This window comes from Perissodus microlepis, chromosome 16, assembly GCF_051167445.1.
Source record: "Perissodus microlepis isolate ML-2025 ecotype Zambia chromosome 16, ASM5116744v1, whole genome shotgun sequence".
In the NCBI taxonomy this organism is placed as follows: domain Eukaryota; kingdom Metazoa; phylum Chordata; class Actinopteri; order Cichliformes; family Cichlidae; genus Perissodus; species Perissodus microlepis.
The window spans coordinates 5,383,190-5,671,547 of record NC_140476.1 but is presented as its reverse complement, the minus strand read 5'-3'; the positions used below and the strand labels follow the sequence as shown (position 1 = coordinate 5,671,547).

The 288,358-nt window shown below is 39.4% G+C and overlaps 3 protein-coding genes across 10 annotated transcripts in view; 1 reads left to right on the top strand and 2 right to left on the bottom strand.

Moving 5' to 3' along the window:
* slc4a3 (solute carrier family 4 member 3) overlaps nucleotides 1-32,008 on the bottom strand; it is a 66,524-nt gene extending 34,516 nt beyond the window's left edge. Inside the window, exons 1-6 of one of the 6 annotated variants that reach the window (XM_084954535.1) lie at nucleotides 31,586-32,008; nucleotides 18,793-19,197; nucleotides 9,608-9,782; nucleotides 6,269-6,519; nucleotides 5,894-6,084; nucleotides 2,617-2,843 (exon numbers count right to left, since the gene is read on the bottom strand). In XM_084954535.1, the coding sequence (XP_084810661.1) occupies nucleotides 2,617-2,843; nucleotides 5,894-6,084; nucleotides 6,269-6,519; nucleotides 9,608-9,782; nucleotides 18,793-18,846 (898 nt within the window). In that variant the 5' untranslated portion in view covers nucleotides 18,847-19,197; nucleotides 31,586-32,008. Of the gene's footprint in view, nucleotides 1-2,616; nucleotides 2,844-5,893; nucleotides 6,085-6,268; nucleotides 6,520-9,607; nucleotides 9,783-18,792; nucleotides 19,198-30,978; nucleotides 31,548-31,585 lie in introns of those variants that run through there. The other 5 variants (XM_084954537.1, XM_084954536.1, XM_084954538.1 and 2 more) reach the window with 5 other exon arrangements.
* Nucleotides 32,009-61,556: 29,548 nt separating this feature from the next.
* Nucleotides 61,557-103,244, top strand: col5a2a (collagen, type V, alpha 2a). Its single transcript, XM_084907908.1, has 54 exons — nucleotides 61,557-61,812; nucleotides 81,983-82,204; nucleotides 82,700-82,719; nucleotides 82,820-82,852; nucleotides 82,949-82,981; nucleotides 83,251-83,304; nucleotides 84,190-84,282; nucleotides 84,375-84,446; nucleotides 87,216-87,260; nucleotides 87,351-87,404; nucleotides 87,560-87,613; nucleotides 88,093-88,146; nucleotides 88,236-88,289; nucleotides 88,487-88,540; nucleotides 88,634-88,678; nucleotides 88,969-89,022; nucleotides 89,152-89,196; nucleotides 89,531-89,584; nucleotides 89,688-89,786; nucleotides 89,879-89,923; nucleotides 90,009-90,107; nucleotides 90,229-90,282; nucleotides 90,381-90,488; nucleotides 90,694-90,747; nucleotides 90,883-90,981; nucleotides 91,087-91,140; nucleotides 91,244-91,342; nucleotides 91,439-91,492; nucleotides 91,837-91,890; nucleotides 91,997-92,050; nucleotides 92,169-92,222; nucleotides 92,359-92,403; nucleotides 92,485-92,583; nucleotides 92,673-92,780; nucleotides 92,909-92,962; nucleotides 93,195-93,248; nucleotides 93,400-93,453; nucleotides 93,563-93,616; nucleotides 93,721-93,828; nucleotides 94,054-94,107; nucleotides 94,204-94,257; nucleotides 96,999-97,160; nucleotides 97,333-97,440; nucleotides 97,560-97,667; nucleotides 97,764-97,817; nucleotides 98,530-98,637; nucleotides 98,853-98,906; nucleotides 99,080-99,187; nucleotides 99,685-99,738; nucleotides 99,847-99,954; nucleotides 100,149-100,455; nucleotides 101,626-101,807; nucleotides 101,904-102,146; nucleotides 102,491-103,244. The coding sequence occupies exons 1-54, from the start codon at nucleotides 61,728-61,730 to the stop codon at nucleotides 102,635-102,637; spliced, it is 4,479 nt and encodes a 1,492-aa protein (XP_084764034.1). The 5' UTR covers nucleotides 61,557-61,727; the 3' UTR covers nucleotides 102,638-103,244.
* A 3,232-nt stretch (nucleotides 103,245-106,476) lies between these two features.
* On the bottom strand, nucleotides 106,477-192,829 carry gulp1a (GULP PTB domain containing engulfment adaptor 1a). Of its 3 annotated transcripts, XM_084907920.1 has the most exons (14): nucleotides 192,636-192,829; nucleotides 156,895-156,980; nucleotides 136,168-136,248; nucleotides 122,769-122,830; nucleotides 118,475-118,546; nucleotides 112,969-113,067; nucleotides 112,712-112,849; nucleotides 112,402-112,518; nucleotides 110,557-110,643; nucleotides 109,587-109,817; nucleotides 109,227-109,365; nucleotides 109,033-109,127; nucleotides 107,677-107,687; nucleotides 106,477-107,247 (listed from the first exon to the last, which is right to left on the bottom strand). In XM_084907920.1, the coding sequence occupies exons 3-14, from the start codon at nucleotides 136,193-136,195 to the stop codon at nucleotides 107,226-107,228; spliced, it is 1,101 nt and encodes a 366-aa protein (XP_084764046.1). In that variant the 5' UTR covers nucleotides 136,196-136,248; nucleotides 156,895-156,980; nucleotides 192,636-192,829; the 3' UTR covers nucleotides 106,477-107,225. The 3 variants fall into 3 exon arrangements, with proteins under 3 accessions (XP_084764046.1, XP_084764045.1, XP_084764047.1); XM_084907919.1 differs by lacking the exon at nucleotides 107,677-107,687 and having other exon boundaries at nucleotides 192,636-192,828; XM_084907921.1 differs by lacking the exons at nucleotides 107,677-107,687; nucleotides 109,587-109,817 and having other exon boundaries at nucleotides 192,636-192,825.
* Nucleotides 192,830-288,358: the final 95,529 nt, after the last annotated feature.

The following is a 288,358-nucleotide window of genomic DNA, read 5'->3' as shown; positions in this document are numbered from 1 at the left end:
ACTTGAAGGGCAAATTACCAAAGTGTAACAGGGGAGCAGACACTAATGATATACATGGCCATTTCATGTTCTAAGCATCACTCCCTACAAATCCAATGCCCTGTTTTTCTGTTTCTAGAGGGGCCCTAAACAGTCAATGATTGCTCTGCTCTGGGAAAGCAGGAAAAGCCAGGGGCAGGGTCGGCGTTGAAGGGGAATCGACCACAGGCTTCTGTTAATTAAAGCCCCCTGATGCTCGGAGAGAGAGTATTTCTGTGGCCATACAAGCTTTTGCTTCCAAAAAAAAATCCTCTTTTAGCATTTATTTTTTTATTATCACTTACAATTTCTTTCTGTTAATTCTGAGCATTTACGCATGGACCTTCACTTCCTAAAGTGATGCTTTGTGCAACATGTGGTAAAAAAAAAAAAGTCTCCCACAATTAAGACTAATCGTAACAAAATGAAGTATGAGTGCAAAAATAAGTGTAGCTCATGTCTGCTTCCATAACTGTGCTACAAATTACAATATGAAGCCAACTGCTGTTAAGGATACAATATATGTAAAGCATGGTGACATATAACTGAATACATACAAAGACTTTATTACAAGAACAGCCTACATTTGCAAAAATTATGAGTCAATAATGTAATTCCTCCTTCCTCCATCCTTTGTTTTGGAAGGCTTATTTTTAACAGTGCATACGTGGGGCTGTGTGGGCTGGTTTCATGAGACAGGATGTGTGGGATGTTCATGATGGAGCCAAAACAGCAAAACCTGTCAATGTTGGGCCTCAGTGAAGAAATGGAGTCAATAAATGTTGCAGGCTCTCTAGGTTAAAAGAAGCACTGCTGAAACAAAATACAGTTTGTAGTAGACTTTTTCCTTTTTTTTTTTTTTGCATCAAAAGCATTAGTTAGGTCCAATTATACTACAAATCTGGGACTAAAGTATTTTAAATCTGTGCAATGCTGTGCTTTTAAATGTAAGAATTTGAAATTTAAAGATATTTAAATAAAAGGAACTGTTGAATCTGATTTTAATACATTAATATTCTTGTTATTTCAACCAATATTCAAATATTCAAAAATCAATTATTTAAAAAATTATATATATATATATATATATATATATATATATATATATATATAAAGATAAAAACGTGAATGTTTCAATTGTGTAAGCATAGTGGAAGTACTTTTCAGAGCCAGCAGAGGGCAGCAAACCTACAACACACATTATTATTATGTCATCAAAAATGTCCTGTTATTTCTGGATATAATTAGTCACTTAATGAGAGGGAAACAGGGTTCTGTTTAATCATTTAATCTGTAGTCAAAGCAGCAGGCTTTATTATGTCTTCAACAGCACTCAAGATAACATCAAGGGAAACATATCCAGCTCTCTGTTAGGAATAATACATACTGACATTGACTTTCCTTTATTGCGAGGTGCACACAGCCAAGAATCTGAAGTCACTTCCACGTACGATCAGATCAGAGCACTGATGTGAGTCAAGGTCTTAATTTTTAACTCACTGCATTTACTTGGCATTTACATCAATAATACACTAACACACATAGTCCCTGGCTGATATATAACAATACAGGCAGCTCACAAAGACTCCCCTCCCTCCTCCACCACCACACACATCACTGTTGTGGCGTGGGTGATAAGAAAAAATGAGTCATCTCAGAAGGTGCTTTCAGAGATGGAGACAACCATCTACCGTTGTCCTGCTCCAAAGCTTTTCGTCAACACCAGTGGGGAATTTAAAAGGCTATTTTTTTGTATTGTCCCCAATAATCACATAAAAACCCCTATTTGACTTGCATTTAATAATAAAAACAATACCATAGCTACCTGCAAACAGACAGTTATTCTAGCATTTCAAACACACACAGGTTTCAACAGGTCTTTGCATCAATTTGCTCTAAATCTCCTCTTACCTCCTCATTCGTTTTCTCATTGTTATGGCCATTGCCAACCCCGCCCTCCTGCTCCTGCTCCAGCAGCCTGCAGGCTGACTTACCTCAGCCAGCAACACTCTTCCCTTACCCCTCTACGCTGTTACCAATTTCCTCTCCACCGGGTTTTATCTTCCTGCCCTAAGCCTCCCTCCAGTCCTTCTCTCTATTACTGCATTGTATGTCTCCACTCTATTAAAAGGAGTTTCTACACCTTCATCAACATGATGTGGGAGAAATGGGAATAAAATAGAGTGACACAGAGCCTCGCCGTTTGTGGCGCTGTCCAGTGAAAAGTACTAAACACACCAATCGATTTATTCACAGCATTATTAGATGAAGCTGAATTCTATATTTTTTTCTAAATATGTACATGTAAATGTGTGAGTAATGGCTGTTTAAATGCTTCCGCGCGGTTATAAATCAAGTGCATTGAGGCAACTGTTTGGCTCTATAATTGAACTGAATTATAATCATGTTGCTCTCAATAAAATATCTCCCTCTGCTGTTATTGCATCTCACTGCAACTTCTGCATTCATGTGCTTTTCACACTTTTGAGAGGCAAAGCGTGAAATGGACACAGTGGAACACGTGTCTGTTACATGTTTTTCTGTGATACTGGGTTGAACATAAACTGCCCTAAAAATACAGAGTAGTATTTTTCTTACTTTTCATGTCATCCAGATCAGCGCTGACCAACATTTGGGCTTCAGCCTCATCAGTGGGCACCTGCTGATAGACGGCAGTCTCCAGGGCAGTCATGCTGCCGATGCAGATCCGCTCCCGCAGGTCGTAGTTGCTTCGCTGGGTGCCCGGCAGACGGTGGTGGACAGGCTTCTTGCGGAACCAGCCATGAGGTGTGATTGAACTTGAGGGATCTGATCCTGAGGGAACACTGACAAAGAGCAAGTTAAGTTAATTTTATTTTAATAATTAAATAATTAATTCTTTGACATTATGAAAGAACTTTATTTTATTGTTTTCAAAACCAAAAAATGAACCACAATGTAGTCCACAAATCAACCATAAAGCATCATATTATAAAGTATTAATATATTTTATGTTAAAATCGTTTTTGATAAATACTCTCTTGGCTCATGCACTGCGGTTACTTTACCAACAGAGGGCTTCACAACACAACAACAGGCCTCTGAGTCATCCTCAGCTGAGCTCACTCAAACACAGCAATGAAACGTTGCATGACTCAGGCATGATGCTTGTTTCTGTGCTTTTATCCAACGAGCCATTAGCAGAGACAAGGACTTGAATTGCCATGGCGCCCCTGACCTCCCAACAGCAAACTCCATGCATAATTCAAAGCATCACCAAATAATTCATATTCTGATGGTTATATTGTATGTGTTAGCAAGCCAGATATGAATGATTCATCTGGAACCATTAATGGATCATAACTGCCCTAAGAACTGCACGTATGGGTTATAAATGTTATTGGCTTCCAATGACAAGTATCACATATCTAAAAATACAGCTCACTTAGCCTATGCTCTCGTATGCACGAGCCTGTTTTATATGTTTTGCTGCACGAAAACGTATTCACACAGTTAAAGGTTTCAAATTCAGAAAACAACAGAAAGCACTGAATATAAACCAAAATGTATTTAATAAATTTGAACCTGATAAAATGCTAAATTATGACTGTTGTTAGGAAAATGTAACCAGCAACATGCTCCTGTGATAGGCTTTATCACTGCCAAATTCTGCCTTGTGAAACAGACAGCAGTCAGGGATAAACTGATAACAAAAGGCTGTTAAAGCTGCATAATTAAGTGGATGAAAGTGAAATGGCTGAAAGAAAGTGAAAGAATTTGCTCACAATGATCATCCTACAGCTAATCTCATCCCTGTATTTCCCCACAGTGTTTTAGCATCTTTTAGCAATGTATTTCAGTTTTATGGCCCACAGCTTTAATAGCCTCCCACTGCTTTAATCAGCTGTGTTTTCAGCTTCAGTGGGCAGCTGTTTCCAGCAATATAATCTTTAATGAACACACTGTTACCTGTCCAACATATCAGCCACACACAGACAACTTTAGCAGCTAGCTTAACTTTAGCAGCTAGCTGCTAATGGTCAGATACCTGAAAAACGACACATTCATGGATTGGTGGAGATCAAAATAGAGATGCACAGCTAAAGGTAGAGCAGTTTATGAGGTGATTGTAACTGTTTGTGTATGAAAGTATGCGTGTCCTCCATACTCTCCCGCACTCGTTATATTATCCATTTTTGATCTGCACACAGCTGTTGCCACGAACGTCGCACTCGCTTACGTCATTGTCATGAGACACTCTCGCAAAAAAAAAAATCACAGTTTTAGTAACGCAGTAACGCAGCGTGCTTACGGGAAAGTAACAGTAATCTAATTACCTTTTTTTGCAATAGTAATCCCTTACTTTACTCGTTACTCACTTTACTTACTTGTAAGTCGTTACTGGCCATCTCTGCCCACGGCCACCTTGAACCCATCTGTCCCTCCAACTGAACACCTCTCCACTGTTCTCATACATCTTCTGCATTAGCCTCACATACTTCTCACTACTCCTGACTTCCTCACGTAGTAACAAAGATCCTCTCTTTGTACAATGATATGCATTACAACCAATTTAGTGTCAAGCAGGGCTAATGTGGGGAACATAATTATTAGCTTTGATCCTATGCATGCCGGTCAGAGCTCATCGCGGTGAGGGACAACACGAACAGTGAAAACTTTAAGGGCTGATTGAAAAATCAATAGTACTGGGTGTGTGTTACTCCATATTTGTTCTTTTGCACAATTAACCTCAGTTAGCATTCTGCTAGCAGTTTACCTATGCTGCATTTCTGATACAGCTAAATTCTCAGTAAATCTGTTGTCAAGTAATATTGTTCTGTTCCTGCTGTGAGACAATAGAACACCCATGAAACACTTATATATGTGCACTGTATTAACCACAGCGGAGCTTAATTAAGCTGTTCTGCACCTCTAAAATCCAGATTTTTGTAATTGTGATGCTTTCGGACAAACTCTGCATTCACAAATCACAAATGTTAAAAACAACAGCTGTGCCAAGAACTCGGCTATATTTACTGGGGCGATTGTGGCTCAAGAGTTGGCAGTTCGTCTTGTAATTGGAAGGTTGCCGGTTCAAGCCCCGGCTCTGACAGTCTCGGTCGTTGTTTCCTTGGGCAAGACACTTCACCCGTTGCCTACTGGTGGTGGTCAGAGGGCCCGATGGTGCCAGTGTCCGGCAGCCTCCCCTCTGTCAGTGCGCCCCAGGGCAGCTGTGGCTACAATGTAGCTTGCCATCACCAGTGTGTGAATGGGTGGATGACTGAATGTAGTGTAAATCGCTTTGGGGTCCATAGGGACTAAGTAAAGCGCTATACAAATACAGGCCATTTACCATTTACAAGCCAAACTATCATTCGGAGAGAAAGTCAGAAGCCACTGAGTGACTTATTCAGGTCTGCACTGCACAGTATACTGAAACACATGTGCTGCTCTTATTGGCTGCTTCTCTCTATCACTCATAGACGTCTTCCTCAAAGGGGCAGGTGCAGCAGCCATACTAGTTACCAACGACTGGAATTTAAAATATACATTCTGGATGTAATATGAATACACATATTACTATTACGTCTACGACTTTAAGACGTAATATTAATATGTGTATTAAAGTGGTAGAATATGGGACCTAGAAAAGGTTTCAATTTGAGCTAATTTAGCTAAAAGACTGACAAGAGGTCAGTACTGGCCAGTGAGTAGGCTGTAGCATATCGGCTTTTTTCACAATGTCCTGTAGCAACAGACACGCTAATTATGCGAAACATATGAAACAAATTATATGAATATTTGCCATCTTTGTGTTGGACAGTGTCGCAGATTTTTTGCATTTTACAAAAGTTTACTAGGACATTGGAGAGGACTCAGATGTCAGAAGTCACACCTGTTGCATGCTGCTTCTCCTCCATCCATGTCATCGTTCTGTCCAGTAACAGTTATTCCCCCATTATGAGCCGCCCCCTTTGTCAGAGTCAGCGCGGTTGTTTTCCTCGACAAAGGTTGTTCTTCGTTTTCCGTGTGGACGATAGTGTGGTGAAGGGGTTCCCCCAAGTCCTCTTGGCTCCCCAAACTAAACTGAGAGAAAGAGGAGGATCAGTGAGGGGGAGGCATATATAAATCTGGCTATACGTAGTAAAACCATAATCAAAACCACAGATAATTCTCTTTTGTTTAAGTATTAATGCCACAATCATCTTATCAGCAGCTCAGGTACATGAGTGGATTTTGCAAAAGTTACACTGTATAAGTCACATTTTACCTGTGGCTGGACCTCAGGGAGCTCTGTGTGAGTGGCAGCCACCCCTTGCCCTTCGGTCTCCGACTCTGCCTCTTCCTCATCTACCTCGTGTATGGTAGGCGTAACGTCAGAAGGCGGCAGCGACGTCTTTTTTTTCCTACGCTTCTTTTTGCGCCTCTTCTCCATGCTGTGTACCCTCTTCCGTAAACGCTGGGGCACGGGCAGGTGAGTGGACAAGGGGTGGTGCATATGGTGAAATGTGTGTCTGTGATCTGTGTCAAAGAGAGGCCATGATATCAGATGGTTTATTCACATCAGCTGGCTGAGCAGCTCATTCCATATCACGTGAAATGCTTTTTCTTTGGTGATGTATAAAGACTTCCCAGCTGCACATCCATGACATCAATCGCTCACTCCAACAGCTCAAAGGGGGTTTATTGGATTGCAATCCGATGAATGTGGAGGCCATTTGAGTACAGCGTCATGATCAAGAAACCAGACAGAAATAATCTGAGCTTTGTGATACATTATTCTTCACAAAGCAGCCATCAGAAGATGGGTACACTGTGGTCATAACTGGATGGGAATAATCAACAACAATAGTCTGGAAGGTTGTGGTGTTCAAACAATTGCCCCCACAGCATTACACCACCACAAGCAGCCTGAACTTCTAGGATGGATCCATGATCAAATTCACTCACACTACAATCCAAGTGTTGTAGCAGAAATCAAGATTCATCAGGCAACATTTTTCCAGTCATCTGTTGCCCAATTTTAGCAAACCAATGTGAATCGTAGCCTCAGTTTCCTTTTCTTGGCCAACAGGAGCAGCACCCAGTGCGGCCTTCTGCTGCTTTAGCCCATCTTCTTCAAGGTGCAATATGTTGTGCATTTACAGATGATATTCTGCATACTGTGGTTATCTGAGTTAATTTTGCCTTCCTATAAGCAGCAGTCTGACCATTCTCCCCTGACACTTTCCAGTGTAAATTAATTCTGCACATGTTAAAGTCATGGGTCCTCCACAGAATGACAGCGGTACCATGAGGGGATGTTTTTATTCTTAGCTACCTCACACATTTCAGCCTGTCTGAAAAACTCCTATACTTATTATCGACTTCTCCCCAAACAATTTCTAACTGGGATTCAGCTCAGCAGAATGCAGAACAGTTTGAAGAATATTGGGATGAGACTTCTTATAGTTTGTATTTGGCTAAAAGGGTATATACATTATATGAATATTTTTTACCTTTTCTAGCCATTTGCAGTGATAGATATCACAGAAAGTCATAAAAATAAAATGCAGACGTTATTCTTTTTCTGAAAAACTATCGTCGCCAAACGTGTTGAAAAACTTTCACTAAAATCACTAATTAGCATTATATTTGCATTTTTCCTCGTTCCAGGATGTGTGAGCCCTTTATATTCTTTGTTTCTCTCCTACTCTCTGTGCCCACACAGGCTGCAGCCTATATTGTCATACCACCAACAGACATATTGTTCTGTTTCTTTTCAGGCAATGAACAGTTGCCGACTGAAACAGCACTTTTAATCAACAATTGCTTCCAAGTAATTTCCAAGCGGCAGCAGTGTGCTAATGTGAGCTGTGAGCTTCTGTTGTTAAAGAAGTTGGAAACTTTGAGGAGAACCTCAGAACGAGCTGAGTACTTAAAAAAGCTGATATACCAGCCAGCCTTAGGACTACTTATTGTTTGCTTGGGCCAAGACTTTGAATTCCTTTGACTATCAAACATGCAGTGTAAAAAAAGTGTAACTTTCAGTTGAAAGACTCTTCCTTTAATTCCTAAGAAACTAGAAAGACATAACTAAAACACTCTTTAACAAACACCAAAGGAAAGCAGCTCCATCTTTACCAATATTATCTCCTGTCAGGTGGTAGCCGTCAGCTAATCTCTTGAAAGCTAATCCAGCCTTTTACTCAACATACCCAATATATGGCGCCCTGCTTTGATCTAATCTCTTACCACAACGGACAGGGTCAGGATCAGCTGGGATACATGTGTATTTACAGTACAGGATATTTCAGCACTGATGATTGTTATGATGCCAATGCTGCCCAGATAGCAACAGTAAAATATTTTTTTAAAGCTGTAGAAAAATCGATACACATAATGTGGCATTGTCTTATTTCTTGCATAGGTGTATATATGTATATTTTTTCATTTTTATTTCTATTGTTTGCACCTTTGATCCAGGAGGATGATATTTCGTCCCACTGTATACTTGAGTGCATATTGTTGGGTTGACAATAAAAGGTGACTTGACTTGACATTGTTTCATGTCAGTGTATCTTAAATTGTAGTCTTCAGTGTACTGAGTGTATAGGTACCAGCAGCAATGGCTGCAGTGACTCCAGCCATGCTCTCAAAAGTATAGGACAAATGTGTCTATCATATAGACACATGCTGTACGTCCAGAGGGGGACACATTAAATAGGCACTTTTAAATTTTGTTTGTAAAATTTCATATTCAGTCATGTATTTTAAGATTTACAATAAGCTTCTATGTCCATTACTTAAAAAATACCGCCTTTTGAAATTCTTACGGATACATCCTGTAATTTGTTTGGACAGAGTTGCAACTTTTCCTCTGTAAAACATTTTGTGATTGTTTCCTTGTCTTGAAAAGCTCTATATAAATACATTTTACTTGCTTGCTTACTTTGTTCACAAAATCTAGTAAATAGTTCAAATAAGTGTGCAGTGCTCAATTCTAAGATGCGTGGTAGAAATTCATACACAGTGTACAGAGTGCACTGCAGATAAAGCTGATGGATACCACATGACAGGAGTACTGTCATGGCTGCTGGTGCCAGACGGTCTAGTCTCAGTATTTCAGTAACTGCTGATCTGCTGGGATTTTCCCACACAACCATCTCTGGGGTTTACAGCATCAGCTCTCTGGGTGAAAGGGCCTTGTTGATTCTTGCTGATAGAAAGACAACAGTAACTCAACAAAAACCACTTGTCATAACCAAAGGATGCAGAAGAGCATCTCTGAATGAAAAACACATTGCAGATGGGCTACAGCAGCAGAAGACAACACCAGGTGTCAGTCCTGTGAGCTGAGAACAGCGAACTGAAGCTACAATTTGCAAAGGTCACTGAAAATGAACAACAGAAGATTTGAAAAATGTTGCCTGATCTGATGAGTAGCCCTAAACCAAAATAAAATAAATATAGAAATGCTAATGAAAATGAGTTTTGGCCAGTAATATAAAAACAAATCCAAAATATCAAATTCAACCCTTCACTGCATTCTTGTCCCAGTGGCTTCTTTTGTTTGTGCAAGTGAAGCTATACTGTCATGTGTACACGTGTGCACGGCAGCTTTGCTTACACTCAAAGTCTTTCTCAGTGTAGTGTCGCCCCATCCTGTCTCCACTGGTAGAAGCAGAGTCACTGATGATGTCTGCAAAGCGCTCCACGGACAGAGCTTTCTCCCAGTTCTCTTCCTCCTCTTCTTCCTCCTGGTCCTCCACGCATCCATCCTCATCTTCCTCTTCTACCCTTACCTGGACGACAGTACAAATACTTTTAGTAAAGACAAAAAAGGATGATTAACTGCATGGCAATAACCGTAACTCATATATCCAAAGGCCACTCTTGCCCCCTGAAATTGAACCTCGGCTTTAACAATAAGTTTTTCCAGTTTGCTATAAAATCTATAGGTGATACATGAAATGTGTTACCCTGATTACTATATTGTATATGCTAGCAAAGTGGGAAATCTAACCGGACAGTTCTTTAGCACGACACACCTTGACTCATCAGAAACAGCAGCCACATGAGGGGAACATTCATGCTAAATGAAAGTGTAATGCTAATCTGGGATGAATGCAAAACAAATAATTATTTTTGCTACTATTTTATATGGAAAGTAGGTCTGCTGTTTCTATTTCCAGACATGATTTGCACTCAAGCCAAAGATTTCTTTTTGCTGTTAAAAAACAAAACAAAACATGTGATTGTATTTTAAAATAATTCTGCATCATCAGAATAGGAACACAGCGACTGTATATTCTCTGTTACATGCACAGAGGACATCAAATCAATACAACAAAGTGCTAAGCAGCAAAGAACTAATGCACTAGAGAGCCCCTGGAGACAGTGAAGACTGATGGGAGTGTCCTGCCTCAGCTATTTGGTGCTTGTGATAGGTCAGAATCACTGGCACATGCTGCTTCCTCTGCCTCAGATTGGTGCTGGCACAGTGCGTACTTTGGCTACCGTTCATTGGTCTCAGATTGCTGTGTGCCAGGGCTCCATTACTTCCTAATTACCAGCAGGATGAAGGGACATGATGCATTTAATGATCCAAGCTACCTATCTACACAAGGCTGAGGCAGATGTAGCTAGGCAGAATAAAAGAAAAATTTTTTTAAAGTGAGTGAGCAGTGAACGCCTTGTTTTTACTGCATGTCCAGCTCAATTTTGTTCATGGTTTAATGTGCTCTGTGTTCCAATGAGTCAATTTCCCCATTCACTTACTCATTTCCTTCACCTGCTTTGCTGAGGGCTATTCGTCAGAGTAAGACCCTGAATTTAATAGTCCCGACATATTGCAACAGGGAACAATATTCTGGGGAGAGTTTACTACAGACAAGAGGCCTAACTCTTTCATGTTAGCTTTGAAGTCAGATGAGGTGGAAGGACACAGGAGGTGGGCCACCCCAGCCCAGGTGGTGGCGGCGTGATACGTACAGGAATAGAATCACACACAATGGCTTACAGTGATTTGAAATATTGTATGCTTTAAGTACTGTATGCCCAAATCAGATCTATTACACAAAAAAAACGAAAAAATCAGGAATGTATATTTGCCCTGTTTGCTACGAGTGCCATCACTGTGGGTTACAATCTACTGTCTGTAGATGTAATATTTCATGAAAATTCAAAATCTCTGTGGCTGGTTTGGCCACTTTGAACCAATTAAAATGTAAAGAAGCTTAAATTAAAAAAGTCCAATCAACACAGCTGAGATCCTCTCTAACCTTTACTCTAACCGCCCGACATCTACTACAATATTAATTTTTCATAATTTGTGGTATGGTGAGCCAGAGATGCATTTAAATATTTATCAGCGGCTGACTACTGTTCAGGAGGGCGCATGTGGGGCTGTGTTTGCTTTGTGTGAGAGGATTAAGTGTACTCGTGTTAGTGATCAGGAAACACTAAGTGAAAGCCATCGGGGTTCTGTACGCGCATTTCAGTTAAGAAGTTACAAGGTGAATCAGGATTACTGTGAGGTCAGTTATAAATGATAAGCTACTGTAAAGCAATTTGGATTATGTTACATGTGTCTGTGAAGGTTCTCAGTCATCCAGGTCATCGTAGTCTAAGGAGCTTCGAAAGAAAAGCGTCTGGACTTCTTTAAGTTGCTTGAAGACGTTTCACCTCTCATCTTCACTTCTAAGAGCAATTAGTGGAGAGTCCCAGATTTTAAGCCCTATGGGAGTGTCCCCAAGAGGGTCGTGGACCCCCTATTGATCCTCTGCCTAATCACACGAGCCAAGGTGTGAAAACAGGTGTGGGCCACAATCAGCCAAGGTTTTGGGTGAACCCATTATGAAGCCTAGATCCACTGAGGTCATATGGCCCAGGATGTGAGTGGGCATTAAGGTGTCTGCGAAGGGATCTCAAAACTGAATTATAGATGGCACACAGTTGGTGTCGTAAGCCACCGCTTCTGTTCAAAGATGGTCGCTCACAGTAGACATAGAAGCTTCTTTCACTCCTCCAAAGGACAAAGGTCAGAACTATCTTAACTGTCCCCTTTTAACAGGTGTACCCTTGTTGAATGACCAAACTCTTCACCCAAAGTACACAAGTACTTCTATCTTTGAGGTAATATACTGCAATAGTTCATTCAAGTAAATTATTTAAGTTTTTAAATGCAAACAGAGATCGCAGCATGCACTGTTTGACTGTCACAACTATACAAGGAGAAACAGCATGCATGATGGGAACTTTCTGTGTCTTTAATGCACGTTAAATTAGATCTTCCTTGTTTCTTCTCACAGTAATGAAAACTAAGTTAACCATGATGAAGCTTCATATTAAATTAGCGTCCTACCATTGTACATGTATTATCTAATGAAGTCATAGAGAGAAGCAGGTTCACAGGTTGTATTTGTAAAAATTTTTTAAAATAAAATAAAAAAGGACGTCACATTAGTTGTATCAAAATATGTGTTTACGTGAAAGAAAATAAAGCTGAGTTGAATAAATTAGCAAACGTGAGACGAATGAGTACACATCAGCTACCGAAGCAACCATCAAAGAAACAAAGACTTTGAATAAACTTTGGTTTTGGCTTATAAAAGCTGTAGCCAGGTCTTGCTTATACAACATTTAGGATACTGGAAAACACCATTGGACACTAAATTTAAAATATAAAATGAACCTTTTACTAATTAAAACACAGACGGATAAAAATATTTAGCTCTTTAAAATTCTTCTCTTTGTGTTTCCTCGCAGAGTGCTCCTCTTTCTGTTGCTTCCTCCTCCTTTTATTTGGCGTGCCGTGTTTAAAGCGGTTTCCCTCTCGCTTAAAGCCGGGCCTCTTTGATTTAAGGAGCTGGTACGCTTCCCAGAAAAACAAATCACAACTAACATACATATCAGCATCAGTGTTTTGCTTTTCTTCTCACTGCACAGCTGATGTTTATGAGCAATTATTTCAAACTGAACAGTTTGCATAAATATGATGTTTTGAAATAAAATGAGGGATGGTGAGCTCTCCTCAAATATGGTTCAATTATTGCATGCACCCATAAGCCTTATGAGCCTAACTACTTCTGTTAACTTCTATAGAGTCCCTGTAGAAAACAGCAGCCTTTGTCTTCAGTAAATTAGCCCATTTATAACTGCAACGTGCTATCAAATAGAAATATTCAACATATGTTGCGTTATCTTATACATATGCCCGCGCTGCAGTATAGAATTGAACTTTTTGAACAATACGATGCCACACAGTATCAGTTTTAGGTTGAAGGTGTACTTGGAACCCTTTTGGTGAAACCTTCAATTAAAGTTTACTACAGAGGGGACAAACTGACAGCACTGCAACCAAGCCTGTGATCCTTTTACGTAGTAAGCACTTAAAATAAGAACTTCAAATAACTGAAGACCAAGCAAATAAAGAGATACCACTGATTTGTCAATTTAACATATAAATGCAATGCAACTGTATACCAAAGCTGGATACTTGTTTTCCTGGGGCTGTCAAAGAGTACAATGTAAATCTAAGGACAAAAAGAAAATGTCTGCAACAAGTCATCATGGTTTGGTTTTTTATGTAGAAGTTTCAAAAATATGGCAAATTAAAATGATAGAATTTAACCAGGTTTTTCCATGCTGCACCACATATGAAACATCACTGTTAGCGTTGAGAAAAAACACTTAGATACATAAGCAAAAGGTGCAATGCAAATATAAGAAATACAATAAATTACAGGAGTGCAGCATCCCACATTACCACCATATGATGATCAGTGCTGTTAGCAGCAATGTGCATTGCCCCTTCAACATGCAGTCCAGAGGTGATCGGGTCTTTGCAACCGTAGCACCAAGACTCTGGAATAACCTCCCTGCTCATATTCATTGGCTATTATCTGGCTTGTTGTGTTGTCACCTTTCTTGTTTCTTGCCCTGTTCCTTCTTAACCGTTTTGTTCTCATTGTCTCATGCTCTGTCTGACTGTGAAGCACTTTGGTCAACTCAGTTGTTATTAATATGTGCAATAGAAATACATTTTGATTGATTTGATTGATGTGCCTTAAATAGCAAGAAACAAAAATGCGTGACTACTAGTAGTTGTGGTCCACTGACAACCACTTCCAGGACCTATGCTGTGTTGTTTCAGCCAGTTCACACCTCCAGTGAACATGTCAAAGTGTCCCCCAGTAACCCTAAACCACACCTGCCTCCATTAGAGAGTGAGTGTGTATGTGGTGGTTAGAAGTGTTTAAAGGTATAGAATAAAATACTGTATAAATGTATGTGTGAATGGGTGAATGTGGCTTACAGTAAAAAGCGCCTTGAGTGCTCACTAAGCGTAGAAAAGCTTGGTATAAATAACAGTCCATTTACCATTCACGTTAGAGAGCAACACCAGTGGTCTCTGTGGCAACGGGGACCATTGGGCTTTGCTTTAATATGATTCATACACACATGCCCTCACACTAAACCACAAAACAAAGTCTCGACTAGCAGAATCAATCAGACTATAGGAGACTAAAACCTGTGCAGAGAAGCCGCTCCGTCTCACTGCAGAGGCTCCGTCTGTGTATTTGAACACAGAGCTGACAAGTGATTGAAGGTAGAAAAGAGTCTATTCTTTGCAGCCAATCGTTTAGCCTGTTATTTCCATCAAACTACAATATGTTACATGCACTTTAGAGGACACAGTTCCCGCTGTGCATAATGACACATCACCTACTTAGATGATAGAACTGTTTTTCCCTGAGATCACCGGCTATTCTGTTTCGCTTGAAGCAAAGCTACAAAGCATTGTGCAAAGCAGGACATGGAGCATTTTCCACAGACCCGAGGGTGACTCATCACTGCATGGAGAAATTGGAAGTAACAATTTAGTCTTCAAGACATTTCAGTGCTCTTTTCACTCAAGATAATCATCTTGCTATTGTGTAAGGAAATGCTATCGCTCAAAATATGAGCAAGGATGTACACCGAGCCACACCAGAGTCTAAACAGCAGGATTTTATGACAAAAGTCAACTCATTAATTGAATCTCTGCAATTTGCTCAACTTCAATGAACTCTGATATGCAAATATGGTCTGCTCATTATCCATTTATGACCTTGGATTGAACAGTTTTAAGAATTTAAACAGAAGGCAACTGAGCTTATTATCAGTTTTGCACCATCCACCTAATTTCCTCTGCCAAACTATAAACTGCTCCACCAAAAGTAATTGTAGACCACTATAAGAGCAGATGGTGCAAATATGTCTCCTGAGTACAATGGGTCTTGTGCTGGCATGTTTCTGGCTGGCTAGTACGAACAATAGCAGTTAGTTTATCAATGGACTGTCAGCTAGTCCTGTAACATTGGTGCATGCGGCCAAGCTTATGTTAATTTAAAATGTTATTGCTTGCTGCCATATGGCGAAAATATAAACAATGCCTTTGGAAATATTGGAAACAAGCCCTTTGTTTTCGGTACACATGGTGCATCAAAGGGCAGCGTTAGCCTGAGGATGACAGAACAGTAATGTCCAAATGCTTCCGACTGAATTAACAGATCCAAGTAGAAAATATTCAAAACAACAACAAATATTATGTTTTATTGCCTACTGTACACCATTATGGATATGGAAATATCTGCAGGCATTGCTCTCTGGTCGAAACAAGTGTACTGGCAGCTAACTGGTGTGAAAGTGTGAACTGAGTGCTGGAGATGTTGCAGCTAAGAACTGACTTAACACCAGCTCAAACAAATCATTTCATGGCTATCTGTCAAACAATCATGTGAAGGCTTGTGTTCTCACTTAGCTTTCTGATCTCAAGCCGCACTCGCTAACAGCACTGAAGTTTCTGGAGACCTCCTCCTGTAGCTTTAAAGGAACACAACTCTATTGTACAAGCTGCTATAATAACATCTGCTACACAACACTTTTCTTATTCAGATTACTTACTCTATTACTTATCCAGAGTAATAGAGTAAGTAGCTGGTTAGACACCATGTTTCTTTAAGGACTGACCTCAATTCTATCTGAATTTAGAAGCAGGCCTTTATGTATTTAAGACATTCATGTGGATAGATGAAGCTGGTTATCAGATGCATTGCAATGAAAATGTACAATATGTCTCGTAATTAGAGCAGGGCGATATGACCAAAAATATTTAACACGATATACATTTGAAAATTTGCGATAACGATATAACTGACGATATAATTGACACTAGACAAAATGCTTTACAACTCCACAACGTTATTAGTGCAAAAAACCCCATCAATGTATTTTCACTTAAACAAGCAGCTGTTTTTTATGTGCATTAAAGTTATACAAAAAATTAATAGTGCAAATGCAAATTCCTTGCTGACAGTTTAACCAAAAGGCATTTGCAGTGGGAACTGCCCGACATATCCTCAGCATAACCATGTATAATATCCACAAAACTTAAAAAGAGGTTATACACACACAATACGGTAATATTATGTTGAACCACAGTATGTATCACTCCGCGAGGCTCCTGACTACGATAGCCGTAATGCTCCGACAATCCATCAAGCAGTGCAGGTTCATAGCTTAGCAAAGTCGTACTAAAACATTTGACAGATTTTCGAGCGCCGTGTACCACAGAAAATCGTTTCGAGGTCAGTAAACACAACCAGAATTCATACATAAGGCACACGGGATTATAAGGGGTACTGTCGATTTTCAGAAAAATCAAAGGATTGATTTTAAGTGTGCCGTATTTTCCAAAAAACACGGTAAAAACGACGGCCCGCTAGCATGCTCTACCAAAAATAGTGCTTTGTTGTGTATCTGACGGACGAAGGTTAAACCAGTTCCACACTAATGAAGTTGCAGCATTTTTACAGACCAATTCTGGTTCATCCGTTTCATTCAACGATCCGCTTTTGCCCTTCTCATTCTCCGTCGCCGCCATGCGTATGATAATAAAGGCACTGTGCATGCTCCATATTCTATCGCGATATTTCATTTTCTTATCGTTGCCCAACATTATACTGGTATTACCGTGAACGGTATGATATGGCCCAGCCCTACTTGTAATAATACTGCCTAAGTATAAGGACAAAAGAAGAGTATTTGTAACCTTCATTTTCTGTATTGTAATGAATTCTGTATCCTGACTAAAACTCTTCAATTAAGCCGTTCCTCTGGAGATGCTCAGTTAGCGGTTTTACAACTACTCTTTCAATAATGTTTAAAATAAAAGTTGGAGATTGATCTACAAATAGCTAAGACAGCTGAGTCAAGGTATGTCTTTTTTTGAGTAATGGTTTCATTACCATCATTTTAAACCGATTCTACTAAACCACTAATAAATGGTAGGACTTCTTTGAGCAATATTGTAGGAAAGGGGTCTAATAGGTGACTGTAGTTCAGGAGGTGGAGCAGGTCATCTACTAAACAGAAGGTTGTGGTTGGATCCTGGGCAGTTCCAGTCTCCATTTGGCAAGATATTAACCCCAAGTTGCTCTCCAATGCATGCGTCAGAATAGGGCTGGGCCATATCATGCCTTTCACGGTAATACAGGTACAATGTTTGGCAACGATAAGAAAATGAAATATCGCGATAGAATATGGGTAAAACGTGCATGCGCAGTGCCTTTGTTTTCATACGCACATGGCGGAAAAAGCATGGTGGCGACGCAGAATGAGAAGGGTGAAAGCGGATCGTTGAATGAAACGGATGGTTTTTTGGAAAAAAAGGGAGACTTAAAATCAATCCTTTGATTTTTCTGAAAATCGACAGTACCCCTTATAATCCCGTGTGCCTTATGTTTGAATTCTGGTTGTGTTTACTGACCTCGAAACGATTTTCTGTGGTACACGGCGCTCGAAAATCTGTCAAATGTTTTAGTACGACTTTGCTAAGCTACGAAGCCGCTCCGCTTGATGGATTGTCGGAGCATTACGGCTATCGTAGTCAGGAGCCTTGCGGAGTGATACGTACTGTGGTTCAACATAATATTACCGTATTGTGTGTGTATAACCTCTTTTTAAGTTTTGTGGATATTATACATGGTTATGCTGAGGATATGTCTGCCAATTTCCACTGGAAATGCCTTTTGGTTAAACTGTCAGCAAGGAATTTGCATTTGCACTATTAAATTTTTATATAACTTTAATGGAGATAAAAAACAGCTGCTTGTTTAAGTGAAAATACATTGATGATTTGTTTGTTTTTTTGCACTAATAAAGTTGTGGAGTTGTAAAGTATTTTGTCTAGTGTTAATTATATCGTCAGTTATATCATTATCGCAAATTTTTAAATGTATATCGTGATAAATATTTCTGGTCATATCGCCCTGCTCTGCGTCAGAATATGAATGTTAGATAGAAAGCACTAAAGCGTATGAATGGGTTAATGCGGTTGTATAAAGTGCTTCGGAGCTCCAGGACAATAGAAAAGTGCTATATAGAAATCAGTCCGTTTAATAGACACGTTGATGGTTTGTAGAACGTATGTATTGAAGTTAATACCAAAACTCAAGCACTTCTGATTTAAGGCTTTCTTTTTCAGAGCCAAAGTATCCAAGGTCATACGCAGTGAGGATGTAAGACTGTTAACAAGATAACCGACCTCTGTGGGAGTAGAGTTCAGGTAGCTGCTCTGCACTGTGTTGGCACATGGCATTGAAAAAGACGAAAGAAAATGAACTGCATCCTTGAAGTTTCAGATAGACATCTACTGTAATGACATTCATTAACCCCTCCTGTGCAATCCATTATTATATTATTATGCTAACTATAGTTATGTTTATTTTTATAAGAACAGGTTCAGTTTAAGAAAACAATAATTCTTACCTGCTGTAGGTTTATTAACACATCTATGTCAGGGGCATGACCTCCTGTAGCCATGGGGCCCGGCAAGCAGCCAGAGGGTAGAGCAGACCTCTAAAATGTGCAGGGTCCCGCAGGGAAGTGGACTAGTGTGGCTGGAATGAGGGGAGACTGCCTATGGAATTGCTGTGAGGAAGATGATGCGGTGGACGTGACTGGATTAACAAGGGTGGTCCAAGAAGTGGGTGACAAAGGTCAAAGTGTTTAGGTGTTGGGGTCAGGTAGGGTTTGTATCTTTGGGAGAGGGGAATAAGCAGGAGAGAGAAAGAGGGAAAGAAGGGCTGCACGGCAGGAACCTGGAGGAGGACGGGATCAGCCCTTCTCTTTCACTGCTGGGGATCCAGGAAGCCTTTGGGGTGGCATAACCTGCTGGAGAATGAACAGGGTAGGAGGTTAGCAGTCAGATATGATGGATAGTTTCTCCAGTGACCAAGCACATGTAAGGTTATGCAAATATAGTACATAATCACCATATGCTGATGGATACACACCCAAAGAAACACAGTCATATATAACCACAAATTACACACAGTAAATTAAAAGTCCACAGACAAATCTGAAAACAAAATGTGAATCAGAGAATCTAATTTTAATTTTTTTCCTTTTTAAAAAATGTTGAGGTTTTTTTCAGCTAGGTAGCTTAGCATAATTACAGGAAGTGGTCCAAATTAAACGATGTTCTGTAAAAACATAACAAAATCCACCTATAAGCAAGTCTAAAGTTTGCTATTACTGATTATAAAGCGCTTTGAGTGCTCAGAGTAGAAAAGCTTTATATAAGAATGAGTACCACAAAAAGATGTTGGAGGTGTTTGCTTACAGATTGTACTGCCTTGTACAAAGGCAGGGTAGCTGCTTTGACCTTTTGCAGCTATGAGCTGGTTAGCTTGTACATTATTATTTATGTAAAAGTATATTCAGGTGGTAGTAATGTAATTGACATTATAAAACATGGACATAGCTTTTGCTCTGGAAAAATGAAGCTACATGAATTTTACTTGAATGTCACTAGATGGCGATAGCTGTGGTTAGAAAAAAATACTTAAGCCTACGCTGTTCTGGTGAGTTTATGAGCTCACTAAATTATTTTGGATCGTATTTAATAACAAAAACTTTTTTTGTAAATCATGATCACTAGCCAATGAGCCACTAGCAAGCGGTTATGCTGCCTATGAGACAAAAATTGTTAAACTGAAAAAAGTCTGAAGGTTTGGTCACTGACTGCTTGGCTTTTTATGTCATAATTGAAAATGTGGCCAATAAAAGTATATATCTGAGTGACGGTAATAACATTTAATACGTAAAATGGCATTACGGTAGAATTATTTGTCTTTGGTGTAGTGTGACCTAGATAAGTTAGTTAAGCTATTTATTACAGTAAGTCAGGTAAAGTAATTATATATTTGAAACAGCTATTTCCCCGCTTCTCACCTAGCTGACATTGGCAGGGAAACAGGGAAATCTAGAGCTCTGTACCAGAAAATACCAGACTGATGCAAAAACCAGCTCAGTGGGACTGTTACCATTATGTTAAAATTAAATTTCCAGATAGAAATTAGCATCTTACCAGCTAAGTGACTGTTAAGATATCTTCACAGATCATTACTGCTGGTGCTCCATGAATTAAACGATTACAAGTCTTTAGATCAGTTTCATAATTTGAAAACCCCAGTAGCACACATACACAAAGAGCAGACAGCTGAATCATCCTGAAAATGTCAAAAATAAATGCTAGTGATTGGACTGGTCTCAACATGATGGAAAACAGGTGCTTCTCTTCCATGTAAACATGCCAGTTGTTGGTCTGTAATTATATTATTCTGGTCAGTGCGGGAGGGGACGGGGCAGGGGAATGAGCTGCCATTTAAAATCCACTAACTCCTCCAAAGACTGAGTCTGTGCTGTCTATAATTTTGGTGTGCCTACATTGCTTTGCCAGACCAGAGAGAGAAGGAAATACCAGAATACGCTAATCCGAAAATCCTTCTGTCATGCGCAGGCTTTACTTTGATTAACTCATATTTTTGATTTATTGAGCTAATAATATCCCTTTGTTTTTATAAGGCTTCGCTGCAGTATAAACAAGAAGGACGCAAAACAGAAAACAGACTAAATTAAGCAAATAATAAGTAAGAATGTACTGCCAACATAAAATAGTCATGGGAATTAATGAAACCCAGTTAAATCAACCCTGAGTGACCAGTTGTGTTTGGTGTTGCCGTTTTCCCACAGTCACAATATGAGGCTTCACATCTGTCTCCGTTTTATTCAGCTGACTCACTTGCTCCCTTTGAGACGTTTACATTTGGCTCACAGCTCACATTATACACAAGGCACTGCACAAATAGAAGTACTGTAGGCTGCTGAGATCTAGAGCAGTTTGAGGTTATGTCTTTAACAGCGAGGTACTATGCACATGCACTCCATAGTACTGCATTAACAGTTCAGTACACAGCAGATGCATACACCTCCCCTGCATAACCACAGACTAATCCATTGTGAGTAACTCTCAGTGTTTTAAAGCACAGCTTTATGGATATGCAATGAAAATATAAATCAAGCAACGTGAATATGGAGTGGTAACGGGGTGAACATGGAGTAGGTAGTCACACCACAAAGCTGACCCATATCTTGCCCTGCCTACCACCACCCAGAGATATCAAATGTCTCACCCCCTTGACACAGCCATGTAATCAGAGAGCTCTGAATGGTTCTGCCTTTGAATGTGTGAAAGGATTGATACATTAGTGATTGTGTTACAGACACTGGTGGCGGAAACAGCTGAGGAACGCCAACATTAAAAAAAAGGAAAACAAAAGGCCTGGTAAACATCCAGTCTGCAATACAAAGAATCAGGGTGACTGGTCAGGGTGTGATCCTACAGAGTAGTAAAGATGAGATGATGGTAAAATATACCGATGGATTTCTGTTAAACATCAGCAACTGAGCAAGAAAGAAAAAACATATTTATATGACGATGCAATGATTGCATAACGAATGTGAGAAAGAAATCCTTGTCATATCACAAGTACATGGCAGGTTGGTAGATATGCCAAAAAATGTGTTTACAGACAGGCATTTCATTTGCTCAGATTACTATGTAAAGTGGATGCTTAACCTTGCAATTGACTTTATAAATACCGTCATTCTGGGCTCCCTCTGCTTGACAGCCACCTTGTTTAAACTGTTACATGTTTCAAGAGATCAGCATAAAATATCAACTGCCAAAAGTAATTCGATCACAAGGTCTAGAAGTTAGAAACAAGCTATAAAAAAGTACCAGAAGAATTCTCTAGACTAGGAGTTTTAAGGACTAGTCACAGAGTTAATGGAATTGAATAACCATACCAATTCTGAATGTACACTAATACTGATGTCAATAGTTGGGCCTATTGGTGGTTAACCCTTTAAGACCTACCATAGAAACAAGTCCGCCAGAGTTATCTTTATATTTTTACATGCTGTAGTGCAGCGGTCCCCAACCCCCGGGCCTCAGACCGGTACCGGTCCGTGAGTCGTTTGGTACCGGGCCGCGAGAGTTGAGGCTCAGGTGTGAAATGTATGGTTTTCAGGGTTTCTATCGGTTTTCAGCGTTATTTTGTTATCGTTTTGATCGCTAACTCGGTTTTCCTGGGTCTTTTCACGTGTGTTATGAATAAATCTTCTTTTTTTCGGTACCGGTACTAGTTTTATTTTGTTGTATTTATCCGCGACACCTTAAAGGCCGGTCCATGAAAATATTGTCGGGCATAAACCGGTCCGTGGCGCAAAAAAGGTTGGGGACCGCTGCTGTAGTGCCATTTTTGGGAGCATTTCAAGTTGCTAACATCAATACAACCGTTATAGCCCAAATTTTAATAATATGTATGCATTAATCTATAATAACTACATAAATAAAAAGTGCAAAAAAGTGCAATAAACTACAAAAGATGTAAAATCGTATTTGGGTTGTTTTTTTTTTTGTTTTTTTTACATATATTTCCAGTTAGAGAAATTTAAGAGGTTTGTTCCTCAAAACTGTAAATACAAAAGAGTTGCACAAAGTAGTTTCTAACAACAGGAAATTTATTTTGAGTGTCTTCGTAGTTTTATTTTTGAAATACACCAAATTTTATATAGTGCTGGAAAAACAAAAATAAATATTATAATGCAAATTTGCAAAAAAACAGCATGTGCATCAAAATAAACTATTTACAGCAGTGCATTTTGAGTTCCAAGCATCCCAGAAACTATTCAAAAAAGCATGAAGTCAGACATGACTTTTAAAATCACCAGTACAGGCTTATAAGGCCCCTAAGGTAAAAAACTACATTTTCCGCGAAAAAGACGTCACTTCCGGTTTCAGCCAGGTAATGGTGGACACGCTATAGTTCGCGCTTACGTCTATTCCAACAAAGGAAGTGTTATGAACAGCTGATCAGATCGGCAAAGCATGTTTCTGGAATATTATATTTTTGTTGCTGCAAGCGCTTTTTATGCTGTTTTTGCAAAGCCATATGTGGAACTTAGTGACTTAGGACAAGATGATGACATAAGATGTAAGTACAACTCCTCCGGTTTCATGTGCAGAAAAAATTATTGTGCTAGAATCAGAATCAGATCAGAAACTTTATTGTCATTGTCACGAGAACAACGAAATTAAGAATGGTCCCCGATCATTGCATCATCCCTAGCAATATCAAAATATAAATAAAACAATGAAATTCAATAAATAAAATAGATAGAATACTTAAAATACTAATAAGATGTAACAGTAAAACATTCACATACATTCCCACACACATGCTTCAGACCGTGCATAGATTAACACAAGAGTGGCGTGATGGACATTTTTTTTGTAGTATTCAGATGTGTTATTGCAGTTGGATAACAACTGTGTTTGAGTCTATTAGTCCTTGCTCTGATTGCTCTGTACCGTCTGCCTGAGGGCAACAGTTCGAACAGGGAGTGGCCAGGATGTGAGGTGTCTTTTATGATGTTTTGGGCCTTTTTAAAACAGTGGGCGTTGTGTAGAACTTCCAGTGTGGGGAGAGGGCAGCCAGTGATCTTTTGGGCGGTGTTAATGATCCCTTGGAGTGCTTTCCTCTGAGCCCCTGTGCAGCTAGTGTACCAAATACATATGCAGTAAGTTAGAACACTCGCAGTAGCTTGCATGGTTCTGGTTCTACAGGGATTTAAAAATAGTTACGCAAAACGGAGCGTGCCCGCTCCGACCGGTTTTAAAGGGTTAATACTATACATTGTAATACATATACTATTGTAGATTTACAAGACATCTGATGATGTTATCAGAAGTTCTGAGTAAACATGGTATTTACTAACATTTGATAGACCAATTAATACATGACTCATTAATAAAGAAATGTAATAACATATTAAATAATAAAGCTAATAACTGCAACCCCACTCAATTTAAATTTGCCTATGTGTTTTTTTATTACCTGTATATAGCAGAAAGTCAAGCCCAGCCCTACTCTCATTTGATGCATAGTATTTAAGCTGTTTTCCAATTTACAGTCCCTGCACCTGTGCAAGCTGCTTTGCAACCCAGCTCCATTACATCTCCTTCTGCCCATGCTGTTTCTGTTTGTCTTTTTTAATTGATGCCTGCTCTGTACTGAATGTGGAATCTCACCACTTCTCTCCCCACCTTCAGCTTTCCGTACATCCACCAAAGTGCTGGGATGTCCCCAAAAACAACAAAATTAATGCTCTGATTTATTTCCTTTTAGGTTGTGAGTTTGACATTAGTATTTCTTTAAGTAAAAATAAATGAATTAAATTAAATAAGTAATAAACATGTAAAACTTTTTTTTATAAAGAGAAAGCTTAAAATATAGTCCAAAAATAAAAGTTGTGAGTAGCCAAAATGAGTTTGGCTTTTTAAATGAGTTTAAAAGGCCAAACTCACTCATATTTTAGCCTTCGATATATGAGTGAGGAGCATGGATATCTGAAAGCATCTTGGTTTAGAACTGCTGCTCGACCATGTTGAAAGAAGCCAGCTGAGGTAGTTCTGGCATCTGGTCACGATACCTCCTGAGCACCCCCCTTTGGAGGGTTTCCCGGCACGCTCAACAGGAGGAGATCCCAGGTTATTCACAGAACCCACTAGAGAGAATGTTTATTTCTTCTGGCCTGAAAATGCCCCATGATCCCCCAGGAGGAACTGGATGTATCGCCCTGCCCAGGACATCTGGGACACTTTACTTAGCCTGCTGCCACTGTGACCTAGCTTGTGATATAATGGTTGGATGTCAGAAACTTAAGTTCCCCCCCAGCTCTATGTAGTTGTTGAATGTTATCTGATCATACTTGTTTTGGAAAACCTTTGTGTTCAAAAACTGGTTTCAATCATTTTTTTCCCTATTAGAACAAAAGGACATTTTAAAAAAACTTATGCCGACACAGAAATAGCACAAAAGTGATGTTTGTAATTTAAAAGAAAAATCACAGGCTCCAGGAGTACTAGCCTATGTGCAAGAAGTGGCTGTTACGCAGCCATCTGTTCATAACCATTTCATAAACACATTAGTTGTTGTATTAAACGGCAAATACAAATATTTAATTTATTGACTACATTAATGTGATTAATAATTCTTGCCTTGTGAGCATCTGCAGTGCACTTTTGACCAAGGAGGGTTAGGGTCACTCTTTCTACCATGTTTACTGGGTATAACCGCATTTTGAGAATTTAAAGTAATATACCACTAGTTCCAAACTTTGCAAAGAAAAACCACCATATATGTCTCAGTTAACCCAAGTGATAGAGTATTTTCAGGGGAATTCAGTTTGATTTATATAAGAAGAAGAAGCTAATTTGTTTTTGTGTCTGACTGCAAACTTTTTGTTTATCATCCATAAATTAGCAGAGTGTAATGTGCACAGAGGCAGAAAGCCACAGATGCTTGTAGAGTTACTGTTCAACAGCTTGGTGTTTGTGACACATCATTTAATCAAGGTAATCGCAGCGGATCAATACATCTAATGGAGCTATCTTTTGGTGCAGCCATTTGCAAATTAGGTGTTGTAGCCCCCAGATTGCTGCAGGGACTCAACTAACAGCACTTTAAAAAGACTTTTAATCTAATGTGGCATAACAGCACCACATGGCACATATTCAAGTTAAATAACGTTGAACAAAAATAGAAGTATTTAGTATTTTAAAGACTCTTAAAACCGATACTGATATATCAGATTTAAAAAATCTGATATTCCAGTATATCGGACAATATTTTTTTTTGTTTCCGAGACATATAGCATCAACAGATTTTCTTAATATTTTTTAAGCTATTTATTTACTCGTTTACACTTTGCCCGACTCATCTTGGATCAGCCTGTTGTTGTATTTCTGTGTTGCCAACAGGGAAGTTGAAAAATGCCCTCTGGTGGCCAAACTATGTAACACCAACACTCACAACATGGCCTTGGGTGTTTCTGCTGTGTCCTCTTTACTTTTTCAAATGTTCATTTATCAAACATTATAAGTGCCGATATTTGTAGATCCGCAAATAGCTAATATAGGCTTTATTGTATTACTTGCTTTTGCCTTGTAGCCTTTTATGTAATATGGGATGTTAGACAGTATATTTTAGAGCCTTAACCACAGAGAAAAACACAACAATTTCAGAAGTATTAATTTAGTCAGTTAATTGTGGTGTGACATTGTTAAACTGGTAAGCATCGCCCACGTTAGTGTTCTGTACTGGCAGCTACTGCGGCTCTTTATAGGATGTCAAGAAACTGTCATTAAAAATTGAATTTTTCTATGTAAGAGACAAGATTCAAGACTTGTTAGAAGCTTGTATAACTAAATTGTAGATGAAGTCGTTTTATCCTACTCAGAAAAGATGCTAATGGCATAAGTAAAAAAGGGTGAAATAAATAAGAACCTGTGGCTGGGATGTGGCATCTTATTAACTTTAATTTTTGACTGATAAAAAAAATGTTAATGCAAACTGCTTCCCTTCAGGTAACAGAAAAGTCCATTTAGTTTCTAAATCAAGTTTAGTAAGCATGAAGCCCATGACTGTATGCAGGACAGATTCACCCAAAAGGTGCCATGGGAAAATTTAAATTTAAGGTAAACCTCAAAATGTTTACCTGGTGTCCCTGAGATTTTGCTGCTTCATCATACTAAGCAATTGTAATGAAAACAAAGAAACCAAAGAAAGAGAGTGGTCGAGTTTGACAAAGAATTAGTCTTGGCATCAGTGTAGAGACATCTTGCAGACTTTCACAGTGCACACTGACAAACATGGACAGGACCTCACATACACACGGAGGGAGAGTGTAAGATCGTGACTTGCTGTTAACCACATTTAACCTGTTAAATCACATGTATCCACCTGAATACTGCTAAAAGCTTCATGTAAATATTATAATCCACTAATAATAATAATCTGTACAGACCACTGCTGCACACAAACTGATCTACTAGTCTCAAAGACTGCAGTAACAACCACTTCTCTAACTCCAGGCCAGATCGGGGCACTTCAGACACAGCAGTGAGCTATTTCTTCATGTATACATCTAAATTTAGAGATAAGTGGGCAGCAAACTCAGAGACATGATGGCTCATAATTCTACAAAGCCTCAAACTTGAACACAATGATGCTACAGACTTAGAGTGCAATATTTTAAGCTTGACGACCAAAAAGTATAAAGCTCTTTTCATAACTATAGTCATCAGTTTTGTGCATTCATATTGTGAGACTGGAACGACAATGATAAATTATTTATTCAATCTGATTTAATTCAGACACTGAATTTATCATTAATCCATTTCTAATTTCTATCTCAGACGTCATAAACAATTTATATCACAAAATCAATGTTGATAAAACCAAACGGAGAAAAGATTAATGTGTTTATGTAAAGCTCTTTTTTGAATTCAAACAACTGAGAATAAATTAAATTTCATTGGTGCTGTAAACAGCAGTTATACATAACATTTTAAATAATTCAACAACAGAAACTAGGTTTGATAAATCATTTTCATCTGAAGAAATTACCTGAAATCAGTTTGTGTACTAAAATGACTAAATACACAGAGAAAGTGTATTTAGTTTTATTCTTTGTCAGTACAATTGGACAACACAAATCTATTGAGATGTCTAAATTACTCAGAATAAGGGGTATTAAAAATATTTTGTCATTGTACTATAACAACGTTGTTGATTTTCCTAAAACTAGACTCTGACAAACACCATCCATATTATAGTCATTTTAAAAAATAAAACTACCACTGAGTTTTTTCAGGGGGAAAAACTAAAATAAAATAAAGTTTCAAAACAATATAAAAATGAAAGAGTAATTCGTAAATACAAAATTTGTCACGTCCGGTGTGGCAGACGTGTGGAGTTTGTAGAAAGGACCCAAAATGCGGCAGCTTTGGTGCAGGTGAGTATTTATTGAACAAAAGTAGATACAAACAGAAATGGCGAGGGTGAGCATGAACTAAGAAAACCTAAACTGGAAAAAACTAACAGAACTAACCAGAAACCAAAATGCAGGGAGGTACGAGGACATACACAGAGAGACGCAGTGAGACTGAGGGGAACAACACAGACGAACCAGCACTTAACAGAGGCAGACACGAGGTTTAAATACACAGAAGGATAACGAGGGAATGAGACACAAAAGGAGGGCACAGCTGGGAGTAATCTGACCTGACGAGACAGGGGAAAAGTAAACTGAACATACTGAGATCAGACACGGATCTTCAAAGTAAAACAGGAAACACATACACGTAATGACATAACCCACAACCTTAACACAGACTGGGGGACACAGAACATAGGAACATGAACCATGAAACAGAAGAGTACAAACACCCCAGGTAACCAAAACCAAAATTATAATATAATTAAAAATTATAATAACTGAAGCAGATTTCTGTCCCGTCTTCACCCTCACCCCCAACCAGTCACCAGATGGACACCTGAGCCTGGTTTTCCTGGAGGTTTCTTCCTGTTGAAAGAGAGTTTTTCCTTCTCACTGTCGCCAAACCACTTGGTCATAGGGGGTCATATGTTGGGGTTTCCTCTGTTTTCCTTGTATTATTCTTTTGTATACAAATAAAGCACTGTTGTTGTGATTTTGTGATACATAAATAAAACTGAATTGAATTGAAAAAGATTTGGCACAGTAATGGTGATCTTCTTTTCAAGAAGATAGACACCTACTGTTCAACTTTTAGCAATAATATAAGTATGATGGGCGAGTCAACCATTTTCAACCAGAGTGAAGTGTCTCAACAAACTACTCAAAGAATTTTTACAGTAAAGACGTCTGATTGTCACTACTGTGAATCTAAATATCCACCTGTTGCTACCATCAGATCAAAATGACTTTGGTTTACTACCAAGCTAGTTGCCTATTTGATGCTTGTTTCTACTTAGCTCTTGCTAAAATAACTTGTTTTGGCAGTGACACCTGGTAAGTTGTTCCAGTAATACAAGTACTTTTCGCAGTAATATATTATGTAAGGTATTATAAGTCAGATTTTCAGTTTTTCCAATTAAGTCCATAATATTTTTGCATGTTTTTCACTTAATTTTACTGACGTATCTGTTTTTCAATTACTAATCAAACTACACCAGCTTTAACCAAACCAAACCAACAAACTAGCTCATTAGTGCGAACAGTCTAATAAAATTACTTCCTCAACAAAACAGAAGAAAACACTTCTTGACAGGTCAGTTTCTGGACTGGTCAGTTTCAGTTTTCTCAAATATTTCTTTTTCAATCCTTAACATTAGCATTTTGGCTGCTACAACGTTTGGCTTTTAGCCCCAAAAGTGACCATACTGGGAAGAGAGGATAAGGATTAAGTTAACAGCTATGGCTACAAGCTGAAAGCGTCCACTGAATGAGTGCAAAACACAGATACATAAACCAGCTAATTAGTATAAAGTAACAGACTAATGAAATAGTCAGATGTGCTATACCACACAGCAGCCCATATTACATGTCAGATAATGTCATTAACTTCTCCAACAGCACAAACATAGTCAAGAGGTCCAATTCAGTGACTTGAATTAGTGAATGTGTAGCTTACCAGACACCAGCTAGCTACAGCTACTAATGCTGGCACACCTGCCAGTTAAAGCAGTCGTAACCTTAACTTAAAGCCTCGAACAAATCCAAACTGGTGCACTTTACTGTGCTGCTCATTTCAGCTGATCTGTCACAAGGGAACTGACCGACCTTTACATCAATTGTTCAAAAGACCAAATACGACAACTTCAAGTGGTCACTAGAGGAATTTTACTTTTTCAATGGCTTCACATTTCAGCCCTGGAGGTTGGAGCTTGGCCTTGCCATCAGCTGTTAACTGCCCCATACTGACCTCTGAAGTATTGTCACATCTGGTTCAAATGACAGAGGTGACCAAAACTATAGTCTGCAAACCAGTAGGTAAAGAAATGGTAGCTATGTTCGTTTTATATAAACTACCAGAGGTGTCAAACTCAATGTCACTACAGGCTACGCTGCCAATTTTTTCTGGCATATCAAAAATCAGGCATGCTTTTATAAATTCCAAATTTGTCTTTTCAATAATTTTTTCAATATTCAATATTTTTTTCACAAATTCCTTTCCAAGATTCCAATAAAACTGAAAAATAACACCAAAGTAACTGCAGTTTTCTGCATCTTAAAATGTTTGGCAAACAGGAATAAAAATTTGCAAAGTGCCTGATGTGGTCCACCAGCATATTAACAATACTAATACTATCAAAATCACTGCCTTGCACTTGGATGGAGGCAGGAATAAGAGCAAGATAACTTAAACACGAGGCAATTCTTCACTCTACTACAGGCAGAGAGGAAATGATTCTCACAGGGTAACCTGAGCCTCTACACATTATGGCAAATCGTTCATGCTTTATTATAAGATGTGAGTGTTTATGTAATGTAAACTGAATTATGCTGTCATAAAATGCAAACAGGGAGTGAGATGAAACCTCCGAAAGGCTCCTTGTTTATTTATGATAGCTGAGCAGCCCTTCTGGAGGACATATTGTCAGCTGAAATCCCACTCAGCTCCTTGCAGCTCAGACATAAGTGGCTCGATGATCAATACTCGCACTCAATTCTGAAATTCCTTATTTATAAAAACAGAGAAGCACAAAGGTGCCAGGTTACCTCCACTCCGCTGGTTTCCACGGGAACAAACAGGCAGCTTCTTTAAACCTTCAGTTGTTGGAAATCCTCCAAAAGCAGCCCGAGTTTACTCTCCTCAGCAGACGACGGTTGCTGAGTCATTACTATGTGACCTTACCGCCACCTCCAGCTACTGTTTGAACTTGAACGTCGGACTATTTCACACAATCCAGAGCCACCGATCTTCTGCGAGCGACAACTAGAGCTACTTTCTGCGATAAAACAACAATATCGACTACCAGCGTACTACAATGAGCACAACGCCACCGCCTCCGACTCGGAGGAACGCTGCTCCACCTGCACAATGAGTAATGAAGACGTATCTGCCTCTCCAGCAGCCCCTGCACCCACAGACAGCGCTGCACCTGCGAGGACTCACTCTGCAGCCTTCGTTTGCAAGCTGGCATGTCTCAGTTTGAGCGAAAGCATTAAATCCGCAGCATTAAGCAGCCATTTACTTTGCCAAAGCACATGCATGTCTTTGCTGCACGGCAAGTATCCACGCAGCATCACGCTGATGCCACGGTGCGTAGTTGCCCACTCAAAACTCAACGCTGTAACGCTTGCATGGATCATTTCGCGGACTTACCTGCGTTTTCACAGAGCAGTCTGCACAGAGGAGAAGGAACTAGAAGCGGGGAATGAGGCGACTATAGGACGCAGCAGCGGGGCTGGTTCACTCTGTAACCTTTACTGGAGACACGCGAGGCAGCCTGCTGGATCTGCCAAAGGATGCTCAGGCTGACCACGTGACTGGGGAGGACAACCAGTCTATCTCAAGTTACCGATGGACACAAAATTTAGAGCTTAATCTCAGAAGAGTCAGAGCAGCAGGCAAAAGCAACAAAAAAACACACAAAAAACCTCTTCAGTAAACAATTCCTACAAGACAGATGACCAGCTGTTTAAAAAAATATATAAGTGGAAGTATAACAATATGCCTCAACACATGTGGATTAATCATGCTGGCATAACTACACCAGGAATAGCATTATCAGAAAATCTGGAGGAGTAGTTCATAGTTTTACACTATGCCAAGTCACCCTCGAACCTTATGTGTGGCACCAGAACAGTTTGTGTTTTTCAGGTCTGTACTCATGAACTGCCGGTTTTGCATCATCATCATTATCATTATTATTATTATTATTATCATCATTATCATCATCATCATTATCATTATTGTTGTTGTTGTTGTTGTTGTTATTATTATTTCCAAAAATAAATTAAAATCAATACAGAAAAGAAGGAAAAAGGGCGAAAGAAACATAACTTATGAAACCAAACCATATCAAGAAAAATAAGGGGGATTTCAGATAGACTGGACACTATATGTATATTTATATATTATGTATAATTCAGTTTCTCTATGCATGTATAAACATAACACGTGTGTCATCCTTTTACGTTTATAAAACGAGAATTTTTTTAAGTGATTTTACTAATCTGTTTATAATTTCACGCACATCCTTCATCATCCTCATATCAGTTTTCTACAAATTGTACTTGTGGGTTTTTTCTAATTTTTTTTCTTTTTTTCTTTTCCACACTTTTGTTATTTTTCATTATGGTGTTATTAAAAAAAATCCTGATCTTGACTCTATGGTCTTAAGAATTCCAAAAAGTTGATTCTATTCATCTGGACGTAGTGTTTTCAGTTTATCGTTTCGTCACTCATCCAAGTGACTTCTTCAGTCTCAGCTGACTGCAGGTTTCCCCAACCTTATAAACAGTACATTTGCACAATAACTGAAACCAGCCCACCAAATGAACAATGGGCTGTAAGGTCAGTTCCTTGATCATTAACATACAAATTGTCAAGACCATTGATCAAAGGCCATGAGTACCATTCACAGAGTTTTGGGGAAAGGTTGTAATCACAGCATTGTGAGATGTGGTCTTAAGAACTTCTAGTCTTGATTGTGGACTCTGGATCTGCTAGCCCTAAACTAAAACCACCATTACTGCCTCTACAAGTATGGCATGGCCTACTTAATGAACATAAATTCTGTAGCTTTACATATAACCTTAGACATAAGAATAGCTAAGTACATACACACCTAACAGAAAAAGTCCCAGCCTTTTGATCTATGACAGATGATTTGTGTTAAATTATTAACAATGACTAATGTAGAATATGAAATATTAATAAAACAAAATAGAAATAGTAGAATAAAAGACCACAGTCAGATTAAGTGTCAAAGAGCACATCATCACTTCATCATTAACAAGATTACAGCTTTGTCGCTAAGTATTGAATTGACTGAAGTCCACTTACTGTAATAAGTGTTAGGACCCCCATAGGCCCCAAGAGTCTGTGCTACTTCCAATAAGCATTATTGTTGCTGCATACTGCCCTCTGGCTTGCTTAGGGACCCAGGTTTTTAAAGTCTGGTGCTGAGACTCGGCATATTGGTATGGTATGAGCTCTTTCTAATCTGCAATGGCTGGTAATACCCCACATTTATGTGCACGCCACAAACATAAACAAAACAAAATCCTAATGCTCAGTTTCTTCTAATTTTGGACAACTTGACAAAGAAGTAAATAATTAAAGGTTCTTTGGCTGCTTGGATTCCACCATTTAAGCCATTATCCAGGTCATTATTATAGCTCAGTATCTCTCTCTGTGCTGCTTGTGTTTCCAACGTGACCTCGTGTGGTTTGAGTTACATTTTGCTACTATTCAAGATAATGCTACTTTTTACAGGTTTATCAAGTCTTATTTAAGAACTGTTACTTGCCTGCCTTTTTTAAACATGAGGTATGGTTTGGTGCATGACTTTATTGAATATTTCTCTTATTTTAAATCATACCAATATATTTTAACAGCTATTTCTAGGTTTAAAAACTCTGAATCTATAGCAGAATATGTTCATTCCAAAGACCAAAACCTGTTCCTTAATCTGCCTCATACACTTGTTCAAAAGTCAGATTTTCTGCAAGCTATGCACCAAATGGGTTCTGTCCACACTGCCAATGCTCACAAGCTCTGAGCTCTGTCCAGTGTAGGATAAATCCAGTAATAAAAATATTTGCTATAGTGTGTGGTCTACATTAGAGTACTTTGAATTTTCTTCTTCACTGTGTTTCTAGTTTTATTTTTTCAATCCTTTCAGAGAAACACACATGCATGCTGTTTTATTAGAACCTTTATCTTCTTTCATATTTTCTTTCATCAAATATATTAACTGTCACAGTAATGGATGCTCATAACAACACAATTTCAAATAATGAGTGTATGCACAAGTAACCCCTGTGAACCAAAAGCTCAGGCTTCAGTGCTCGTAAAAAGAGAGCAGCTAAAACGATTTATTTTTATTACACCAAAGTTCAGTACAAGATTAAAAATAAAGATTATTTTGAACTGTGAGTCCAACGACAAAAAATGGATCTGGAAATTAGCTTAAAAAGCCCCTTTAAAAATATTTGCCATAAATTCTGTGAATATTAACAGCACATGTTTCCCTCTACTGGTCTACAGGGTGCATAGCACTTATGATGACCTGACCTAAAAAAAAAATGCCCAACCACACATTCAAAAATGTGAAATAAATAAATAGATAAATCAAAGAGTATCTAGAAGGACTTATAAGGCATAAAGGTATATTTTACTCCAGTCTAGAAATGAATAGCATCAAAAACTGACACAGAAACACAGCTAACATTACACCTGTAACATCACGTTTTAGAGTAATCAGTCTAAGATGGTATACTGTATATATTTTTGCATGCTTGTGTGATTTGTTAGATATGAAAAAATAGCAGCTGGCCAGAAAAGCTGTGTATAGTCAGTTGTCCACATGTCGAAATGCATGGATCAGCAGCTGGTATAAACACAGATGCAGTCTGACTGAAGGAGAGAGGAAGCAGTGTTTATAGCGCGGCCTCATCATCTCTAGATGGCATCCACTGCTTGTCAGTTGCAGTTATACAGTGAAGCAATAAAACAGCTGGACACTTAAATTCAACAGCACAGCTACATGAAAGCATTTATGTGTAATATGCAGTGGTGCAGTTCAGCATGAGGACACTGGAGTATCTCTAGTAGCAATCAAGATTTTCTCAGTTGCAGTAAAATAAAAGCTGAAGATGCTTTTTCAGCTTCTTGGGTGGAAGAGGAAAAGTAATGACACATTACAGTGACAACGAGTGTCATACAAAAATAATCACAACAGGTAAAATAAAAAATAAAAATAAAATGAACGAGTGAGCTTTGTGAGGCTGCTATATGGGATCAGTCCACTAGAGGGTGGCCTAACTTTAATTATACAAACAGTTGTGCTTGTGCATGATGTGCTTTAACCCCAATGCAGTTACTAAAAGTTGCTTAAAGCTTATGAGCAATAACAATAAAAATAAAGAAAGAAGGAAACAATTATTATTAACATGAATTTGTGGCAATTGGTTATCAAGGTACTGGTTACCCTGTCGAGATGGGAAGTTGGATTATATGAAAGGCTCTTTTATGAGTGGCAGGACACTCTGGTAATGTTTGAAGTTCAAAGATGTTTAAGTCTGTAAGACAGACGGTCATAGCTGCCGGCTCATCGAGTGGAACCGTTTCCATTGTTTGTTAAACGGAGAAGGAAAAAGAGGGAAAAAAGTGTCTTTTTCCATTGCAACATGGATGTGCCGGGCTTCCCGCTGTGAGTTCATTTAGTTTGATGAGGAAAATGATTTTACACATTAAGAAAAGAGAACATCTAAGAATTGTTAGATGTTATACATTAAAGCAGAGTTAAAAGTTCAGATTATCTCCTGCTTCTGGATCAGTAGAAACAGATCCTTCACGCAGCACATGTGGAGACCGTACAGGGGATGTAATCACTCGCTTTGAGGCCATTTTCCTAATGTTACCTCAAACTGACTTTCTCAGGCGCTCTTGAAGGATGTTTCATTGGCTCGTCACTACCCGAGGCTTGGATCTCTCGGCTGTTTGTCAAGTCATTACAAGACTTCCAAAGGGACATGAGACTTTAAGGCCACCAGTCATTTATCTGACTCTGTTCAAACACCGTCCTTTTTTTGACGCACAGTAACAGCTCGTGCTGTACCCCACCACTGCAAACCAAAGCCTGCTCTGCCTTATCCGTTTCCCCTCTATTTATTTAAAGCTACCTTCATTTCATTTAATGTTAACTGAGCATCAAATGTGTATGTTAATTCTAACTACCTCTATGGCAACAAACAACACCAATTCAACAACGAGCTGGTGTAACACAGTTGTTGCTACCCAGATATTTACCTCAGGGACTGGTGGAAGCCTTAACAGGGCTGAAATATGTTGGACACATTTGTCAAGTGGCCAGCAACATGACTCTAAATCAGGGGTGGGCGATTGAAGAGCTAGAAAGAGAGAGAATATTTCTCCAATATTGGCTTCTCTTCATTGGCTCCCTCTTAAATTCAGAATTGAATTCAAAATCCTGCTACTCACATACAAGGTCTTGAATAATCAGTGCCCATCTTATCTATAAGAAATATGTTTACATTTTGGTGTGAGTATGCTAACTGTTGGATAAAATTAAGCTAATGTTTTCTTGTGCATTCTTAAGCTTAAGTAACTAGTAACACTCTCTCTTCTAATGTAATGAAGCATGAATGTCCTCATGTGTGCTGAAGTGTCCATAATCTCTTAAAAAGACACTTTGTTACTGACTCTCATGCTTCCCTGCTTTATTTGGAGTTTAATGGAGGTTATTAATCCCATTTGCATACAGATTTCCTGCCTGATAACCAAGTCACAGCTCGCTTCTCTGCTTTTCTCAGAGCCAGCTGCCACATTGCATCTTTATACTCTACGCAGCTAATCTGTCAGAAAAGCCAAGGGCTGAACTGTTAGAGCTTTAGGGACGCCATGCTTCACTCTACCTTTGCTCCCTCGCTCTAGAGATTCAGGGTCGCCTCATGTAATTGTCCTGCATATGCATCAGATATTCATGAGACACACTGAATGTTCCCTTCAAGAGCAAAGCATTCTCCAATTTACATAAGCTGTAAATTATTGTTAGTGAAGTCAGGACATGCCTATGCTGTAAGTGACATCCAGGAAAGCCAAAGCAGACATTTTGAAAGGAAGCTGGCAGGACTGGAAGTACAAATATGATAAAAAGCATGGCCCTCGGGAGCCTGGTTGACCAGAGATGAACTTCTTAAAGGAACAGCCCAACATTACAGATGAATTGCGATATATGAGAGTCAAAATTATTATTTATATACCGTGGGTTATACAGTGATCTTAAGTTGGAAAAAAACATACCATTAAATCATACCAGCCCACTTGAAAAACTAATGTAAGCAAAGTGGAAACTCTGTAACACATCCCACAACAGACAGAGGACGATCCCCCTTGAGATTTAAGAGAATGCTGTGGTGATTCACACAGTGCAGGGAGTAGAACAGCAGAAGAGCTTTAATAGAACTTACCTCTAGGCAAACACCATCTGTGGTGTTTCTCTCCCACAAAGACACCAACACCAACAACAAAACAACTGACTGGTCTGTTAAATTATCTTCTTTCATTAGTGAAGCCAGTCTAAGGATTTATGTAACTCCCACATTTCCAAGAAACCACAAAACAATATCAAAATCAGATTTTACACTATATTAGAATTTATGAGTAACTTGAACTTGTCCAACAACCAGTGTAAGGTTTAAGCCACACATATATTATTAAAATAGCTCAGTATGTCTCTGTAATGGTTGACCAGTATGCACAATCTCTTTATTCAAAATATTTTTCATGCTGAAATATTGAAACACAGTCCCGATCAAAGGTTTAAGACCACTTGAAAAATGGCACAAAAAAAAAAAAAAAAAAAAAAATCATATTTTGCATGGTTGGATCTTAACAATGTTCCAAGTTGAGCTTCAACATGCAACAAGAAGTGAGAATGAAATTTAAAAAAAATTGAGCATTAAATTTATTGAAAACAACACTTAAACTGAAACAGGCTGTTTTACAGCTGAACAAAAGTTTAGGACCACACCTCCAAAAAAACCCCATAAACCTCCCCAAAACAGAAATCAAAGTTCCAAACATGAACTAAGTAATGAGTAGCTCCACTGTTATTGTTGATCACTTCAAAAATTCATTGTGGCATGCTTGATGCCAGCGTTTCCATGAGGTGAGTGGGAACATTTCTCCAAGTGGTGAAGATGGCCGCATGAAGGACATCTGGAACTATTCTTCATTTTTGTAAACTTCTCCTACCTTCCATCCCCAAAATATGATTTTTCGACATTTTTCAAGTGAACTTAAACTTTTCATTGGGACTGTATTGTTGTTGTCCATGATTTTTGTTTGTTTTTTTATTTATTTTATTTTATTTTATTTTTTACCAAAAAAAAAGCATTAAAAATGTAAAGCACATGATCATTTTTTGATTCTAACCAAAGCTAACATTCAACTGATCCCATTAGATCGGAGCTGCCTTTTCTTAGCTTCGGAGCTGTGACAAACTGGAATACACCCCAAATTTATCTTTTAAATTGCACATTGTATTGTTAAAATATCTAGTAAGGCCAGTTCAAGCTTAACATGTATCCTGTTTTGACCTCAGTGTATTTTATAAGTGAAGCAAAATTATATGGAGGGACTGATGTCAAATGCCGAACTTGAACTTTTTCCCTTTATGTGAGCCATACATCAGAAGTGTCAGCTGGATTTTTACAGGTTTTATTGGATTCTCAGCATAAAGGACCAGCTCCTGTACAAACACAAACTCACACGTCTATGTAGATGAAAGCACAGCCTGCTGTCTCAGAGGAACTGCACAAACATTGCCAAACTACTGCCATCCCCCCAAATAATGCTGAGCATAGTGTGGCACAGTCTTAACTTCTCAGGCTAAACAAGGTGTTGAATTTGTCTGTGAAGGTTCTCAGTCATCCAGGTCATTGTAGTCTAAGGAGCTTGGAAAGAAAAGCGTCTGGACTTCTTTAAATCGCTTGAAGACGTTTCACCTCTCATCCGAGAAGCTTCTTCAGTTCTAGGGTCAAAAGGTGGAGAGTCTGGGACTCTGTTGTTGAATTACTTTCTGACTGGCAGCTTCAAAACTATGGAAAGTGTAAAGTCTCAGAGGAATCATAAGAAAGTGCTAGTGGTGTCCTTAACACGTGCAGCACATGTTGTAGAAGTACCCAGGTTTTAAAATCACCTACGGAGGGCAATGTGACTCAGCAGTTCATCTCCGCTTTATGGGGGGGCAAAGTGATTCAGCCTTCACCAGATGGGGAAAGTTCCAGGAAACAAGGGCGATTGGCTGAGCCTTCCCAGTCTAATGTGGCAAACAGAGTTGAGTACTGAGGTTACTGTTCAGTGTTCTTCTTGAAATGATCACTTCCTTCAACTTCTTGCGGGGCGATCGTGGCTCAAGAGTTGGGCGTTCGCCTTGTAATCGGAAGGTTGCCGGTTCGAGCCCCGGCTTGGACAGTCTCGGTCATTGTGTCCTTGGGCAAGACACTTCACCCGTTGCCTACTGGTGGTGGTCAGAGGGCCCGGTGGCGCCTCACCTCTGTCAGTGCGCCCCAGGGCGGTTGTGGCTACAATGTAGCTTGCCATCACCAGTGTGTGGATGACTGGTTGTGTAAAGCGCTTTGGGGTCCTTAGGGACTAGTAAGGCGCTTTACAAATACAGGCCATTTACCATTTCTTGTGGTAAATGCACAAGAAATTGCAAAATTGACTGCTTCACTGCCTTTGAACTTAGAGACTATAAAGAACCCAGTTTGAACCAGGTGTACAGCCACTTGTAAGGTTAAAAGTGGACTCACTGAGTTACACTGTTTTACATATTTCCTTTTTTTCCAATCCTGCTCTGCTAAAAGTTGTTTAGAAAATGCAAAGTCACTTGAAAAGGTTACCAGAGACCAAAGTGGGACCCATATCAAGTGATTGTGCTGTGAGTATGCTCCCATTGGCTGCTCTGTGCTGTAACTCACAGAGCTTCTTGAATGGGCAGCACCAAAGGCACATAAATGATCTGTGTGGTCTCTTGAGGTGAAATTTAAAACACACAGCCTTACATAAATAATGTGGGACCTTTCAGTCTTATCTGCAGTCACACTTTGTAGGCACAACAACAGAAAGACTCCTGAGGGCATTTTAAACAGTAGCAGCACCATCATGTATACATGTTATATGCTAAAAGGCTTTCCGAGTACACAGATTAAACCGATATGGTGCCAAGTGTGGCGACTAACAAGTGCGTGAAAACACAAACAAAATAAAATGTACCGCACAGCTTAGGGTTAAATTTCTGTTTTTGCTGGCAGACTATGTGTAGACTGTACTGTAACACAGCCCAGCTCCTGTTTTGAAAGTAGAAACCACAGGAAAAACACATGTTTAGGTGTTTGAAGATGGAAGTCTTGTTCACTCTGACTCTGAAAGGACAAAATGAAACACGGAAATGGAACACATCACGGGAAAACAATCCCAGCATACCCAAAAAAGGCAGATGCTCTCATATTACTGTCTAATTGGATTAAGAGAGGAGTGGACACGTGAAAGGGAAGCTTTAAGATATGATGAAATGCTCATATTGAACTCTGAAGAGGCAAATAAAGATTTTTCCAGTGTGAGAGCCAGCAGTAAACCACTAACAATCTGTTAATTCCTGAGTTGTGATTTTAATATGTATGCTACATCATGTGAGCCACAGTGACCCAATCTCAGTATTTACTATTATATCAGCTACAAAACAGAGAGTATTTGACTTTCCTTTATTTATCCAGCTTATCCAAATTTGAAAGTTATAGACTGTCATTTTTTTATTTTGAGAGGTTTTGTGGGGAGTTTCTGTATAAATTGACTGTAAGGATCTCTGTGAATATATTTTCCACTATGTAAATATACTGGAAAACGACATACAGACTGTAAATCCAGTCCGCATGTCGCTTACACATATTTTCCCAAATTTCAGCTTGGAAACTTTGGGGAATGATAAAGTTCTGTGGGTCTGAACAATTGCTGGCTGCAATTGACTTGCTTGCTCCCAGCACAGTGTGAATTAAACAGGACGGGGCAAATTTAAATTTTTACATGTATTCTGAGTTTTAGTGAATAGCTTGTACCACATGTATGTGGTATAAATGTACATGTAAATCTGCAGATAGACTTGAGTGTGGACCTGAGGAGATACTGCAAGCTCTTTTATTTATTCTAAGTTATTTGATTATTATTATTATCAATATTTAATGGTTAACAGGACCTTTCAGAGTGATCATAGTGGGTAGATGAATGAGTGATTTATGGGGTTATATAGTGAGTTAATTAATAATAAATAATCATAATAAACTATATTTATGTAGCACCTTTAACCTCCTAAGATCCAAACTCTTCCATAGCATGCATTTTTAATTTCTCTTTGATATTTGAGCTGATTGGGTCCTGATGAATGTAAAAACAAAGAATTACCAGATTTTTTTTTTTACCTGATTTTTTTTCTAAGAAAAATGAGAGCCACATATGTGGATATTCATTTAAAATTTCGATAGAACAGTAGCAGTATAATGTCCTCGTAAGTGGATATCAGGCCCTTGTAGAGCAAAATTGAGTAATTTGGTCTAAATAACCCAAAATGTGATGTCCACATATGTGGACGCCAGGTCCTAGGAGGTTAAAACACATGTTACAAAGTACTCCCCAAGACAAGACGGGAAACAAACAGCAAAACATTTAAGAATAGACAAAAGTGAAACGACATTAAGTGTGGGAACACAGAAAACACAAAGAGATTAAAAATAATGGCTAAGGAAAATAAAAGATGGGAACAAGGTCATTTAAAAGCAAATGGAAAATAATTTAAAAAAAAAAAAGGATTATTAGTGAAAGATGATAAAACAAGACAACATAGAAGTCACATAAAAATAACTGTGGAGGCACAGAAAATTTCCACTTCCCACTTTTAGAGGGAATTAAATGATGATAGTCAATCTGATCTCCTCAGGGAGATCGTTCCAAGGAATCGGAGCCCTGACATAAAAGGCTCGATCACGCTTGGTTCTCGGCCAGCAAAGCCTTGGCTGAGGATCTTGAATTACGACCAGGCAATTACAGTGTCAGAAAATCTGAACTATATTTTGGTGTGATTTCAGAGTGGGCTTTAAAAGTCAACAATGAAATCATAAAGTCAATTATAAAGTTAATAGGTAACCAATGGGATGAAGCTAAAATAAGAGTGACATGTGCTCTATTTTGGACCAGCTGTAGCTTTTGCAACCTTTGTTGGTTGATCCAAGTGTTTAATGAGTTGAAATAATCTAACTTGGAGGAGATTAAAAAAAATCAGGACTATTTTTAGATTAACTTAGAAACACTGTAGAACAAGATTGGACAACTGGAGTCACATGCTCGTTCAGGTTAGATTGTCAAAAATGTTGCTGAGGTTTTTACAGCTCTGGCAAAACTTCACAAACACTGAGCTCAGGTGTGTTGTGTTACATGCATCAAGGCCATTCTATCTTATCCATATTTAGCTGCAGGAAGTTCTGTGCTAAATAGCAAAACAGTCATTGACTGCATTTAATTTAGAATTAGTGGTGTTGAAAGAGATGAATAAAGAAAACTGGGGAGGTCCAGGGACAGACCTTTGAGGTACCCCACAGTGACTTGCCAATGACAACACTGAAAAAGCTCCTATAAGTAAGAATAACACATCTTAAAACGTGAACCAGAGATGCCAAGCAAGTGTTGGAAACAGTTCAAGAAAATACAGTGATCCATGGTATCAAATGCAGCGCTCATGTCTAATAAAACTAAAACAGAGGATTTAGCACCAGAGGCTCATTCATCACTCTGAGGAGTGCTGTCTTTGTGCTATGATTTGCTCTAAGGCCCGGCTGGAATGTTTCAAAGAGTTCATTTCTGTTCAAGAAAGCAATCAATTGTTCAGTGATCTTTTCTAAAATCTTGGCGAGAAAGAGAAGTTTGGAAATATGTTTAAACGTATTCAGGAAATTAGGTTCCACAGGGAAAGAATCAGTGAAAAGTGAAGAATTAATTATAGATCAAATATGAAAGATTCTGAAACTTCCCTTAGGAATCTGACGGGCAGGATATCTGGGATGCATGACGACAGTTTAATTTTACTAATTATTTCAGTCTCTATAGAAAGGACTCAAAGTGAATAGAGGTTCTGAGAGATTCTATTGTAGCATGTGAAAAAAATGGATATTAGACTGTGTTAGTTTAGTGTGTTCATTTACTGGATATTTTGTTAATATTTTGTCTCTCTGACTTAAATGTCCAACATGTGCAACTTGTCTGCAATGCATCTCTTAGCAGTAGGGAACAACTGAACTGGTTGCCAACTGTTTGTATTCTGGTTAAAATCTCTATATTAAAGCAAGATTGTTAAATGAATTCCTGTATAGACGGCAACAGATTTTCAATTTTCACCTATTTGTCATGGTTATCTCTATATTGTCTCAAATAGACTGCATTTAATTGTCTGCTTGACCCCATTCAATCATAAACGGATAGACAGCTTTAACTCTGTTGCTGTTTTAGTTACTCGCAGTCAGTGGTCGCAGACCTGTTCTCCATCATTTTAAGGTGACGAGAACACAAGTTCATTGCACAGAGCTGCAAGAATTTTGATCATGCAACCAGTGTTTCCCTAGTATGATGTTGCATAACCAATCAACAGAGCAGAGCCATTTGGTAAATCAGTCAATTCTGGAAGCAGGAGGAAGACAAGCAAAAACATCTTTTCCATTGTGGCCAAGCGTGCATAGACTTAAGCCTGGCAAGATGGACTCTTCTATGATACGCATGTACCATGAGAATCCAGCTAGCTAACAAAGCAGATTACCACATACTGCACGATGTCTTACATTCAAGTTACTGTTACGCAACTATCTGTAAATCTATTCATGCAAAATTAAAAGGGGATTTGCAGGCATGGTGGCGAAATCTCAGCAATCAGAAGAACATGCTTCGCTTCAGTTCATTCAAGGAGAACTCAAATGCGATCATTCTTATGCTCAATACAAAATGACACTGAAAGTGTTTTTGGTAAAAAAAAAAAAAAAAAAAAAGCATTCAAACATTTCTCAGTAACGTAATATAAATACATTTAATCTTCTAAAGCTCACTAATCGGCATATGAAATAAAACAAACCAGGCTTCTCTCCCTCTCTTTAGACGTTTCACAAGTCAGTACAAGATGAGGAAGCTGTACTCCATGAATTATTGGCAAGAAAACTAACACATCACCAGTGCCTTGCAGTTAAAAAAGAAGAAAAGATGACAACAGACACACACACAGATGACTCCAGGCAGGGCTGAGCAGCACTGTGAAACAACCCTACGAACTGCAGTCCGACATGGCTGAATAAATAAGGTTTTTTGAAGAGCTGTCATTACTCACCTATCAGCTATTTGTAACATTACCTGCCTCAGGTAAGGTTTCCTTCACTTAGCTCTGCAGAGGAGGCAATTCATTCTGCTCTGAGGCTTCTGTATACATTATTGGGAGTCTGCACAGGCATGCAACAGGCGTGTTGCAAAGAATACTTGTAGGCAAACAGATACTGTTGTCGCTGGAGTCAAGGGAGGTTGAGGTGATAACCTCTGTGCTATCTTTTATAGCTATCTCTGTTTTTTGCATCCATGGTTTACTAGCAGAGCATACCTTGGAAGTAGGTTCAAGTCTCTGTTTTACTTGCTACTGTTCATAGCAAGTCACAGTGCTGTTTCTGTGCTGCTGGAAATTTCTGTTGCACAAAAGTAGTGTTGTAACTTCTCATTTCACATACACTTCCTAAAGCATGGGCTCCTTTTTTTCTGAGGGAATTATACACATCTTTTTCCTCTTGACTCGTGGATCTCAGAGTGATAAATTGCTCTGGTACATTCCAGTTTGGGCTGGAGGAGACCCCCACTCACCAGACACACAAGGGTGGTTTACCCATCTGTGGAAGCAACTGGAATATGAGGGCCATGATTTTTTTTCCCTCCCCCTCGGCTGTGGAAAGAAAAGGCTCACATCCTAATAAAAGTGTGACATCACCACAGTGCATTCATTTGCTTTATACCCAGTGATTATCTCTCTGGTGTGGACTGTGATTTTCATGTAAGAAAATAGATTGTTTGTTTCCTTTGACTGCAGCTTGGAATATCATCATCACATAGGTTAATAGACTGTATGTCAAAACCTAACAATACATTTTCAGAGAAACTCTCATATTCATATTCCCAGGGATTATGGAGTTCATTTGACCTCATCACTGGTGCATGGTAAGGGGAGATGGCTTTATTACTCAAGCTCCACGAGGCCTGGACATTTTCTGCCTCCGTATGCAGAATCATTCCCCAGCCTGTGGTCACATTGGTTTGGATGAATTCTACTTTTGCTATTATACCAAACACTCCTAATTGGCCCAGTGTTCTCTACATAGTATGGTTTAAAATAGAAGTCTCAGATTGAAGAACAAATGAAGATTCAGACAGCTAAGAGTAAATTAAACGTTTGATTATGTACATCCAATCCTCTTTGCCTAATGTCATAGTTTAATGACTTAAACTCAATGATCCTACAGTGAGCAGTGAACAGTGAACTGTAGGAGGCACATTTTTTTATAGCTTGCCTGCTAGAGCTTACAGTTATGCGTTACTAATTGTGTGGCCTCTTTGAGTGAAAGGTAGGTGCTGTTTAGTCCTGTTTAGCATTTGGTTGAACTAAAAGACATTCTAAGGATTTCCTTAGTAAATACATTTAGTGGTTAGCCAACATATACCTTGTAATATCATCTCATATATTACTATAATTTGAGATAGAGAGGCTGCACCTTTCCATCAAAACAGGCTAGATAGATTATCTGATCATTTCCCATCTCTAATTTTTCCATATATGTCCAATTTCAAAAATGCAAAAATGGCAAAAGCCAAAACACAAAACACGAAGCCTTAACAAATGATTTCATTTAATGGTCTACGTATTCTGAGTAATGATTTATGTGTGTTGAAGATGAAGATTTCTATCCATCCGTCCATCCATCCATTGATCTATCAGTATATCAGCACCTTTTTCCAGTTATTTCTGGGGATCCCGAGACATTTCTGTCCACATATCCACATTAATTATGTAGTCTGTCTGGTGAGCTCCGGATCTAACCAAGGTATTCTTTAGAGTTGGGCAAGCCAAGGAGGCATGCAAAGTAAAAAAACAAGTAAAATCCTATCTCAGATTGTTCTTCACCCCTTTTCTAAGGTTGAGACCAGCCAAGTTTTGGAGAAAATTCATGCATTAAGTTACTCATTGACGAGAGGTAATATGCTGCTATAACTTGTAAATATGAGTGCAACAAACCGACCAGATTTCTGACAAAACTTCCCCATTTTTAAGGTGCACAGACAAGAAAATAATGTCGGAAGACGTTAAAGTTTCAACATGTAAATTAATCAGAACGTTTTTTTGTATGTAATTTGTATAGTACTTTTTTCTCTCTTATTTTCTTTTCTAAATGTACTTGTATATTGTTCACACGTTGAAATAAATTACCAATCAATCAATCAATCAATCAATCAAAGTTTCAGCAACACCTAATTCCTTGACCGACGCATTTTGGCGCATGGGCTTCATCAGAGTCTCGGAAAAGTAACGGGGTTCTGCCACAGCTATGTAGAGATGAGGTAAGCAATGTAACCAGAGGTGAGCATAATACATCAATAGTCATGTAAGGCGTGTGTTGGAGTCACTCTGGATTTAAAAGGTGACCTACAACATACTGACGCGAGAACACATTAAAAACCTTGATGAGCAGATATCTGCCTTGTGTGATTCTACAAATGCCTCTTAAATTGAGAATGGGCATATGAAGGGTTCTTTGTTGCAAAGTGAAGTCACAGACTTTCCCTGATGGACTTGCATGTTCACATGTTGTTGTTCAAACTGGCTAATCCCCCCATGCCTCTGGGATATAATGTCGGAAAAAGTGTGAAATCAAGTATTTCTTCATCTTTTCAAGTCAAGTCTGGACCCCCATCTAACATCACAAGATTCAAACAGTCTGCCAGTTTCTAAATAGACTGACATCCATGCTGCAAATCCTGAGGCCATGCAAAGTGCTTCAAGCCTGCATAGCACTCCATAACACTCACAAACATACACGTCCAGTCCTGTTCCCCAAGAAAGACTTTTATTTAAGAAAAGCTAATGATTTTCTTCTGATTTAATATTCTTAGATGGATTTGAAATATTTAGAATGTGAATATGAGCATGATGTCATAAAACATAATAATTAACTCGGAATCACAATTGTCCATTTCAAATGTCATGAAAAACCGGACAGTATAACTTGTCATGGTAAGGAGGCTAAAGGTTCATTCAAAGCCATGAGCTTTGTTATGAATAACTAATGATGATCAAGTGGTTTATGCCCGGAGCAAGTGCTGGACCGGCTAATTAAAGGTTACGTGTCATCCATCACAGTGATGTGTGTTTGATTACTCTTAGCTAGTGTGCAACCTTATTATTGCACAGTCACATAGAGATCAGAGTCTTGCTAGAGGCTTTGTAGAGAACTGCTTTCAGCTAGATGTGGATATTAACAAGCTAAAATACTTAGAGTGACAATATTAATGCAGCTATCTAATAGCCTTATATTTTAAAATTTCACAGGTTAGTATGGTAGATTGGGAACATGTTCTATTTACCAGTAAATATAACATATAGCTAAGACTGATAGAAGTGGTATTAATTATAAAGGTATTTGGTGATAAACCAGAACATAACAAAATATTTTGCTCTGTTACGACTTCTGTCGTAATGTGTGTCCTATGCAAATCTAAGTGTGCAGGTGCCCTTCTGTCATTGGTGGATCCAGGGGATGGTTGATGGATGCGGATTGGCTAACAACCCGGAGACGATGTAAATGATGACACCGCCATGGACACCCAGGGGATTCATCCTTGGGTCGTCTCATCCAGCAGACTTCATGTTGCCTGCCCAGCGCTGTTTGCTTTACACAGGAGCATGTACTGGACTGCCTTTTTGTTCTCGTGTTTATGTTAGGGAGGCAAGTTGTTGTTATTTGGTTTAATTCTTTTCGTAGGCAAGTTTGGCACATCCTTGAGATAGGCTCCTTTTGTTTGTTGTTTTGGAGTTAGGTCCACCCACAGTTATAGTACTACTCCTTTCTTTTGTGTCAAATCACCATAGGAATCCACTCATTGTAAATAAATCACCTTAAAACTTGACTAGCTGTGTGATGTGCTGCTTGGGATCAGACGAGGATGGATCACCCTGATGATATCGTCTGGCTACCCCTAGACGGACCATAACAGTTCTAATTATAGCACCATATGTGAGTAATGTTATTAGAATATCTGAATCATCCAAAGTGTCAAGTGGCAGAGTAACTTAATTAGACGTTTAATGCAAACATTATAGATATACATAGAATTTAAAAGTCTTAAATACATCAAACATGGGTTAAATTTGTCATCGGGTGTACTTTTATGCAAACCAAAATTCTTCCTCAGCCCAGACTGTTAAGCAAACCTCATGTAAAAAAGAAATATAGAAAATGAAAACATACTAATTAAAGTACAAACACAATGCACCTCCTGTTAAAGAGGCTCTAGATTTACTTCACAACAATCCCAACACCCCTTCTTCTCATTTAATGTATCTCAGACAAAAAGGTTTAAACTGTAGTAGCAATATCACTGTGAAGGAGAACAGAACTGTTTAACCCTTTAAAGCCGGTCGGAGCAGCATGCTCTGTTTTGCTAACTATTTTTAAATCCCGGTAGCACTGCAACCACATAAGCTAGCGCAATAATTTTTTTTGCATATGAAACCGGAGGAGTTGTACTTACATCTTGTGCCATCAGCTTGTCCTAGGTCACAGTTTCCTTCCACATATACCTTTGCAAAAACTGCATAAAAAGCACTTGCAGCAACAAAAACATAATATTCCAGAAACAGCTTTGCCGATCCGATCAGCTGTTTGTAACACTTCCTACGTCCATCAGCATGAACTATCATGTCCTCCATGTCCTGCCCGAAACCGGAAGTGACGTCATTTTGCGGAAATGTAGTTTTTTACCATCAGGGCCTTATGAGCCTATACTTGTGTTTTTAAAAGTTATGTTTGAGTTTATGACTTTCTGTGTCGTTTCTGGGATGCTTAGGACTCATATTGCGCTGCTGGAAATAGTTTATTTTGATGCATATGCTGTTTTTTTTGCAAATTTGCATTATAATATTTATTTTCGTTTTTCCTGCGGTATATAAAAATTGGTGTATTTCAAAAATAAAACTATGAAGACTCTTAAAATAAATTTCCTGTGGTGGGAAACTATTTTGTGCAACTTTTTTGTATTTACAGTTTTGAGGGATAAGCCTCTTAAATTTCTCTAACTAGAAATATATGTTAAAAAAACAAAAACGATTTTAAATTTTTTTTGTAGTTTATTGCACTTTTTTGCAATGTATGTAATTACTATGCACTTAATGCAGACATATTATTAAAATTTGGGCTATAATGGTTGTATTGATGTATATCAACTTGAAATGCTCCCAAAAATGGCACTACAACATGTAAAAATATAATATAAGCTCTGGCGGACTTGGTTCTATGGTAGGTCTTAAAGGGTTAATCAAGTATCTACACCACAGTAACAGGACAGGAGCACAAAGTTAGTTTAATTATGTTGTCAGAGTCGGTGCAAAGAGGTTGAGGTGGATGCATGGGTAAACATAACATCACAGAAACATCTTTTTCATTTCTTATTTCAAACAAACATAAGGTCAAAGTCAAACAGCATACTGTTACCAGCAGACTGTACACAGTTACAAATTCTGTTGTTAAAAGGAAGTCATTCCTGGGCTCAGCCAAGATAGTGGCAACATGACATGATGTCTTTCCAACTCATTAAAATTAACACAAATATACAGGTGGAATAATTATTATGACTAAGGCCTCAGTCAAGCAGGTCTAGATACTGGTTGGTAAACACCCAGCAACCACAGGAAAACAGGATAACTGTGTAATCCCCAATTGGTTGATGAGTGGTTGCTGACAAGTGCTAGATGACATTTTTTGTAAAAAGAGTGCTGAGCTCCTTGTAATCAATTTGATTGCTATCAGATTGCCACAGTTGCCCATAGTTTGCAAACACTTGCTAACTAGATCCTGAGCGGTAGTGAAACTTGAAAAATTGTGACACAAACCATAAACTGAGAATGTTTGAAGTAAAATTTATGCCATACTATGGCAACCAACATATTTACTTCAAAGGCCAATGGTCTCTGTTTCATATTTTGCACTGTACTTTTCACAATTTTGCTGATACTTGGCAAGTAGCTGGTGGGCCTTAGCAGACAAGTCGGTGTCTTCTATGCAAACAACAGGTGACCGTGGCAATTGCAAGGTTTTTCAATGGAGCACCCCTTTTGCAACTAATTATACTTGGCAATTGCAGCAACTATTTGCCAATGGGCTAGGGAATACACATTTTTCTCTAGTGCCTGCCAGAATGTCCTAAACTGGTCTCTAGATCCATATGACTGAGATTTAATGACTGACAATGCACGTTCAGTATTTGGTCAGATGCTAGGTTATTGCAGAGTTCTCCAAGAGCTCTCAGGATGCTACATCACATCTCAGCTCAAAAGAGTATGACAAAAAAGGGAGAGAAGAAAGAGATAGTTAGCAAACCTGTCTTGACGAACGTTTTTTTTCACATATTAATGAAGTAATTCTGATTATGATCAGTGTCTTTTTAAGCATTTATTGAACTTCCTTAATTTTCCAATTTCTTCTGAGTCTCTGTAGAATTTTTGATGACTCAGGTTTGAATCACCTAGAGTTATTTTTGAAGCTTTGCCCCATGCAAACATGGATAACCTTTAGTCAATGTGACCAATTCAGTCAGTCAGCTTACAGCAGCCCTCAAAGTCCTCACTAAAGCAGTCATAATTTCCCAGTCTCTAGGAAGATCGCCTGACTAATCGTGATGTGTTTGTGTTTGGGCTGTGTTTTCTCATAAAGTCAATGAATAAGGCCTTTTGAGCTGTTCTAAATAATACTTTTGAGAAATAAATGTTAACTATGGCAGGTTTAGGTTATATTGTCCATCTAGAAAACTTGACTCAAGTGCAAAGCTGTTATAAGCCAAATAAAGCACATTTATGTTCGCTCATTTTCATGCATTGAACTTTTTGCTTCTATCTGTGTTTTAAGTTATGCTTCTTCCCACCATCTTCCCCTTCGTGTGCCTCTCAACTCCTCTGTCTGAAAAGTAAACAAAAGTCTGAGTCCGGCACTCAAAGGCAGGACTTCCATCCCCCTCAAAGATAGCTGGCCAATGACTCATGCTCAGTGGCCTCAGTCCTCCTCACATTTTCCACAAGGTGAAAATCATTTCTCCACAACCATGTAAAACAAATGTACATGTGGTCAGGCATTAGGCCACACTGAAAAGCTTCATACCATTTATTGATCTGGTTGTTCCAGTTCTCTGGAATAAGAGCTGAAGCTGCTAACCACTAGTGCAAACTTCCTTAACATTTGAAACTACAGCTTCAGTGAAAAAGAAAAGAAAGTATTTCAGCTCAATCACATACACAGAAAGGCAGTTTTACTTTTTATTTCTCACTGTAGCCTCATAAATATGTGGTAATATACAGCCAGATGCTGAAACACACTTGGGATTGGCATTTCTATTTACATAATGCTCTTCAATGAAGTAAATTTAGTTTTCTCTATAAATTAGATCTTCTGCTTATACTCTCCATTATAGTCCTCCCACATTACTGAGGAAATCCCTTCCCCAGATTGCCTGCCGTCTGCCAGGAGGAGCTCATCTCTGACAGATGACTCTTGTGTTATGGCTTTGTTTCATCATTTGTAACCTGACATTCCCATTGGTTGTTTCATTTGAGAGGTATGTTCAGACTTGTCCTGTTAGCTGTTCTGACATCTATCATCATTACTATCACTGCTATTGTCAGGAGAAATGAGAAAGAGGCAGTGAAAATGCTGATTAATTTAACAATTGGCTTATTTGATCACTAAGAAAGGGAGCAGTTGCCTAAAAATACATTTGTGACTTGTCTGTCAATTGAGAATGAGCTATTGTTTTGGCTTCTTTTAGTAGCTATAGAAAATAAATTGGGCTCCACTTAAGCTGAGTTGCACACGTTCCTGCATGCACATTGATCTCACAACCACAAATGCTTGACCTGAGAAAAAATACTGCAGAAACTTTGGGGGAAAAAGATTAAAAGTTGAGCTTGGATCTCTTTGACTAATGCAACATGAAAAGTACAGTTAGTTACAAAGAAACACCAATGAAAATCTTTTTGCACAGTATAAAACAATATTGTCTTTTGACTTTGGTTTTTAGTGTTGATTTTCTGGTCAATCTCCTACAGTCACCTGTATTCATGAACTCTGGCTAGTAAGTGGTGGAAATAAAGCTTAGAGCTTGGTTAGTTTTGAGGGACTCAGAGTAGAGATGTTATTCCTCCACATTAAAAAGAGACTGAAGTGATTCACACTTCAGGAGTGGGATGCCTCCTGGATGCCTTATAGATGAGGTGTTCAGGGAATGTCCTACCAGATGGAGGTCCCAGGAGAGACCCAGGACATGCTGGAGCGATTGCATCCTTCAGCTGGCTTGGGAATACCTTGTTGTTGATGTTTCCTTAAGTTACACTGTGAACTTCAGATAAGTGATGACTTTAACAATAATATGTAGAGCAATGACATAAACATAACATCTTTATAACTCTTTATGGAGCCTACATAAAAGTTAAGTAACTGCATCATAATAGTGCAGAGAAACTATGATGACTGTCACAAGAAGAGATATGCCGCTCAAGTAAAAAATACTGAACTAAAATCTTTGGAAGAATTATACAACAACAAAAAAATGCAAAAGTTGAACTTCCATCAGAAAAATTGCATACTGGGTAAACTTCTTGATCTCTTGGATTAACTGGTGATTCTATATGTGAAACTTTTAGCCTAATGAGCAGTGAAATTATAGTGAATTTAGACAATGCTTCAAATTACCTACCCACATAAGTCCCTGAGCCACAGTGAGATGGCCATTCAGTAATGAAACTTGCTTTGAGGAGTTTGTGATAATCACTCATTGCTAAGTACTAAAACACTCATTTGGCCCAGTTTTCTTCAGGATTGCATCAAGAGCTCAGCAAGAGGACTGAGGAAGACATTCACTTCAAGTTGACCCTGGTTTCACCGTAGCATATGGCTCTCATATGTGGGTACACAGGAGAAGCTTTGGTGTAGGTTTCTTGGGCTCAGTCTGGAAAGATTCATGCTATGAACAACAAACCCCTGCTGTCCAGATGAGTTTTGGCTTCCATAATAAAAGAGGCAAATTAGGTGAGAGGACAACTGAAAATGGATAATAAATGCCAGGAATAATTAATGGCAATAGTTTTAGCCTGATTTTGCTGCTCAGCATTACAAAAAAAATACCATTTTGCAGACAAACACATGGCTAAAATTCCACCAGGAAGGATTTAATGTTGTGAATGTTTTTGTAGATCATTTTGTACCTTGAGCATGTATTTCTTCTGTTAAGGAAATCAAATTTGCTTGTTTCAGGTTCTTGCTTGTTATTGTCTCTGTTTTACTGGCCTCCAATGTCTTCTCCATTTGGTAGGAGGACTTGAGATGAGATGACTTTAGCAGATGAGCCAAAACCATGAAAACTGCACGTTAGGAAATGGGGGAAATTCATCACAGCCTTGGCAGTCAGAGTGTGGAGGGAGGATTGCTGGGGAACAAGAAAGAGATAGCACAGGGGGAGATTTTTCCGCTGTAGGAAGTCAGCTCACAGCTTACATCGCCTGGGAGAATTCTGTCAAAACTTTCTGCCTGTAGGATCACTTTCATTTTCAGTACTACTTGTTTCAGATTTTGTGCAAAACTCGCACCAACTAGCTGAAATTTGACAATATAAAGTATATATATATGTATGTATGTATGTGTATATGGCCACAGTGAAATACAGCTTTCAAAAAGATAATTCATGCTTTTGTGTCATCCTCTCTAAACTACCCAAGCTTTGTTTACACTGGCATCAGATGCAAATCCCCCCTGTTTACAAATGGCCTCAAAAAACAGCATCTAGGCTCTTTTCCATTTACAACAGTTTCCATTTGAATTAAGAAGTGATTTCAAACGATTTAACTAATCACGTACAATATGTTGTTGGTATTGGCTCAGTTTCAAGTGTAACTTGAACTCCTTATCCTCATTCTCAGGAATGAACCCTTTGGTCTGCCAAAAATGTTCTCCTTGAACTTTCCAAATATTTAAAGACTAATTATGCATTTGTGGCCAGGCTACCAAACTTTTTTACAGTCTGCATGAACACTCAGTTTCTCCAGGGATGACATGGAACAGTTTCACAACTCGATGTAAGCTTGAGTCTGTCTGTAGGACTGTTGCTCAATAAAACCAGTGATTTAAAGTTTTGAGGACCTTTTCAACTATACATTCACAGTGGTGCCTTCAGTGATTCAAGTGAAAAGAGACATGTAAAGAACAGGAAAAATGCTGATGATTCAGTATCTTGCAGAATTACCTTAATCAATAACTGGAAATAATTGTAACTGTATAATTTTATCACCATCTCACATCATTGTGGAGGAACTTGGGCCCAGTTTTCTTTACAACATAGCTTCTCTTCACCATAACATTCATTTATTCACCACTCTCTTAAGATCTCACCAGTGTTTTAATCAGGTTGAGGTCTGGACTTTGACTGGTCCATTGTTTGGTTCATTTGCTCTTCTGTTTTGGATCATTGTCCTGTTGTATTATCTGATTGGACAGAGGGCCCCACATTTGACTCTAGAATACTTTGGTAAATGGAAGAGTTCATGGTCAAGTTGGTGTCTTCAAGGTGCCCAGGTCCATGGCCACAAAACAAGCCCAAATCACCATGTCTCCACCACTTAACAGTTGGTATGAGGTGTTTGTGCTGATATGCTGTGTTTGGTTTTCACTACACATGGTGCTGTGCATTACTGTCAAACATCTCCACTCTGGTCTTGTCTGTCTAAAGAGCATTGTTCCAGAAAAAGTTCAGATGAAGTTTGATTCTGCAAACCTAAGCAATGCTGCCATGATCTCTTTAGGGAGAAACGAATTTCGATGTTTACCCTGTTTTTCTAATAGTACTGTTATGAATTTAAAAACGTAGCATGCTACCTGAGGCCTATAGAACATGACATGTAGCTTTTAGTTTGTTTGGGGTTTTTTGGTTTCTCTGATCATTACACAGTCTTACCTTGAGATGAATTTACTTGGATGTCCACATCTGGGCATGTTGTGGTACTGTGGCCATATAAGAACAGAGGTGTAACGTTTTTTTTTTATTTAAAAAAAAATGGAATGCAACTCCAGCACATTAAATACATAGCAGAGTTAAGCTGTCTAAAACTTGCCCGTTCTGGAAGCTGCATTTCCACCACAGGACCTCTCTCCATAGTCCAGGACTATGGGGACGAGGCCTGCAATAAATTAATCTGTTGATTGGAGCCACTGAAAAACTTTTCAGCTGTCGGGTCTAATACTGTATTTATTGATTCTTGTCAATGTACACAGAATAAATGCTTTCTTCTTCTTTGGTTCAGTTTTTTTCAAGATTGACAAGTATTACATAAGTGTGGGTCACCTGGAGGTTTCTTTTTATCTCAGTGAGCTCCTTTGACAACATCATATACATCATTGAGGTCTGCATCTTACAGTGGGCTCCATGTGCTTTCCATATGCTCCAAAATGCTTCCTGTTCTCCAAAAAATGAGTTGACATCAGAACTAAATCTTTTTATTTCTGATGTCTGAGGACAGAATTCTTATTCTGTGCTGTGGTTTAAAATGTAATGTTTGCAATGCAGGGCAGAAACAATTCTAGTTCATGGTTATGGATGGCTGCTTCTCCTGAGGAATGGTGAGCTTGCTGATGGTGTGTGAGCTCTGGCTGCACAGTCTGTTTATTGCAATATTTTGGCAGTCGTAGCCTTGGAGACTTAGACACTGCTAATTATTTCCATTCTCCGGTTCAGTCCAGAGCTAAGCTATCAAAGAAGCCCCCCTACCACAAAGTCTGTCAGTGCCATCAGATGTCTTAAAAAGGAGCACAGAATGTACAGATGTTTTATAGTTTGTCTTCCTTCAGAAAAAAAATAAAAGTTAAAAAATAGCTTTTTGCTTAAAGGCTCAAAACGAACATTTCAAACACACCTTCAGAAGTGCGAGGCATGCTGTTTCAGAGCCAGGCCTCATTCTGCTTCAACTTTTAAACGTGTTTTTAGGTAATGCAAGTGGCAAAGTGCCTATATTCCAAATCACTGTAGCAGGCACTTTGAGTAACTGCTGCAGTCATCAACTTTAGCCAGAGACACTGAAACATCATAGAGGATGAGAATGTGTGAACTGCTGTGACGATGTGTGAACTGTGTTTAGACAAAGTTATAGGAGAAAAATTTTGGGTTTGGCAGTCATCTGATACCATTTCACTCTGGACACAGGCTTCATTGCTTTAAAAAGAAGCCAAAAAGGAGGAGTTTAGTATTGTGGGTGGAGATGGAGGAGTAGATAGATGGATGATGCCAGATGTGTCAGATCAGAGATTTTCATAACTACTTCCCTATACAGCAGACTTGCAAATGTGAAGTCAGTGATCTATATATAATTTTTTTCCTGGGCCATTAAACAAATAGCAGAGTTGAGCTGTCTAAAACTTGCCCATTCTGCAAGCTGCATTTCCACCACAGGACCTCTATCCATAGTCCAGGAACCTTTAGAAGAACTCCAGGGACCGGGCCTGCAAGAAATTAAGAGCAGTGCAATGCAGTGCAGTCTCACAGCAGTTTGTGAAATAGTCATAAAAGCAATCTAGTTTTCTTCTTAAGTATTTGAGTTTGTGTGCATGCATACAGATTAGAATATATGGAAGTGGGAAGATGAAATATTTGGTTTAGGAACACAATATGCAGGGAATCTCATGTTGAGGAATAAATAGAAGTTCATGTCCAGCAACATTAATAGATTAAAGACTGTGAGTATTTCAAAAAAATGCTGTGAGACCGGGTTTACCAGAGATATCATTTTATTTCAAGTCAAACAGAATTTTCAGAAAAGTCTGAAAATTCAGGAACTTTGGGGATGAGGCTTGCAGTACAGAATTTTTTTTTCAGAGGTCAAGAACTCTGTTTTTATTTGCGCTTTGCCACCAACCCGAGCTTGAATCATGCACCAGTAGCATGCTTGAATATCTTCCAAGCTTGGGCTCCAGTCATAAGGGCCTTAGAGACTGGTCAGATACCAACTGGCAACCACCATCGTGAGACTGAAAAGTGTGATGCAATTGGAAAACGAAGACCATTCACCTTCTTTAAAATCAATACGTGTTTATTAAGAAAAAATACAAGCAAAAAGCTGTACGCATGGACTATCCCACTTTATTGTTTTCAGTTGACTAAATGAGCAAAGGCTAAGAAATAAAGCCATTGATCGTTTGTGAGTAAATTGTGAGTCTTTCAGTGTATGATGATGATGATGTAAATACATTATGAACATTTGTTTTGGTAAAATAAGTATTGTAGTTTTGCTTAATTCATTAATAACAGAGTAAGTGCAGCCACAGTCTAATGTGTTCACTTCCCTTGAGTTTGGACAAAGTCCAGAGTTTTCAGTTACAGTGCAGTGAAGACAGGTCACATATATTTATGATTTTTTTTTTTTTTTAGACAGGAAGCGGAGTTGGATAATCATCTTTCAAACCCCTGAAATTTGAAAATATAATCCCTTCCCCCTTTAATGTATGCTTAGTGATGACAGCGTAATTTTAGCAAATTATATTTGTTCATGACTCTGTGCCTTTTATGTAAAAAGAAACCAAGAGCTGCAGATTGATCTGCTGACTGCAAAATAGATTAGGAAATCACCCAAGATGCAGCAGACATTGTGCATGCAAAACCTATGCTGCTTTCCCCTGTTTTCTGTCTTATATATAATTGGTGGCTATTCAGTTTAAACATGGGTAAAATTTTAGATAATGAGGATGAGGTCAGCAAACGTACAAAAGGCCATGGTTAAAACTGATTTAGGGGCTAGATTCTCACACTTTCATTGTACTTTTGGCTTTTAATAAAAGCACATATCCCTGTCTTAATGAGGGGCGGGCAATCAGAACAGTTAGCTTCAATGGAGTGGGAGGAATGTTACAACAGCTTGTTTCAGATGCTGGTTGAACTGAAGGGCTGCACCAAAGCCTGTAAAATCGAAAAATATAAATAAATAAAAAATAAATAAATAAATAAATATTATTTTGAACAAGCTTCTCTTGCGGAGTCCAAGAATAAAGGAATGGGTTGAAAATTAGCTTAATTGTCCCCCCTTTATCATCTTTTTTCCATAAAAATATTAAGACTGAAGCAGGATTTATTACTTAAGATCACTTTTACCCTATGCTATTTGTAGCTATAGATGTACATTATTGAGTTTTAAAGACATTTTTTGTTGTTGGTGTGGTGTGGCTGAATGTTTGTTGTATTATAAAACGTGAAATCTTCCTGGAAGCAACTTTGCAATCAAATAATTAGATTACTTCATGTTAATACATGAAGAAAACCTTGCCATTAAGTTGTCTAGTTTCAGATTGTTTCACAGATTATCCAGCGATTGTTGATTTTAGCTCTTTTTAAAATCTCATTTACATTTTTATGGTTAATATGATGCTTTAAATTTCCTTATTGGAATCCACTGCATTTAATATTTACATTGCAATAGTCTTGATTGCCACTTGGGGTTGGCTAGCTAGCTAGCTTTATTCATAAATGGCCTGTCTTACAGCACATAAACACGAGTCTGTTACCAAAAAAAATATACATCTTTTCTCTCTAGCTAATTTCCCCCATTTAAACAGATGAGGAGTCAATTTTATTGCTCAAACATTCCAATTGTTTTGAAGCTTATAGTTTTCTTACAAGGGACGTGACTGCTTTGTTGGACAGGTAGGTGTCGGTACACGTGTCTGAAGCAGGCGGCTCAGCTTGCTGAGATCCCTGAGGTAGACATCTTCACCTTTTTTGTGGTTTTTGTGCCCTTTGGGGCATTTTAATTAAATATCTAACACCTAATAAAGCCTGCTGTGCAATTATTTGTACTTGCAGGCTGCTAGCTGGTTAACTAATAACCACTAACACGCCACCAACTTTTCTGTTCCCAAAAAATCATCCCACAAGATAGTGATGGCTAAAATGCCAAACCTGAGGCTTTAACCCATGATTAATCCAGAAACAAATGGGGGACAGTAACTTTAGCTTCATATATTGTCCTACAACTAATGATTTAGTCTCTTTAAAAACAAACAAACAAACAAACAAACAAACAAACACCCCCACATGAACCTTGTTCATTTACTAATTATAACAACAGCAAATCATTTAATTTAAATAAATGTGAAGCTTGCCTTAGATAAAGGCAGTCCAATCAGCACATGCAAGCAGGGAGGCAGTTCCTCTGCATGCAGATTAATACTGTTTACTTTCTAACCAGTCAGTTGCCAAGCTAGCCTGTATACAAACCAGCAGGGGACAAACCAGGATTCACACTAATTGATTCCCAGATCACTTGCTCTCCCTTTGGCAACATTCTTTGCGATGACAAAGTCTTTGGAAACAGGCAGCAACTTGCAGTGTTTGCAGTGAGTGTTCTAGTGTTTCCTTTATCCTTCAGTTTACAGAGAAAATATGGCTGATGCTTCTTGTGAGACTTGTTGCTCTGTGGGACTCTGGGGAAATTGGCAGACATGGTTTCTGGGCAGGGCCAACAAGAAAACAGCTGTCTTTCTCATTACCTCTACTCCAGTGTCACGAACCCCCCCGGTCTCTCTATATATACACACACATGGAATAACCTGGCACTTCTAGCACCTGGTGAACATGGCACACAGCTGTTTCCTGCCACATTGTTGAGGTTTAGATGTCTGTGTGTCAAAACTGGGCTTAGAAAACGATCTGAGATACTGTAGGTTTACATTCAGTCATGTATGAGTTAATCTACAATTAAGAGCAAGAAAAATAAAGGTAATAATCACATTAGCTTTTCTGTTGCTATTTAGTGTTGTCATTCATGATGTTATTCATTACACTGATATACAAATCATATTAGAAAGTGAAAATCATTCTCTTGGAAACGCTCTGTTATTCCTTTGTCTCTCTTCCATGTGGATGAATTATAGGCTCATTTAAAGCCTATTTCACTGATTTATGGCAAATGTGAGCAAATATCAACTCCCAGGGCTGTAAAGTGAAGCCAGTAACAAATGCCAAAAACTGCATTTCCTCCAATGGCCACTTGGGGCTGTCTCAGAAGTCGAATCAATCCTCAGACTCTCATTAAAATTCCAAAGTTTTACAGCACGAATAAACAGGTTTAAGACTGGAAAAAAGGCCATAACTAGCATAAGTAACTGTAAAACTATTCTAAAATCAGCATCCAATTACAGCCACATCTTGCTAATCAAGCTAGATAACCAGAGTTAGCATTAGCTAGTAACAGCCCTAATCGAGCTTTTTGTTTGACTATGGTCCCATGTGGTTTAAAAATTAAAATGACAAAAAACAAGATGGTGACAGTTAAAATCTCAGAGCTGAAGCTCATAAATGCTACGAGGATATAATTGTGGCTATGTCATCTTTCTAACACAGTCTCTGAAATAGATTAGTAGATTATTAGAAGCATACTGATGTTGTTTTTGTGGCAAGAAAATTATTAGATTGTATTAAAATTTGGAACTTTGCTAAGGTGCTACAAGATAGAGTGAAAAAATAAGCCATTTAAAAAAATGTTGCTTTTTTTTTAGTTTAAAATATTGCTCTCTAATCAGATGTAAAGTTGTTGTTTGCATAGGCGATTTCCAAGTTCCCATCGTAAGTCAAGAGGTGTCGACTCCAGATTTCTCTCTAAAATTACACTCCAGATTCCCAGCGATGACCACCTACAGTCATGACCACCCATGGCAGCTCTTTCTCTTTGGTTTTTATCTCTCTTTGTGTGCTTGTTGCTCAGTATAATTAAAGATGTCAGTAATTGCCTAAGAAATCATCTAATGTAGTCTTCAAATAAAGTTTCTTGACTTCAGTTTCCCTTTTGAAAAACAATTGTAATAAACTCTATTCTTACTTTTAATTGCCCAATAAAAACTGTCCTGTTTGGTGCCCCAGAGACAGCAATAAAAAGGCGCTTTTATGGTCTTTCTTAGTGACCAGTTCTGAAGAAAAGTAGGAGAGAAAAGAAACAAAAAAATCACCTTCAAACAAGCAAAGTCATTTTTCTTATCTCCTCCTTGACATCTTTTTCTATGCGTCAGAGTAAAGACGGCTCATTTTTTAAGATAGATAGAAAGAAACACTGGAAACTATGAGAGCTTGTGAACATGGGTGTAGTTCTCTCACAGCCACAAAGCCTGTGAGAGGATGGTTATGGGAGAGGGCTGACAAAAGGGGGAGGAAAATTAGGCTCGCCAGCATTCTTCTCATTTAAAGCTGTAACTACACAAAAAAAAAAAAGCACTCTCGCAGTCAGGGTTGGGTCTGCTGCTTACAAGGAGAGGCACTCTTGTATTCATGGTGGTGCAGTGATAACCTGAACATTTTTTTTCTTCTTCTCATCCCTTTTCCCCTCGCTTTGCACACAAGGACAGCTCATGTCTTTCTTATAGACATGGAGAGCTTTGTGCATTTAAGGACTTTCCTTTTTCTGTTGGTCTCCATTGCTCAGGTTTTGATTGTTTCATCTCAGACCAGCGGTAAGTGAACCCCATCAGCTGCTTGTGTTAACACCTATTGTTGTTGGTGATAATGTGTGAAGGTGGCTAACCTTCAGATACTGGCTTGGACTTTTTGTGCAGGCATGAGAAAACTTTGAAGTACAAATTAGACTTGGTTGTATAGACTTATGTTGATTATTAATATTGCAGAAATGTAATTAAGTGCCATTTTGATTTAGGAGAAGCTATTTTAGATAGACGGGGTTTTTGCTGGTTTGTTGACTTCTCCTTGCACATGACAACTTAATTTGCCCCAGTGACTTATTCTGGTGTGGATGAGAAATCTTTCCAGCCCACTGAAGAGTCTGTTTCAGGCTTAAAGATGATTAATACGAAAAGAGAATCTTGTGGATTATTTGCTAAAGGCAGAAAAAGAAGCTCTGCATGTCAGAAAACAGTCCAGTGGAAATCTGTCAGTGATTGCGAGTGATGTCACCCTGAGGCAGTGAAAATGTGCAGAGCAGGGAAACGAGGACCTTTGTGGTATTACATTACTCCTGCACGACTCTACCACTTTGGAAGATTCATTAAGTGTCACCACAACCCCCACCCCTGCCCCCCACCCCCTTACATTGTACATCTGTGAAAAGAATTTCAGCTCGCGCCTTTGAGGGAACACATGCTACATGTTAATTCAGGGCAGATGTGAGGAGCAGAGATGCTGCTGGAGTCACTGAGACTGTGGGGCTGCTGATGTCTCCAGCTGGCAAAGCTGCGACCTGGAACACCTGAGAGTTCTTGTTTTACTTGAACCACGCTTCCAGCTTTTTTTTTTTTTCCCTCACCGGAGTGTTTGATGTCTTGTGTCGTCACAGGGAGTGACTTGTTCTCCTCATGATGTCATGGGGCACACTGAGCACTGGACTGCTGTTAGAGAGTGTAATTAAAAAGAAAAGCTATTTTTCCTTTATATAATTAACCAAAATGAGGAGTTTTTTCTCTTTTGGGTTCAGTTTCATGTAAAGCTGTGGTGTGATAGTTGGACACTGGATAGAGTGCCACCCTGTGGTGAAAGCAGCATGTGTACACTTCATCTGCACCAAAGAAATTTAACACAAAATGTAATGCTGACATTTGATGATCAGTGCATTTAACCTGAATTAAATATACAAAGAGATCCAGCTGTGCACATCTGCACGTTTCTGCCGTTTGTTCTCTATAGCTCCTAGAAGCTATGTTTTAAGCATCTCACTACTCTAGCTGGTTAAATCTCACTTTCCATATTTGTTCATATTCAGCAGTACTCGATCTTGCATGCTTTTTTTTTTTCCATGGAACATAGGTGGGGGGAGATGGTTGCATTTCAACCAAATAAAAACTTTGGAAAGTCCGTGGTTTTTGTTGACTAAGGGAAAATGTGGTTCAAGGCCCTGTGGAACAATATACTTGTGTCTTAATGAGGGGGGCTTTAAAGAGACAGTGACCAACTCTGCTTGTATGGGTTTTGCTTGAGAGTCATTGCATTTCATGTTTTTAACAACTGTCTGCAGCAAGACCAAAAACTATTTCAGTTTTCCTCTACTGTCTGGAATGACTCATGTCAGAACTCCTGAAGCACACTTAGTGTTGCAGTGATATCACTCATTGGGCTAAAATATATCCTTGTGCCAGATTAAATGCATGATTAAAAGGTCAGTCTTTAATTAGGTGTTTTTTCCCACCAGGTGACTGTATATACAATTTTAATGTAGCCACTGTGAAACAATTGGTTCTTGTCTTGAAGTGTTGAGCTGAGCAATTTGGCCATCGCCATCTTGGGGTTTTGAAACCGGAAGTAGCAAATGAGCATTGGGAACTAAGAAACACTTATACAGTAGCAGCTTGGAAAACAAATGGTAAGCCCTAAAGCATTTGCTAAAGCATTAGCTTTATTGTCATTTTGAGCCCAAATAAGAAAGCAATTTAGTAAATAAACAGCATGTTGTATTTAAAGAAACTTGGAACTAACAACATTAGGAAAGTGGTTACTGAGGTCATAAATCGGTAATTTGCCTGTAGATTTCTTCATAATCTGACATTTTGCAATCAGAGGAGCCCCCCATTAGAAAGAATTCTAAAGAATCTTCAAAAAGCAAATCATCCAATCCAAATGTTTACAAAGTCAAATTAGAATATTTCCATATTCCATTTAGTTACAGGGAACTACTTTTATAGGGAAACTGCAACTTAAAAAAAAAATAGCTTGGCAGATGGTCGATGAAACTGTTGTCATACTCTCAGAAACCTTTTGTTAGCCAACATTTTGCTTTTTTTGAGAATAAAAAAAAGATAGGACACTGAGGTTACTGAAAATCAAACACAATGCTTTGAAGACAAAAAAAACATGTTCAAAACAAATGTTGAACGTTTTAGTTGATACAGCTCTAGATTAGAGACATGTGCCTGCACATGTGTGGAAAGTTTTCTGCATCAGAACATGGTTTGGAAAATGAGATCAAGGAGCAGACTTTTAGCTCACACTTGGAAATGGTGACGCCAGCACAGAACACCAGGATAAAAGAAAATATATAGTGCAGGCCTCAAAGAAAAACTACAACCTGTGCTGGAAGAAGCAGATTTTTTCAGTAATATTTGGAGGAAAGTTTAAGGATGTGAACATGGAAAAAAAAATAGCAATAAAATACTGATTCCAATAACAAGAAACAGCAGTCTGTGCCCAGAGTTTTAGCCAAGGACAGAAATCATGCATTTTCTGTGTGTGTCTGTGTTCATGTGTGTGTGAGACCACTCCTTCCAGACACTGACAGAGCCGTAAAACGTCTTCAAAGATGGCACTTTGCACCTTACATCAAAGAAACTCAACACCCAGTCCTCATGGCTTACCTTGAGTGTATTCGCAGTTACATTTGTCTCATCATCACCAGCTTTTTCATTTCCATCACAGCCAAAATCTTAAAGCGTCTCCAAGCATATTTTTTCCTCTGTTTGAGAGAAACCATTAGCACAAAGCAAAAATCTGGTACTCCAGATCAGCAGACCAGCATGAGGTCACCCTGCCTCCTAAATTGGTTCCAGTTGTTGTTGCCACATCAGTGACATCGCAACAAATGGGCTGTTTTCTACTAAACTGAAACGTCCAAACATGTGAATTCAACCAGGTCCACAGACGGCTTTGATTAGAAACACATGCTGCATTTTTGAGCTATGACTTGATTACACGCCTTCTTCTACCAGAGTTAAAGGCAAGGCAAGGCAAGACAAGGGAAGGGGGAAGGGGGGGGTCAGCCTTACCAGGTTGTACATCGTCTTATATTGTTTCAGTTACACGTTTGAGGAGGTGTTATGTCGACTGATGTGAAATTTCAGACTGTAAACCCGGGATGTGTTGGTGGTAGAGACAGTGGAGCTGATTAGGAGTTTTCATGCAGGGATGCACCATGGGAGCTACTTATAAACCAGAGCATTGCAGTCAGAAAATGGAGGATTGGGGGAAAGGATGACTTCCAGATGTTAAAAAAGTCTCTTTGGCACTACTTGGAATATATAAAAAAGTCTTATTTGGAAGGGGAGGAAGTTAAACGGCCAATATAAAACAGTGTGTCAGTGTGACTTTAGGTAAACTGTGAGCCAGTAAGTTTTACATCTGTCAACGTTAAAGACACCCTAAACAGTCTGAGGGGGACAGCCCATCTCCCCTGTCTTTACAGGTTCAAGTTAAAGTAGCTATTTGTTCCAAGGTCGTGCAATTATGGCTCCTCCTAACAGGTTTCCTGCCGCTTGATTGTCACTTGCTCGCCCATCTGTCCTGTGATCCTCTCAGTTTGTCTATGTAGGAGGAGGATGAGAGGACAGACGGTAAACACAGAACAGGCTCATTTCCCCAAATGCTACAATTGTCCTAATTTAATTATAATTGACACTGAGCCCTACGGTAGTCAGTGGAAGAGCTTGGCCACTAATTCACAAGTTCTGTGTCACAGTTGAATAAATAAAGCTAATTTTAATTCATGTTTATACTGTGTTAAATATAGTTGCAAAGCACTACAATGTGTAAAGCTTTAAAATTAAAGGTGCACTGTGACTATATCAGCGTTACTGAATGTTGTCATATATAGTCCTGTTTGACCATTCTGACTGGAAGGGTCAGCTAGTCAGAAGAGCTGGGTCATTGAGAGGGTGACCTTATAGAGACAGGAGTTTAAATGGCTGCTTTCATGAGGTGGCTGAACTGAGTTGGTTCCAAATGATTTAGCTGAGTGTTATTTTAAACTATGAATCAAGTTATTTTTGTGAAGTCAAAGAATAAAAATATGGAGCTGGAAGTATAATAAGTTCACCTTTTTCATTATAATTCTTTTATTTGTTAGGTGGCACACAAAGAGGTTAGATTTATAGTGTGAACATAGTATGTGATCATTTATAATACACATAAAATGCTAAACAATTTTCATTCAACTGGTCTACTTATCCTGAGTAATGTTTGTTTGTGGTAAACATGAACCATCCATCCAATTTCTTGCTGCTTATCTGGGTTTGAGGGCAGCAGTCTATGCAGAGAGGCCTACACCTCTCTCTTCCCAGGCACTGATGTGTTCCCAAGCCAGCCAAGAGATGTGATCTCTCCAGCATGTATTGGGTCTGCCCCAGGGCCTCCTCTTGGTAGGACATACTAGAAATACCTGTCCTAGGAGTCATTTGAGAGACATCCTAGTCCAGGGGTGTCCAACTCCAGGCCTCAAGGGCCAGTGTCCTGCAGGTTTTTGACACACCTGAATCAAATGATTAGTTCATTACCAGGCCTCTGGAGAACTTCAAGACATGTTGAGGAGGTAATTTAGCCATTTAAATCAGCTGTATTGGATTAAGGACACATCTAAAACCTGCAGGACACCGGTCCTTGAGGCCTGGAGTTGGACACCCCTGTCCTAATCAGACACCCAAGCCACCTCGCTTGGCTCCTTTTGATCTGAAAGAGAGCAGCTCTTTCTTGCTGCTTGTACCTGTGATCTCATTCTTCCACTACCCAAATCTCATAACTACAGGTGAGGTTAAGAGATTAACCGGTAAATGCAGAGCTTTGGTTCCACACTCAGCTCTCTCTTCACCGCAGCAGATTGGTGCAGCATCATAAGGAAACGGAAACTTTTCAATTTTAGATTTCTATTTTAACAATTTAAAAAAAAAAAAAAAAAAAAAAACAAGAAGTTTCTTTTACAAATCTGGAGATGTGAAGTTTGTAAGAAGACATGATAATAGTAGTCTAAAGATTGATTTTCATTTTGGAAAATCGAGGCTCCATCCTTTCAGTATGTGTCAAAAAATGTTTCATGTTCTGTCCAATCATTCTCAGTCTCTCTGTCTCGTCAGCTCCCCAGCTCCACGTCACTTCAGTACTAAACTGCAGGAGCAGGCCTTTAATTGGTCATGAAAGTAAAGATTATAAGCTTTCAGGCAAACATTATCTTTCTCCACAATTAAAAAGTAATATAGTCCATCACAAAATGCCAGGAAAACAAACATGGCCTTCATGATAATGCTTTTGAGCAGTCAGGCATTGTTGGTGCGTAGCCTGTTCAGCTAGTGTTGATACAGCTGGTTGTAGTTTTTCCTGCAGATCAGGGGGACTTTTACCCTCTGGAGCTTATCCTCTGCAGGTTGGCAGGGCTCAGTGTAATGTAGCACTCCCTCTGTACATGTTCTCTGTCTCTCCTCTGGTGACTGTTTAAAAGCTGCTGTAGTAGCTTTCAGGAGATGTTACAGCCCATCTGGAAACCTTTCTTTGTCTGTGGTGAAGTGCTTCGGTCCAGGTAATGATTCTGTAAAATCACACCACAGTTGCCGTGGAGGGAATCAGTTGATTGTCATAACGGGAAATGCAAAAAGATCTTAACACATGCAATTTCAACTTCTCCTACAGTTTTAAATGAAACATTTTAAAGTCAAAATTACCTCAAGTCTTCAAAAATGTGATTTTAAGGCTGACGGAAAGCTTTTAGAACTAAAGAAGCTGTTTGGATGAGAGCTGAAGTGACTTCAAGGACTTACAAAAGACATCTGGTTGCAGTAAACTCAACCACTTAAGTCTACCATGACCTGGATGACTATGAACTTACAGAAACAAATTCTAAAGTCCTACCATGACTTGTTTGAATGCCACAAAATGGTGACAGTCGGCCATAATTGCAGGTTGCGGCCCGACCCAAATTCTAAGCTGAGGCCTGACTGTGTATATATTACGACTGAAGAGGGTGACTGAATGGTGCTACATGGGTTACAGGGGTTAGCAGTGTGGCCTAAGACATGCTGTTAACAACTCGTTGGACAGCTGACTTCACAGTGAAATGCCTCATATATGAGCAGTGCTTTGAGGTACTTTTCTGTCCAGGTGGTCATAAAACTGCAGCAGCTGCAAATACTGCAGATTACTGCGTTTCACTGAAAACAATCATATTAAATTGTACGTTACACAAATAATTAAAAAAAATTGTTATGGAAGCTTTTTTTCTGAATGCCTTGATTCAGTTTGATCACATAATTTGGAGTTAATTTAATTTATTTGCCATAAAACTACAAATTCAGAACTGATTTCAGCAGTTGCAGTAGAGAATGAAGCCAGAAAAGGTACCAAGGTCATTAGGATCATTTTTTCATTGGCAGCTAATCTCACTTCAGGAGTTGACCTCCTGTTGGCCATTAGAATGCAGGCATTTCCACACTGGTTTCACTTTTTCAGATCTGGCAGTCATGTGACACAAAAAGCTTTCACACGTTGCACTGGCCCAGTGAAATTCTGATACACAGCAAACAATTTCTTCAAATTACTGCTGCTCATGGTGGTCCTACAAGCTGCCGAATCATTGGGTACACTTAGTTTTCCACAGGATTGCAGGGACTCCTGTGGAAAACTTCTTTTTCACATATGTTTGTACAGAACATTTGTACTTAAGTTAGTTTCAAAGACAAAAGTACTGCTATAAGAACTCGTCAGCAGTATCATATTATTAAGTTTTCTTGGTGTTGACCAGCAAGAGTGCTAATAAGCATGTAAGGATTTCAGAATTAGACTGTTAGCAGCTGGAAAATGTCCACCATCTCAGACTTTTGTGAATCGATTACAATCTTTCTGGTGTTTTGTCAGGCCGAGTGGATTTTAGCACTTTAATGTGAGGGCCAAACTGAGCTCCTCTTCTATTGGATTTTGATTTGAATGTTAAGCGTTCCAGCACACACAGGGTTTGTATTTTCTAATCATCCCATCCAGATCCCATCAGAGGGTATGGTTTTTATTGAAGTGTCGTCTATGATTAAAGTCATAGTTTGCTCAGCAGATACATGGATTATCTGGGAGCAGCAATAGAAACCAAGAAGACTTGCTAAGTGTTGGCTGCAGAAAAAAGTAAGACTGATTGGACTAATAAAATTCTGCCTATTTAAGACTTTCTTTGTTTCGCGACATTTCTTCTTTAGGCTATTATGTGAAGAGCTCACAGCAGGTCCAGTGGGGTAGTGAGTTTTTTGGTTAAAAAAAAAGAAGGGAGCATTCTGTTAACACAATGTGAAGTCTGTGCCGGCCACTGGCCATAATGTCCAGCCAGTGTTCCCAAACAGACGCGTCTCACATCGAGCCAGACCAGTGAGATGTGGAAATGTCTGCTTGTTGTCGGTGACTCATCGCCACCATTTAACCTCGATGGTTTTAGCAAATGGGTGAAATGCTTTTGCAGAGAAGTTGCCAAAAGAGACAAAGTTAATGAGAATGAATTAAAGTGGTGAAGCCAATGTTAAATATTGGGGAAAAAAAATCTTTGCTGTATTCTTAGTGTCAGCCAGGAGCCTTTACGCATCAACCGTCTTTACTGCTTCACCATTCAGCTGTTTACAGCACATTGAGGAAAGTTAGTATATTTCACCCAGAAGAACAACAAACTCACATGCTGGCGTGGTAATTTACTCTGTGCTAGCTTTGAAATTATGTCCATATGAATAACATTAAAACTGCCATTTTGCATTTTTGTAACGCTTCAAATTAAAAAGAAAAGCAACGCAAACACAAAGGCTGGTGTGGGATAACCGGGTAATTCACGTGTTAGATATTTTCCGCTCAGGTTTCACTTGATCAGCCGTATGAGATTCAAACAAACAAAGGTTTACACAGCTTGAAGTCTGCTCTGCATCATGCCACTCTCTATTTACTTTGGCTACATAAGAGCACTAAGTGGAGGCTTTGAGCCTTTTTTTGAGTTTTATTCAGTTGCATGCTCTTTCTTGTTTCTAAGCTTTTTTCCTGGTGTGGCACAGTGTTTAAAGAGAAGGGAGGGGTAAGCTTTAAATACAGAATCTTTTCATCGTAATTTTATATCTGCAGTATTAGGAGAGGGGCATTGAGGGGGGAAGAAAAGTCCTGGCACAGCTGCGGATCAGAGAGGAAGGAACAGAGAGTAGAGGAGGAGGAGGAGGCAGGGACAGGGGATAAGAAAGGGAGTCTGAAAAGAGAGCGAGAGAAAAGAAAGAGGTGAGAATGTGAAAGGCAGAAGAAGTGAGAATGAGGGGAACCCCGGAGGATTGTTTGGGACATGTGATCAACAGCAGATACCTCCATGTGTATGTCGCAACAGACTCCAGTTTAACAGTTAGGATAAAGGAATTTCCTCTAGAAAAGTGGTTGTTGTTGTTAATTGTGATTAACGATCTGAAGACAAGACAGATTGAGACAGATGAGATTACTGCAAATATGTTCTTTTTCATAACGGAACTGAAAAATTGGTCAGCTGGTGATTTGTTCAGCATCTGTAAAGAAAAACACTTCATTGTAATTTTATCTGGAGGGAGACCGCCTTCGAGATTTCTGCGACTCACAGCTGTCTATGACATATTGGATAAAGTATGCATCTGTTACTGATAGAAGGGAGGGCTTTAAGCAAACAAACTGCAGCAGAACTGCCAAGAAGTGATTCGCTGCTAGTGAAAAACGTTTTTCATTGGTTGATGCGGTTTTTGGTGTTTTGCCATAATGTCACAAGGACCTGGGTGGGAATATTCCCTTCATACTTCTGTCATTAGAGAAAATGGGTCACTGTGAAGTGTATCTCAGAGCATTTGCTTCCGAGTAGATTGAACAATAATCTTTTTGTCAGTCAAGATCTTCAAAAACAGGAGAACATTATTTCATGCGCTTCGCCCTTTAAAATTAGTAGAGTAATGCTGCTCATATACAGTTTTTCTTATCTAAGACTCTTTTGGCAAGACACGTGTATGCCAGAACTGAACCCAAGGCCGTTTTAGCAAGTATTAGAGGTTCTGATTGGTTGAGAGGTTTGGATTCATTCTCAGTAACTGCACAGTTTAATATAGTTTAATCAAACATGTTTTAAATGTATGTAAAATCAGCTTTAGCTTGGGTTACTTGTTTAACCTTCAACTACAAAACTATACCCTCTTCATTGAGCAGATTTGATAATGCAAATTATGCATTGTGCAACTATGCACATTTAATTCAATCAAAAAGCAAATAATAAAAATCGGCCTTGAATGAGACTTTAACATTAGCCACAGTTAAACTGGTGTTTTGTACCCATGGGATGGCCGCTGGGCAAAAGGAGCCAGCACCACAATGTGACCAAAACATCACAGAAAATGAACAGATGTGGCAAAATCACAAGTAAAAGTGAAGGAGTACAAAGAAGGAGCATGTGCATATTACAGGAATATATATCTGCAACAGAGACACTTTCAGGGATGCCACAAGGGTCAAGCTCAGCCACAGTCCTGCCTCTTTAGCTGATCTCAGTGATAGCTGATGGATAAACAGATTTACGGACATTCAACACGTTAAAAATATGAAAGAAAACCAAAATGTGTTTTCCAGACCAGTATTAAAATAATAAGTAGAATAAAACCGAATAACACTTAATAATAACTTAAAAATCATATAGTAACAAAAACACATACATGAACTGATAAAGTGCAGATGAAAACTCATGGCACTGAGTCCACTCAGCCTTGTTGTACGGGCGTCGAGGCTACGCAGGTTCATGGTCTGAGTGGGAGGGGCCTCTCATGATGTCCAGTAGCCTGATTATGTATCTGTCAATATAAATGCCCTCTGAAGATTTTCACCACTCTTTACAGCACCTTCTTGTCAGCTTCAGAGACAACCCATGTTGTCAAGAAGCTCTGCAGATTTTCATGCTGTGTTTGTCTTAGTATCATCTGTTGTCACAGATTTCTGCTCAGATCTGTCTATAGTTTCTCTTTTCCAAAACTGAAAGTTGCCAGGGCTGTGAAAGCGTCAATGCCTTGCACACCAATTGCTGTCTAGCTAGAAGGTTCACATGAATGGAGAAGACAGAACTTCGGAGATTCAAAAACATATTTTAAGATGTTTAAAGGGAAAAAACAAGATCACAGTCAATATACAGAAATGAATGGCTCAATTTATAAGGGAGCTTCTGCCATCAAAGTGTATAAAAGGCTTCATAGAAACTCAGTGCGGATTTCAGTTATCCTTCTAAGAATGCTTTGATTTACCTGTTGTTGAATAATTACAGTCATTCATTTATTTGCATAACCAAACCCAGACAGTCTGGCTCCAGCAATTTCATAGATACAACCTTCTGGAGACAGAACCATGTGGCCAGTCCTGCCTTGACCTTATCACCCCTTTTTGTCTGTGCCTCCAAAAATGCAAACTGCAGTAACTTCAAGGGCTTCATTTGGCAATAAAGAGAAAGTGATAAATTCTGTGTGTCACCCCTGGGCTTTCAACCTGAGTGATGTCACAACAGGAAGGGGGCCTTGTGTTGACCCCCGTCTCCCTGTGCTTGCTTATCTGTCCGATCGTAACAGCGGTCCAGAAAATTACCGTTTAAATCTCCAGCAGGGATATGGTTTGTACCTGCAAGGAGCCGATCACTGGAAACAAACTCTGTGATTTCAATAACAGATGACTCGAGGAAGTACTTGGAGTACAGCTGAAATAGTTCACATGAATGAAGTCATGGTTTCCATTTCGGAGATAATGCTGAAATAATGTTGGATCAATTTTATCTCAAAATGTTTTGGGGAGGTTTTTGGCCTAAATGTGGGCTCAGACAGTGTTTTCCTTACAGATGCAGATACAGATCTCTGCTTCCAAAACCCCCCACAAAAACATCTTCCATAACAATGACTGTTTGTCTGAGTCTTAGGGCTGGAAACCATTAGTAAAAGTGCATTTCTGTTAATACAATAACGTCACATTACTTTAAAACAAGGTTCCTCCAGCAATGTTTTGAATAGATGATGACTGCACTGAAAGCCTTTAAAAAATGCTGCGGCTTTTAAATTTGCTAACATAATCGCTTCCGTGTATTTATCTAAAAGTCCTCAAACTTTCATTTTAAAGTAAAAAGGGATTGTCAGGAAAGTCACTAAATGGCCTGGAATTTGTGTTGAAAATAAAACTAAGCAGGACAAAAAAACAGGAGCGTGGCAGAAAGTTCATAAAGATACTGTGTCCTTTGATAGGGATAAGGGTAAAGAAAGGGAGATTGGAGAGCTTGAGGGGGGATATGAGAAAACACAGGCTAATGCGAAGGGAAAAGTGGGATTTAAAATGGAGCCTCCGGCAGCTGCGGGGTTTGAGGAGAGGATGCAGCGTCCTTAAACTGCTGTAGCGCAGAGGTCAAACAAAATGTGGACGCAATAAATCTCTCTTGCCTTCGGGCTTGCTGCTTCTCACAAATGCAGAATCCCTTGTAAAAAGAGAGAGGGAAAAAAGAAAAGCCTCAAAGCTCTTCCCCACCTGAAGAATGATAGTGGCTGGACATGTGCCTTCCATCTTTTAGCATTTACAAGTCAACATGTGAATTATTAGAAGTGTTTCAAGATGAGATGCCCTTGAAATGTTGCACATATACCAGCAGCTTTGTGTACACTAGATGCAACTTTGTGCAAAACACTGTTGCTGTTTTCTGACTTTTATGCTTGTGACCAGCTTAACTATGTGCTGCCCACATTTATCCGTGTTCTTGCATTTTGAAAACGATGCAAAGACGAGGGAGAGAGAGGAGACAGGCGTGTTATGTGAGCAGCGCAGTCTGCACATGAAAATGCAAACAGATGGGTGAAAATGATGTGAGCTGAGGACAGCGTATTTAAAATTTCACAGCGCGGATTTAAAAATTGAACTGTTGTTTAACAGTGGTGTCTAACCATGCAGATCATTCTAGATGAAGTTTTTTATTGGTATCATCTTAATAACAGAGAAATAAACATCAAGAAATCTATAAAAAAGTCAACAGCATCATGTTTTTCTCTGGACTTCTTACCTCTATAATAGACTGTAAGTAAAAGATGGTGACATCAGACCAGGTCACATGGTTTGTGGCCTACTGCTTTAAAGCCGTTTTGGTTGTGGTTGTTTTTTGTGTTGTTGTTGTTGTTTTTTCTCGGGGGTTAGAGGTGTCAGCTAATTTTACTTAATTTACTTAGCAAGGTGCATCGGCAGACTGGGTAGGTGTATAAACACAGACGTCCTAATTAGTGCTAACAAATAATTAAAAAACAAAAACATTCAGACAGACTTCTCGGATGCTCATATTATCCATAGTATTTATGGCTAATATGACAGCATAAACATGAATGAGAAGCTTGAACAAGCTAAGTTGATGCAGGTAAGACAGTGACCGACCACCTGTGTCTGCATACACCTCTCAATCAAAGCAGCCACACATTTTATCATGCAAATTTTTAAGCCTTAATATGATTTACATGAGGTTATTAAAGTTAATTTCTTCTTTAAAGTTGTACATTTAAAGAAGAGAGTCTGGATATCAACTCATTTTTGGACGCAGCCTGGAGTGGTCATTTTGGGAACAGCAGCAGAGGTTGCCATTTGGAGTCACTCTAGATGTCTGAAGTTCAAGTTGTTGACACTAGCCCATTTCAAATGCAGCAGTAGTTGAATATTTGACCATGAAAACCGATCTTGACAGTGTGTCATGCGAGAAAAGATAGTTTACTCTTTGCCCTACACAGACCTGCTGGTTTCATCTGGCAGTACTTTTGGTCTATTTAGTTGATGACAATATCACAAAACCAAAACCTCAGTAATTCTCACAGATAACAAATGGCTAAGTGACTCTACCAGACATCAGACCGTAATGGTTAAACAGTCCAGTCATTTGCTTTTCAGTTAAATGTATATAGAAAGAAAAGTGCCTCTATTACAGTCATAATATAATCCACATTGAAAGAGCGCTGGGGTATGCTATCAATTTATCAGTGTTGGCAAGTACAGCATTCATCCATCAAGGAGGAGGACGAGGCTAAATCATCCAGAAAAAGGCTCACCCAGCACTCTCTGCTTCATTAAATCCTTTTAATCAGAGGTTAATTAGACAAGTTGCTTGTAAATAAATTGCTCTGGCAGCTGAACCAAACCTTGTAGTGGAACTAAAGAATGGAAGAAGAGCATTAAGAAAACAAGCCAGATACAAATGCTGCACCGTTTCATTTGAGTTACAGCTACAGTATCTTGTAGTTGTCCAAATTCCAGAGTGCACTTTGCTAGCATTTGGTTTGCACAAACACAAAGGCCTCAAACACTAGCTTTCTTTGTATTCATGTGTTTTAATCAGGCATCGTGAACAAACTCTGCTGGAAAGAAATTTCCTCTCAGTCCTTTTGAGTATACAATCCACATCTGGCTGTATGTTCAGTTGATGTAAAACACCAGGGTGCTCTGACCCCTTGTATAAGTTAACTGCCTGCTCTGGTAAACTGGAATGTTTGGCATCATCCTTTTTCTTTTGCAGCATACCTGCTCTTATGAGGACAAACCCCAACTATTTATTTATATTAACACATTTGAAAAATCTGGTGAAAAAAACAACTGTGTTTGTGGCAGTCCGGTAATAGTTCCATATACCCTTGATTGTAATTTCGGTGAGGACCACTTTAGTCAAAAGTCGATTCTTATTCCATATGACAATGTGTGCCTTGGGCTTCTGCGTATGCTGGAATCCTAAGGCATACATTCCTGACTTCCATGTACAAACATGAAGCAACAGTAAGACTCGCCACGATAGAAAAGGAAAAAAAAAAACTATCACTGACAAAGAAAAGGGTTACCATGCAGACCTGTGAAGTATTTGCACTTAAATGATCGTGATCAGCAACGATGTGTGTGAGCACCTCTGTAAAAGCAGAAGTTTTGGCATTTTGCTGATCTGGAGGATTAGCGCGTGTGTTAATATAATTCCACAATCTGTCCAAGGATGAAAAGGAGTAGCTGGGTTAGTGGTGGGTTGCAAAATGGCTTGCAGAGGCAACTACAACAGAGGGCAGACTAAAGCAACTTAAATGCTGGGTCCTATGTGAAATTTGAGAAGTGAGTTTTATCATCTAAGACATCAGTTCATGTGGGCTGGCAGTGTGATCAGCTTTTAACAGCTAATGTACCATGGCCGACCTAAACTAACATTAGGTACAGTTCGTTTTTATGCAGTGTATTATAATTAGCATCAAGAATAAATGCCTCAATGTTTTATATATTTGATCATAAGTCCATTATTGTCCATAATAACTATTCTGTAATATTTTAAGTACATCCGCAGGTGTTTGTGTATTTTCTTTAGCTTGATCAGTGTGCAGCTGGAAGCCACACGTTTGACAGGGTGCAAGGATTAAGTGGAAGATTTTATTTAAATCAAACAGCTACAGCTGGCAAGGTCAAGAGTCACTTCAAGACTTTGTTGTGCATGTTCACATCCTAATAGCAAGAACGGCCTGTCGGAATGCATCCAGTAAATCTGTCCCCATTCTTATTTTTTGCTTTATCTTTAAATTATATAGTCGGTATTTCACAGCAGAAGTCAATGCAGGCAGTTTCAGAGTCATCAGTCAGTGAGATTTAAGACTTGGAACATTAAGAATGATCACACGGTTTGATGGATTAAACATTGATGCTTGTAGTCCCGAGTGTGTTGGAATAAATTTGTCTAAATGATAGGTTACGTACTGCACAATGTTGCCATGTGCAATCAGACATCTGCAACATATTTTGATGCAGAAAAGCAAAATTAACAAAAGAACCTATGTGGTCACAGAGTAAACTGAACATAATCATACTTAGAGCCACAGTATAAAACAAAGACAGACCAGAACACTAATGCTCATTAAGAAATGCAATCTGTTTGGAGTCAGTGTGAGGACACTGCATTGCACTGTTTTTCAAAAGAAGTTAAGAATTCTTCTGATACTGAGCCAGAAAAAGATTGCCCTTCAATTGACCTTTGACACTGACCTCAGCAAGAGCCTCAGACTGTGCTTCTGAATCCAAGTCTAAAAAGCTCACTGATGTTTAGCAACTTTCATTTTATCATTCTCAACAGCTTGAAGTCCTGTAATTATAAAGAATTCTCACTCTTGAGCACGATTTCTGTTGTACAGCATAATTATCTCATTATGATAATGTGCCACAAAGACACATGACCAGTTTGATAGAAGCGACCCCTGCAGCAAGCTTAATTAAACTGAGAAAATGCCACAATGTAAACTCAGTAAATTACAGATTCAAATTTCCAGCTCTGCCATGGATATGTAACAAAAGATGGAGATGAATCCAGTCCAAGGCAACAGAAGCACAAGACATAAAGACAAGGAGGGGGTGATGTGTACTTCAGCAGGACCACAATCGTTCACTGACTGAACACAGGAAGGGAACAGCTCATAGCTGCGGTTGCCTCTTTAAAAGGAAGAGCCAGTGGAGACGGGGGCCTGTTGATGGAAAAGCCTAGACATGCAATCATTTTAACTTTCCTGGCCCGCGCCTCATACCCCTCCCTCGAGATTCAGAGCTTTGTTTGTGAAAGCCGAGGTGAAGAGCATGTTCAAACTAGAGTGTTTCTTCAGCTTTCAAGCCCTGTCAGCATCATACGGTAAATCGTGCACACTGCTGAATATTAAGCAGACAGGATGCCTTTTTCTGATGTGTTAAAATGCTAGAGGAAATAAAAGGAGGTATCACGTTGCAGCAAAGCACTGTTGACACGAGAGCCAAAACATTGGGTGTCCTTTTTTTCTTTTTTTTACCTATTATGACTCCAGCTCTGGGCTGGGATGGCAAATACCTCAGTCAGTGTTTGTGGAACAGCAACTTTAATGGACAACTTTATCAGTGGACAAGTCGCAGGTTGAGCTAAAGGCCATATACAGCGGGAAGATTTATGTTTGGCCTCGACACTCTGGGTTTTTAGAGCAAGAAAGCACAGCTGCAGCAGAGCCACCCCTCAGCAGCTGTAACTCATCTGCATCTGGATGAGAAATCATAGTTACAGTCCTCATGGTATAAACCATTTCAGCTACAGCAAGTTACTCTGACTGAAAAGAAGGGCTTGTTCAGAACAAAATGTATGATTTTATAAACGTAACATCAACTGGAAACTATCTTTTAGAAATTAGATGATGCTGTGACTGTCAGTTTAGGCCCTGTACTCATCTTTGTTTTTCTAAAAGAGATCAAGGATCCACTTTTAAATGACTCATCATTTCCATAAGTTCATTTTCTAACCCCTCCATTTCTGGCTGCTATAGCTTCTCCCCAAACGCAGTGTGTTATGAGTGCTTCCATATTAGCCAAGGAAAATCCATAAACTATCCCCCTTTTTTTTGTTCCTCACATCTGCCAAGTACATCACAAAGTAGCTTTCCCAGGTTTTCTCCTGGTGGTTGGTGCGCGTCATGACTTATGAGAAAGGATGTCGGGTTATCTGGCCGATGTCTGGTGAATGATACTAAATGATAGCAGCAGTAGACACGTGAGTCATGTTGAAAAGATCCAGACTCCATGTTTTAAACCAGGAGAGGAAACCGTCTGCCCTGTTAGCTGACTAGTGGAAAGTACAGATCTAGAAGTAGAAAGGGAGCATGCCTTTTCACCGATGTCACAGTCAAACCGTGGCGTCTGTGGAAAAGTGCAGAACCTGCAACGAATTAGCTGAAAGGAGGGGAAAAAGTGACCCCCCCCCCCTCCCCCCAACTTCCCCCCTCTTCCTCGGGGCTTGCGGTGGGGTAGTAAAGACCACTCTAAAAACCACACTTCTCTTCCAGTAAATTTCAAATTCTCCCAACACGCAGTGTTTGAAAACTCTCAAACCTCCGCAGGAAAAATTGCTCCCCAGCTCTGTGGCCAACAGCTCTGCCAGACATCCCTGGTTTTATGTCTCTGTATTGAAATGCATTGACGGTACACACAAATTACCTCCAATACCTTTGAGATAACATTTACCTGAATGGAAATTCAACAGAAGCTTGTTTGAGACTTCAAGTCAAACTGAGTCAGTTAGAAAGAGTTTCTAGTTTGATCTTGTGAAACTGAATACAAGAATGTTTTATTTGAAAAACAAACATAAAGTTTTAATTCCAGATATTGAGATCCATTGTTCAAATAATTCCAAGCAGATGAAGAAAAATGTTCCATGTGAAGTATTGCTTCTCATTTTGGAAGACCACCACAGTGTGGGATATAACTGGCTGTTGAGAGGCAGGAAATTTCATTTCATGCACTATGTGTGTTGTTAGTGTCGTCAAATACTTTGTGGTCGATTGAACAGCGACATCTGAGAAAACATACCTTCAGGATGTGTTTGCTAGTTGGAGTGTTGATCCCCTGTGTGCACAGTTGGTTAGGAGAAACAATCTATGGGTGATGGCTGTTGTACCTCGAGGTCATTTGTACTAGCCTATCATGTCTGGCTGAGTGTGCCTCTTTTTTAAATGTAACTGATGTAACTATGGAAAAAATACCAGATTAAGTTCAAAGTGCCCGAATTATGTTTTGGGAGGTTTTGCGATCTTTAAAGTGGGGCTTCAGAGCTTTCTTCCATTACTAAATCTGGGATTTAAATAATCCCGGGATAGTGAAACAATGAATGTGTAGATGCCATTTTTCTTTTGCTAATGCTTTAAAAATATCTCAGTCATCAGCAAAGCAAACCAACTGTTAGCACATTACTTGGCTAATGTTGCTAACATTACCATTAGATTTTATTGTGTGGCCACAGGTAGGGTTTTTTTTTTTTTTTTTTTAATAATCAGAATTGTGGAAAATTGAAGGCTGATTTGAAAACAAAGTAATTTAATAATTCTCTAAAGGATACAGATGAAAGTAGATTACAATGCTACTAATTTTAGAAACAGTAGCACCATTCACTGATTATATTGTACACTGTGTAATTTAATAATTTTTCAAGAAGTCTTTGATGCTAGTTGAAACATGCATGATTAAACTGCAGTTTTGTCATAGCCCTAACTATGCTCATAAACTCAAAGACTAGAGTTACGATACATAACCAATGTTGCCTTGACAGAGACAGGAGAGGATTACATTATACCAAAATACAGGATCAGTAAAGTAAAGTAAGGATGCTATTGCAAAAACCCTCTGAATTTTTTATATTTTTATTTTTAAAAATTCTGTTCTTTTGAACCACAAGAACACATAACATAGATCTGCACCTGCTTTCATATTGTATATATGTAGTTCCAGCAGTCATTTGTGATAAAATATATAACTAAAGTAATATCAGCTGGTAGGAAAGAAAACAGCAGCAGTAGTACAGTATAAAGGGGGTCATTCCACACCATTGTCTAAGATATTACCCAAATCACTGCTTCCTATCCTTGTGAGATTAGATGTAATGAGCTTAAGAGTGTCTGATTACACGGTGCATTTGTACAGAATCCAAGTCCAATTTCAAAGGTCCCAATGTTGATGGTGGATTGCTGAAGAATTAAGCAATACTCATATTCTCAAGCTATCATTAACTTGCGTTGATCTTGTAAGGAGAATCTCAACATATCTCACAGATATGTTGAGGGTCTCTTCATTTTGTCACAGAAGGTTAGGCTGCTGGACTGCACTGATAGCCATGACTGATCTATTATTAATGGAATTCCCGAAAATATGTTTTTGTTTTTAATTACTTGATTTGTCATTTTATTGAATTCTTTGACCATTTTTTATTAACCAAGTTGAAAATCTATAGTGATTTTTTACTGCCTTCAGATATTCATCTCTACATGACTTCTGAAAAATGTTACTTCACATAGAATCAAATGTTGGTATATATGGAACAATGTTTTTCTATTTGATCCTCAAATGTCATCATAGGTGTCAAATTTTCATACTGATCTGACTATAACAAATATAGAGATCATAAAAATGTTTCATGTCAATACCATGAGATGTTCATAAAGAGCATCTCAATGTGTACTTCACATAATAAGCCAAGTTTTACTTTAGTTTATTGGCATATTTAAGTTTTCCTGTACATCTGTCCTGACAAATACATGTGTGCAAAGTATATTGAGAACTACAGAAAAGCTGAAAGAATGCGTGAAGTGCAACTCTGATTTGCATTTGAGTCACCAATTTGCAACTTCCTGCATCCTGCAGCTGGGTAACCTGACTTACCTGCTGTCTAAAGCTCAGAGCTGCCACCTGCTGTTTATATCAGGAACAGGTAAAGGTTTCAGAGCGTCTGCAGACCTGAAAGACTTGGGCTCATGTTTACAGAACGTGCCAGATGTGTGTTGAAGCCAGACAAACCACTACATTTCTTTCTTTTTTCTGACCAGAACTCTTTTTTATATTATTTATTAATATTTGGGGGGATTTTTAAGAATAACAGTTGGTATTTAGCTGGCAGCATGCTTCATTGTTATTGAATAAACAGTTGTTTGTTAACTCATAAAGCAAACTCTGAACTAAATTGAATAATTGGCTTTATGGGAGAAACTCATAGGTGGCTGCAGGTTTTTCTCTTTTGAAAAAGAGTCAAATTTCTGAGACGCTGCTTCTGGAGGAAATGATCTCATGTCTAACTGTTGGAGACTTTACCCCGACAGCGAATCACGTTTTCCAGACCCTTTTTTCCCCTCTTACAGTGTGCGCAGAATATGGTGGAAACCTTGTTTGTACATTTAGAAGTACTTTGTGTACACATTGAGCCATCCTGACCTTATGAGCAATGAATATCAGGATACGGTTAGGTGTTTCAAAACCAAGATTTTTTTTTTCCCACTGCAATCTTCATTATTAAAATGCTTTGTTAAATAAAAAGATATCTTCAATTCAGGAATTTCTCTACAGCATCCTATTATAAAACAAGAGCTGTTCTTCAGTGGTTTTGTTTTGTATTCAACTGACACAAATTCCACCTTCCAGGAGATGACATGGACTGCACGGCAGACGGCCAGGTGTACACAAACAGGGACATCTGGAAGCCAGAGCCATGCCGGATCTGTGTTTGTGACAACGGGCAGGTCCTGTGCGATGAAATCCAGTGTGACGATCTGAGTAACTGTGAGAAGATGTACATCCCAGATGGCGAGTGCTGCCCCGTGTGTCAGACTGACTCATCAAGCAGCGGTGGGACGGGGAGTTTTGGTGAGCTTGAACCTTTTGTCTGCGTTTGTGGAATTGAAGAAGAATGTTTTTTATTTAATCTGGTTGGTAGAAGACACGGTGATTCAAAGAAAGGCTTTCTCAGGTCTTTATCACGCTTTAACACAAATTTAATCCCAAAGAGAGGGCAAGAAATTAAACAGCATCGATTAAATAAACCTTCCCTACCATGTAGTTCAAAGCTTTCAGAAATAAAAGCTATAGCAGCAGATTGTTTGGGTTTTTTAGTTTTGACAGGCTGCCAAATAATCTACTGAGATGATGTATGAATTACTGCTGCACATCAGTAGCCTCACACTAAGAATGACTGACAACCGATTAATTGTGCTACTCGACTATTTTGCTTTTGACTGACCTGCGTGTTTATCCCACAACGATTAATGAATTTCTTTGGAGCTGTTTCAGTATATGCTGCCTACTAAGTTGTTACATGTTACATGTTTCTTCCTTACAATTTTTCTATGCTTCCTCCTATAGATGGGGGTAGAATTTACAAGGTAGGCCAGTTTTGTGATCCTATACTTTATGTTCGCTCTGACTTCCACTATCATGTCGTGTGAGTCTGAAAGTTGTTGTCACTTCTTATTGTTTGCGCAGGGTCAGAAGGGAGAACCTGGAGATGTTCCAGTTGTGAGTGTTTCCTACATTTAAACCTGCTTAACTGACAATTTTAAGTCCAAAAAACGTAGCAGGATGAAACTGATGTGTTTGATGGTTTCCCTGCAGGTGACTGGTATCAGAGGCCGCCCTGGACCTATGGTGAGCATCTTTTTTCTTTCTTTACCGGCAGGATTTACCAAAAAGAACATTTCTAATGTTCATCCACCACAGTTGACACTAGATGGCATGAGAGGACAGCCGCATCCTGCATAACTTCACCTTAAAAGGTCTACACAGCAGGATAGGCCTCCAGTCAGCTGGGTCACGGTGGCATTTCAAGCCGTGCCAAGCGTGCTCGTTGTTTTGATGTTACTGCAGAAGTGTCAGGGTCAGATTTTTTTATTGATTCTTCTTGTCTATTCTGACAGGGACCTCCCGGCTCACCAGGAGAAAGAGGACCACACGGACCCAAAGGAAGGCCTGTAGGTCACATCAACAAGCATTCACAGACAACTTAAGAACAGAATATAAAAAGCATGAAGATAGAAAATCTGACCTTTTCCTGTTACCAGTCAGAGCATCACATCCTTCCTCTCGTTATTTTCTGGCAGGACCTTTAGAGAACACGTGGGTTTGTACAAAATAACAAACCACAGCAGTATTTATTACCTTAATCAAGACAATGCCATCACTTTATTGTGTCTTTCTCCATTAGACTACGGCAACACTAACAATATTTATCATCTTACATCATATGCAAGCTATAAATAAGGACGTCATGTCTGTATTATCAGTTTGAAACACCCCCTTCGCTATAATTCACATGACATTTGAGCTTTTTGATTACTGGGGTCATGAGAATGGATCCTCACTAACTCACTCAGCTTAAAGCCCATTTGGTTCAAGGACAAGTGACTAACGGTCAAAAAGTGATGTAATGTGGAAATTTGAGCTATGATGTGCTTAGCAAGCAAAGACGTGGCAGCATGATGAATGAATGTGCTCTGCTTGGTGGAGTTTCAGCAGAGTTGAGGGCAGCATTTTGCTGGTGATTTATTAATACATAACCAATGGTTTTTCTGTTGCACACGCTTTACAGCTCGCAGTTCATAAACAAATGAAAATTAAGTTTAGGTACATCTGTTTTATTATTTTCTTATTGAAGTCAGTGACATGTTCTAGAACACCTTCTGGCTTTACTGACTAATTGATTGGTCTTCATTTCCATCTTTACAATTAAATCCAAATAAGAGTTGAAACCCACTGCTGAAAGGAATAAATCAATGTCAGAGTGTGAAAATCAGTGTGAGCAGTTTTAAAAATACTTTTTAAACAGTAAATTAAACTCTCTCTCGTTTACTCTCCAGGGAATACGGGGCCCTCAGGGCTTTGACGGAGAGCCTGGCATACCAGGTCAGCCTGGTGAACCAGGACCTCCAGGGCATCCATCACATCCAGGGGTGAGCCAATAAACAGAAACACTAGAGTTTAAACTGCAGGCATCCGTTTCAAGCCTTACATGGTAAGCTAACCTGCAGTGTTTTACCTGCAGGGCCTGGGAGCCCAGATGGCTGGAGTGACTGACTCAAAAACAGGACCCATGGCCATGTTGAGTGGCTCCAGGGTAAGAGCATGACAGCACTAATATGAACCGACCTTAACTGGATGTTTAATTAAATCCTTCAGCTGAAAAGCACCAAACTGACGCACCTATTTATCTCAAAAAATTAGCTTTGTTCCTGAGTACATAACTTTTTTTCCCCACTTGAAGCTTTGGCAGAAAACTTTGGCACCAGTCTAGAACAGGTGTTCTCATTTCTTGTAGTTTCCCTAATACGTCTAGTACTTAATTAAATAAAGCTCCAAGCTCCAATAAAGCTCCTATGTTTTGCTAATTATGGATAAAATATAATTAAATAATGGTGTTATATTTTCATTAACTCTATTACTTTGCAGTTCCACATCTTCTGTGAGTGCCTTCGTCTTTTCTGTCTCACTCTGTATCTCCCTCTTGTCCAGTCTTTGGCAGTTTCTAAAAGAAAAATGAAAAGAGCCACTTTTGAAATTTCTTTTCACTTTGGGTTTGCAGCCTGTCCAAACAATGTGACCTGCAGGAATTAAGATATGAAAAGATGTGGTTAAAATGCATGTGTGTGCAGTAAACTTTGTCATTGAATTATGAAATAGTGCCTCTTCAAAGTCATAAAAAGGTTTAAATAAATAAACCTTCTTATGGCAAAAATTTTATCATTAGTCACTTTATTCAGCATTTCCAGACATGCATATGGTGCATATTTTATTAAGCACTTTGACTGTTCACTGTTGCATTTACGCTAATACTGAAAGGTCAGAGTTCACATATCGTCTTTGTATCATTTAAAGTTCGTCCCATGTCAGTTTGTCGTTTTGCTGTAATGTTCCACTTTGATCCCAATAATAGGAGAAGACAACAAGCTAATGCTACTGTTACTTACTTGTGCATTTGGGCTAATTTATGGTGATGCATTGGGGTCAGTTTCCTTCTGCAGCAACGACATCAAGAGAAGCAATAGGGATGCCATTCACTTCCATAACATCCACTATGGATTCTGTCTTATTTGCAGAAAGAATAAAGTCATGAGAACAACCATAACAGCAAGATACTGAACCCCAAGTTGCTCTGCGTTTGTTGCAGTATGTGTGTGAATGTCAGATAGTAAGCACATCGAAAAGAAGCGCTTGTATCAATGCCTGAATGAGGCATGTTGTATAAAGTGCTTTGAGTGCTAGAGTGGAGTAGAAAAACATTCCATAAGAAGCAATCCATTTATTAACAGCTCAAACACAAACAGAAGTGCACTTTGATCTTCACATACGCTTACCTCCAGACAGGCTTCAACAAATACAACACTAAGTAGACCTGTCTGCAAAACTTTGCACTGCACCAGTGCAATGCGATGGTGGAGCTTTGATTTACTTCACATTTCGGGTGCAGTTGACTAGTCAGCAGCTGATTAAACATGTTAAACGTTGATGATGATGAAACACGGTGAGCACAGAACTGGAGCTGGTCCTCTCTGAGTCTTCATGTCAGCAGCATGTTCTCTCTTCCTCACCAGCAGCACCTCCTGTTTCCTCCTCCTCTGCAGGCGCCTCCGCTGCTTCTGTGTCTCCTGATCCTGAATGTTTAAAATCCGTAATGCATCCTGCCTCGGGTTGTTTCCAGTACTCTCTCGCCCCACTCTCTGCAGGTGTTCACCACCCCCTCCCAGGAGCAGCCCACGAGCTTTGCCGTCTTAGAAACACTCATGCCAATTTGTCTGGCCATAACAATCTTGCCCTTATCAACCTCGCTCACGCGAGTCCGCTTTTCCCCTGCTCTGCTTACTAACCCCACACCTCCAGGTCTGTTGTTCGCTTCCTCAGTGAAGGGCTCAGGGAAGAAATCCCAGCCTCCTGGAACATCCCATGCCTGCGTGTGAGCAAACAGGAAGTCGGTTGGCGGGAATCTCATTTGAGCATGCTCTCTGTGGACTGTCTGCACCTTCACTCTGTGAAAAAGATTTTTTAAAAAAAGTCCAAATATGTGGAGCAAATTGAACTGGGCATTCTTCTAAATATTGTTCTTAGCTAAGCTTTTTAATAACTGCAGATATTTTTAGAAAAAGTATGAATCGATGGCCGTAGGAGTAAAACCTCCTGACTAGAAAACCTCCCAGTAATTTCAAATGGTTTTGAGGTGAGCCCCTGTACTTTTTTGTGATACAAGTTATAATTTATTATCTAATTATAATATTTTATCTAATTTTATTACCTAATTCATATGTAAGTTAATAAATAAAGTAAATTAAGTACTACTTCCCAAAACATTATGCTAATTAAACATAAAGATTACAACTTTATGAGGTTTCACACATTTTAGTGTTTCCTGAACAGTTAATGAAACAAATCTATTTCATTATTTTATATCTTTGTTATTTTTTATTGTATTTCTTAACACTTAATATGTCTGTTAGATATTTGTCTTGTTTAACTTTCATTTTCTTAAGTGTTGCAAATACCTAAATAAATAATGACAATAAAAATGAGTGTGTGCTTGTGTTTCCTAATTTGCATTTGGTCATTTAGATGATTTAGCAGGATATATATCTAAAAGATATTTAGATCTGCAGTAAGTAAATTATATAGAAGACTTTACAGCAGCATGATCTCGCTATAGAAACAGCTACTGTTTCTGTGCACACCCACAGAGTGTCTACTATCACATAGGTGTCATAAGTATCTCTGTGAATGGAAGTAATTAACTTGATTTTTAACTGCTGCAAAAAAAAAAAGACGAACATAAATAGATATATTAACTTAATAGTTTTTGAATAAAACACATTTAACTGATCTGACGTCGTCTTTGTTTCAGGGAGAGAACGGAGCAAGAGGACCTCCTGGGCCGAATGGATCACCTGTACGTTTGCAACATTTTTATTAATACTGGAGTGGCATTTTATTATTTAGTTGTTCTTCCTGTTTTGAATGTTTTATCCTTCATTTTAAGGGTCAAGCTGGACCACAAGGATCTCCTGGAGATGTTGGTGATCCTGGACATATGGTACTCTAACTTCAAGCATGCATTTTCTCTGTTCCTATATTTTCATTTACTTAATGTTATTTGATTTTTTTGTTTTTGGTAAGCTGCTCATTAGAGAAAATTTTGCTGTCAGAATGATGGGCTGTCGCTGAGTGTTTGCAATCTGTGTTTGTCAGGGTTCACCGGGGCAGAGAGGACCTGAGGGCCCTCTGGGGAAGCCAGGCGAAGATGTAAGTTAGCTTTGAGATGTTTGTCTGCCTCGACTTGTGAAACTTTAGAGAATTAAAAAAAAAAAAAAAAAGACTATTGTACTTTATTACAGAAAATCCTAATTTTGATAATTTCAGTAGAAGGGGGCAAGGTGAGTGGCCGCCATTTATACAAAAGGTGGCTTAAAAGAAAGAGGAAAGGAAATAGAATGGCGATGACAGAGAATGAACTGAGAATCTGCAGGAAGACTGATAAGGATCATTTGGAATTAAATCATGCAAAGTGCACAAATTAAAATGTGGAGTTGGAAATGAATAATATGGTTCCCCTGTAAAGGTATACATGCTTTGATAAATTACAAAATAAAAAAATCTGTCACCTTAGATGTTTATAGGTCTTATACGGTACACCTCAAGCACGTTAGAAGCACCAACAGAAACACAGAACCCAACATAGAAAGACGTTTTACAGTCTGTGAAAATGTCATTTCCCCACACAGGGAGAATCAGGCAAAGCAGGAAATAGTGGAGAAGTTGGATTCCCTGGATCAGCAGTAAGCTTTAAATTAATAAAAATTAAATCCTGTGCTTTTTGAAATTATTATTATTAGAAAAAACTAACAATGTTCTACTGTGGTTTTAGGGGCCTAGAGGATTTCCTGGAACACCTGGGCCTCCAGGCCTGAAGGGTCACAGAGTGAGTAATCCTTGTTAGAAGCACTTTAAAACAAGTACCAGTGGTATGATAATGAAGTGAACTGACTTCACTTTGCTTTAAACTCTTCTGTCATTCACTTTCTCCACGTTTCCTTAAGAGTAAAGTCAGTGTGCTTAGCCCAGCTCTGCATACACAACATAAAACAGTATGTGAGTCTTTTTCTATCTTATTAACAGGGCCACAGTGGACCTCTTGGACCAAAAGGTGAAACTGGAGCTGTTGGATCCAAGGTATAACTGATGTCAAATCGACTGTCTGTCAGTTTGTGCCACTGGTGGATTACATGGTTCCCATTAAACACTTTGTTTTGTGTCTTTTTGCAGGGTGCCACAGGGCCCAGCGGTCCAATGGGAGCACCTGGACCTATGGTAAGCTATTCTTAAAGTTTCTGTTGCTTGTTTTTACAGTCTCCACAGAGCCAGTAAATGCTCAGAAACCAAGTGACAGTAACAAATTGCCTGGAGCAGCCCTGTGCAGATGATGCAGTTTATTATTCTTTTAAGCAGGCGTGGACTTCAGTGTTGGCTGCTTTTGGTGCTTCTGCTCTCATTTTGAATCAACTAAACATGTATTCACTTTCCTGTAACTAAAGCTTTTCACCTTAAACCTTTGCATGAATAAAAAGTAGGTGTAATTTATCACTCTCTGTGGATAACAGGGTCCTGCAGGGATGCCGGGCGAGAGAGGACGCCCTGGACCAGGTGGTATAGCGGTAAGGACGATGACACCATCTGTGTGTGTATATATATATATATATATATATATATATATATATATATGTGTATATACATAGACTGGCCTACTCTATGACTTTTGAACCAAACTGATGTTTACCTTGCAGGGTAAGCGTGGTCCTCCTGGTAATATCGGGAAATCTGGTCCGATGGTAAGTCGCAATATGCTGTGTTTTACTTTTGTGAGTTTACTGTGCACCAAAAAGACTATCATGACTTTTTGGAAATCCAAATTAGATGCTTAGGTTAAACTGAGGAAAATATATTTGGGTTGCAATCATCAGTCTTATTTTAAACATATGTTTATGTGTTACTCCAAATAAACATATGTGAACTAGCCACATGAGCAATAACGGACACACAGATAGAAAAGTAGTGATACTTGCATGGTTGCTGTGCCCTGTTGTATGTCAGCAACCATTATGTTTGCATATTTTTAGATGTGATGAAGTTACAGTAACATCCTACTGTCAATACTCTTAACAGGGCCCCTTGGGTCTCAGTGGATCACCTGGATATCCAGGGGCCCCAGGTATGAAGGTAAGTAACAAAGAACATAGCTATTTGCTCTTTTATGCTTTCAAAGCCAAACATATATCTTTTATTGTTTATATTAATTGTTCTTGGCTTTTGTTTTCCACAGGGACAGCCTGGCCCCACAGGTGTCCGAGGTCCAGAGGGGGCACAAGGACAGAGAGGAGAGACCGGTCATCAGGGGAGACCTGGCCCCATTGGCATCAGGGTTAATTTCTTACTTTGTCCATACTTACACGCCACACTTTCACTTTTGCGCATTGATTTAATTTTCTAATTAGAGAGTTTCTATGTTCACAGGGGCCCATGGGAACAGATGGAGGCCCAGGTTCCAAAGGACCAGTTGTAAGTTAACACTTATTTACTCCAGGCATGTTATTATTAATACTAAGTGAAGTCACAAAAAGAAACACGTTTTAATTTCTTACAGGGTAATGTTGGTCCGCAAGGTTCAGGTGGCCATCTTGGGCCCCGTGGCCCACCAGGACCTCAGGGAAGCACTGGTCAACCTGGGATCAAAGGACAACTGGTAAAAGGAGTTTGAACTGAATTCTTGCTTTTAACTGCCAGAGATTTTGTAAATGCTTAATGAACAGTAAACTATCGCTTTATGTGCAGGAGACTCACATTTTTGCATTTCTGTGTCAAAGGGAGATGTTGGTGTTGGGGGATTTAAAGGAGAAGCTGGACCTAAAGGGGAACCGGTAAGATTCAGATCAAATAGTCAAACTGATGCAGATTGCATTATAAATCCAGACTTGCCTCTTATTCAGTCTTCTTGTTCCATGTGTTGATTTTCTAGGGTCCGCCTGGTTCCCAGGGAGTGATCGGACCTCAAGGTGAGGAAGGAAAGCGAGGACTACGTGGAGATCCCGGCTCTGTTGGGCCTCCTGGTCCTGTCGGTGAAAGAGTAAGCCTGGATTCTGCTTCCTACTCTAACACTCACCTTTCACGTAGTTCCTCTTCCAGGGCAGGAGTCAGCTCAGTAATTTGTTCACACAACTTTGCAGTTCGGGAAGTCAGAATTAAAGGCACATTAAATTATAGTTTCTGGGATTCTTCACTTTACTGATGTGGTTTAATATGCACATATTAAATCATCACTTCTCTTTCAGGGATCTCCTGGAAACAGAGGATTCCCTGGTGCAGATGGGCTGCCGGGACCGAAGGTACAGTTCGTTACCATAAATCATGCTATATATACATAATGATTACATTTGTGCTCTGAACATTTTATTTACTGGTTAACCTTTTGTTTACCGCTTGTTTACTTGCTTTAATCAGCAATTTTGTTTTGTCAAAAGGGTGCTCAAGGAGATCGTGGAATATCAGGCCCACCAGGACCGAAAGGTTCTCTAGGAGACCTAGGGCGCACAGGAGAACCTGGTCTACCAGGTGCAAGGGTAACACAAGAACTTGGCATTTTCCCTTTTGAGCTACAGTATTTCCGAAAGTTTCTCTTTATTGCTCTAGCTTCCTATCCTTATGTTTTAAAACTTTTTCCACAGGGTCTTACTGGGACCCCCGGAGTTCAAGGTGCAGAGGGAAAACCAGGACCACTGGTAATTCTGAGTATTTGTATATTTTAATGTGTTTGAATTGCACATACTGGAGTTTTCTTTAAAATTATGATAAATAACCAGTGTTGGTTTGTGTCATTTCAAGGGTGCCCCAGGTGAAGATGGTCGCCCCGGTCCTACAGGGCCCATTGGAAACAGAGGGCCTGCAGGAACCATGGGAGTCCCAGGCCCCAAGGGCTTCAGTGTAAGGCTGCAGCGTCTCTGAAGCTGTGCCCTAATAGTCAAGTCAGTCTAGTAACGTCATGTTCTGTCTCTAATTCAATATATTTTACTCTTAAAGGGTGACCCAGGAAAGACGGGGGAACAGGGATCTGCAGGAGTGCCAGGTCAAAGAGTGAGTACTATTTTGAGTGCACAAGTGCTGAAGTAAAGTGCTCTATGATTAGTTTTAGACTTATGCACTTACCTTTTTGATTATATGGCAGAAAGGGAAGGACCCCCAAATAACTTTCAGTGAGTAGCAGGATGATATGTCAGCATTAATGATAAACAGTTAAAAAAAAATTTTCAGGAATTGATAAAAAATATAAATATTTGGATTTATTAGATCTTTCATGAGCACAGAAGTCATTATTAATGCAATCAACCTAAACTGAACGCAGGCTGCTAGGAGATGAAGGAGTGGATCCCCATCAGGTGTGTAATCGGCAGGATTTCTAAGTGTGACTTTGTCCACAGGGTCCTCCAGGAAAAGATGGAGAGGTTGGGCCTGCAGGACCCCCTGGTCCACCTGTAAGTGTCTGATTACTATTTTTTAAAAACTTTTTGCTAAGACCTTTTTTTTTTATTTTATTTTTTTATTGCTGTTGATTACATAGAAGTGTTTGTCCTCTAACAGGGTGTTGCAGGAGACAGAGGAGAGCAGGGACCTCCAGGTGAAAATGGCTTCCCGGTGTGTAATGTTTTTGAGGCACTGTAAAAGGACAGAAAGTTTTAAAACAGTTCATGGAGTTGGATTACTTCTGGTTCTAAATAATTTCTGAAACATATCTTTTTTTGTGTTTTCTTAGGGTTTGCCTGGAAATCAAGGGCCTCCTGGAGAGTCTGGGAAACCAGGTGACCAAGTGAGTCCAACAAAAACTATGAAAGTAGCCTTGAGTTATATCCAATACTAAATTATTATTGCAAAAGGTCTTGGATGAATTTAAATTTCATGTCTTTTTTGGACTGAGCATTAAAAATTTAGCTTTTTTCTTTCAGGGTATTCCTGGAGAACTTGGTCCTGTGGGTCAGATTGGACCGAGGGTAGGTGAACTGCATTGATTCCAATCAGTCCAAGCTGGAGTTTGACTATCTGAGACTCAACTGGTCATATTTGTTTTCTAGGGAGAGCGTGGAATTCCTGGGGAGAGAGGAGAACTGGGTCCAACAGGTCTGCAGGGTCCTAAAGGAATTCCTGGTGCACCTGGTCCAGATGGGCCAAAGGTATTGTTATACACCATAATCAATGTATAACTCACAAGTCTGGAGTAGTTTGGGCCAACTCGTATTAACCTTGATGCTTGTCACTGAAGGGTAGCCCTGGTCCCACCGGTGCTTTAGGTGACGTGGGTCCTCCAGGTCTTCAGGGAATGCCAGGAGAGAGGGGCATCTCTGGTCCTCCTGGTCCCAAAGGTGAAAGAGTAAGTATGTGATCATCTTTGCAAAAATTGTAGTAATCTTTTGCAGTGCTTTTAGCCTTCGTTTTTTTCACGACTACATTCCTCTTTAAAGTGATTGGAAAACTTTTTCATTTATTGTGTTTGTTCAGGGAGCAATTGGTGAGAAAGGATCTGAAGGTACAGCTGGGAATGATGGTGCAAGAGTAAGTGAAGCATCTTTGACTTGCTGCAAACACATTTAGTCTTAGCTCACCTGTGAACAAAGGAGTGTGACAGGAGCGTAAGCCAAAACTAATGCTGTATCCATACAAGCTTAAGACTTGTCAATACTTGTTGAAAGAAATCTGTTTGCTGACGTGACTGCACAAGTTTCTGTTAATGATGAGTGATGGTGATGAGCAAAGATCCCCAACCACATTTCTTTCCTGTCAACAGGGAGCACCAGGTCCCATTGGACCATCAGGACCTGCAGGACCCAGTGGTGAGAAGGTAGAGTCCTTATAAAACACACATAAAGCACAAAAGCAGTTTGACAGCAGTAGGCCCACTGTTCCTCATGCTGCTTTACACCAATAAAAATACTGGATTCTCAATAAATTGTTATCCAAATTATTGCAATAAACCCGTGGCTTCTTTACAGGGAGAACCTGGACCCAAAGGACCATCTGGACCACCAGGATCCAGGGGAACACCTGTGGGTACACCTCACCAGTGTTTGCATCTTACACATTAAGTATTGCTTTATTGTGCTGAAACAAGGCAGGTCATTAAAAAGTAATACAAACATTTATCTTGTGGTGCAGGGGTCGAGAGGTGACCCTGGTCCTATTGGTGCTGTTGGATTTTCTGGCCCCCCTGTAAGTACACTGAAACACTTTGCTAAATATATGTATGCCTTTGACAATGCCACAGGAGATAAAGGAGGAAAAGCATCTCTGCTAATATCATTTACACCTCACAGGGTCCTGATGGCCAACCTGGAGTAAAAGGAGAGCCTGGAGAGCAAGGCCAGAAAGGAGATGCAGGGTCTCCTGGGCCACAGGGCTTGGCTGGTGCCCATGGACCTCCTGTGAGTTGCAAAATAATGTAGTTTTTCTGACACATTTTTATTTCCAAAACAGCTTATTTATTGCTATATATTTAGTTAATCCAGTTTGGCTGCGAGTTCTAAATAAGTGAGCTTTCACTTCTTGCTTGCTCCTCATTAGAACAGAATCTCTCAGTTGCACACATTCCCTGCATGCATGCACTGAGAGATTATGTTCTAATTAAATGTTGATATAATTTTTTGTAGGGGCCAGTTGGTGTTGCTGGCCTGAAAGGAGGAAGAGGAACACAGGGAGCACCGGTAAGATCCATTGATCCTACAATTATACGTACATTTCAAAACACTATGTTATTTTCTGTTGCTGTTCAAACCACTTCTTTTTTCTTTTTTTTGCAGGGCCCCACTGGTTTCCCTGGATCTGCAGGAAGGGTTGGACCCCCTGGCCCACCTGTAAGTACTGCCCCAAGTTAGGGTTTGAATACAAGGTCATGAAAGAAAAAGAAAAATGTATGGGTTACAAATGTTAAACCACCAAAGATGATGCACAATCACCCATTTATGTAAATAAATTACTTTACTGAAATAGTTTGCAAATTAAAATAAATGCTGACACAATAAAAAAAAAAATCTAAAATTCTACCTTTGTACATTATACCCAAGTCAAGTTTCCAAAAAGGGAAAAACGGCTATCTGTCTCCTTCCCTGTCATTTCAAAAAGGACACCATCATTCCCTCATTAAGCATTCTTGTGTGTATAACAAGTTGAATTCATTTCAGTTTGATTTATATAATGCCAAATCTCAACAACAGTTACCTCAAGGCACTTTATATTAGAGATGGCACGATACCACTTTTTTATGTCCGATACCGATACCGATATCATAAATTTGGATATCTGCCGATACCGATATGAATCCGATATAGTGTATTTTTTAATCAATAAAACTTTTTTTAATATCTTGCTGCATTTTGTATAAGTTTACACTCAAGTTTAAATAAATAACAACACTAAAGCTATTCTGTTATACCTGTATGTAAAAAATACACTGCGCCCAAAATATTTCATAGTTCAGCAAAACCAATCAATCTAATAAACTTAAACCTACTCCATCCTCCCTATTCTGGTATTTTAAAGAGTACTTAGCAGAAATATTAAGCAACCTAACTAATAGGGTTGCAAACTCCCAGCAAAAAAAAAAATAGGGAACCACCCTCCACCTCATGATGCTTAATCGATGTAATCAAATTTAATTTGATGCAGGGGGAAAAATGCACAGAAATAAATCATTTTTCAAGAATAATTAAATAGATTCAACATCTTTCTTCAACAGAATTGCAGACTGCACAGATGGTATCTTCCCAAAGGAAAAAGTAGTATAGCTTACTAGGGTATATTAGACTTAACAGTTACTATATACAGTAATGGACTGACTACTATATATTTTACATCAGATTAAAACTTTGGGTGTAAGATTCAGATAATTATTTATTAAAAGCTAGACATTTTAAATGAGAATAAGAAAGAAAAGTATGTCTTTGTGCCACAGTTACCAGCTACGTAGAAAAAGATCCTGGTGTAGAAAGTAATATTAAATAAATTCTAACAACAGCTTATCAAGCTTAATAGTGCTGCTGTTGTTCAACCGCTGGTTTCCTCTTTCTGGTGAGAAGTGGGCCAAAAACTAAGAAGAGAGACGGACTCGCGACAGAAAAGCCGATCAGCTGATCATTAAGCAGTTTCACGATTGAAGTAGCAGCAGGAGAGAGAGAGAGAGAGGCAGTCGCTCCATATATCGGTTGTTAAGCTTAACGCTAAAATGCTTTACAAACATTCAGAGATGAACTTACACACTTGCTTTACTTCTCTCTGGGATAACTTCCTCGGAGATGAAATGCTGGTTTGGTAGCAAGCTACAAATATACACAGCCGCTCTATCACGTGATGCATACTGCTGCGAAGTGCTAGGTTATGAGCAGAGTTACGCCGTGTAGCAAGTTTTGTGAGGTGCTTTTTTGATATTTAATGGGTCGGATTACATTTTTTATTTCTCGCCGATATCCGATCCAGTAATTTGGGTCAGTATCGGACCGATACCGATACGTAATATCGGATCGGTCCATCTCTACTTTATATTGTAAGGTAAAGACCTTACAATAGATAATAGATAACTCCTTTATAGTCTCATATTAGTCATGCCTCTACTCTGTGTTGTATGTATTGTATTGACCCTCTGAAATTTGTACATTAAGGCATCATTATTCTTTTCTGTGATCAATTCTTTAATATTATTTGTATAGACAGGCCAGAAAAGATTACAAAACTGGTGGCAGGATATGATCCATACACACATTTCCATCCCCCTCTTGCCGTGTCCTTCATCTGTCAACCCACTTCCCCACCCCTCGCATTTCTTTTTTATCTGTACCAACATACAGAGCAACATTTGTTTTCCTCAGATGGCCCTGCTGACAAAGATGAAGTAAATGAAGGCATGGCACACAGAATGGCTAAATGCTGTGAATTTTGGTCACTATGACATAATGCTTTACAATAAGTCTGGATCCTTCAAAAGTCTCTTTAAACTATCGGCACCAATATGGTGACCCTGACAAAAAAAAAGTTTTATTTAAACGTGGTATCAACTTTTTACTTACTTCACTGAATACATAATGCAGCCTTTGTGCATGTTTAAAGGAGCTGGGGATGTCCAGCTTGAGATTGTCCCACTGGTTTCATCACCTGGGTCAAACGTGGGTCAAACAACAGAATCAGCTAAGGCTGTGTGAAATGATAGACAAATAACTTTACCAGCTTTGTTTTCCTACTGTCTAGGTATCACATCACCATTGTAGTTAAAACTGAAGAGCACTCAAATAACAGAGGAAAGAGTAAAATATTATAACTACTAATTTCTGTCATCATCTATGATAATTATAGAGATTACAAAAATGTACAAGATATGCACCTCTAGGATTTTGTTTTGTTTTCTAAAGAGAAAAAGTATTCATCTGAAATTTCTTTTCTATGTGTTGGAATTTTTTTTCCTTTCTAAGGTTTTCAGTGACCACTTGGATCAGGGATAAACTTTTTTTTTGCTTTTACGTATTGTAACACAACACGTCCCATGAAAAAGTGCATTTGATGCTTTCAACCACATGAAAATATTTGTGACTGTAACCGGTCTTATCAGGGTCCTTTAGGAGAAGCGGGACCCCTGGGACCTCCAGGAAAAGAGGGTCCTTCTGGACTTCGTGGAGATCATGGACCCCCTGGACGACAAGGAGAACGTGGACCTCCAGGATCACCAGGTAGCCCAGGAGACAAAGGGGACTCTGGAGAGGATGGCCCTACGGTAAAGTCAATTTTATTTTTATTTGTTTGTCACAATTTTAATAAAAAACTTGATTTATTTAATTGTTGTTTTTTTTTATCGTCCCAGCTCATACATTTTTTTTTAGAAATTCCTTGTTGCTTGTTGTTCTGTTTGCCTTTAAGAGTATTTAATTTAATGTTGTCTGCTTTAGGGTCCTAATGGTCCTCCAGGCCCAGCTGGAACTACAGGGCAGAGAGGCATTGCAGGTCTTCCTGGTCAGAGAGGAGAGCGTGGGCCACCAGGTCTCCCAGGACCAGCGGTTGGTATCAAATCCGATATCTGCTGTGTACCAGCTTTGTTATTTACTAGCTTAAAAGTCTAAACTTGACATTCGTGTTCTTTTTATTGTATTGTGACTTTTCTGTTTTCTTTTTTTAGGGTCCCCCAGGAAAGCAGGGCTCAACAGGAGCGCCTGGAGATAAAGGCCCTCCAGGTCCAGTTGGTGTTCCTGGTGCTAATGGACCTCGTGGTGATCCTGGTCCTGATGTAAGTGCATGTTTTAAAGTGTTTGTGGTTCCCAACTAATGCTAGCAAAGCTGTCTAAATGTTCTGTTTTTGTTTTTTTCTTTGTCTGGTCCTCAGGGTCCTGCAGGATCAGATGGCCCACCAGGAAAGGATGGTGTTATTGGACAAAGGGTAAGACGCAGAAAGGATCAAAATATTACATTGCAAAAAGTGCTCATCTTATATTAATCTAAGGTTGCTGGAGGGATATAACTCTTGTCTTAAAAGATCTTGTACCTTAGTATGGAATGCACAGGTATTCCAAACTATCCTCTCCAGCGTAGGCAAAGGTCTTGAAGGATCTGTGTGTTGTTTCCTGGAGACAAAGAACCTGAGGAGGTACCAGCAATCCAAAAATGGACTGTTGAAATGGCAAATATATTAGCATTTGAAAAGACTGATCTGAAGTTTGATACATTGGTCTAAACCTGATGTTACGAATAGAAAAAGATGTTATTTTAGGAAGGATTGAATAGAAAAACATTAGTTACAATATTAGTTTACCATTAGAAAATGAGGAAAATATTCTGACTTGGGCGACAAGATGCTTGATTCCTCTTTTCTGTTCGTTGGGAATGGACACAAAATTGTATTTTTTGTTCTTGGTTCCTCTTGACTTATTGCTTAATTTGGTGTTATTTATTGTGTCTGCAAATGAAGAAATGTATTTTTAACCAGGATTGTTTGTGAATGTTTTGATGATGACTGCTAAACTTTGGTAAGCAATGCCAAAATTAGATTTTTTTTTTCTAGATAAGAAATAAAAAAAAAATTGATTAGAAAAAAGGGAAAAAATAAAGATGTTGCAGGTAGCTAACACTTACTTAAATTTTTAAATTTCCAGGGAGACCGAGGAGATCCTGGTCCAGAAGGCTTGGTTGGTCCTCAGGGACTTCCTGGACCTCCCGGTCCTGTTGGTGCCCCAGGTGATGCTGGAAGGAGAGGAGAGCCTGTAAGTGGATTTTTTTGTGTGTTTTTTTTCTGTTCATGTGCAGGGTGTATTAACAGATGTACCGAGGGCACATGAGGACATTCTGGAGGCAGATTTAATTGAAACCCTTAATAGTAACTGAATAATGTGTTTCAGTACCAGAAGGCTGGATGGACTCAGTGTTTGCAGAGGTCTGTGTTCCCTGAGGGCTTTCTAATGATTTTGCTCGTTTTCAGGGCTCAAGAGGACCTCCTGGACCACCTGGCTCAGCTGGAAAGAGAGGATTAGTGGTGAGTCTTCAGCTTGTGGTTATGTGAAACGATCTGTTTTATGAAAGTAAATTACCTTTTCAGATAGCTTTCAATGAACATTCATTTGGATCTCAGTGCAGAACACCAGTAAAAGCAATCTTCATCATTTCATGACCGTAATTATGAAATGCCCTAAATCTTTTATAACTCAGGGACCCCAAGGGCCGAGAGGAGATAAGGGTGACCTGGGTGATCATGGAGAGAGAGGCCAGAAGGGACACAGAGGCTTCACTGGTTTGCAGGGTCTCCCCGGACCTCCAGTAAGTAAAAATGATAATGTTGACTCGGATGACTTCTGCTTCATCTCAGAGGCTTTCCGACCTACTGCATAGAGTACAGTGGAGTATTCTTCTGTTATTCCACCTTTGCCAACCGCGCTCTGAAATGCAAATCAGACAGTGATCAAAAGGATCTTTAATTTTTTATTTGAACATAATTCTCTTTCATTTTAATGCAGAGCTAGTAAATGAGTGCAGCTTCATTTCTGTTTTTTGCTAACAATGTTGTCTGTCATTATCCCATCAACCCACCCCTCATGACCCAGTTACTGACAGCTATAAGCTAAATTAGAAAATGTAGTGTATTTACTTTACTCTTGGCAGTGCCCTAAAGTGGACACTTTGTTTCACAAAAATTCAGCTGAACAAAACAAATGGTACCATTAGCTGAGTTTTCCCACTTGAGTATCATCAACAGATTGTGTTCATCGAGTTCAAGTGCATTAAACAGACTAATAAATTTGATTTACTGCTTTTAGGGCACAACTGGTGAGCAGGGAGCTCCAGGAATTGTTGGACCCAGTGGACCGAGGGTAATTGCCACCGATTCATTCGTGTTGAGGAAGAGAATAATCTTCATATCAGCTATAACTTTGGAATTAATTTCTCATATTTGAGGCTAACGGTTCCTTATGATTTAGGGACCTCCTGGACCTATCGGGCCTCCTGGAAAAGAAGGATACATAGGACTGCCTGGACCAATGGGACCTCCAGGAACTCGTGGGATCACAGGAGAAGTTGGACCAGAGGTATTGTCTCATTACGCAGCAAAAAGTGTGTGCAAAGCTCATAAAAAGGAGCCAGATGAGAATGTTTGTTAAAATGCAGAACATCTTTTCAACAGATGTTTGGTACATAGGGAACAGGGGATGGGCAAAATTTCAATGTGTAAATAAAAACCCCAAAGAGTACAGTCTTCACACTACTATTCCAAAACCCGCAGGGCCCTCCCGGAGAACCCGGACCCGCAGGTCCTCCAGGCCCTCCCGGACGTCCCATGGCAGCTGTGGATGACCTATTCGGCGGCCCCCAGGATTACGACTCTGGGCCACCTCCTCCTGAGTTCAGCGAGGATGAAGCTCTGCCCAACAGCAATGCCTCCACCATAGTGCCCGTCGACCCCGGTGTTCAAGCCACCCTGAAAGCCCTCAAGAGCCAGATCGACAACATGAAGAGCCCAGACGGCAGCAAGAAACATCCTGCCAGGACCTGCGACGACCTCAAGAGGTGCTACCCCATGAAGAAGAGCGGTGAGTGAGGGGAGACATTTAAACAGATTTGACTTTATTAGAATGTAGATGTTTTTCTATGGTGGCCTTGAGAGGTCAAATACACTGCAACTTAAGAAAACATCAGCAAATAGGAAAATGCTGCAAAAACACAACAGGAATTAAAAAACCTGCAAAATCTAAAAACAAGAAATTTTAAAAATCATGAAACAAAACGTTTTTCAGGAAATGATAACGTGATAGAGCAGAAGCGGAAATGACAAGCTAAAAATAAATGGCTAATAGCAAACATGTAGCCACAGCATTTTATGAATGGTGATTAAATCACGTTTTACCTCCACACTTTTTCCAGCTCACAACACTGATGAACCCTCCTCTTCGTTTATGTCTCAGTGTGAGCCTTCACATGTTTTGGTTTCCATCACGTTATTGTGTCCCCAGAAACACTTGTTTGCGCTTTGTAAGATTTTGTTTTTTTTCTCACTTTATAGTGTTTTGTGTGTATTTGCAGCGTTTTTCCATTTGCTGATGTAAATATTGACACACAAACTAAAGTTGCTTGCATGTAATGTCAAGGCTCCCGAGTATAGTTTTATACACATGCACCTAACAAGAGAAAGATCCACAGTTTGATCCCAGGAGGGGACAGAAATCCATCTGGGGGTGCATCAGGAAGGGTATTTGGTGTAAAATGTCTCCCAGATCAAACATGCTGTGATGACCCCTTGTGAATAAGGAAGCAGGACATCCTATGTGTGAATGTGATAACTCAAGAATAGGTGACTTAGGATTTTCAAATTGATACTGTAGTTGCATCTACTAAAACCTTGGACAGTTTGAATCTCCGTGACCGTTACTTCAAGTTTTCAGGCAATCTTGAGAACCCAATAACTCGGGAAGGAAGTCACCTAGAATTTATAGCACAGGTCTGTCTCCAAAGAGGCTAATTGCATACAGTCATCCTAAAAACTTGAGGAAATGGTATATACCTATGGTATATACCAAGCTGTAAATGGTATATACCATTTACAGCTTGGGAGCTTGTATGTACCTTTTAAGTGCTCAAGGAAACAGATACGTGCCTTTAATACCAATCGTTAGCCCTAGGGGTTCGTTCATGTAGACACTGACTTAGTATATCCCTACTTCTGGAAGTGCAATTTATTTGAATGCTTCCATTTTGTGATGTAGGTGAGTACTGGGTGGATCCAAACCAAGGCAGTGCAGAGGATGCCATTCAAGTGCACTGCAACATGGACACTGGAGAGACCTGCATCTCTGCCAACCCATCCAGCATACCTCGTAAAGTGTGGTGGACCTCCTCCAGGAACAAGCCTGTGTGGTTTGGAGCCGACATGAACAGCGGAACACATGTGAGCAGCTACACACTAGTTGTGTGTGTCTGTGTGGGTGAGAGCATTTTTAAATCAATCCAGAACTTAACATGTTGTACAAATTTGTGCTTCTAGTTTGCTTATGGCAACAAAGATCAGCCATCAAACACCGTCGCAGTGCAGATGACCTTCATCCGCCTGCTGTCCAAAGAGGTTTCCCAGACCATCACGTACCACTGCAAGAACTCTGTGGGCTACATGGATGACAAGACGGGCAACTTAAAGAAAGCCGTGATCCTCAAAGGCTCCAACGACCTAGAGCTCAAAGCAGAGGGAAACAACCGGTTCAGATACACAGTGGTGGAGGACTCCTGCACAGTAAGTCCAGTGTTTCAACTGTTGTAGTTCAACACATGCCTGACGATTAAGATTGAGTAGTAAGTTAATACTGGACAGGTCTTCATCAGTCAAATCATAATGATGCTTGGTGTCTGCTGGGTGTGAAAGTAGGCAGCGGTTTCTAACAGATTCTAACAGGGTTAATACAAATTGAGTTTTTCAGCTTAATTTATAGCAGGAGGTGAGTGTATGTGCATGAACACGAACACAAAATGAACATTGTGCTTAGGGAACAAACTGAGGAATTAGGTGTATTTCAGGATCTGAAAGCCTTTCTCTTCACAGAGTTCACTGACGAACCTGTGTTTTTATCTCTTTAACAGCAAGCAAATGGCAACTGGGGCAAGACCGTGTTTGAGTACAGGACACAGAAAACAGCAAGACTTCCCATTGTGGATATTGCCCCCGTGGACATTGGCGGCCGGGATCAAGAGTTCGGCGTCGACATCGGGCCCGTGTGCTTCTTGTAAAGGCGTCAGCAGGGAAGGGAAGTGTCGAGGAGAATCCTGAGACTGTTGAACTGACAGCTGATGCGATCAGCCACGTTGTACATACGAGTACCGAGGACTGTTGTGGCCCCGTGGCGAGATATTTATTGTGCCTTTCGACCCAGTTCAAGACGGAAAAGATTTGTTTTGGAATTTACATGAAAAATTGGTTAAAAAAAAAAAAAAATCAGAATCATTCCTCTGTCGTCTTGTGTATGTTTGACTTCAAGCTTTGTGCATTTTCGAGGTCCAAAGATCTTACCCTTTAATTTCGCCAAAGAACATAGAAGCTTTAAACTGTTATTATGACTGCTGTTCGTAAGCCCAGAACGTTTCCACTGAAACTACGACGTATGTCCCACCACTACTAATTGTTTTAGAGACTTCTCTGTTTTCTTTTTGTTTTTTTACTTCATTGTCTGAATATAAAACATCTTTGTGGTGCTATTGAGGAAACAAATACAGCCGCTTATGCGTTCGCTGGCGCAGGTATTTTCTCATGAGAGTTCTGATGAACCGATGTTTGTATCTAGTTACTCAAAACTCTGTACCAACCATGTAGAACATTAAAAACGCATGAAGACTGTCAGTCACTCAGTGTTAGCTACCTCGTCACCGGAACTGAGAACACCATGACACTACATGTAAATCTTTTGTTTCACACAGGTGCTGTTTTGTAAGTAGTGTGACCTTTGTGATCTTCTCCCAGCTGCGCGGTACAGGGCAGGGTTTGGGGATGCCAATAAAGATCTCTCTGTCAACAATGGGGAGATGAATGAGGTGTCATGTGAGTGATGTGTGGTGATTTGTAATTCTTTTTTTCCCCCTTCAATTATACAATTATGGTACAGTTAAAAGGTAGCACAGAATATTCAACTTTTATGCATGTCAGCTCCCCCTTTGCAGTATCCTGGACATATATGCTCTTGAAATCCTTTTTTTTAATACTCAGTTTTATAGAATAAGACGGCTGAGTGTGCCTGTTTGCTTTGTATTTTTAATTTTTATTTTTTGCTATGCAACAAATTAAACTAAATGCTTGTTAATCCCCCTAAGCTCTTGTCATATTGATTCAGGTATAGTTAGGCTCTTTGCGTTGGCCAGTTTTGCACCTAAATTCATATTTAGTTTAATTTACTTTTTACACAAAGTTTTCAATGTGAACAGTTTGTTTTACATTTTTCCTTTTTTTGACTGTGCTCTTAAGTAATTCTCTTGTGACCATTTGGTTCGAATTTGAGTATATTTATTATAGATTTGTTAGAATTATGCAAGGCATGGCTGCCTGCAAACACCCCCAAGGCAGAGAGGAGAAGGAGGAGGAAGAGGATGAAGAGGGGGGGGGGGGTTCCACACTGGAAGCAGATGCGTTTCTTCCTTTGAAAATAAATATTGAAAATACTTCTCTCTGCCTGTTCTTGTTTGAGTAGACTTCATTTTGGATCTTTATAAATTGTCTACGATAGCAGCCCCAAGAGACCTGAAACTTTGTTTTAAGAGAAAAGAAAAAGAGAAAATCAGATGTGATTTTTTTTTTTTTTACAGCACAACTGTAGCAACTGAAGAATTAGGACAACAACTGAGTGAATCACTCTCTCCCTGCCTGTGGTGATGTGCTTAAGCACCCCAGTGGTTAAGGTGAATCTTAAATATGAGGAAAATCTGTTTAGACACTGGACCTAATCTGAGCTATTGCACCTCATGTCATAGTTATATCTCATGGGGCATTCACAGAAGGTAGCAGTGATATGGCAGCTAAAGACTGAACACAAAAGGAGGCATTCCCAAGGTAGAGATATTACTAATGGGAGCAAAGGACTCCGATTAGTGGAACGTGACAGGTTGGCAAATAAAGTAAAAAGGTTACCTGGGCACAAATGGATAACTTTGTATACAGAAAGCTCGTCATGGTGAAAACATATGATGAACATAAAAGGTGTTTAGGGTGAAGTGTTAGAAAGTAACACAACACATTTATTGCTAAATTCAAGTGACTAAGTTTCTTTATTTTTGGTATATTTCTTTGGTTAAAACTCAGTCACACTAGAGTAAAGTAGGAGAGATACTGGGTTGTTCGGTGTTTGCATTGAGCGTTTTTGTATTTATGATGAATTTCAAATAGTTGGAGTGATCAGCTACTTGCCCAGAGGTTCATTCATTGTGCAATGTCAAGCTTTTGGGTGACCACTTGTGATTGCAAGGCGAATGCACAGGTGTCCTGGTGGGAGGCAACTATCGGCGTAACTTTGTGCTGAACATGGGGGGAGGGGATCTCTGTCCAAATAAATAAAATCATCTGGGTAATTCCCAGATGATTAGACATGCAACTATTTTGTTGGCAATAACTGAAATGAGTAAAGAAACTCAACAGCCTAATTATGCAAGATAATTCATAATTTTATTTGGGGGGGGGGGGGGGGGGGGGGGGGTATATTTGTTGGGTCTGATTATTGGGCAAAAGCAAGGTGATTAAAAGCAAGGTTGCCAAATGCCTCTGTCATTTTTGCAATTAACATGCTGTTCTGCAGCAACTACACCACTATTTGTGGAGGAACTTCTGTTTAAAATCTACCCATTCAGGTTTCTGGCTGGACTCTTAATAGAAGTAATTAATGTGAATCTCTGTGTATGCAGATGGCAATTTGCAGATTTCACAATTTATCATAATTAATTGCCGTACTATCCCAAGCAGATTGGATGAAATTGCCATATTCAATAGCAAATTGACAGCAGACAGAAGGCATCAGCAGTCTTATCTCTGACAACTAACTGCAGGTGGTCACAGACCTGACACCAGTCTTTGAAGCAACCATATCAAAGGCATTGAGAGTGTAAGTTCATTGCACACGGTCAAAATCATTTTTGTAATGCCACAGTCTGTGACCGCTGTGACTTCAGCAAGAGAAAAAAAGGGATCAAATCCTTGCTGTTAGTGTGCATTTGAACTTTAACTAGCAAAATGACACATTCTGTATTAGTGAGTGAAAAAGACGAGAACAACATGTAATCAATGTGATTAAGTTACATCAGCTTTTAAGACCTCTACTGCAAATGTGAAGAGACACCTGCAAGCTAAGCACAGTTCCACAACAACCCCCAACTTCTGCATCAGTTAAAGCTTTCACTGAGCAGCATTAATGAGCTTGGTTCTATGGAGGAGGAGATGCTATCAATATTAACTTACTATCCTGAGAAAACGTCAATATATTTAGTTGCATTAGTACAGCAGTATTACACACCCTGCAGAAAGCGAACCACGCTAACTGCAGCTACAATGTACAATACCATTGTTACATAGACCTAAATCTTAACTCTTAAAAGTTCATTATATGTACTTAAAAGTCACAAAGGCATATTGGCTAAAAGAGGCTTTGATATTGCAGAATAGAGAGCAGTGGCATGTAAACATATGGACTCTGTACTTCCTATTGCTAAGAGGACTTCCATTTTTTTTCATGTTTCCCTTTTGTAAGCTGATGGCAATCGCACACAAAATGTCGTGATGGCACTCGGAAAAATTCAAGGGCGTCATTGTGCTTTAGCCGAGCCTCTGTCAGTGCGCCCCAGGGCAGCTGTGGCTACAATGTAGCTTTCCATCACCAGTGTGTGAATGTGTGTGTGAATGGGTGAATGACTGAATGTAGTGTAAAGCGCTTTGGGGTCCTTAGGGACTGAGTAAAGCGCTATACAAATACAGGCCATTTACCATTTACAGCATTATAATCATTCTGCCACTTGAAGAAAATATTTCATAAACAAATGCCACATACAAATAAAGTCAGATATAAATTATATAACACAGAAGAATGAGTGAGGGGCAGTTTTCATAGTAGGATTTTCTTTAATATCTGTAACAGCAAAGTCAATTCAACCAAAAGTGAAATAACAGGAATAGAACTGGCTGGACAGAGATAAAAGAGCAGAAAATGAAAGGTAAACACCGAAATGGCAACTCAATCTGGTCAAAATCTGAACAGAACAAAGGACAAAGAGCGGAAAGGTCACAGAAGTAAAAAAACAAAAGAAAATATCAGGCTGGATTAATCGACTACATAACGTATGAATTAATGTGGAGTAAAATATGTGATGTTAAAAGCTCAAAGGTTTTGTCACAATATAGATTCCATTTATTTTTCTTGCCAGCTTGTGTTTGGCATACAAACAGGAATGTGTTGACAATACAGAATTCAAACGGTGCATACACACATATGAAAATTCTGCCACAGAGTGTACCATTGAACATATCGACTATTTACATCTGTCTCCTCCTGTGCAAGCAAAGGTACTCAAAACTAACACCTCCATACGCATTTTTTGTCTTTTTTTTATTACAAAAATAGCTCTTTACTATAATGGATCTGAGTTTACCTTGAAATATCGAAAACCAATCTAAATGCAAATGCATATAAACCTCAAGATGAAAACTGTGACATCTTGACTCAACCGTGGAGTGGATTTTGGCACTTCTTCTTCATACAAATGGGTTGAAAGTGCACCTCGAAGGGTTCATCTTCTCAGCATCAGCAGCGACTGTCTAGCGGGTCCAGAGAGAAGACGGTGCCCTCTAAGGTTAGTCCCATTTTGAACCCCTCCTGGAAGACATGAAGCCACACAGGGCTGCTTTTATAGACACTCAGGCCCGCTGGAAAAACCTCAGAGGCAAAGACGAGCTAAACGCCACTGACACCGCATCATGCTGGGTCATGCATTTTAGACAAGATCAGAAACGGCAAGGCATGAATCCTGATAGGAAAACTCAATTATAGCAGATCAAAGTAAGTCGAGCTTATTTTGCAAATGAGGCCGTCATGCACGCCCAACATTGTTTATGTGCAAAACAAATATTTTCAAGCTTAATCAAAAAGACACAAAGTAAGTCATGAAGAAAGCTGAGCTAATGAAGCTGCCACAGATGCACTGGCAGCGTCGGTGGAGTCTGCAAATGTGAGCGCGTGCAGCTGCATTCAGAGCGTGCAAGACGAAAACACAACAGCACAAGCAGAGGGCAAAGGACTACGAACCATCTCTGCCGCTACGAGTGAGAGAGGGAAAGAGATACGTTCAGCTGTTAGTCATTAAGAAGAGAAAGAACAGGGAGGAGAGAAACATCAGAGCAACGCTGCCTCCTACTGGCGACACGCTGCCAAAGCTCAACAGGTGTTTTCCAAACTGAACCTTGGATGTCGCAGTTTTGAAGTCACAACTTTTTAAAGCAAATGTTGTCATTTTCAGGCGGTTTTTACAGATTCATGTGAACATGGTGTAACTACACTGATAACTGTGTGACAGCACGAAAACAGAAGCTACAGCAGCTTTTCAAACCCTTTTTTTCCATGTCCTCCTATTGCAAACAGAAAAAAAGCACCGCTACAAATCCACTTAATTAATCTCATCTGTTAACAAGGCTGCGAGGTGCGTTTCTAATAATTACCAATTACAGGACAGGAAGCCCTGCGAATAAATACCACAGACTAAAGGAAACTATTTCAGGATCACTTTTGTAGTTTGTTAGGAAATGATGGATCCAATTAATTCCACTTCTGCACTCACTGACCTTTAAGAAGAACGTGCATTTGTCTGTTAACACAAATCAGTTACAGTGGGTGTAAGATAAATTTACACACTTAACAAAAAAAGTTGTTATCTTATACATGAGATCATATATTCAAATCCCGATTTATCGCTTTGGATTAAATGACTGAACACAAGCTCCTTTAGTTCTCTCAGTTTTTGGCAATCCGCACAAAGGTTTGAGACGCAGTCTGAAAGCAAAAGTTTATTTCTAATAAGCACCATTGTTTTTTTTTTATTACAGATCTGACTACAATATTAATTTATGGCTCCATCCCAACCACAACAACAATTGCTTGAACTCGCTCCGCTGTAATATCACGACATTTTCATGCAGGCAGGAAAACACATCAGAGTGATACACTAAACACTTTTAATTAACACACTCCTTTATGAACACATTAGTGTTTCTGTGTCTTCTGATTAAAATGAATAAAGGAGCTACTCTTACCCATCGATGAGTCATTACACCTTTCCTCATTAGACAATTCCACACAAATTGTTTCTATTGCTGTGCGACTGCATTTTTCTACTCAAACATTATTTATTTTAATAAAGTGTGTACTGTATGGTGGAACTGATGTGGAGGCAATTACAGCGGTGTGCACTGCTGTTAGACAACTGGAGTTTGTTACTAGGTTCAGCTGAGGCGTCGCTTGTGATGCGCAAAGCCTTTATTTACGAAGGCAAGGGGAAAATCTTTAATCTTCAAAGTAATGGTTGTGATAATAAAAAGAAGAAAACAGTTTCACAGTTTAAGCAGCCTGCCTGCAATTCTTCTGAAAGAGACACAGCGATGAGCTCACCTGCATCTCATCCAGCTTTGACTGGATGTCTGGAGGGAAGTCAGCTGCCCCGCAGGTGAACGGATCAAACGGCTCTGCACCAAACAAATCTTTACCTACATGCACAGAGCAGATCAACACTGTAATGATCAAGGAAGCACATCGAGGGGGGGGAGGGGTTAAAACAGCGAAATGTAAATAAGTTTTTCACTTACTTATATCTGGTGGCAATGTGGTGGGTGGAGGGGGTGGGCAGCCGTTGCTGGCTGGTGTGGGCACCAGTGGTGTCACAGGGGAGAAGGGAACCATGTCAAAAATGTCTGTCGACTGCGGCTTCATTGAGATACTCCCCGCCTGCATACAAAGTAATGGTTGAGCCACCGGCAGAGACCTGTAAGTTCACCCATGCACAAACTACACAGCTATTTTTCTCTTTCTTTTTTTTTTTTTTGCATCAAAGCAAGGGAAGAAGAAGAAGAAGACGAAGCACAAGCACCACACAGACAAAGGCAGGAGATAACAAGGCTCCAGGGACAGAGAGACAGCACAGAAAAAGAGAAGCGGAGGGTGTTTACGCGAGGCCGCGGGATGCTGCAGCCCTCGTTGGGTTTAGGAGGGAGGAGAGCGGGTTTGGCAGGCGGAGGAGTTAGTAGCCCGGTGGACAAGTTGGACTCCGGTGAGCTCATAGGAGTGAGAGTGACAGAGGAGATTTCCAGACAGGAGAGCGACTTGATGCTGTGGCACCAGAAGAGAGAGGACGGCCTCTGCAGCATGTACGCTTCATTAGCCGCGTTTATGTGCAGCGGCTGAGAAAAAGATCGCAGACAGGAAATGACCAGAAAGAGAGAGACAGAGACAATATTATTCAGTGTTGTAGAATAGGGGAGCTGTGGGTAATTGCATTCTCAGGAGGCTGTCACAAGTGCTGGCATTTGCCCCAATTAGATGCCGAATGTATCGCATTCCTCATCAGACCAATCAGGTGTGTAATTGCTTTGCTTCAGATACAGACCCCTGCTGCCTGCTTCCAGATAGGCCTGGTCATTCCAAACCGGAGTCGTGCATTTAATCGCACAAACACAATCAGCAAAGCCAGCTGTCCTTAAAAGTACTTTTAAAACTCAACAGTTTAAATTCAGGAATCTTTTAGAATTAAACGACGGTTTAGGTTGTGCACTTCTGGCTCATTCAGAATGCTTGAATCACAGATTATGTTATTAAAGAGTGCTATTATATTAGTCAGCTGTTTCATACATAATGAAAGTCTTTGAATTAAACATCTCAAAAGGAACAAAAGCAGTTTTGTACAACTCAACAATTCAGCTGATTCTAGCGGTGTTGCTTTGTCTGGTATAACAGACACTTCAGGTAGTTTTAGATGGATATTGCAGATATTGGATATTGTAATGCAGTCACTCTATTGTTCCCCATGGCTACAGTAACTGCTGTTGAAAAGGACAGAAATGAAAGTCTAAGGTCTCATTTTCTTCTGTAAAATCTACTTTTCTAAACTGAAGGTTGGCATGCTATGCAGTTTGTTCTTACTGGAGGTACGTGTGCTATCATCAGCTGTTCTTCAAGCTCTTGCAGTTGTTTCTTTAGCTCAGAGTTTTCCGTTTCCAGTTCTTGAATCTGCAAAAGATACAAACCGAATCAGGACACAGGGAAGCAGCAGAGTGCAGAAAAATATTTGATGTCATAGTGCAATTTGTGTAATTTGCTTATGATACAGAATAACGTTCGAACTGCTCACATGTCTTTTTTTTTTTTTTTAACAGAATTCGACACAAATGACAAAACACTGTACTTTAGCACACTGCTAAAAACTAACTATTATTAAGTAATTAAGCTGTCGCAGTCCTAAGACTTTGCTGAAACATTGAGATTATAATAATCAAAAAAAACCTATGACGCTGTGACACCTTAGCCTACTTAAGAAGATTTAATTCATATTACACCTGGAAGTTCGTTGGGTGTGAAGCTGCACAGCTCCTCGGAGTGCAGGCAGAGTGAACAGTCAGTAGTATTAAAAATATGCAGACTCTGTAGTCACACTTTTATGCAAACAGTGGGTTTGGGGAAGGTATAAACTGACTACACTGGATAATGACTGTCCATTGCTATGACGTCTGTGAACTCATCAGACAAGTTGATAAGTAACCAACTCCACACAGCTTTAAGCCACAACGGTATAGGATAGCAATGGCTAGTTAGCAAGCTAACTTCAGTGCATATCAAATCTGCCATGATGTCATAACTAAAATTATTGACAAAATATGCAAAAATGAAAGTTAATTTTAAACACCTTTAAAACAGCCAACAAAAAGACTAGTTTAGTTGTTTCCTGTAGGGTTACGTAGTGTTTAACAAATGTTACTGAAACGGGAGAAAATAGTACAACTATTGTTTAGTCATAGATTAGAACACACATGCTGCTTTGCTGAGTATTACCAGCAGGGGGCAGCAGAAGTGATTTTGGGATTAAATCAAAATAAACCGTAGATCGCTGCCAAGCTCTGCTCAATAGCTATTTCTGGACCTTTGCTTCTATCACAAGGTCTTTATCAGCACATGTTTATTCATGCTGAACAATTTGAACTCAATAATCACAAAACTTTTAACGTGGCTCTGTGTCTGCATGTCTGTGTACATGTTCATAAACTGCTAAGTTGGCCCCCTGAGCCAGGGTTGGGAAGCGCATCTGGTCGCCGGTTCGATCCCTGGGCTCTCTGTCCTGGTCGTTGAGTCCTTGGGCAAGACACTTTACCCTACCGCCTACTGGTGTTGGCCAGAGGGGCCGATGGCGCGATATGGCAGCCTCGCTTCTGTCAGTCTGCCCCAGGGCAGCTGTGGCTACAACTGTAGCTGCCTCCACCAGTGTGTGAATGTGAGAGTGAATGAATAGTGGCATTGTAAAGCGCTTTGGGTGCCTTGAAAAGCGCTATATAAATCCAATCCATTATTACTGTTTAACACACTTGAATACACGTCTGCTTAACCACCGTCCTCCAACTGAGGTTAAAGTACACGTGAGGCTGGTGTTTAGCTAAAACATCACGTCCCCAATTTGATCAAATTTATATGAATATCTGAACAAATCCAATTTTAAACACTTCCCATGGGACGGCTCCGTGTTTTCAGCTGGGCGTACAATAATTTGATTACAGGCTGGCTCTGTTACAACAGAAGTCTGCGTCATTAATATTCATTAACAGTTTTTTTCCTTTTATCAGCACAGCTTAATTGTCCACACTGGATGATTTAAGACAATCAATAGAAACAAGCTCCGCATTAATTAATAAAAACATCATTGCATCTGCACGGTGGTACACGCTGTCAGAGTGTGTGTGTGTGAGCGAACGAGCTCCGCGAGCTGGATGTGAGACGCACTCGTTTCTGCAGGGTTCCAATCTGTTTCCTGGTTTCCACGTCTTTGCCTCCAGACTCCAAGAACTTCTTGTAGGCCAAATCAAAGGCTTGGCCGATAGTTAAAGTTATCTCTTCTGCCTGAAGCACAAAGGAAACAAAGACTGGCTCAAACACTAAATAAATGTGAGTACAGCTGTAGTTTTCACTTGAGCTGATCGTGAAAGGTTAACTGTGAGATGTCAAAATACCTTATTTTTCAGCAATCTGACTCATGTATTTCACATTTGTATCCAAGGAAACAAGCAAGCTTGTTGAAGCGGCAGAGACTTACACATTTTTCACTGTCAAAGACGTAGCAGAGGTGTTTGTTGGACTCCGAGTCTTTGCAGATAAAAGTAAATATCCTTTTATCGGTTTTGTCATCTGCGCAGAAGGATATTCTGTGTAACTGACAGTTATGCTGCACATCCTGGGGGGAAAATAAAGCATTTATTATTTACTCTGCATATGAGAGATGACTTCACGGTGTTTATTTTCTGTATAATCACAGATGTCATATACAGTTGCCTATATCCTTTCTGGACTCACTTTTGTCTTGGGATCTAGTATCTTCACGCCATAAATGGAGATCTGAAGTTCCACTTTCGGGATCTTCTGTCCCTCCGACTTTTTGATGTGCCTCTGAAACTGCAAGAGGAAAAATTAGTATGATAAAAGTGCAATTAGCATATAAGAAAGTATGCCACATGACACACAAATACAGCTACAGTAAAAGCATGGTAAGACATTTTTACCATATCCTGGATTTCTGCATTTAAAGCTGCTAATTCATTAGCAACCAGCTCAAAAATTTAGATACGATGAATGTGTTGGCACTGTTTGTCATATTTCTGCTCAAAGTACAAACGTAAACACTTGTTCTGTTTTGTAGTCTAAGTATATCTGAGACCACATTTCACTTTAGCTGCTAAATATTAAAGCAAGAGCTATTGACATTAGCGAGGTGTCTTATGCTGGTGGCATGACAGATGCAGTTGTAAGGAAAGGACATGCCATGTTTGCTAAGAGTCTGAATCAAAGAGTAAAACCAAACCAAAGAGTTCAGAGATGTAACATTTAGTAGAGCTGAGATGATTATACTTTGAGTACAATTCCCTTTACAGTACATATTGTCATTTGAGGCACTGTTCATGTAAAGATTATGATTATTGCTGCTTTAAAAAGAAAAAAAAAAACAGCAGTAAAACTGAATGCTGTTCTCATCAGTGTAGACACAAACCTCTGCGCAGCATATTATCTTTAAATGCTAATTAGACTTGATCGAGGGAAATGCAATCATTAAAGTTTCCTGTTTTACAGAAGAAATTAAAAGTGTGAACCATGTAGTGGGTCCATCTTTGTTCTCTGCCAAAAAACTGTTTAAGTCTTTCTTCATTTTGTTGCCAAGTGTTATAAATACAAAGTGAACTTGGCAGCGAGTTGAGGCCAACAACCAATGAAATTAAACGGGAGTGTATGCTGTCAGTTGAGAAGACATGCAACGAAGCTGATAATATGACAACTCCTTTTTTTTATCTCAAGATAGAGTACAGAGCATAAGATTCTGACACTTGTTTGTCGGGAGAATCTGACCAATCCAAAATCTACAAACTGCAACAGCATTAAAACCATTGGCAGGTGAATGACACTGATGGCCTTGTTACAATGGCACCTGTCAAGGTGTGGGATATATTAGACAGAAAGTGAACTGTCATGTCTTGAAGCTGACATGTTGGACACAGAAAATGGCTGTAACAGAAACACAGCGACTCTACCAGAAGCCAGTTGTGAGGGCTATGTGTGGGTTATGGTGCCTTAGGCTCACTGATGCATGCGGAGAATAAAGGCTGACCCGTGTGGTCTAACATCAACTCCAAATTTCTAAAACCTTAATATGGATGTGATAGAGAGGCACTGAGGCACAATGTGCATCCCAGCTTACAGAGTACATCAACTGTATATAAAAGATGGATATTGACATCAGCTGCTGGTTAGTCCAAATGTGAAGCTATGAGCTGAATGGAAACATTGAAACCAGATGTGAGGAGGAAGGTGAGGATCTGACTAAGAAACAAGAAGACACAGCACGCTCAAGCTTTTCAATGATAACAAAGCAACAGCGTACTTTATCTCACTTCTTTGATTCTAATGGGGAACATATTTTATAAAATGAACAACACTCTGTAATTAGGACTTAAAGCCATCTTATCAGGAAGGTTTTTGCTGAGGTCACAGAAGCTGAAAGCTGGTTTCCCTTATGTGGACCTGTGAAAAACTAAATACAACCCCACGATTCAGTAGCTTACAGAACTACCTTTAGCAACAATAGCTTGACGTAATCATTCTCTGTATGCATTTATCAGTCTCTCAGATCATTGTGGAGGAATATTGGTCTACACTTCTGCCAAAACGCCTTGAATAGATGGTATTTGATTAGCATCACCTGGCTGCTACCTGTCCTCTGAATTCCTATGGAAGTAAAAATGTTGGAATGCTCAAAAGTGAACAAATAAGGCTTTTGTGTCTACTGCTTTCCAATCATCTTCTTGCCTGCCTTCTTTGAGCCTCCACTTTGGATGGTTTAAATCTGTCCTCTCTGTCATTCTTCCTTTCAGACTCCTTTGTGCATCCTACTTCCTCCCCATGTCCACCTCAGACACCTGAGCCAAAGCTCTATTCAAGCCAGCTATTCTAGACTCTGGTCTAGACTTTAGTCTAGACGCTGTCCTAAATCCTTTTACTGCTGGGATTCAGTCCTGCCACGATGGGTTATCGGAGACTAATCGCCAAATATATTAATTTCTCCATCTCAATAAATCATGTTCGATTTTTTCAAGTGATCTCTCTTCATTGAAATGCACAGTTGAGGCACTTCTGCATGACTTTCACTTTTTAGACCCAAAATTACACCCAACCTTTTTATACGGCTGCATATGAAGCTGTGCAGCTTCAGACCAGCTGAGTGTGTCAAAGCTGACTTCTGTGCAGCACTCAAAGAACATACATGAGCTTTAGAGTGAGAGCATGGACCAATGACATAATGAACTAGTCAGGGAAGGATGTTTCATCTTTTACATTTTGTGCATTTGTGATTTATTTACAAGAGGGAAAGAGGGCAACTTGGTGTAATGCTGAGAACTCTTGGGTCCAGGCATTCATATGCATGGTATTTTGCCATGTACCACCCACCTAAACACTAGTCACACTGATCCCTGATGGATGTGGTATTCCCTGACAGAAGTGGCCTCTTTTAGCAGAATAATGCACCTGCCACAGTGCTAAAACTTTTCAGGCATGGATTGAGGGAACTGAACAAAGAGTTCAAGGTGTTTACTTGGCCTCAATTCCCCAGATCTCTATCCAATTCAGCATCTGTCCTTCGCTGGGTCAGAGCTCTTTTGGGGGCACAAGGCAGACCTAAACAATCTCGGGCAGCCGGTTTAAGTGTTGGCATGGATCAGTTAGCAGACGAAATCATAAAGACAGGAGCTAAAAGAAGATGCGACCCCACAAATTGGATCACATCATCATCACAAAATCAGTCTGAGATTACACCAAGAGATGGAAGCAACTGAGACCTAAAGCACTTTAAAAAAAAAAGTCAGCATTCTTTTCAAAAGCATCCTCACTTTACTTTCACTGCCTTCAGCGGTTACACAGTCGTGAAATTAGAGATACATGTTCGCTAAGTATCTGCTCCTGCCATAAAAATGGATAAAAGAAAGTAATCAGAAGCTTTACCATTTGCCTTCATTAAGAGTTCTTTTATATAGCCTCTAACACTAAAGCAGTAAATTGATGTTTATATAATTTAATACATTTACATTTCAAAGCCTGCAGACACAAACATGACCAGACACGAAGAGAGTGAGAGGACAATAAATGTGTGTTTCATGGAGATGCTTCTTGCTTGAGCAAAACCACAAAGGTCATTTATATATACTAAGTGATAGAAGAGTACATTATTTGACCTAAACCATGGAGATGTGCCTTTGAGGCTGTCTCTGAAGTTGCAACATTTTTTTTTCTCTGCACATGATCTCAGGAAGCACAGCTAAAGTCGTCCCGACTGCCAGCGTATCTGGGAGCGTAACCATGGAGCCTTGGTCAAAAGCAGATCAAATGCAATGTAACAATAGAGGTACGGGTTTGGAAAAACAAGTCTCCCCCTGCGAGTGGCCTCAGAGATTCAGCTCTTGGCAGGAGAAGACGGGGGGAGGCCAGCATGCAGCGAGTGCAGCCGCATTACCAAGAAGCCGCGACAAATAGAGCTGTCCAGGTTTCAGGCTGTTCCCATGCTTAAAGGTTTGATTAGATGTCTGTAAGGTTGAGGAGTATGTGTCTGGAGAGTAACCCAGGTTAAGTGCAATTTAGTGGGCAGGTTTAATGAAACTGTGTACTAAACAAAGGAAGCCCTAAATTACAAATGAGGCTGTTTGTCAAAGTGACTCATCGAGCACTTTCTTAAACGGTTGTTTAGCAACTTATACTACCTCTACAACTTTGACCACTTCTACCTTAATTAAAGAAAACAAATATGGGCTGTGACATGGTCAAATATAATAGAGCTTAAAATTTTTACAAAAGTTAAACACTTCAGCTTAAAGTGAGTCCTCAATAAATAAGTTTGTTTTGTTTTCCAAAGCAAGGCTAATTTATGTGTCTTAGGAACAGATGTAACATGAATGCTTAATGAGAAAGCTCTTAAAAGAAAACCAACAAAAACGAATCTATTCCCTCAGTTCCTCCACGCTTCTCCATCTATTTTAGTGTCTTTCAGCTCATAGCACCAGTGCTAATAAGATATAGTGGTACCAGATCTTCAACTCGTTTAATTCGTTCCCCAATAAAGACATTTGTACCCCTAATGATGAGTTTTCACATGTCAGGATTTATCAGTAAAGATGTGGTTTGATGACCATTAGCACAGTTTCCGGTTTTTTCCAAGGGTACCTTCATCGACAGAGACCACCCTCACTAATTTCTGGTCCACACCCGATCGTTTTGTTTGATACGCCGGCCTAAAATATGACAGCATCTGCTCAGTTCAGAAAATATCTTCAGGGGTTACTCCTGGTAGGCTTTCAAGCAGTAGACAGTTAACACTGCACTTCTGACCACCTTACAAATTCATGTTAATTACTCTGTCTGGCCTCCAAAACTCCTGAGGGGAAAGTCTGCCTCTTAAAAGCTTCTCTGTGTTCAGAAGAATTCTAATGCCAGCCTCAGACTGCATGATCTGTTTCTCTGTGATGACAGTCACTCTGTCGGATTAGGTTTTCACACAGTCATGAAATCTTACTCTTTCTGACTAATACCTATGACATACTACAGGTTCCTTCCTCATCGGCCATGTAAGGAAAAAAAAAAAAAAGTAAATCGACGGTGACGACTGAAGTGGCGAGCATTGAACTGGCTTTCAGCCTTGCAAAGTACCGATATCATTCCTGTTACGCTTTGTCATGTTTACAGCTGCACACAGCTGGTTGAGCGTGCTGTGCTCATACTGGTCAACATCACAGACGTCACAAAACCATAATGCTTTCAGACCAAGTCCATTATGAAAAAACACCCAAGATAAAGCAATCAACTGCTGTCCATGATGGACATTTTCATTCCTAACGCCACGCCCTGCATTGTCTGTACTGGGCCGCTATTGGGCCAGTATCATACAGCCTGGATTTGGTATAATTGTGCATGCCTTGCCCTTTAATGCAGGGCAGGGAGTCCTTTACTATTACAGCTATGGTGATTTAATGATTTATTTCAGGCTAGAACCTGAAACAGCAGATTTTATTCCTGATGAGTATTTCCTGTAACTAAACTTTACATCTACGCTGAGAAAGGGGGGCTGAACAAACTAACGTGCTTATCCAGCAGTTCTACACAGCTTAGGAGCTGAAAAACTCCAAGGGCACCTTGGTGCTGGCAGATGAGGGAGGGGAGCTCTTGCCACTCACTCCCACCTCCCCTACTCTGAGCCCCTTGTCCAATCTGGTCACTTAAGAATGCTCTGCTGTCCTTTAGGCTACAGCTATCTGGAGACTAGCTTTACCTTGAGCTTTCTGACTGCATCCTTTACAACTTCTGTGCCTTTTGGAGCTTCAACCTCTGTGTTTCCAAGGAACTGAAAAGAGAAGAAAAAGATGCACACAGTAAAACAAAAGGTGTAAACAAGTATTTAATTACATAGCCCAATACAAAGAAGATGATGAAGAATACTTCTAAAATTCAAAAAGCAGGTGAGGTGTCAGTGTGTGTATTATTCAAATTTAATAATGTGTCAAATCAATTTATGACCTCTCTGATTTGCTTCATCCACTGTGCTCAATTCATCCTGTTATTTTCTTCTTCATGGTAGGTCTGTCACAGTGAGTCTGTGGTAGGTCAACGTAGTCAGGGTTTAAAGCACCGACATGTTTTAATAAAAATACCAATATCTGGCACCAGTGCATCATATTCTGTGCTCCTAAAGGAAATGCTACAGTGTACTTTGGTATTCTGGCCTACGGACATTGGCCAAAAACTAGGTAAACAAATGAATCCATAAAGGATTAGTTGGATCTTTTGTCAAACTCTAGGAAAGAGGCTTTCTCAGAGTTTAAAATCTGTGGAGCTTCACGTTTAAGTCACTGAAATCTCAAATTTGTCACTCTGACTTCAAATAAATGTAGATGATCTTTCACATCCCGAAGGCATTAGTATATATTCTTCTTCATCATCTTGCATTTCCTGTATTGCAAAAAGTTATAAAAGTGTCTTTTATACATGAGGATTGGATGAACACACACCAACACACACAGACGCACACGAGCAGCACTTCTGCTGTTCACCAACAGATGGAGCCGTTAACCTTTGAGCCTGAACATCGTGCGCCCCATCTGGCAGCAACAGTTGTAATTGTTGCAGTCACACAGGTTGCTTCGCTGCTTCCTGAGCTTAATGTGTGGAGCCTGTTCCAATATCAGACTTCAAAAACACTGGTGTCAGAGCCTTCAAAGCTGGCACAAACAAAATAACAATGTCTCCCATTGGAAGCTGAAAGCAGCTCCGGCAGTTTGACTGTCTCTGTGACACGTTAAAATCTTTGTGATGCAGACAATGACTTGGCTGTGCTAATACCCATAAAAATTTGGAGTGCGCACTGCCAGCTGCTGTGGCTGTAATAACAAGAGGTGAAATACAGAATTTATTTGTATTTTTTTAATCTTGCACATGTCTGACAGCGCTATAAAAGAACCTTTCTGTCAAAAATCGAATCAATTAATATAGCTTCTCCATCCAAAACGTGTCTGTGTAACTCTTTGGTGGCTGAGAGCCTCTGACGTCTTTCTAAATGCAGTAAGACAGGTGAACTAACACCAGACTGCAACTTATCAATAGAGCCAGAAGACAGATTGAGGCTTCAGAGCAAAGTGTCAGCATTCTGCATCGGTGTGACAAATGTACTCTCCACACTTACGCTCATCTCTGGGAGTGCTGCTGACAGATGCCCAGAATAGAGTGGAGTAACACTTGTTCCTGACCAGTGCATTCTGGGCTGCGACTGGGGAGGTCTCACAAGGCAAACAGAGCTCGGAGGCTCATCCATCAACTGGTGCACGCAGCTGAAAACGAACCGGCCCTACCTCTCGTTGCCCGCAGAAAGAATTCACATTTTCAACTGCAGGCACACACGTGTCAGCCTTGTGGCAGGTCTCAAATGTTCACTCAGATGACACAACATAGAGCTCAGTTCCAACTCACCATCCATCCGGTGTTCACTCCTCCCAGCTGAAAGTTCTCAGATTTTTTTTTTTTACACCTTCAGAAAGGGCAGGATCTGTGTTGTGCATAATTTAAGTGACTTGTGAATGTGACATGATTACTGATGAAAGACATGGCAAATCCAGCAGCTCACCTCTCAACATCCTCTTTCCTCTTTGAGCCCACAGGTCAATCACACTGAAGCTGCTCATAAAAAGCACCGTTAGAATTTGTATAACTGTCCGATCGGATCAAAGAACTGGCAGACCACCGAAACCACCGAAATCAAAGCTCACTTCAGTCTCAGCAGTTGTCACTGCGTAAGAAGTTAAAGGTAATACATTTTAAAAACAGTGGACTTAGTTCTTAACTGGGAAGTTGCTGCTGTGATTTGCTGATGACAGCATAACGATTTAGCATGAATATAAAACTGCAGATCTGTTGTGATTGGTGTGGATGTAAAGATACTGCTGCAAATATCAGTGAGGGAGACTTCCTGTGTTACCTGTTCTACAATTGTTCTTAAAATTGAACTCAAACACGATCAATTAAAGTAATTTGATATAGATATTTTATTCCTCTTAGGAATACGTTTAGTAAATTACAAAAGAAGAAAACTCATCAGCGACTATCCACTTTGATAATAAATGAATCATTTCAGTCATTTTTCTAGCGCAGATGGAAATAACTTTCAAATCTCTTTCCAGCTTCTTTTAATTTGCTTGTTTTTCTTTGCTTGTTTTAACAAAGGAACGATCACTTAATTGTGATTTCAGTGAACAAAAAACATGAAGTCCATCTTCTGTGTATTCCCAATTCAGTCTTTACCCGAAGGATCTTAAACCATAAAACAGATGAGCACGCTTGAATCAGCCATCAGTCACCAGTTTTAGTTCCAATTAGCTTAGTATCACCTGCACGCAATACTAAAGTTATTTTTCAGCCTACATTTACACCAGGGGCATCATGGTGGGTGATGTATCATTGCCAGAGATAAAGTTTAGGGGAGTGGCTACTTTGATTGGCAGGTGTTCTGAAAAGGAGCTGCAGTTTGTAGCTGTCTGCTAGGTCGCATTTAACAATATAAGATATTAGATCATGTTTGTGATGCCGCTAGGTTTCAAAACATTATTTATAGTTATTTTTGTCTACTGTGTGGTGTAGTTCCTCCAAGAAATTCAGATTTTATTGAGTCAAATTCTAGTATTTTCTTGTTATATCACAGTTAGGATTTGATCTCAGGTTCAGTTCATGAAAGTTTTGAAGTGCCGTCAAATCGAAATGATTGAAGTTATCAAAGATTTTACGTCTTTGTAAACGTTTGAAAATAAAGAAAAAGGGTTCATTTTCTTGAGGCTAAAAGAGAGCTCTCTCTCTCTCTCTCTCTCTCTCTGCTCTAACTATCTGGCACATTGAATCCCTGCTAACTGAGCTTATTTTTACAGTGCTGAGTACTTGAAACCTGGGAGATCATGCCAAGCACATTCTCAGCACTCCCCCAATTCCTTCACTGATGAGTCCTTTACTCAGATCTCAGCAAATTTAACCAGACGGGGATCTCATCACTCAAAGCAATACAGCGAGTATAGGAACTGACAATGTGCTTTGATTTTAGAGATGTGCCTTCTGCCGGCTTCCTTTGCTTCTTTGCTGCATGCAGGAAGGGAGCTTCAGCAGTTTGCAGGGATATTTTGGAGGCAGTCTTGGAGTTCCACCTCCGTTCCAGCATCGCATTTGTGAAGCACAAGAATGTAGGCTGACAGATTTTGTGCCTCATAGGAGGAAAACTCTGTCGAAATGAAGCAGAAAACCAGCTTGACAGGGGAGTCCTCCCCAAGGGACACAGTCCCTCCTTCCAGGGGTGTTTGCTGGATATTTGAAAAACACCTTTTTTTTCCGAGTATTTTATAACAGATCCTGATTCCAGGCAAGCCTGAGAGCCATTTCATTACAAGTTAGTCCTGCATCAGATCCAAAGTTCTTACCTATTTTGACATGTGCATGTGCCACTTTACTTAAATCCCCCTCTGTTCACACACTCATTGAAAATAAACAAATCAAGAAGGCTAAAAGACACAGTCTCCTTCAAATTAAACTTTGATGAGTAAGATTTCCTTCCCCGCATCACAGCACCAAGAGACAACAGCTGCTATGAGAGATGAATACAACGGTATCAATTTTTTGACAGTACTTGAGGTGTGTGGGCAGGGAATTAATTTAAACACCATTAAAAATCCAAATTATTGTTACATTGAGGAGAGGAGCTGAGGTTTATCAGCCGTCTCTGTCAGGAATTTTTATGCAGCCTCAACCTAAAACAATGCATCTATGGGCAGTGAAGCTCATTTGCTGGACAATACCAGAGAGTGCAATGAAAGGCCTGGTGTTTATCAGGGGAACTGCATTGTGGAACACACAGACAGAGAGGTTTAACAGGCATGACTGGAGGGAATAAACACAGACAAAGGTGGGAGCCACAAAAGAACAGACTTTTTTTTCAACTTGCAATAAAAGTGTCACAGTTCTTCGTTGTTTCATTATTTTGCAGTCGCCCTGCTCTGACAGAGCTCATTAAAATGTAGCAGGCAAAGAGAGATACCTACCTTGGCATTGTAGGCTATGTAATGCTTGGCCAAAGCTTCTGGGGTGTGCATCCATGATTTATCTGAAATGATACAGACAGCTGACTCAGTATGACAGACTTAATCACCCAAGTTAATACAGTACAGGTACAATTAGCCACATGCATTCAGTGGTTAAATCTGAGGCAGTGAGTAGAAGAAATTAGCTGAACCTTTTAAAGAGGAAAAATGGAGAAAATTGGCTCATTCTGCGAGACGCAGTTCTTCTTTCCCATATATTCACACCTGGAAGCTTCACATCACAAGTACAGTTCACCGCCACACATATGAGGGTCTAGCAGCATCACTGGAGCACCCTTTTAGGGGCATACCAATGAAAGCTAGGCAAGGGAAAATGCTGATTTTAATTTCACACCTCAAGATATCCAACATGAAAGGTAATTGGACCTGTGACTTACTGGTCTAAATCCCGCTTCTCAAACTGTGTGTGCTTTGACTGAATGCAGCAAATTTCAGAGGCCGTGCACTGTATTCAATAAAAATGCAAACGCATGGAAGGAAACAGAGCCTGATGTGCTCTAGGTGGAGCAAATTAGAGGGGAGATGCATCTTTGCAAGTGGACAATGTTTCCATATCACATAAGTATGCGTGCCCTGTTACTCCACTTCAAAATATCAAAAAACAAGATAGAGAAGGTAAGGAGTGGAGGACCTAACAGAGCAGGCACAGCGAGAGTGCATTTTACCAGTTAGCTACAGTTAACGTATCCAAGCAGACTATATAGAAAACCAGTCAGATTCTTTGTGTTGCTGTCACCTGAGTCGTCGCTAGGAAAAAGTATGTATTCCAAATGTGGACAGCCAGTAAGATGTTTTTGGAGGTTACGACTGAAGTGCAACGAAAACTAGAAATGAAGAACTTCAAAGTAAAAGCTGAAGTGTTGGTAAGGCAGAGCTTTTACTTTGAAGGCAAGCAGTGTCTGTTATACATTTATTTAAATACAGCTCAGAAGTCAAAATAGCAACAGTTTGCAGACAAGTCGGTGTCTTTCATACAAACAACAGGCGACCACAGAAATCTGCTTGTATCCACAGCGATCACAAGGAGGTTTTTGGTGCAGCACCTTCTTTGCAAACATTTTACTTACGCTACATGTCTGAGTTTACTTGCTACTCATGTTAAGCAAACTGAGCAAACTGAGCAGCTTGGCTGCCCTCTGTTCAAACATTTATTTGTGTTTTTAGTGTATTAAGTTTGGTGGTTTTCCCGAGTTTGGGTACATGTCAGAGTGTGGTAGTGGATTACATCTCTTGTCTCATCATTTGCGAATGTTGTTAGCTAGGTGAACTCGTAACTTGTGTGGTGTTTAGCCACATTAGTTACAATCAGTACAAGGGCGTCTCTCTTCAGTTGTAGGTGGTTACGTGTTTGTTTGATTGCTTCAATTCCTGATAGCTCATTTTGTACATCAGAGACCAAATTAGAGTTAGAAAGACAATAAAATTTGGTATAATTTGGGGTCCACATGCCACTGCGTGCAGTGTTTGATTTCTCAGTAAGATCCACTCTTCACTGTGATACCCAGTTTAAACACAGCAACCTGGTGACCGTCAAAATATTTAAGCTGAGGCCTGACAAGCTGTATGCGCTGGCTGATTGCATATTCTATCAAACATCTATGGGTTTACATAGCCTGGAAATAAACTGAAATTCACACAAAATAAATAAGCATTCCATACTTCTTAAAGCATCTAATTTAATAATCCTGCATTTACCATAACATGATTTTAACAGTTTTTTAGACATGTGGCAGCTTTTGAAACATCAGTAAATCCTTAAATAAATAATATTTGTTTACATAGAGCATGGAGTATTTTGTCTGTGGTGCTTTGATGAAAAGTGACCAATAGGGTGGTCTGCTAATTTGTTCAGTATTGTCTTCGTTCTCTATTTGCAGAGCTAATCAAATGTGAAACTACACACAAATGGAACCATTTATTTTCAAATGGGTCGATCAGATAAAGGATTGCATAAAGTAATATCTTTTGCTAGCATTGGTTAAACTAAATTAGAACCTTAAAACACCATCTCTCTCAGCGGAAACACTACTCCAATGCCACTGCCAATCAAAAGATAATCTGTGTTTAATCACTTGAGTTTTAGCACCGATGTATTTTTTTGTTGGGCAAATCATCCCACAGTGCCTATAGTTAGTGATTTACAATTTGCCCTGGAGACAGTCTTTGAAGATTTACACCAACACAAAGTGAGTGGTGGTTCAGAGATCATTACAGGTCACTGATGACACAATCCAAAGCGCCCATTATGCCATTTTCAGCATTTCTTAATCACCCACTGATTAAGGATTCTTTTAGCTTTTCATTTCCACATTCATAAACAGCTTATCGCCTCGTTAATGAATCTTGGGACAAAAGATGCATGACTGTGACCTTGGGGCCACTTGGCTCCTGTAGGTTGATTGCGTTAATCAAGACTTTGCAAGGTGCAAACGATGTGATGTCAACTTTACCGCGTCCTCTGCACAGGTACGCTAATTACTTTGTTTACATTCATGTGCTGGCTAAGTGGCTTGATGAATTTAAAGTCTGTTCTAATTAGTGTTAATGTGGTACACCACATTTGTTTAATTGTGACTGCTTAGGGTTGCTAACCTACAATATTATTCTCAAAGAAACTTTGGCAAAAGAGCATGTAATATGTAATGACGAAATGTTTTGGAAGATTTTTTGAGATTATACATTTTAATTATAATAATTTATTTAGCAATTGTTTAAATTCACAGATTTAATGTGATGCATATTTACCTGCCAAAAACAAATACAAACTATTGTGAATGCGTTATATTTGACTCGCATGCTGTTAAAACTCAAACTAAATGGATGCAATACATTTAAAATAATCTGGGTTAACACGACTGACTATTTTTACGGCTGTAAGGCAAACTGTGACTTGTTTGAGTAATTTTTGATGGGAAAATATGAATCACATTAAGTTTATTAAATTGTTTATTTTAAAGTAAGCGCCCATACTGTGTTTTCTATCCAAATGAATAGAAAGCACAGTACTGTGCAGAAGTCTTGAACTACACATCATTATCGGCGCCAAGGAGGATATCTTTTTGTAGGGTTTGCATGTCATTCAGTCATTCTGTCAGTAAACACGATAGTTCAAAAAGTTTTTAATAATTCTAAAATATCTGCTAGGATTTTAACATCCATTAAAATTAGGCTTCCATCCACTGAGTTCTTCAAGGTCACCTTAATGATATATTGGTCAAAAGTTGACAAAAAAACCTTAGCACTAGACCGTAACTATAAGTGTGGTGCTTATTGTCAACATATATAGAAAGTGTTGTATAAGGATTTATAATATCCCGTCATATCTGACCTCTGACCTCTCCTTCAATGGCAATAGACTCATCTACAGGTCAAAGTGATATTAATGCCATATAGCAGGATTTAAAACTGTTTCTTACTGCCAGTGCCTGTATTGAAATCACATCTGCATGTATTAAGTGACATATGGGGATTTGAAATACCACATTACCTTTGACCTCTTCATCAAGGTCAAATGAGGTCAAATTGTCATAAATGGCTTTTTTCTTCAAAACAGTGATTAAAATTCGTCTGTCTTTGTTTGTATTAAGGAAATGATACTGGTGTATGGGCATCCAAATATCATGTTACATTTGACCTCTGACCTCACTTTCACATTTCACATCTGCTTTTCTTTCAAGTTGACCCCAAAATGTTTTCTTTCTTCAGTTGTCAAGAGAAAGAGAATGAGCTTATTAGTTAGAAATATGCTATAGTATATTATTATATATCAAGCTCAAGTTATTAATGTCCTGGTATTTACAAAAAATAATTTTATAAAAAAAAAAATGAAAACAATTAAAAACAATGAATGCTACAAATGTAATATAATGCACATAAATAAAAAAAGAAATACTAAAATAATTTAAACTAATAGCTCCAGTTTACGCCAAATAAATTACTTTGGACAAGTAAGAAAAGGCTGCATTTTGCAGTTATTTTTGCTGCACTACTAGTATGTTTGAAAAAATACAATATACAGAAAAGAAGTAAACACTGGACAAAGAATAAGATTTGCACAATCTGACTGCTTCTTGTGTCCTCCTGTTTTGCGTCAGAGGAGCAAAACTTTCCTGTCAATTTTTTGGGGTTTCACACTTGCAAATTCTGTTCTTACCTTATATGGTGTACTGCCGCACATATATCCCATTTCCATGCAAAAGTTTAATAAGTGATGGGTGGCTTGAAACTTTTCACAGTCCTGTACATGTAACTGAAATACAGGATCTTAAGAATTTAGACTAAAAAATTTGAAAAAGTTGATTTTATGCCTCTGCAATTCATTTTGATGACAAACATGCCCACAGCCTTACAGCTAAACAACACTAACACATCAGTGTGGTGGTTTGTTTGCGGTCTCCGGCACTGCACTGTGAACTTTTCTCTACTTAAACTGTATTCCTTCCAGGTTTACTTAACAGCTGTGCAATGAGATTAAACCTGCTTACACCTTGCAATGGCCTCCTCTAAAGCACAATCAATTTCCTAGTGGGAAGCTTGAATGAAAACTGACATAGGAATGAGGCGCCTCCTCCCTACTTTTACAACAAACTCTAAATTCCAAGAAGGAGTCAAGAGAAAGGATGGAAGAGATGCTGTGCGGGCTGATACAGCCACATGGGGTAGGCTGGCATTATTTTAAGGTGTCAGCACACACTGCTCTGATGAAAGGAGTGGGGGGAGGGGGATGCTTTTTGTCTCTCTTTGCTGTTTAAAATGGCAGCTATGTGAGCATGACAAAAACTGGCCACAGTGACGTCTACAGTTGAAATAACTGTTGGGGCGTGAGGAACAGTCGGGAATCTGAAGGTCAACTTTGTGTGGATGAACTGTCAAGTGTTGGGTGGAGATGAGGGAAAATTTAAGGGCTGACAGCCGGAAAAGTGTCGCTGCTCCTCTGTCTCACAGTGTAATGTACTTTGGAGTGACAGGTTCTGTTGCATAAAGGTCACAAGTCCTTCATGCATGTTACACTGCAGCTCCAACCATTATTAACAAGAGTTGTCTTCACATATCTTTCGCATCATAGAATGATCTCCTTCAAAAACAATGCCTATTTTATACTTATTCCTGAGAATATGAGCCTGGGGATTTATTTTATAAATACATATGGACAGTTAGGGCCATGTCCGTAATAGGTCCTGGGGTGCTGTACACCACCCCAGTGGCTTTTACATGAAACTATTAAAATCTGAATGAAGTGCAGACCTTCAATTTTAATTCAACAGGTTTAATAAAAGGTACTGCATTAACTGCTTAGGGATAATAGACATTATTATACGTACTGTCCCATTTTCAGAGGCTCACAGTTAACTGGCCAATTGATTGCAAAGCAACTTTGTGGCCAGGTGATGCATGTTTCCTGGTTATTCCATGACAAGTTGAGGGGAAAAAAAAAGTCTAAAGTTGACTTCAAAATGTTGAAATTGGTGGCCGTTGATTGGAAATCTCAATAGGAGGTACAAATAGGTGTCAGTCTATTCATTCATAGGCTGAAAAAAACTAAATATCAGAGAGACAGCAAAAAAAACTCAGGATTGACCAAACAGTTTCCTTCATTCTTAAAAACAAGGAATGAACCGGCTTGAAAGACCACAGAAAATATGTAAAGTGCATGGTGAGATGTCTTTATGGAAGGAAATATAAAGGTTTACAACAAGGTGCAAACACCACTGGTTACACTCAAGAACAGGAAGGCCAGATTAGACTCTACTTTAGCAGAAAACTTCTACAGGAGTCTCAACTTCAAACACTGATTTGAAACATACCACATTAATTGTCAAACATGGCAGAGGCAATATTACAGGATGGGTAATGTATGACTGCCAGTGAAACCTGGTGAGAATCTGGTGTTCAGCGGCAACAGGATGAATTCAGCTACACTCTCTGCTCACATTCACACAAATGCTGCATAACTGATTAGATGGTACTTCACAATAAGAATGGATAATGACCCAAAGCAAAGTACAATCCAAGACAAGAAATGGCATATTCTTCAATGACCAGTTACAACAAAACTGAAGTGAAACCCTTTGAAGTAAAGCTTGAAATAACAAAAGTGTAGACTGCATCACATCTTGATGGTTTGATTTAAAATCCAATGTGGCATTGTATCGCACAAGTAAGCATGCTGGTTGAAAAGGAGAAAAAAGAAAGAAGCATTAAGTTCTAAGTATAATGAATTACTGTAAACAACTTCACCCAAAAGTGATCCACTATTGTTCCAGAATACTGCTTTATTTTCGAAAACTGCCTCTTGTTGAAAATCAATCAGCAAGCTGGTGAACAGAAATACCGCCCATGAATGCCTGCTCTAATTACACAGAGTAGACAGATATAAATGGTTTAATCGTTGGACTAGAGTAAAAACAAAAGAAATAAACAACGTTTGCTTCTGGCTAAAAGTAAAATTTCACACTGAAACAATACAAAGAAGCAGCTTTGGAGAAGTGATGGTCCTCCACTGCAGGTTTCACTAATAATGATGAAGAAAAGAACAAAGAAAACAAAAGAAAAACAACTGAACACGAGATTGCCTGATAAACATTTTAATGTGGTGCACTGGAAGGAAACGAGACCAACACCCTTGTTGTCCAGCAGTTTCATCTAATACACCATTATCAAAAAAATCTCTTATCCACAAGCTAACAGTTGTATTTTACGATTTCTCACAGTTTCTTCATCTCAAGCTCTACTTTTAAAAAGTTCTTCATGTCAACAGTGTGAAGAAAAAAATACTGCATTTACTTTATCAACTTTAAACTACACTGAGTGAAATCCACAGATATGTTGCAAATAAAAAATGCACCAGATACAATACAAGTACCTGTGGATTAAAATGACCAGATAATGCGTTCATTATTCCTTCAATTGTTCTTAAATTTTAGGTTTTGCATTTACTTGTTATGTTCTCTTTGCATTTGGGCATTATTTATTTCATGCAATCTTGTTTGCTTCTGTATTTTATTTTTATTTTTCTTTATTAAGTAAAACAGAAATAAATGCATTAATATACATGGATTAAAAATGAATTTTAAAATGTACTTAGTAAAAAAAGGCAAATTTGAAAAGCACAGAAATTGTATTTTGCAATTTGCTGTTCAGTTCCTAGATCTATTTTTAAGATCTTTAATGTTGTATTTATGTATCAAGTGATTTAAATAGTGTGTCATTAAATTAAATCCAGGCTTTGTCTCTTGTTTTTCTGTGTAGAACTTTGCAAATATTGGCATTACAGCTTGGGACATAAAAATAAATTCCTGCTATTAATAATATAATACAATGACTGTACTAAGCCGGGACAGACGCCGACATCAGCTAGACCTTGAATTGGATAAGGGGTTTAAAAAAACGGGTTGATGGGTGGATGGATGGATGTCTGTTACTACTAAAGCTAATTAGAAAAATAATGAAATGCTTAAGTCAAAAATTGCATGAAGTATTGTGGTCACAGAGAAACTGCCTAATATTCCTTGTCCTTGCCTTGCCACGCTGTAAGTGCACTTTTTTTATACGGCCACAAGACGAGTGCAGGCAATAGACTAATTCACTGCAGTGCTCAATCAATGACACACAATGAATGTGCTGGCTATGCACAGTTCTCCATCAAGCAGAAGACAACTTCAAATGGGCTCCAAGCAGAGCAGACCTAAACCACAATTTTACTGCAGAGTTGTGGGAGAGTGTTACGCTGAGATAAAGACTTGGAGAGTTTAAACTGTACTTCTCAAAAAGAACTACAATCACATAGACATGGGGACAGTAATTCTTCTGAGAAGAAATCTCTTGAGGTTTCGCCTTCATCATATACAGTACATTTGGAGAAATGGACAAAAATGTTACAACTGCCCTGCAATTTAATTCAAGTCAGTACCAACAACACTGCAATGCAGTGCCTCAGAAATTAAAGCTCTCTGCAAGTACAAACTGAACATTACAAGGTTCACTGTGGTTTCATTATTGCAGAGCTACTGTACTGAAGTTAATTATGTTCTACAAATGCTTATGATTTTGTGTCAAGCTCCTGTAAATTATTGCAATACGACTCCTCCATTCTGCCAAAAAACTATGGGAACTGAATTTAAAATGAAGAGAAAACTGCAAATATTGACTGTAGGAAGAAAGTCCAGGCTCATTCAGAGCTAATGCAGATTTTAAGGCCGAAAAAGGAAACGCTTAAGGATCATGCAAATGGCCGTGCTGCTTTACAAAATAACACTGACAGAGCAGATGTTAAGGCAAGGACAATACAGCCTCTCCTCTCACACTGCAGTGTTCTCTCAGGACAAGGCAATCAGACATGCATGAATTAAACGGTTACTACTTATTTGTGCTCCGATCATATCGCAAACCAATAATGATGGCTTGTGTAATAGTTAGAGGGATCATTTCAGGAATGAACATCACTTGGACTGGTATTTATTTAGTCCAGCCATTCAGCTGTGATGGCCACGGCAAAATTAAAAAGCCCATCCATCCATATCTAATTTTCTATGTGGGTGCTTTCAGTTAAATATAATCATAATGGTGGATAGAGAACATCTGACCATTTTTATAGCAACAATAAGAACAAATAGAATGCATGCACAATCCTCTTTTCATTAACTTTAGTTTATTATATGTTAGAGGATTCAGCAACTATCTGTAGCCATGTAGATACTGCAATAAAAGTCGTATTGCAGTTGGAATGACTGAGAACTCTCATTAACCAGCTGACCTTCTGCAGAAATTTTGTTAAAGGTACTTTTGTGTAAAGCATTTCAAAGCCCTCATTTTAAAATGTTCAAAACCTTCTAAAATGAACTAAACCTTTCAACAGAGACCATAGCTTTTCCCCCGTGTTGTGATGCCTGTGTGTTGTGTTGCAGAGATATCAAGTGAAGTTGAAAGTGGTCCGCGCTGTCACAGGACAGTGCAGCAAATCAGTGCACTGTCCAACGCTCCGAGTCCAACAACGGTTTTCAAGCTTGTGTTACCTCACCATTTACACAGAATTTCTTTTTTTTTTTTTTATTTATATATTTAATACAGAAATATTAGATTAGTTAGGAGTCATCTTTCAAAGTAGTAGTAGTAGTTGAGTTTTGCTCAACAGGATCCAAAACAACTAAATGGCACCGTAAAACACAGCCATCAAAATGACCATAAGGTGAAATCAACGTGTCTGTGCAACAAAATCTGAATTTCAGTCAGGACCATCGAAATCACAAGGTGATCATATATTTATATAAATTACTGGGAATGGAAATACCAGAGCAGTATGGCTCTGTTGAGGAATTAAATAACTCTTCTTCCTCTAACAGGCAACTGGAATGTTGGAAAGCCACATCAGCAAGTCTCAGCCAAAACAGAGCAGCATCAGTGACAGACAGCAATGACATGGATTACCCATGAACACAGCATGAAAGGTGGAGATGAGGTGGAGGTGGGCTGCAAAGCAGCGTGCCAAGAAATGGCAACACTGAACAAGCTAATGCAGCTTAGAAAGCCCAGCCCAGAGATCTGTAACACTAAGATCAGCTGATCTGCTGGGACGGAGGCCAAGTTTGACTTCCTGGCCTGCCCAAAATAACCCTATGCCCAAAAGTAAACGCTGCCTACAGACAGGATTGCATTAGAAGTAATCAGCATTGAAGAGTTAAACAGTCATCATTTTCAATGTCATGCCATCACTTAAAAAACTCAGTAGGATACAATGATGGTACCTAACAAGCTAAAAGAGCAATATTTTTAAGTGCTTCTCATAGAGTTCAACTCTTCAGTGCAAGTCAAGTCCAGGACCATGGAGCAATCAGCACAGGAGATAAAAATGATCAAGATCCCTGCAGGTAATACCTGCTAGACGTGTTCGCGCCCACAAAACGCAGGCCTACACAGAGACAACAAAGATAAATCAGTGTGGTGGACCAGTTTTTGGTGCCAGCTGCCAGCCCAAAGAGCCAGAGGCAGACAGGACAGGTGCAGAAACAGAAGAAAGCTGTTGGATAATGTGTTGACTATTGATGTCAACTACTACAAATTAAAAAGTGACAGAAAAAACAGCTAACACGATGTAAACCTTTCTTGTGTATAAATTCAAATGGCGACACAAAAATCCAAAGATGATAATTGAACGGAGTGATGACATCAACAACAAGAGGCAATTATCCTCTTTCAGTCACATTAAGACCTCAGCAAAGACTGAATAATTCACTCCAACGTGAAATCACTGGCGAACTTTTGTTCAGCTCATGCAGGAGGCTGCCGGGCTGCAGATGAAATATTGCACATCCGCTGATATTTAGGATTGATGGAAATGTGTTAAGCACAGCTGTGCTCAGATTATTAGGAGACTGAGGAAGTCATGTTCCCAAAGGAGTTGCAAACCTCACATCTTCCTCTTATTCTCATTACAGGATTTTTATTTCGATCACTTAAAAGGTACCGGTTAATTCAAACATTCATTCCACGCCTTCATTCACATTTTTGTCTAAGGATATTTTAAGGATAAAGCCGGAGGTGACATTAAAGCTGTTTATCAACATTCGGTCTGGCTTGCAAAAGGAAGGCTGCAGCATCAAGGTCCATGGAGCATGAATGCAAGCGGTGAAATATACCGTGCGCACACATGACTGGATATAGATACTTTTTTCAATATTTTGGTTCATGCTCTTTGCATCTTATCTTTTCGGGAGGGGAAAGCTTTTATCATATACTGTGAATTCTTGAACCTCTTGGCACCATCTGCTAAAGTCTGACAGTAACAAGTGTTGCAGAAATTCAATCTGCAGAGAAGCCTAAGGGTCAGGCATCTGTTGCTAATCTGATGTAATAGTGCATGGTGGAGGTCAGAAAGCTGCTGTCCTTCTGTTTAGTGAAAAAGCTTTAGCACGCTGTTATGGCAGACACGTAAAAGGATGAACCATTTAGAGCTGTAAGCAGTTAAAAACAAGTGGTCAGTTTGACCGTCTGCCCGTGAGCATGTTTGCCTTCTCTGTGACTGATTTTCCTTTTAGCAGCAGCCCTCACCTGTCTGCTTTGAGTCCTTCACACCGTGCCTTCGGATGACTTTAATTCATTTTTTTCATCATTCCTGCACACGTGCATGTTTATGTTGAAAACCACAGGAATTAAATAAAAATGCAGCATTACCGCTCCATGCAATTATAAATGGAAATTTTATGTGAGCTGAGGCCCTTGCAAAAACCTTCGCAAACAGTCAGCGTAGTGAGGGGGGAAAAAAAAAAAGTGAATTAAAACCAAATATCATTAAAGCCCGGCACACCACCTGGGCCCCGGACACTTTTCCTCAACGCTGTCCAAGGCTTCTCCAGGTCTGATGATTCACACCAGAGGGAGCGGGACAGATGGTGGTAAACACATCAAGCTGTTTGGCAAACGGCAGTCCCAAATATCTCCTCCTCTGCATTTGGGAAGGGTCACTTCGAGACTCGGGAGTGTTGCACAACCCTCATAACTGTCTAACGCTGCAGAGACAGGATCTATACGTGCTGTCGTGACTGCCTAATTCTGCTGTTTTGTTGTCCTCCGTGGCTTTGTGCTAATGAATAATTTGATGTTTTTGTTGATCTATCGCAGCCAACATTTGTCGAACAGCGTTTTGAAGCTGCACGGTTCATCATTTTCATCTTAAACATGAAATCATTTCATCAGAGAAAATAATAAACATTAACATCAGTCAGTTTGTTTTTTTTATTTGTTTTTCACGGGGAGCTTTTCAAGCGTGAAGACTTTATAGTGCTGCCAAACTGATGAACTGCACGCAGGAAAAATTTACCATGGCAGCCCTGCAGTTGAGCCTCACCGAAAAAGATTTCTGCACATGATTCATTGAATGATTCCAAAAGCTTCCAAAGCTTGATAAACAAAACCATAACAGTGAGGGCTTCGTCCAGATAAAGCTACTTGGTCTTTCTTATCTCCTGCCATGGCATCTGAAGAATTTCTTTTCATTGTTTCCGAGACAAAGAGCCAGAATTTGTTTTAAAAATATCTTTTAAAGAAAGAACATACCGGTGGTTGAGCATGTTTTAACCAAGCTTTCCCTTCAGTGATACTGTAGCTTTCTTGAAATAAAGAAATACCCAAGTGACATCACCGCGTCATAGATCTACATTCCTAACTCTTAGTAACTGGGACTTGGATCTCTTGTTGTTTAAGTTTGCAGGGCTGATATCCAAGATATACATTGGCTTGCAAAAGTATTCGGCCCCCTTGACCTTTTCCACATTTTGTCACATTACAGCCACAAACATGAATCAATTTTATTGGAATTCCACGTGAAAGACCAATACAAAGTGGTGTACACGTGAGAAGTGGAACAAAAATCATACATGATTCCAAACATTTTTTACAAATAAATAACTGCAAAGTGGGGTGTGCATAATTATTCAGCCCCCTGAGTCAATACTTTGTAGAACCACCTTTTGCTGCCACTGTAAGTAGGTGGGATGCACTATATATTCTGCAACATAGCATCCTCCTCAGAGTAGCATACACATTTTTCTAAAGCTTCAACAACAGCTGCTGTCTGTCTGTCTTTTCCAGCTTTCTCAGTGGTCCAATGATGGAGCTTCAGAGATCCCTCGTGTTGCCATTTTTCCAGCCTCACAGCTTGCTTCACTACCCCACCCACAGTCTGCTTCAAACCAGTGTGAGAACCTACTGACTGATCTGCTAACTAAGAAGCATCAGCCAAATTTAGGTGGCTACTGGATGTAGCTGGGATAATAGGAAGTCCTGATCGGGATATCGTTTATCCACTCTCCTGTTCCACATTTTGGTCACTGTTTGTGGCATCCTCAGACAGTAGCAGATGCTTTCAATGTCCTCCAATCTGAGCTTAACATAATACTTTTCCTGTCCCACTCAATGCAACTAACTCTCAAAGTTTCTATAACATTCACAAAGGATTTGTATTTCCTGTTGGGTTCTCTAGTGTCACCGCCATGTAACAACAGAATGGAAACGCCTCACTTCAGCATTTGAATGCACCACCAGGAAGGATTCCCAGATCTCTCTGAAACAAAAACCAGTGTGGGCGTGTGTTTCATTATGATGCATTATTTATGCTGAGGGTGTTTAAAGTCTCTGTGAGTTGATTATGGTTGTGTACTGAAATGAACTGAATCCAAAGATGCCCTGGAAGGTAGCAAAGACTGTGTAACACCACTGGCACAGTGCTTTGAGGTATACCCTGCCCACTGACACAGTTGATGGTACACATTGAGGATGTTTAACAATAAACAATGTCAGGCATAGCTCAGGTTTATGAGCTACACAAGCAGCGGATATGTGTGCTCACCTTTTTTCCTGTTGAAGGCGCGGTTCATAGTGGAAACTGTGCGTCTCTGTGGTCCCTCCTGAATATCTGCCAATATTCCACCTGGAAAAGCAGCAGGGAGACGCGAGTTAAAAATGGTTTCCACCACAAACATTCAGCAAAAGGCAGAAAGTCGAAAAAACAAACAGTCTAAAGTTTTCTTTGATAAACAAAAGAGGAGAGAATAATCCCACTCTCTTAGAGTGAGGCAAGCATTTGCTGTCAGAAAGCGTAAAAATTAAACTCTCAGTGTCTCTGCGTTACATTTGTTTACCATGGAGCCACGTCATTCTCATCTCATCTGTGGTGCCTTTAACCTTGTGCTGCTGATAAAACAGAACTCACTGTTCTTGCTGTTTAATGGTAGAAGGTGTGTCTAAGAATGGTGATTTGTACCAAAGGGAAGCAACAAAGCTGCACGGTAAAACGCTGCATTGTTTACCATGATCCTCTTACAGGCGCTGGCATTAATGTTCAAATCTTTCCAGCAGAACTAGGGCAAATTTTTCAGCTAAGCAAGTGCACACATACACACGTTTGTTTGTTTAGCTGTTACTAATCATCTCCAGGTTTTTATTACATTACAGAAAGACAAAGAACCAAAAGGATTTGAGTAATACTGATAATGGATAAAGTAAGAGATGATGTGAAACATGGATAAAAGTCAGATTTCGTCCTTCTTTCTTTAAACCTACTGTAGCTGCAGTAATGCATGCGGGATGCGTCTGAACAGACAAACTGTACAGCACATTGACGTTGCTACCTCACAGAAACAAAAGTAGTGATTTCTTTTGGGAATGCAAAGCATCCACCTCCACAATGTGTCCAAATGTGACACTGTTTTGACTGCTTCCGAGCTTTTGCATCAGTTCCCCATGAGAGCCCAGCTTTGGAGAGGACTGCAAGGACAAACTGTCCAGAACCAGGTAGCTGTCAGCGACCCGCACAATCATAATTCTTTACACATTTGCTGCTGGGAAATGTGCAAGGACTGCCACACAACAGCTCTTTCAATCTTTGCCTCTACAAACACATTATATGGGCTATAAAGGAAATGAACAAAACTTTCCCCTCTCTTACATTTACAATGCAAATACTGAGCTATTAAAAGTTTGGGGTTGATGAAACAACAAATCTTGTACAAGCTGCTAAATTTCAACATGATCCAAACTGACACATTTTTTAAAAAAGGGTTTGGTGTTTGCTCTCTACAAGGAACATCCTAGAATAGCCAATGAAATTAATCATTTTTCTTGTTAGCTGTGACACATAAAAATGTCTATTAAGCGTATTAAATCTCAGTTATGTCATCCATCAACTGATGGATATACAGAAAACACCCCGCTGTCCAAACAGCCCATTCTTGTAAAACGTCATGTGACTTGAAAGATTCGAGGGAATTTCCTCAGAGCTCAACGAATAAATGATTAACTTCTTAAACATAAATGTTTTTAAATATTTTTTAGAACGCAATAAGAACCAGATGGGTTTTTAAAAAAAAAAAATGTTATGATACATGAACTGCTACAAATGAAAGAGCGTGCTTTCATTTTCACAGCTGTGAATGTGAGCTGCAAGTTGTGTGTTACAGCTGTGAGGCATTGTTTACCATTTTCTTCTGAAAAATGACTTATGAATTGTTTTTGTATGATTAATTTATTGCAAAACTTGGCAGCTTAGTAGCTCAAAAAGCATCATCCAAAAGAACCCAGACAGTCAGAGGAGACTGAAACACAAACACTGCTTATTAGACCCAATTCAAAACACAGAGGACGTGAGCGGAGCTAAACCCAGAGACAGACAATAGCAGCACCGTGATTTGGCACAAAGCAGCCAGGCTCTAATATGGAGACACATATCGATTCACGGGACTGACACCCGCAGCTATGAAACATATACTTTGGCCTCAGAACAGTTGGGACTTTGTCACAATGTTTATGTGATCATTTGTAGAAAATTCCACTTCAGTGACTTCATTCAGCAGTTTGGTTAGCTTGGTAAAATGTAACCAAATAAGACCTCAGTTTAGGTGGTTGGTACTTTGGCCTCTCTGCCATTACCTCCCTTCATCAGCTCCCACTGCAACAAACTCTCACGATGTTTATGTTCATCGGCAATTGTGAACAAATGACGACATTTATAAAATGGGTTATAATATGAATACAATTATCAGCCAATACTCCATAGGGCTGAGAAATAAGATTAAAAGTTAAGCGTTACAAAATGAATCGATCACCGCGACATGGGAGCGTAACGGATCATTAGCTCTGACTGAGGCTGTGTCTGAGTCTCATATCTTTATTACCGAGGGGAGAGATTCTGACAAACAAACACAACATCGTTTTGAAAAGAAGACTTATCAATGACAGAAATCAACGTATTTCTGAACTGAGCATTTAACAGACTGAAAAATGAAACACTCTAAAGTGCACATAATGAGGAACATAATGACGTGAGGCACATCACTGAGGGGAAAACACACACAATGTAGTGGGCTCTCGCTGTAAGGGGAGCTTTTTTTTCCTCTGACAGAGGCCCTGGAAAAGGTTGTAGAAATTTTAAATGGAACAAGCTTCAGGGTGGAGACTCTGACATTCCTCAGTCAGCTAGAAGAGAAAATCGGCTGCTGAAAGAGACCGACGTGTTCTTGCTTAAGCCACACATGATGCCGTTGCAAGCATCACATAGGCAGGTGAACCGCAAGGACACTATTATTATGTGCATTTAGCCAAAGGCGACAGGGAAAGCAAACTCTGCAGATCTCTGCATCAAACTACTTTGCAGTATTTGCTTTGCCAAATTAAGACCTTGGCAGTCGCTGCTTTGCTACCTGGAACTGTATATTTAGACCTTTCTCTTCGAAGCAACAGATATGTGTTTGCTGCAGAATAAAACTGTCTTAAAAGACTCATTTTAATAGACACCTTTTAATGGTTTCTGGTATTTTGATAGAGTCAGTATGGGTTGTTTTATTTTTTGTTTTTTTCCATTCGAAATTGGGGAGAGAGCAGCAGAAAGTATGAGGGGGTGTGAGCCATCGAGAGCATAAAAAGCCTTTTTAACCTAAAGCAGGACTCTGGAGGTGTAGTACACCTGAAAAATAAAGATAAAATAGACTTGAAAATTAAAAAAAATATGCTCCCACTAGGGCTGTGTTCTACCCTTTTCTTTTCCTTAAAAGCACAATAAGGGATACTGAAGCCCAAGAAAATTTGTAAGAACAAATGATTGGAAAGACTGGATACATGGATCCAAAAGTGAACCATTAAAATGACAAAAAAAAAAAAAAGGACGGAACTGGCCTGAATCCATAATCGTGCAGAGTGGCTTACACGACCTCCCTAAAAGTCACAGCTAAGAGCTTTAATGTCTTAAAACAAAGATTGCCTCATTCTGGCATCCACAGTGGAAAAAGGCCTGGCAACCTTTTTGTTTGTTTGTGACATACTTGGACGTAGTGCAATGGTTCGCCTGACACTTGACTGTGATATCACTCATTTTGATTGACAGCTGAAGTGTCGCGCCTGTTTTAATAGCTTCCTGTCTGGTGATTCAACAGTACCCTGTTGGGAGAACGGCAGAACCCGGATCACACACACACACACACACACACACACACACACACACACACACACACACCTACACAGACTTAACACTGAGCTGCAAATGTCGTCAGTCTTCTTAAATGTTTACCAGCTGCAGAGGAAGCACCGTGTTCTTCTGAATTCCTCAACAACAGTCCACTCTATACTCACTTCAATGGTCAATTAAGAAATAATTAATAGTATTAAGACTAACAAGAAAAACAAATGAGCACATATGTCAATAATTAAATGGCAATAAAAGCCCAGAGAGCCTTTACATTGTACTGTAACACACACGCACGCACGCGAGCGCACGCACACACACACACACACACACAGGCTAAGAGACTTAATTACACAGTACATTCTATGTAGGCTGAATTTTGTTTGTGAATTACGAGCAAGGCTAGTGGAAAAAGTGAAGCAGCATCTACTTACTTAGATTTTCGTCCTTCCAAAAACCATGTCCAGATTCTGACAACTCACCTTCAGTGACTCATACATTTGGAATTTAGCTTGGGAAAGAAACTTACTGGAGCTGAGTGCAACCTACTCTGACCCTGTGCGGTCTTCCTCTTTCAAGCCCAGTCAACGCACTGAAAAACGCAAAAGTTTAACAAACCCGAAAATGTTTCAAAATGCTTCAAATGAAAGCAAGAAAGCAAAGTTAATGTCCCATTTAAAAATCCCCCTCAGCCACTCACTAATCCAAACCATATGCACTCAAAAGGCAGCGCGCTTTTAACGTGGGATAAGAGCAGAGCGTGCACTGTGGTCCCAACACGATGCCCCAGCAAAGAAAAATCAACAAAGATCCTTTGTTTTCCTCACTTTGCTCTCGCCTCGGCTCTGAAGTCTTGCTAACTAAGTGCAAGCCATCGCAAATACAATCTGTTTATGAATTTGGTGCCAGGATTCCTCCACTGAATCAACCGTGGTGTTTTTGGTGTCTAATCTGGAAGGCAGTCCTGCTCTCTCACAGCCCAGCACTTTCATCTGAGGTGTATCAAATGCAAAATCCTGACATATTTTATAAAAGAAAGGCACCTCTTCCCTTCTACTCTTTAAAAGGAGAGAGAGGGGGGGAAAAAGACCTGCTGTATGGAGAGAAACATGCAAACAACAACAGAGCCGAGATAAAAAGCTACTTACTTGCCTCCAAACTGGGGTGGAATAGTGAAGAGGAAGTTTCAGAGGATCTTAATAGTTTTCAGCTGTGGGCCAGATGGTGGTGCGCTAAGGACTACAGTAAGCAGAGATGATGGGGCTTGCAAGCTCAACAAGAAGCGTTTGCCTAGACACAAGATACTTGACATTCAAACCCAACTTCCTCCGCCCACAGTTTGTCCAAAAGGAGTTTCACATGTGCAAAACAAGAGACCCCTTTGGACAGGGACTATTTTGCTGTGATGCACAGGGGCATACCACAGATGAGCCATAAAAGCCATCTCGCCAGAGGTTGCAGGCTGACCCTTTTGCTGCAGTGTGTGATTCATCATCACACTATGCACCCTGGCAACAGCCTTAGGTCAACATCTTGGCATCAATCAACTCAGCAGTACAGCCAAAACATTATGAAGTAGAAGTAACAACACTTCTAACTTGGAGCACAAAAAGCCTCCCTGTGAGATGATGTCAACTTAATAATACCTTTTCCTTTTTCTCTGCACTCTGAAAACATTTACGGCTCAAAGTGTGAGTACCAGCAGCTCCAAGTGTTACACTGCTTTAAAATCTGACATTCAATTTTTATCACATAGAGATGAACTGCCCTGGAGTGCCCTCAAAGTGGGCAGGGGCGATGCAAAAACAAAATTAGAGCTGACAAACAGCTGAATCGGCAGCCTACTTTGTCTGCTTATTGAGATTTTTCTATGTCAACATCTAACACGTTATGCAAATGTCGTCTCCCAGCGGGCTATTCAGGAAACTGTCGATCTGAATCTCTCCTTCAAAAACTTTTGAGCATCTCATTGAAGTCCAAATACTTGAGGACAAGCAACTGACCGCTTTTATTAAAAGTGTATCAGAGGAGGCTGATCCAAACAGGCAGATGAGGTTGCTCCTGCTCTGTTTCTTAGACACAAGGAGGAGATCAAAATATAAATCATAATCAAATTTCGCAGAAGTCGGTGCGGCGCTGCCACTCACGCTGTCCTCCTCATTTCGGTTTAATGCGCTTCATGTTTTTCATGAGGTGGGGGTACAGTTCTGAAGCTAAGACCTATCACAACAACATTTCTGCTATCTCATGTCACAACACTCCAGCACCATTCACAGAGACACTGTCCACACAGATGAGCTCTCACTGTTACTAACAGAGGCGTCAGAACACGTAGAGGTTAAGTACAGGAACTCGGTGTACGATTTAAGGCACAGATAGATGCATGTAGCTTTTAGTCTTAAATCTAGGGGGTGATACCTGTGGTTGCAAAAAGACTTTCAGTCCTATAAAAGTCTGTAGGAAAATTAAACTTGACCCTGACTTTAACACTTTTCTCAGTTTTTGGGCTCAGTCAGCATTTTCACTCATATTAAATGAAACACCAGGTCAACATTCTGTAAATCATGGTGATTCTAAGTACTCGGTACTAGATAACCAAGCCAAAATATGATAATCCAGAATATGCTCATTGGCCAATAATTTGTGACCGACAGTCAGATCCACCTGATCATCACATCCACTATCAAAACCTTCACCTCTAGACTTCATAACAGGACTTAACAGCAAAGTTAGGAGGAGGAAAATGTGTCAGAAAAATCAGAATGACTATGATTATCTGACAGCAATGGCAGAGAAGATGAGAAGGCACTGTTAAGGGTTTGTCAGCAAACCAGTGTGCCGCTAAACATAATTTAAATTAGCATGCTTTACACCAGAGGTCGAGAAGTGGCAATTAAGAAATAGCTTCAAAAGCTAACTATATATAACGATATGCTAATTTTGTGCATATCATATGTTATGTCACTTCCTCATGTTACTATGCTGGTGGGCCAACAGAGCTATTGTTTAGAGTGACCTGGAAATATATCCCAGTGATGCCATTTTTGCATTTCTGATATACATAGGTTAAAGTTTACCATTTATTATGGAGGGTTTGATGCCGGGATCTCTGATCTAAGTGTCCTTTGGTGTCAGTCTCATGATTTTGGTGTGAAACCCGAAACAAACAGCTAGAGAAAGTAATCTGTCTGTCAGTAAGTAATAGTAACTGCTGCTCAAAGGTTTTTCCCTCCTTTTTCTAATCCTCGTGGTTGCTCGGTGTGAACCAAACTGTTGATATGGTGAACTACTTGTAGTTATGTTCAAGCACTAACAAGAAAGTATAAGTAAGTAAGAGTTTTAGTTCCCAGCAATTAATAGATGCATTAAAACTCAGATACATTCAAATGTGCATTGAAATGCAATGAGAATACATAACATTTTGGAAGCTTCTACGTATGTGAACTGCAGCAACTGCAACAGGAAATATAGCTGTGGAGATCAAGCATTGCATCTGGCAAATAATGCCTTCTTTTAAAGAGAAGACTTTTTTAGTTTCCAGCCAATTTACAAAGGTCACTCGGAGAAGAAAAGAGCACATTTCTTGTTCATTCTCTCTCTTTTCTTTTTTTTTTAATCCAGTATCCGGTTAGAGATTCAGCTTGGTCAGGGCCTTGGGTGGCGGTGTGTTTATGCTGGCCGGCACAACTTTGGTTTCTGCATGAGAGAGCATTTAAAGCAGGGAGGGTCTCCGGATTTGGGCTGTTCTGTTCGCACTTTATTTTTCTAGGGGTTTTTCTTTGCACTGCCCAGTATCGCTTCACATTTGTGTCTTGTATGAACAGCTGTGGTTAGGTAAGGGAAGTGGCTAGCCGAGACACTTTCTGGGAAAATGGGGACATTTATGTTGAAGAGCCAAAGATATTAATAAATGCCCATGGAGGGGAATTGGGAAAAAATGAACTAATAATTAATGATATCTATAACACTTTAAAAACATATCTGTCAGTGTACACAGAAAGAACATATCTGTGTACAACATTATGAGCCTGTCAATGATTAAAAAAAAAACCCACAACAACACACATTTCACAGGATTAAACATCAATTTTTTACCATTTTATGAGTAACAGATATTCGAGGCAACAGCAAAGTGGCACAACAGACACAGCAACTCGAATGCATCTAGGTCAACAGTTAAAAACAATGAGTCATCTCTTCTGACTGCTTCATAACGTGGTTGTAACGTCGCACTTTTGGGAATCATTTCTAATTGAGCAGGAAACCAAATAATTTGGATGGCATAGTGATCGTGTCCAGTTTATTTATTTGTAGATACCAAATAACTTAAAGCACTACTCTCACAGGAGAAGACATACGCTGTACCAGATTTAGCAAGCAGCTAATTTCCATATGAAATCCCCAGAACACAATAAAAACAACTAAATACAAGGCTTTAAAGTATCTTCTTCTGGATTCTAGTATTTACAGTTCTTATGGTTTACAGATTTTCTACAAGTTTAGACTCCAATTATTTCGATCCTCGCCTGGGATGCATGTGTAAGTGTGTTTGTGGGAGTGGGGAGTGGGTGGAGAAGCAGGAATGTGCATCTCAATGAGAAGCATCTCGGTGGATTTTCATTGAGATTTGCAGCCTCCATATGATTTGTGCTTCATCCAGGCAGTGATGCAAAGTGCCAATGTGTGACACCAGAGATGGATTTTCAGTTGGCATGACTCGCACCGCTCACTGCAATGTGATGACAATGGCCAAAAGAGAAAGCAGTCATTTCAATTTACCACCACCGTAAAACCAGTTCAAGCAAATACACGATTCCCAAAAACTAAAAACCAAATACCAAAGGATGACTATTAAGGTCCAGCTCTAGTTGTTAAAATGCTAATCAACAGCAGGTGTAATATCAGTTTGTTTTCATTCCAAGGGTGTCAAATATTGCCATTTTGTCACAGCTGCTGCCATCTCAAAGTCACACGCAAGTAAGTGAGGGAAAACCAAATGAAGCAAAGTGCAAAAGGAGACACAAACTGTAATCTCCCAGCTGACAAACCTTTGACTTACTCCAACACCCCTCCATCTGCCTAATGTGGATTATGGATTTAAAAGAGGTCCATTATCTGTCTGTAACCAGTGTTGCTATGACAGGCGTGTTTAACCAAAAGAACTCAAATGTCACCCTGCAGGTGATGCCAGAAGAAATGTCAGGCCATCATTAACGTCATTAGTATGACTCCATGGGGGAGCTTAAATGCCTGGTCAGTAGTTGTGGTGGACTGACTAAATGACAGTCACTGATGCTGCCAGCATGACTAAACTGGGGCTACAGAAATGCTGTGAACAGTGTGCAGTGCTCATCCTTAGATGGATCTTTAATCAGTCTATTTCAATTTTGCTAGTATTACAGGGAAAAAAGCAAAGATATGTATAAATATAATAAGGTTTATATCTGCTGTGTAGAAGGGCGATGTTTGTGAGTAGCAGAAAAATTCAAGAACAGTATTCTATGCCCTTCATTATGCACAAATTTCCTTCCATATTCCAATGGGAAATCATAATGGAAACATATTGTATGCGCAATCGAAAGTTAGAACGATTGCCCTCCGGCTCTGTGAAAGTATTCAACTATTAATGGGCAACAATCAATCACCAGTGTCAGCCACCTCCTACCTGAAACACCAAAGCCTAAACTATGTGGAACAGCAACCAATCCTCACTGTATGAATGAGCTGAGACCAGAGGGCTGTTTTTTATTTCCAATTTTTTTTTTTGAAAAAAAGCGAAGTGTTCAGAGTGTTTGCCACTGGCTGGCTGGGTTTTTTAAGTGTGCATCTTATCCATCACATCCCAAACACATACATGTTAGGTAAGTTGGTGATTCTAAATTGGCAGTAGGCGTGAATGTGAGTGGTTTTCTGTCCAGCATGTACCCTGCATGTCACCTTATGACAGCTCGGACAGGCTCCAATTTGACTTTGACCCTGAATTGGATAAGCAGAAGAAAACGGATGGCTGGATTCAGCAATCTTACACAATAGAGGCTCAAAGTGTCCCTGCACATTGGTAAAAAGTGTTTATATCACTTAATTATTTTTTGCAATAAAGACATCTCTCCTCGACCCACTGTAAACTATCTCCAGTAGTACTAGTAGCAAAGAATAACCCTAAAGGTGCATTAATATTTATTCAAAAACGGATTACATCATGTAATCAATCTTCCTCCAAACTGTACCACATGGAAACTCAATAGGTCATGAACTGGTCCTTTGCTGATTGTACACAAAGCAGCTAATTAAAAGACATGGCGTCCAATATCATGAGGTACAAGGTGAAAGTGGAAGGGTGTCCACTGTGAATGTTCCTCTTGTTGCTGCAGGCTACAAACTTGCTCGAGAGTGTTCAAAAGGTCACGGTGTGTCTGCTGCTCTGCTGTACTATTGATTTGAATAAATTAATTGTTTCATTCAAGTGTTTTGTTAATTAACCTTTACCCTCCCCGCTGCATTCATCTGGAGGAAAAGGTCTATTCTGCGGTCATATAAGCCAGGGCGAGACCCAAAAACAGCAATTTTGGGAATTCTAAAGGTCACAACTTGCAAAGAAAAGCGTCTGGACTTCTTTAAGTTACTTGAAGTAACTTAAAGAAGTCCAGACGCTTTTCTTTGCAAGCTCCTTAGACTACGATGACCTGGATGACTGAGAACCTTCACAGACATAAAGGTCACAACAAGCAGTTTATTAGGAACACCCATGCATTTTAAAAAAACTTGGCAGAGCTAGTGCATTAGATTGCATTTGAATGCACAGATATATAGATATATAAAGTGTAAAGCTCTTTATGTTAGATAAAATTTAGATGTCAAATTATAGATTGATATAAAACATGTTGTGCTCCAGGTATAGATATAACAGCTTCACCATTTTAGTGCCTCTGGCCTTATGTAAAACAACAGAAACAGAACAGACTGTGTTTTCCAACAAGGCTGAATACAAATATCTGTATTTGTGTGACATTATTCTTGTAATTTTAATCCCCCACATATGTCTAGGTCATCTCAATTCAAAGAGGCTTTTCTGTAAAATCTTCCCACATGTCATCTGTGTCAATACAACAAACAACTGACAGCCCGAGAAAAACAAAACCCTGTATTAGAATATATTCTCTACCCACGTCTTCCAAATGTGTATCATACAGGCTCAGAAAGCTGTAGTACATTCAGTGTTAATATACAGAATTCATCTCCATTATCTATAATTTTTTTTTTAAAAAAGGAAGAAAAAAAACCAGTTACAGCTCTGAGAGGAAGGGTTTAAATTCATGTTTTAAACGTGGGGCGAATCCCCCCTTAAATGCTTCCAACAAAAAGAACCTTAGACACTTTGGAGGTGATTCTACTTGAAAGTCTTAGGTTTTCTTTTCTTATCTTCGATTGTGTTTTGTCATTCTCCTCTAAGTGCAACATTGCTCTGTTTTTGTTTTGATGGCTTTTCTTTTGTCTCCATGTCATGCTTTGTTCTTTCCCAGTCCTCTGTCACATCTGCACTGGCAAACAGCTTCTTTCATAAGTTTAAAGCATGGATATATATAAGGCAGTTACACTGAAATTCATCGTTGGATTGTTGTTTAACTTTAATAAAATTGGAATCAGCTACCTGAGATTTCTGAGCATTAATATTGTTAACATTAACTTCACTGAAACTGTTGTTTGCACAAATCCTCACAGCATCTGTTGGTCTGTCCTAAGAGGCTTCTTCATCTTTAGCTAATGATCTAGAATTGAATGGCTCTAGATTCAAAGATTGTCCACGTGCAAGTGAAGCCTTCTGAAACATTAAAGGAGTTTGTAGTCTTGCAGAGATAAGGCAAAAACGTGTATCACAGGTTATCACGGCTGCTTCTCGTTAGCACTTCTGCTCAGCTGTAAATGCTGGGCTGATTGCTGTAGTTGTGCACATGCTTTTACTGCATTATAAGTCCTTGATTTAAAGGAACTTATGGAAGTATCTGCAGACCTGCACTGAAATTCAAGCCCTGGTTCAGGTCAATATTCTTCAGTCCACCATTCTGCATAAGATACAAAGAATCAAGCTCTTAAAGGCAAATAAGTGTTAATTCTTTACAGGCCAAAAGCTCTCTGAGAGAAATTTTCATGACAATTTTAAGAGGAATAACACCCTGTATATTGGATACAGAACAGAATTGCTTACACTGGCTAACAGACATGTCATTGTTAAGTTAAGCATGGCATTAAAAAGAGCAGAACGGGTGGAGACAGGCTGAAGTAACTTAAACAGGAGACTTTGCATGAAATTTGCCAATAGCTGTCATGAACGGCTAGGCCTTCTTCCTCTGATGTGTGCTGGTAAAAATCATCCGCTAATGGATGATGTACTGGGATCGTGGGGCAGAGTGGGAGCAGTGCACATATGCCATAAATTCAACCATGCAGAAGAATTATTCCATTATTTTTCATATGCAGGTACATAATTACTAAATTCTATAGAGACGTGTGCCATAGTCTAGAAACATTAGTGGAGAAAATGGAAGAGTTTGGACTGACTGGATGTTTGTGCACACTGAAAGTCAGCATAGAGAATAAGTGTGGAATAAGAATAAGAGTGTCTGCAAAAATATGAATCCGTTCATACATCAGGTTTTCTTTAGAGAGGATGAATTTAATATAGTTGAAAAACAAGTGTTTTACCACATTTAAGTAAAACCTGTTGTTCTTCAGTTTAGGGGAATTAAAAGCAATAATTGAAACATAATTCTCAAAAACCACCTCCGATTTTTTTTACAAATCGGAAAATCTGAGGTTTTGCATTCAACAGGTGACTAGTTAATAGGCTGAAATATCACTTTTCTGCTTTCAATATTTGAAACTACAGGGTTCAGGTTGTGGTAATTCACTCGATGGAAGATTTTCCACTGGAGCAGTCTCGTGACGATACCCCACACTCAATGTCAGCAGTCCTGACATTTTTGCATTTTGCACTGATTAGTTGCACTAATCATTTTGTATTGATTAGGGTCAGATTCTCAGAATCTCATCTCTGCTTTTTGCGGATGATGTGTTTCTGTTGGCTTCATCGGGTGGGGGCCTCCAGCTCGCACTGGAATGGTTCGCAGCCGAGTGTGAAGCAGCGGGAATGAGGATCAGCACCTCCAAATCTGAGGCCATGGTTCTCAGCCGGAAAAGGGTGGAGTGCCCACTCCAGGTCGGGGATGAGTTCCTGCCCCAAGTGGAGGAGTTCAGGTATCTCGGGGTCTTGTTCGCGAGTGATGGGAGAAGGGAGCCGGAGATCGACAGACGGATTGGGGCGGAAGCTGCACCGGTCCGTCGTGGTGAAGAGGGAGCTGAGTGTAAAAGCGAAGCTCTCAATTTACCGGTCAATCTACGTCCCTACCCTCACCTATGGCCACGAGCTGTGGGTAGTGACCGAAAGAACGAGATCGCGGATACAAGCGGCAGAAATGAGCTTCCTCCGAAGGGTGGCTGGCCTCTCCCTTAGAGATAGGGTGAGAAGTTCGGCCATCCGGGAGGGGCTCAGAGTAGAGCCGCTGCTGCTCCACATCGAAAGGAGCCAGCTGAGGTGGTTCGGGCATCTGACAAGGATGCCTCCTGGGCGCCTCCTGGGTGAGGTGTTCCGGGCCTGTCCCACCGGGAGGAGGCCCCGGGGCAGACCCAGGACACGCTGGAGAGATTATATCTCTCGGCTGGCCTGGGAACGCTTTGGTGTTCCCCCGGATAAGCTGGAGGAGGTGACTGGGGAGAGGGAGGTCTGGGCCTCTCTGCTTAGGCTGCTGCCCCCGCGACCCGGCCTCGGATAAAGCGGATGAAGATGGATGGATAGGGTCAGATTATATATCGAGTGAGCCGCAAAACTCACACACAGGAAGAACACACCTAGTTGTTGATGCCCAAAGCTGCCAGGTCATGATTTTTCAGGCGGCTAATTACAACCGATGGCTGGTCACAGGGGATGGCTGGTCACAGGGGATACGATAAAACCCTGGAGTGTGTCAACGGTGCGCACCTTGCCCGGTGTGTCAACTGGTCAACCAGCCAGCCATTCCAAAAGAGTCTTTGCACCCACTACCGTTAATGGAGGTCCCTTTTGAGGACCTCATTGGGCCATTTCACCAGAGTTCATGTAGATATCACTTTGTATTAGTTGTGTTGGATTATTCAATGCAACATCCAGAGGCAGTACCGCTACACACCATTAATGCAAAGGGTGTGGCCCATGCACTGTTTTAGGTCATTTCCCGAGTCAGCATCCCAAAAGAGATACTGACTGGCCAGGGCATGTCATTCATGTCTTGCGTGGGGTGTTAGATCTAATAAAAGAAAGTTTTGAGGAAGGTCCAAGCCCAGCTAAGAATTAAACTCAATACTTTCTGAACATGAGAGCCAAGCTACACACATTTTCATGAGAAAATCTGCCCCAGGCCCAGGAATGTCAGCAACGCCTGTACAACAGAGGGGCTATTTAACAGCGAGATGAAATGCTTGTATTACTCCCTTCCTCTAGCTCAAAATTCATGGTCACCCAGCAAATGGGGGACGTCATATGAAGTGGTACAGTCAGACAGTGGAGGAGCCACACAGATATTTCACCTCAACCTCCTCAAAGTGTGGAGAGACTTTGAAACTGCTTCTCTGGTGAGCCTGGTAAAGGTAAGAGATGAGGTGGTGCTGGAGGTGCCAAATTCCACCATTCCCACCTCTCTCCATTGTAATAATCATCTCACACAGACCCAGCCGGTACCAAGCTCATAGAGCACCCAGGCATGATGCTCCATTCCAACCCTATAGATACCTGAACATAAAACACAAATTATTTAGAAGGAATTGGCTGAAATGTTAAAGATGGGACTAACAGAAGAGAAGAAAGACGCGTCTACACGGTTCTGTGTTGACTACTGCAAAGTGAATGAGGTGTCACAGTTTGATGCTTAGCCCAAGCCCCAGCTCCATGAGCTCCTGGAACAGTTAGGTCAGCTTGTTCAGAGTCCCCATGGACCGGGTCCTGCTTCCATGCGCTGCATATGCTGCTGCTGACATCATCATCTATAGTGACACCTCGGTGGAGTGTGCAGTGGGTGGCTGCGGTCATGGAGTTCCTGAGGCAGGCTCACAGCCAAACCGAAGAAGTGTGTGGTAGGATGGAGGAAGATGCACCCGCAGGTGAAAAAACAAAAACCAAAAAAGGCCATCGCATCCTGCTTACATCCCAAGACCAAAGAGAGGTAAGGTTCTTGGGGCTGGCGGGTTACTACTGCCGATTTGTGCCTGGCTTTGCAGAGCTCACCAGCCCCTTAACCGATTTCACCTTAAAAGGTGCCCCAGATCTGCTGGACAAAGCAGTGCCAGGCAGTGTTTGTGCAAGTGTATAGGGCCCTCTGTGTGGAACCCCTGCTCCACACACAAACAAACCAAACACAACTAGCAGATGTCATACTGTGTGTCCATGATGCCGGGTTTGAGGACTGGGGACGTTACAGTGACACATTGATTTAATAAGAATGTGTAATAAGTGTGTTTTTGCCTTTTATGTCGGACATGTTTTTCTCTAATAGATGTCTTTGTAAAAAACAAAACAAAAAAAAAAAACCCACACAAATAAACAAAACATAGAAGGGTTTGTTATTAAGCCTTCCAAATGGCAGATCTTTTACAGTGAACATCCATGAAAAATGTATGTAAAAATTGAGGCGGAAATGCAGTGTGACTCTGGCTTTATGGTTAATGGTAAGCTGCTTACAGAGTACTAACTGAGCATCAGATAATGAATCCTGGATGAGTACTTAGTAAAATATGCCACAGATAACCGAACGTTATTGTCACCAATTCAGCAGCCAGCCACTGTGAAATATCGTCTGGCATTTAATAATGACTATAAAAAGTACAGTACTGTGCAAAGGTCTTGAGCCACTTCTCACTGCTTTATAAATTGGTAGGAAAATGGGAAATATGTGCAGCAATTTATTGAAATATAAGGCAAAAATAGAGTTACAGGCACAATTCTAATTGAAAGCCACAATTCATTATGTTGACTTTTAATTTTTCTACTGAATTTCTTCAAGTAACCTTCAGGAATAGTTTTCCAGGCTCCTTGAAGGGACATTCAAAGCTCTTCTTTGGATAATTTTGCTTTTTTGTTCTGTTCTCTGTTAAAAGGACCTGCACTGCTTCAATAATGTCGAGGTCTTGGCTCTAGAGAGGCCAGTTCAAAACTGATAATGTTCCACTGTGTGTTTTGCTATCCAACTATGCTTTTACTGCATTGGCAGTGCATTTGGAATCAAGTGAAGCTGGTGACAATCAGCTGTTTTCCAGATGGTTCTGCAGATCAAAATCTCATGTAATTTTCTAATTCCATCAGTTGTTACAAGATCTCCAATACCACTGGCTGAAATGCAGCCACCACCATGTTTTATAGGTGGTTGTAGAAACTCTTTGTTGTACCTGTCTGTTGGCTCTTTGGGACCAAAATATAAAGAAATGAGGGGCAGCTGAAGACTTTTGCCCAGTACTGCATTATTTTGCAAATCATGTTGCATGTTACCTTTGACCTCTTGCCTATAAAATGTCATCACTTCATAATTTTTGTACATTTGCGTTGAAATTTTGTCATAATTAGCAAATGAATTCTGGAATTATGTTTAAATTTATACTAATTAATAAATTTGGCCATAACTGTCTTGGGGGATATAAAACATCTACCAAGATAGTACCAATTTCAAAATGAATGGAAGTGAACCTTTATGTGAAAAGTAATTATATTCCCTCCAGATGCTCCTGGGGTATTATATTCACAAGAATGAGATAGATATGAGGTTACAGTGACCATCAAAATCAGTACACAAGGGAAGCTTTGGTCCACAGCAAGCACTGTGATTCAATCAAAACCTATGTGCGGTACATCAGTCTCATGTCTTGCACTTGAACCATGTTGAACTGCACTGCCCCTTTTAAATAAATAAATTCAATACAACCAATCCACAGACAATGAACTCTACATCTGCGTAGGTTAAAAAAAGAAACCCAAAAACTATTTATGCAGACTCTGTAATAAAAACATAGTCATGTAATCTGAAAGAATACAGACAACCCGCCACCAAAATGTAGTTAAGAGAAGTCTACAAAGAATTACTTGATGGGAAACAACGGGGAGTAAACGCTCAAGAAAACTTCACAAACTAGAATCCTATTACAGCATTAATGCAATAAAGCTTTTTTAGTGCTGTAGTTTTCACGTCCCACGAATTCCCAGCCTAAAATCCTAACTGCAACGCAAAACCTTAATCTAAATTGGCAACTCAGAAGGTCGAAACGATTTCCTGACATTTTTAATAATGTGCCCACAAAGCTAGTACTGTTTATGTCATAATGTTATGGGAAAGAGTTTCAAATGGTCTGGCATGCATAAGAATTTTGCATCATTGTGTTTGTGGAAGAAAATAAAATGCAAAGGACATTTTTTGGCAAACTACAACTGGTCAAAGAGCTTATGAACAGCTTCCCAAATGCCTGTCACCACATTCATGTTCACAATGTGGACTGCGGGGAAACCAAAACCTGTGCTTAATCTCTACACAGTATCTGGCAACCCAGGCTAGAATAGTTCTACAGTAACACACCACTCCTCCAAAAACCACAGACTGAATTTTAACTTTAGACCCATCAGTGGGTGCATTTTCTAACCTTTTTAGACCGCCCAGAACAATCTAGAATTGGTTCACTTCCTTGAATGCATGCAAGAGAGTTTAATTGCGTAAAATAGCGCATATGTGATTTAGGTGTGAGGGGAGCAGATTCTCTAGTTTAAGCTCCGATGGAGGAGCCTTGGTTCTGACTGGAAAGTAAATGTGAATTCCTGGGGAAAGGAAACAGCTGAGCAAGCACTGTATATCTGAAGGGGCATGGCAGCTTCTCCAGAGTGTTTGGATAAAGACTGTACAGATCTGTCTAGAGCCGTCATCTAAAGCAATGATGAATTAATGCTTATACTGCATCCCAGCCAGTGACAAGTATGTCCACTGTTTTTGTCCAGCACTGGCATTTTCTCCCCTTTAATCACTCCAGGTTTCACAATATTCAGACCCTCCAACGCTCTTCAAATAAAGCAAAAATTCAAGTTTAAAACACGATCATTTTGGGGAAAAAATACAGAAACCAATAGAATGGACAGAAACCCATAGTGAGCAATGCAGTACACAATAGCAGGTAGTCATTATATTTTCAATTGCCTCTGGATTGCAGGAATTTTTCACAGGAATTCAAACGCTCCTTTATTAGCGGTGACACACTCGTAAATCTTAAAGAAGGATTCATTTATGATCCAACTCTATCTCAATAATTTACCTCTAATCTACACCCCTGTTTCTGCATGATAAGACATTCTCCTGCTTCAACATAAAATCAAGCCAAAGTCATTTATACATGGCCATATTTTACTGTTAGTAACTGCTCTAAATGTACTGACTACATTAGAAAGCAGGGAAAGCTTTAGGATTATGTTTACTCTCACAAACACTCAAAACGTCCTACAAGGCAAAGCACTCAATATGAACCAAAAGGTTAACAGAAGCTTAAATTGCTCTTATACAATGAATGATTCACTTTTAAAATAAAAAGTCTCCAACTTTAATTCATAAGTAAGGTGCTGCCACAGAGGGATGCTACTCTAAAGTCTAGCTTTAAAAAAATAATGCCAAAACCCATCAAAACTACAGCTTTACAGAAAGTCTTCTTCCTCTTTATCGTCATGTCCTGACTGTCTGCATATCAGACCCCATCTGCCCAGACTGTCTCCAAAATAATACCTTGCAGAGGTTTACACATTCACCTAACAAGCAAAAGATTCCTGGGTCAGTCTCCGGAGGATACCCAAATCCCTTGGGCGCTGGGTCAGGAAGTGATCCCATCAGAATAAGGAAGCAGCCTAAATGTCTGTGAAGGTTCTCAGTCATCCAGGTCATCGTATTCTAAGTAGCTTTAGGCTGCTTGCAGTATTTGTTTAGACTTTTTAGCTCAAAGAGTAAGAAAGCTTGGTTGTAAAAGCTTTTTTCTTGGGATCATGATTTTATCTTTGATTTTTACTGAAGAATACTGATAATAGAAATGAATATTAAAAGAAAAAAAAGAGAAAGAAAAGAAAGAGCTCTAACACTAACTTGCATCTTATCTGGAGGCCACCAGATAGCGATAGCTGTGGTTGTAAAAAGATCTCCAGTCCTACAGAAGCATACGGGAGAGCAGCTTTCTGACCTCACCTCTGTAAACACTCATTTTGTACCACAGCGAATAGAAAAGGTTCTACTTTGTAAATGGTAAATAGACTGGTTCTCAAGTAGTGCTTCTCAACTCTACTTGATCGCTCAAAGCACTTTATACAACATCTCTTTCACCTGTTCATACAATCACTTTTTTCTGTGCTTTTTCTACCCAAGTGCTTTCTGTCTATTCATTCATACTTCAATAAAGGCATCAGAGGACAAAATCCCAAGGATACTTAGGCATGCAGGACAGAGCAGGATGGATAATGATTTGTCAATTGCCAACCATTAGCCAGTGAGCGCGCCAGTTACAGTCAGACCCTGTGCAAAATGGGAGAAGTTACTGTCTCAGTGGTTCTGGCCCTACTGTTACTTTTATTTACTCATGCCTATACCGAACATTTATTATCCCCCAAAGATTTACGACTCACCTTAATCCCCCAAAGACAACCCAGTCAGAGGCGTTGAGAGGAGGGCTTATTTTTGTGGAATTGCCTTAGAGTACTCTCACAAAAAAACATCTAGTGCCTCTCAATAAATAAATTGCAGCCAAGTTTCACCTCAGCTAATCTGAGTCACTGAACTTGACCTCTTGGTTGTGTTTGTAGTGGCAGCATCATTTTTACAATTCAGTAACAGTTCAGACCTGCTTGCAGGGTGCTGATCAGAACTAACAGCCACTCCAAGGAATCCAGTTTTGCTGAGTGAACTGTAAGTGGTGTCACTAGTACTAATTGTCATCTATCAGTGTAAAGTGGACCCATGCTAGCATAAGCTGATAATTTAGCACTCTACCCTCTTGTTCAAATACGGCCAAGTATGGTTCCCAAAAGACAAAATGAAAGCAGGTATAATGCCATAGTTGAGTCTTCAAAAAAAAACAGGTGACTTCCCAGTGGATATATCCAACTTTTATAGGCAGTGTATGATTTAAACACACAAGAGGATTTAATATAAACAGTTCATCATACAGGGGTAATAAAAGTTGACTACTTAATAAATTGGTACTTGTGGTTTGGACAACATCTAACAAGCTACAGCTTATATTAGTAATGACAGCTCACGGCGGCTGCTCATCACGGTAAACCAACATAGTTTGTGGCAGGCAGGTTCTCCGACTGAGCAGCAGTCACAAACATTGCCTGAGCATGAGAGATGAAGAGATTTGTCACTGTAAATGCAGCTGATAGGAATGCAAGAAATGTCTAAGCTGACTAAACCTGGCGTTAAACAAAAACTGAAGCAGAACAGTTCATGAACAAGTATTATCAATAGGCAATTAAGTCGTTTCCAAATCTGCACAGCAATAAAAATGCAGCTTATTTTACTTCGACGTCAGTTCATATATTTTGTGACTTACAGGTGTGCATATGAGAGGGTTTCAAAAACTTCTGGGAACCACTGACCTAGAATATATGGACAGCAACATAACAGTGTATATCATTCTATAATATTTTCCAGCACTGCATGAATTTGAAAGATGTGCTTCTAAAGGAAAAAAGAATCAAAATGTCACCGGTGAGCATAAATACATTTTTTTAAGAAAGATAAAAAACATGGCATCGGACTGTCGCCTCACTCCTGTCTGCGTTTATCACAAAGCAGCGGAACCATGACGACAATATACACAGCTGAATTATGTGTCAGAGCTGTAGGTGTGATTGCTAACATATGCCATCTACCGTCTCCCACAGTCACAGTGATATTCACTGTTCAGAACAATAAGCACGTGCATTAGCACGATCTCAAAGGAAGAGGATTGAAGCATGCTGGATAACCATGACGACACATAATTATAACTTCACAGACAGCTCGGAAGATAGCTGAAAATGTTTCTTACTGTTACTGTAGACTGTTGATGTTCAGGTGTTTTTGTTGTGAGTCACTCATCTAAAGGCTGATGGCTGCTCATTAGTGCTGCATCATCTGTAAATAGAAAGAAATGAGAAAAAAAAACACTTAAGACTCAAGCTTTCAGAGATGAAAGATTATTCCTGCAGGTCTACTCTCTGATTACATCAAGCAGAAATCCATATCTTTGCATCTAAGACTCTTTCCCCGTATCCAGGTGATCCTCAATTCTTTAAGTTACCTAGCTGACAACTTAGCATGCAACCCTTTCAATTAAACATGAAAAAGAAAAGCAAAACACACATGCACCAGCGGCTGACATGAGTGGCTGTCTACATCAATACAAAGCCATGGAGGAAGAAGGACAAGTTTAAACTTAGGCTGCACACATCCAATGCAAATCCTTCCAATACCCTTGATAAGTAAGAAAAATGCATGTACTGTGATTGTCCAAAAGACCATTGTGAGCAGTCAGGGGAAAAGTAATAAATAAAAAAGATATATACAAATAATACAATCAGTGCATACATAGACTGTGCAAGCATAGTTATTATAGGTGCTGACTTAGCTTCCAGTGCAATCAAGCACCCTGAATTTTGTCTCATTTCTCATTTCCAATGCTATAATGTATTTTTATTCATTCAGACTACTGGATTTACAGCACCGACCCAGCTGTAGAGATTTGTTGGTCTTTGGTGTTTATCAATGGTTTAAAGAAGGCAAACACATTGATCACTCACTCTCAAAAATAAAAAGTAAGAAAAAAATCAATGCTGCACTGATCTGGCAATCAGAAAACGAAAGCTGTATGATGGCTGAACCCATTTTATACACTCTGATGCAAGTTTTGTCTTTACAAGTAGCACAATCTCCAACTTCATACCTTCTACAACAATCCCAGTCTGAGTTAAAGAAAACAAAGTATTGAGTTTTTAGTCAACTTTACAGCCAGTAAGAAAAAAAAAAAGAAAAATACACTCATAACAAACTAACCCCTTTAAAGATGAATGATACCCGTCTGCACTCTGCAGTGATTACATTAAGCAGACATCTATATATTTCTTCCTTGTCCATCTACATGTTGTGTATTAAAACAATCTAAGAAAAGCAATTTATAGACTAAAGCATTTAAGACTGCTTTTCTCACTGAAATCATCCAAGTCATACAGAGGCTCTTCACAGTAATTTATTGGTAGGTGGAAGGCAATAAGCAACCACTGGGGTGTAAAAAATACTAATAATAATGAAAACAAACACTGCAATCAGTCAATAAGGATATAACTGAAAAAGTGGGTGAAATATATTTTTATTACATTAGTTCGTGCCCGATGAATGAGGTGCAGACTTAGCTCATGGTGTAATCAAGCACCATGAGCCTGGTCTCATGTCCAATACCTTAAACTATTTTTATTCATTCAGACTATTGGATTTACAGCACCGTCCCAGCTATAGAGATTTGTGGGCCTTCAGTGTTTATTAATGGCTTAAAGAAAGCAAACAAACACACTGATCAATCACTCTCAAAAATGCAATGTTGAAAAAAAACAGGGAAAATCAACGATATGCTTGTGTGGCACTCAGAAACCAAAAGCCATGTGACAGCTGAGCCCATTTACTAGAACGCCACGTCTGCTTTGCCTTTATAAGATCTGCAATCCCAAGTTTCTCCTAAAGTGAATCTTGTTTTTACATTTTATCACAGAAGTGGAGATTCTATCAAACCTTCACTGTATTGTGACATTTTTCAGCATGATATCAGAGTTCAAATTAGCACTTCAGAAAGGACACACTCGAGATTAAAGTGTGCTGTCTGCACATTTGATAAATGAGGGCCAAAGTTTTCTATTATGTGTTAGCCTGTAGTAATGCATAGTTATCATAAAAGTGCCTGAGGAATTTGTGGGGAAATGACATTCCGAGATAGATTTAAAGGGCACAGACTGTGGAAGGTGTTGCATTAATTTGAGCTAGGTGACTTCCCCCTGTGAGATTTTGTTGATATATACACTGCTGGATATGGAAATACAGGTTTTGCAATTTTAAAGTCAGCATGTGAGGCATTTCTGGCAACACAGATGATACAATAGTCAGCGTACTGTATGAGGTCAGACCTCGAGCAACACTAATAATATCTTAGAGCAACCTTCTTGCTAGACTTCTGACCTTAATTTGTAAATATGTGAGAAGCTAAAGAAGCCATATCACAGACAAGATAAAACAAAAAACTTTTCAAATAGTTAATGTAGTTTGGAACATTGAACGATAAGATTTCTCATTTCGGCACATTTAGTGAGAGGAAATTTTACACTATCCAGCTATTGAGACCATATAGTCAAAAAGAGCAGCTAAGCTTTTAGTATTATCATGTTTCAGCAGTACATATATCTTTGCATCGTATGTATGCTATGTATATATAAATAGAAAATAAAAAAGGGCTTCAAGTCCAACCTTGTGGTACACCACAGGTAATGTGAGCTACAGGTGATGAACTGTTACCCATGTTGACAGAACTTGGACTTTTGAAGTAAGCTAACAAAAGCAAAGTGGCTAAAGATAAAGCTATCCAGAGCACAGAGGCAGCCAAAAACCAGAAGCCTCGGTATGAGCAATGGATCAAAGAAGTTATGAGGGAAACTACAGAGACTTTTATCTGTTGAAGTTATAAACATAACGGAAAGTGATGTAACTGCTTTTTTTTTTGGCAAGGTAAAATATGCCAGGCAAAGGTGGGAGCACAGCAGCTCACTGTCAGTTAATTAACTGTACCTCTTATCAGCAGCAGAGCACTTCATTTTTGATTATTTAAGCGAGAGATCCTGTAGCTTACTCTGGTTTATAAAGTTTAATCATTACATTTATTATGAAAATAATATTTTGCATTGAAGAAAAGTATATTTTTTGTTTGTATATGCTATCAGTTTTATATACAAAAAAAATCAAAATGTGCAAAAAGTGGTACTGGCAGGTTAAACTTACAAAACAATGGAATGGGTCAAGAAAATTCCAATTGGTGCATCTCTACTGAAAAGCAAAAGAAATACATTAAATACATTAAAATACATTAAATATATTAAAAAGAAAGACATTATATATGATTTTATTCATATGTACCTTCAGTGAAACTTCATGTCTTTTTTTTAGCTTTTGACTTTGTATCTAAATCTCAACATTGATTCAATTTCTTGATTAGTGGTTTTCTGTCTGTTGTGGGTGGTTTCACAGTTACAGGTAATACCATATTTGGGGCATAAATTGGTATCACCCAACTATAATATATACAGGCCAAAGGTATATTTATTTATATTTTAAGTAATAGATTTTATGCATTTTATGCATTTCATTATCTGAAACTATATGACCACCTAGAAGGACACCAACAACTATACTTGTAGTTGATAAGCATACTTGACAGTGATTTTATCTGATAAGTTGTCTATAATGTTTCATAATGACTGGGATTGATGTCACATGAAAAATCTCACACTAAAAGTGCAGAGTTTGAGTGTTTGACTTATTCCTCTCATCTATGCACACTGGTGGCATGTGAAGTTCTGCCAGAAACCTCTATGTATTTCTTAGTGCTGCAAGTCCACCGTTCTATCACAATGTATCAGGAAAAGTCCATTTTTGGCATACAGAGAAACAAAAACAAAAACTTCATCATGAAAACCTGCACTAGTTTAGATAAGGAAAAGTTTCAGAGATGAAAAAGAGATGTATTCTCTTAGATTCAAAACTCAAAATCCAACCCCTCTCTCCTCTCTTAAAATCTAATTCTTCCCTTCTCCATGTTGCCATTTCCATCTCAGCAAAAACAAAGGTGACATGATCAAATTTATCCCCTCTCCAGCTAAGAAATAATGCAAAATGGATTTTCTTCAGCAATACTTTCTCACCTTTCTGGCTTCCCACAGTGTGTATTATACTGAATAACAGTGGTGAATGGAATAACAAACAGCCTGTCATTTCCATATCCCCTCAAGCACTAAGTTTATGTTTCAGAAATGTGGCCTTACAAAGCAGAGAGTGGAATCTTATTAAGGAAACAGGTGTTTAGGTTGTAACAGTTACCATCAAATGTAGGTTGTAAACAGTCCAGTTATTTAAATTAAAAGTGATATCTACCGAGGAGGCAATGCAGTACCCTGCACAAAAAAATGTTTAAAGAAAAAAAAAGCCTACAATGACAGGCTTCAGTCCAAGCATGTTGGTAAAGCACGTGCAGGAATATGACAGAGGATCACGGCACCATTCTGATGAAATTAATTTATTCTGCTCCTCCTCATTAGGAGAAAGCCAATCACCCAAAAATCATAATTAAAATATGATGACAGCGAGAGGCTTGAAGTCACAAGGACAGGGGTGGGTGACTTGTTATGAAAGAGCGAGGTCTGCTGGATTAATCCTCTTAGGCAAGTTTTGACAGCTAGGCAGAAAGTGGACTCAAAAACAAACTATGAAACACGCCTTGATCTGGAATTCCAAGTAAAGTCAAGTTTATTCATATGGTCCAATATTAAACATGACTCAAAGGGACTTAGAGGCTCAGGACATGAACCCAGCTCAACTTTTTTAAGAGAAGAAAAAACTTCCAAAATAATACAAAGAGAAAGTATTCATACGAGTATAATCACACAAGAGGATTACAATTAGTGTAATAGTAAATCTGACACAGTATATTTCATCTAATCAAGTCAGAGTGATATGCCCCATGGAGGAATGAAACAAGTCAAATTAAATCTTGCAATAACTTCTTCAAAATATGCCAGAAGCTGTTGACCACCAGACAGAAAAACAAGTGGATAAAGTAATTGCGGAGGATGTGTGTTTCTAAATGGTTGAGGTCATGGTGGGGTAGCATCTACCATCCTGACCCATATAATAATCCTCTTTCAAAAATAAACTCTTCTAAACGTATTGAACCCTTTTTCTCCCTCTGGGCTCCATAACGAAAGTTTCCTGATAGCAAAACACCATCATGTGAGCAGCAGCACAGATCCAGTACCAAACATGCTGGAAGTGGTAGATAAGAGACAGAGGATATCCAGATAGCACCAGACTGGGTCTAGCCCATCTCACTTCCTGAGGGGCAGGACTCGGCGTGCACTGGGCAGATGTCAAGGTTTTAGTACAGAATGTGCAAGCTGGCATTAACATCTTGAAACCCGCAGTGTTCTGACCCAAACACAGAAACTTCAGACAGCTTTCGACAGCTTTCTTGGAAGCGTTTGAGAAAAAAGCCAGTACAGGGACTCTGTGACTTGTAGGCTTTGTAAATGGCTCATTCTTCATGCTACATTAGGGTTTCCACAGCATTAAATGACAACGGGAAAAGATTATGTATGTGTGCTTTAAATAACACCACTATGAATTGATACAGAATACCATATGAAGCTTTATGGGATGCTGTAATAGAGATCATGGCTTAATAACAGTTTTAATTTTATATCTTTGATGATTAGATCACTGATAATCCCAGTAATGGAACTGTCATTCATGTTTATACTATTTATATGAAAGTGGGTCACAATTTATTTTGGCTGGGACAGAATTTTTGTCACCAGTTTTTGCAAAGATGGTACTGGATACACTTGTACACTGGAGCCAAGGAGAAGAAGAAAAACACGTAATTAGAAATGAAATATCCCTTATTTGTTGGTATTACAAAGGCGAGATGAAAACAAATGCTCTAGGTAAAGCATAATAGACAATAAAATTGGCTTCAAAAAATTTGGCCATCAGCCATTATCAATGTTTTAATCAGACACATTGCTAGCACCCTCAGTCTGTTACCAATGAACAGATGCAGTAGACTGTTATCATAAATTCTAATCAATGATAAACACAGCAGAGCAGATTATGCAGACATGTAAAGAAAAGTCCAGTTGTAATTGTTATTGTAAAATGATTTACGTATGAAAGGTTTAGTTTAAGCTCTTTCAAACCATAAACAAGTAGTTTATTTTAACTAAACCCAACCAATGCCAAACTAAACACCATAAAAAAACAATAAAAGTAAAGAGTAGGGAAAACCACAAGTTAAAAAACCAGGCAAGGGAAATTAGAAAGATGGGTCTTAGACTCACATGCTCAGTTGAAGGTTGAACTGAATATACTTCCTAATGGAGACTAACGCCATTTCAAAGCAGAAACACTCCCACTGGCCATATTTATCAGGACTGAAAACAGCTGGTGATACTGGCCATTTAATGAGCTGGTGAAAATCTGTAAGAAGAATCAGCCTTTCTCAGCAGCATTTTTTTTAGCAAATCCCAGCTTGTTTGGAAGTTAGGGGCAAAGGGCATGGCCAGTCATGATACTGTTTCTCTGGCGCAGATGGCTTTAAGCATGGTAGATTGAGGCTGGACATTTCAACCTCAAAAGAGCCCTGTTTGACTGAGCCACGTTGCATTTACTTCTGTAGTTTATGCAACAATAAAGCAAGCACAAGCATGTCTGAGAGCGAGAGCCGTGTGCCAGCATGCAATGACGATATAGTATCTAAACTGCTATTGTTTAAAAAGGGAGCTACTTTAACAACCTCCAACAATACACAAGAAAGCTGTTCCTGCTAAAGGTGAAAACAACAAACTTGTTTCCCCACTTGAGCCAAAAACACACCATTCAGTACACCCAGGCTACGAGGGAGGAGATACTAGCAGCTGGCAACCCAACCCAAAAGATGCACATCACTGAGCATTACTGGAGCACTCACAAGCTCGATTCCATATGACTGGAAGAGCAAACAGTGGGTGGAAATTACTGATGAAGTAACACGGTGGAAAAGCAGGGCTTTAAGAAGCTGGTTAAATGCTTAACTCAAGGGAAAACATCCCAGGTGGAAAATATGTTTCTGTTTTATTATGTGACAATGTTGTGCCGGATCCTGAAGAGTTAAAGGGTTAAGTTAGTGTTAAACTGTTTAATAGTAGTAGGATCATTGTAGTGTTGCTTAAAATTCCCAGAGTAAACACTACCTAGGTACTTTTTGTGCGTACACTGACTTATGTTGTGTCACTGGATATAATGCGATGTCACTAATGTTGCACGATATTGCTGCTGCTGCTGGCTCCTTGTATCAATATAAATCTCACTTTAAATTAGTTACTGTCACCAGTGACAGAAGCATATTGGAAAAGAAGGACAGAAAATGCCCTTTATTTACTCATAAACGCTGCTGCCTGCGAACTCCGAGCATCAATAAAACATTCAGCTTTTTCCTTTTTTCTACATCATGAAATTTCAGTACTGCAAATTTTCTCGAGATCATTTTGAGGCTATATTGCCCATTGTGAAATATGTTATTGCATGTTATTCTTCTTTTGAACAGCCATTATTATTAATAAGTAGAAAAAAGGACTTTAAAGATAATTATTTTAAATTACTCTGAAATAACCACTCATGTCCAAACATCAGTGTATTTGGTTGAAGATATACACATTAAAGTTACAACAGCGCCGAGCCACACTTTCATGTAGTACCACTTTCTACCACAAGATACTGTAGCAAGTCAACTAACAACACATCGTGGGTGGTATGGGGAAGGAAATTCTTTTGAAGAAATGGGGGTGGAGCTTGAAAGAAATAAGTGTTAAATAAATAAAAAACAAAACAATTAAAAATAAAATACCTCACACAGTCCCTGGTGAAATGCTGTCCCCAGATGGTGAAAGTTTTAGTTAATGCCACAGTGTTTAAAAACAGCTAGCAAATGCACAATTAAATCCCGTTCCCAAGATTTGGGATACATATGAGCAAGTTCAGTGCAGTGCAGCGGAAGCGGATGATCTGCTGTAAGAACACCTGTAAGAAGACGATGACCAAGGAAAGTGCATGGGAAATACAAGAATTAGAACAACTCCAACTGTGACCCTAGAAGAAGCAAGTGTTAGATGGATTCATGTGCACATGAAGATTAAACATGGATGCACCCAGGTATTCATGGGAGTATACGCACATAACGGCAGATGTAAATCCTGCTTTGCAATCACTCCTTAGAAACACAGCTCAAGCTTTATGCTGATTAGCATCTATTTCACGTCATGGTGTTTACAGCAGTTTGTGTTGATTTTGTATTTGTTTGAGTTGAATCGTCCAGTAAATTATTGGCAGAAAGAAGGCAAAAATGTTCAGTGTGTAAATACCACTGGGAGGGGAAAATTGAGTTTAGCATATAATGAATAAAACAAGGTCTGAATAAGTCATTTGAAAGTGGAGAAGTACTTAAGAGATGGGAACTGTTTTTTATCATTATATTATACTGAATCCCACAAGATCTACCAGCACACACACACACACACACACACACACACACACACACACACACACACACACACACACTTTGCTGCAGAAAAAGCTGCATCCCTTTCGGTGAGAACCTACAGCAGCTTTAATGCACAACCTGACCTAGTTAAGGCACTAACTGATATTCCTTGTCAACCTCAGACAAGCTAGGCTGAACTGTATTTCCACACGTGCAAAGAAACCTTAATCAGCCTGCCCCTCAGTGTGCACAGAGCGAGACTGTTGGCTGACATGGAGAGCAACAAGGGGATTTGTATTATTGATAAAACATTACCAGAACACCTCCCTGATTTGGAATAAATATAGAAGCACATCTCTGCTTCTGCTGAGCCAGCCTACCCAAGTACAATAAACTGTTTTACCTCTAAGTGTGGAAGTGAATTCTACTGTTTTCCTCATGTGGTTTCAGCCTTTTGACAGACAACAAATACCCCTGGCTGAGCATTAAACTCAAAGCTGAACAGATCTGTTCTACCATTGTCACTGTGTTAATACTCACAGAAGCACCTGTGCAAGTCAAACCAAAAGACAATGCTTTCTGCGAAAATCATCCTGGTGTGAGAAACAGTCTGCACTTAAATGTGCTTTTTGTAAGTGAATAACAAGAATGGTGCAAGAATGGTAAAGCACGTGTCAGTGGGGGTAGGCTGACACCTGGGTAATTGAGTATCTTTATCTTCTAAATTGAGTATCTTTATCTTCAATGTGAAGAAAACCTGTAATTAGAACTTAAATGTACATTTCAACAACTTTTTTAATAACAGTCACACAAAACTTTTATAATTTTCCCTTCATAACATCTTCTTCATTAAAAAGTTGTGTTTATTTATTTATACAGCACCAAACCACAACATAATAATGTATGTAACCTTATCTTTTCCACTGAGCAAGCAAGCAAAATAATATTTAAATGGTTCATTTCATTTAAGTTGGAAGTACAATGCAATTCAAAAAGTGGGAAAAATCCCAGCAGATCAGCAGTTTCTGAGATACTCAGATAAGTCCGTCTGGCACCAACAACTATGACTCAAATAACCTTTCTTCCTCATTCTGATGCTTAGTTTGAACTTCAGTAGATTGTCTTGACCATGTCTACATGACTAAATGCACTGAGTTGTTGCTATGTGACTGTGTTAATATCTAATCGGGCTGATGGCTCTATGACCATAAGATGTACACAAGATATAGCAAGTGACTATTAAAAATATTCACTTTGTCAACAAAAAGAAATGCACCAGTAGCATAGTAAAAATTATAAGATCCATAAGTTAAAATCTAATTTAAAAAAAGCAGAAATAAAATAAAATAGTAACTGGTAAATTGTAGTATACCAAAAGATGATGACCTCAGGGATCAATGACAGGTGGATGCCACTTGTTTCCCAGCTTTGCATTAAATTGATGTTATCCTTATGATTAGATTCATAATAAATTGAATCTACTTCACTGTAATTTCATACCATGTTGTGTACAGTTTAACTGACACTTGGAACACAGACATTTGTTTAGACTGACACTCTTTAAAATGAACTTGTAAGAAAGGAGTGGCTGTGAGAAAACATAAAGACTGTGTTTCTGCCAGTCTGTGGACTGATTTCAAATGAGAGCTTAGTGAAATTATGTGTCTGCAGAATTGCCTGTTTATGTCCTGTCCTCAACATTTTTTGCTAAACCATTGGGTGTTTGTGTTTGTCAGTGAAATACTCTGTATACTGCAGAACAGAAGAGACACAGGTGAGACAGTTATACAAAAAACCCAGAATGAGTTAATCGACACCAGACTCAATCACAGCTGTCATAAGGTGAGAGGTGGGACATCTGTCCACTTATTTTTACTATAATAGGCTTAATCCCTCCTATGTGAACAAGGCAGTCTTGTTGGACTGGTAGGTTCTTTTTCTGCATGTTGGAAGTAGGAAATAGATATGAGATGGACAGCACCTTCTAACTACACACCAGTGGAAACGCCTTCCTGCAGCCATTTTCAAATCCAAATTAAACTTTGCGTTTCCTTTGGTGCACTTAAGGAAACTTAAACCCACCAATGCACTGTACCCTCAGAAAAATAGATTTCTGGTCTTTATATTTAGGGTGGGGGAAATAATTATTTGATCTCCTGCTGAATTAATACTTTTACTCACAGAATCTAGTTTTTATGGTAGTTTCATTTTAATGTAGAGAGACAGAATATTAACCATTAAAATCCCTTAAAACACACTATATAAAAGTTATTTCGTTTCTTTGGAACTCAGCAAACTTACAAATTCAGCAGGGGATCAAACAACTGTTTCCCCAACTGTATATCACTATTTTATATAGTACTTTTACTTTTATTGGTTTCTTTTTTTTTCTTTGCTCAATGTTTACTTTTCAGTGCCTTTCAGTGGTCTAACGGTTTGCTTGGACTATGCACAGTAGTGACATCAAGTACTAAATCACTTTAAATGCACCTTCTCTTGATTATTAATCTCACCGTTTGCTTATGGCTGCTTTGTAGTTATAATTGTTCCACTAAACAATATACATTTTATATGTCGATTATAAAGGCTGAGCTTGAATAAACAGAATGTCTCGATTTATTGCCTCCTTAAATGACAGGTGTACAACATCTAAACACTCAGCCAATTGCTTTAGAGCCTCCATGTCACAGTGCTCATCCAGTGACAGCTCATACTCTAATTAGTGCAAACCAGTCAAGAGTAAGATTTTTGCTTCCCTTAATTCATCCAAGGGCTGGAAACACACAGAGACAAAGTTTGAGGCTCAACCAAACAAGGCTGTATACAGCAAACGCTGAACAACAGTTCATCTGTGATTGAAAGACTGTCGTCAGAGTTCCAAGTGACTCATAGTCTTTATCCCCTGTTTTTCAGAAAGTCCAAGAGTGGTACAGTGTCCTTATTGATAGCTGTTAGAAAAATGATCTCTCTCTCCGTATCATATCTTCCCAGAAAAAGAGCCCTTGCATTAAGGCAAGCACGGAACAGTCCAGTTAATCCACAGAAATCATAACCCTGACACTGGCATGTTGCTTCATTCATAAAAACAGACACCGAGTTGCTCTCCCACTCGCCGCACAGCTACTTCTACAGTAACAGGAGTATTATTGAAATCACGCTGAGACAATTCTGGTTGTTATGGCTTCGAGGACATGCATTCATGCCTAGCCTGTCAGACCACTCTAATTAATTCAGTTTGCCATGGTCAGAATGAAAGGGAAAAATCTTCCATCTGAGGACACAAAAATTGGACTCACTGACTTCCCAGGAATTATAGAATTGATTAAAAAATTTGACTTATTGTCTAAAAAGGCTTGGCTCCACACTGGTACTGTCAGGCTTTTCAGAAATGAGTCAAACCTCTTTAATCTTGTGCTGCAGGACTGTTTTGGGGGTTTGAGAGAAGCTGGTGAAGCTGCGTTTAGTTTTATATATTTCTGTTTGCTGGTACGCTCCACTGATTAGGTATACTTGTATATGAAGGTCATTATGTGCCATTCATCATGCTAAAAGCAAGACCGAATATTACATTTCTCTTTTTTTTTAATCCAAGACATCTGAATTTGTTAGTAGTAGCTGTTTGTTTGTTTTTTAATTGAGGTTTTTTAAAATAAGCGCAAGAAAAGCAAAATCCAGGCTGTTTTCCTTGCTTTTCTGTGAATATGCATTCCCTAAGAAGCCAACAGAGCGTATTAGCAAAGCAAAAGTTTTGCTTTCCTGCTTTTGGTCACATACAAACTGCTGCCTGTAAGTTAACACATCATTTTGTACTAAATGGACTGAAAAATGGTTCATTCAAGGCTGCTGTTAGACTGCCTTTTTAAGTCAAAATCTTTTTCTCCCACATGTCTCCCGGGGCCCAGTTGTCAATCGAGCACCACAGGGGTTCCTCTCTCTCCATCCTTGTTTCCTGACTGTGTCACTAACACCCCAAAAATCCTCTCATCTCGACAATCCTTTGCAGCTCTCCTCTGCAAACTCTCAGTGAGAAGTTATATATTTGTTTCTCTAAAGGATTTCCGAATTATTGCTTTTAATAAATAAAAAAACAACTTAAATTAAAAGTTACAGGGAAACAGAGCTGCGCTCCATTAAAACATAGTCTTCACAGTTACAGTATTGTGCTGTGAAAATGTGATACTCATTTAAAGAGTCAGACAGGTCTTCTAATGGCTCAATTCAGAGCTATAAACTTGTCAGAGAAGTGAAGATATTCTTCAGTGAGTCGAATCTGCACAGAGTCACAGAGAGGCTAAGCTGCATTTTTAGCACGCTCACATTACTGGTTCAGCGTGAGGTTAAACTCAGCAGTGGCTTTTACTCTGAATCTATTCTGGGAAAAGCGACCTTTTTCAGTCTGCTGACCTTTGTAAACATCACAGCTGCTGTGATGTGTTGACAGCTGGCTTCGGTTTTGATTTTGAATTTGACAAGAACGCGTTAGACGATAGGTTGGATCCACTGTGACAGCAAATCAGCTGTTTTCATTATCTTTATTGTCCACTGCACAAAACATTGTCAAGTGTGACACTCTAAAGACAGGGCAGTAGCAGTATTCTTTAGACTGAGCCCCTCTAATATAGTAAAACATGGAGACAAGTTGAGTGCTTGAGGGACATGGGATGAAGACTTTAAGCTTAGATAATAACACTCTTGTATTTAAGCACGTACTGCGAGGACAACGATTTTAATAGTGACACATCATGAAAGAAGAGTTAGAGTAGACAAGCAGGACACTTTAGAGACTTTATTCTTAAAGTCACCTTTGCACAAGAATGTCCTTGCAGTTGCTCACATGCTGAATGATAAACAGAAAATGGGGAGTTATAGCTCTAATATCACCTTTTAATGTGATCATTTCAATTAAAAAAATAATCAATATGAAATAGGTCTTTTCTAAATATGTGTAAAAGGAAAATACATCGCGTAGTGAATTATTTACAAATATTATATCTTGCACTGGCACATTACCATCATCTCTCCATCTGGTGGACAGTTAAGGCTAATGAGAAGTCATTAGCAGACATGTTTCTAATAGGATGCTTTGCCTGAAATGTGCAATTTTCTCGACTTAATTTTTCCTTGGCTTTGCACTTGTCATATTACGTGACTGGGAGGCATGATGGAAAAAATGACACACTTCTCCTTGTGAAACTGCGTTTATTTTTAGACTTTCCGTTTCATTCTGCACTTTATCACATCTTCCTCATCCACAGCTTCTCCAGCGAGGGTTATAATGATCATGAAACAAGAGAGCGAAGCAGCCAAACAAACGTCCGCGGTTTTGCTTCACACATCCAGTTTTCTTCTTCCTGAAACTACCCCACCCTCACTCCCCGCCTTGCTTGACCCAGTGCCACCGCTGCTGAGCTCTCATTACTCTAATAGAGGCGCTGATAGAACATAGAGAGATTGTAAAAGTTAAGTGCAGAAACTCAGTGCATGAATCAAACCTGGGGGATTATTTGACAGCCACAACAGAGAAACAGGAGATTGCGTCAGCTCTATAGCTAAATGCGGTCACTCTACTGATATGTTAGCGCTCTGAGGTAAATTAGCTAACATAGCATACGTGTGCACCAGTTTGAATTAAAAAATAAATAAATAAATGTTGTTAAATGAAAAAAATGTGTCTTCATGATTACTGAATAATAGTGTTTGAGTAATGGCTTTAATTATAGGGATTAGGTACTGGTCCGTGGCCATGGGGTTGAGGACCGCCACAGGTACTGGTTATTTTGAAATGTTTAGGCATTACTATAGCGACCAGAGAGCATTAAGGGGCAGAGAGGAGGATGTTACTCTCAGTGTTGTTGGTGCATTTCAGGAGGACACTGCTAATAAAGTTAAACAATTACACTGAATTCGTGTTTATTATTATATTTACAAAACACCACAGTTTTTATCTTGGTTGTATTTTATAGTGTTGTATTTATCCATGACACCTTAAAGGACTGGTCTGTGAAAGTATTGTCTGACATTAAACCGGTCTGTGGTGCAAATAAGGTTGGGGACTGCTGCTCTAAAAGGCACCAAAACTGCAAACATAACTATTTTCATTGGAGTTTGAATGGTCTCTTTATTCCAAGTTGCCACACTATAGTGGCAAGTAAAATTTGATTGGTATAGTGGCTATAGTGTTCATAGGTCTAGTCTTTGTACAAGCCTTCTCATTCAATGAGAACTGGATGGATGGATGGATGAATGAATGGATAGAATTTGTATATTTCTGCCCATCCCTGTATCCTACAGTCATGAACCAAACTTCACTAGAGTAGATTTCACTCAGACAAAGTAAGACAGATCTACTACTGACTTCAAAGTTCAATGCATGTATGGGCCACTGGCCAAAACAATCTGCCAAGGGGCTATCCTTCTTTGTCAGTGTACAGAGCAGCTTTGACAGGAAATGGCCTTGAGGGTAACTAAGCAAGCGAAACACATCTTCTGACTTCTTCTAGTTCATCTTGATTTAGTGCTTCAAATCAGGGTTCAGGATTCCTCCATTCTTACACTGACCTTAAACTCCCTATAGCACTGAATAACACATCTTCAAAAGCACCTCATCCAAAGTGAAGTGAAAATGGTTTGTTCACATCTTAACAAGTTATTATGCTTCACCAAACTGTTATCTCGCCTATCTATACGGCAGCTCATGCATGAAGCATATCTGTGGCTGGGCCAACTAACACTGGACCCATTACATTAATTCTTTATGAAGTACACTTGTCACACTCCAGATAACCTTTCTACAGCCTGTCAAGAACAGATGTCTGACAGAGTAGTGTGATGAGGAAAAAAAATGCATAATATATATATAAATAAACACATACTGTGTGCACTTGTACAAAATGAAATCTCCCCACTGGGATTTTCAGGTGAACAGCCATTTAAATGTGCTTATCAATCACTGTCATCGCAGCACACTCCACAACAAAAGCAACAACTTGTTTCTGTTTTGGTATAAAATTGCACCGCACAATGTCAGAAGTCATTTGAAATGCATTTCCCTTACTTCTCCCATAAAGAAGGTCTGCATTTCAAGACAAGAGACACTTACGAGTCAGCATGTCACTGAACTTTTCCCGAAAGCGTAGAGCAGTCTACATACTAGCTTCTATGGTGCAGTGCTTTATCTCAAAAACATTCCTGCAACAATCCAGATTCTTTACTCGTCATTTGAGGCTTAAAATAAAATCTGCCTTGAGGATTTGTTGAGATGGTGCCCACTAATTATTTGCAAAGCTTTAAAAACAGTATCAGGCTGATATAAACTTGGCTGGTCAACGCAGTTATGATCAGAGGTCCAGACTGCCCAGCCCACTGGCTAATGAAGACAGAATACAAGGTAGCAGTGTCACAGTCCAGGGACAGCATCTTCCAAGACAGAAAAAATTCAAAAGAATGACCTCCGTTTGTCAAGATATATGGGCTGTAATAGCGATATACAAAAAAAAAAAAAAAAACACCAGAAAGACCCCCAGCCTGATGGTTCAATTGAACCCAGGACCAGAGCAGGGCGATATGACCAAAAATATTTATCACGATATACATTTGAAAATTTGCGATAACGATATAACTGACGATATAATTTGACACTAGACAAAATACTTTACAACTCCACAACTTTATTAGTGGGAAAAAAAAAAAAAAAACATCAATGTATTTTCACTTAAACAAGCAGCTGTTTTTTATGTGCATAAAAGTTATATAAAAAATTAACAGTGCAAATGCAAATTCCTTGCTGACAGTTTAACCAAAAGGCATTTCCAGTGGAAATTGGCCGACATATCCTCAGCATAACCATGTATAATATCCACAAAACTTAAAAAGAGGTTATATACACACAATACGGTAATATTATGTTGAACCACAGTACGTATTACTCCGCGAGTCTCCTGCCTACGGTAGCCGTAATGCTCCGACAATCCATCAAGCGGTGCGGCTTCGTAGCTTAGCAAAGTCGTACTGAAACATTTGACAGATTTCCGAGCGCCGTGTACCACATAAAACCGTTTCAAGGTCAGTAAACACAACCAGAAATCATACATAAGACATACGGGATTATAAGGGGTAGGGCTGTGCGATATGACTAAAATCTCATATCCCAATATAAAACATCTATCATCCGATAACGATATAAATCACAAAAATGTAACATTTTCTGTAAATTCTGTGAATCTCGGGTTGCTGAAGTGTTTCCAGCTGTGCTTCGTGTACCTGGAGTCGAGCGTTTTAACCGATGCATGAAACTACACGGCATGCTGCGGGGGAAAGCCTGTTCTAACGTTTGAGTCTAAGGTTTATTTTTTAGCACCTGACGGCTCTTTTTTGCTTCTCATCCGTAAATACTCTGCATACTTTTTCACGTGATTCTGTTTATTTTGAAAAGTCTCAACAGGATCTTGAGCTTTATTGTGAAAGGTTTATGCGGAAAATAAACAAGCGGACATGCGATGGTTTTACCGTCGTTGTTGCTAACGACAACGCATAAAAACAGGCGCTTGTCCGTCTGTTGTGTGGTTATATTAAATATAAGAGAAAGAGAGAACTTTAAGAAATTAATATAGCCACTACAGTGACCATCAAAACGATGAGAAAATATTGTCATAAACAGTTTATTTTGCGACACCACGAAACAAACGATAGCGTAAAATGAAACGATAGACGTTTTTATATCGTCATCCGATATATATCGTTATATCGAACAGCCCTAATAAGGGGCACTGTCGATTTTCAGAAATATCAAAGGATTGATTTTAAGTGTGCCGTATTTTCCAAAAAACACGATAATAGTGACGGCCCGCTGGCACGCGCTACCAAAAATAGTGCTTTGTTGTGTATATGATGGATGACAGCCAAACCAGTTCCACACCACTGAAGTTGCAGCATTTTTACAAACCAATTCTGGTTCATCCGTTTCATTCAACGATCCACTTTCGCTCTTCTCATACTGCGTCGCCGCCATGTGCGTATGAAAACAAAGGCACTGCGCATGTGCGTTTTACCCATATTCTATCGCAATATTTCATTTTCTTATCGTTGCCCAACATTACACCGGTATTACCGTTAACGGTATGATATAGCCCAGCCCTACCCATGACCATTCTCTGTAAACATTTTTTAGTTTTATAATTCAAGAAATTCATCACATTATACTTTCTGGAGCAACAAAGCAATCGCTCATTGTTAGAAGGTCACTGTTTTCCTTAAAATACTGCAATGTGAGTGATTTTCATCAATATTTAAGTGATTGAAATGTTTCCCTACAAACTAATTTAACAGCTCATTATTGAAAATAGAAAAATTTAAAAAGCACTCCAGAGAAGCACTCTGAGGAAAAATAAAAGAAAAACGTGTGTGTTTTGTGTCAGAATTTTGTGTTTTTCCTTAAGTACAGCATCATCACTGAATTTAAATATTTCAGTTTGTGTTCATGCATTGCAGAAAGGTTTTATGAATTCAGATTGGGAAGGAATCAATTCTTACATTTGTAGAACATGAATTTTAATCAGTCCAACCAGATATATTTCAAGCCATTATTCCAAGCAACAAAGCCATCTGTGCAAACAAACACAACATGAGCCCTGCCAAGATCAAAGTGGTTATTCTGAGGTAGTTTTATCAGGAGACCTCTCCTACTGTAGCCAGCATGTCATGTTTTTCTAAGTATATTAATGGTTTGAAGCCACAACGAGATCAATATTGGATATTTTTGACTGTCTGTGACTCTGTGAAACATCTGATATTCTGCACTTTGTGAATAGCTGAGCACATCAGAGCCAAGCAGACGTTCACTCTGTGTTTTACATCACAAAGCAATTATTTTATGTTATAATTTACATATATTAGAAATGAACATATACTACTTCTTGGTTCTGCATATTTTAATGTGTTTGTTTCTTTTCTGTCAAGTGCAATGACAACTGTATCTGTGTGGAGTCGGCCTTAACGAGTGCAGATACATTACTAGCAGAGACAATGGTAGAAATGCGGGGAGACAGAATAGCTCATTTATACATAGGCTGTAAGGAGGAAGGCAGGGCTGCGCCTGTTGACTAGGCAGTGACTTGGATGGGTACACGGGCAAAGTGATTAGCATCCATCATTGCCTGTTTCTCTTGACACCAAGAGCACTGTGACAGATGAGGGGACACAATGAGGGGTGAGACAGCAAAGCGTGGCAGCAGATAGAAACCTGGGAGGCAAGAGGGTGACCCTGGTCAGCTGACAGGAATGACAAACTTAGGACAACATATTAAAGGTCAAGATAAGGATAAAGGACATTTGCTGTGTGTCAGTTTGGGTCTGAGCAGCCATCGTCTGTTGGTGGGAAGGCAGGAGAAGATGCATTAGTACAAATCTGTACGGGGTATGCTGCAGAGTCATTTTAAGAAACTGCCACTGAAGACAAACATCAGGCTACAGGGCATTCCCACATCTTATTATAGGCTACAATGGATCTCAAACTGTCACAGTGTTCTCTAAAAATATGCCAATGCAAATGTCAAGTATCTGCTCTTAGAGCAGGGCTGCAGAGCAAGGATATTCCCTTATATTTTATATTCCCCACGTAGAGGCACTCTTCGGTCACACCAGTGTGACTAAAGACCACAGCTAAGTGTTTAAAACATCTGACTTCTAATGTTTCCCTGTGAGGAGGGAAACTTCAAAGCAGCAGCTTGGCTTTTTAAATTGATTAAAAGGACAGACTATTTCTGGTAAATGGCAGTCCATTATAAAACAGAGCTGTAAGAGCTCCATTTGCTACTATGCTTTTTTTTTTTCCATTTCTAGAAAGCACAACCCAAAGGAGTCTGAAAGCACGGTTGAATCAAAAGTAGTTCACATTAAAATCCTTCTAGATGCAAGTGTTGCCACTCTTCAGCAATTTTGAAATGCTCCCAGATATTATTTATTTATGTATTTATTCAAACAATTAAGTCAATGTTTAAAACACTCATTAGCACTCACAATAACCTCTAGTCAACTATCACTTCAAATCTAACAGGCTTTTCTGTCTCCCTGCCGCCATATTGGTTCCTGCTGATCACAACAAGCTTTTTAGGGTATTTGGTGTTTCTATACTGGCTGTGGTGTGACTCTCTCTCTTTCTCTGTCCTGTGGCCCTGTGATGTACTGGCAGCCTGTCCGGTGTGTACCCCTCTTCTTGCCCTGTGGCAGCTGGAAGAGGCTCAAGCCACCTTGTGACCCTAAAGTGGAGAAGTGTTTAAAAAAAGCTGGCTGAATGGAAAACCCCATGCGAACAGTATAAGGAACACAGAAAGTCAGTCTTATAAGCTGTAAAAACAAATGAAACTGATGAAAACAAAAGTGCATAAAGGCAATAAAATGTGAGGCATCATCATCATCAGTACAAGTTGAGTTATAGTGAAATACAGAGCATTCAGAAAGCTGTAATGTTTAGTGTAATGTTTTTTTTTCTGTGTACACATGCCACAGCTAACTACAGTAGCTTGCTAACACAAACACTATATGTATAAAAGTGTTGCACCACACCTCTTAATCTTTGATATCAGCTGGTTTCAGTCCCGTTGCCAGAGGTGTATAAAACCAAGGACCTTTTACACACCTCTGTGAAAGAATGGGTCAATCTGAGCTTTACACTGATCATAGAATATCTAAAAAATATTGGTCTAATGATCTTATCTAATATCTAGTTGATCGTTTTTGCAATATGGAAAGTTACAGAGTGGGTTCACCAAGTCCTGATGTGTGTAATGCATAAAAGTCACATTGCAAAGTTCCTCTGTCATTAACACAAACTGTACCGGAAGCTTCATGTCATGGCTTTCCATGTCTGGGTGTATAGCATGGGTATAGTAAATGGTAAATGGCCTGTATTTGTATAGCGCTTTACTTAGTCCATAAGGACCCCAAAGCACTTTACACTACATTCAGTCATTCACCCATTCACACACACATTCACACACTGGTGATGGTAAGCTACATTGTAGGGGGCCCTCTGACCACCACCAGTAGGCAACGGGTGACCGAGACTGTCCGAGCCGGGGCTCGTACCTTCCGATTACAAGACGAACTGCCAACTCTTGAGCCACGATCGTAGCTGACATTAGCTACTAATATTTCTAATATTTCTAACTGCTAACTAAGCAAATAAAGCTCAAAATCATGTAACATCTAATATTTTTAGAAAGATGGGAAAAGATGCATCACAGCTGCAGAATGGTGGGTTTCCACCAAACTTTTTTTAAAAGGTACATAATTCACATATTTTATATTTAACATTACATCTTAATGTGCTGGACGACTGGCTTAAACATTCCTTCGCTCTCTGTCTTATTCCAGATGATATAAGATATTCATTGTCCAAGAGATTCAGCTCATATCTTATATTCTTCCTTCCATGTATCATGTTGTCATGTTGACCTTGTTTTCATCTCCTGTATGTGTGCATGCTGTGAGTGTCGTCTCCTGTGGTTTGTTTCCAGGTCTTCATGATGGTGCAATGCTGGTTACACCTGGAAGTTGGTGCATAACCTCCCCATCATATTTCTTCATGAGGTGGAGGTGTATTTTCTTGTCTATATTAAATCTACGATTGCGTTCCGTACCAACAAGATACCTATTCTTTTTACTTAATCCTTCTCATGGGAGTTTTTCCCTCATTCAAATAGCATTCTTATGCTGCACAGATTTTAAAGCACCTTGAAAGGTGTAACGTGTCATAGTAACAAGAAATGAACTGACCTTTGGTCATTATCTATGATTTAAAAACATAAGATTTCCAGGTTCCTTACGACTTGCCACTGGTGTTATTCGTACATTAAAGATCCGACCATGTTTCCCTCATTGACAACCACTTTCTAAGCAGTCTTTTTTTTTTAAGTCTGGTTCAATCCCAAGACAGTGAAAGAAATATGAAATAACCTTATGATCACATGACAAAGCCTCTCTCATATGTGACTCAGTCAGCCCCACACTTGACTGCACCAGTGTCCGTTTTAAAGGTACTTTAGCCAACATACAGTTATGCTAGTGAGTGTGTAAGGGCAGCAAACAGAAAATAAATGTGAAGTCAGGCATTTCTGACCCAGTTTTAAAACTTTATAACCTTCCACGCTGCTCCTGTGAGTTACTCTATAAACATTAAGCTAAAAAAAGTGCTTTGGCAAAACAAAATGTAACCTAACTCCAACTGCCAACTGCCAGTGCATGTTGGTTTATCTGTACAAAGGTTAAACACACTTTAGATGTTTAGATTCATGATTGTCAAGCAATGTACGTGGGACAGGTGAATGAAATGAAATTCAGATTAAGCATTATGTGACAACAAGTACGCTCACCCGTCACATCATTACAGACACCTGTGCAACCTTAAGCAATCCAATGAAAGAGCATTGATATAAATTTTGCTTTTACTGAGGGTCTATGCTTCTGAGCATTCACAAAGTTTGGAGAATTTGGTCTCTAAATGGTAATTTCAGCTGCTATTCAGTGAGCCCATTTTACACACAAAAGAGGCCAACCTGGAAGAATGATCTGACAGGACAGTGTTTAAGAAAAAGACTCACAGTGAGCAACAGTCTCCTTTTACAAAGAGAAACTGTCAGATCAGAATCAAACAAAGGAAAAGTAATTATTGAGTCCTAATGCAAAAACAGCTTTAACTGCAATTCAGCTAAAAATGTTCTTCCTTCCTCGAGAATGATCTTAGCTGCTGTGGAAGAGGACTACTGAGACTCTACCCAGCTAAGCTTGCCTCAGCAGAGTCACCCTCCAGGTCTGTATCTGGGCTCCTGCACAAAGAGCTAACCCGAACTGCTGTTGGAACTGCAATTACATACTAGATTTCCTCCCTACCTACTAGATTTCCTTACAGTACTGCCAAAAGGATTTTTAAGCAACCACCATCCAAGCCGGTGGGCTAGATAAAGAAAAAAAGACAATGATGGGAAAAGAAACAACAAGATAAATGGAATTTTTATAGCAGTACTGTATAGCAATACATCAACAAAGCATGGTACAAATGATTCATTGACCTGCAGTTGTAGTATTTGGAATTTTATTTCTCTGAAAATACCATCATGAGCAACACTGAAAACAACTTATGTTTTTTTAAAGGCCTGACATTTCTTTCATTGTACATTTTATCAAACTAGGTGATCTTATTTCCAAGAGATTCTTATATTTGCAACTTTACTCATGTGTAATATGATTGTATAAATTATACCAATTACCAAAACTATGTTTTATATATTCAGAAATGCAGTAATTTTTTTATCCTCTCTTTTAGGAGTGCAAAATATTTCAAAAGAAATATATTAATACATTTCTGTCTATCAGTCTAGCTCTCCATCTATCTTCAAAAGTGGACAGTTTAGTCTGGTTTACTCTAAACTAGCTGCACTGCAGCACAACAAAAAAGTTGCTAATGTACTTCAAGGGATCCAGAATTCCTGCTACTCTTCTTTCCATTAGTGGAGAGAAAGTCTAAATTGCACTGGAGAGCAAATAACTACTGTCTGCTTGAAAAGCAAAGCATATTTTACTGGTGACTCCACTGCACCCTACAAAAAAAAAAAAAAGTACAGAAGTTTGTTCCTTTTTCTGTGAAAGCTCAGGGGCTTCAAAGAATGTGGCACCATGGTGAATGTATGAGCCTCTGGTGGTCAGTGCCATTTTTCATGCAGTAGTTTGCTCGGCAAAGACCTGAGGATGGATGACACCAAGAGGCAGGATAATCTTAGAAAGGTCATCGCACCCTTGGGGATCAAGCTGGAAAACCTCTCCTATCGTTTGCATTGTTCCTTAACAGCCAAACCTTTATACTACTCATGAACTGAGAAACCATTAGTTGCAATACTATCAAAAATGTTCACGGCATTCACTACACATCAGCAGGTCTCACTTATTTCTGGATACTTTTTGGATTCTGCTGCAAAAGGGCATTATGTAATTTTTTGGCAGGGTTACCTTCCCCTTATTGAGAGGTCATGTTGTCTGACTTAAAGTTCAACACACAACAAGTCATAAAATATGATTAGTTAACAATTCAATGTTTCTGTGTCCAAATCTGGAAAAAAGATTTGGATGAAAGAAAGAAAACCTTGTCAAGGGTCTCTCGCCTAGTGTTAACCTCGTCTAGGCTGAAATGGAAAATGGACGGATGAATGTAGTAGAACAAATACTAAGATACTAGATTTCATCAAAATACACAGGAAGGCATACTCCAAGGATCGTTCTTCTTCCTCGGTTTCTATTCATCAAAGTGAAAGTACTAAACAAGTCCATTCCAACATGAAAGGCAAATGTTGTTCTGTGTTCAAACGACACCATTACATCAATCTGATAATGAAAAGTAATAATTATGTGGTTTAATTACAGTTTTTGCAAACAAACCACAACACTGCAAAGTAACTTAACTGAGACGGCGGCTAATGCATCGAAGTCATAAAGAGGTGTTATGTTGTAGTCAAGTTCGAGCACAGACAACACAACAGAAAAACACTGAAATCCTCGATGTGTTTGCACAAGGAGCCTGCAATTTAATGAGCCCAAATAAATCTAATTAGTTTTAATGTGAATGATCTTTATGGAAGAAGCTTCCAGGCTGATAGTGTAGAAGAAAATAAATAATGGACTTGAGAAGCAATTTACTCCAGACTGCAGCCTTGGCAAAACATCTACAACGCATAAATAGGCATTCGGGTCTGTGAGGATGAGATATGCGCTCTACTCAGGCAATGAACAGAGAAATCAGCCTCCTAACTAAAACGTGAAACAATACCAATAAAACACACATAAATCTTGCCAATTCATTATCAAAAGGAGGATAATGCAGTCGTGTTGTCTCGAATGCATAAAAAATGCCAGCTGGAAAGAGCGCTTTGCCCTGTGAAATTAACGCTACTCATCAGGAAATAAAAGAGCCATAAAAAGGCGTCTGTTTTCGCCCACAACGGGATGACTTTCTGAATTAACTGTGGACACCTTGGACACCAGCAAGTGATTTCTTTGGAGGTGTTGGATCAGGAGGACATCCATTATAAAGCATCAGCCACCAATGGCGACGGCGTTAAGTTCGTCTCCCTGTCTGATTTGCTCAAAACCATTACCTCTAAATGCTGCTTGTCAGCTCCACAAATGCTGAATAGTATCTATGAGGGTATGATGTAATGTAGACTTTTTATTCCCAACACTGTGCTTTTCACTAAATGTGACTAAAGATGAGAACCAGGGCAAAACATGGAGGGTTCTGATTTGTCAAAAGTTAAATAAAAGCTATCGAAGCTATGTGCTCAAGGCCTCAAGGATAAAACAGCAATGTAACCGTATAATTTTTGTATGAAATAAATTTAAAGTCAGCTGTAAATCTTCATCTAACTTACTGTCTTTGGTCAAAAGACAGGAGTTTTTACAGTTGACAATAAACGTGTTGATCTTGCTGAACTGAATAACTAGTAACTGTTACCAGCCATCCCAAAGAATCAGCTCAGTTCAATGTCTAGTTTGAGAAGAAACAAAACTGGTTTTCTAATCGTGTCACAAACAGCAACAGATTTCAGTGGCTTTCAAAAAAACTGAAATTACCGTTTGGTAAAAGACAGCGGCGGTGAAAGACAGCTTCAAAGCACAGCGACGCTTTTGTTAGACTTCTGAAAGATGAATGTAGTCAGCAGCCCAGATGCCTGATTACCACATGTTAAAGAGAATGCAATGCTTAATAAAGGGCAAAACTGTGCGTGCTTGGCCAAGCTCCCGTGGAGGGCCACAATTTGTGGAACGAGCAGAACGCGAACATTTTTCCTGTAAAACAGAGGGGGCCCAGCAAAAAAAGTTTGGGAACCACTGGGGTAGGGTATGATGAAGCAAGGCCCTAATGTATATAGCATATCATCATAAGGGCCTATTTTCCTCTCACCCCTTGTAGCCACCTCAATTTCTCTTCCCCGGGATGAAGGTAACTCAGCACCCACCCATTTTGCACTGCTAACATGGTTTTGCTTATCACTGCAAGTGCAAGTCGCTGAGGTTCTCAGGCATTCTGAGCTCAGTTGTTGCCACATCACAGCTACTCCCTTCCTGTTTGTCCGCCCTTTAAGGAGTTGTGTAATAACAATAAATGCTCAATTCATGTGAATTAAAAACTGAATTAATGTTAAAAGTGACTGAAAACCTATTCACTGTGAAGAAGGTTGTTTTTTTAATAAATAGGAAACATGAGAAGTATAAATGTACACAACAAACATTGACATGTCAGTGAAGCAGTAGATTATATGGTTCATGATCAATCACAATATGCAAGTTACGTTAATGTGTGAAGTACAGGAAGACTAAGATGGGTTTGACTGTCTGTACTGCACAAATTAATTAGAATGAAAATCCACTAAAAAGTAAATTGTTTGAATACAGTATTGTTAATCACATCAGGAGCAAGAATCTTGTGAAAGTAGTGCATGAATGTAGACATGCCAGACGCCAGATACACACAAGAAAAAAAGAAAAAGAAAAGGTAAATCAGGCCATTAAATGTCCTTAGAACTTAGACCCATAAGGTGATCGTTGTCTCTAAGTTTGATAAAATTCTGACTAATAATAATGAAGGAAAAGTAATTCTTGTGAATTGTGGATCGATGGATGAATGGACAGGATCCTCATCATGGCAGGAGCGCATCAGTCTTTTTGGCCGTTTGAGCAAAAAAATGGTAGTTTCGTGCTGCCTAGCAGTAGACTGCTCTACTGTAATTTAACAGGGAAGTTATTTTTATTATTTGTGCCAGTGCTATTATTACGTATTTTCCAGTGCCCTTTCAACATCCTCTTTGCCATTTATATCAGGCAGATGGTATACTTTCCATATATATATATGTTTAAATGTCCAAGCTTTCGTCTTATGATAGAGCAACTGTCACTCCTCTACTATATGCTGATTACTGACTCATGGTTGTCTTTCAGACACTCTGGTCCATTATGATAGGTTTCAATGATTTACTTGCCAGATCCTTTTTAAGTGAGATTTAATGTTTAAACAAACTGAAAGATGGAAGTGAGGCTTTCGTGTCTGAGTGGATAACTTATTCTGACGGCAGTATGGTTAAATAATGACTCAACTAAGCTGCCATAGTGGCTTGATCACGCATAGTGCCATAAGAATACAAATATAGTATATGGGGAAGATTTTACACCACCCTATGGATGTGAACTTGACCACAGACATGCAAACACATTGAAGTTTGACTTCCACACAGAACCAAAGCTCATTTCCTGTGAATAAGCTAGCTGTCACGGTGAGGGCGAAAGTGCAAGAAAGTGTCCAAAAAGTCAAAATTCTGAGAAAAGATGGAAAAGATTTTAGCAATCAGTCTGTATGCCTGTTGTGTCTATTTATAGTTACCGTCACTATCCAATTTTGATAGCAATAAGCGCTAATTGTGAGAAGCCATGTTTCTCATCCCATTAGCTTATCTCTTACAAAGGAAGAAGCTCATTTATCAGGAAATTACATGGCACAGAGACTTTTATTAATCAAAATGTATAACCTTATCCAAGTCTTGATAAGCAGTCCTCACTGACATTCAGCTGTGTCCTTGCAATGACATGAAAACATTTACAAGCCATGGGTTAACAGCAAAAAGCCAAACAAAAGTAAGGACACAGATAAGTATATGAAAAACTAAATGTGTGAATTGTTATGACTAATTTCAGGTTTGCAAGCCGGTTTGGCTTTGCCAATGTCATGCACTAGATTCAGAAAATGCACACAGCATGCAAAACCACACACAGCGCCAAAGATGAAGACCACATTAAATCAAATCAGTGGTTGTAATTCGCCTCAAATCAGAGGAAGGCTAAAGTCACAGTTTGAAAGCAATAATGTAATAAGACTGACGGGAGTTTTCTTCTCATCAGCTCGCCTGCTCATTTTTCTTTCATCATTAGCTTCCCATGTCTCAGTTGTGATTTACTTGCGAGATCAATCTGACCTATCCCAGAGACAGGCAAAGACATTTCCTCTAAATGTCAATGGGCAACAGATGGGTATGAATACAAAAGCTCTTCTACTTTTTCATTCAGCTTTTCTCATCTCCCTTAGCAATCTTTTAATATTGCAGTGTTTAAAAGGCTACAGCAAGAGATTATAGACAGAGACTCTATTTTTCATAATATTTTCAAGTGACATGTTTAGGATATAAAAGTGCCCTTTTTAAATATTTAATTTAAATGCATATTAAGACTTGGAACAATCGATCACTGAAATGACTGATTGTTTGAGTATATTTGGTTGTTGCTATTTTCATTTAGAAAGTATACAGATTTTTGTCTCTCGAGTGCAAGGATTTGCTGATTTTTCCCTTTTTTAAATATTGTTCATAAATATCTGCTTTTGCTTGCCCTGCCACATCACTAGATGAAGAAATAGAAAAAAAAACCTCACTCGGCTCTAGAAACTTGCGTTACACAAACAATTAACTGATAAAATAATGAGCAGACGCTTATTCATGGAAATGCTTAATGATGAATGATTTTATCGGTAGGAACTATTTTATTTTTTCTTACCAACCGTTTAATTATTTGTCATTTATTCAGTTTGGAAAACAAGTCAGGGTCTGATGAGAATTACATTCTACATCAGCTTTAAAGATATTGTTTAAAAAAAGGAAAGAAAAGGAAAAATTAATTTATCAAATCATCTTGTGGCCTTCACCTTTGCGAGTAGATTGACTTTCCTCTGTTGTCATGGAGATTCTTTTTTTTTTTTTAGTTGAGAAAAATCACAACAATCTCCGGTCTCAATCTACATAAACTCTCCAGGAAATTTACGTGGTCTGGAACATATTTTCTCTATATTGGTTCTGAAGAACTGAGACCACAGCGTCCAGTAAGAAGGACAAGTTCAGGCGACAAAACGATATCACATCCACCACCTATGCACGCCACTGGTTAATATCAGTTGACTTACTTAATGGTGAACAACATTATGCTGAAATTTATAATATTAGTAGAAATCCAATCATATGTAAGAGTGGTATACAAATGATTATGAAAACTCGAGCTAATATAGCAGTACTGCTGCAGAGTACCTGACATGAATGATTGAATTTGTATGTACAAGGTCTGGGCTTGCTATGGCATTAGATGTTCTATCTGATTACTCCTATGAGTTTGCCCATTCATTTCGCTGCACTGGCAGAAAAACCCAAACAAAAATATATGGAAAGTGATTTCTTGTGTCGGGGAGCATAGATCATAAAAGCTCAACTACATAATTGGGAATTACAGTAAAATCCCAAGGATCTGGCTCCAAACCAAGCTTCCACAGAGGATGTGTCTGAACAGCTTATGAATTTAATTACTTATGGCACATATTTTTGTAGACCCAATATCATACTTAAAAAGATTAGTGCTAAATGCTTACAGTACTAACCATTAATTGGTTACCTCTCAAAATTAAATGCCAACCATGAACAAGTATGTCATTTCTATATAAAAGAAGCAAGCACGGTGTGAGCTCTTGTTTCTCCCTATAGTATTGCTCTGCTGCCTGCCTTAGTGTCAGCACACTCTCCAGATTGCCACCCAGCATATTTCAATTTTGACCATATGTGCAGCTGACCTTTCAAAGCACTACCTGTGAGAGTGAAGCTCTATAGAGAGAGAGAGAGAGAGAGAAACCGTTCTACTCATGCTGTGTTTTATAAACTCCATCAGATTATAACACCTTCACAACCTTGGGAAAAGTACTGCACTGGAAAACTGGAAAGCTGCACAATTGAAGGTATGAAATGCTGAAAGGACATCATTGGGAAAGATTTTACCCTAAGACCGTTTTTAACGTGGTATCCAAGGAGAACAACTAATAAGATGGTTCATTTATCATGCTGAAAGTTTTCATTAGGACCGTCATCTTGTTCCATTCACTTATTTGGCAGAATTATTTACCCTTGGCTCATTTGGGGTTTTTTAAGGGAGAATATACAACCGCAGCGTGTCGAGACGACACGTTCATGATACGAGTTTTCTATTTTGTTATAATCTCCCATTTTATTTTTGCAGATTTGTTTTATTGGACATATTTCTGTGACAGTGACCTCTATATCACCACGCGCTGGTATGAATCCAAGCAACCTAATTAGTTTTAAAACCACAGTGTACCAAGTAAGTCACAAAACTATTAAGGGGCTGTATTTTGTGCACTATAAGAATATCCATGAATATCCATTGGCTGATTTTGTTCTAGCAAGCATGACTGTATTAACTAAATCTCAGAATTTAACTTAATTTGACACACAAAATGTTTTTTCCCCAGAAACAGTCATTTAAAAGCCCAGTGTATGAGTGCACATAAGAGGCTCTACTGTTCTAACCTTCACTGCTCCTTTTCTAACTTGTTTTTCTTCTTCTTCTTCTTTTTTTAGCTATAACTGTTATACTAATGTATCCTATTAACATAATGATCTCTGAAAGTTTGAAAGAAATGCCTCAAAGAAGTAAACACGAAAAGTACCAGGCTAATCAGTTATCTGATCTGACTTTAATCTGTCCATTAGTAATGGCAGGCGAGATATTTAATCCTATACTGATCCTGAAAGGTTACAAAGGTCAACATGTAAACTGTTGAATTATTGCTTTGGCTTATTTAAAAAAACATATGCTCATTTTTAATTTTATCATCAGAAATGCAATTTCAACATTTATTTAAAGGATTAAAGATGATGTTTCATAACTTTTTAGACTACTTTATATTATTGAGAATGCTTACTATGTTGGGCTTTGCCTACACATTATGCTTTTCTGCTTTTTCCTTCTACAGATGAGACAACAGCACTCATTAGAGTGCTTAAAAGCACTGACGGCACCTGCATAAACCAGACAAGGTCTTCACAGGAATTTGCACATGAATTATGATGTTATTATGGGCAGTGCTAACACACCCACAGAGTTGCAGCACAGAGCACGCTGCAGATCTTACACTGCTGTACCTTTCTGATTGGCTGTATAGATCCTCTGAAATAATTTATGCAGCAGAAAGTGGAACAAACATCTTGTTTTCCACATCAAAGCACTGAAGTATCCATTTTTAAAGTGTTTGGGACTTTAGCTGCATTCTTTGTTTCTTCTCTTTTTAGGTCTTAATATGCTCCCAAAATGACAAATCATTTGAACAACACAAAAGATTCCATTAGTTCCGGGGCAGCCTCTATTAAGTGGAACAACACCAGTATCACCCAAGAAAAGTGAGACAAAAGAAACTTGACACATGTATGAAAAACAGGCAGCACCATTCAAGGTTCATTCAGCTCAGCTCGCTTCCTTTGCAAGAGCTTGTGATTAATTGAGATGTATATGAACTGCTTAGAAGATTCGTTCAATCACAGAGGTGCTGAGACAACAGGCTTTGACACTTCTGAGCATCGACACCTTTGCCAAGCAAGACCGAAATATCAGTTTTCTTGACTTTGGCGAGTCGTCGGTGAGGGTTTTGGACCAAGGCATGACGAGGCTGAGTAAACTGAGTCAGTAATAGGAAGAACCTTAATCTTCCTGCCCAATTTTTATTCCAGAGGTAACAGCTGCAATTGTCATAGTGGATGAAAAGTTGTTTGATGTTTCCAACTGCACATGAGGCTGAAGTAACTTCGGCTTTCCAGCAATCTGACAGCAAACTGCTTGAGGTGGAATGATGAACTTGTTGTAATAGAGTTTCTGGCGACAGTGAGGCATTGAGAGCACAGGCTGATAGTAATGATGATATCAGTCACTGTGCAAGCGTGAACTGATAGATAGACGTGTCTGCTGAACGTTCTGAAGGCAGGCAGACAGTGGCGAGCATGAGCGCTGTCAACATTACAGGAGCATATGCAGATTTTACTCAACTACGTAATGTTCCGACATGCAGCCTCCAAGGTCGCCAATCAGTGTGTTAATATCGTGCTGCATTTTGCAGTGATGTGTCATCTTAAAGTGTCTTAAACAGAGAAACCAGAGGACAACACACATACAGTAAGGAGGCTGAGGTCAGTGTGACAAATGGTTGATGGTTGCTGCTTGGCTACTTCAAGCAAAAACCTGTGCACCACTTCTAATTTTCACAAAAATTTAAAAATAAAAAAAATATTAATATATTACATATATAATATATACATATTCAAGGAGAGGAAGAAACATTTGTGTTTTTTGCTATATTTTACCTGAAAATAAATCAACAATAACAACATAAGTGTTAATTTTCTGTGAATGGACAAGTTGATCAAAGAACTATCCATTTCTGCTCTTTTTAGGCTTCAGGAACACACACAAGCAGAGACACCAGCTCACACTGCACAGCCTGCGTATCCAAGGCTGCTCTTTAAGCTGTCATCCACTACCTACACTGATAATAAGTCTTCTCAGGATATCTCTGCTTCAGCTCAGCGGGTGACCAATTGGGCTCTGCAAATACACAAAACAATTTCCAAGCGGAAATTCTGCTACAGATAACCTGAACCCTATTTGGTTAAATGCTTGGCAGCATTAAATGCAAAGATGCATTTAAACCTCTGAATGTTTTGCATGTAATTTCCATTCAAAACACCCCCACCCACTTCCCATCTGCATTTAATTTGGTCAAGTCTGAACTCACTGATGTCACACAAGACCACTGGAACTGAGAGAGCGAAATGAATACCGAGGATAAACAGTTTTAATTAATTTAGAAGCAATATAAATTACTGTGCATAGAGCAGAACTTCAATATTATATATTCATAACATATCAGCTTAAGATACATTTAGATTTTATTCAGAACTAAAAGCTAATCAGGTTGATTCTCTATTTCCATAAAAAACCCTGCGTGAAATGCAAATACAAACAGAAAGCAATGATTTGTGCTTCTCATAAACCCATATCGTATTCACAGCAGTACACAGAAAATATATCAAATGTTTAAACTGAGACATTTTACTAGTTCATAAAAAGCATTAGCTCATTCTGAATTTGATGGCAGCAGTACGTCTCAAAAAAGTTGGGACAACAAAAAGCTGGAAAGGTAAGTGGTACTAAAGGGAAACAGCTGAAGGAATATTTTCAACTAATTTGGTTAATTGGCAGCGGGAGTGTAAGATGGGCAAATGGGTTTCAAATGAGCATCTTAGAGAGAGCCTCTCTGAAGTAAAGATAGCCAGAGTCCATCTATCTGCAAAAACCTGTCTACAAATTGTAAAACAATTTAAGAATAATGTTCCTGCATATAAAACTGTGCAGGTATCTCATCATCTACAGTACATAATATCATTAAAAGTTCCAGAGAATCTGGAGAAATCTCTGTGCGCTAGAGATGAAGCAGAACATATTGGATGCCTTTGATCTTCAGCCCTGCAGGTGGCACTGCATGAAAAACAGACATGATTCTGTCATGGAAATCCTTGCCATATGCTCAGGAACATTTCTACTAATCACTCTGTGAAAACAGCTCACAAATGCAGGCGCTCTGTGTGCAACGAAGAAGCCATATGTAAAGATCCAGAAATGCAGCCAGCTTCTTTGGACCAAAGTTCAATTAAAATGGACTGAGGCAAAGTGGAAAACTGTTCTGCGGTCAGACTAATGGAAATTTTAAATCTTCTTGGAAAATGTGGACACTGCATTCTCTAGAATAAAGAAGACGGAGACCATCCAGCTCAATTAGAGAACATTAGAGCCTCTGGATTTGGCAGCCTGCACAGCACGATCAAGACCTTCAATGGCGAGAGGAATGTACAGGATTTGGAGCATCATATATTCCCATCCAGAGGACATCTTTTTCAGAGAAGGCCTTGCAAACTTTGGTAAGACAATGATAAACTGCATATTACATCTATTACAGTAACATGACTTCCTAGCCAGAGTCTGGCTGCTGAACCAACTGAAACATTTGATGAATCATGAAATAAAGAATACAGCAAAGCAGACTTCCTGCATCAGACTGGTGTTTAAAGAAGAGATAAACATGACCCCGTTCCAACTCGTGAGACTTATTGCAATCAAACTCATAGCAAAACATAAAATAAAATTAGCTAAAATAAGCCAATTTCAATGGAAACTAAGGAAAAGATTTCCTGTTCCAATGCATAACTTGGACCAAACTCTCCACAATGTCAAGCTCATGACGGTAGAGCTTCTGGACACGTGAGTCACATGCAAGCCTTTTTTCTATCTGATTCCACAGCAGTCTTCAGTCTTGGATAATAATACAGTTGAAGGTAAATATGCAGTCAGGTATAATTGATCAGGAATCAATAAAGAATACGACTTACAATATATGAAGATAATAGAGGTACTATCAGTAGTATCTTATCTATCTTTACCGCAATCTCAGTAAGTCAGTTTCACTCCCAAGTGCATCATCCAGCACACATGCTCACAACACAAGAAAAAAATGAGAGAAATTAACACTTCCTAGACTATTTAATCAAAGCATGTTATTATCCCTTAGTTGCTGACAATATACAGAGTACCAATGGGATGCAAAACAAATGGCACTTGTCTGTCTTTGACTATAACAACACACGACATGCCTAACTAGGACATGTACTGACTATGCCAAAAGCCTGTAAACGAGAGTGAGGACTGAGGGGAAAAACAGCTCTGGGTTCAAAGGTTTAGCAATCACTGAATCACTGCAGGGACCAGAAATGGACTCAGAAATATACCCCTTCTGATGTCCGTGTAGTCTCCTCATATGCTATTTAAAAATATCTCATGTTGTTTCGTTTGTGTTTGTTATATATTCATTCAAATGTGTTTTTTAAGGCATGTTGTTGAAGAATTTTATTGCATCTTAAATCTGTACCTCCCCCAATATCAGCAGCAGTTTCAAAGTCACTATTGGGCTCTAAAATCAATCAAGCATACAGTTTAAAGCCCCTGTATTTTCTGAAACTACCCCCCCCCCCCCCCCCCCCCCACACACACACACACACACACACAAAAGACAATATCACACTGCTGAAAAATATCAACAACAGTCTTCATGTTTGTGCTGAGAGCAAAAGTTCCCCTAACAAAGTAAATCACAGGGTGCCAAAAACAACCAATGCCAAGACTACTGAAGGCCAGTAAGACGCTGTCATTTATTAATTAACATGACCTTTATTTTACTAAGACCTCGATGCCCACATTGTTCTTGACTTACTCCGGACCGAGACACTGCAGCCCTGAATGGCTGTTTGTACAACAACTCAAGGCTACTTCATAGAGATTTTTACTGCATACAATATGACATGCTTGACAGAAGCTATTTAGTAACTACTACCAGTCATAGAAGGCAAAAACAATAATAACCCAGAGCTCATTCAGCTGCTGTTATACCATGAGTCTGTCAAGAGGCGAGACTCAAGATTGAACATTGAAAATTTGTGAAATCATGCTGATCTCAGCAAGTCTTCCCAAAATCTCAATTTCGCCACAATGGGAACCAGTGACTCTTCAGCCATAAAATGAACACTGTGTGGCAGAAACCAGAAGTACTAGAATACGCAGAGACAGCACTATAAGTCCTCATAGTAATGGGCACATGATCTCTCCACAAATTAGGGTCCACTACTTAAGTCAGTGATGTCTGGCAGCACACAATGGCAAGCTATTTACAAAGTTATTAACATCGCCAATCCCCTGCTGTCATCTTCTGCTGAAATGGTTATCTAGGCAGGGTATGATGAAAGCTAAAAGCCATTTCATATGCCTTCGCAGACTATGGAGGTAGATCAACGTGCCTCTTCTCACTGAGAAAATAATAAGGCGATGCATTACACACAATCACACACGACCTCATACTCAGTACAAAGGCACGCACACAGCGAATGCGAGGAAGTCTGAAATAGCAGAAAATGTGATGTTTGAAGTAGACATTTATTAGTGTATCCCAGCTGCAAGTGTATCCCCCTGTGTGTGCCTCCAATGTTAAATACAATGATCCAAAATAACGTCACTGCAAATGCAAATGAGAGCGACTTTTTTTCTCCCCCTCTTCCTTTTATTTGAAAAGCGTCAATGAGATGCGGGGAAACGAGCGGCCGAGGAGCAAATATCCACTACCACTAACTTTAAAGTGGCGGAAAACGCGGAAAAAAACATCATGAATAAAGATTTTTGAGTGAAAATGTTTGAGGCAAACTCGACTGAGCTCAGTCCACCTTGCACGGACTTGCGCAACAAAGTTTCCCGTTAGGAGTTAAGGGAGAAATGAATTCGGGAACAACGATGCCTGTCTCCTCCCAAAACTCTGATTTAAAGCAAACAAACAAACATATTATAAACAGCTCAACGCAACTGTGTCAACTTCGTCTTGGTGGCAAACAGCATATCGCACAGGCGCAAGAGTGCAAACGATACACAAAACATTCCCAGCACAGGCGAGAAACTCGATGGTGAACTCCAAACAGCAGGCTCGGTGCTCGGGAAACGGAACGCAGAGCGGCCGTACTTACACTGGAACCACAAAGTAATGCGAGCAGTCCCGTAGAAAACAAGTCCACGATCCTCGGCGCTGCGCGGTCCGAGCTCCACATCCAGCAGGCTCATTCCCTCCTCTCCTCTCCTCCTCCTCCTCAGCTCGCCTCTACAGCTGCTGGATAAGTTTGCTGACGTCAACAAGCACTCAGTCTCAGCCGCCAAAGCTCTTTGGTGGAATAATACATGGAAAAGGAGGGGAAAGACGCGACCGGAAAGACCCGGGGAGGCAGCCATGTACGTTAGAGGTTGCTCATGCAAGACAAGGGCCGAAAAAATAAACAAACAAACAAGCCAGAAATTTTCACCACCTGTTATTATTAAAATATATATATAATGTAATGAAGTAGAGTTTAATAAATGCTCAAAGCGTTAGTACTGCTAAATAAATACATCACTTTACCACTACTAATGTGCTCCAGTTACGTGGCTTTACTTTTGGTGAGCAATTTGACTTTACTCACCAAAGTAAAGTTAAAATAAATAATTTAACCTATCAGCATTTACTTATCTCTAGTTGCTACTTTTTACCATATAGAATAAAAGTTGGATGTGTATGTGCAGCCTCTGGGTCTGAAATGTGCAACCAATAGGAAAGCGTCTTAACCCTGCATTCTTTTTGATAGACACCAGGGGGCGATAGCTATGGTTACTAAAAGTGTGGGAAGATGGCACTCATACTAGACCTCAGAAACACTTTCCTGGTGAGTTTATGGGATCTGTTTGTCATTTCTGAAAATGTTGTCTTTATCCCTTAGTTTCATAAACGGATAGACTCATGGGTCATTGGCTCAGGTGACAGCTCGGGTTTAGAAGTTTGGAGACTAAGGTTGAGATGGTTTGGCATGTCTATCTTGGAGAGAGGTTAATATTGAGCTGTCACGCAGGAAGAAAAGAGGAAGACCTCAGAGGGGGTTCCAGGATCTAGTGAAGGAGGACAGGTTGGTGTGACAGAGGATGATGCTAGAAAAAGGGTGAGAAGATTCACTGTGATGTCACTGGCTGAAATCAAATGTTTCTGACTTGCTATTAGACCAAAATTTCTGCCTCCTAGTATACAGCAAATTATCATATTTAGCTTTGCTGTTTGCACTCATGGCTGGCTGCTCATAACTTCATGCTGTCAAGAAATTGGCTAGCTAGTTTGACCAAAAATCAGATGAGCAAGTCAGTTTTTTAAGGAGCTTGCTATTACGAGAACACATTTAGCTAACTTCTTTTTATTGTTTTTATGCTAATCTTTGCTGTATCGCTATTTTAAAGCTAAACCATTGCTATCATTGCTAAAAATTTAGACCACATTTTTTTTCTGTGGCAAATCTGGAATCTTTGTGCCAAGAATAAAGGTGATGATGTAAAATATCAGCATAAGATTATAGTAAATATATTACATAATAATTTACCTCTCAATTAAAAGTAAATTACTTGTTCATTAGCAAACTACAGACTGAAAATATGTTTAGTAAAATATATACTAATATTCTTAAGGTTCATGATCAGTAATCACCATGTGATAATATACTTAATTTATCCCAAAAGTTGTACAACCTCGAAAATAATCAGATAATCATTATCATTAAAATGATAATGTTCAACAGATACAGTGGAGAAGCCTGCTGCTCTTCTTTTCATCTTTTAAGTATGATGTGAAAATGTGATCATCATTATGAGCAGGGTGCATTTTTGCATTTTGACTCATTTGACATGAAGTATTATATGTTTTGCACTAAATTAAATTACTTCTATTCAAAAAATGTAAATGCCCCCAAAAATTTTTTTGTTTATAAAGCTAATTTCAGTGTAGTTAATAAGCAACCAAAATTTAAAAAATCTGAAAATGTTATGTTTTAAACATTATCATAGTACAGTGGTAGACTGAAACATCTGTATCAGGAGATCTGTGGGGCTGGCACTGCTTTATGATACCCAGCTATGAGTGTGTCATATTGTAGTGCTATGAGAAACATTACCAGGAATTTAGAATGTCTCTATTGTATAATTGATTTTTTTCCTTCAGCAGAGAGATTTAAAAAGACAGCTATACACAGCTTACAAATCCAAGGTCCGGCCTTGATGATAAATTTTAAAGGGGCAAAGTCTTTGCTGTGTCTCAGTGTCATTATTTCTAGTTGCTACTACACAGTCCTATTTTCAATTATACTTCAAATGTGCTTTCCAGGTAAACTACTTATCGAGGAGACGATAAAGTTGGAGAAAGGTTACAATGAACAGAGATTTCCTTTTTTATGTCAAGGGTAAGCAAGCCCAAAATGTGAGGGATCCATAAATGGGCTCGCTAGATTCGAAACAGATCTTTTCATGATGGTAGAAAAGTAGTTGCAACAATACAAAGCCCATTACACAAATCAAGAAAGACACTCCAACAAAATGGCAGGAACACACAAGGGGGACTGAGACACACTCAGACAAAGGACAAAGAAAAACTGGAGCTACATATACTGGCACACACAGGTAACCAAGGGAAGTCGACACATCAGAGTAATAACAGCTAAAACTAATAAGACAAAAGACAAAGTCAAACTGGACAAAGTCAAACCAACAGCGAAGTATGAAAACAATTTAACTCTACTGACAACAAGTGGGATGAGAACTAGCCCCGTCTCTGACTGTGACCTGTAAGTGAGAAGTTATAAGCTGTTTCTGTTCAACAAACTCATTTGTCATCAAGTGTCAAGAAATAAATACTGCAAGGAAGAAGAAATGAGTCATTTCCTGGATGTTGTGCTGATTAAGTCATTATTTTGTGGTCTTCCTGATCCAAATTAAAGCCCCGCCTTTTTACCAGAGGTGCGGCCCAACTTAGAAAACTTCGTTTAATTGCTTGATATATTTTCTAAATAAGAAGTCAGTAATAGCTGACAGCTGCTGACTTTCATAAAAAAAAAGCTTCCTTTAAATATCAGTGAGACTTCACAGTACTTATAAATCCATTTGTGAAGGACTAAAAAAAAATCTTTTCAGAACAAAATCCAAACAGGTCACTGAATATCCATGCTGACAGGGAGATGAGCTTTGCACAGTCAGATGTGTGCTCTTGTTTAATGCATTTACAATGACATTAAGTTTATTTCACGGCAGCCCAAGTCTGGCTTAGATATTTCACAGAGGATTAAAGAGTCTGCTCTCAAGAGAACTGGCAGACAGTCAGCTTCAAATGACTTTGCCTCATCTACAGTTTGCTAAAAATGTATCAATATCACTGGAGAATCAGCTACTATCAGAGTATTTATAGTCTGTCCCTCTCTGAGCAACACACTGTTTTGATGACATTGCAGATGTAGTGTGTGCCTCCAGATTTATTTGGACAAACACTGCTTCCCTCAGTGATGGATTAAGGTTTCCAAGATGATAAATAATATGAATATCTGATTGTTACGCTGGAGAACCTTCTTTTGTTTTCTCATCTCATATAATTTCCCATGTTAAATATTGCCTCTCTTCAGTCTGGCTTTAATCCACAGTAATAACACAAATATGTCCCTTAGCAATAACCCTCAGTGCAAATAATGTTTAAATGTCCTAAATTTCAAGCAGTGGCAACATTTTTCCAGTGAGATGAACAGAAAGATAAGAGACAATCCTGGTGAAATTCCACTTTTTTCTTGTCGTCAGTGATAATGAATGAAAACATTAAAACAATAAAAACAATAAAATATTTCTGGATGAGGCTGGAAACTCCCAGACATACGTAAACACATTTAGGTAGTTATTTTGGAGCATTATCAAAATTAAAAGATTTTTTTTTTTTTTACTTCGACCTTAAGCAAGGGTTTAAAAAAGTTTTCTCCCCTGGAAGTTTTACTTTTATCACCATCTTTAAAGTTGTGGCATTCCTCCATAAATTTTCATTCAGGCTTCTTTGAGTGTCCATGATCACCATAATTCTCCCATAATGTGTCTGCCTAAACCAATTTAAAAACAGATCTGGTGAAGAAGTATTTTATGGAGCTAAAGCCTGATTTAGAGCCCTCATAGAGCTCCATTCTCACCGAAAAACGATTAAAAACACATCAGTGGGTTCCACTGTGGCACTATTTGTCATGTTCCTTCATTATGATGAACATGGGCACTGTGGTTTGTTTTGAGTCAGTCCTACATATGTCCTGATGCTTTAAATGCTCAACAGACTATGTAATGTGTGTTAATCCATCACTGGAAATAAGCCCCAGCTGATTCACTATTTACTTCTGTTTGAGTAATGTTTGCTGGAAAACTACTGTGCTTAGCTGCTCTGGGAAATTAAAAAAAAACAACTATTTGTAATCTTTTTTTTTCTTCTTTTTTTGATTAGTGGAGGTAGAAGCTTTTTTAATACTGCAAATCATAATTTTGTCTCTCTGATCTTTAAAAAAAAAAAAAAAAACCCTGTTAAAATATTTCCACAGACAAAGTTTTTATCACAAGTTCATTGAACTTTTTCAATATTTAATTAGGAACACCATATTTCCCATATTTCTAAACAAGTGCTTTGAGAATCTACAAACATAGCCATTAAAAAAGCACTTATAATGCCACACTCACAACAATAAGCAGGGCCTGCATTGCTAATGGATATTGTTGGAAAGAACAAACAAAATATCTTCTATCCTAGCAATTCACATTCAGCATGAGGATTCTGCAAATTTTATTGTGTAATGTTATGAATAAAAATGGCATTTAAGGAGCATTTTTGTTTGTTTGCTTGTTAAGTTACTTACAGAAACTTATAAATCATTCAAGCTTAAAGTCAACCAAATCTAGGCATAAACTTTTGTGTCTACACATAACAAACACTTTTGCACATGACCAATTTTAAAATGTGTCTTTGGCACTACAAAATCCCATCTCAAAAATACACCATTTGTTCCCATTTCTTTAGTTGAAGCTACAATAAAATACCAACGATAACACAGTTTGACAGGCATGAAAAAGTATTTTTGCACCAACAAGGTGATTCAGAGCTTTAAGCTGGAGACTTGGCGTATCTCGGCACGGCGTGCAGTGTGTCCTTAAACAATTGGGGACCAGTGAAGGACAAAAGAAGTGGCAGGCCTAAAAACTATGAAAGAAAAAACAACAATTTGAACGTCATGTCCTTAAGAAATAGAAAAAAAACCTCTAGCCAAAGCCTGACAAAGGACTAAAGAGATGCATCTGGCCCTTGAAATGATCTATCCTCTGTTCAACAAAGCCTCATCAGAAGTGGTCTCAGTGGAAGCATGGCAGACAAGAAGCCATTCTCAAGTAAGGGAAACAGGGAGAAGAGGCTGAGCTATGTAAATATACAAGAACTGTACTGAAAATCGGAGCTAACAGGACTTACAGAATGATCCAAAATAGACTTTTGGTTCAGACTGCCATCACTATGTAGTTAAGCCAAGAGTTTTGGAGATAATGTTCAAAATTGACTGAATTATGAATGCATTAAAGTAACACCAGGTTTTATATAACATGCAATACCATCTGAAAAACACCTGATTAGCAATGACTTCATTTTTGTGGATTGAAGCAGTGTGGGATCATCTTAGAAAAACAGCCAACATCCAAAAAAGAGCCTGGTTTTGCCATGTAATGCTTTTCCATTTTTGTTTGCTTGTGTTTTAATAAATCCCTCCACCTACACCCCATTTTCTCTGCAAATGATTAAGAAACGTGGCGTGGATCAAGGCTTTTGCACAAGACCCCTGCAGAGTCCTGTGTGATGATCTGCTATCAAAGTTTTATTTAATATTTAGTTTTAGTTACCGTATAAATAAAGCATGCTCATTTATATACTAATAATTTCTGTAGGGCTGCGTTGGATAACAAGCCTTAGTGCTTCCTGGTGCCTTTGATCAAGTGACTGAATTTTATACAGATTCAAAGTTCTGTCCTCATTTCCATACGGAGAGCAATGGAGAAAAAGATTGGATTTTTCTTCTGAGATATAACAAACTTGTTGTTTTTTAACTCATCTGTGTTTTTGGTAACATTTGGCTAAAACATCACGCTTGAGCGTAATCGAGAAGAAAAATAAAAAAACCTTGAGCTGGGCAAATACCCCCCAAATTTATACAAGGCCACATTAACTATGTAAACTTTGTACCCAGGTTATTTGTCTGTGTTAAAGGCTCCAGCACTCATGGCCAATGTAATTTACTGCTGAAAATGTACTGATATAGAAAAACCCGTGTTGCTGATTTGGAGGGCAAAGGTATGAACAGCATCATCCACTTTCTCCCAATTTACTGCTCTTTTTGTCAGCTCGCCTCCCTGTTTCAAAGCGCACAGAACAGAAAAATATGCCTTTTCAAAAGAGCTCCCTGCATTAGAAATGCTGTCTCCTTTGTATAATGCCTAAGCCTGCTGATTTGAACTCCAAGCTCAACCCTTCCCATTGATTGTTTCTGAATTGTTTTAGCGTATTGTCAGAACCGGAGCTATTTTCAGGCAACTATTAGAAATGTAAACCACCTCTACCCTGTGGATTCATATATAGAAACCTTTCCATTTTTATTTTTTTTTTGTCTTTTGCAGTGATTTATGCAACAGCAGCTTGTTTTCGGTTGCCTTCATTTGATATTGCTATTTCCAGTAACCTCCTCACTCCATCAAAAAGGGAGTCTTACCAAACAAAAAAAATATTCTTCGTCAACAAGCCAGAGCTATCCATTACCACCTGGTAAGATGAGGCTTTGCATTAACATCAGAGCTAAAGACAGATCTTCATATCCATCATCGTTACAGCTCATCAGCACAGCCGTCAGAGAAGATCACCATTGAAATGATTAATGAAAAAAGGCCCATAAGCAGAGAAGTGCCACGTGTTTCTTTCAATGCTCTTTAAGCAGAGATAATAAGAAAAGGATAGTCTGCTTTGGGAATTAAACTGTGAAAATTAGACCCGTAATTGGCAATATCCTCAACATCAGCTACTGCGAGTTTTCCTTTTATGGCTTCTATCTGGGATGTTGGTTCTATTTCTGACTTGCAGTGTTGCACTACTTCAGAGACAATTTCAAAGTATTTTTTGAGTCCTCCACAGTTTTTCTCTTAGTTCTGTGAGTAATAGTAATGGTGCACAGGTGAATCTGTGCCATTTAAAGATGTTAAAATACAGATCAACCAACTTCGAAATCAGTTGCTCTGTAATCTGCTGCAGCAATAATAGGATTCGATATCCATTCAGCTGCAAGGCAAGTTTTTTTTCTTTCCTCCAGAGGCAGAGCGTTTGCCCTGTACATCCGATCTCAGAAGAAGATGAGAATATTGATGTCACATAAAGCACCCATTAGGGAGCTGTGCTTTGGCAGTCTTTACCCGCTTTGTGTGATGTTATTGTCTAAAAATTTCACCATGATTGCATGCTTTGTTATGCCTTGCTCACATCAGCTGCTCCCTCCCCTCTTTCCCCTCGTTAGTTATTTAAGATCCAGACAGAGGAGCGATAGAAAAAATGAGCTGTGTTCTGATGAGCCATTTTCAAATAAATATACTCTAAGTGTAAATGGAAATAGATTATTAGCTTTTTTCACCAGTCATTTTTCATCTCATTTCGCTGTCCGGAGCAGGCTGCAGGTTGGGCTAAACAAGGAAGGATCAATAATCCTGGTAGTATTATTTTCTTTGTAGAAAATGAGACAAAGGTACAGCTACATACCAAGCCTCGTGGCAAACTCCTAATAGCTTCACAAGGTGGAGAAATGGCCACTCGTGAATCACTGAAAAATGGAGGGTTAGGGCACAGCGACAGCAGCAGAAATACAATGCCAAGCAGATGTGATGGAAGGATAAACAACACCATAAACCTCTATCCAGCCCGCAGACATCTTAAATTTGTGTCACAATCAGTCTTACTCCATAAGCTTGCACCTTAGTGATGCAACTCTGTCACATTGTGGAGTCATCGTCATTATCAGCTGCTTTCAGTTCTGTTTTTCTTTTACCGTTTAACTGAATTTTTTAAGTAGAGCATTAAGAGCAAGAATAAGATGAGGAAGTGACCACAATCTTAATGTTACTGTGTTTTCTAAATCTCCTACAAAATGTGACATTGCTATAATCAAAGTTTTATAGTTTATGTTTAGGCTGAAGAATGACTTGATTATAAGTTGATGCTTTGGAATAAAACAAGTTGAGCGTTATGTTCATCCTGATGAACCACTAAAGATGACCTTGCAGCTCTCACTATCCTCCATTCTTTGAAACTAACTTACTTTTCCTTACTTTAGTCGGCTTTGTAAAGCGGATTATGAAATCTTTTTTTTTTTTTTTTTTTTGTGTCCCGTTTGGATCTTTAGCCATCAGAATTGTTGTCTTAAGGCCAAGAAAGATGCCAAGCGGATTTATTTTACCAAGTGGATCATCATGGCCTTGCCATATTGGTCCATTTGATTGACCTTTATTATAATTATGAATTAATTTTATTTTCGGTTGCTACAAACGGGACAGACATGACTGGGGGATAGGACAGGGAGAAAGAATGAAAGAAAGAGAGGGAGAGAAAGAAAACCAAAGGGGAGAAGAGACGGTGAGAAGGGGGGGAAGAAAGGAAAAAACAAACAAACAAACAAACAAAACACCTGGATCACCTGTATGGAGAAAAAAACAGAAGAGAAAGCAAACAACAAAGAGCAACATAATAAAAACAGCACCATCACAATAAACTAGCTAGCAGTAGATAACAGTAGATACTAAATAATAAACGATATTGTGCAGCATGCAAGATAGACAGCGCACAATGTGCTTTGAGGCAGCAGCCAAGAAAGGTGTAGTCCGCGTCTGTGAACACCCGTGTGTACACCTGTGTGCATACCTGTGTGGATCAGCATGCTTGTATTCCAAAGGTTTCTCCATGTAACGATCTGCTAGGGAGTGTGGGGAGCCATAGCCCCGTCCACCAGGGTATGAAGCAGGTATGGAGGAGATCCAGGCCCCAGATATCCAGAGGCCCCAGAGTACAAGGACCCGAGGAGGACCACCAAAGGGGGGGGGACCGTGCCACCCTCCTGGGAAGAGCTGAGTAGAGCCTCAAAGGAGAGGTCACCCCGCAGCTACGAAGCAGAGGCCAGAGGGGGTTGCAGTGGCGTGCCCGTGGGCTCTGCCGGCAGCCAGCTGTGCCAGAGAGGACCGAGCTTCAGGCCCAGAGGCCAGAGACCTGAGGGCATCCCACCCCCCGGAAGGAGCCCAGCCGGGCCACAGGCGCCCGGCCCCGCCAATCGGCCACCAGGAGTGAGCCGGTACATGCATGAGCGCCCAGCCCCAGACGACAAGGACCACCAACACACCAACGTCTGAGGGCATCAGCCACCGGCAGGGAGTGTGGTGAGGGGAGATAGGCCTCCGTACTTTAGAGGGCCTGAGATGTACCCAGAGAGGTTGAGTCTAAGACCCAACCTGACATATAGACACAGACAAACAGGCACACGCGGACACAGACGTGCATTCCCACCCCATATGCACAACCAAATACTCGGCACTCACCCAACGTGTAGACAGACATAAATAGACACTGCACAGACAGTCGCACTCCCCAAACATACTCTATATCCCAGGTCCAGGTACCCCCGCCCCCAGAGGGGCAAGCCGCACCTAGACCCAGGAGATGTAACCCTTCTCTCTGGGGTGGAGGCAAGCGGACCACCTCCTTATCTGCAGTAGCAGGGAGGCCCCGCATCCCAGACCCCAGTCTGACGGCCAGCACCTCCTCCCAGCCCCCCAGCCCTGACGGCTAACAGAACCAGGGTGAGTGAAGACCTCAAACCTCCCTACGCCCGCTCATATGTAGTGTTGCTGTGTGCTGTTCTAAAGTGCATTTAAAACTCAGGAGAGCATGGTACTAGCTTCCTCTCAGAGAGCAGCACGGCTCCTCCCGAAAACCCTTAGTGTCTAAATGCATTTAAAATTGAGGGTAGGGCACCAGCGCCAGAGGTGGGTTGGAGTACAACGACCATCCTCTGGATGCTGTAAAACGTGCCCACCCCCAAGGCCCTATATGTATGTGTTATGTGAGAGTGTGAGTAATGTGGATGTCTAGGTTGCAGAATAAAATTGAGGCACAGGCGGCCAGAAGGGGACAGAGGGGGAGTGCCTCCCCTGCACCCTGGTGACATACCTGCACCCCAAGCCCTGCGTGTGTGGGTGGGTGTGGTAGAGCGGGAATAGGGAGGCAGCTGAGGATGGGGAGGGAAGAAAGGGAGGGGCAAGCGGCCCCTCCCTGGGGCCAGCTCCCCCGCTGACCCCAGTAGGCACACCCACACTCTGGAACCCACCAGGGCAAGGGGGCCCAGGCCCATCCGGACCGGGGCCCGCAGCAGCAGCACCGCCCAGCCCCACAGAGTCCGGGGCAGCCCACCCGACTCCACCCCAGAGAAAACTGCACCCACCCCATCATCCAAACATCTCCCAAACTACACAAGACAATAGACACCCAGGTTGAGTTCATTCTCCCCCTCTCCTATATCTCTCCCCCCACCTGCAGAGTGAGCTCCTGTAGTGAGGAGACCACCTGCAAAGATATAACAACCTCCCCACCAGTTAGAGAGCCCCCTAGTTGGGCCGATGCACCAGAGGTCCCCTGCACTGGGGCTGAGCCCCCCTGCACCCACCCGCCCACTGCTCCGGCGACACAACAGCCAGGACCCAAGCCCCCAAGGCCCGGCCAGCACCCCAGACCGGGGGGCGGAGCACCCCCAGACCCCTAAGCCTCCACGCCCGTCCCGGACCCTCCCAGGGGCAGCCAGGCTACCAGGCCAGTAACCAACGTCCGCCAGCACAGACCCTCCCCCATCTCCGCTGTACGCAGCCACAAGGAAAACACCATCCAAGAGCCCCAGAGCTTCTAACCAGGTCATGGCCACATCCCCCAGGTTAGGCCCTCCAGGGAAACGTCCCTAGGGACTCCCCAGACGCCCTAAGGCCGTCCCTACCCCCATATCAACCACAATAGCGAAGGCAGGACCAAACCATGACCCCCCACCCCCACTAGGTGATGAAGCCGATCAAAGGAGCCCAAAGGGATTGATCAAATGTGATGGCAGAGGTTGTATCAAGACTAATGTGATCTATTAGATGGTTTTTATATTGGTTAGAATTAAGATTATTTTTATTTTTCCAGTTAATGAGGACCATTTTCTTGGCAATGCATAGGGCCGTAAAAACAACGTGGGCTGTGTTTATTTCTGCAGTGACCTCATCCAAGTTGCCGAGCAAGCATACTAAAGGGGAGGCTGGAATGTTACATTTCAGACACTTTGATAAGTCGTCACATATCTCACGCCAAAATTTCTGAACTGGTGGACAGAACCAAAGAGCGTGGATGTAATTATCCGGTGTATTTGCTGTGCAGTGTGAGCAGTTGTTGGAAGGCGTATAGCCCATCTTGAACATCCTATGACCAGTATAGTGCACTCTGTGTAATATTTTGTATTGTATTAATTGCAAACTGGGATTTCTGATCCATTGAAAGGTTTTTAAGCATATCTGAGACCAAAGGTTTGGGTCTAAGTTGATTGATAAATCTGCTTCCCATTTTGCAATAGGAAGGGATATTGATTCATCTATTTTAGAAAGTGTTCTGTATATTTTAGACAATAATTTGGGGGGGTTTAGACTAAAAAATTGTACCACACTTGGTGGTGTTTGTAATTCAGCTTCACTGGGATTAAATTTCTTTTTTACTATGGATTTAATTTGTTGATATTCCAAAAATCGTTTCTTGTTGATCCCATATTGTGTAACTAGTCTGTCAAACGAAATAAAGTCTGTTCCTTCCAATATATGTTCCAAGTATTTAATTCCTTTGCAACTCCAATCTGAAAAGTTTATCATATTATTGTTTTGTAATATGTCCGGGTTGTTCCAGATAGGTGTACGTTTGCATGGGATTAATGAAGACTCTGTCATTTTTAGAAACTCCCACCATGCTGTCAGAGAAGAGCTAATATTGATGCTTTTAAAGCATTCATGTCGTTTGATGTTTGAGCTGATAAATGGTAGGTCTGAAATTTCTAGGTTATTACATAGTGCCTGTTCTACATCTATCCAAGGTTCATCTAAGAGGGTGTGTTTAAACCATCTAGAGATGAACTGAAGCCTGTTGGCTAAAAAATAGTGATTAAAGTTAGGCAGATCTAATCCTCCTTTATCCTTGGTCCTTTGTAGTGTTTTTAAGCTGATACGTGGGGGTTTATCTTTCCAAAGGAATTTAGAAATATACGAGTCTAGAGATCTGAACCAATCTTGTGATGGCTTATTTGGGATCATTGAAAATAAATAGTTTATTTTTGGCAAGATCATCATTTTTATAGCGGCGACCCTTCCCATGAGTGATATGGGTAAAGATTTCCATCTAGCCAAGTCGCCTTCTACTGTCTTTAAAAGTGGGATGTGGTTTAATTTAGTTAATTCTGAAAGTTTAGGAGAGACATTAATACCTAAATATTTTATATTTCCACATTGCAGTGGGGAAGGAGAAGAATTATGGAAGGAGCAATTAATCGGAAGAACTGTTGATTTCGACCAGTTAATTGAATAATCTGAGACACTTGAGAAGGAATTTATCAATGCAATTACCCCAGAGATATTGGTTTGTGAGTTTTGGAGAAAAAGTAACACATCATCTGCATAAAGGCTGATTTTATGTTCTATATTCTTACATTTTATGCCCTTAATTGTTGTAGCCTGTCTAATTGCTGCTGCCAATGGCTCAATAAAAATTGCAAACAGTGAAGGGGAGAGTGGGCATCCCTGTCTGGTGCCCCTCAGAAGAGAGAAGCGGGAGGATGTTTGGTCATTTGTTCTGACACAAGCTGTTGGGGAGTTATATAATATTTTTAACCAGTTTATGAAACAGGGTCCAAAACCAAATTTATGTAAAGTTGCAAATAAAAATTTCCAGTTAACTCTGTCAAATGCTTTTTCTGCATCTAAAGAAAATATTATGGTTTCAGTGTTTTTACTGCATGAGTAGTCTATTAAATTAAGTAATCTACGTGTATTTGTTGATGAGTGCCTACCTTTCATGAAACCAGTTTGGTCAGGATGAATTAAAAGGGGGGTTATTTTCTCTAATCTCTTTGAGAGAGCTTTGCAGATTATTTTAAGGTCTACATTAATAAGGGATATTGGACGATAGCTTGAGGGATATACAGGGTCTTTGCCTGGTTTTTGTAAGAGACTGATATTTGCAGAGTTCATATTTGGTGGTAGTCTACCATTTTCTTTGATTTCCTGCAACATCCTGTGAAAAACTGGTGCCAGAATTGTCCAGAATTCTTTGTAAAAATCTGTTGGAAAACCGTCTGGACCTGGAGCCTTATTATTGGGCATACTTATCAGAGCTTCCTGGAGTTCACCTGGCATCAGTGGCGAATCCAGTGCCATTGCTTGGGTGTCTAATAATTTTGGAAGAGTTATGTTGTCGAGAAATTGATCAATTTCGTTTTTAGATGGGTTTATTTGTGGTGTATATAAAGTTTCATAGAAATCCCTAAAAATTTTATTTATTTTTTTAGGATCATATATTTTATTCCCAGATAAATCTTTAACAGCACATATAGTTGTTTTTTCTTTATTGATTTTTAACTGGTTAGCAAGAAATTGTCCGGATTTGTTACCGTGTTCATAATTTTGCAGGCGAAGTCTTTGTACTAAGAATTTAGTCTTTTTATTAATAATTTCATTTAATTCTAGTTTTGTCTTGCGTATTTTGTTTAATATTTCTTGATCTTGGTGTGACACATAGGCTTTTTCTAAGGATTTGATGTTTTTCTCTAGTTCCTGAATTTTTTTGTTTTCTTCTTTCTTCTTATATGATGAGAAAGAGATTATTTTACCTCTCATCACGGCTTTCCCTGCTTCCCAGAGGACAGATGCTGATGTTCCAGGAATGTCATTAAAGCCTAAATATAGAGTCCATTCTTTTTTAAAGTATTTGATAAACTCTTCGTCTTTGAGCAGTGATGTATTAAATCTCCAGTTTTTTCTTGGTGTAGTATTATTCTTCTGTATTGGTGTTAAAGATACAGGAGCATGATCGCTGACAGCTATAGGATGAATCTCAGTGTCTGTAATGTTACTCAGCAGTGAGCTGCTGACCAGAAAATAATCCAGACGAGAGTAGGAGTGATGGACATGTGAGAAGAAAGAATATTCCTTACTGTTGGGGTGAAGGGAGCGCCATGCATCGCAAAGACCAAAGTCGCTCATATACTGTTTGATTATATTTGTGGACTGCCAGTTACGCTGAGTTCCTGCTGTATTGAGCCTATCCATTTCTTCATTTAGTCCCAGGTTGAGGTCTCCCCCCAGAACAATTGTGCAGTCTAGGTGTTCGGAGAGTGTACTAAAAAAACCGTGGAAGAATGAGGGGTCATCAACATTTGGACCATATATACTTACAATACCTAGCTTTTGGTTAAGTATAGATAGTTTGACGATTAGGAATCTGCCCTCTGGATCTATAACTGTATCGAGTACTGTGAAATTAATATTTTTATGTATTAGAATTGCTACTCCTCTTTGTCTAGAATTATAACAGGCTGAGAACACATTAGGAAACTCAGGTGTTTTAAGTTTATTCAAACCTGTGACAGGCATGTGGGTTTCTTGTAATAAAACAATGTCTGCCTGTAATTTTTTAAGTTGGTTAAGTATTTTTAACCTTTTTTCCCTAGAGCCAGCTCCATGCACATTCCATGTGACAAATCTTAGCATGCCCATAGTTGTGTGTTTGTGGCTAATGATGTACGCTGTGTGACTCGCTTAGATTATGAAATCTTTTTCAATTGGAGCATACTCCTTTTATCCCCATGGTTCTAACAAAAGATCATCTGCTTGCTACTTTTCTTTCATTATTGACGGCCAGCGTTCATTGATTTGTAGATTTCTCAAAACAGGCTGAACACCATCCTCAGCCATCCTAAGCCTTAGGTATATTTTTTATTCTCTCAAGTTCTAAAGTTCAAGTGCAAAGTTGTTGTTTTTTTAACAGTTGCTCCAAGTCACCAAATTTCATTGACAGTCGATGAATTGCTTTGGAAAATGTGAACATTTCAAAGGAGGACAGCATGAATTTTGAACCTTCAATTAGCTTTAGTCGTCTTACCGACAAAAACATAATTTATGCTATTGAGTTTAATAACAGAAAAGTTCCTTCCTATTTGCTATTTTGCTAATTTTTTTTTTTTTCAAAAGTAGATAATGGAACATTTTCTGTGAATTCACAGATAATTTCTGTCACAGGACAAAGTCTTTCATTTCTTTATTTCCTTTACAGCGTGAGCCCAGTGAGCCTTGCTGACAGCTTTCTTTCATTTACTACAGCAGCAGCATTTTTCTGCTGAAAAACTGAGAAGTACTGTTGAAAGTGCACTTTTATTTTCCTTAAGATATCTCAGACATTAACTGTGAAGTTTACTTTTTTTTACACTGAAACCAACAATTTGGAGATCTTGTTTTTTGGGAGTCTTTTTTCAGCCAATAACTTTATTGGTCTGTTCCACTTAAAAGATGAAGTTAAGCTGTGTGTGTCCTGTTTTATAAAATGATTTTAGGATTTCCTTACCTGGATGACTGTGCATGCATCATGTTGGACCTTTTGAAATACACTATATGTCATTTCGGGGCATTCACTGAAACCATTTATGAAGCATCTTGTGCTGTAGCAGCCATTAACAACAAGGAATAAAAAGCTCCAGCTTATTTTGTTATTGTCAAGAAATTTGTCAGACTATTTGTCTTTCCTTCTTCCAGGTAGTTTCTAATTGCGCAAAATATAAAGAGTTGTGTATACACTGCATGCGGGCGTTAAGATGAGTTTTCAAGTGGCCATGAATCGTAATAATGGATGAAGTAACTATTTGGTTTCCACCAGTTATTTTCCATCTCAGATCATCTTCACTGAGGTGTGATAAGAGGAAGCTCTGAAGTAAAACAGGCTGTTTTCCATTGCGTTACATTTACAATAAATAAACTGCGTTACAATAAAGCTTTGAGGTCTGTCTTTGTGACTCAGTGTCATTTCAGTTTCAGGAGAAACTGTTGTGAGTACGGCGAATTGCGGAATATGCATTATAGTGTGCATGACACATACAGTAAATGCTCTAAAGTGTTCCTACAATAAATTAAGTTAAGTTTATTAAGTTTATAAAGTTTTTGAATATCAAATTTTCCACAGCAAATCCAAGCTGAGGCAATTTTATGCTCTCCCAGGATCCTCTTGGAAGGTGCTGGTGATAAACTGTTTTCAATTATTTAGGTAAATGATTTTTTTCTTGGGTTTGTACTTTGACAGATGACCACAGATGCTATTATCCAATTCACCTGAGCTGTCAGAGTGGTACAGAATCATATATTTCTTAGTTCAGATCTGGGCAAAGGTCCCCCACATCATTCAGTATACAAGAAGCTGAAAAACTCCCTACTAGATCCCTAGTAGATCTCCCTACTGACGCATCTCACATACATTGTAATTACGTTCCCCTCTTTGTGTTTTATGAAACAATAGAAATTTACAGTCATCTCAAAAACTCTAAAAAAAAAAGTGAAAAAAAGAAAACTAGAGAAATGACATTTGGAGCCGAACTAAAAAGCTTTGACGATGAAAGCCTTGTAGCCTCAAGCTACTCAGACCCAAAGGGCAGATACAAGTAAATCAAATTCCTATTACTGGGTTGAAGAGTCCATGTGCTGCAGATGTTATTACCCTCATTATTGTACTCCTTAGTGGAACACAAAAGAGAAAATGCTGGAGCCTTGTGGGCCTTATTTTTAGACTGATGTATAGACCTGGAACAATATAGATGAGCTGGTGTACACCTGCTTGAATGGAGCAGGAAAAAACGGCTGTTCTGCAACCAAAATAGACAAAAGCGAATGACTCAGAAACCTTCAATTTCAAATCATAAGCAGATGTCCCACCTCCACTGTTCTAATTATACCTCACCTTTTTAGTGCATGTTTTAATGGATATCAAAGAGGCATACAGGTGCTACCTTCTCATTCTTTTCCTCTTTGTATGCATGCAATTTTTCTGCCAGTCTAAATGATGGACATGTCCTCGATCATACTTTATAGTGTTCTTCACTAAACACAGGCTTAGTTACTCCTTAGATGACAGATTATATGTACACAAATGAGTCCTCATCCTTGCACATTCCACAAAAGCTATCAGTTGAATTATAAGCCATCTCTAGAGGGTGATTTAGAATACCCGTCGCTTTAATTTTAATTGACTGCCTTTAAAGAAATTGCCAATTTGTTATCAGAGGCCTGCAGGCCTGAGAATTCCCTCTGCAATGAAAAAACATCCTCCATCAGTCAAGCTGATAATCCTGGGAATAAAAGCATGCATTAGTAAATAAGTATACGTAAATCTACGATCATCCCAGACATGCTTGACATTTAGAGCAGAGATTACATCGCTGTATGGAAAACATAAAACCCCCCATGTGTGCTACAACGCCAAATGAAAACAAAAGCAGACGCTGATTAATTATGATGATATAAAATCTTAACGTCTAGCTTTTAGGACCTTACACAGCGTATTGTATTAGATATAAAACATTTTGTGACCTCTGTATTATTACATAAAGCTTTACATAAACACTGAGCATACATATAAAATGGATAGTTTACCATTTAATGTTCACAAAGCTTTCACTGAAAACGTTGCATATCTAAACATTCCTGGAGCCGGTTTCTCCCCTTTTGTATCGCATTATGATAATAGGATGTATGCTGTCGATTTCAGCCATTTGGCTACTGTGCCTGCTGAATCAGGTGTTCTGGCGAGCGGTGCACCTCTGCTAAAAGCAGGCAATTTGCCTTGAGCAGAGGTGGATTAGAGCAGCGGATTAGAGGAGCTCACTGTCAGTTTGCTTCAGTGCATGCACCAGGTTCAGTTCTTGATCCCAAAAGGAACAGCTTGGAGTCCCTGCAGTTCTGTGTTCTCAGGTGACGCCATTCAGCCAAACCAGAACTAAAGCATAAAGCTGTGACCGAAGCCTTTTTGGCGAGGAGAAAACTTTTCTTTTTATGAGTAATTCTCCAGGGGACACAATATCAGCTAATTGCTGCAGTCTGTAATAAAAAAAAAAGCAGAGGTGAGGAAATCTGTTGTTAATTGACAAACTTGCGGCACGCTAATTGAAGTGCTTATTAAATATGCTTCTCAGTGCCTGTGGTAATATTGATGTAGATACTACAAATTAAGATCTACCAGCCACAAATTGTATGTGCATGTTAAACGCTATCCCTTTGCTTTGTGGACTCACTCATCAGCTTGAGCTTTTTTGGCCATCTTGGGTTTTCTTCTAAGCTGATTGTGACAAGCAAGGACCTGCCTGACAAACTGAGGATGCTGCATTCATCCTGAAGTGACTCAATCCTGATCATCATTTTAAAAATGAACGTCGTGATGTAGTAAACAAAACTTGCTTTACTGCCAAGATTGCGGCATTAAATCAAGTGACTATCTTCTTCTTTTATAATCTGTGATGGATTTGTAAAAAGAGGAAACACCACCTGCTGACCATAAGCAAGAATGCAGAGTTAAGACACTTGGATTCAGTTTTCACATCTCAAGGCTATGTTCATTTGCTTAAATCAGTGGTGGGTGAACTCCAGGCCTCGAGGGCCGGTGTCCTGCAGGTTTTAGATGTGTCCTTGATCCAACACAGCTGATTTAAATGGCTAAATTACCTCCTCAACATGTCTCGAAGTTCTCCAGAGACCTGGTAATGAACTAATCATTTGATTCAGGCGTCTTGACCCAGGGTTATATCTAAAACCTGCAGGACACCGGCCCTTGAGGCCTGGAGTTCCCCACCCCTGGCTTAAATAGTCTCTATCCTACTAACACAATGAATGCTCAGTTTTTAACACTTTTATGCCATCTGCTGCATTTGAAACTACCATATTAAAAGATGTCTTCCACTAATCTGTCTGCTTCATTTAACAGCGCAAACTCACTTTTAAAGAAAGATTACTGACAGGCCATGAACCTGAAGCAATAACAGGCACATCAGAAGATCTTACTCAGATCCTCAGTTGGTGCTGCTAGTAAGGTGCTATGAAGATATAATACCTGAGACTAGGGATGGGTACCGGTATCCGGTGCCATGATGGCACCGGTTCTGACATAAACGGTAGTAACCAGACCGAAAAGCAGCGCACATTTCGGTGCTTTTTTTTTCCTGAGCTGTGATACACTTTAGATTCTAGCCAATCATTTTACGTTTCCGAGGATAGTAGGCGGGTCCAGGTACGTACGTTCTTTTAGAGCAGAGCTACAGATTAAAAATGCCCAAGACAAAGCGGTCAAAAGATGCAAACTCAGCAGCCTGCAACAAATGCTTTAAGGTGATACTGTCAAAGGAGGTAACACCTCGAATCTGATGAAACACCTGGCGACGCATAGCGTTTTTTTTAAAAGCCGAGAAATGCGCCGTATTTGATAGCTTGCTGCGAGACCTCACACCGTGCACATGTACTGCGGGTGTGGTGCCTGTTATCGGACCCGGAGTTAGCAACATCCCCCAAAAACCCGAAGAGGAGAGTCCTGGCCCCTAGCCCTGCCAGTGTAGCAGAAATGATGACGGATGATGATGCAGCAGCAGCCGTTCTTCTCTGCGTGAATAGCATAATGTTGTTCGTGTGTAATTTACGTTGAGTAGGCTAACCACGTTATTACATTAATGCATGTAAGGTGAACTAGCAAACATCATCATAGCTACATGTGGCTGTCTTCTTGTTTGATGGCAGATGCTCCCTTCACCCTGGCCAAAAAGGTTAAAATGACCAAAGAAAAAGTGGGAAACGGCTAAACATGAGAGGTTTTTGGACAAAGTTTATTTTTTCCATTGATTAAGCACTGCTTCCAGCCAAGAGTGATACCATATATGCCCTATAGCTGCAGAAAAGGCTAACATTGTTATCTTTTTACAAAAAAACAGCTGAACATGAGAGGTTTTTGGACCAATTTTGTGTTCTCCATTCTTTAAGCACCGGTTTGAGCACCGTTTAAGCACCGGCACCGTTTCAAAAGTACCAGTTTGGCACCGGTATCGGATAAAACCTAAACGATACCCATCCCTACCTGAGACTGGCCAATAAAATGAAAGATTAAGATTAGCTATTTTCTTCAGGGTCATGGTAAGGCTGGGACCCGGGGCACACCTTGGACAGGTCTCCAGTTTGTTGCAAACCAGGAAGGCAGAAAACCCAGAGAGAACCCGAGCAGGCACAGGGACAACATGACAACCACCTCCAGTCATTAACAATATGCTGCAGAGTAATCAGAATGGAAAGAACAGGAAATAACAAAACCTTAGAACAGGGGTCTCGAACTCCAGGCCTCGAGGGCCGGTGTCCTGCAGGTTTTAGATGTCACCCTGGGTCAACACACCTGAATCAAATGATTAGTTCATTACCAGGCCTCTGGAGAACTTCAAGACATGTTAAGGAGGTAAGTTAGCCATTTGAATCAGCTGTGTTGGATCAAGGACACATCTAAAACCTGCAGGACACTGGCCCTCGAGGCCTGGAGTTCGAGACCTCTGCCTTAGAACATGTTGAGTGTACAAGGTGATTTTCTCTATCACCACTCCTGCAGTCACATCAGATGAATAGACCTAATTTAGATACTTTTGTTATTTGAAGCAGTTTGTTACTAAATGTAACCAGATAGGCTGACTAACAAAGAGTGTCTTATTCAAGTAAAACTTTTTTTAGGCTTGATTTGGTCAAATTTAGCAACACAATAAACAAATGTAAAACAAGAAGCACTCCGAGAGCGTGAACCTCCGCTAAGGCAGCTCGTGTGTCAGCATTTACTTTTAAGGGGATTGTATTTTGTTTATATTCATTTTGTTTTCTTTGTTCTTTCTAAACAAGAAATTTGTAGTGCAGATGTTTACTTTGATTACACAAACATAATGATTAGTTATTAACTCAGCATGAATTACTTAAACTTATTATGTAGTATTGTACTACAATATATTTTTACCTACCCAGGCAGCTCATTCTCTTTCTCTTGACAATTAAAAATGAGAAACACACTTTTGGGTCAACTTGAAAGAATGGCAGATGTGAAATGTAAAAGTAAGGTCAGAGGTCAAATGTCGCATGATATTTAGAAGCAAACTACACAGCAAAATCTCCAGTGTTAAATTAACACTAGAGAGTGTCTATATGGGTCCACACCTCTGAGTGTTAAATACAACACTGTTGAGTGTTAAATTAACACTTTTGACAGTGTTATATGTTTAAAAGTAACCTAGTCAGTTTTGAAGATTAACAATGGCTAACACTGAGCAGTGCTGATTTTCTAACACTGGAAAATAACTCAAAATGTTAGAAATATTCCAGTGTTAGAAAATCAGCACTGCTCAGTGTTAGCCATTGTTAATCTTCAAAACTGACTAGGTTACTTTTAAACATATAACACTGTCAAAAGTGTTAATTTAACACTCAACAGTGTTGTATTTAACACTCAGAGGTGTGGACCCATATAGACACTCTCTAGTGTTAATTTAACACTGGAGATTTTGCTGTGTAGGATATGATATTTAGAATCCCCATATATCATTCCCTAAATGTTGTTAACACAAACAATAGCTCTGTATAGCGCTAAGATCAATCTCTTGATCTTGAAGGAGAGGTCAGAGGTCAAATCTGACATATTTTAAATCTTTTTAATAAAATATTTATTATTATTATTAATAATAATGATAAAACTAAAGCTAAAACTATTGAAAATTCCAAAAGATGCAATGTTAACCTACTAACACGAGAGTGATATTCACTGAAAGAAAATGAATAATAAAGAAAAGAAATTCTTAATGTTTAAGATTTCTTAAGGAATGTCTTGTATGTAAAGTTTTAGTTAAAAAGTTAAAAATGGGAGCAGAAACTGCATCTGAAATACAGAAGTGTAAAATCTTAAAAAATATATGTATGTCGGGGTTTGTGTAGACAGGAATATATTCATCTGCACCGTTCTTGATTTTCTTGTCAGCCGTGGCTGATTGCCCGCTCATGACAACCTGTCCCTTGTGATATTCAGCAGTGAACTGTTTGATTTCCTTTGATTCTCAGTGTGACAGTGAAAGTCAGGTTGCGTGCCAGTGTTTTTTTAATAACAGCGGCAGTCGGAGGCATTAAAGTCAAATCTTGCTCAGACCCTTTGGAGGCTTTGAGTTAACTTAAACAAAACAAGGTCAAGGCTGCAGTCGGGAGATCCTTAATTAATCTGAAAAAGTATTGTGCAAATCTTGCAGAATTCAGCTTCTCTTTTCATTAACATAGCTCTCCAAGGACTTGCTATATATTTAAATGCCTTGAAGGAACTGTGGATATATTTCCAGTTTTACCCATGCTTGAGTTAACGGAAAAGATGTATAGGATAAAGACATTATAATAATTTAGCGCTACCACTCCAGCATAACCCTACACTTTGCTATATTGTGCTACTTCCAGTACTATACTTCCAAAGCCATAGAATAATTATCTCCGCTTGGATCACCATAAAGGGCATAATGGTTCATTGGCTTATAACAGCCTATGAGCTACCCGGGTACAGTTCAGTATTTCAGTATCCACTTAATGCTCTCTTCCAAAGTACACAGCTACTTTACTACTAGAGTGACTCGGACCATTTGGGTAAACTGAATTATCTTGATCGTAGTGTATAAAAGTGGTTTCTGCATGGCTCGATTCCACTAACAAGGTCACATGAGGGACTAAGGACTGACTTTGAAGGTGATTTATACACATACGAGGTGCAGTCATGTCCCCATTGCTCAAAAACAATTATTTCAGTAGCTGCGGCAGCTTGTTGTTGTCCATGTGTCAAATACGTGTGTGCTTTGAAACAGTTACTGAATCCATGTAGGTGCATTATTCAGAATCGTTGTTGCTGTTTCATTATCCAGCTCCGTGAACCAACAGCATGTAGAGAAAGAGAAGATCAAAGGCCACAGTTAGATTACGTTTCATCTGGATAATGGGGAGTAGCTGCCACAGAACCTTTTTCATGTCCATTTGTATATGTGGGTGTTTGTTTACACGGATTTCTACACGGTATATTTTTGCCCTGGATACACTTAAATAAAATATAAGTGCAGGAACTAAACAGACGTAGGTAGCGTTGGTATCAATGATTTAAAAGGGAGCATTTAGCATAGTCTTAAACAGGGGTTTCTAAAAGGTGCATTGAGGTGAGTGCATGTATGCCTGGGAATTTTATGGCAAGCATACACTGTTATAGTGATGCAGAAGTAAAACTAACCATCACTGTATCCATAGCTTTACTTTTTAAGCACACAAGTTATATATCTTTAGAAATCGTAACAAAAATTCTTTCAAAGGTAACACCAGCGAATTAACACAAATGCTCTGACTGACAGCGAGGGTGATACTGAGAGTAAAAATATGGGAAGCAAACCAGGTGATCCGGTAAATAGAGAAAAGAAATCAAATGTTCTGTGGATAGTATTGTGAAACTATCTCTCTTAAGGCTTGAGGTGGACAGCATCATCTGTCTGGAGAAGTTGGATAATGCTATCACTTTGCCAAGCAAGCTAAAAAGGCACCAAACATCCTTTGTGAAAGAAACTTGGCCGGCTTCAAAAGAGTGCTGGACCTGAACCAGAGGGAGCACGACCATTAGTTGGACAGTGTCAGAGTCTGGTAAAGAGAGGGAGGAGACGAAGTACATGACAAAGGATTTATATTGTAGATATGTGATAACCAGTGGGTCTTGGCTAAAAGTTTGAAAGCCACTTGTCTGATTTATAACACAAAATAAAAGGTTACATGTGTATGTCCATGCCTGTTACTGTGTGGGGCTTTTTATTAGCACGATTAAACATTGGTATACATTTATACGAAATATACAAATAATCCATGTTACAATACAGGGATGTGTGTAGTGAAAACACAGATTCATCATGACCTTATTCTACCATCCATTTAGTTAATCAAACGGAAGCAAAAACAATTATACTGGAAGGGTTCCTTTGAATAGCAAAAGAATTATGGGCATCGCCACAGCAAAGTGAGCACAGTTTATGAACCCTTGTACCGCCGCAGCCTTTTTTCTGCTGTACTATTGTGAATAATTGTTATGGCTTTCATGGCAAAGTTACATCATCCACCTCTGATCTAGTGTGTAGTCTGTGTTTAAAGTTGATTTTTAAGGTAACATAAAATCCGTGTGTGTTGATGAGAATACCTGTAATATATTCCTTGCTTTAAACTGCATATTTTGTTTGTGTTCTCAGTCAAGATGACACCACACTGCTTCAATAATATTGAGGTCTGTGCTGTGGGGAGGTCAGTCCATGACTTATAGTGTTTCATTATGTGTTTTTCTTTCCAGGCATGCTTTTACTGCACTGGCACTGTGTTAGGGATTATTGCTACGCTGAAAAATCAAGCTGTTGCCAATCAAACACTTTCTAGATGGGACTGCAAATTAGGGCTGGGCGATATGACCCAAAATTCATATCTCGATATTTTTTTAGCTGGATGGCGATATAAGATATATATCTCGATATTTTTTTAAAGCCATAAAGTAAGAACAAAAAGAGAGTTCTTAGTCAAAGCTGTGTCCCAGATGTCACACAGGCACTTTTATTAACATACAGCATAGATGTACATGAAAAAATTACTCAAAAATTAATTATGAGCATTTATTAAATAATAATGCTCCATAAATAAAATAAAACAATGTTGTTTTTGTGCATAACAAAGAGCTCACAATTGTGCAGTCAAAATGTAAACTAAAAGACGCTGAGCATAATAACAAAGACAGATTTCACAGCTGCTCTGTTCCCAACTTCTACTGCGTGACTGACAGCCTGGAGTTTGAAATCCGCTTCGTAACCATGTCTCTGAACAGGTGCCATTTACACACACAAAACGGTAATATTACGTTGAAGCACAGTACGTATCACTCCGCGAGGCTCCTCGGTAGCCGTAATGCTCCGACAATCCATCAAGCGGTGCAGCTCCGTAGCTTACCAAAGTCGTACTGAAACATTTTTTGACAGATTGCTGCATGCCTTGTACCACTTCAAATCGGTTCGCGGTCATCAAGCACAACCAGAATTCATACATAAGGCGCGCTGTCAACTTTTGAGAGAATGAAAGGATTTTAGGCCGTGCAGCCCCTCTAGGCTGCATGCCGTTAGCGTGGTTAGCTCGTTAACACGTTGACGCCGTCCAGCCCCACGCACGGGGCGATGCGCGGTAACTCGTTAACGGAGATTTGCCGTGTCCATCTTGTCGCTGCCTGTAGGTGAAGCGATGGGGGAGGAGGGGGAGTTGTGTTCAGTGAAGGAGAGAGACGAGGCGGAGTAATGTTGCGTAGAGACAAAAGAGAGGCAAACTTGTGGCTCCACAAGTATAATTATAACGTAACATAGACTATATCGATATAAAGGATATTGTCATATCTTATATCTCGTATAAAAATATATTGATATTTTTAAAAAACTCGAAATATATCGGCCAGCCCTACTGCAAATGCTGTTTTCATAATTCCAAAATACCCAACACCACCGGTTTAAATGTAGCTCAAAACCATGACAGTACCTCTCTCCTGACTTCCTCTGTACATAAAAATGTCAAATTTGGATAAATCACTCCACAAAATCTGTCTTATTTTATTTGTCGTGACAGACACCCTTCCACAAGACCTTTTATGATGAAGCTTTGGCAAACAGGTGTGTCAATCAAAGGGTCGAATGCTTTTATTTTCTTAAAATTACGGTAGTCCCTGTTATTTAGTAACTATTCGGCCTGTGTTCCAAGCTATCCAAGGTGATCTGAAAATGTGATTTCAGCAGACTGCACCAATTGGCTAGTCAGTGGTGTAACTCGATGAGTTATCTTTCACGAAAATCAACACTGCTGTTTTTGAAGCCTGGCAACAGATATTGCCTTTGTTTACACTGTCTAATAAAAAAAAATTCTGATTATCCCTTAATAATAAATGACAAGTATGCATTTAAACCTTAAAGCAATTTATTAGAGGGGTGGATAAGCTATGTAATTCTATGTGTGTGTGTGTGTGTGCGTGTGTGTTCACTGAGCCTTGTTTGTGTTTTAGATAGTTATACGTATATAACCATAAGGCAATATGAATATGATGCTCTTTGCGAGCCTAAAATCAGACTCTCTCAGTGAGGGATGACCGAACGCGTTTACCACACAAGAAGGTGCCACAACCACAGAACATGGATTTGGAAATCCCATTAAAAATGGGTCAGCTGATAAGAGCGATGAGTATACAGCGCTCCAAGTGACTCCCAATTTCACACCTCAGCATTTTTCTCCATTTAGCGCAAGGGCTAGGGATGCAGCTAGAAAGTGAAGACAAGTGCATATGCACAAAATAATAAAAACCTGTTTGGTTTGAAAAACAAAATGCATGTCCTCAAAGTGCACAGATGACTGCAAAACTATCTGGGCAGTATAAAATATTAAAAAGATTCAACCTCCTGCCTCCTGGATTTTTGTTTCAGGTCTGTGAACTCTGCATTGGGAAAGGATTGCAGATGGTTTGTTCCTACATCATCATTTTTCCCAGCATAATGTCCCAACTGCTCTGTCTGTCCAAGAAAGTCACCAATAGCCATAAATTGCTCCTTGCTGTGCTGCAGGTCATGCAGCCTCCTGTTTTTGCCTCTGTACTCTGGACAGACAGTGTGCTAAATGATCCATATTTTAAATGATGGTGATTTCCTTCAAAAAGAGTAGATTCCTCACTCGTTGGTGGGACTTACTCTCTCTACTTGAGGCACAAAGTGTTTCTCAGGGTGTTGCTCTCAAGTGGTGGAAGAGTGAAGACGAGTATTGACATCCTATCTATTGAGTGTCATGACTTCCCCAGACTTACTGTTTGTGGTTATAGCAATTTACATCTTACTGTGCCTTATTTTCATTTTTATGCAGTTTCTCAAAGAAAACAGCTGTTTTCTTTAGCATGCATGTTTCTTCTGTTTGTAGAGAACAATCTCATCTCACAGCAAATGCTTTACTGATACCTCACCTGGTAGTTAGCACAGACAGTATAGAAGATGAACGTCGTCACTGTGACTTCACCCAGTGGGTTTCACAATCTTGATTTTCAGTGTTGGTGAGCCAAAAGTCACTCTTGACAGGCCAGATTTATAAATACATATAAACAGATGACTCACAAAAAATTTTCAGTTTGTTTTTTAAACAGAGGCACAGTCAGTTCAGTTCACTTAGTTTGGTCCAATTAGCAGTAGAGTGTGTTGCAAACATTAGCAAATGAGTTTGTGTACTTGCTTTAAATATGTTTTACTCTATACTTTGCGCCAATTCTTTCATTTCTTTCACGTCTTTCTAAAAAATGCTTAACACTACTCTTTTTTTATGCGTCTAAACTCAGTTTGTGCTCTTGCAAATCATCAGCAAATCTGGGCTTATGAATTAAAAAGTTGGAGTACTTTTGGATTTCTTTTTATAAGCTAATGCTAGCTAGCTTGGTTAGCAAGCTACTTTCAAAAACTGCACATATGCTACATTCAGACACACAAATGACACAGATACCAAAACAGTGAAGTTGTAGATTTTAACAAGAGGGTCTTTGGGGATTGATTTCTATTTGGAGACAACCTCAAGTTGCACGTAGAGGAACAGCAGTTTTTTCTGTGTTGGCTTATTTTTCAGATCTGGAAGTTTCCCTTTGGCACTTATGCTGCATTCCATTTGAACAGAGAAATCAGTACTCCTGAGTTTCAAATCTGATTTTTAAACTGGAATGCCCCCTCAAGTCAAATTTCCAGCTCAGAAAGTCAGAGGAGCCCCACAAGCTCTAACTTCATAATCCAAGATGGCAGCATTGCATATAAACAATAGTAAAACTGTCAAAATTGCCATCGGTGCTATCGCTGTTATGGATTAGAGACTCATACACAGAGCACTGATGGGGCACTATGCAGTGCAAAAAAAAACAGGAATTGTGTTGGATGAATGGCTCTACCTTGCAAAGGACCAAAACAAACTTGTTTTTCCAACTTCTTCTCCTGGAACTGACATCACTCCCAGCTCCGACATTGAGCTTCCAGGGTAAAAGGAATGCAGCATTAGTAGCATTCTTCTTGGTCACTGGTCAACAGCTTGCTGGGGTATTGTCACCATTGTCTGGAGGCTGTCACCTATTACATCCTAGCAGGCGCTGGGGAGAACAAGAGAAAATATACATTAAATGAACAGAAAAAGCTACTTAAACTCTCTTATTTTTCATAACTTGTCCACTATTCAAAAACTATGCTCATATCCATTTCTATGTGAATACAATGAAATGCTGTAAATGCTGGAGCAGCAATAGGAGACATCCTTACCTAAAGCAACACCAGCTGCTATGCGATGTGGATTAAAATGACCCATCTACCTTGAATCATTGCTATCAATGAGTTGATGTGTCTCAAGAGAGCCCAGAGGATACTAAAGGATATACCTACCTCAGCCTGTTCACCCTGCTCCCATTATTGCAAATAATACAAAAGTAACCGCTGCTGTACCTCCAGATGTCAGAGCAGTTTGTGTCCTCGGGCTGCTAGACTTCATGAATAATAGGTTTATTTTTTAATTATTTATTCAGTTTGTTTATCAATTTAAATTTGTGTTTGTTTTCTTGTGAGTTGCATAAAAGAACTACATCTGCAATTTTGTTATACAACCCTGTGTTGCATAATGAGAATTAAAATGAATCTCGAACGACGCTGTTGCCTCCCAACAGCAGTTAAACCGCGGGGCGGTAACACTTTATAATAAGTGCACACTATTAAACATTAGTTAATGGTTACTTAATTATCTCTACAGCATCTACAAAGTATTTCTCATCAGTTAATAGTTTACAAGCACTGCTTTAAACACTTTGTTAGTGATGAATAAGCTAATGTATAACACTTTTGATTAATCATGTTTTCATGTTCTAAAACTCATTGATTAATCATTTATAAACACTACTCTGCATCATTTACAAACCAGTCACTTCAGGATGTTCAATGGTACACAAAATCATTGATAAAAGCAGGGGCGATTCTAGGATCAGAGCTTTGGAGGTGCTGAGCACCCAGAGAGCTGCCCAGCCAGGCAAAATAAACTTTACACGTCACGATGAGACTTCTTCCCTGTCTCTGTCAGTCCCTGCATCCTTAAATGTCTCCAGTTGTCCCGAGTTCCCTCTGACTGTCTCCTTGGTGCATTTAAACCCCTGTTCCTCCCTGTTCTCGTCATCTGTTGTCTTCGTCTCTGTTATGAGTCATCATAATTTTACCATCTTTGTGCAAGTCTGCAAATCTCTTTATTAAATCATACAATACTTAAAATAGTATCGTATGTCTCTCTGTGCCTGGGTCCTCGTCACAAAACATGACATCACTGTTTTGTACATTTTAACACAACTTAATCCACACATTTGTGAAAGAAAAACACTTTTTTTGAAAAGTCTGTAACTTCTCCATGAGCACAACTTCATCAGACAAAGACAGGAAGAAGAGGAAGAAGGGCAAAGCAAAAAAGCACAAGAAGAAACATGACCAAAAAGAAAGAACAAGAGGTAAAGTGATTAACTCAACAGTTTGATTTTGCATGCGGTATGTTACGTTACTACACTATTACATTACATTAATGATTATGTTCTCTCAATTGCAGTCCAGAATCCTAAGCAAGTGGTCACCCGGTATAACAAGATTTTGAGGCTGTTCAAAAGAGGAGGCGCCATGTCCGCTGCCCTTAAACGTCTGGGAGTGGACCCGAACATGATTGTGGCAACTGCTCCAATTGCTGAGCTATTCATTGTTGCACCTGAGAGGTATAAAGAATTAGAAAAAAAACAAGCAGGGACAGAAACTTTCATTGTTTGCTACACAGTGTGCTGCAGCAATCAGTGCAGATCCAGAAATAGAGGAAAAATTCAAAGCGTGTAAGTCTTCAGGAAAGTTGCTTCCTCTTAAAACAAAGAAAGATTAGATTTTTGTTGTTATTTTATATGGTGAAATGTGGTGAGAGTCCACCATTGTTAACAGCTTAAAAAACAAAAAAGACAAGTTATATATATTCCAGTTGATTGGTCAATTGTTTTTTGTTTTTTTTAAACGACACACTTGATTTTTGGTTTGTATGTTTTTTGTTATTATTTTACTGTTATAAATTCTGTAGTTTTATTTTAATGATCACACATGTGATAAACTTTATGTAAAGAGCTACAGGTCATATAGTTTGCATCCAGCCGAGTTCAGTATTACTTCAAAAATTGGCTGATTGTTTATGACACTGTTTTTATTTTTGTATCAACATGGCATTGTCCTGATGTTTTTGTGATTGGCATCTTAAAAATACAGTGCGTTCTACATCTACCCTGTGTGTTGTCATTTAGTTTTTGTTACAATGTATTTTAAAAACTTTCACACCTATAAATAGGTTGTAAGGTATATATGGTCCCCACTTTAGATGAGCTCACTCAAAATACTTTACTAACAAGTAGCAAATGGTTTGCAACTTCCTAAATAAGTTTATTAGGGTATTTATGAGTATTTATAGATAATCTATCGCAAAAGAAGTTGGTCGATAGTGAGTTACAGCTTTGGCAGCCTTTAAGTGACAGTTATAAATGTACTGTAAGACATCTGTTAAGATATAGCAGCTGACTGATTTATAAAACATCTAGTATGAAACTAGTATGTGTAGTACATGTAGAGTTTATAGTATTATATGGGGTATGTTAACCATCTACTTACCTTTTACCAATGATTTTGTATACTATTGAACATCCTGAAATGACTGGTTTGTAACTGATGCAGAGTAGTGTTTATAAATGATTAATCAATGAGTTTTAGAACATGAAAACATGATTAATCAAAAGTGTTATACATTAGCTTATTTATCATGAACAAAGTGTATAAAGCAGTGCTCGTAAACTATTAACTGATGAGAAATACTTTGTAGATGCTGTAGAGATAATTAAGTAACCATTAACTAATGTTTAATAGTGTGCACTTATTATAAAGTGTTACCAGCGAGGCAAACAGACTTTATGCTTTAACGGCACGATGACAAAATTCAGCCGAGCAATTTCTTATTTTGCATCTCTCTCCTGAAAAACAGAGGAAATTAAACAAGGCAAGAGAACAAGGAAGTTGAAGATCTCTTCCTCTTGTCAGTTATAACTCAGAGGAAATGATGAATTGTTCTGTAAGTAAAATTAATTTGTGCCGAGCCAAAACAGGAGGGGGCAGCCGTGGGGAGGGGAAAGCACGCTGTATTGATAAGGGCGCTGTGGTGAGAGTGGTTACTAAAGGGTGAATTATGGCTCATCCTTGAGAAGTAAAATTGCTTTGCAGCACATTATTTGGAGACCCTCACTAGGATGCACAGCTGGCAGTGCCACAGTGCTCACTGCTGCAGGCCAGTAGGAAGTCATTACTTTGCTTAGCCATTGATTTTCCTCCCGCTTAAAAAGATGCGCCACAGAAAATATGAACAGCTTTCAAGATAGATTGCCAGGATTTGGAGGAAACTTGAAGGACATTTTATCATAATATTTTGTGCCTAGAAATAAAGTCGTTGCTTTCCTGTTTTCAAACACTGCTGGTGCTTTCAGTCTACTTTAAGCCGAGAGAACGTGCTGGTTCTCCTTGCTAACAGTTTTAATAAATACCTTGACATTTCTTTAAATAATTGAGGTCTCAAATTATATGCAACTTGGAATATATCCAGCAACCAAAAGTGTGAGATTCCTAAAAAATATTCCGCTTTAATCAAAACCAAGACTTTGCAGAATTTAGAGGAGCTGTATCAGGACTCCAGTAGGAGCTATTATTTAACTAGGTGGGAGGCAATGCGGTCCACATTTGCACACATTAACACTATCTTGAGCATGATTTTACAGCAGGGCGCTGGCAGATTGGCTTATTAAGAGTAATCACACCATATAAGACTTCATCAAAAAGATATTTGCACTCACACCATTAAGATTCCCGAAGGGTGGAAGAGTGCACAGAAACACAAAGCAGATTTCCATCGAAGCCTGTTTACAGTCGAATCTTCTCCCCTGCAGAAGTGCAAATAGAAAGTGAAATATGCGTAATAAAATCACTTCATATTTCCCACCTGCCACCCAGTCTATGAAGTGTGATGAAGCAGCCAAAATGTTCATTTGATGCATATTAATTCAGGTCAACGAGCGTGGCGTATGTATGCTGCTGTGTGGTAATTAATTACTCCGGGAGATTCATGAAGCGAAGGAGCGTCCACTCTGGAAAAATAGGTTGTTTTCTTTGCCAAATGTTGTTGAAATATAAATGCTTTGAAAAATGAGCAAAGAGTAACTGCTTTGTTGGCTACACAACACACTGGTCAGCTGCAGCTCCATTATAGTGACAACGTCCTGACAGCTCATCAAGCCCTTGGAAAGCCACCTCAAGCTGTTCATTGTGTGCACAAATGGCCTGCGGCTGTATCGCGCTGGCCAGCAGAAACTCATCTTTGGGGAAATGAAATGACAATACAGTGGATGAAGAATGCATCAACAGATATTTTTTGACTTATTTATACTTTGAGGCTTTTTCGACCTATGGTTGTTTTTGTTCCAAATGCCAGCCAAAAAAATAAAAAGCTACCGATCACAACTGTCATTCATGATTTCAGATTCTCGGTGAATCTTTCCTGTTTGGGCCTTTGCTTACCACCTCAAATACCCCAAGTCTGGATGCATTTAAGGGTTTTTTGTATCAGAAGGCAAAGGCTTAGGTTAGTAGGAAGCCCCAAGAGGAATGGTTGATACCTGTCCAGTGTCGTAAGCTGCTAACTGGAGCCTCTGTGGCAGCTGCAGAGGTATATCACCATGGCTATCTAATTTCCCAGCGTCGCTTAAGGGACCAACAAGGGCAATTTTCTGCTCTATCAACACTTCTTTCATTTTTCGATGTGGTGAGACGGCATCCTTTAGACTTGGTGTCACACAGCATGTCAGCTCAGAGAAAGAGCCCAGAGAGGAAGACATAAAAGTGCAAATCAGAAAAAACAACAAAGCCGCTCATATCCAAAAGACTATTCAAGAATGTGGAGCAAGGCTTTAATGAGTCTTGGCAATCAACCAGCAGCTCATGTCCCCAGTGGAACAACCCACTAAGAAAACAAAAGAGTCATGATTTGTCTGTTTCCGTCTCTCCAAATCCAACTGAAGGCCTGATTTTGAGGCCACCGTGGTTGGGGGCTGAATGAAGCATTCAGTGTTTCAGCGTGAGACAACAATCAGCCTCGCTTCAAGACTCAGGAAAAAAAAAGCACAGTTCTTATTATTAGTGTGCAAGGCTGTAAAAGGTACACAGTACATGGATTCTCATCTTTTGCTTTGCAAAGCATGATTAATGCGATTCATATTCCATAATCCTTTTTTATCACATTGCTTGATTGAATCTAAGCTTCAGTGCCATCAAAGAAGACATCCAAATTTAATAAACCATAATGTTAAGGATGATGTAGATAATGTATCTAACCACGAATGTAGTGCATGCTACAAAACATGAGATCTCTTTTTTCCTACCTGCCATACATATTTGCACAACAAAGCCATAATTGTTTTTTTAAATGAATATGCTATTTACATTTACATATTTATATTTGAAGCTTGTGCAGATTAATGCATTTAATCGAAGAAATATGGGGCTGAGCACCACAGATGGGCTCAGAGATTTTCATTTATATTGGAGCACATTGCTGCTCAGTAACACAGTGTGTAAAATGCAGTTGCTACAGCATAAAACTAACTTTTATCAATCTCCTTCTTAGCAGGGTCAGTGAAACTGAATTCTCTGCCCCCCTTTCAACCTCTATAAAATAGCATCATTATGAGATATTTTGCTCGTTGACCCTAACAACTGTGGGAGCAGTTGCTGAGCTAAGTAAAGAAGCAGAACACTTGCTGACCCACTCTTTTCCTCTGAAAACATAATTACAGTCCTCAGGGTAGCTGATAACCAAATTATTTTGGGAAGTGAGATGAATAGAAAATTGCTATATCATTGCTTATGCTAAGGAGAACCAATTTTGTGCCATTACACAGCATTTCCTGTCGTTTACATGGCTAAAGGCCAGAGGCAGCCTTTGGTTCCACAAGGCACTGGCCTCATGGTTCTTGGGATAGTCCAGCTGGAGACAAAGTAAACATGTTTGTTAGCTATCTAACATTAATTCAGTAGTTTGATAGTCACTGTAATTAGTGTTGGGTATTAGTGACAAGACCACATTATTTTTCTTAGGTTAAAAAAATATGATCTAAAGTGAACTGAAGCTTATTTCCAGCTTCACTTTAAATGAGCTCCAAAACCTGAGCGGGTCTGCAGAATGAATGGCACGTGTGATTGGTCCACTGTAGGAGAAATGCTCTCCCATACAGTGGGGTAATATTTAACAATATAAATACATTTAACAGTGATATGCATCACTGAGTTGTTGCTCGCATCAGTCACAGTGCAAGTTTACATGACAAAATATTAGACTGACCTGCCTCCTTGCACATCTCCATCCCCCCTGTTTTTATTCAAATAAAATAGCTTTGCTTTCCATGACCAATTCCTGCAACTATTTCACATTAAAAGCCTTAATAAGAAATGCTAGAGGCTGTTAAATCTAAAATAAACACACCACAGTGCAGTGCATTAGAGTGGGAGTAGAGCAAAAGTAGTAAAATGTTGCAGCTTATGCTAATTAACCAGAAAGAATAAGAATAGGCCAGAAGAGGTGAATAAAGGTTAATCTTTGTAAGATCAAATTCAGTGTTGATGTAAATGAAGAAGAAACAAAGAGTTTGGCTCAGCTTTTACAGGTTTGGCTGTTCTAAAAAAAATAAAAGAATCATCCATTGCAGTCTTAACTCTGGCAGTGCAGCCAAAATAAAGAAATAAAAATGTAACTGTGTTGCTTCAAGGCAACCTTCAGCTACCAGCAAATCTTAAGGGATAATGTTTTCTTACATCTAACTCAGTGCATGAGTTGAGAATGTGAGTCAAGCAAGCACGTTTGTCTTAATGGTTCTTGTGCATAAGAAAAAAAACTGCATTTCAATAAGATGATGCTATACATTTAATTTTCTCACATCACAAAGAGCTATTCTTATACTGAGAAAAATCTCATCCAGCCCAGTGATTAATACTTTAAGCTAGACTCTACTCCTATGCACCTGATAAGCCCTCATATAAATAAGTATGTCTATACAAAACAAAACCTCCTTGACAAATGCACACAGTGTTAAAGCATCTCATTTGATTTCCATGCCAAGTCTCCTCCTGCATCTCTGTCTTGCCTTGGGCAGCAGGTATCTCGGTATGCTGTACTAAACACAAAGATGTCTGCTGTGACATCTTCTATTATTCTTCCCTGTGACAAGAGTGAATTGAGCAGGCATTGAAATTGTTCTAGGGAAACAATTGGGTGCACTCATGGTACTAAACAGATTCTTCTGAGGGAATGAAGACTGCTTTGTTCTTACCCAAAAGCCTGAGACTGCAAACACAGCAAAGTGACGTCTGCTTGATAAATAAATGACAAATGCTACAGATGGCTTAAATAGATTCAAGGTAAGTTTCATCTTTTATTGATTACTGAACTATGTTGAACTGCATTCCTGTGTGTTTTAAAAGCTGTTCAGACTTAAGTTTGCATCTAAAAACTTGCAGTTCAAAGGCACTGCCAAGAACCTGGCCTGAGTGTGTGGGCTGGGCGGACACATAGGGATTTAATAATTGAACTAAGAGACTCTGCTGGCTGCAAACAGTTGGTGATGGTCTCTGTAGTGAGTCCACTCTCCTCCAGCGCCCACACACACAAACAGCACAGCTGTGTTACCATGCCTTCCGTCCGAGGAGATTACAATGACATACATTCATTCCCTGGAAATAAAAAAAATAACTGTACTTGCGAATAAGCCATCATACTAAAATTTATCGATTTACATTATGGAGATTTGCATTTTGCTCTCCACAGTTTGACTCAGTAAAGAGATTTAAGTGCACACAAAATGAACAATACAAACACACACACACATACAAACAAACACCAAAACAAAAGCTGAGCAATGTCGGTGGACTATCCCAGGTTTGTGTGCTGGTTCAGAGTGAGATTCGTTGGGGGAAAGGCTGCATTTCTAGCTTTACAAGATAAAAAGAAATGGAAGAGACAAAATGCTTCAATTTGAAATGTTTTGTTTGAAATGTGCATAAATAAACACACAAATCTAATTTGGATTTTTGCATTTTTAACTTTGGCACCTCCCAGTGGCAGTGTCAAAAAAACCCCACACTGGACACTGAAACACTGCTGCCACTTTTAATTAAAACAAGTTAATATTCTACACATAATAGTTTTCAGTAAATATTAATCAATCCAAGAAACAACTTTACGAAATTGAAACAAGGCTTTGTGCAACAAGCAGCAACAGACTACACTAACACACAACTTGGTGACATAATATAATTATTTAATGGCTGTGTTTTGTCACGTATAGAGTTTCATAATTGACATCTTGTGATATTTTATGACACCATTGTGAAAACGGGTTAGGAAAAGATGTTTGATGGCGTTTTTTCACACCAGTTGTAGCTTCTGTTATGACCATCTCAATGAAATGCAGCAGTGCACAGACTCCAGAATGGCCTGTGCAGTGTTCAGTCACAGCCTCATTTGTTACGTTTGTTCTGCGTATAGTCAGTGAAAGATGAAAGAAGCCTGTCACTAAGATATTTATTGATGAGTCTTTGTCCAGCCAAACATGTAGGAGGAGCCCTGAAGACTGAACAGCTGGAGCTGCATGCACTGTGATACACATGAGGCCTGGTAATGAACTAATCATTTGATTCAGGTGTGTTGACCCAGGGTGAGATCTAAAACCTGCAGGAAACCGGCCCTTGAGGCCTGGAGTTGCCTACCCCTGGCATACATTTTAAAACAGCAATTTAACCTGTGCAATAGGTTAAATATATTAAATATTTCTTTAAAGTCCAAAATCTCCACATGTTGCATTTCTATGTTAAGTTTGGGAGAACATAGTGGACGAAAAAGAAGCCAGCTTATAAACATGCAAAAAATACTCTTTAAAAGGAGAACTGAAGGTTACCTGGGGGTCACATTCTTCTGCTTTTTTACAGGCTGCCTGCATCCTCCCACTTAGCTGTTTGCTCTGCTTTCAGTCTTCAGTCTTTGTGTCGCCTAGGTAAATATCCTCCCAGGTCCAGCTCTATATCTAACACATAAATATGGGAGTGGAATCAATCTTCTCATCTACCACTCGGAGACAAAGTAAATAAGCGTATCCCCCCCAAATGCTTCTAAAGTACACATGAGGACACCTTTGAAACAGCTTGTCAGCAATAGAAGGCCACAAGTGTTTTCTTTGTAATCAAAACCTGACTGCTTTTGACTGGTTGTTGCTACATCTGTGTCAGTGTCTTTGCAGAGTCGAGTAAACAAACTAATTATTCACACTGCTCCTCTGCTGAGTGTTGGGGTGATTGGTTACAATCGCACGTCGAATCCCTCATTACAAAACAGTGCTTTGAGGGAGGCTCAGCATGCCCGATGGTTCTCAACGATGCCCTCCTTATCACTGGAATCCATCAGCTGTAAATCACATCAGCACTGCTGATTGAACCACTGTGTTGCAGAGTGATGCAAATTTGACCTTTTTATGTGTACTGCAATTGAGCAAATAGGCCTTTCATGTCCTCTATCTTGACCTTAATCTGTTATTGCATTTGTCATTTTTGAAGGTCAAACTGTGAGGGAGGGAGTGATTGAGCGAGCGAGCCAGGAAGTACTCGTTTCACCAATTAAGCCTCAAATCAAGCATCGCACCTAATGAATCAAAAGGAATGAGACTCCATCGAGGAATTGAATGAATAAAATGATCAAACAGGAACGCTGAATTTCTTCAGGGAGAGCATCAGGAATGATTCACAGAGTAAGGGAGGCGTGCAACACGACTGTGTTTCATTTCCATTTTAATTTGCAGTTTGTGCACCTTTTGGAATCACAATGATTTCTGTGGTCATTCTGCATAAAATGCAGTCTGATGTTCGTCTGATCTAAACTGATCTAAACTAAACTTCACAACCCACCTGGGAAAAGTAAATAAAGTCTTTACTTTAGGAACTGTCATTTAGCAGCAACAGTCCCCGTATCTGCTTATAAGACTCTTGCAGCTGTGAAGGGCAATTTTGGACCAAATCTGCCCTTCCCACCCTTAATTTCCTGATATTATTTTGTATGCATATAAGGGTTTGGTGTGGCTTGGCAGTGCTGTTTTCCTTCCAAACTTAGCATTGTGCATTGTTGCTAGAAGGTTAGGCTTTTGTCTCAACTGTTCACTGAACATTGTTCCAGAATTATTATGGAACCTCCAGGCGGTCGGATAGAATGATAAAAGACCATGTAGATGGTGCTTTCACCGACCACTGTGTCTTCCCCTTTGTCTTATAATAGATGCCTGAATACAAATGTGATCCATTTGTATGGATTTCTGCAGGTGTTTGTTCTTTTACCTCTGTCTGAATCAGAATATTTTATTAATCCAAGGGGAGAAATTATTTTGTTACAGACATACAAATAAAATGCAAATATGTAGGAATGAAAATATAAACTCTTTCTTTAAAAAAGTGAAAGTAAATAAACTGCAATGTTAAACATTCCAAAGTCCAAGCAGTGGAAGGATCATCGAGGATCTCCTCAGTCCTGGTAGTTCCTCTGTAAAAGAAGGGTAGCCAGACTCTTTAGCCTCACTGGGTAAGTCTATGCCATAGTACTGGAGAGGACAGTCCGTCTGTTAGTAGAATCCTGTCCTAGTCATGGGACATTGGACCAGCTTTTTATCCTATCGAGGATATCTCCAGGTGTTTGAGAGCTTGCAGAACTTGTCTGCGTGTGTTTTGTGGACCTCCTGTGGGAGCTGCGTTGGTAGTATAGGGTATCTGGCCCATTGTAACGGGCTATTCAGATGATGCTGTAAGGAGATAAAGACCTCAACAAATTTCTGTTTCAAAATTGGTCTCCAGTAACAGTGTGAGGAATGTTGGAGTTGTTTTTGACCAGCACGTATGTAGGACTGCTTTCTTGCATTTGCCCAATATCTCTAAAATTATACATCTTGTCTTAGAGTGATGCTGAGAAACCGGTTCATGCATTTATTAACTGTAGGCCAGACTATTATAATTATTATTACCACCTGTCCAAAATGGTGCAGTGATAGTACTGACAGGGACTAGAAAGAGAGAGCACATTTTCCCATACTGGTTCCCTGTTAAATCCAGAATCTAATTTAAAAATTTTCTCCTCACATACAAGAATATCAGGCTCCATTTTATTTTAAAGACCTTATGGTACCATACCACCCCAATAGAGCACATCACTCTCAGACGTCTACCTTATTTGTAGTTCCAAGGGTTTTTTTTTTTTGATTGAGAGCCAGAGACTTCAGCTTTTAGGCACCTCTTTGATGGAACAGCTCAGACTTTGGATTTGGGAGACAGACACCCTCTCTCCTGATGCTGATAAATCATAAAGTTAGGGCTGGATCGGGTGATTTTGAATCCTTCCATAGTTAAGTTGCAATAGTCCGAGGCTGCTGGGGACTTCCCATGATGCACTGAGTGTTTCTCCTTCAGTTTATGACTTGTGTCATGAACTGCCTGTGTGCAGGCAGGTGAGGACCCAAACACAAAACTCACGAAAACAGAACTCAAAAATCCCTACTTTATTACAGGCTTAAAGATGGTACAGAATATAACACCAGACTGGGAATGATAAACTGAGACACGAGGAAACACAGGGAAAATCACACAGTTCCAGAGATGAGACATTGACAACGCAACACTAACCATGGAGAACACAGGGCTTAAATACAAAAGGCAGTAACAAGGAAATGAGACACACAACGGGAGCACAGCTGGGAGCAATCAAACCTGAAGAGACTGAGGGAAGCAAAACAGAATAGATTAACCTGAGACACTGACCTTCAAAGTAAAACAGGAAATGCACAGACAGAACTTACAGACGCAGACTCAGGGGAAACACAGCTCTGCCAGAGGTTTTGTCCTGTTAAGAGGGAGTATTTTCTTCCCACTGTTGCCAAGTGCTTGCTCAAGGGATCGTTGGATTGTTGGGGTTTTCTCTTTATTATTGTAGTGTCTTTACCGTACCTTTACCACAATATAAAGCACGTTTGGGCAACTGTTGTTGTGATTTGGTGCTATATAAATAAAGCTGAATTGAACAGAGTTGAATTCAGTTGAATGGCCCTAATGCTAACAGTATGTTGGACTCATTTCCTGTGGACATTGTCCTCCGTCAGGACTGCCCTTTGTCACTGATTCTGTTCACAGATTTTACAGACAGAACGTCGAGGTTGTGAAGGGTTTCCAGTTTGGTGGCCTCAATATTTCATCTTTGCGTCTTGTGTTTCATGCTGACTTAAATTCCTGTGATTTTGTTTCATTCGCGTTTTCAGGTTTTGAGTATTTTTTGGGTTGCTCTTAATTTTCTGCTGTTATTTTGGAAACCCATATTTTTTCTGTTTGCAGGACACAGTTTGGTTTTCTGTCATTTCTCTCTCTCCCTATATGTGTGTGTGTGTGTGTGTGTGTGTGTGTGTGTGTGACATGTGTTCAGTATTCGGAATATACATATTTCTTTTCTTTTTGGATCAAAAATTAGCTGCTGTGTGGTTCTAATTGTATTTATTAATTTAATATGTATGCATTTTACTGACATCTAAATGACATTATTGTTTTTCTTGAAATATATATTTTTGAATTTACACATTATACTTATTTCATGAAACAGTTTGGTTTGTTGAGACCAGTTGGCTGCATTTTATTTACTTCAGATATTTAAAGTTTTTCTTCCTGTTTCTCTTATTAACTTCTGGATTTGATTTGAAACAGTTTCATTTTATTTTACAAAATTAAATAATTAAATAAAATTATACAAATAAATAAATAAAATAAAAAATAAAATCAGCCACACAACAGCTGACGTTTGATTAAAAAAAACGGTGTATTGTTTATTCCTAACCAGTCACCGCTCACATATCAGTTAAATATGAAAACCACTACATTGTGCAGCTACAGCTCAAAAGAAATGAAGATGACAGGATCAGCGAAGCCACCAAAGTGCATTTTTTGCTGCATTTGCATGGCATGAAATAACAAAAAAGGGAAAAAAATAAACAAAAATTGGGAAAAAACAAGAACTCCACGCCATAATAAAACCAAATCAAATTAAGTCCACATGAAACATTTTTATGACAATGTCTGCGATGAAGATGACAAGAAAGTGGAGGGATGCTGAGAGAAGGCAGAAAAATAAATTTTATTTTGAAATCCCTAAAGAGATTTCAAAATAAATACTGCTACAACAATAAAATGAAGCATGTGTAAGTTCAATAAGGAAGATCTGTAGTCACACATCTGTCTTCCTTCCAGGTGTCTGGTGGCTAATCTAAGCTTTACATCACTTCCACTTTCCCACAATGTCAAGCTCATTGTGACATCACTGGTCTGGTCCAATCATCTTTCTGCCCGCCTTCTTCAGGCCAATCAGCCTCCACTCTGCGTACTTTAAATCATGCTGCTCATCCCTTGCAGGCAACTTATTACAACCCACCTCCTTCCTATCTTCGTTTCTCTGAAGTTACTCAATCTCCATCCAAGCCTCCATGTTCATCTCCACCACCAGCATCTAGACTCTGAGGGGGTACTGCCTTAATTCCTATCACCGCTTGGAATCCTGTGATGGACCATTGGAGAATAATTGCCAAAAAAAAGCTTAATTGAATTCTCTATATCAATAAATCTTGTTCAGTTCCTTCTAATGATCTCTCCTTATTGAAATCAATGAGACAGACAATCCTACATCTCCCAACCAATTAAGAATAATCAGTCTAACTCTGCTTTTTTGTTCTCATCCATAGATTAAATTATTTAATCTGTCCAAACCCATCAAATGAATTTCAATAAATTTCAATAAATAAATGTCCTGAAGTTGCTTCTTTCTTCCAGAGCAAGGTTTATAATATTAGAGTTAATATCATATTAGCTAGCACTGCATCACATTCTGATCAAATCACTGCCAAAAGCTAAATTTCCACATTCACACTTGTAAAACATCTGGCAGAAGTTATTCATCAGTTCAAATCTTTCCCCTGGGCGATCGTGGCTCAAGAGTTGGCATTTTGTCTTGTAATCGGAAGGTTGCCGGTTTGAGCCCCGGCTCTGACAGTCTTGGTCGTTGTGTCCTTGGGCAAGACACTTCACCCGTTGCCTACTGGTGGTGTTCAAAGGGCCCGGTGGTTCCAGTGTCTGGCAGCTTCCTGTCTGTCAGTGCGCCCTGGGGCAGCTGTGGCTACAATGTAGCTTGCCATCACCAGTGTGTGGATGACTGAATGTAGTGTAAAGCGCTTTGGGGTCCATAGGGACTAAGTAAAGCACTATACAAATACAGGCCATTTACCTCTTTACTCGACTCCATCCCCACCAAACTACTCAAATCTGTATCTCAGTGTTTTAGAAATAAATACTAGCAGCAGCTCTCTACAGTCTGGTATTTTCCCTGTTTCTCTTAATAAAAAAAATTAGCTTAGATTCATTGTTAATTAATAATTCTGTACCTATTTCAAATCTTTTCTAATCTCAGCAGCACATTTGAAAAAAAAAAAAAAAAGGTTTCCAAACAACTGAATGAATACCTGAATGATCTCACAGTCGATGTAGCAATCAAGGCATAGAAACAACTGTTATTAAAGTCATCAATGACCTGAAGATCAACAGCGACTCACAGAGAGTTTCAGCTTTAGTCTTCTTGATCTCACTGCTGCCTTCACAGTATTGATCGTGACATTCTAATTCAAAGATTTCATGACTCACTTGATTTAACCAGCCAGATTTTTGATTGGCTTTTGTTGTATCTAAAGGGCAGCCATTTTTATGTTTTAGTTAGCAGTTTTATATCTGCATAAATAAAAATTCAGTCAGGTGTTCCTCAACGGTCAGTCCTCTGTCTGCTACTCTTTAACCTCCACATGCTCCTGCTTGGTGGTAGCATAAAGAAGCCTTTCATATCCTACCATTCTACCCAGATGACGCACAGTTGAGCTTATCACTTTCCTCTAATGATCTAACCTCTGCTTACAAACTAATGAGGTGCACTGATAAAATCAACTGCTGGATGGAACTTTTAGAACAGAACAGAGAAAAGACAGAAATATTAGTTATTGGTCCAAAAGTTAGAAAATGTTCTCATATTTATGATCGCATCTGGCCCACTACATCGTTTTATGTGGTCTGCAAGAGCTTAAGAGGTGTAATATTGTAATAAAGTATACTTAAAGTATGCACAAACTACATATTCCATAATACAACTGTTGGTGTTGTGCAAAAAAATAAGTTATGTTGGCTGTTGGCCCATAGGCTGTCATAATATTTCTTCTCTTTTTTTTTTTTTTTTTTTTTTTTTTAAAATAACAAAAGTCTCAAACTAACAGTGACTTGAGTCCTTGAACCTTGGATCTTGAATTCATCCAGGTACCTTGTATAAATAATCCCCATTTGCTAATTAACTACTATTTGAGTTGCATTTGCTAAATGCTACAGTCTCCAGTTGTGAGGAAATCACTTGCAAATTATTGCACAGGGTTGGTGTTACAGAAAAGGATGCTAGGAATCAGGTGATAGGGTGAGATGGAGGCAGATGATTCATTTCAATTAAATTTTATTTATATAGCACAAAATCACAGGAGCAGTCGCCTCAAGGTGCTTCATATATATATATATATATAACTTGATCCACTGTGTCAACTGTGGTGAGTAGCAGTTGAAAGTGAGTAGCTGATAGAAAAAGAAGAAGATATATTGACTAATAATATATGACTTGTTATTAGATGTAAAGATTTAGAAGTTAAACTTGACATTCTACTTTTGGTGTATGTATATTTGTTGACTTTAAAAATGTAGATCAATACAAATCTTGTTACTTTTAAGCCATAAAACAGCATAACAGGCTGTTAGGAGATCAGTGGCTCAGTAGGTATAAATCTTACACTAAAATATTCAGGTTTTAAGAATAGACTGCAAGTTTGTATGACTCTGACAGGTCAAAAACACTTGTGCATAATTTGAGTCTTTCAGTCAGTATCAAAAAGGAAAAATAAGTCCAGGGTCTAGCGCCTCATAAAAAGTGTGGACTGCATTTGGAGAGTCACTCGAGGCATCGACCCTGTCAGAATGCTACTGCTGAGTTACAGCTATAGCTCCCCCGTTGCTCTTAAAAATACAAACAAGCCAAAAATTTGCAACAGAAGAAACTCCAGTGTCTGAGGGACAAGTGAAGAATTTGCTCTAGGAGATGAAAAACCTATTTTAAATGAAACACATTTAAATTCCGTCTTATGTGCGATACCTTTCTGAGCTCAGTCATTCAACCAGCAACTATGAAGACCCCACATTTTTATCTGCAGGCAGTTACTGTCAACACTTTGACAAATTACTTTGGGATCTAGAGTGAATGTTTCCCAAGGTCAAAGCACTTGACAGCATACAGTCACATTGTCAAGGAGCCAGAGAGAAGCAATTTAGACTTAAGCAGACAGCCATCAGTCTGCTGCTATGCTCAAAATTACCTTTGTACTTGGAGGAGAATGAAGCATGACAGAAATCGAGACAAAGGTTTGAGTAGTTGAGGGTGGAGACTGAGTGCGAGTAGGTGTAGGGCAGTGGCTTCAGTGTCATGAGAGATTGTTAGCGTCAGCGCACAGTGAGACCGGACCTGGGGTTTAACACTCAACAGACCTTGTAAAGCGCACTGTGGCATGGTAACATGTGGAGTGTATAGAGTGTATAATTGGATAACGCTTCAATATAGGGAACAAGCTGTTCGGGCTGAGTGGTGAGGTCAGGATTAAAATGGGTGTTCTGTGGTGTCTGGCTGACATGCAGTAATGTTTTTAAAATTACTTCTGACAAGTCCTCAGCATTTTCCATGAATCATCATCCAGCAGCAGCATGCAGCACCCTGGGAATATTCACCTTAGTTTCATCTCCCCCAAAGTGAACTTTTGGGACAATTTATTCTGAAATGAACACACACATTAGAAATCATATGATCATATAAAACATAAACTGAGGATGTGTACTTCTGTGTTGTCTTTTGCAAATTTAATATAATCTTTTTCCCGCTGTGAAGTTCCTGAGTAATGTACACAGTTGCCCCCATTTCTTGTTAATGACTTACTGAAGCTACATGATTTTGCAATAGTTTGATGCAAGGAGTCGATTCAGACCAACCATAAAGGTTTACAAGATTTATTTAGGGAGCCATCTGGTTTGGGACGCTTGTCGGTTAAAAGGGACATGCCCATAAGTCACTTAACCAGGTGGATTACTTAAATGTTCACCCCACTCAGAGTAGTTATAAAGCTTTTTAATGCTGTAAAGTTTAATATGAGGGTCTATGTGGATTGACTCCCTTTTGGAATTAGCCTCAAATGGCTCATAGAGAAACTGCAGTTGTTGCCAATTCTGTGTTGGCTTCGTTTCCAGAAGTTCACCCTTGCAGCTACTTAACCACAGTGTGTTTGATTGAATAGTTGGCATGGTGTAAAAGTATAAAATCAAATTCATAAGGTGGCATATTTACACAAAATATCTTGTCAGAGGAAGGTAGGATTTAAAAAAAAAAAAAAAAAAAGGGGGGGGGATAATTATTACTAAAAGGCTTTTGTAGACCATCGTTCACAAAACGTCTAAATGTTAAGCAAACTTTTTTTTGATGCCTTTCAGTATAACTGTCAGGATGCAGGAGCGTTTTTATTATTTCATCACAATATTGATGTTTAAAGGGAGGGATAGAGAGAAAAAAAAAATCAAAGAGCTGAGGCTTGGCACTGTCAGCTGCAATATTGTTGATGTCACTGTTGGAGCGCTGAAGGGAATCTGGCTTTGTAGGCGCCCAGGTGCTCGTCAACGTACATGGGATTTTGGTGAGACTCTAGACATGAATTCAGACAAAGCAACTTTTGACTGCACGCTGTTGGTGGTCCTTTAATCCCAGAAAACAGAGGCGAGCGAGGTGCAGGAAGGCATATTCCAGGTCAAGACTGATGTGGTCAAAAATACATACTCTAGGTCTCCATTTGACTTCATATAATCCTCTGGTATTTTCTGACCAAAATAAAAATGCTGCCACTCCCAAAGAAAAATAAGTGCCAACCAACAATATCAAAGACGTACAGAGTAACTTATCTGCTGCATCCACCTGATAACACAGGGACAAGCCTTATGAAATCTAAGCATAACAGGAGAAGTGCTCCTCTCTATTCTGTTCCCAAGGGTGAGCCGTTTAATTTAAAGTTCAAGCTAAAAGTCGCTTCTTTCGTTTTGTGTCAGATTTTAGCTTCAGGCTGAGTTATGTAAAAAGCAAGAGAAACACTAAAAAAAAAAAAAATAAAAAAAAAAATAAAATAATATCATACTGAGAGAAAGGTGTGCACGATAGCCTGGGGGGGGGGTTGGCACTGACCAGCAGTTAAGAGTTAAGGTGTGGAGTTTTGTAGCACGTTATTCCCCATCTCTGTCCAATACCACAGGCAGAAACACTGCAAATGTAATTGTGATTCTTATGCTTAGTTTTGAATGACTCATAATTAAAACAAGATTTACCAAAATATATTTGTGAATAACTTGTGGCAAACCGCATTGTCCAATCAAATGCAATATATTATATGCAGTTGTATTACATACCACACTCCAAATTCCTGTTTTGTTCATTGTTTTACGTGTGTGCATTTTGATTGAAGTGTTGAATCCACCCAAACATCCATCCATCCTACACTGAAGCCTTCCAGGCCAGCCGAGAAATGTAATCTCTCCAGTGAACATGACCAAAAATACCAAACCGATAAGGCGCCAGGGTGGTATCCTGGTCAGATGCCTGAACTACCTCTAATGGCCAAAGTCCTCAGCTGAATATTTGCTAGTAAAATATGTTAAAGTCATGACGTCTTTTGATTGTTCTCATAAGATGAAAAAAAAAATAGTCTAAAGAAAAACAAAACACAAATGTTGATGATTACTAAGGCAGTAAAAGTGTGTTTTAAAGATTCCTGAAAAGGCATTTAGGTGGGGGTGATGATGACCTGTGATGTATAACCCTCAAGGGCTCATTCCTGGCCTTGGAAACACAGGACTTCAAAGTGATTCTGAAAAACAGCTGCAGAACATGTCAGTGATGTATAACATCCACACACATAGTTAACTGTAATAACTTTGTAGTCAGCTCTGTCTGGCATGTTAAGCATGTAGATGCCTTTAAAGTACTTGTGTCTAGTTACTTCTAAAAGGTGTCCGAGAACAGGTTATGTCTTTTTGAATTACTTTTTTGCCCAGTTTGGAGGAATAACGGACAAAAATCCACATGTGTAGGAAAATGAAGAAGTGAATGGTATAATTACATATGTTTCAGTAATGAAGAGCATCACCTCAGCTCATGGTTTAAGGTCAAATATATCCCTTCAGAACATAACACCACAGGAAACACTAGGCTGGGTACATGGTGTATTGAAATGTGACCAAATACTGTGTGAGTGAGAACGCTTTATCACAGAAGTTAATCATGGCCATGTTTTATGTAGTGTGTTATAGACCTTCCGGCATTTTAGCGTGCACAATACAAATGCAATGGCCCACCAATATTAAACAGAGCCATAATTAATGTTGATAATACCTGTGTTTACCCTGCAACAGGACTGTTATCTGCCTACAAGTGAAACACTTTCTGTTGGGCTGCATGACACCAAACCCGACGAGGCTCTGTTGGAAAGAAAGTGTGAAGCCTACCTGTGGTAATGGCTGTCAATCAACCTCTGCAATCACTTTAGCCAATCCAGTAGCACTGCCTGCAAGCTATCAGGCGCGCACACACACACACACGGTGCCATATAAAGCAGCACTACTGACAATGCTGTAAAAAGAAACATAAACAACAATAATGTAGAAAAATATAATGGTTTCATTTTTCCATTATAGAGTCCTAAAAACTACAACATTAAAAATGTCTATTTTGCCAAAACATAAAAAAAAGTGTTGAGTGGGCAATGTCCCGATTGGATTCATACATATGGAACAGAATTTCCATGCATACAAATTGTGTTCTTCCCTCAGGGAACAGAATGAGTTCAGGGTAGTGCTGTAGATATAGGAAATCAATACAAGTAAGACATTGCCTCATGCCGATGCCTTGGAAAGGTCTCAATTTACATAATATAAAGCACTGTATGGTTCTTGATATGAATCTTATCTTGTGGTTTTCTGCCTGATACTTGACATCTTTTTGTATCTGTCAAATAATGGGGATTAAAGATAACAGATGGGCTTTAAAAATTAAGATAGCAGCATTTTGGTCAATTTTCTTTAAAATAGAAAATGAAGAAAACAACTCTTTATGAAATTAGATCAAAGATTGTTGTAGATGACTATGACCAGTTAGTTCCTTAGCTGTCTCACTTAATACCGTCCAAGGACTGACTGTATAGATAACAGTGTCTCATTTTGGATATTACATATCAGTGTAGCATGCTATATATTCTAGCATAGTGTGCATGGACCTTGTATAGAAGATGAACATATGCAGCCTCAGTGATAGCATTTTGGCTGCTGCCATATTAGTTTTTCTAGGTCAAGAATATATCATATTGGGATGGGACAGATGGGCCACGACTAGTATCCAGTTTACATGTTGCAAAGTTGTTCTTTTTACACCTGGCCATAAATTGTGCATTTTAGAGCTGTAAAGTTGGGCATTTAAAATTGGGAACGTATGGGGTTAGACTGGCAAGGCGGTGCAGCAGTTAGTACTATCACCTCACACCTACAAGGTATTAGGTTTGTATTGGATGACTGATAAGCGCCTCTGCATAGAGTTTGCATGCTCTCCACGTGCCTCTGTGGGTTCTCTCCAGGTGCTCCCACACTCCAAAGTCATGCATGTTAGATTAACTGGTAATTCCAAATTGGTTGCAGGTATGTCTGTCTTTATGCATAGGTAACATGTGGGATACTTCACCACCACCACTCCATTTTAAGAAACTGGATAGAATGGTTTCTGGAGCCATCAGAAGAGCTGCATTTTCAGGCATTTATGTGTAGGTTTTGTTTTTTAAGGCCTGTCTCAGTTTTGAGACTACATTCAGATAAATGTGCAAAACACTAAATGCAAGTATGGAAGGTTAGCACAACTGCCTGAAACCCATCTACTGTTAATTAATATCATCCATAAACAAATTATGTAAAACATTCAGTTTTTCTTTAGTAAATAATGATTAACTTACACTGGAGTTCGTGTTTCCAGGTCAAGCACATCTACATGTATTGCTCTTTATTTGCTGTGATGCAGCAAACAAATAATTTCCAAAACCTCAGATGTTTCTGAGTGTGGCTTGGCCTCAGATTGAAAGGCCAGCGCAAATATGGCGTGACCTAAGGGATTTATGCAATGATGAGAAAGCCTTTTCAACATTTGCCATCGACAATCATATTTGTGGCAGGAAGCGAGAGCGTAGTTGTTATTCAAAGGAAGTACAATATTGGACACAGATGTAAAGCAGTCCTGCATGTGCCTGCCAAGTCCAACACTCAGCATGACACTAAAAGCAACAAAAGAGTCTTATTTTATTTACATAGTGTCATGTGGTGTGGCAAAATGTTTGTGAAGTCAAGAAGCTCACTCATGACTCTAGATAGATTTTCTTCCCTCATAGCAATTCAAAGCCAAACAAATCTGATTCTGATTGAAGAAAAGGTGTATTATTTTCCAAGGACAAACTCTTCACAACAAATTCCTTCATGAGTAATTTATGATCAATTACTGCAAAGCTATATTTCTATGAAACTTAAATCAATGTCCTTCTTTTAAAGCCTTTGTGGGTTTGGACAGGAGCCGTACATCTGGATATCATTTTAAAATATTGAATATATTCATTTTTGTGTTTAAGAGATTGTGTTTTAAACCCAGTTCATATGCTCAGCCAACCTTATTTGAGGCACCGGAGACTGAATAAGTGGAATGTGCGTGCTTTAATAAACACTTTAAGCAAAGAAACCATGGAATTGGACATTTGTACACTGCAAATGAATGTGAATATCTGAGACAGGAGTCTCAAAAATATTTGTCAAGGGAGATACAGATACAGACTTTTAGGTTCGATCAAAACATCTCCAGCCTGCTCAAGTATGAAATCTGCAAGATCATGAAGGTGTCCTGGAGTGTCTGGCACAAATACATCTGGCACAGAGATCTGTTCAAGTATTTCCCAACATAACGCCACCACAGTTTCATTCAACACAGCTGATTCAAGCACAACATGTTTCTTGAAGTTTGCACTGATCCAATTACCTAGTCAAAGTTTGTCCTTGTCAAAAGGCAACGATTCCTGCCAATCTCAAGTATAGTGGAACAGATACAAGCTTGCAATAATAACCTTAGAAAAAAAAATCTTAAAATATGTTTTTATTTTCCATCCATTCAGTTAACCAAACATGCATGTCTTTGGACTGATAAGAGACCAGGTCATACAACTGACCGGGTGAAAATTTTAACAAGTGTTTTGACCACGCAGGAACAACTGCAGCTTAAAATTCAACTGCAGGATTGCAGAGGTCTGCTAAGCACTGGCTACTAATAACCTCTGACTTAATCTAATAGATTAAATAAGCTTTAATACGCTGATGAGACAGTTTTCCTCCTAAGTCAGTATAAAATCATTAGCTAAATTTGCTCCTTCTGATCACTGCGAAGGGCAGTTGTGCAGTTCTTTAGGCCTGTTTGGGGCACTGCAATCAAGGCTTGTTCTTGTTCTTCAAGGCTTGGTATTGTTTTTGTTAAGTAAATATCTCTTATTCATTTCTCATTTTAATAATTTTTTGTGCAATTTAGGCAGAACTATTGTTTCAAGTGTCCCCTGCTCCTCCCTGCTTCCTATTTAGAAGCTGCCACCACAGAGCCAGATAACAGCAGACTAGACCTTTTCAAGGCTTCAGCTGGGCACCAGTTCAAACCATCACTTATGTCCATCTTTACTACATCCTGTGGTTTTGGCTCATTGGTGTAGGACTCAGCATACTGTATAATATGGCACAGCATATGACCTCAGTCTAGACAGAACTATTGATGGGGAAAAACCAACAAATAAAGGAACTAAAACTTCAGGGATATTCAGAAGATCATAGTGGTAATGGAAAACTTGAAGGCTACACAAGAGTAGGTCTAAAAAACACTTTATTAAAAGATAACAGCTATTTTAAAAATGTCATCCAAAAACTGATTGATTCATGGAATGAAAGCATGAAGAAACATGTCAGCGTTGCTGAAAAGAAGTGTTGAAGATTGTGAAATCAGGAAGAAGGTCAAAGGAGGAAGAAATATATATAAAAAACCTCAGAGAAATAAATGTTATTCACGGTTTCTCTGACAAGCGAGCGCAGTAATGTTTTATCAGGACTGAAAGTTCAAATGTCACTACATTATTAATCCACAGCCATAAAGTCAGAGATGTTAGTATTTCCATTAAATTCAGTAAATTTTAATTTCAAACTTTACTTTTCATTTTCCTCATCATCGAATTATGCTTCAGGTCTCTCACATAGTTCACCAGCGGGAAAAGTTTGTCTCTATCATCACTTTCAATCAAAGGCTGACAGATGATCTGGAGAGTCTGTCAAACTCCAGAACAGCCGGAGGATGGACCATCGTCAAGGGCTGTCGGCCTGCTGAACTCATGATTGACTGTGTTGCAACAGCTGCCCTAAATATTAATCAGTGTCTGAGTAAAAGCAAGTATTTTGACTGATATTACTTCAGCATGTCAAATAGTTTAAATGATACCTGCCTTACACGTGGAGATGAACATCATTAAATATAACTGGACATAAATTGTCAAACTTGTCCATAACGGTGTCCAAAAAAGTAAAATGATTTATTAATTATTATTATTAACTTTAGTTTACCACCTTACTAGGTGTTCATTCCATTGGATCCAGTCAATATATTTAAATAAACTCTGCTGTTCACCACAAGAGAGACAACATAGAAGAGGAGGAGAAACTTTATGGCAAAAACAAAAGCTTTGAAGAGCACTGCCTCGAAATACAGAAAGTCTTTGAGGCAGAGAGGAGAAAGGGAACCGGACTATCAGAGCAGGACAAAGATATGTTCAGTAGAGAGGTGAAAGATAAACAGTAAGTACAGGAAGCCTGTTGCATCATGTTAACCTTATCTGTAGGTAGGACATTATTCACTGCTGTGTCAAAAAGTTTGTGTTTTGATTGCAGTGAATGGATGATGTAGTGCATCAAGCTAGAAAAGTAATTAGTTTCAAAATACTTCATTGGTACAAATGTATTCATTCAGGATGAGAAGATATCTGCACAGGAGGGCCTCTGTGAGTCTGACTGTTTGGCTCAAAAGAAGAAATGGTCACAAATGTCAGAGAGGAGCCAAAAAACACACAGGAAACTGGAAGCAGAGCTTTCAACAATACTGATTGAAAGACCAAAAATACAAAGTCCACAACAGAAACGGAGTCCAATAATGTAACATGAACAAAGAGAGCAGATCCAAAGCACAGGGAGAAAGACTAATCACACAGATGTCTAAAGGGAAGACTGGGTATTTATATACATGATGAGGCAGAGGGAGCGGAGGCAACTGTTTGATGAGGGACAGATGAGACTAATTAGGGATAATGAGAGAAAGGAAGTAAAACTCAGCATGAAGTACAAGAGACAAAGGACTACCAAAATAATACAGGAAGTGACTAAATATAGATACAAAGGCTCTAACACACTAAAATGAAATATAGCAGAACATGGGGGGGGAAGGAAAAATAACATGAGAAACTATGAGCTATGAAACCCTAACCAAAACTGAAACCTCGGCTCAGGATATAAAGAAGAAATATAAATATAACGAGTAACAATAACCAATAAGAAACCAAATAAAACAAAAAACAAGACTTCACATAAACTAAAAACTCCGGGTCAAAACACAAGACCACGACAGAAATAATGTAACGTTTGAGTGCTATAGTCAGCTAATGAGACCAGACTGACTGCCTACCAACTATATAAAGTCAGGACAAGTCTCAAGACACTCTGGAGACAATGTAACCTTGTTCTTTCACTGTGTTAAAGCCTGCTCCCACTGAACATATCATTTTATCACATAAAATCAAACAGCAATTCAAAAACTACTACAGCCAGCGGGGCTGTTCGCATTGCACTTTCCAAAGTTAGAGCATCAAAATCTGCCTTCCTTGGAAGGGAGTTCTTGAGGTCAATTGAATAATCTCTCAGAAAAACATCAGCGGCTCTGCAATGAATCTAAATGCACTAAATCCACTATACTGTAACTTGATCTCTCAGACAACACCAACTGGGAAGAAGAGGCCTTCCAATACGACACATAAATCCATCCATCCGTTTTCTGCTGCTTATTTGAGTCAAGATTATGGAGACAGCAGTCACCTAAATTACATTCTCTCTAATCACATCACCCAGCTTTTCCAGAAGAACAAGATAATACCACGGGGCCTGCTTCCAATACAAGATGCCCTCAACTAGGAGGCACCAAGGAAGAATCCTGGTCAGCCCAAACCACCTCAATGGTCTCATTTCAGTGTGGAGGAGTAGCAGCTCTAGTCTGATTACTTCCAAGGTGACTGAATGCATCATCCCTAAGGCTGAACCTAGCCAGTCTTTGGAAGACACTCCACCACTTGTGTCTATAAATTTAATTATTAAAATCGGTCATTAACAGAGGTTGTCACGAATACTGTACCCAAAAGCAGACTCAACAAAAATGAAAGTGAAAGTTCAACTCGGGCCAGAGAAAATGGGAGTAAATATGGAGGTGCTGAGAGAAGCTGTAATCAGGACTATGGGAACACTGCAACAGAAGAGGAAACAATTACTTAACTGCGGGGAAGCAGAGGTGAGAGGACAAAACAGGATAATGATGCTGCGGGCTTACTGTCAGAGCCAGACCGTGGAGCTCAGAGGGGGAAAACATCCGTGGGAGAATCTAGAGGGATGAAGTAACAGAGAGTGTTATCCAACAGGAGGACAGGCAGGTAGTATTTCCAGCGAGCAGGACGGAGACCTGGGCACAAGGGAGCAGAATTAAACACAAGCCAAAACGGGTACAGAGCACAGGCGAGCCTTAGTTACCACTAAAAGTGACTGAACGGACTGGCGTGGAGCAGCAGACCGTGCTGGCTGAAGTAATCCTTCTGTGATTGCCTGTAGATGGAATTCAGGTGCGACTCTGCCCGAGGGTGTAACCGGAGAGCCGTCCCGAAACACTCCCAACACGATTGCTCCCACAGACCATGACAAACTCCCTACACAAAGCTTGCAACCACAGGTAGAAATAGAAACGCAAATTGTACATTGAGAGCTTTGCTTTCACAATCGGATCACTATTCACCACAACAGACCACTACAGCAGCTGCATAGTTGCTGATGCCGCAATAACCCATCTGTCAATCTCCTGCTCCACTCTCCCCTCACTCATGAGCAAAACCACAAGATAGTTAAACTGCTTCACTCTGGGGCAGCAACTTGCTCCTGACCCAGAGTGGACTCCCCAGCCTTTTCAAGCTGAGAACCATGACCTCAGACTTTGAGGTGCTAATCTTCCCAGCTGCTTCTCACTCAGCCACAAACTGCCCCAGTGTGAGCTGGAGGTCAGCACTTGATGAAGCCAACAAAATCACATCATTCACAAAAAAATAAAATAAATAAAATACGAAATCTAGCACACATAACCCAACATAGTCAGCCAGACACTTACATATGATCATTACCATTTCTCTAACTTTCAGTGACTGCACATAAAATGATCCGGACTTAAAAACTCTGAATGACGAAAGAAGAATTTTACCACGCTGTTTGAATAAAGGATACATTTCAGCATAACTTCATTTGATACTTTTAATGTGTTTTTTTTTTTTTAAATATTTGAGATGTGACATTAACATGATGTCCGTGGTATAATAGGATATAACTGATCACATACTGTGCAAGTGTAATAATGTGTAGATTATACTCAGTAAAACTCCTGTATAATGTGGCCCCAGGAAATAACTTTTAGACAGATTACCTCTAATAACTCAGTGCCTGATTCATTAAATATATGAGACAAGTCAAATAATTTCCATCTTTAAAGCTTTTGCTAAGTCACGTTCTTCGAAATTAGGGAAATGACATGCATCAGGCTTTTGTGTTCATGGGTTAATGACATCCATTAGCCCAGACGCCGCTAATCTGAATCAGATGAATCCCATTACACATGTTGGAGGTGTTACTTTGGTCATGTGTCATCTGTCTGTAGTCAAGCATTTATTATTGAATTTTAACAGAAACCAGTGGACCGACTCATTTCATCATCCCACTCCAGTGGTTTCAGTACCACCAACAAAATGGGTCATGTTAGAGGAATTTTTTTTTAAGTCATAGGCTGACATCATTCATTTGCCACATGTGTTCTGCACTTTTATAACTCAGTGAGGTCTACAGTTAAAAAAGTAAGAAGACAGGGTCACAATGTTTAAAGCTTGACACAAAAATCAGGTTTCCACATGAACACTGAAACAATTTTACTTTGCCATAATCCTTCCCTCTCATCATGTTGATTTTTTAAGTAATTAAAAAGGGAAGGGACCTTATTTCCAAAGACTTCTTTCTTGGCAAAAATATATTCCAGAGTTCAGCTGAAGCCAATATGTGGTTTCAGCAGTATGGGGCAACTTAAGTTATCTTCTAAAGTTAGTCACCTTTCACCACTGCGAGTACATTTCCCCCTTTTTTTTAGCTGTCTGGTTTAAGACGCAATGTCTGAACTCTCAAAACTCTGCACTGATTTTAATCCTGATGTAGAGGTTAAGCCTACGCTTGAAGGCACTGAGGTGTTTGATGGCAGGGGTGACGCAATGCCAATGTTATGAATAAAACTTGAGAAAGTCCAATAACTCCAACTGTACTTATCTTGTCCGTTTAACACGTTTGTCGCTCACCATCCGTTGCATTTGTTGTTCAACAGTTTCTCTTAGTATTGGACATCATTTAACATAAATCACAACAGCGCAGCGGTCACAAACCGTTTGCTCCTTCCGACCAACAACACCTGATGCTAATTGAATGTGCCTATCTTAAATACCATCGTTTACAAACAGAAGAGCGAGCCCTAGCAGCATGACGTACCAGACACAAAACATAACAGTTCAGATAACACAGATCACAGCTTGTTATATGTCCACTTTTATTAATACTAAATTAGATTTAGCAATGTTACAATTTATTTAATTGATGCTCAATTAGTGGCTGAAAGTGTGCCCAAAAAATATCCACCACACCGTTAAACAACCACCACCAGCTTGAATCACTGGTACAAGGAATGCTTTCTTTTTGTTCACACCAACCACAGCAGGAACTGAGCCTGTGGAAACTGAAGCTTCAGCTTCCTATTCTTAGCTGACAAGTGTGCAGTCTCGGTGTGATCTTCTGCTGCTATAGCACATCTGCCATCCACATTCAGAGACGCTCTCCTGTATACCTTGTCTGTAAGGAGTAACTGTAACTTTGGCTTTAACTGTTGCTTCACAGTCAGCTTAAAGTGGTCCATTCTCCTTCGATCTTTGGCATCAACAAGGTAAATGAAAAAAGAACTGGTACTTACATAGTGTTTTTTTCCACTCTACCTGAGCACTTAAAGCACTTTATACAACTTCTCTCATTTGCCAATTCTCCCTTATGCTTTACACACACATTCATACTCTGATGAATGCATCAGACAGCAACATTTGTTAGCCTAAGGATATTTGGCATGGAGACTGGAGCAGCCAGGAATCAAACATCAAACCTTCAGCTTAGTAGATGACCTGCTCTGCCAATTGAGAAAGAAATTAGTGCATTTTTCTTAGTGTACTAACAATTGAACTAACTGAGGCATAAACAAATGAATAAATAAATCAATAAACAAAATGTCTATAAACTGTATTTCTACAATAAAGAAGGTGTCTGAGTCCAACTGTTGACAGAGGCTCACATTGACTTTGTGTTTATTACAGCCAGAACACATGCTCACATACTGAAACCAGCTTCACAGTCTTTGGTAGGTGATGTTAACAATATACCACAGAGTACACATTTATTCACCGTGTATTCCCCATACAGAGTTAGACTCTTTTTGTGGTCTAGATTTAATGTGCTGTCAAACACATTAATTACCCACCGCCCACAAAAAGCTCCAGCCCCTCTTGCTTCAGCATCTGGCAGGTAACATCAGGCTACGAGCAAGGGAACAGCCGAGGGGATCTTGTGTCAGAGATGTGGAGAGGTTAACACAGATTCACTGGCCCTGCATTAATCACTGAAAGGTCATGCAAGGAAAGGCCAAACCAAGCAAATTACTCCTGGCTAGACTTCAGGTGAATACCCATGAAGTAAAGAACGGCAAAAGGCAATCAATGAGACAACCAGTGTGATGCTATGCATTCATTAAGTTGTTCATGTACCGATTTAATGATCTGCAAGTATGAGTGGCTTCTCATTGGCTTTCATGTCTCACACAGAATCTACTGGCTAGATAAACAACGCACCCAAGGTCAAAGCTTCACATCTTGGGCAAAATAAACTTTGTAGTCTAACGGCTATGATTGTATGGACTCTTTTTTTTATTTTGCACATCATTCCACTGAAGTGTATCTAGAGAATATTTCATAGATTACTGATATTTTTATGAGTGGTGGTTTCATTTTGTAAATGTTGCTAATCCCATGTTAATTTCAATGTTATGCACCAATGTAGATTCTTTTCCTGACTGTGACCTCTTACCCTGCTGAACAATGATGCCATGCACAGCTGTACTTTAAACCAAACTGTGAGCTTCAAACCAAAGAAACAAAAAAGTCAAAAGTTTTCGGTCACTCCAAAACTCTTTCCAGGCTGAAGATTTTCAGAAGCTCAGTTTCTACATTTACATGTGGACACGAAAAAAGTCAAAGGTGTGTGTCTTTATGTCTTTTTTATGTTACTCTGTGCACCATGTTGTTAGTAGGCTTCTAATTGGCCAGCATTTCTACATGGCTAGGGTTATATTGCCATCTGTTGCTTGTGCATGCCCGTCTTAGTGCTTTTGATGTGGACGGAGATCTTTTTCAGAGGAAAAGTGGAAAAAATCCTGTTTGAAAAAATACCTGTGCACATGTGGATGTGGCCTTATTAACTCCAGACACTCTTGGGGATAATCAGGTCTGAACTTTACCCATAGGTGATCTTTCTTATATGTAGCACACAGCAGGAGATGTGTTCTCACTTGCTTTGATTTAAGGTTACCAGCTGCATAGAACCTGCTGGAAGCATGATATGCGCTGCCCAGATGCTTTCAGTATAGTCCCTGAAAATGTGTGTGCTTTATTCTCAAATGGGCATGAACCTTATATGAGGACGCTGGCAGTGTAAAGACATTTAACCTCTCGATCTGACTGATCTGGACATTTGCTTTCCCGCATAGAGCCCTCCAAGGTAATGTCAATAAAATTCAGACCTGAAACAGGTCAAGAGCAAAAATCCCCAAAAAGAACAAGTATTGTTTGACTGTTGTGTGATTTATGCTATCATCACACATTCTGCCTCACCGTGTAGACTTTTCACTATTTCAAACAGGATCATTTGCCCTTGAGCATATCTGAGGGAGTCCAAAATCCCTGACAAAATGTCATTATCTGATGCTCTAGCTGGTAGGACACAACTATATTTTTGCGGCTCATTTTAGAACAGGTAGAGATATCATTCACAAAAGGAAAGAAAATGATTTGTGTACTTTTTCATAAACAGACATGGTGTGTCTTCTTGTATTGAGGCCTACCCCATATTGTAAATAATGGAAGATATTTTCTAAAATGAATATACTCAGGAGGTTGGGTTCCCGGAGGGTGGCTGGAATGACACATTGCTGCAATAAACACCTTTGGATGTGCATCAGGTGATGCAGTCAGGATTGCATTTAACAGATTATTTGTAGAAAAGTAGCTGGGTTTGATGGTCAGGCAAAGCAGATTACTTGTAACAGACTGCGACAAGTGCCTCATCTCCTTCCACTGGCTAGTCCTGCTAGTGTGGCCTTGTGTAGATTGTGCTGCCATATGACTCATTTTGTCATTTAGATTTGAATCCCTGTTGGCTTACAGTGCTGCAGGCTGCACTTTAATCCACCCAGAACCTTCACAATTTTTGTAATGTATCTCTCAGTCAGCTTATCTCAGTCACTTATCTGTCTTATAAAAAAGACACCCCATTCAAGCAGCCTTATGAAAAGAAAACTGCAAACATTCATGAAAAACATAGCTGAAGTGGTTAGCAAGGCCACGTCATACAGCAACTAATACCATAATTAGTAGTGTGTACTCCTTTAAGCTCAGAATTGCAGTTTGTGAAGAAAGTTTCTGTTTAAAGTTTATTGTAAAAGTGGAGCTACACAATAAAACATCTGATGGTAATGAGAAAAACACGATCTCATTGACAAGGGAAATGAGTCCTCTGGGAAAGAGAGCAGATGTCCTGATTAAGTCCCTAAAAAAAAAAAGCTCAAGTTAATTTTCCCCATAAAAAAACAAACTACAAACTCAGCACCGAGCCTGAGGCAGAGAAGCAGGTAGAGAGATATACAATCAGTAAAATAATCTCCATCATCTTGTATGAATTTACACTCTTTATGAAAAATATTTACAAGCTGAGTGCTCACGTAGGTAATATCTGGCTGTGTGCACTATTGTAAGCTGCTGATGAATAGATCTTTTATCATAATTTTAAAATGTCACAGTCTGTGAAAATGATGAAAAACAACTTGAGGATAATGCTGTGAGCCCAAAAAACATCAGTACATATCACTTAGGAGCTCCAAATAGGAGCATGCAGCAAAGAAGAATAAAGGCACGATACTTGAAAGGACCTTCAGAGAAGCCTTTTCAATAACTAGCACATTTTAATTTAACATAAATTTGATTTTGTTCTTTTACATGCAAACCTTTTGTGTGAAGAAAAAAGTGTAGACTCCAGAGAGGACGTGGCTCACTGCACTGCCCGGCAGGGCTAAGTGAATATTTATCTTTATGTGTATCAAGAAAAAGTGTCACCTGATTTCGCTCCAGGTTTCTTTTACAAAACTGATGCATGAAATGGGGAATCGCTAATCATTCCAGACGAGTGACAGATACTACCTCCCTAACTGTCTCAGTTTGTGCTCCTCTATCTGTGTTAGCATCTGTACTGCAGTGGTTGTGCTTTAGTGTGCCTCCTCTGTTTATATTGTTGGCTTTTCTAAAAGCAAACCTGGATTTAAAATGGCCTCTGTCACCCCACGCAACATTAAATGGAAGGCTCAGATGTCAGGTGAGACATCCCATTCAGGGAGATAAATGGATTTCCACTACAGAGAAGAGTTTCCTGCGTGTTCACATTATGGAATCTTTGATCTGCTCAAGGGTGAATCTTGGAGAAAAGCTTGAGCTCACAAGGTGCTGCATCCCATCAGAAAACTCCTCTGAGGTGACGGCTTTCTAAGTTGTCGTGATTTAAAAACTACCATTACGCCATCAAATGACCGATATCCTCTGCAGAACCTGTAATCTTAGCCAAAATGGCTATTTTCCCACCACATTTGTGTGATAAATTGCAAAAATACAAAACCCAAGCCACCCTATGAACAGCTTGTGCTCATGATGGAGGCATGAGCCCAAACCATTTAGAAATGTTAGGCGATCACAGGCTGAGCGGGGCAGTATCCTGCAGAATTACATTCATATCACATTCTGTAATACACTATATAATCCAGCTCATACACTGACTTTTGTTGCTATCGCTTTCACTCACCATGTGGTCTGGTCCCATCAGTTTTGGTCTTTTCTTCTAGTTGATTTTGGACGCGAGAAACACCATCTGCAGTATAGCGATGTTTATCAAAGCTACAAATTCAGGCATCCACAGGCCCAGTGCTTGGCAGCAAAAGTTTCTCTCCTCAGTCTGCAGCAGAAGACTGAGTGCAGTAACACCACCCGTTTCTAACATTATATTATTTGTGCGCCTCTCCCTCCATCTCCTGTGTCTCCTCAGCCATTTGATTTAACTCCTTGTTTGTGTACTCGACTGTGGTGCTCATAAATATGGCTAACCATCCAACTGAAATGACATTCAGTCGTCCTCATAAGGATCCACAGGGTAATCTGCTAATCTGTTCTTCAGTAGACATTATGAACAAACCTCATACACAAAAAAACAAAAACAAATCAGTGTGCGGCTGAATAGGCAGAACAACTAGGGTTTTTTTTAATCATAACAATAGAGGTGGAGAGTGCACAGTTAGCGTAGCCAAAAGAGCCACTTAAACTTTCTATTTAAACTTAAGCTTGAAATGTAACTGAATTATAGTTTTTTAGTTGTGTTTGCATTTTAGTTGCTTAAAATGTCAAAACATTGCATCAGTTGGAAATTATGCAAATGAGTCATTTCCAAAACAAATATCCAGTGTCAGCCTTTTTTTGCATGAAAAGTGCCAAAGGTGACTACACCGACCGTATGGGTTCAGTGTGAGGACACAGGAACTATAGGTAGGTTCATATGTATTTGGAGACTGACAAGTTTTAGTTTTTTACCTGTTTACTAAAACATACCAATTACAGTTACATAATGGACATGGACATAATGCGTAGACTCCCAGGTTTCATTTGAGAGTATCCACATTCAGATTGGATGAAGGATTTAGGAGTTTTAGCTTCTTAACATATGCCACCGTCTTTGTAAAGGGACCAAAAGTAATTGGACGACTTAATTATGGTGTTATCAATTAAGCAGATAAAGGGTCTGGAGATGATCGGAGGTGTGGTGTGGTGCTTGATTTTGCTATGAACGGACAAAATGTCGCAAGCCGTGTGGAGATAAGAGAAGGCCCAAGATGCAGGGACTGGTTATGATGCGAGTGAGCTTCATTAACAGGAGGTGAAAACAAACAAAAGTGAGGATGGCGAGGACAGAACTAAGAAATAACCTGAAATGGGAAAACTAGTGAACAAACCTGAAACCATAAAATGCAGGGAGAAACACGGAATGATGAGCAGAGAAACACCAAGAAAGGCAGACGGATCAACAACGAGCACAGGCAAACACACACTATATATACACACGGAGGGAAACAAGGAATGGCAAAACAGGAGTGAGGCACAGCTGATCCTAATTAATATGATGAGACAAGAGACACAGACCTTCAAAGTAAAACAGGAAATATACACTGACGGAACTCAGAGACACGATACTGACTGAGAACAGAAACCAAAACCAAAGAACTAGAATGTCTTAACCTAAATACATAATCAGAATAAACTAGAACATAAGATCATGATAATAAACATAAAACGCTGGGTCAAAAGACCCAGGACCATGACACATGTGGTCAATCGAGCTCTCCATGCAGGTGAAACAAGCCATCCTTAAGCTGTGAAAACCGAATAAATCCATCTGAGAAATTGCTTCAATATTAGGAGTCGCAAAATCTACAGTTTGATACATCCTGAGAAAGAAAGAAAGCACTGGTGAACTCAGCAACACAAAAAGACCTGGACGTCCACAGAGTACAACAGTGGTGGATGATCGCAGAATCATTTCCATGGTCAAGAGAAACCCTTTCACAACAGCCAACCAAGTGGACAACACTCTCCAGGAGGTAGGCGTATCGATGTCCAAGTCTACTGTAAAGAGAAGACTGCATGAAAGAAAATACAGAGGGTTCACTGCAAGGTGCAAGCCACTCATAAGCCTCAAGAATAGAAAGCTGATAGAAATCTAAAAAAGCCAGCACAGTTCTGGAAAAACATTCTATGGACAGATGAAACCAAGATCAACCTCTACTAGAATGATGGTGTGGAACAGCTTCTGATCCAAAGCATACCACATCATCTGTAAAACATGGCGGAGGCAGTGTGATGGCTTGGGCGTGCATGGCTGCCAGTGGCACTGAGACAGTGTGTTTAGTGTTTACTGATGATGTGACACAGGACAGAAGCAGCTGAATGAATTCTGAGGTGCTCAGAGACTTACTGGCTGCTCAAATCCAGCTAAATGCAGTGAAAATGATTGGGCAGTGTTTCATAATACAGGTGAAGCAAAGAAAAGGAATATCTTTGAATGCCCAAGTCAGTCACCTGATCTTAACCCAACTGAGCATGCATTTCACTTGTTCAATACTAAACTTCGAACAGAAAGGCCCACAAACAAACAGATCTGAAAGTCACTGCAATAAAATGGCTGGCAGAGCATTAAAAAGGAGGAAACCCAGCATCTGATGAGTTCAAGACTTCAGGATATCACTGGCAGCAAAGGGTTCAGCCAAGTTTTAAAAATGAACATTTTATTTTCAGGTATTTAATTTGCACAATTACTTTTGAGTACCTAAAATTAAGGCATTGTATTTAAAAATTCTTTATTTCCTCAGATTTTTATGCAATGTGTTTGTTCAACCCACTAAGTTAAAGCTGAAAGTCTGCACTTCAACTGCATCTGAGTTGTTTCATTTAAAATTTGTTGTGGTTATGTACAAAACCAAAATTAGATATGGGCCTAACTATATAATTAGATCTTTCACACATTTGTGGAGATGCTTAATGCAAGTTACATTAAGGCTGAATAGGGTTCTTCTTTTTGGCAAACTGGGCACTGGATGCTCCCAAAAGCTCCCCAAAAAGGATCTGTGTAAACACACTTTCATAGCCGTAGTCTGTCTTCAGTAGTAACTCAATTTTAGTGGGAACATATACATGACATGCCTTGATTATGTGTGATGGATCAGCCGCTTCTCTCCACAGGGTGTCAAACACCGCTGTCATGTGCGCACATGGTGTCCTTTGAAGTTTGTGACTTGACTCACCGAAATTCACGTTACTGAACGCCAGCAGCAAACGGGCCGGTTTCAAAGAGTGACTGGGAGGGTGGAGAGGTGGTGGTGGAAGCATAGAGACAGAGTTGTGCTTTTCACTTTGATTTCACTCAGTGTTTAGTTTTTACCTCTCAGCCATAAAAGGCTGATGGGGTATCATCTTCACACTGTTGCCTGTGGTCTTAGTGATCTTAACCTTAGCGACCTTAAAAATCTAGTGATAAATCCAGAAAGAAATCAGTTAGGATTTTCAAATTTTGGTGTGTATTTACTAGACAGCTGAGAGGTAGCACCAGTGGCTGCCATTATTTTTGTTTACTTAAGTTTTGCAGGGCTAACAATACCTTCTAGAGACTGGTGACCAATCCAATGTGTACCCTACCTCTCACCCTTTAGCAGTTGGGAAACTTTTTATCCTCCCAGGTTCCTGGATGGATGGATTGATGGATGGGTGAAAGGTTTGGAAGCCAGAAAGACTCGGATGTCTTTTGGTTTCAAATGCCTTTTTATAGTATTGAATGCAAAAATGACGCTTAAGGATCACAGAGTGCATTAAAATCTGATGTGAGGGAAAACTGTTTTTCCTGATATCTTTGAAAAGAAAGCTGCATTTGACACCATAGGATAGACATAGGGTTTCATGCATGGTTGCACCGTGTTGCTTCTATTGACAGGTAGAGGTTGCCTACTTCTCTAGTATATCTATACTTTATAATCACAACTTAAACCCACTATAAATCAAGTAAAAATCAGTGGAGTGTGTAAATGAGTTATTTTTCTTATATATTTTTTTTCCTTTTGGAATTAGAGTTGACAGGACTGTATGTGACAAACTTCTAGAGCTTCTTATGAAGGTTAAACCCATAAGCGCTCTAGCAATGACCTTTTCAACAAGAACAGTCTGTCAGCCGACTCCCGGGAGAGAAAATCGGGGGGAAAAAGGGAAAAGTATGCAGTCTTGTTACATTCATGCACAAAAGACAGTAGTACTCTCTGAATAAATTTTTCTATTTCATTTAGTACCAAAACTCTTACAAAGCACTCTTTATAGGGCATGTTTTTAATCATGTTAATCAAATACCAAGAAAAAAAATTGCTGTAAGACAGATCGACCCCTTTTTAAAGGGCCTATCATCCACAGGCTGCCATGCGAAGAACATTTATAAACATAATCCCCTGCTCACTTCATGCTATTTAGCGCTGCTGATGTGTATGTGAGACAGAGCACTGAGAATCTCATTACATTCACTGTCACTTCCCTCAGGTGTTGTGAGTAACGACGCCTACCCACTGACACTGCAGAATCCATTGCTGCCGATTAAAACCGGGCCGAGGCAGAAATTGATTCCGCAGCTCCAGTTTGCAGCCAATCCTGCCTTAATTGAGTTACAGGACGACACATCAGCATCCTGCCTCGTGGCGTCACTGATACATGAACTCGTCAGCTCGTTGAAGTTGAAATTTTCCTCTCCTTTGGCAATGAGAAGCAGAGAGGGATCTGCCTGCTCGAGAGCTATCATAGTCGGATAGCTAATAATGTGTTGACGCACCATTGTGGGTATATTAGTTGGCACAGTGTCATTAAATTAAAATTATTGCCTCACTGTAATCCAAATGATGAATGAGTTTTTTATTATTAGTTGTCATTTTAATACTATTAACTCAGATGAATAATTCATTACTGTGGGAAGATGTAAATATACTGAGACAAACTCGATTCCCTCTGACATGTCTATCATTTTGGAATAATTTTTACTTTTTTACAATATTAATAAAGTACAGTTTGCCTTTGTGTGAGCTTTGCCCAGCTTAAATGAAGCCACATCACATGGCCTTTCCATTTACCATCTACTTAAACTTAAACTTAAATTATTTAATTAGTAATGCAATTTCATTAGAGGATAAACCAGTGCAAATCTCCCTTTTAAGCTGGTGGATAGAAACAAGGCATGGAAATATATATGCTAAAATATGCTATAAATTACACAAAAACTAGCCAAATAATGCTGCTTTTTCCTTTTCGATATTACAAATGTTTGAATGCTGTGCACTCATAGCATTTTCTCTAACATAACCTCACAGAATAGTGTCAGCAAACTGAATGCACTCTATATAATGTGAGTCATGCATGCCTCTGACAGCAGCTCACATTCATGGTGAAGGCGCCTCTCTTATTTATCCATATGTCTATTTCCTTAGCTGCTTACCCAGCTTAGGTTCACAGGGCAACTGGAGCCTATCGCACCTGTCACAGAGAGGCAAGGTAGAGTCTGGATGGCCCCACCACACTGTGGTCCACCTTTCTGAGTAGGCTGGTAAATATTTTACTTTACACACAAAAGTGTTCTAAACTCATTCAAGCAAGCGTTAGGGGGCCACAGACATCTGGATGTGCAGTTCAGCAACAGGATGAACCCGAGTTATTTATTTAAAGATTTGTGTTCCTCACAGGACAACCACTGCAAAACATATTTTATAGAATACAATATATATCTGTAGTTTAAACAGTGTATAAAGTATTTAAAGTGAGCTCTGCCTTAAACATCTGCAGCAGTAATACTGCAGAAAGGGTACTTTTACTTTGGATAATTTATGTATAATTTCCAGTAATACAGTTTTATGTGCACCAAGATACTTTCACGGTGTTTCATTGCTTCTTTTGCTAAAGAAATGGCTCTGACAAACCCCTGCAGCACATTGTAAGCTAATGGTAAATATTTAGATGATAACTGTAGAAGCAATAACATTTTACAATTATTCAGCCAGTAAAGAGTAAAGGATGAATAAAGATGAAGAGGAAACTTTATGCAGCAAGAGGCTACCAGCAGGCTAACTTCAATTTGTCTTGTTAAATATGGGAGGTGGCATCATCTCTGCTTATCTCTCTATAATGTTACCAAATGCCAGTGAATTTCTGTGTATGTAGGCTGCAACATGACGCTGACAATTATTATCAGTTATGTTCTAGATGGCTTCATGCAGTCCCCATGACTCAACAGCTTCCCTGAGGCTGTCATTACTGCTCCTGTATAGTTGTCAGGAAAATAGCCTGTCTGAAAACATCGACTGCAGTGTGTCCAGTTTCTAATGAAGTGCCTGTTAAGCTCATACAGGGATGTGTTGTTTGACTCATTCACATATCTGTTTCTAACTTGCAGATTTCTTTCATTACTTTGGCCCAACATTCATAATATAAACAAGTCTGTATCGTTTTATGTGTTGTTTGCACAGAACAGTTTCCATGTCCATGCTACAGATGTAAAGTAGCCCCTCATTTAGCAACAAGCTCCTTGTTGCTAAATGAGACGGTCCTTCTGTGGTGACTACTGCAAACTGTTATCTAAAGCCATGAAAAAATACTGCAGTAAAAAGTGTGTTTAGCAACAGCACAAAATTAATGACAGATTTTTTAACATTGTGCTCCGATATATCTCGTCATATCGCACAGCTCTACCTCTAAGCAACCATTTCAGAGGCAAAACGATTACAGGTTAATTGCACAAGGTCACAGTAATTTTTAACTTTGTAAAACAGTAGCTTTTCTGGTGCTAAACCACAACCAGGTTATGGTTTAGTGTAAAATACACAACTTTACAATGTTACACACATTACAAAATTTCCATCTGGCTTCCAGGGTGTCAAGGTCAGATAATCTTAAAGTAACAAGGCCAGAGCACACTATATGTTTCATTGACCTCATTGCTCTTATTTACCAGTTCTTTAGATGTTTTTGAACTTTAAGCCTTGATAAAAGCTTTTAGTAATAGCTTGTTTACTGGGGGAGGAAAATCCCTATTCAACATATCAGACAAAAAGCATCAGCTAAAAAGAAGCTGCATGTCAGGCTGTTCCTGCACACATCAACAATCACAGAAATATTCATTTTAAGAGAAAACTCCACATTATTAAAGGCACAAAGTGAGTCATGGTCAAGAAAATAAAACAAAAAAGTCAAAAGGGTTTTTTGAATGTACCCTGAATGTAAAAATATTTTTTCCTTTAACCTGGTGTCGACCTGGTTTTGTTTTCCCACTGGATAGCAGCTTGGCTGAAGGAAAGCCAAAGGGCTTGGGTTAATCCTTAGTGCCACTGGGAGAGTGTGAAGTGGGTGTTAGCCAGCAAACTGCAGGCCGTCTGCATCTCATACTGGATGCCAACAACTGGCCCCATGAGCAGCATATCAACTCTCTGTTCCAAGTTGTGCACGGCCACCGACAAGCAGGCACTGATCCCAGTTCTGTCTCTCTGTGTGTGTGTATTTCAGTCTTTGTGGGAAACAGACAAACACATGCACGCGATGAAGGAAAAGTATGAAATATTAAGTGTGCTGTCCCTGGAGATACCACCGTATTAGAAAGATGAAAAGAATTCTGTTGCAAATGAGAAATTGCTTTCAGTTAAACATGTTTGCAAAAGCTGACTGAAAAAAAAAGTGTAAAAAAAATCAAATGGTGCTTTGCATCACATTCTCACGATGCCATGAAATGTGAATAAGTGTGATAATATAGCAAAGCCCAGGCAGCTAATTAGCAAGAACAAAAAAAACTATCCAATCAACTTCCCATTTTCAACAGCTCTTTGATGTTCTTACTTGACGGTCCTGGTGTGCTCGCCACGTCATACTCCTTATAAAGAACAAACCTATCTGAAATGAAAATGTGCCTCTTTCATTTTGACTCTGATTTGCTTAGAATTCTGAATGCAAATACAAAGAGAGGGTTCAGTCCCATCCGTAGTGCATAGAAGGTGAAGCCAAAAGCCAAACTCAAAAAAGTAAGCTGGATATTTTGCTTTATTTTGTATCTTATCTAGTGATGGTTTGGAGATATTTTTTTTCCATTTTCAGTTATTAAACAGTTTATAAGACTACCATCCCCAAATATTTGCAATATTAAGGAATTGTTATAAATGTAAATTTGGTAACAAATACAAGTGGATATTTGTCCAGAGCATTTATTTACTATTCATAATCACACTTGGCCTTCTTTTTAATATAATAACAACGATTAGCATTGGGAATTTTAAGGGATTTGTTTATTTTTTCTTTTTAATTAAAAAGGTTTAACAGCTTGTTTGGGTGTTATAATTTTGCAATTTAAAAAAACAAAACAAAAAGTGTTTTTATCACGATCTCATTATTTTCTACTGGCTATTGTTTCCACAGAATTCTGCAGCAGTTTTCAAAGTCACTCTGTGATTTTGTCCTTAGTGTAAAAATACATTGTTCTTCTTCAGGGCACACACATGCTGTCTACCTTCATAAATCAGCCAAAGTGGTCACTTTGAAGATATTCCTTATTTGCACCTTAATGGGACCTCTCCATCAAATATGCTAATCATGCTGGGAACGCTAATATCCCCTGCCTGTAGCAATATACCCAAACTTTTTGTGCTAAATCTACCATCCAATTTAAAATGAAGACATAATTCCATATTGGTTGTGACAATCTGCACTGCATATAGTCTTAAGTTTATTAAAAAAAAAAACCACAATAATTAATATAAACAGCATTTCAAAACCTTTAGATAAAACCTTAAATGCTCTTGCTCCTGCTTATGGATCATCCCACGGTGAGAGCTTATTGCACCAAGATTAGAAAGATCTCCCAAGTGACCTCCGAAATGCATCAACTCTGACTGTCTTTAAATCATGTAAACAGTGTGACTGTGTATGGGATGGGTTTCAAGTAACTCTTTTATTTTTCTGTTACAAGAATCTTCAGTTTTAAATGTTCTATATAAACAAAATGTATGAAAATATAAATATGCTGTTAAAAGTACAAAAAATGCCTGTAGTAGGATACATGCTGGCTGGGGTCTTCACTAAGATCTTCAACACTTCACTGTCCCAGTCCTGCATCCCGCCGTGCCTAAAGTCAGCCACAATTGTCTCACTGCCAAAGCGTACTAACATTAGCAGCCTCAACGACTACCGACCAGTTGCTCTAACACCTGTTATAATGAAGTGCTTCGAGAAACTGGTCCGACGTCACATCATGTCCTGCTTGCCACCCACACTCGACCCGCTCCAGTTCGCATACAGAGCTAACAGATCAACTGAAGATGCCATTGCTACAACGCTCCACACCACCATCTCTCACCTGGAAGTGCAGGGCCGTTACGCCAGGCTGCTCTTTGTTGACTTTAGCTCTGCTTTCAATACGATACTCCCGGACAGACTAATAGTTAAACTGCTGGAAATCGGACTTCCTTCTACCACCTGCCGCTGGATCAGAGACTTCCTCTCAGACCGTGTACAGAGAGTTAGAGTGGGGCCTCATCTTTCCTCAGCCCTCAGCTTCAACACCGGCTCTCCACAAGGCTGTGTACTGAGTCCCCTACTGTACACTCTGTACACACATGACTGTGTTAGTTCCCACCCAGACAACACAGTCATCAAGTTTGCAGATGATACCACCGTGGTGGGGCTCATCTCAGGGGGAGATGAGACTGCGTACAGAGCTGAAGTTCAGAGGCTGTCAGATTGGTGTGCAGATAACAACCTGGACCTCAATACCACCAAGACAAAAGAACTGGTAGTTGACTTCAGAAGGAGGAAGTCCGAGCTGCAGCCTGTCAGCATCAACGGGGAGTGCGTGGAAAGGGTCTCCAGTTTCAAGTTTCTGGGTGTGCACATAGACACAGACCTCCAATGGAGCTCTAACACCTCTGCGGTCTTAAAGAAGGCCCAACAGCGTCTCCACTTTCTGAGAATCCTCAGAAAAATGGACCCGAAGAAGGAGCTGCTGACCGTCTTCTACCGCTGCTCCATTGAAAGTGTGCTGACATATTGCATCGGTGTGTGGTTCTCCAGCTGCACCACAGCACACAGAAAGGCACTCCAGAGGGTCATCAATATGGCCCAAAAAATCATTGGACATCCTCTTCCCTCCCTGAAGGACCTGTACAGCACTCGCTGTCTCAAGAGGGCACGCAGCATCCTACGGGACTGCACACACCCAGGACACCAGGTGTTTAAGCTGCTGCCGTCTGGCAGGAGGTTCAGGCTGCTGAGGTCCCGAACAAATAGACTCAAGGACAGCTTTTACAACAGGGCAATAGCCCTGATCAATGCAAATAGCTGACCTGACTGGATACCTCCCTGGACTTTTTTAGGGGGGAGGTAACAATGTTTAAAACAATAACAATAATATTTATATTTATAACAAGGTGCAATAATAATTAATGTGCAATAATAACAGTGTGCAATACACATACACTTATTCTTCTTTTTTTATACTAAGTTAATATACTGTGTTGTGTTGTTTGTGTTGCGTTGTGATGTGTCATATCGTGTCGTGTTGTGTTATATGTAGTGCCGACGTAGGACAGTTTTCCAATTTCATTGTGCTACTGTACTATGTATGACTGTGCAATGACAATAAAGAGTTATCTTATCTTATCTTATGTAGTAACTTCACTGGAATCAAGAGTTCTCAGAAGAACAATTTAGAGCCATTAGCACTCAGTCATCAATCACGTTCCGTACAGATGTCCAGATTATTCCAGGGACAATGAACACATATACTGTATGAACACATGTTTAGTTTTAACAGAAAACTAAGAAGCTCGATTGCTTCTAGCATGTTTTTATTTCATAAACCAGATTCTTTGACAGAGATACTGTAGGTAGGAACAAAGGCTACATAACACCAAATGCCATCTTCATCAGCTGCTGTCCTCTTTTGTGTGTTTACCAGTGTGGATGTCCTGTTGTTCTGTTTACCACACCATGTGGTGATTAGGTGAAATTACTGGCTAAATTATCTGAAGGTGTGGATGTGAGTGGGTTTTTCTCTCTGTGTCAGCTTTGTGACTGACTTATGTTTGCTGATATTTTGCAGGAAACTAACTATACTGTCAGTCACACCAGAGTATGACATAGAGTACATAAAAATATAGGACTGGGACAAACAGAAGCCGGACACCACAGGACACCTTCAGACGCCTGGTGTACATGCCGCAAATTTTTAGCGCTGTTTTTGGTGACATTAGAGCTGTGAGCCACTGCTGCCACTGTCATCTCATTGGAGGGCCACTTAAGTGTTCAAGTAGTATAAAAAAAACCCAAACAACCAAAAAAACAAGAAAACACTCACAAATGTTTCTGAAAATGTAGTGTTTTGTTAGTTTTTTATTTTATTTTAAATATTGTATAACAAGACAAAACTGCAAATGTAAACATATATTTTTTTCTCACTTTTAACTAACTGAAGCCTTTCATTGAACTACCAAATAAACACACTGGTACTCTCATTCTGGCCAGACACGTGGCAGCACTTCTGCTATAATTTTGTTTGTATTTAACAAAATAAAAATGCAGATATAAGTGAACACATTAGTTTTTGAATCTCTCACTGAGCTGACACAGACAGTCCCTCAACATGTTTGTACTCTCTGCTCATCTTGTCTTAATATTACATCATTTTTTGCTTTTTAAAGAATTTATTTCAACAGTGCACTCAACAACAAACAAATCCTCTCTAACAAAGAAAGTAACTTCAAAGGCCAAATTGCATTATATTTCTTCACATCACTATACTGGCCACAAGCAGGGGTGACGTGGGCCACAAGTGGTCCCCGGGCCACGAGTTTGAGCCCTCCGCATTAGAGGAAGCAAGTTAATAGATGTCATTGTGTCATTCTGCCATTGTGCGAGGTCATGTTCTCCGTAGTTAGTTCAATAACATGATGTGAACAATTAAAAGACTACTTAGTAACACTGGTTTCATTGTCCCAATCAGAGCCAGAATGTGCATCGCACTATTTGAGTGGGGGTTCAGATTTGAGTTGCATTAACATTAAATCAAAGCTTTGAATGAATCACTAAGTCGCATACAGTGTGATATGGATGCTTCCTCCATGGCTGGCTCAGCCTGGATTGGGTTTGTTATGGCTGCCGTATTAATGTTTAACCACAGTTTGTCCTAAAAGTGAGGTGCATTGCATGTCCTACATTGATTATTCTGGAATTTTGTCTCTTCCTCTCTAGCACTTCGTTTCCTTGCTAATGCGTCTTGATGAAGCTTGGCAGCTGTATCAAGGAAATGTAACCTCAAAATAGATCTCACAGCGGCTGAGCAGCGTTTCATCTAGTTGAAAGGACATGGAGGAGGGGAAGGGCAGAAAGAGTTTAAAAGGGGAAGAGAGAGATTTATTTATTTACTTCATTCGTCCGTCATGTTGCTGAAGCCTGTGACAGGTAGCAAATGAGAGACGCAGCAGAGTATTGACAGCATGCATGCACAGGTCCCACCAGGAAACTCTGAGAGCAGATATACATCATTTATTGTGACTACTTGAACATGATGAGTATTTTGCAGCTGTAAGTGATAGCTAATAATGTTAAGTAAAAAGTTCTTGCTCAATTTTCTTGTTGTGTTGTCTTCTTGTTCCAACATGGTGTCAGTTTTTGCAATTTCCGTAAATTCTGTCACCCCTGGAGAACATTTCCTCTCCACATTTTGTGTGTGTGATTTGTTTTCTGCGTCCCGCTGGTATTAACTGTACCCTGATTCAGGCAGCAGGGAGCAGCAGTTATTATTTCTAGCTTATCATGAGATTACTTAGTGTAGCGATGTCAGAACAAGCTATTGAATGTCTTGTTTGATTTAATAAAAGATAGTCCTCGCAGGCGTCCAATTCCCCACAACTGAAGCGAGTCGTGTTTCTTCTTGACCACTGGCAGCCTCTTGAGAAAGGTGTTATTGATATATGACAAGTCTGAGCACTCTCCATGCAATATAAGAGGGTTTTTTTTTCCCCCTGAGTAAGGTCATGTGTGAAACTGGAGGTAGAAAATGTTTGATTGATTCTCTTAACATGCAGTACTTCTTTCCAAAGCAATACAAGAGAAAGGTATTTATCAAAAAGTGCAACTTGACAGGTTGCTGATACTCAGAAAAAGTCAGCGTGCCAAAACTCTATTTCATGTTTTGAAAAGCACTCACCTTTAAGTCCATCATTTAATATCTTTAACTCATCAGTTCTCAGTGTTACCATTAACCCATTTTAACAGGCACCCGAAGCAGGCTGCTGCTTTTAGTGAGAAAGCTCTCATTCTGTCCACACAGCAGCAAACAGCAGACAGACGATGGGTACATTTTACTTTGAAGATACATTAATAACACCAAGTCACCATCATGTGTCATTAAAAGCCATAACATCTTTATATGGTGCATAATCTGACACTTTATTTTTTACACTTGTTTATTGCACACAGTGGACATTAAATTTAGCTTTGAAATGCAACATGATTTTAAAGCTTAATCTAGAAGGCTAGCTGTTTTTTCCCCTCACAGCAGTCATTTTGGATCCAAAGTACCTCAGCTGCCCTTTACTTATGTGGCACATATGGATTAGTCTAGATCACAGCAAAGAAATTGACTGGTTAGAATATAGCACTTTTACCTAAGCACCCAAATTGCATGCCTCATTTACAGTCACCCTTTAATAAAGCACCAACTTAGCATAATGATCTGCTGGAAGAGCAGAACAGGATTAAACAGAAATCTGAATCATAACATACATAAAATAGAAACAAAATCTCTGAGCAGCACTTCCTTCTGACTCACTGTCTATCTCATGTTAATACAGGAATTATTATGGTTAGCTTATAAAATACATTATAGCTGTTACTACGTCAAATTCTCTTTGAGTTTTACAAGATTTTGCAGTAACAATTTTACAAATTGCACTTTTAAAGAAGTTCTTAGTTGAAAGATATGAGCAGTGTAGACTGTATCTTTTCACAGAAGTATGCGTGCCCAGAAAAACCCTGATTTGCACCAGGTATGGTTACATTCCAGCTCTGATGCAGAGTTTGCAATGTATGAAAGTTCCAGCAGATGCACCACAGGGCATTTCAAGGCAATCCCAAACCAGAGCTAAAAATATATGTCATGCTTATTTTAGAGGGATGCCAAATCTAGCTCTCAGTCTGTATATAAAACATGGATTTAGCCACTGTGATTTTGTCCGGTGGTTTTGCATTTTGAAGCATTTTGTCAAATGCAAAAGCACAGATACCTGCTGATTAGACATAATTAACACTTTCACTGGAGGTAATCTACAAGTCCCTGTGCAGATGAAAGCAGCCACGGCCCTAACTTTAAGCTTTCCCAGTATCCAAACATTTGAAAGAATAAAAAATTTAAAGTCACCGCCTACAGTTGTTATGAAGGGAGAAACTATCCCATCACACCAGGCTGTAAACAGGCTTTTAGTGCTGTTTTTTTTTTTTTAAGTTTTTACACGGGAGTCCATGGGGACTGACTTGCTTTTGCTCAACAGGCCACAGAAGAACTCATTTTTTTACACATATGTGCTGGCTTCATTTTTAGACCCCAGAGGTTGCTGCTACATGAAGCTGCACAGCTTTCTGAAGGATGGAACAGAACGGCCTCTGAAATAAGAACTTTATGTGGGTTAAATAAAGCCTCTGTTGTCTCTGTGCTGTGAGAGGCTGCACAGCAGCACCTCTATTATAAAAAAAAAACTCATCTCTTATATTCAGTGTTGACAGTGACATTTCTAACTATGCTTCTGTTTAATGTTAACTTAGTAAAAACTGTACTTATTGCTAAACATTCATCCCTGAGTTACTGTAATTCTAAGTTATTCAAGGCAATATAATTATTACACATGAGTGATAAATGTGTTTCCAGCAAACACTGAGTTATTCCCTTGCTGTGGCATTACAGCTAACTGCAGGTACGGCTGGAAAGCTCTTTGTGCCATGAGTGTGTTTTCAAATAAAATAAAATGTGCTTCCACATGTCCAGTATTTCTCGTCCATTGCTTTTTTTTTAAAAAAAAATAAAAAGATTTTAAGATGTTGTCTATTGAATTTTGTCCAGAAGCAGAGGAAGACAGTGGGAACTTGTTTTTCCCTCTGTGAGGTGCTGTTTGTTTGGCTCACTGGTTTCTTCAGCTATTTTAGAGTTTTGTCAGACTGGAATGTCCCCATTACTGACTTTCACAACACCTCTGGGTTTCAAGAGCTCAGAGTCTGTTATGGCAACACTATTTATGGCTTACAGACTCTAATTGGCAAGGTGTGATGCACAGTCTTCTACAATTTGAGGTGCAGCATGTGCAGCCATCGGTGGCACAAATCTGCGCTGTCACTGATAGGTACAGCAAACATATCGACACTGAACTTTTAATTTAAGCTGCAAATCTCACTTTAGCAGATAGGTTGCATGCCACTTCCTCCTCTTACTTTGTCCGTGTAGACAGAGCTTAGTGGGCCAAGATGGAGATGATTAAAACGGGCTTAGTGAGGTGGATTTGCATTGCCTGATGTGATTGCATCACCTCAAAGGAAGCTTATTATTTGTGCAGTGGAGCAGAATAGCTGGTAGAGGGAAATCGCTGCCATTTGGCAAAATTTGTCGAGGGAATGGCTCCTAATTTCAGCCTGTAATGTAATTATTTCAGCACAGCCTTATCGGCACGTCCTCCCCGGCTCAAAGGCAGACTGGTTAATGTTCCCTCTTGGCATTTCTGCGTGAGCTGCCTGGCTTCAGGTTTGAATCCTTTATTGAAGGAATGTGCAAGAATGTTTTAGGATCTTTTTAGCAGGTTCTTAAATGGTGTGTTTAGCCATCAGAATCTTTCAAGTTTTTTCTTTTCCTTTCCCCACATTTGATTTGTACAGAAAACAACTTTTACTTCCAAAGAGACACTGGTGAATGCATTTCTAATATTTGAGTTTATGAGCTGTGATCGGAGAGTTACCGGACACAGACAGGATTTTCTCAACAGCATTTAAGGGAGACAATGTAGTGTAATCTGTACAGTGTAGCGAGGAATGCCCAGACCTATACATCAGAGAGACCAAAAAACCACTTCATAAACACACGGCACAACATAGAAGAGCCACCTCCATGGGAAAAGACTCAGCGGTCCATCTGCATCTAAAGGTCAAAGGTCACTCTTTCAAGGATGCCAATGTTCACATTTTGGACAGAGAAGACAGACGGTTTGAAAGAGGAGTAAAAGAAGCCATTTATGTCCACTGTGAACAGAGGCGGTGGTTTACGACACCAACTGTCTGCCATCTATAATCCAGTTTTGAGATCCCTTCCCAGACGCCTTAACGCCCACTCACATCCTGGGCCATCTGACCTCAGGAAACCACATGATAGGGTGGGGCCAGGTTTCACAATGAGCTCGCCTGAAACCTTGGCTGATTGTGACCTACACCTGTTTTTACACCTTGGCTCATGTGATTAGGTAGAGGATCATGAGGGGGTCCATTGTCCGTCTTGGGGAGGAAACTCCCACAGAGCTTAAATCTGGGACTCCACAATTTGACCCTAGAACTGAAGAAGCTTCTTAGATGAGAAGTGAAATGTCTTCAAGCAACTTAAAGAAGTCCAGACGCTTTTCTTTCCAAGCTCCTTAGACTACGTTGACCTGGATGACTGAGAACCTTCACAGACATAAGGGAGACAATATTACCCAATTATCTGTGAACATAAAGTTATATGAGATTACTGAAAACACGGAACTGTACAAACAAACTGTACATACCAGGATAAGTGAAGTTCCCCAAACTGTTTATGCTCAGGTTTGGGTGCTTTTAAACTATTTTCCAAAAAGAACTGCACTTCATTTGTGTCAAATTCTTAATATCATATGCATAACATTAACCTTTTATACTGAAGATATCAAATACATAAAACAAGTGAGGAAGGAAAAAGTAGTGCTGTGCTATAATTATTTATTTGGCATCGATCTGATACCAAGCATGTACTGGGGAAGTTTTGCTGATAACAGTATAAATACTGAAACCTATAAAGGCACCTTATGGAGAGGAAAGCAGTGTGTCATGACTTATGAGCTGAATTCTTACTCTCCAAAATAATTAGTCAACACAACAAAACACTCTTTAGAACTTTTCGTTTATTTTGAATCTGGGTTTTTTGAGTCCTGAAATGTAGATGTGCTTGTCTATAGTTCTGATACTAATACCAGCATTAATATTGTTTGATATTTGGATCGATCTGCAAATCTCTAGGAAACAGTAGGTAGTGACTGAAAGGGAAGCAAAACTAGTGCAACAAACTAAAGAGTTCTGAAGGAGTACTTAAGGTTTTGTGACTCCCATAAAAGTTTGGATGCACCTATTTGTTTCCTCAGCACATTTAAGCACTGTGATGAGCACTTAGGTGTTTCTCTTCACTCTCTGACCATAATCATCTCAAACCACGTCAGCTTGGTTGAGGCGAGCTGATCTGATGCAGCGATCCATCTCTCTGTGTCTTGGTCAAAAACACTTTTCAGAGCCTGGAGGAATGTTTCCAGTCGCTGTCTTTTTGAAAAACATGTTTGTTCCCACTGAGCACAAACAGGCTGGGTGTACCTGCACACTAAATCAGCTCTTTAATTTAGTGAGTAAATCTCACATTGTCTGTTCAGAGCCATATGTATGCAAAATGTATGAGGTTCAAAGAGGAAGGAAAAGACATAACGAAAAAAAGAGGATGCACTGTGCCAGAGTTGCAGGGAGAGAGAAACAAACTGAGAAAGCCTGGGTTTCATGCTCATCCTCTCAGGTAAAAAAAACCCCAAAAAACAGACACCAGTCAAGGCATTACCTCACAGCAAACTGGAAGCTGGCCCAGCGAGCCAAAAGAACGGGATCAGCACAGCATGTGGTCGGGCACAGCACCTATAACAGAAAACAGAGAGCCAGCTCGCCTGGGGCCTTCACACGGCTCTAATCTCAGGTGCTGTCAATCACTGGTGCTGGTGACTCTGTTGAACTTCTCTTCTGCAGCAGAGGGAACTCTTGCTCTTACTTTCCTGGGGCAGTCCTCATTAGAGCCAGTTTCATCATAATATTTGAAAGTTTCTTCAAGTCCAGTTTTAAAGAAATGATCAAAGTTCTTGAAACTTTTTGGAGTGATTGGCCTTCATGTTTTACAGTAGTGATGGACCTACCTCAGCTAGTCTTTGCTTAACTGGGAGGTTTAGTGGGTTTTGCCATTATGCACTTAATTGAATGCATTCAATACATTACTGAAAGAGGCATTCCTGTAAACAGTAACTTTTAGAAACTGGAAATGTTAAAAATACAATTTTTGCTTACTGTGCATTATTCTATATGAGTTATTTCATGATTCTTGATGTCTTAAGTACTGTAGGAAGCATTATAATGAAAAAAAAAAATCTTTGCATGGTGTGTCACACAGTGACACACTCTGTGTGTAATCAAAGCTTGGCAGTTGTTATCAACAGCAAACGTCTCCCATAAAGATATGAGGCTGATATAAAATACTGTCACGGTCAAAGGCCAGTGTGTTTTATTTGAGGCTTTGTTTTGAATTAATATTTACATCTATGATTTATATTCATATTATTTCTATATGACATCCATCCATCCATCCATTTTCTTCCGCTTATCCGGGGCCGGGTCGCAGGGGCAGCAGCCTAAGCAAAGAGGCCCAGACCTCCCTCTCCCCAGCCACCTCCTCCAGCTTATCCGAGGGAACACCAAGGCGTTCCCAGGCCAGCCGAGAGATATAATCTCTCCAGCGTGTCCTGGGTCTGCCCCGGGGCCTCCTCCCGGTGGGACATGCCTGGAACACCTCACCCAGGAGGCGCCCAGGGGGCATCCTTGTCAGATGCCCGAACCACCTCAGCTGGCTCCTTTCGATGTGGAGCAGCAGCGGCTCTACTCTGAGCCCCTCCCGGATGGCCGAACCTCTCACCCTATCTCTAAGGGAGAGGCCAGCCACCCTTCGGAGGAAGCTCATTTCTGCCGCTTGTATCCGCGATCTCGTTCTTTCGGTCACTACCCACAGCTCGTGGCCATAGGTGAGGGTAGGGACGTAGATCGACCGGTAAATTGAGAGCTTCGCTTTTACACTCAGCTCCCTCTTCACCACGACGGACCGGTGCAGCGTCTGCATTACTGCAGCTGCAGCCCCAATCCGTCTGTCGATCTCCGGCTCCCTTCTCCCATCACTCGCGAACAAGACCCCAAGATACTTGAACTCCTCCACTTGGGGCAGGAACTCATCCCCGACTCGGAGTGGGCACTCCACCCTTTTCCGGCTGAGAACCATGGCCTCAGATTTGGAGGTGCTGATCCTCATTCCCGCTGCTTCACACTCGGCTGCGAACCGTTCCAGTGCGAGCTGGAGGCCCTCACCCAATGAAGCCAACAGAACCACATCATCCGCAAAAATCAGAGATGAGATTCTGAGGCCACCAAAGCGAAAGCCCTCCGCCACTTGGCTGCGCCTAGAAATCCTGTCCATAAAAATTATGAACAGAACCGGAGACAAAGGGCAGCCCTGGCGGAGCCCATCACCCACCGGGAACGAGTCCGACTTATTGCCGGCAATGCGAACCAAGCTCTTGCAATGGTTGTATAGGGATCGAATGGCCCGTAGCAATGGGCCAGACACCCCATACTCCCGCAACACCTCCCACAGGACACCCCGAGGGACACGGTCGAATGCCTTCTCCAAGTCCACAAAACACATGTAGACTGGTTGGGCAAACTCCCATGCACCCTCAAGTATCCTCGAGAGGATAAAGAGCTGGTCCAGTGTTCCGCGACCAGGACGAAAACCGCATTGTTCCTCCTGTATCCGAGGTTCGACTAGCGGACGAACTCTCCTTTCCAGCACCCTGGCATAGACTTTCCCAGGGAGGCTGAGGAGTGTGATCCCCCTGTAGTTGGAACACACCCTCCGGTCCCCCTTCTTAAAGATGGGGACCACCACCCCGGTCTGCCAGTCCACGGGTACTGCCCCTGATCTCCACGCAACATTGCAGAGGCGTGTCAACCAGGACAGCCCTACAACGTCCAGAGCCTTCAGGAACTCGGGGCGGACCTCATCAACACCAGGGGCTCTGCCACCAAGGAGTTGTTTAACTGCCTCAGTGACCTCGCCCCCGGAAATTGGCGGGTCATTCCCCTCATCCCCAGACTCTGCTTCCTCCTCGGAAGACGTGTCAGTGGGATTAAGGAGGTCCTCGAAGTATTCCTTCCACCGCCTGACAATTTTCTCAGTCGACGTCAGCAGCGCTCCGCCAGCACTATACACAGTGCAGGTAGAGCACCGCTTTCCCCTCCTGAGACGCCTGACGGTTTGCCAGAATCTCTTCGAGGCAGTCCGAAAGTCTTTTTCCATTGCCTCTGCAAACTCCTCCCACACCCGAGTTTTTGCTTCAGCCACTGCCTGAGCCGCATTCCGCTTGGCCTGTCGATACCTGTCGGCTGCCTCCGGAATCCCACAGGCTATCCAAGCCCGATAGGACTCTTTCTTCAGCCTGGTGGCTCCCTTCACCTCTATATGACGTATTAATTATATTTATCTAGTAATGCTAAGTTTTCGTTCTTGTATTTTTTTGAGTTATAGTTCTCATTTAACTCATTAGTTTGAGTTTTGGTGTCAGTTTGCATTACTGTACTGATGTAGTGTCTGAGATTTCGAATTCTATTTTTCATTGAGTGCCAGTTCTTATTTTAAGTTCATTATTTTGTGTGTGTGTGTGTGTGCGTGCTTTCAGTATTTCTCTGTGTTGGCTCTATCTCGTCTACATGCTTGTTGTACCCTCACCGCCATGCACCGAGTGACTAGACTCTATGCAGTCCCGTGGAAAGATACTGTAACTACACCCCACTTCCACAGGAAGTAGAAGCCAAGTGTTGTTATTTACTCAATGTTCATTGTTTAGTGTGAGCACGTCTACAAAACAGAAACATTGCATTCAAGTGTGGTTACCTACAAAGCAGGAATCAATTTGTTGCAATGACCCTCTCAAAGTCTGGACCTCACCCTGACTAAATGCTGTGGTGGGACCTCAGGAGAACTGCACATATAAATAAATGCCTGCAAACCTTAATTGAAGCAACATTCAGGATTGGTTCACAATTATTTTAAAAAGTAGGGATAGTGTCTGTGTCCTGAATCCAAACTGGGAGCTGGTTCTACAGAAGAGAGGCCTGAACACTGAAGGCTCTGCCTCCTATTCTAAAAAGGGAAACAAGGGAACTAATACGAACCACAAGTAAGGCCGAAGTCTGAGAGCAAAGTGCTCTAATGGGTCGATATGGTACTATAAGGTCATTAAGATAAGATGGGTCCTGATTATTCAAGACCTTGTATGTGAGGAGCAGGATTTTAAATTCAATTCTGGATTTAGCCCAGAATCTAGAATCTAGTCCCTGTCAGGACTCTTTCTGCAGCATTTTGGATCAACTGAAGGCTTTTCAGGGAGTTTTTATGACATCCTGATAATAATGAAGTCCAGCCAAGTAATAAATGCATGAACTAGTTTTTCAGTGTCACTCTGAGACAGGAATATACATAACTACAAACAGCTACACCAAACCCATATACATTACACATACCCATGTTTCTGCATATTATTATTTGGTCTTATACAGTTCTACACAAAACACAAATGTGGAAATCCAGAAACTTCTCGTGTATCTCTTCAGTTTGTAATACCAGTTTTAATTTCCAGTCTGTGATCATAACAGCTTTAAGGTGACTCTTTGTCACTTTTAATTATATATGTTGTCCAATTTGCTGTTGTTCTTTTTTCTTTTCCATTTAGCTTTTCTTTCTGTGTACTTCTTTTACTGAAAATTATGTTATTACATGTACAGCAATGCTGTTAATTGAATATTTGATGACATTTTCTCAAATTTATGTTTATTCCTCGAGAAATATGGAAAAAGAACATAACCTGTTACCGTGACACGCTCAATACTCTCAGCACTGAGAGTGTCCTTCTAAGATGTTATCGTTTTAGCCTTGCAGAATAAAAAATTATGAATTATTAAAAATTTAAGAAACCTCTCAAGTGGAAACAGGTGTTCATAGAAAATGTTTCCCATGTTTCCAGAGAGCAGACATAAAAATGTTCTCTTCAGTTTTAAACAGACAGGCATTATTATTAGTCCCTGAGCTTGTAGTGCTCTTTGGTCTGCAGGCCTGTAATGATTGTATCAAATATGGAATTAAATGTATCTTTTGGGGGGTAAAATGTGCTTAATTATCAGTTCTGGGTGAGCAGAGTGTGAGAAAAACCTGCAGTTTAAGTTCATTTTGTGCAAGTATGATTGATCTTGAGCGGGTACACACATGAAAGTTCCTCAGTCTCCCAGGTAAAAAAAAAACAATAAAAAGAGAATTCTTCTCAAGAACAGATGCCTGCAAGTAAAACAGAAACATTGATGCGTGCGTGGGAAATTTTCTGCATCTAGCTTGGAAGCTGTGCTTTGGATATTAGAGTTTCTTCAAAGTGAGCCTGCTGCATCATCTGAAAAGTCAGAATAAGCATTAAAATTACTGACTTTATGAATGCTTCTGTCATGTCTCATATTCAGTCTGCTGCTTTTTCTTTTGCCCTGTAACCACAATCAGATACTCATAACTTGGGACAGAACAAGGACCTTAATTGTGCAGCAAAGCCTTTGTAGACCTATTTCTTTATGAAGTAATTGCATGAGCTTGAAATCCCCGTAGGGTCCTTTGTTTGACATTAGCCTAGTACGTAAATCCATTTTAATCAAGTTCCAGTGGACTCTTGCTTTAATGTGAGTGTGCAATCTAAAATGTTCATGCTGAGAGAAATATATTTTTCTTCACGAAGTGAAAGAGTCCTTCTTTGAACTCCTTTCAGATACAACAAAAGATATTATTTGTAGGAACTACAATTAGAGCAGTGATATTTTCAGGGTAACTTCCACAGTCGCCACACAGCACAAGGAAATTGGAAAAGTTCAACTAACGGAAAACGATTAATTAAAAATAGATAATCATGTGTATTTGTGTGTTTTAACTGTAACCTGTGTGTGTGGCACATGCAGTTTTGAGCTTCCATTTCCAACATTGTTTTGTGTCTTTTGTTTGACAGGAAATATGAGTGAAAGTTGACTGCTTCACATCACCTTCAATGCAATACAAGTGTTTAACATATACATGACTAAGGGGATACTTGAGATTGAAAACTACTGATTCTAATGATTACAAAAAAAAAACCAAAAAAAATTAATGGGTGTTTTTCCATATGTTTCATCACACACTGAATTTGAACATCTACTGCTTTCATCACCTTTTACAAAATCTGACAGAAAGATTCTGACCTGTACATTTTAGTGAACGTGCACTGTGCTCAGGTACAGTTAAGTGTGACATACGTTGGCTCACTTGAATAGATTTAGATTTCCGTTGGATTTCAAGTCTTCTTCTTTAACATCAGCTCAAGTTAAAGTGTTGAACAGAATCATTCTGTACAGGGCACTGTGCTGCAAAAACTACTAAAATAGCTTAACATAACAATACTTCCAAAAGTCTTCCCTTCACTTTGTAATGAAGGGTGTAGTTTGGAGAACAGGCAGACCTATCTTGTCCGATGTTTGGGACAATAGAAAAACCATGTGTGGATACATGATTAAGGCCCCATTGAGTGACGAGTGAATGTCACTCAGTATAATGTTCTTTGATCAAATGTTTTGAGTTATGTATCCTTTATTTATTTATTTGCATCTGGTTCATTCTTTGTTTCAGTTTAACTTCCATAGTGTTCCATTGTGTTTTACTGTCAATTCTCCATTTCTGTGTTGTTTCCGTGTTAACTTGCTTCCTGTTTTATTCTGACAACAATTTGTAATTACTTTTACTTCCCTTGCCTCGGACCTGATCTTTGTTTTGTGTGCCCTCAATTTGTGTACCCTGAGATATGTGATCTTTTTAATTTAGTTCCTGGTTTCTGAGTCCTACATTCAGATTTGCAAAACTTTAAGACACACAGTGTTTCTTGACCCATACGAGCAGCACCTCAGCCAATCTGAATCGCATAAACTGATCTCTCAAACATGTCTGTTGTGATTGCACCACATATATTAAACCTTTTGGTTTTGAAACACATAATACCGCTGGCACGGTTGGCAGCCTTAACCCAATTTCCCTCAGGATGAATAAAGTATGATCAATCAATCAATTTAACTGTGTAGTATAAAACGAGTTATAATTTGGAGTAAAACTGTCACTCAGCAGTAAGAATATAATAGCGAAACTACATCCAAAAGAGTCTCCATGCTGACTATTTGTTTTTGCCTTCAAGTCCCATAAGCCTTTGCAACGAACATTCCAATAACGCTCTTTCGCAATAATAAGACTGGGATTTGTGGTGGCAGTGGGGATGGTATGCTTAGTGAATTGTCCTTGTTCCACTTGTATAACTTCAATTATATTTATCGACAAGAAAGAAAATCTAATTAAAATGCATTTATCCATTAATACGCTTTAATCCATTACTGCCCTAACTTGATATCTATGTCAAAAAAAAATGAAGCAACTGTTTTTTTTTTTTGTTTTTTTTTTCAAATGTCTCTCACTTGTTGCAAAATGACTCATCAACTCCTGGAGATGCAATTAAAGTACCCCGCATTTTTAGCTGAGACTTGAGGTGTGACCTGGGTTTAGATGGTACTCACGGAACAGATATACTAGGCTATAAACAGTAATATACAATATGATGATGTGTTATTTCCTTTTGACATACAATAAACAGAAGCTTGTATTTCAGCCCCAGGTAAGGAAGCTATTTCATATCCCCCTGTATCAGTGCTGACAACCGTTTCATAGTTTCACACATATCAGTAGGTGGGTCGGAGAAAAACAGTGACCTCCTCAGATATTTTCTCATGCTGCTGGGGGTGATTTTTTTTTTAAATAATCCTAAAGCCCTTTTACAACAAAGAGAGCTTCTTTTTCTTTGGCCCCTATACTGAGACAGAATGAAGTGCACCAGGTGGTTACAGTATCCTGTCGAGGGGGCTTCACATCAAGGCCAGCAGGTTCTGTAGCTTTGACTCATGCTCTGTACTTCGATGAGTGACCACATATTTCAGTCCATCTAAGTCTGTGCTTACAGCAGTTCTGCCCTCTCTTATTCACAGCCAACAGGGCCTTCCTTTGTCAAATGATGACTTCTACTGACTCATAAAATTAATTATTGATCTCAGAGTTAACTCAGCATGGATACGATGTAAATTGTTGGCTGCTTTTAGCTGAACTTTGTGGGCATAGTGTGGTATTGAAGAAAATATAATAACACTTTAATGAATATAAAGACCAGATCAAAGCTTTATTATTTGCTAAATCACCCATCCTGAACTGTCATTACCTAAGTTACATTTTTTAGGTCACAAACTCAAGAACTCGTGATGTTTGAATCCAGCAGAAAAAATCCCACCTGAGCTGAACTTTGATTCAAACTAGATCTGACAGAATGAAGTGGTTTTGAGTAAGCCTTTATCCAAGTCCTCTGCAGAGAATGGCAGCAAGAAAATGAAAAGGAATGATGGTTTTAAACACTCAGACTTCAGCCCACTGAACACCCACAGATACTGAGCAAACATTTTGGTCAACTATATGTATCACATCCTCTAACCCAAAAGCACACGCTTAATGATGATGATTTAGAAGCATACAAAATGTCTTCAGGGGAAGGTGCTTCAGTATTTTGGCAATACATAATAAAATAGATTAAAAAATACACATAGCCACCCGTGACATTATCCATTTATCTATTTTGTTTGTAGTTTCCTGCTGTGAAACCTCAAGCTGAGGTCATTGCCATAATGACTTTTCAGTCGAGGCATTAAAGAATATGCTGTTTGGCTATACTAAATGGAAGTCTTCATAATAAATAAGACTTGAAAATAGTGGCCATGAACTCAACGAGAAAGCAGTGGAGACATTTTTTAAAATTGATTTTTATTCTTTTCTTTCCATTTTGGATTACAGGAATAACCTCCTGCTGACCATAGGAGAGAAATCAGGAAGAACTGATGACATCAACCAACCTACGGCTCCTATTGTGTTTTATTGTAGTTTTATAATAGTTTTATTAGCACTGCATGTGCAGCAAGTTTTTAAAAGCTTACAATTTAACTATAGCTCATGGGCTCACCTTTTTCCAGATGCCATATATTTGAATGCTTCAGAAAAGAATTACTCCGGGGCTAACTATACAAACAAATTCAGCGGGTGCACTGTTCAGGACTTTTTTATAGCGAGTCATCGAAGCCAGAGGGCAGCGTATTAATGACTAACCTTGTGTTATAAATGAATCATCTCAGGGGTTTTCTCACTGAAGTTTGGTCCATTTGCAGTATCTTTTTCCTGCCAATGATTGCTTTAATCCCTGTCCTCACATTTTTATTGAGGGGAAACAATTATGTTTATCCTCCATCTTCCCTCGTCTGTTTATACATTATCCTAATCATTGGTAGCCACCAGTTAGCACACCATTATATGCTAGCTAGCCCAACTTCAGTGACCCTACAAACATCGCTGCTATTTAGTTTTCTCTCTTCATTTAAGTCCAAATAGCAGATAGCCAGAGGTGGAAAGAGTACTAAAATATTTTACTCAAGTAAAAGTACTATTACTTTGCTGAAATTTTACTCAAGTACAAGTAAAATTACCTGTCTAAAAATGTACTCAAGTAAAAGTAAAAAGTAGCTCATTTAAAATGTACTCAGAGTAAAAGTTACATAGTTACTTTTCTGTCAGCAGGAGGACAGCCGCTTCTGAGTAGTGCAAAAAAAGACAGTGGGATATAAATCTCAAAGTAGTTCTTTTTTAGTGAAAAGAAAAACTTTAACTGCCACTGCACTTTAATTTGTAAACTGCAAGTCTATACATGAAAATGGATAATGGTCACCAAACCAATCAACCAAACTGTCAGGTATCACAGTGTTTTCAATACAAAACCATATCATTCTTTCACATGAGAATGTGTTCTAAACTGTCAAATAAGAGAACAAGTACTAAACTGAACGGCAGCTGCTTTAAAAATGTTTTTTAATTTTTTAAACTTGGCCCTGCCCTACTGTACCTCTAGATTAAAGTTCCTTTGTATCCATCCTAGAGTGTTACTCTCTGAACTTCCTGTTCATTTTGAGGAGCAGTTGATTTTCAAAGTTAGTAGAGTTCATCCTTGCTCACTTTGCAGTGAACAGTAGTCCAGCACAGCTAAAGAGACGCTCGAAGGCAGCTGAGGCAGGCAGGCCAGTGTTAAGTTTGAGAGAAAGTTTTTTGACGTCCCTAATAAGACATCAATGCATTACATAGCTACCGCTGGTAAATTATACCAATATACCTCGTGGTTTTTTTTTTATTGGACAGTAACAGGCTAGTTAACTGTCTTTGACTAATCTAAGGTAAGTGAGCGCTCTGTTATTCTTTTGCCTGCAGTGTGAACATATGTGGGTTAAGTAAGAAAGTAGCCGCTTCTGTCTTTAATTTAACTATTTTTTTAAATAAATTATTATTATTAACAAACAGGAAAAACGTAGGTAAACACATTTTCTTTTGGCAATTTACCAACCCAGTAAAAAAAATGTAAGTTGCGTGGACAGCAACGTGCCCGATTACAGCAAGTTGCTAGTACCAACCAACGTTATCTGTGTTCTTCACAGATGTCTTAACTTAATGTGATTAATCTGAACACAGCCTTTTTGCTACCATAACGGTACGAGTTGTATTTAACTTACCTCTACATGCTTGCGCAGGTTTGATGTGGAATTTTTAAAAGCTGCTAACTCGGTCTCTCTGGGCAAACACAGCTTACACTGCATAATAAAGCTGTTGCCTTCTTGCACTTGAAGCCGAAATGGTCCCTTAAATACGGCCAGGGGTTCACATCTGTTTCTTCGAGTTCAGGGTCAGCAGAATTCGACGGGGCTTCTTTTTTCACTGGATCCGTAACACCGATGTCAGACTCCATCTTTATCGTGACCTTAGCGCCAATTTGTTCTACTACCCATCATTCCCTGCAGTATTTCCGAAGCGCAATGTTTTTTTTAATTTTTAATTTACTCAGTAACGGGTGTGATTGAAAACGTAGCGAACTACAATACTTTTTAAAAAATATACTTAAGTAAAACTAAAATTACAGACTTGAAAAATGACTTTAAAAAGTACAAATACACAAAAAAACTACTCAATTACAGTAACGCAAGTAAATGTAATTCGTTACTTTCCACCTCTGCAGATAGCAGAACCATACGTCCTGGTTCCTAAGAAATCCCTGAGTCAGAACATGGTGTATCATCTTTAGACAGAAACTAGCATGCTAACTTCCTGCTACATCTTTGTCTGTCTTTTTCATGGATGCCTGGATGTTAAGCATGATTGTAATACCTGGGAGAGCGGCCACTCTGATTATTTTATTGGAGATTTTAATTCTCAGTGATACAGCAGTGTTTGTTTGAGTTTGGGAATCGAAGAAGAGTTTGGACTGGAAATGGCTAATGATGTTAGACTTAAGAGGCCAACCACTGTACATTGTACCTGAAATATCAAAAATAGCTACACAAGTAACTGGGATGGAATGGTATGTGTATCAGTATGAAAAATCCTAGTTGAGGCAGATTTAATAACTTAATGTAGACATGAATAATTTAAATAAAAGATTTAACTTCATACAAAATCTGTCACTTCTGGATACTTTAATTCTACTCACTCCTCATTAAGTCTGCAAATGTGGCATGTTTTTTTTATGAGCAGCCCCTCAGATATATCCTATGGACCTTGATTTTCAACCTCCTGTCTGGGAAGATGTGTTCTAAAGGATGACAAAACCGTATGAGTAAAAAATTATGACAGCTGCAGTGGTTGCTGTAAAGCTGTGTCTTGTGTTTTATACCATGAATCATCTTTTAGCTAACTTCAGCAATCCAGTGGGAAGAGGAACCAAAAGCAGGACAAAAGAGGGTGAGTAAGAGTTCAAAATCCAAGTCTTAAAGTTGAGGTCATACGCAGGCGGTCGGGCGGTCTAGCAAAGAAAGCCAGCAGTGTCATGGCCGTGGTTTAAAACCTTGTTTCCTGTTTTGAATCCTTAGTTAATATAGGAGTTACTATTTGGGTTTTCCTGTTACTCCTCTGTGTAAAGTTTCGGTTTTTGTGTTCATTGTAATGTTTGGATTCCTGATTTGACTTTTCTGTTACTGTAGTCAAAGCTCTGGTTATACTGTGCCTCATGCTGTTTTACTTTATAGTTTCTATTTATGAGTTTTAGTGTTTGTGTTCTGGTTCATGACTATTTTTAGTATTTAGCAGGACCTGCCTCTCCGGTGTTTCTCTTATGTCTCTTCTGTGTCATACTGTGTTTGCATCTTGGTCTCCTTTTATTTTCTTGTCTTGTACTTGTTATGTACGCTCTGTATTCATGTCTCCTTTGGTTATTTCCTGATTTCTTTGAGGATTTGTTTTATTTCAGGTCCTGTGTTTCCTTTTTTCCTGTTGAGTTGTCTAATTTTGCTCCTTTTATTTTCTTCTTTTTGTATCCACTTTTACTTCGTGTTTTCGACTTTGTTACTTTCCGTACTTTTACATGAGCCACATTAAAGATTTATGTTTGTTAAGTTCTCATATAAATACTTTAACACAGTTATCCATCTCTTATTTATTCCATAATTATTCCAGCATCTTGTTGTCTACACCATTAAACAATCTGGAAACATGCTATACATGCTGTTATTGTTTATAGCAGTGGTTCTTAACCTTGTTGGAGGTACCGAACCCCACCAGTTTCATATGCGCATTCACTGAACCCCTCTTTAGTGAAAAATAAAATATGATTTTTTTCAAATTCAAGACATAGATATGTTTTTTATTGGTGCACAAAATGAGCCGTGCACGTCACGGTGGAGGCTCTGCCGAACCCCTGAGACCGACTCACCGAACCCCTAGGGTTCGATCGAACCCAGGTTAAGAACCACTGGTTTATAGTATCTGTCTATTCTGTTAAGTACATTGAGGGTCATTTCTGTATTCATATACTTGGTGAATAAAGTTTATTCTTATTATGCAGATAGATACAGCAAAATAAACAACTGTACATTTAATTTTTGTAAAATGTTACTTCATCACTTAATTCCTTTTGTAAATATACTCTAAACAAAGTATTAAAAATGTGAAATCCTGAAATTATATTCATCTTCAGACAGATATCCAGACAGTCTTTGAGAACAAAGCACAATGTCAGCCTTTCATCTGCTAATGTCAGAGTTCTTCTTTGACACATTGTTCCAAGTGAGAAATATTGAGGTCATGATATCGTGGGAAAATTAGCATAAAGAAAATTCCATCAGAGCTTTCCTCCAGATTTGACCATGTGACTTTTACTTTCTTTCATTCTTAAACTTTCCACACAGAACGTGGGGGACTACAGAGACATTGTTTCCCCGAACAGAGTGAGTAATGGCTCTGCATGATTAGTCTCAGAGACAGGCACATTCTTGTCCACTGACATCCCACACATGTGAACAAATGCACAAAGCAACCACCACACTGGCTAAGTACCAAGACTGTGGACTGTTCACTCAGATTTTCTGTCTTCGGGGCTCATTTTCTAAAAACAAGAGTGTATCTGCCAATGGCTTAAGATAACTCGCCTTTTATTTTCCCAGTGTGGTTTCTTTTGTTTCAGGAACCTTAGAAGTGAATATCATCATCAAGACTGAATGGGCGTCTCTTTATTGCATCTTCACTAAATCCGACTGTTTGTTTGTGTGGTCTCCAAAGTAAGTCAACAAATGAATCGTATTTCTGACAGTAAAGAATCGTCTACTGTAGGTTAGGAGATACAGCTAAACTGTAACAAAACATTGAATATACGTAGTTCTTCTGAAATACGAGGCTTTAATAATAGTACTGACATTATAATATGTTTTATAACTTATATATGTGCAAAATACTGCACTGGCACATGTTGATTGCAGAAATGAAAACACAGAAATGATAAAAAAAAAGTTTAAGGAAATGATGTGGCATTGTGGCTGGAATATCATTCAACAGACACGGAGCCATGCGAGTCATTCATCACTGGGGAAACTATTTTGAAAGCACAGAAGTGTAAATATAGTTTCCCGGTCTTTCTGACTGGAAGAAACTGGACGTCAGCAACTCTGTCCACTGGGAAAAGTGAGATCGATTAGCTAAATCCACAGAGAAAAATTAAAAAATGTAAAAATGACTATGTAAGAAACATGAAATATTTGAACAAAACAGTCACAGCCGAGCTAAACATGCTCAACAAACTAAACTGAAATTGAAACCCCACTTTTCATGGAAAATGCAGCTTTAGCTTTGGTTTTGTAATCAGTTTCCATCAACCGATCTGAAACAAGAGTAGAGGCGGGTATATTGCTCCATATGGGATTACTCAGCCAGGCAACTTCTAAAACAGCGTGCAACAACTTCTCTGAACTATTGTTAATAAAGGTCAAGTGAGAGGTGGTGATAGCTGTCTGATTAGCACACTGCATGGACATGCCTTCACAACAATTAGGACGAAAGAAAACAAGGGGTGGAGTTGGTCAAAGATGTTTCAATTACAAAAGAGAATCAATTGCAAAACATTAAAGATTTTTTATGGTCAAAGTAGCTTGAAGTTTTATAATTTAACCACCCATAAAATGTCAGATTAGCAGTTTAACTACGTTAATATGCAAATAGGAATATATTTGCAGCGTAAATTTATGCCACAGCATTACCAAAATGATTTGTTCATGTTTCTGTAATGGTTAATCCACCGGTATGTGTAAGCTCTTTAATCAAAATGAAATTTTAATGCTAAAATGGACCCGAAAGCGCTTTACACATTCAGTCATCCACCCATTCACACACACATTCACACACTGGTGATGGCAAGCTACATTGTAGCCACAGCCGCCCTGGGGCGCACTGACAGAGGTGAGGATTACATTATTATTGCTGTTATCGTTAATTTTCTAATTCTGTTTCATTAAAAAGCTGGATTTTTTTTCCTGAACAAAAAAAAGAAGTTTTAGTTTTTGAATGTTATGCCTGATTTATTTCTCAGAGAAGTTCAGTGTGCCAGCTTAAAACTGGGTATAAAAAGTTTGAATCAGAGAAGTTAGAAATGTTTTGTTTTTGGTAGATTTGCAACAAGGTAGGTATCCATGTAGTCATTCATGTGTCCATTTTTTACAATAAAGTGGCAAATTTATAAGAAAGATGACAAATTTGCCAGGAATAACTCGAGACCTGCAACATCCTTGGATGAGTTTTTCTTAAACATTTTATAGCCCTTCATGCCCCGCCCCTTTTTTTCCTACCTTCAGTGGCTCTTGGTGCAGCCATGGTAATGAAAACCTGTGTTGGGCCTTATGATATGTATCTATCTATCGATATATATATATATATATATATATATATATATATATATATATATATATATATATATATATATATATATATATGCAACGATAAACAAAATTCACGGTTCGGTTCGGTTAGATACTTTGGTGTCACGGTTCGATGTTTTTTCGATACAAAAAAATGTTCATGCTTTTTTAATTTGTCATTTATTAAAATTATAAATATATATTTTAACTCAAAAGTACAGTTTTTAAATTTAATGTTGCTGAAACAACAAAGTAATAAAAAAATTAATCTATCTGATCGAGAAATCACTCGTCTTTGGAAAAGAGAGTTTATTACAGAGAAATGGCTCTTTCCAAAAGAAAAGCTATACTATACGCTTCTTCTGGGCTATATTCTCAGCAGCATATTAAACATCAGGTCCCCATAAGGAGAATCATGTGCTAACGGCTGTCTAAATGACTCGGGTAAAGTTTGTAGCATGCGTGCTTGTTGTTTTTGTCTGCTTCCACTTGTCTTTGCACTAGGATGATGTCGGAGTAAATGTGCAGTCATATTCGTTGTGTTCCCACTAGTGCTGTCAGCGTTAATCTGAAATGACATTAACGCCACAACACGGCAAATCTCCGTTAACGAGCTACCGCGGATTGCCCCGTGCGCTGGACGGCCAACACGTTAACGAGCAAACTGCGCTAACGCAGTAGTTCCCACCCATGTAATTGAGCATTGCGTGGCACATCCAACATACTGTTTTACTTTTGTCCATGACGCGCTTACCTTCAGGGTCATACGTCACATGAAAACCAAAATAGTTCCAAAGGCCAGATCTGAATGAGGGTGGGGGAGGTTCAATTTGCCATGTTGCAACGAGCTTAGCTTCTGTCTTGCTAGCTTGCGCTGCGTTCAGTGGATCTGCGCTCGACAGTGCAGCCTAGGCGGAGTAGTCGAACGCAGATCCACTGAGCTCTCAATATAGACAGCATCGTCAGAAGAAAAGTTGATAAAATAAATTAAAAATTTTGTATTGTTCGATACATATGCGTACCGAACCAAAAGCACTGTATCGAACGGTTCAATATTGATACGAGTATCGTTGCACCCCTAATATATATATATATATATATATATATATAATTTATTTTTGTATTTATTTATTTATTTATTTTTTAACTTTAAAGTTGGGATTTATTTCATATATCCTAACTAACAGATCTATTCAGTGTATCCCAATGTACAACTGGAGCAGACAGGGAGGCCGCTTACGCACAACGTTTGAAGCCCAGTTTACTGATACTATCTCACTGGCACCGATTTCTGTGTGAATGAACAGCTGGCAGCTTTCACAGGCACTGCTGGTAAGTCTTGTAAACCAGCCAAGTATGACATAAAGATCTGGTGTGATTGCAACATTCCTGTTGCATATACGCAACTGAAATATATTATCCACACTCTTTTAGTGTGGTTGGTTCACGTGCTATGCCAAAAAAAAAAGAAAAAAATCAGTATTTACATTTTTTTTACTGTTGTGCAGACCAGCAGATGAACATTGGGCTCTACATTTGGTTCACTAGCTAGTTCCTCACTTGATCTGTCTGCTATTGTTGCTGGTTGTTGTGTATAGTTGGTTTGTGGATATTCTTCTGTGAAACAACTATTGCTGATATAATCAAGGTTGGATAGACCTGAGGTCTGTAATCTGAAGCAGGATATAGACTTATCCAGGTAACTTTAGGATTAACCTTGGCTTTTGTATAAAGAAGGTGGTGCACTACTTATAAGGTTACATTGCCATGGTAACATGCTGCAAAACTAACCTCTTTTTTGAACAGGTTATATTCCAGATTAGAGATCAGCAGGTATGAAATCACCATCAACTCACTAACCATGAAAATAGTATCACCATGCCTGGATGATCCCTCAGTGTCTGTTTTTGAAATATTGTCTAAAGTCTCTGTGTTTCCTCAATGAGCATAAATGATTTTTTATTGTCCTGTTTGCTGAAAACTGTTCTACAGCATTTTCATTGAGCTATAAGCATTAATACAAAACAGGGCACCTACTTGTAGGCTACTTGTGGCTAGGCTAATTTGTGCATGGCCTGTTGTAAGCCTGCATTTATTGATATATTTATTCTTTGCTCTCAAACCACAGAGCGCCACAGAGGCTCCAGCTGAAGGAAGCAAAAATAAAACTGTCTTATGTACATTTAAAAATTAATTTTAATAATGGGTGATAGAGTAATGGGTGATGATAGATCAGGTTCTGAAATAGGACAAACTTTCTTATGACACTAGCTCTTTTTCAGTCTTAAGAGCTTAAAGCAAACACACATTCATACAGCACTTTTTATACTAAACTGCAGTGCTTTTCCTCTTACACACACACAAACACACACACTCTTGTAGCTACCTTGACTGCAGCTGCTGTGGTGCTTTCAGTCTGTATTATGTGCTTAACCTCTTCACCCCCGCCCCCCATGAAATAGT

Coding starts and splice junctions, on each gene's coding strand:
- col5a2a (XM_084907908.1), top strand. CDS start 61,728: ATGGAGAGCTTTGTGCATTTAAGGACTTTCCTTTTTCTGTTGGTCTCC. Junction 89,023..89,151: donor CTGGACCAGGTGGTATAGCG/GTAAGGACGATG, acceptor TTTACCTTGCAG/GGTAAGCGTGGTCCTCCTGG. Junction 90,489..90,693: donor CTGGTCCTGTCGGTGAAAGA/GTAAGCCTGGAT, acceptor CTTCTCTTTCAG/GGATCTCCTGGAAACAGAGG.
- gulp1a (XM_084907919.1), bottom strand. CDS start 136,195: ATGAACCGCGCCTTCAACAGGAAAAAAG. Junction 122,831..136,167: donor CGCCTTCAACAGGAAAAAAG/GTGAGCACACAT, acceptor GTATCATTTCAG/ATAAATCATGGATGCACACC. Junction 109,128..109,226: donor CACATTGCCACCAGATATAA/GTAAGTGAAAAA, acceptor CTGTGCATGTAG/GTAAAGATTTGTTTGGTGCA.